This window comes from Mustela lutreola, chromosome 4 (genome assembly GCF_030435805.1).
Source record: "Mustela lutreola isolate mMusLut2 chromosome 4, mMusLut2.pri, whole genome shotgun sequence".
Taxonomy (NCBI): domain Eukaryota; kingdom Metazoa; phylum Chordata; class Mammalia; order Carnivora; family Mustelidae; genus Mustela; species Mustela lutreola.
The window spans coordinates 43,884,395-44,172,752 of NC_081293.1; the positions used below are offsets into that span (position 1 = coordinate 43,884,395).

General features: G+C 41.7%; 1 protein-coding gene and 1 long non-coding RNA gene across 9 annotated transcripts in view; both read right to left on the reverse strand.

Annotated features, from left to right (window-relative positions):
* Positions 1-61,135: 61,135 nt before the first annotated feature.
* On the reverse strand, positions 61,136-208,192 carry LOC131828751 (uncharacterized). Its single transcript, XR_009352563.1, has 4 exons — positions 207,795-208,192; positions 107,079-107,294; positions 65,092-65,189; positions 61,136-64,738 (listed from the first exon to the last, which is right to left on the reverse strand). It is a non-coding gene; the product is annotated as an uncharacterized LOC131828751 (long non-coding RNA).
* A 63,237-nt stretch (positions 208,193-271,429) lies between these two features.
* Positions 271,430-288,358, reverse strand: part of CCSER2 (coiled-coil serine rich protein 2) — a 199,710-nt gene continuing 182,781 nt past the window's right edge. For 4 of the 8 annotated variants that reach the window (XM_059169721.1, XM_059169728.1, XM_059169729.1 and 1 more), the window contains 2 exons: positions 274,408-276,469; positions 271,430-274,178 (listed from right to left, as the gene is read on the reverse strand). In XM_059169721.1, coding sequence (XP_059025704.1) covers positions 275,654-276,469 — 816 coding nt within the window. In that variant the 3' untranslated portion in view covers positions 271,430-274,178; positions 274,408-275,653. Of the gene's footprint in view, positions 274,179-274,407; positions 276,470-283,136; positions 283,177-288,358 lie in introns of those variants that run through there. The other 4 variants (XM_059169722.1, XM_059169724.1, XM_059169723.1 and 1 more) reach the window with 2 other exon arrangements.

A 288,358-nucleotide genomic window follows, 5' to 3' on the forward strand; every position in this document is an offset into this window, starting at 1 on the left:
TATATATTCTGGATACCAATAAGTTGTTAGTTATATCTAGGAAAAGTAATTTCATGGGGTACCTACATGCGTAGCTGGTTAAACATCAGACTCTTGATTGTTGGCTCAAGTCATGAGCTCAGAGTGGTGAGATCAAGCCCCACACTGGGCTCTGTGTTAGGCGTGGAGCCGGCTTGGGATTCTCTCTCTCCCTCTGCCCACGCCCCCACCTCTCGTCCCTCTCCCACTTGCATACACTCTCTCTCTTTCTCTAAAAAAAAAATTAAAAAGTCATTTCTCATAGTTTTTTTTAATTAAATTAATTTATTTATTTTCAGAAAAACAGTATTCATTATTTTTTTACCACACTCAGCGCTCCATGCAATCTGTGCCCACCTGGTACCCCAACTTCCTACACCCCCACTACTTCGAACCCCTCAGGTGTTTTTCAGAGTCCATAGTCTCTCATGATTCACCTCCCCTTCCAATTTCCCCCAACTCCCTTCTCCTCTCTAAGACCCCTTGTCCTCCATAATATTTGTTATGCTCCACAAATAAGTGAAACCATATGATAGTTGACTCTCTCTGCTTGACTTATTTCACTCAGCATAATCTCTTCCAGTCCGGTCCATGTTGCTACAGAAGTTGGGTATTCATCCTTTCTGATGGAGGCATAATACCCCATAGTGTATATGGACCACATCTTCCTTATCCATTCGTCCGTTGAAGGGCATCTTGGTTCTTTCCAGTTTGGTGACCGTGGCCATTGCTGCTATAAACATTGGGGTACAGATGGCCCTTCTTTTCATGACATCTGTAGCTTTGGGGTAAATACCCAGGAGTGCAATTGCAGGGTCATAGGGAAGTTCTATTTTTAATTTCTTGAGGAATCTCCACACTGTTCCCCAAAGAGGCTGCACCAACTTGCATTCCCACCAACAGTGGAAAACGGTTCCCCTTTCTCCAAATCCTCTCCAACACATGTTGTTTCCTGTTTTGTTAATTTTGGCCATTCTAACTGGTGTAAGGTGATATTTCAATGTGGTTTTAATTTGAATCTCTCTGAGGGCTAGTGATGAACATTTTTTCATGTGTCTGATAGCCATTGTATGTCTTGATTGGAGAAGTGTCTGTTCATATCTTCTGCCCATTTTTTGATATGTTTGCCTGTTTTGTGTGTGTTGAGTTTGAGGAGTTCATTGTAGATCCTGGATATCAACCTTTTGTCTGTACTGTCATTTGCAAATATCTTCTCTCATTCCGTGGATTGCCTCTTTGTTTTTTGTTTTTTGGTTTTGTTTTTTTTTTGACTGTTTCCTTTGCTGTGCAGAAGCTTTTGATTTTGATGAAGTCCCAAAAGTTTATTTTCTCTTTTGTTTCCTTTGCCTTTGGAAACATATCTTGAAAGAAGTTGCTGTGGCTGATATCGAAGAGATTACTGCCTATGTTCTCCTCTAGGATTCTGATGGATTCCTGTCTCATGTTGAGGTCTTTTATCCATTTTGAGTTTATCTCTGTGTACAGTGTAAGAGAATGGTCAAGTTTCATTCTTCTACATATAGCTCTCCAGTTTTCCCAGCACCATTTATTGAAGAGACTGTCTTTTTTCCACTGTATATTTTTTCCTGTTTTGTCAAAGATTAGTTGACCACAGAGTTGAGGGTCCATATCTGGGCTCTCTACTCTGTTCCACTGGTCTATGTGTCTGTTTTTATGCCAGTACCATGCTGTCTTGGTGATCACAGCTTTGTAATAAAGCTTGAAATCAGGTAACGTTATGCCCCCAGCTTTATTTTTGTTTTTCAACATTTCCTTAGTGATTCGGGGTCTCTTCTGATTCCATACAAATTTTAGGATTATTTGCTCCAGCTCTTTGAAGAATACCGGTGGAATTTTGATCGGAATGGCATTAAAAGTATAGATTGCTCTAGGCAGTATAGACATTTTAACAATGTTTATTCTTCTGATCCAAGAGCATGGAATGATCTTCCATCTTTTTGTGTCTTCTTCAATTTCTTTCATGAGTGTTCTGTAGTTCCTCGAGTATAGATCCTTTACCTCTTTTGTTAGGTTTATTCCCAGGTATCTTATGGTTCTTGGTCTATAGTAAATGGAATCAATTCTCTAATTTCCCTTTCTTTGTTAGTGTATAAGAAAGCCACTGATTTCTGTACATTGGCTTTGTATCCTGCCACATTGCTGAATTGCTGTATGAGTTCTAGTAGTTTGGGGGTGGAGTCTTTTGGGTTTTCCATATAAATAATCATGTTTATAATTTGTCTTTTTTTCTCTCTTTATGGTCTGATAAGCAGGGTTCTTAATCCTATCATAGTCACATTAATCAGGTTTATAGTTTGTGTTTTTTGTGTCTTGATTAAGAAATCCTCCCCTGGGGCGCCTAGGTGGCTCAGTGGGTTAAACTGGCTGCCTTAGGCTTAGGTCATGATCTCAGGGTCCAGGGATCCAGTCCCGCATTGGACTCTGTTTAACAGGGAGCCTGCTTCCTCCTCCTCTCTCTCTACCAGCCTCTCTGCCTACTTGTAATCTCTCTCTGTCAAATAAATAAATAAAATCTTTAAAAAAAAGAAAAGAAAAGAAATCCTTCCCTATCTCAGAGTCATATAAATATTTTCTTACAAGAATTTTTTAAGTATTTCCTTTCTAATGAAAGTATTTAATCCACCTAGAATTGATTTTTGTGAACTATATATAAATCTAATTCCTTCTATCACAATTCAAGTCTGTTTTTTGTTTTTTGTTTTTCTGATTTCTAGAATCTGAGTCTTCTCTTATTTTGCTTATCATTTCTTAACCAGTTAATACTTAATAGCTTTGTAACAACTTATGACATCCAATAGGGAATTTTCCATCAGCTTTTTCTTCCTGTCTTCTTCCTGTTGAAGTGTCTTTTGACTCTACTCGACATCTTCTCTTATTATGTTTAGTAATCAGCTTATTTGGTTCAAAAAAATCTTACTAGGATTATTATTCAAATTAAAGGGGTTCTTTTGGGGTAGATGGGGAATTGGCATTTTAAAATTATTGACTCCCTTACAATGAGCTTAGTATATCTCTCCATCAATTTTAATTTTCTTTAATACAATAAAATCTTATAATTTGCTCAATAGAAGTCTTATTTACCCGTTTGCTCAATGGACTCCTTGATCCATTACATTTTTGGTTGCTCTTATTAAATTCAACTTTAAAAATAATGACATTTTCTCTTCTTTGTTGCTGGTATACAGAAATACAATTTATTGTAGGGTGTAAAATTTAATGGTACTAAATTTCAACTCATTCTCATTAGTTATAAATATTTGCCTTTAGAATATTTAGAGTTAACTATATTTACATTCATAGCAATGTAAATAGCAATAGTGTTTTTCTACTTTTAAAATTTTTCTTTTCTAACTGCATTGGCTAGGACTCTGCAATAAGACTGAAGCTACTTAAATTACTTCTGATTTTAAAGAGAATGGCTCTAGACTTTCACCATTGAATATATTAAATGTAATAAGTGATTGACAGTACACTTTTCTGGATTCAGAAAGATTCTATAACTATTACTCTTGATTTTTCTAGATTTTTTTACTAAATGCATGTGAGCATTATGGATAGATTCTCTATTAATGTGCTTTTTTCCCTTTAGTTCTTTAATGTGGTGAAATATAGTAATAATGATCTGATGTTAGATCATCAATGTTTTCATTGGACAATTCATATCAGACATGATATGTTATCTTTTTTTGTATACTCTAGATTCATTTAACAAATAATTTAAGATTCTGCATTTATATTCATGAGTGAGATAGGTCTGTAATTTTCTTTCTTGTACTGTCATATGGTTTTGTTATTTTTCTTAGAAAATGAGATTATATTATCCAGTAGAATTTGTATATAATTAGAATTGTCCTGTTACTTGAGTGTTTGTCATAATTCAAATGTAAAAAAATATCTTGGTCTTTTGTTGTTGCTGCTTTTGTTTTTTAAGTGGGGAGATTTTTTTAGCCTCTGGTTTAATTGTGTTGGTTTTTATTTCTTCTTGGTTCAGTTTCGATAAATTACACTTTCTGGTAGTTTTATTTCAATTTTCAATTTTATAGACAAGTCCCACTTGTGTAAAACTTAAAATTTTTAATCTCTGTGCACATTTGTGCATGCTCTCTTTTCATTGTTAATATTACTTTTCCCCTTTTCTCTTCAGTCAACCTTTCTGAGTATTTTTCAAGTGATATCAAAGAAACAACTTTGAATTACATTCCTTTTTTTCTGTTATTTTATGACTTTAGTTTATTTGCTTTCAAATTTCTTAAGTTGGATTCTTAGTTTATAGGTTTTTCAGTGCCCCCTTTCCTAACATGAGCTTGAAATACCACTCCTCTGCATCCCACAAATTTCAATATTAAGTGGTTTTATTATTTTTCCATTCTAAGCATTTTATAGTATTCATTATGATTTTATCTTTGACCTAAGTGGTATTTAGAAGAGTATGTTTTCAATTTCTGAACATGTAGGGCTTTTTCAGTAAAAGAAAAAAATGCTATTGAAACCTATTATAATTGCATTGTTGATGGAAAATATGATCTGTTCACTAATCATTCTTTCACATTTGTTGAGCTTGAGTAATAGGGACAATTTTGATAATTATTACATTGTATTTGAAAAAAAATACATATTTTCCAGTTACTGAGTGCACAGTTTTATACTTTTCCATTAGACCAAGCTTGTTAATTAGGTTATTTGAATGCTTACTATTATAATTATCCTTCACTATTTTTTGTGTGTTTGACCTTGTACCACCAGGTTATACAAATCTAGGGTAATTGTTTACATAAAGCAGTCTTCCCAAACTGGTTGCATTATTATCACCCATGAGGTTTTTAAAAATGCAGATACTTGTTGCCTGCCCTCATTCTAATTGAATCAATCTCTTTCTTCTCATAAGGCCTAGGAAACCGCATTGTTTAAAGACCTCATGTGATTATAATGAACAATCAAGATCAAGTAGCTCTTTTTTTGTTTGTTTGTTGGATTTCACTATATTTTATTCTTACTGATGACTTGCAAAATGAATTCACCTATTCATTAAAAGCCAGTCCTTTCATGAATCTATGCAATAGGCAAGAGATCATAGACATCTTTAAGATAGGTACAGATAAGCAGGACTCATGACTCTGCAATTTCCCGAGAAGAGGAGAAAAAGGAAATTTAGCCTAAGAATAAATACCGTAGACAAAACCTAGTCCTGGGTCCTCGGGAAGTTAGCGGGTGATTCTCTCCACTTAGGATGCCTTGCTGCTCCCTTTAGATATTTATAGGGAAACACAGGACCTTCATTTGCCAGGGAATGTCAGAAAGGTTTCCTGCAACAAACACTTTGCAGAAGAGAACTGAGCAGAGGCGATCTGGTGCAAGGACCAGAAGCACTGAAATCACTTGAGAAAATGTTAAAAATGTTCAATCTCAGGCCCTACCCAAGACTTCTGAACTCAAATCAGCTTTTAACAATATCTCCAGATAATTTTTACCTGTACACAAGTTGGAGACACATTTTAGAAATCAGACAGTTTCTGCATTTCTAACAAGTTCTTTAGTAATGTCAATACTGCCAATGCTAGGCTCACTTGGAACAGCAGGGTCCCTATCACAGGGCATGTAAACAGAGGAAGGAAGCCCTTAAAACCATTTGAGGATCCCCACATCCTACTAATCGCAGCAAGGATGCTATGTGCACTGAGAAAGTTTATGAAACTCAAACACAACCCCCTCCCTGAAAATTTAACATAATATGGAAGTGCACAGGCACTCTCTCCATCAACCAACAGGGGCATCCAATTACCCAAGGGAAGAATGCTGGAAACAACTAGTACTGCTCACCTTCTTTCTTGTTTCCTCTATGTATGACAGGCTGCTCTCATCTGTATGACTCAAATTCATTAATTTTCCTCCTCAAATTCTCATGGACAAACTACAGCCTCCTGCCCTTTTCTGCCTTTCATTTCTGTCATTCTGTTGTCTATCATCTCAAGCAATCACAGCTGGGGAAGAAATCCACGGAGACCACATGCTCCTATTTAAATGAGCAACATATCTTCAGATTGTTTTTTGGTTGTTTAGTTTTGTTTTGTTTTAGCAACTGACATGCAGGCGGCACTCACATAGAAAACAGCTCTGCCAGGCTGATCTCAGGTCTGCCCTTTTAGGCTGCATTTCTGAAAACATCAGGCCAGTATGGAGGGTAGGCAGGGTGGAACTCTGACCTTGCTCAGGGTAGGGGGAAGTAAAGCAGCTCAGGGGTCTTGGCCATCACTAACCTTTTGCCAAAGTTCCCCAGTTCCTCCTGGTAGGAGTGAAGTTCTTCTCTCAGATTCTTTAGGAAGGGCTCTAAAGGAGTATTCCCTGAGTTTCTGAATATTTAAAATTGTTGTGTATAGCTCTGGTACTTTGAGAACCGTCTGTCTGGACATAAAGTCCTTGGCTATCTCTTATCTCTCATTGCATTTCTTGAAAATGATGTTCCTCTTTGTTCCTACTTCATGGGTTGCTGGAAAGAAATTTGATGTCACTCTGATTCTCTTTCCTTCATCAGTTATATGATCTTTTTTGCCTGGAGGCCCAGAGTTTTGTTGTTTTTGTTGTTTTTTTCTTTATCTTTAAAGTTTAACTTTCACCACGATAAGCCCCAGAGCTGATGATTACCGATCAACTTTCCAAGCGTACAGTGTAATATTTGGTATATGAAGAGCTTTTTTTAATTTATCGATTTTTTTAGATTATAATTTTAAGTAATAGTTTCATCCCAATAATGAAATTTCTTCCTCAGAGATTCCAGTACTGGGTTCTTTTAATCCTTTTTGCCTGGCTTTTGAAACGGTTTCCTTATTGTTCTAAACTTTTTCTAAATTGTATTTAGTTCTTTTTTTTTTTTTTTTCCACTACATTATCCTTCGGGGATGTATAATTCTGTTTTTATTTCTTGGATTACTCGTCCTTTTTCTTGAAATAATTTCCAGATTGAATCAATTGTCTTTTCATTTTCTAAAAGATTTTATTTATTTGCCATAGAAAGAGAGAGAAAGCACACACATAGGGGAGCAGGCAGAAGAAGAAGCAGACTCCTGGCTGAACAAGGAGCCCCATGTAGGATTCAATCCCAGGACCCTGGCATCATGACCTGAGCTGAAGGCAGATGCTTAACTGAGCCACCCAGGTATCCTGTTATTTCATTTTTGTTTTTGTTTTTAAATTGTTTTAGTTCACTTCTCTTATGGCTTTTTAATTTTAACTCAGTTTTTTTTTAATTTTTTTTTAATTTTTTATAAACATATATTTTTATTTTTATCCCCAGGGGTACAGGTCTGTGAATTGCCAGGTTTACACACTTCACAGCACTCACCAAAGCACATACCCTCCCCAATGTCCATAATAACTCAAAGTTTTTAATTGTGAATCAAAGTGTTCTTTCATATCTGAAAGCCTTTTATACTATTTAATTCCTGTCAGAGCATGGTGTTACCATTCTGCTGTTTCATTGTCATTGTAGGGAAATGTTTTCATTAGCTTCATAATATGCATTCAGACTTTCTGGGCTTTTTAAGTTGTTTTGTATGAATGTTGCTTTTCCTTTTCTTTCATTTTCAAATGTCTTCTGTTGGGGCACCTGGGTAGCTCAGTGGGTTAAGTCTGCCTTAAGCTCAGGTCATGATCCTGGGGTCCTGGGCTTGAGCTTCCTCCTCTCTCTCTCTGCCTGCCTCTCTGCCTACTTGTGATCTCTCGCTCTCTCTCTCTGTCAAATAAACAAATACAAAATAAATAAATAAATAAAAATTAAAAAATAAAATAAAATGTCTTCTGTTTGAGGGGGAGGGCACCTGATTGTCTCAGTTAGTTAAGCCTCTACCTTCAGCTCAGGTCATGATCCCAGAGCTCAGGTCATGATCCCAAGGTCCTGGGATCAAGCCTCACATCAGGCTCCCTGCTCAGTGCCTGCTTCTCCCTCTCCCTCAGCCACTTGTGCTCACTCGCTCACTCTCTCACTCGCTTGCTCTGTCTCAAATAAATAAATAAAATCCTCAAAATTTTTTAAATAAAAAAATAAATAAAATATATTCTCTTTTTCTAGGGCAGTAATTGACCTTCTATGTAGGGAGTTAAAACTTTCAGAGTCTACTGGGCTCCTTAGTTTAAGAGCATCCATCCCTCTCTTGGTACAGAGAATACAATTTCTCTGGGGATTGGATACTAAGAGGTTAGAGTATTTTCTGATTCATTGATCTTCTTTCATTTGTGGAGCATGGTTTAATTTCTTTATTTTCCTCCTTCTTCATCTTTACCACCTAGGCACCCAGGGAGACCTATCCCTTTCAAGGGACCTGCAAAAATTGAGCCTTCCCAGCACTGCTGCTCAAATCTGTTTCACTTCTTCAGTGACCAGCATTCTGACTTATGAAGACTCAGACCTGTTCTTGTATATTCCTACTTATGGTAAAACCCTCTTTCTGGAAGCAATTTTATCAGAGCCCCTCCCACTGCTGGGATCCACTGCACTCCACCCTTTCTGCTCAGTCTCTCCCTGCCCACACTGACATGCCCTCCACTGCAAGATTTACTGTGGGTACTTATTTCTCCATTTACATTGAATTCTCTCTCTGAATCATGCTTCTAAGTAATTCAGGGGTCAAAGAAGAAATCAAAATGAAAAATTAGTATTTTGAACAAAATAAATATAAAAACACAACATATCAAAAGTTCTGGGATGCAAGTAAGTCAATACTAAAGGGGAAGTTTATATCAATAAGGAGAGAATTTTTAAAAATAAAAAAGTTCTCAATTCAATGACCACAGGTTCTATCTTAACAATTAGAAAAAGAAAAACAAATTAAAAGCAAAGTAAATAAAAGAAAAGAAATAATAAAAATTCAATTGAAACCAATGAAATAGGTAACAGAACAAAGAGCAAAATCAATGAGACTACATCCAGAATATAAAAATAACCAATAAAAAAGGAAGTAATCAAAAAAATGGGCCAAACATTTGAGAGGATATCTCATCCAACAAAATATGATGGCAAATAAACGCATACACATTAGTCAATAGTCATTATCCCAACATCATTAGTCATTAAGGAAATACAAATTAAAACCACAAGAAGATCCCACTATACACCTATTAGAAACTCAAAAATTAAAAGACTGACCATGAAAACTGTTGTCAAGAATATGGAAAAACTGGACCTCTCACTCATTACTGGTAAGGAATGCAAACCAACAGTCTATAAAACGGATTGGCAGTTTCATGAGTTAAAGACACATCTACCATATAATCAAGCCATTCAATTCCCAGGTATTTGACCAGGAGAAATTAAGGCATTTGCCCATATAAAGTCTTAGACATTAGTGCTATCAATCGCTTTGCTTGTTGTAGCCAGTAACTGGAAAGAGTACAAACATCCACTGACAGGATAAAGAAATTGGTGTATGTCCATATGATAGAATACTGCTGAACCATAAAAATCGGGAAGAAATGAATACATACACCAGAGATGATTTTAAAATAGTTATGAGTGAAAGAAGCCAGACCAAAAGAGAGCACATCCTATATGATTCTATTTATATTTAAATTCTGGAAAATGCAAACTAATGGACAATAACAGAAAGCAAATCAGTGGTTACCTGGGGGTGGGGAGTTGGAAAGCCAGAAGGGGGAATTACCAATAAGTACATGATAGCTTTTCAGGGTGACAGATATGTTCACTATCTTGATTGTAAAATGTTTCATTGATGGTTTCACAGATATGTACATCTACACAACCTGTAAAATTATATGTTCTACATATATTCAGTTTACTATAAATAAAATTACCTCAATAAAACCATTAAAAGTTTTGAAAATGTAATGCCATTCATACTAATGTTCTAAATATAAATAAAAGGGGAGCTTCAGTGGGGATATAACTCTATGTGCTGGTACAAGTGAATTTGCTCCTATGGTGATTTACCATAAGGACCTAAAAAATAAAATATGGCTAGAAAATACAAGGATTAATATCTGAAATCTGAACTGATTGAACCAATAACTTTATCAACTCCTAGTTGATCATTTAGGAGCTAGTTCTTAGTGCGTTATTCCATACAAAATAGGTTATAGATGTGTGGGAAGAGAGCACACCCATACATACACCCACACACCTATACAAATTTCTAAGATTTTTGGCAAAGGATATGGACCTTAGCTGAAGCACAAAAGCAGCCCCAGACAGAAACAGGCATAGCCTCTCATGATGGACTCTTCTCTTGGTGTTGGCGCCTAGGTCTCCAGTGACCGGTGACACTTACAAGTCAGGGAGGGCCCAGCGAGAAGTACAAGGAAGACAGTTCTCATTTTAATTCTCATTTTTGTCAGTTTTCCTTTCTTTCTCTTTCAAGGACTTAATTGAGTGGCAACAGGGAGCCATTTGCAGGATTTAGGGCTGGGGAGAGGGGGTGGATTGAGTGGTGAGAAGAAGGCAGAGAAAGTGGGTGAAGGGCAAAGAGGCTCTGAGGAGCCTCCTTAATAATTTGGCCTTACATTGTCACTTCAAACAAACACACTGAGAAACTTTTCCCTTTTCTTGAAGGAAATATTTACCTTTCTACAAATATATTTACTCTCTCCTCATTGCTGAATCAAATTAAGCAAGGCTTGCAATTAATTATAAGGTCACATGCTCATCAAGGTAAGGAAAAGAGGAAGCAGTGCCAGCTGTCCTCTCTCCTCGCCTTCTTCCAGCTCCCCAGGGACTCAGAGAAACCACGCTGCTTAGGAGCAAACCTCAGCTGGCGGTAATATGAAGCCACTCATTCACTGGGTTCATTTTCAAAAGCTCAGTGTCTTCTATGGAAAAAAAGAGCAATAATAATAGGGAGTATCCCCAAATTAATTTAGCCACTTAAGTCATAGAAGAAACCAAAAGAAAAGAGGCATTTTTCAAAGTCATATTCCATATAAGGAACAAAAGGTACAAACTATACTATTTATGGATAAGACTCTCGTGGTTAATGTAGATTTAATGGCAAATGCATTGTGCACACAGAGAATCGGAACAAGCTTTTGGTCAATTGTTAGCAGCAAATACCACCACATGACAGGACATGTGCATCCTTACTGTTAGATGAAACTGCTAACTTGCAAAGGATGCATCGGTTCTTGGCATATGTGTACTATTCATAATGGAAAAATGACAGACAAATATTTGTGTTCTTTTACAAGAGGTAGTTGTGTACATGATTATTTTAGGAGATGCATAGGGGTAGAAAAAGTGTCTTACAATTACTATTATGGAATTTAAAAATGCAAGGTTTCTTTTTCTTAAAAAAATTAGGACATAATAAAAAATAAGGAAATGAAATAATAAAACATCCTCCCTTTGATCAAGAAAAATATGAAATAAAAAATAATGAGTTTGCTTTCTAAGCAGAGAATTAGCTTCTATAGTAGGAAAATTGTAGAGTCTAAAGTCCTTTGTTTGTTCAGACCCCATGTTATAAATTGCTTTTCTTTGCTGATAAGAAAAGCTAAGAATTCAGAATATTCATGATCCAGGAAACTAAACAAAAACCTGCCCATGAACTAATCAGTTTGAGATAAAACTAGAAGACTAAAATGTGATTCTATTCAATCATAAGTGACAAATTCCCTGAGTTGTGTTTTTCTTTCATTCAATGTAAAGAGATAAGTATTTTCTTGTCAATTTTACTAATTAAGACTATTACATCTACAATGCAATCTTTATCCTTCAATCCTTGCAAAAACTGCTAGGAATCACAGGAACGTTTTTGCAGGAAAAGCAGAATGTGAGTTCAATAGGGTGGCGTGCTTTTTTTTACCTCCCCTTTCATTCATTGGGTAGAGGCATCACCAAAGCATTTTTCCTGTCTCTTTTTACTCCAGAAGGGCATAAGGAGATAGAGCAGTGTCTGCCATAGAGGATAGCTATCAGAATCAAGCATCTTTCTCTTGCCAAAGGGTTAAAAAATTATTAAAGGCATGTGACGGCATCAAAATCTAAATTTACTGGGAAGCTTTCTAGGTCTGAAGTCCCTGTTGGAGCACCCCCTAGGTGTTAATCACATGGTGCAAGAATTGGTACTGAACACCAATCCTCAATTTGCTAAATTCTTAGAGATGGGCTGAGGTTAATATTATTTCCTGACCTGGATTCTGTGTTAAAGAAAATATGGATTTGATGATTTCAACCCAGAAGTACATTCCTGTTTAATATTCTACAAGAAGAAATGGACAAAGGACATGATTCTCTTTTCCAAGGATAGAGACGCACACATGAGTCTTCAAAATGAAAGGTGTGATAAAAGCAATGCTTTTGCGGCACTGATAATACCAGCAAAGACGGCTGCTATGACTCCAGGTGGCTTAGTCAACTGGCATATCTCGGTGATAGAGTCAGTTATCTCAAATACCCTGAACCTAGCGTGTCAATGCTGTGATAGCTGATGGTTAATGTGGAGAATGATACACCCAGGAAATCCTAAGAAGACCAAAGTACAGTGCAAGCAGCTTGATCACCAGGAGGCAGACTCTCCCCTAGACATCTGAGTATCTCTTTTTTCTCAAAGGGGGGAAAAATGATGATGCCATTTTAAAATTATATCTAAGTTCTGCAGTAGATTGTGACAGAGCTGAGCAAAACCAACAAGTGGGGAGCGCCTGGGTGGCTCAGTGGGTTAAAGCCTCTGCCTTCGGCTCGGGTCATGATCCCAGGGTCCTGGGATCGAGCCCCATATTGGGCTCTCTGCTCAGCCTGCTTCCTCCTCTCTCTGCCTGCTTCTCTGCCTACTTGTGTTCTCTGTCTGTCCAATGAATAAATGAAATATTTAAAAAAAAAAAACAAGTGGGTTAGGAATGCACTGACCATTCCCTTTCAAATTAAAACTCTGAACCTTCTAATATTTGAAAGTGATGTAGAGAATGCATGGAATTGTTGGATTCAGTCATTGAACAAACTTACTGAGTGTCCACCATTTCCCAGACACTTTTCAACATACCTGTGATATAGCAGGGAACAAAGCAAATAAAAATCCCACCTGCAGGGACCTTGCGTTCTATCATGTGTATGGAAAAGATGGTCCAGGGAACAGAAACAGCAAACATAGTCAATAACTGAAACCATAGTAAATTGAAAGACGGTAATTTCTATCATTAAAAGAAAAAAATTCTTGCCAAAGGATGGTGGTGGGGAGGATGGTGCACATTTCGAATTAAAATAGGGTGACTTGGGGCACCTGGGTGGCTCAATTGGTTAAGCATTTGCCTTTAGCTCAAGTCATGATCCCAGGGTCCTGAGATTGAGGTCCCTCAGTAGGGAGTCTGCTTCTTCCTCACCCTCTGCCCCTCGCATGCATGCTCTCTCTCAAATAAATAAAATCTTTAAAAATGATAAAACAAAATAAAATGGGGTGATTTAAGCAGACCATATTGAGAAGGTGACAACTGAATAAAGACTAAATGGAGGTGAGAAACGAAAGAATGCAGATAATGGGAGGAAAGCAGAGGAGGCAGCCAGTTAGAGACCAGGAGGCTGTCTGGATGTTCAGAGGGCCAGAGGTGTGGAGTGGAGCCACTGTGCATAGAGCCTCAGGAGATGAGGTCTGAGAAGTCACTGGCTGGACCATGTACATCTTCATATGACCCTGGCTTTCACTGTGAATGGAGACTTTGCAGGGTTTCCAAAGACTGACATGATCTGGCTTAGATATTACATGGATCATGTTGGATACTGTATTGAAAGTTGTACAGGATGGGGGCACCTGGGTGGCTCAGTGGATTAAAGCCTCTGCTTTTGGCTCAGGTCATGATCCCAGGGTCCTGGGATTGAGTCCATGTCGGGCTCTCTGCTCAGCAAGGAGCCTGCTTCCTCCTCTTTATCTCTGCCTGCCTCTCCACCTACTTGTGATATCTCTCTCTGTCAAATAAATAAATAAAATCTTTAAAAAGAAAGAAAGAAAGAAAGAAAGAAAGAAAGAAAGAAAGAAAGAAAGAAAGAAAGAAAGAAAGAAAGTTGTACAGGAGAGAGGCAGGGCAAGAAGCAGTTAGAAAATTATTGGCATACTCCAGGATGTTAATGAGCTAGGGAAGGCTTGAGCCCCAGGATAATAGTAGAGGAGGTGGAAAAAAGTATTGTTCCCTGGATATGTTCTGAAGGTCAAGAGCCAATGGCATTTCCTGATGGAGTGGATTTCATATGTGAGAGAAAGAGAGGAACCGCAATGGCTCAAGTGCTCTTTCCCTGTGAAGACCAGAAGACCATCAGCTGAGATGTGGGAGACTGCACAGGTGGAAAGGAGCTCATGTTGGACCTGTGGCGTGTGAGAGGCCCAAGTGGAGATGTTGAGTAGACAGCTGGGTAAGCGAATCTGAAGCTTAGAACAGAGACCTCAGCTAGAAGTGTACATTTGAAAGTTGTTTGGATATAGGTGCTATTCAGTGCCAAGAGACTGGCAAGGGGGTGTCAGTGGAGAGCGGATCGAGCCCTGAGCCCAAGGCATTCCAGCATTAAGAGGTCAGAAGAGGAGGAGGAAGTAGGAAGGGAGACTAGGAAGTGTCATCACTGAGGCAGAAGGAAAACCAAGCTGTTTGGTGTCCCATAAGTCAAGCGGCATAATGAACGGAAATAGGGTGATAAGTATAATGTGGGAAAAGTAGTGATGCCTCAACTGGTTTCTGCGGATAAGACTCTGACAGCCTGCTTCACCCACACTGGCCCTTGCTTCTGGAATCAGGGTCCTGACTTGCTACCCCTGACCAGTCATAAGGGCTGTGTCCACAATGATAAATCATGTAGCTCAAGGTTCTCCATCCCCAGAACTTCAAGAACTAGCCTGGCCCAGAGTTGCATTCCTTCGGCTACTAACTAAAACTCATTTCATGCAGTGTATTACAATGCTGGGCACCTGTTTAGAGAGGAAAATTCCAGAGCTAGTTCATTTCCATAATCAGCCCCGACTCCCTCCCTTCTACACTGCCAATGTCACTTAGTCCAGCACGTTCCCCATCCAATTCACTCAAATTATGACACCTCATGAGCACGGACTGTCTTATCACTTCTTCATCTCACTAATCCCAGTGCAGCAGACTCTCAATGAGCATTTTGTCAAATTGAACTGAACAACTGGTACTTTGATTATCGTATTTCTCTCTACTGCTATGGCAGAAGGGTGGGGGGCAAGCTGTATGGGGGAATCTGCATTCTTTATATGACCTTGAATGGAAAGAGTACATTTGCAATCCTTTCTTGGCCTGTGAGCGGTGAGGTTTCTGATCCAGATACAAACAATTCAGGAAAGGCAGAAATGCCCCCGAAGTAGGGCGGCATCTGGGGATAAATTCACTCAGCGCCTCTGGTAACCTGAAAACAGGGAATGTCACTTTCACCTGCAGACTTAATGAAAGCTGGCCCCACCTCCAGGAATGATGCCTCTCTCACATCCTGGATTACACTTCCGCTGAGTCACCCACAGGAGTCCCAACATAGCTGTGGTCCTTGGGCCCTGGGATCTTGACATGCTCTCAATCCCCAAACTCACTTCCACTTTCATGGAGCAGCACAAAGGCACCATGGTGTGCAGCTGATTGCCTCAATAATCCAAGAGAGGCATTGGAGGTCTCTGATTTGAGGACATTATTGTAAATGTCATTTGCATGAAGCAGAATGAACTGCCTGCATTCCATCCCTAGTAAAATGCAAAGAAGAAAATCAGGGTTATGAAAATTGTTTGTCAGAGGAAGGATGAATTCTGATTTAGGAGAAGGTTTATAGTCCCTGAGTTCTAGCAAAGGCCAAGAGAAGACAGGGCCATAGGAAAGAAAAATATCACTTGGGTTACTCCCAACTAATAGGATCATATAAAAGTGAAATGGAGAATGAAAGTTTGTGATGTTGATGGATTATGATGAGAATTGAGTTAAAGAAAATAAATGCTTTAAATCATCCAATTCCCCAAATAACATTAGAAACCAGGGAACCAGATGTGTTCAAGCTTATCTGCACCAAATCTGAAAAACATTGGCAAGATTACTAACTGCAATTTCACAATGACATGCTGGGGCCCCAAAAGCAATTCTGAAGACAGCTTGTCTCCTCGCAGAGATAACAGACTCAGACATAATCCAAGTTCCTTCAAAGGGCCAATGCAGGGGTCACAGCCAAGATCAAGTTTGTAATTATAATTTCACCTTTTGCTGGCAGAGAGCATGTAGTCAGAGGAGACACTACCCAGAGAGGAGCAATTTTCTCTATAAAATGATTGTCATTAACAGCGTTTATAGGGAAAATGACCACACCTTTGTTCTTTTCAAAGTTCTGACTTTATGCTACTGCATCAAGTAGTAAACCACAAAATTTAAGAGAATCCAAGCTATTATCATGTTGCCACATCTTTACGATCTTACAAATACTAACTAAAATACCCACAACAGGGCAGCATTTGTCTTCTTTTCATGCAAGAAAATTTAAGAGTGTGTTGGTGAGTGCACTACCTGGGCAACCCTTCTGTTTGAGATGGGGAGGGTGTGTTTGGACTCTTGCTGCTACATTGTGGAAGCAGGACAAGTGTTCTAGTCCTCATGTGTCCTTGAGGTTAGGCTTCCCTGCCCATCCCAGAAGGAAGCATTCTCTCAGCTCCTAAAGGCTACTTGGCAGGCTTTAAACCTGCAGAATCAAAAAAGGAAACTTGTGCTCAATTAGATCAATTCTTTTGTAATAAAGGTGGTGAAACCAAGAGCCAGACAGGGTGAGTGGCCTCCCAAGATTATAGACTCAATTAATGGCAGAGCCACGTGCAGTCTGATTTCCCAAACACTGTGGTACAGTTTCTACTGCAACATATTTGATGTGGGCAACCATGCTGCCAGCCACCCCATCTCCAGTGTCTGATATTAAAGATTATTGGAAGAGAGAGCAGTGGGACAGATATCTGAATTGGGCTTGCTAGTTCCTGTTTTTATTGTACTAATTACCACCATTACTGCAAATATACCAAGAAAGGGTTTCTTAGCCTAATCTTTATACAGAGCCACATATTATATTACGTTGGGGATATGTATAATTACTGCCCCCCAAATTCCATCCGTGAGGCCAAGTAATATCTGTGTCTTTCCATATCAATACTGTTAGCTTCTTTGCCACAAGCAGAGATGTGATCATTATCACACACACTCAGATCCCGAGCATAGAATGAAATTTTCAAATATTGCTCAAAACCAAATGCAGTCAAGTTTGCTATATTCTTAGGAAACCAGACTTAACTGGAGAACTAACAACACTGGTTTCTGTTGACCTACTTATGATCTTACATCTAAAAGAAAGTAAAAAGAGCAGGATGCCCCAAGCTCAGAAGTCAAGGAGGCACCAGTCTTTACTCTCAGTGTGGGGACTTGAGTTTTCAGTTGTCATTGGGCTATATAGTGGGCGAGGCAAGGACAGACTCGATTAATATACACTTTCGGCTCTTTGTATGTACCTGACATGGTTCATGGCCACTGGGGCCTCACTTTGCAGACCAGTTTGAAAAAAGCCATTCCTATCTTGCTATTAATGATACCCATGATAGGAGGGATAAGTGTTTCTTTTGTCAACTGCAACTCAAAATAGCATGCTTGGGTAAAAATAAGCAAATACATACACGTACACTTTCAACGGAAAACAAATAATAATGGCCAACCTTGGAACCAGCTTTCCTTCTGACTGTGGTTTCTGTGCTGACTATTGATTTGTGTTCTCAGAGAGAGTCAGATCCTAGCAGTTGGCCTCAGATGGCAAGTCAGTCTAAGCAAAAACCATGATTCTTCATTCCTCAGCACCTGACATTAAAAAGTGATGTTTAATGAAGGTTTCTTGTCTGAGCTACCTCCATTAAAAGAAAAGCACCTATCAGTCAGTCAGTGTAAGTTCACAATACCAAAGAGCCCTGGGACCCAGTAAGAGCAGGGGAAAATCTGATGGGGAGGTCCCATCAGACCAGACACCCCACTGGGATGTAGATAAGGTTGTAGAACTGAGGCTCCCCTCCAATAGCCTCAAATGAACCACCATATGTGACTCTCCTAATTGTGTTTCTGCTCAGCACTGGAGGGCCTCACTTTTTTCCTTTAATGTAAAAGGAGAGGGGGAAAAAAAAATCTGCCTGGTCAAACCCACACAAGGGAATTCTCTTAAACAACGAAACTTAACCACAGGCTTTTCTTTCCATGGACATATTTTAAATGTATATAATGTTAGATGGCTGCTGGAAAAATGACAAGTGTCTGTTTTCATTAGACTCCCCAAGTGCATAGATCTAATTGACAGCCTCTCCTAGGCATGGAAGAACTTCCAGCTTCGGGGTTTCCATAGCAACGTGTCCCCACTGCAGGCGCTACAAGGATCCAAGTCATCATTCACAGGAACCCACGTTCTAGACACCCTGTTAAGTCATCCAGGAATTTCAACATCCCAAAGGTTACCAAATCCAATTTCCCAAACAGATCGAACTTCCTGCATTGGGGGATAACCTTCTAGTTCAGAACTCCAAGAATTTCTTGTTATATTTATACATGTTTCTTCTTTCCTTCCAGTCTGGCTCTGCAGCCTAAGTATTGTGTATTTTAAGGCTATACATCTTAAATTGTTCTGGCTAACTCTCTTTCCTCTCCCTATGAACAAGGAACATGACACCCTTCTCCTCAGCCACCCCACTGGGTGGTACTTGTGAGAGGTACCACTCCCCATGTTCAGTCACCTAAGATGAACCATTGCAAGGAAAGCTAGGTTCACAGGTCCCCAGGTAAAGTGGGAGGAGGGAAGAAGCAAGTTCTCAGAAGCCCTTAGCCCAAGTAGGGACTGGTAGAGGCTGCATTTCTAGAAGGCTCTCCACCTGCCCCGCACCCACAGGCTGAATGAGGGGATGCAGCCCCCCAGAACGGTACCCTTTCCTAATGCACACAAAGAGGATGGGCATATGCACAGAACTGACAGTGTATAACACACTTAACACTCCTTTGTTCATTTCATCCTCAGAGCCTGATGACACAATTCTTATTCCTCCTAAATTATACTGAGCAAAACCAAGGTTAAGTACCATGCTCAGGGCCACACAGACCATAAATGGCAAAGCCAGGATTTCAAAGTAAGTCCTCCAGCATCCATGCCCGCATTCTGCCTACCATTCTCAACAGTGCAGGAAAATATACAGCCTGGGAGTGCCCTGACCTCTCCAAAGGGGAATGCCTGCTGGGCACAGAAAGGGTGGGTTCTGCTCTTAAAACCATCCAATTAGAGGAATTTTTCACTAACTGCTACCTGCACAGGGCCCATTGGCACTGAAAATTCCATTGTGCCTTAAATGAGTATATTGCCACCTTCTGGGCGCACAGAGGATCTTCATTTTTCACCTAGACCAAATGACAACAACCCTGGTCGTTCTCTGTGCCTAATGCTCTCTGTTCAAACAAGATGGTTTGGATCCGTGCTAATAAATTCTTATCAGTTAATTGAATCAGTCACTGTTCATTTACCTGGGCACCTCTGACGGGATCTACAAACAGCCCTTCGCAATCAAGATTTTCCGGAAATTAGATGGATACGTGAATGGCTTCCTTCAAACCATAACATGCCCACACTGGGAAAGGAATGTTCAGGTCTCATATTCCTATTTAAGGGGGGAGGGGAATGGATTTTAAGCCTAAGATGAGGGTGAGTTTAGGATTTATCTACTGTCGCTTCTCTTAATTGAAATGCTATATCACTGGGGCACCTGGCTGGCTCAGTTGGTTAAGCAACTGCCTTCGGCTCATGTCGTGATCCTGGAGTCCCAGGATCGAGTCCCATATCAGGCTCCCTGCTCGGCAGGGAGTCTGCTTCTCCCTCTGATCTCTTCCCTCTCATGGTCTCTCTCTCTCTCAAATAAGTAAATAAAATATTTTTTTAAAAAAAGAAATGCTATATCACAAGGGCTGTGTTTTCATTATTTTTTTTTAAAAAGGAAGATTTTAATACATAAGGGAAGTATCTAAGTATGAAGTCAGTAGCTGAATGAATTGGGGAGACTAATCAGCCACTAACGGGTCATCATAAATGAGGATGTCCAATGTATGGCCAAGCAAGGAGGTGCTAGGTGCTGATGACCATGAGTGACAGCTCAACCACTCAGCACCTCCCCTCGTAAGTCACACACAACAGACAGGGATGAGGTTAAAGGCAAAAGGGCTGTAGACACAGAGGTCAGCGTCCAAAGCTTTGAAATGTGACAGCTCAAATACGGCAAAGGAAAAAAAAAAAAAAAGTTAAAGAAAGAAAAAGAAGAAGAAAAGAGAAAAGACTATTTATTCTTCATTTCCCCTTGGGAAAAAGGGTTCCCCCCCCCCCAGGCATTCTTCCAAGAATCCTACCTTTTCCCTCCTCCTAACTAAATCATCTGGTCAAGAACATATTTCAGAATGTGCTCTTTCTAGTTGGAAATTCCAGCCACCCAACTGCAACCAAACGGGAAGAGGCATGGCAGTGGGGGGAGAAATGCTTGTAGGCTTAGATCAGGAAAGCAGATAGAATCCACTCATTTATTCATTCTTTCAACAAATATTTATTTAGTTCTTACTCTGTGCCAGATACTGGGGACAGAATAATAAACAAAATATTCCCATGGAACATGCACACTGGTAGAAGAAGACATAGTAAACAGAAATATTTCTGTCAGGTGGCCATAAGGAGTGGAGGAAAATAAAATAAGATAATGAGGAAAGGGTTTTTATTTTATACAGGGCTGCCACAAAGCCCTGTTTGATGAGGTAGAATCTGACCACTGACCAGAAGTAAGGAAGCAAGCTATCGGGATATCCAGAAGCATGACTAATATGGCAGAAGAAAGAACCCATGCAAAGGCCCTGAGGTGCTATCAGAGTTGGTACTGAGCCAAGGAAGAGGGCCAAAAAGGTTGAGGGAAGCGACCATGAGTTATTGAGTGTGATCCCTATAAGCAGACTGAGAATCAGGTGATCATGTAAGAAGTGTATTGGGATCAATATATGTGAAAGGAAAAGGGAGGAAACAGCATTAAACAAAAGGAGGAGTTGGACCACGATGGGATCTTGACAGAGAACTCAGGTGGCCCCCCAGGGAGCTCATAAGCTGAGATAGCCCTTCAGAGTTGCCAAGCTCTATGCCCATGTATCTACAAGTCATCAGATGCAGGCTGCCCCAGGATGAGAACCTGGCCTTGGGAGAAGCAGCTATCTCCATGGGTGGGCAGTTTCCACAGTGGACTGGAGGCTGCAGGAAATAATTCTTTCAGTCCTGAAGAGGGGACACACCAGAGTATTCTCTACACCAGGGGGGAGAGTGTCAAACAGGTAAGCACAGAAATAACCAGGAACCAGATTCTTCCAAAGCTGTGGGTCGAATTTTGGCTTACCCTGGGCAGTCGCTGGAGGATTTGAGGGGACTTGATGTTAAAAGCATCTTTCTAGCGGTTGGTCTGACATCTGACACAGACTATGGGGGTGGAATGTTACAAATAATCACATCACTGGTATAGCACTTCAGGGAAACAAAAATTGTGAAAGAGAAAGAAAATAAGTTTTCAATAAAGGCAGCGAAGTCCCCACAGTCACAGGTGTCATAGGGAGCCCTGTGCCAGCAGCAAAACAGGACGGAAGGGGCAGCAGAGAGCAGATCTAGACAGAGGACACGATTACAAGGCTCAGCCATTCCCATCTGGAGAAGCACTGGAAAATCTTTCATGAAGATGAATCAGAGGTTCAAATAAACTTTTTTAGTGTGTTTGGGCAATAAAATAAAGAAAGTTAGACTCTCTTTGGGGTTCTCAGGACAGCTAAGGTAGGTCACAGTGGTGTTCAGGAAAGGTGAAATTCATCAGGGAGCTGTAAAAGAGAGAATGGGACATCCTTCCAATTTGGGGCAGCAGTTCTCAGAGTTGGGGTGTATCGCAACCATCTGAAGAGCTCCCAGAGAACACAGCAGCCCAGGGGCATGTCCACAGGCTTGGCCCTCAGTCCCCCTATGGCTCCCAGTTTCCCAGGTGAGGCTGGTACCCACAAAAGTTATAGAACCATTGAGTTGGAAGATCGCTTTATGGTGTGCCAGTATTTGGACGGGCTCCCCTCCCAGGGAAAAACCAACCAGAAGACAGCACTGCCCTTTGGTTCCCATTCAAAATCAGTGTCCATTAATGTCCAAATATACGCAGCATTTCCGTCCTCTACGGTAAGGTGGACTCATCACTTCTTTGAAAAAGCCTCCAAACTGGTGAGTCTCCTTGGTGACAGGAGCGGGTGACAGCACAGTTGCCAAGACATTGCTGCTGAGTCTCTTGTGGCACAACCCAGGGACCTGGAGACTCACGGGTCCTACACAGAGTGGGGAACTGGGCAGAATGTGGTTCAAACCTTTAACACCTACATAGAGAAAAATAAAATTGACTACAGATGTCCTCCAATCATGAAACTATTATTGGGATGTAAAGTGAAAGTTTCTCCTTTTTTTTAAAAAAAAAAAATATTTATTTATTTTGAGAGTGAGAGAGCGTGCACAGGGGGAGGAGCAGAGGAAGAGGGAAAAGAGAGAATTCCCAACAGATCCCCACTGAGTGTGGAGCTTCACGTAGGGCTTGATCTCATGACCCTGAGTTCATGGCCTGAGCCAAAACCTGGAGACAGATGCTTAACCAACTGAGCCACCCAGGCGGCCCCTCCTTATTTTTTGACAGAAAAGCAAAACTCAAGCAATCTGGTTCCTAAGCAGACAGGCTTGAAGCACACCATCTAGGCTCTCCTTCTATGTTATAATTAGAGGGCCAGACTCCAGAGGCCCTGGCAAGAAACAACAGTGACAGACCACTCATCTCCTCTGTTTCAGTGGAAACGTAACACTCCTGCCTGGTGGTGTCACAGGTCTCGGGCTGCATAAAGGGACTTTTCAGTCACAGGAATACAACATTTTTTTTTTTTTTTAATCAAGAAGGGCTGAAAGGGGATAGGCACACGAAAATTTATGACAGATCAAATTTCATTTTCAGGAATCTTGTAAAGACTGACAAGGTCTTCACTGCCTCGGTGAAACTCCCAGGGATAAGTAAAGCTTACAGAGAGGTACGCTGCCACATAAAACCTCAGAAATATGTCCACCAATTATCCAACCAATTGCAGAACAAGTCTTTATCCAGAAGACAAAGAGCTGAATTAAAGCACTGTTGCTTCAGCCACTGTTTGAGAAATAGGTAAAGAAAGAATCTAATAGGGGCGCCTGGGTGACTCAGTGGGTTAACCATCTGCCTTCGGCTCAGGTCATGATCCTAGGGTCCTAGGGTCAGGCTCCCTGCTCAGTGGGAAGCTTGCTTCTCCCTCTCCCTTTACCCCCTGCTCACTCTCATGCACTCTCTCTCTCTCTCAAATAAATAAAATCTTTTAAAAAAAAGAAAGAAAGAAAGAAAGAAAATACTTAATAGAGAACAAAAACCAAGAGAAGCATCAACAGAGGGCAAGGGTTTTTGCTAATATATTATATGTTTGTAAATATACCATATTACTTTTTAAACAAAGTCATATTAACAACTGAAGTCACAGATTGATTTACTAAAGCAAAGAAAAGAAGTTACAGAAAGAAGCCAAAATGCAAGAAATTTTCATATGCCATCAAGAGTTTAAAATATTGCAGTTCACTACACCAGGATTACATGAGAGCACTCTTTGTTGCCTTCAAACAATCACTTTAATTGTTACAAACAGAATATTTATGCTCCAACTTTACTATGAATAAAGACTACAGGGCACGCACAACAAAAGGACTAGATAAAAGAAAAACAATTATGAAGATGTGTGCTGCTTGATGGGTGACTAACTGGGACTGTGGAAAGAAAGGGAGTTGCACAGATAGGGGAAGGGCAGTTGAACAAATAGGAACCCCACAGAAGAACCCAGGACAGTGACTGTGAATGCAGGAAAAAGGCATTGAACAGAGTACCTGAGGGATGAGAGGCTGCAACCCCCGCCCCCACCCAGCCCGGACACCTCGCCCATGGCCACTACTCCCACCACCCCAAATATTCAGAGACCCTGGAGTATGCCCAAAGGAACTTTGCTATAAACATATATAGGATGGCTTGAGCAAAATGTAGGACACATACTACCTACACAGTCTTTGCCACATAGCTCTGAAGGTCACATGCTGGTCAGTTCGTATAGGAATTGGGTTCCTAACCCAGCCAATCTTATGCTAAATCTCCCTTTTAACTTATTTTTTAAAGATTTTATTTATTGGGGCACCTGGGTGGGTCAGTGGGTTAAAGTCTCTGTCTTCAGCTCAGGTCATGATCCCAGGGTCCTGGGATCCTCACGTCGGGCTCTCTGCTCAGCAGGGAGCCTGTTTCCTCCTCTCTCTCCGCCTGCCTCTGCCTACTTGTGATCTCTGTCTGTCAAATAAATTTAAAAAAGAAAAAAAAGATTTTATTTATTTATTTTTTAATTTATAGACCAAGACAGAACACACACACACACGTACACACGCACACACTCGCAGGAGAGAGCAGAGAGGGGCAGAGGGAAAGAGAAACTCTCAAGCTGACTCTGCCCTGAGTGCAGCAGGGGACACCGGGCTCCATTTCATGACCCTGAGATCGTCACCTGAGCCGAAACCAATAATAGTTGAAATCCTAACCCACTGAGCCACTCAGGTGCCCCGATGTCCCCTTTTAACTTTTCACTTTCACACCAGACTCTGTAACACAGATGGGAAAAGGAAAGCCGCACACAATAACTGTAATATTAGGAGATAATTTTTAAAACTCTAAAATAGCGAAACTTACAAGATCCTCACCCAGCAGACCACATTTGTCAGATTAGAGCATTAGATGATTCTATTACAATATAAAAACTGATATAATGATGCTAACCATTCCATTTCAAAATCTTAGGGGAAAAAAAGGAGGAAAAGAACACAGACTAATGACATAACGAAGTACACATAAACAAATAGAAAAACAGTAAAATTAATAAATCTAAAACCTGGCTCTCTGGAAATACTGAAAGAGGCAAACTTGTGTTGGGATGAATCAAGACAAAGAAAGAAAAGCCTAAATCAACAAAATTTGAAAGAAGTATGGAGATGTAGTTAACCATGTACAAAAGACTGCTTTAAATTATAAGGGAAACCCTGCACACTTGTAAAATTCTGCCACTGAAAAACTCACTGAAAATGATAATTTCCCATAAGGCTATAAAATGCAAAAATTGGCACAATAAGTAGAAATCTGAATAGGCTAAAAATTGATAGAGAAATTGGAAAAAATTTTTAAGGTATTACTCAGAGAAAGGGCTGTTTTCCTCTATTTTGCACACTGACTTTTTTCCACACCTGGCCCTCCTCCGAGTGGCAGGCAGACAGCAGATGTGTTAGACACTTTCGGTGAAGGACATTGAGGCTGGCTGTACAACTGAGAGGTCATGGAGGGAATGGAGATCACAGATTTTCTTCACTCAGTAAACATACTACTAACAAGTTAGATACAGAGTAAGAGCTATAGAGACACCAATGAATGGCCCTAGAAAGCTTGGGCTCCCCAAGGGGTCAACCAATGCACAGTAATTAAAGGCTCACTCAGGAAATCCTGGCAAGGCCTCCTCCTTGGCTCAGAGCTGTGCTTGGCCCTAAAACAGATGACAGGGCTAAGACCAGAGCAGCCAGTGAGCCCCAAAGCACGTGTCTTCCTCCAAACTCACAGAAAAAGGTCATGGGAGTGAATGTGGCTCAGTGTTCCTGAAAAGCAAGATGAGGGATCACGGTGGGGTATAGCCTGCTACACTGCTCAGCCCTGGAACCCTAAAGTATCTTTGTTTTGTTTAAGATTCTATTCATTTATTTGAGAGGGAGAGGACATGAGTCAGGGGGAGGTAGAGGAGCAGAGAGAGAAGCAGGCTCCCCGCTGAGCAGGGAGTCCACTGTGAGACTCCAACCCAGGACCCCAAGTTCGTGACCTGAGCAAAAGGCAGACGCTTAAGCAAGAAAGCTACCCAGGTTGCCCTCTTTGGGATTTTCTTAAATATAGGAACATAAATACTGGGAAAGGGATAGCAGGAGAGTTTTTTCTGGAATTTTGGAAATATCATGTACCCTTTGGAAAGGCAAGGTCAATGGGTCCTAGGCTAGGCTTTGAGAAATACCACCCAGAGCCATTACAGTCCCAGTTAGAAAGTTGCTGCTGCCTAAACCCACAACTCCATCACCTCTGACTGTCCTTCCACCACAGAGTGGGTGCCCCACATCCCGATGGGCTGCCCAGATGGTTCACATCTGACAGGCAGAATCTAAGTTGCATGTCTGCACCCTTACAGTTAGGGAAGGCAGAATGTAAGGGGATGTTGGTTTTAAGATTTTTAAGATTTTTGTTTTGTTTTGAGATTTTTTTTGTGTGTGTGTGAGAAAGGCAGGATTTACAAAACAGGTCATTGTCAAACTGTGAAGGGAAACAAAATATTTAGAGCATCTGTGAACAACCAATGGTGATTATTACAGCTGTGGGCAAAGTGCCTCTGTTCCTCTCCCATAAAAGAGAGAGTATAATAATCTCCCTTAAGTGACCTGAGAATTGAATGCATCTGTGTGGCGCAGAGACTGACGCGCCATTCTCCCTCAGCATCAGCTCACAAGGACACTTGCCCTAAATGTACATGCGGAACTGATCCTGGCTCTTCCTGAGTGGGTTGCCACCACAAAGACACTGCATCTGAAAATGTCATTCCATATTCTATCCTGGTGTAGGACAAAATGTTACCCAAAATATTCACAAAAGAGTCCGGCTGTAAAGTTAACCTAGCCAAGCAGTGACCCAAGAAGACATGTCGCTCTTCTTTAAAGGGCAAGGACATGGTAGTGCTGAGACAGATGCTCCACTGTGAGTTCATGTCTGGCCAAGCCAGGGAACAGGCACCATGACGACAACGGCAGAAACCAAGGAAGTCACCAGCAACAGTGTGTCTTCCGTGCCAAGACCTGTGACATGTTTTTTTCTTTTCAACGTTATCACATTGACTTGGTGTACCAGTCTTATAGGATGGACATTACTGGTTCCCTCTTTTATAGATAAAACACAGAGGTTGAAAATGTTTGAGGATTGTTCTAAACGAGGAGGCATTAAAAGTCTGAATCCAGCTGTAGTGTGACCCCAAAGTTTGCTCTACCTCTTAGATGGAAGTCTCCTGCTCCTGGGCTCCTTGCCAGCTCTGTGGCTTTCTGTGGCTTACCTGTACCCACATTTCCACCTGTAGTGTGACAGGGACTGCATGCCATGTGATTCCTTCAGCACCCTGTTCTTCAGAACTCCACACTTCTCTCTGGCACTGACACTTTGCTGTTTTCCAAACTTAGTGTCCGAGCATGACACAGTGAGCCAGTCCCTTCCTCGCCATTGAGCTTGATGATCCTTTCCTGAGATCTCTCAGGGCTCTGCTGATCACTTTTGGCCTGAATCCAAGGAAGCCCACAGCTGATAGCTGACCATAAAAAAATGGGTGGATTAACTACAAAAGAGGAAAAGTTCACTTTTGGTCTCTTGATTTCAGAGCATCCCTGTGTAAAACTGCTAAGCATTCCGAGTGTAAACTGTCAGTGCATTTCAAAGTTCAATCGCTCCCCCATCAAGTGAGTGTTCAGTGCTTATTCTCCTTGTGATCTCCAGCTTATTAGGGCTGCTGTGATGGCAGTCTGTGCTTCAGATCATTAGCTACTTGCTCCTTAAATGGAATCCATTTGCTAAATATAACCAGGAACCCTCAGTAGTTTGCACTAATTATGTTGGGCTGCATTGTTAAGGTAAATAACAGAAGAAACTAACAGTGTATATATGTATGAAGGCAATAATTTTCCTGTTTGTCCCAGACAGTAAGTATTTGGGCCATTTTTTAATAGGCTGATCCAGCTGTCTGGTCAAGGGGATGATGGATCACAGGTTCTGCTCCAATGAGAGGCTCAGAGCTGGGCAACACTCACATGCACTCTCCCCTCCTACTGAAAGGTAAGGAGCTGGAATTCCCCAGGGTGTAGATTTCAAGTTGGGAATCCAGTCACATGTTTCTCTTGGGATGAGGCCATGTAGTAGGAGACCAGTCTGATTGTCAGAGATTCGACCTTGTGTTTGACATCCCAAACCATGGGGGGGGGGGGGGAACGGACCTATGTCCTAGTCTCTCTGCTATTCTGTGAAGGAAAACAAGAACTACCTGAGCCAAGAATCCAATAGCCATCTACCAGACCTGTGGCTTTCTAACCTCTGTGGAGCCATAGGATCACAGAGCATCATGGAATCATTAATAGAAGAGGAAAATGTAGGGACAAAATGCATGGATTGAGATATGAGTGGCTGGGCAGTCTATGGCTCTCCACCACTTTGTCACCAGAGAACCCACAGGACGGCCCGCTTAAACACAGAATAGAGATTATAGTCAGTGGTACTGTAATACCATTGTAATAGCATTGTAATACCAATGTAATAGCATTGTATGGTGATGGCCTCAGCTACACTTGTGAGCAGAGCATCTTTTTTTTTTTTAAAGATTTTATTTATTTATTTGACATACAGAGATCACAGGTAGGCAGAAAGGCAGGCAGAGAGAGAGAGGAGGAAGCAGGCTCCCCGCTGAGCAGAGAGCCCAATGTAGGGCTCAATGAGAAGCTCAATCCCAGGACCCTGGAATCATGACCTAAGCCAAAGGCAGAGGCTTTAACCCACTGAGCCACCCAAGTGCCCCATGAGCAGAGCATCTTGTAGAGAGAAGGTGAATTACTATGTTGTAACCTAGAACTAATGTAACATTGTGTGTCAACTATACTCACATTGTAAAAATTTTTTTAAAAAAGAACACTATTTGTTCCCTATATTTGTTCCATCATAAAAATGTTGCTTGCCTTCTGGGACCTCTCTTTCTTTTGGACTTAGAATATACTTCCCCAGACTGCCTCGGTTTGGCCCATGGTTGCTAAGCAACTCCTCCATTCCAAAGATGCGATAGATTGAGGGGATACTGAGGCTCTGCTGGGCTTTGAAGAGTGATTTTTCACAGGCCGAAGATATGTGAGAAAGACACAGCCCATATGCCAACTAGAGGTCGACATTAGACCTAATTCTAGAATAGGGATTGCTGGCCCTTCCCCAATAGTTCATTCCTCTTAAAGGACACCTACAAATTGTCATTATTGTTACTGGGTGTGATAATTGTTCAGTGTTATGTAAGAAAAGGTTTGTGTATTTTAAGGATGTCTGTCAAAGAAAACAGGAGTAAAATGATATGGTGTTTGGAATTTAAAATATTTCAGCAAAGAAGAAAGAGAGACTCACATAAAGCAAATGTGGCAGTATCTTGATAATTGTTGAATCTTGATGATGAAATGCAAGGATTCATTTTTTTCTTCATTTTCTCAGGTCAAATTTTTTAATTTTTTTAAAGTTGTTCTTTAGATTATTTTAAATCTTCCTTCAACTATTGCACGTCTACATGTATAAGTACTTCAACAATCCTTGGAGGGAAGGCTCTCTCCTTTAGAAGAGAAATGATCTGGAACGCCCATAACCAAAATGCCCCTGTGAAATGCTCAGGAAAATCTGAGTGTGCTGAAAGCTCAGAGGTCTTTGAGGTGAATTTCCTCTCCAGCCAGCAGTGTGTGATGAACAGACCAACGTGCTAAAACAACATTTCCCGAAAGCTCTTCTGCACAACACCGGGCTTATGACAAGCTCCAAGCAAGAAATGGTTCCACTGTCATGTACAGTTAGGAAAGAGATGCACATGGGCCCCTGTTCAGCAAGTCATCATGGCCATTATCATTTTAAAGGCTCTGTTGAATCCTTCGGGGACAAAAGAAAAAACCTCCTGTTGTTCTCTTACCCTGTTCTGTTCTAGAGATGGAGAGAGGAGCGAGAGGTCCCTGCATTGGGAAAGGAAGGGAATGTATATCTGTCGATCCCTTGGGGCCTTCTACATACACCAGAGTTGTGTTAAGTGGCTTTCCTTGTGTCTGCAGTAAGTCCTCATTATGCATTCACTCAGCACCCTGTATTTCCCCGACTGGAACATGTGTAATGCTTTACTCTGACTTCTTGTTCCGTCATTTATCTTTCCTGTCATATCGTGAACTGCCCATGGGTAAAGTCTATATCTTGTGTTCATCACTGATAACTACCATGGTCTCCTTTTAACTTAACATAATTCTTACAAAATTATGGATGCTCAATAAATATTTGCTGGGTAAACAGAGGAGCTATCTCACTGAATCCTCAGGATGGCCAGAGGAGAGATCAGTCTCCCTATTTTATAGATGATGGTTGGAGACACATGGAGATGAAATAGTTTTTCTCAACTCTTTACATTCAAAATCTGGCATTCAAAATCAGTTTGGTTGATCCTTAATGTTCTTGCATCCCTTCACGGATAAATATTATAAACCAAAATTGCAGCAATTCTGAAGAGTAGAGAAAGGAAAGGGAAAATTAGTAACTTTGCAATGGAAAAACTTGCAGATGCTACCTTATCCGAAGTTGACATGGCCTGTGATAAGGATGCCCCATGATACTATGTGATATCCTCTGACAGGGCTTGATGAAAAGGGTACATCTCTGGATTTTCTCCCCACGAGCCCAAACTTCCCTCTAATCATGAGAAGACATCAGACAAACCTACAATGATGGACATTCTATAAAATACCTGACTGGTACTTTTCAAAAGGGTCAAGGTCATATGAGCAGAAGACTGAAAACCACCAAAGACCACAGACTGGAGTAGACCAAGGAGAAATGTTGGCAAAATGCAATGTGGAATCCTCGACTGGATCATGGAACAGAAAAAGAACATTAGTGACAAACAGAGGAAATCCAAACAAAGTCCAGAGCATAGTGAACAGTATTTTACCAATATTCAGTTCTTGGTTTTAGTAATTGTACTTTGTTTGGGTAAGATTTTAACATGCAGGAATGCTGCATTTAGGAAGGGTATTGTGCAAGTTGCCATTGCCTCCACAGCAAATTGCCACAAACTACGACTGAAACAATACACACTTACAATCTAACAGTTCTGGAACTCAGAAGTCAGAACTAAAATTAAGATTTTGGCAGAGCTGCCTTCCTTCTGGAAGCTCCAGGGGAAAATCTGTTTCTTTGCTTCTTTTTATTATGGTGAATTATACCTAGGATGAAATTGACCGTTTTTGCCATTTTTTCTTGTAGAGTTCAATGGCATTAAGTACATTCACATTGTTGGCAACCATCACCACCATCCATCTCCTGAATGTTTTCATCTCCCTTCACTGCCACTTTGTACCCATTAATGATATGTTTACTTGCCTTTTCCAGCTTCTAGAGTTACCCACATTTCTTGTTTCATGGCCCACTTCTATCTTCACAGCCCACAGAGCAAGCAAATCTCTCTTTGGCTCTCCAATCTGCCTCTCTCCCTTATAAGGATCCCTGGGCTTACACTGGGCCCACCAAGATAACTGTAGAATAATCTCATCTCAAGATCTTTAATTTATTCATAGCTGAAAAATCCCTTTTGTCATATAAGGTGACATATTCACAGGTATGAGAGATCAGACTTGGACATACTGGGGGAAGGGCATTATTCTTTCTCTACAGGTGTTTAGGAACCATCTGTATTATCTTTGCAACTTTCCTGTAAGTCTAAAGTTATTTCAAAATAAAATGTTTTAGAAACAGCAATAACTGCATGACCATTTATGATAGACATAGACTGTCTCAAAATATATATTCACAAATTCTCAAAGTTGCATAGGAACTTAAAGATTTTTCTGTTATTGACCAAATTTTGATAGTCCTCAAGGAATGATAATATGTGGAGTAAGAGGTAACTTTATCTGAAAGTGACCCCCTAGACATCTTTCTGAAAAATTCTTGATGCTGAGTCTACTGAAACCAATAGCTCCTGCAGCAACGAAGTACAGTATCAACCCAGGGCAAAATGAAAGTAATTGATTTATAACCTGGATCCTGCATAGCTGGAAGGATATTCCTGTCCCTTTATCTCCCTACAAAAACAGCTTCTGGAAACAGGTCTTTGACCTCAGGCCAAAACCAAAGAAGTACTCTATAAAGAACTTTCTTTATACTATACTATAAGCAGTTGAGGGATGCCTGGGTGGCATAGTCAGTTAAGCATCTGACTCGTAGTTTCAGCTCAGGTCATGATCTCAGGTTCATGAGATCAAGCCCATGTGTTGGGCTCTGTGGTCAGCAAAAAGTCTGCTTGAGATTCTCTCACTGCCTCCTTCTGCCCCTCCTGCTTGTTCATGCCCTCCCTCTCTCTCTCTCTCTCAAGTAAATAAATAAATAAGAAAGAAAGAATGAGTGTACTAACAAAATAAGAAAGAAAGAAAGAAAGAAAGAAAGAGAGAGAGTGGGTGGAAGGAAGGAAGAAAGAAAGAAAAAGAAGTTGATGCTCCAGAGGGACACCTCCTAAGTTGTGTGTGGGGAGTTTGGAAGGAGAAGCTGAACAGAGTGGAACCAACTCCAGAACTTTCCAATAGACACTGAGAAAATGGGGTAAAGTAAGGAACACTGGCAGAAGAGCTATGCTGGAGAAAGTTCACCTCCCAAGCAACGACCTTATTATTTGGGCCATGGTGGGGGGTGCCCAGCTTTCCAGCCTGCTCTATTCCTACAAACCTAACAAAGTAGCCAGCCTATGCAAATGCCTTACCCAATTATAATGTAGCCTCAACTGACCTGTCCAGCCAAAGAAGATGCTTGGAAAGCAGACCCATCTTTACTCATAAATATGCAACCATTTGGGTGTATGGTAATGAAATTTACAGAGGTGAGGAAGATGAGTGGAACGTCAGTTTGAAGAAGATGATAAAGACCAGGAAACAGAGGAAATCCAAAATTCTCTTTCAAACAGGCTAATGTGACTATCAGAAACCAGCATCAATTCTGGAAAAAAAAAAAATACAGCTGTTTCAAAGGCTTCTATCAAAATCAAAATCACTCAGATCGAGTTTAAAGTAAAATATAAGTATACACTTTTATATGATACAACCAAATCCATATAACACTGAAAAATAAAAATTAAAATTTACTCCAGTTTACAGTGACTGCTTACAAAAGAAAATACCCAAGGGAGGTAGACATTTTAGTATCAAAGGAGAATTCAAGGCAAAATGCATTAAGCAAAGAAAAAGTTACTTTACACAGATAGAAAGTATAGCCTATAATGAAGAATCCAACAATCAAAAACTTCTTAAAGGGAATGAATTATACAGCATCAACGTGTAGGGCAAAAACCACAAGGAATGCAGGAGAAAACAGAAATTACTACTGTGGTAGACCTGGAGTGCTACCAAATGTCAAAGAGAGATTAAGCAAGACAAACACAAATAAAGGAAGTAAATAAACAAACAAGTCAATAAGGACACGATGCTGGTAACAACATGATGAATGGAGGTGGAGCCACACACTTCCAAAAGTAACCTCAACCTAGCTCCTGCTCTTCTCTCCTGCCTGTTCACTGTTCATGCCCTCCTCCCCACTCCCCTGCTGCTTTTGGTGTACCTTGTCTTAGAAAAGTGAGGAACCTTAACCATATATACACATATACATATATACATATATATATATATATATATATATGTATAACCATATATATATATACACATATACACATATATATTCCATATATATCATATATCTTGTGTGTGTGTGTGTGTGTGTGTGATGGGGAACATAAATAATAATCAAGTAAGTTAAGGGAAGAAATGTTCTGAGATGGTAGATGAAGCCATTCTAGCTATAGACCGCAAAGGTACTATTGCCCTTGACCCAGGTAGAACCCAGAGCCTTCCGAGGGGGATGGTTTTAGAACCTCTCTGTGATCCTATAATTTCTATTCAAGAGGCACAATCTGCCTTGGCCACTGATGGAACTTGATAGCCCATTAGCCTTTGACTTTGCGATGAAGGAGGAACGCTTTCTTATTATCTGAAAGTTGCCTCACTATTTTTCCTCCCACGTGTGAGCTTTGTTATGTAACTTATAGAGATTCTGGACAGTTCTTCCTGATCTAACACCTTCCCAGATGAAACCTGGGAAGGACGGGTTTTGGCCTTTTGAAGCCAGACGACTGTGAATTTTGAGGGAACAGTCTGTCAGACCAACCTCACTTCTAATACCAGCTGTAAATGTTAGAGGTTCCCAAAACCAAAGTTAGGTTTGATGATTTGCTAGAAGGAATTACAGAACTTACTGATAGCTGCGGCAGTTATGGTTTATTACAGGGAAAGGATACAGATTATAATCAGCTAAAGATTGTTGTATATAGGACAGAGTCCAGGGGAAGAACCAAACACAGAGGTTGCCCGTCCTTTCCCCCATGAAGCCAGAACACAATTAGTCTTCTGGCAATTATGCCTAACAATGTGGGTGGAGTGTTGCCGACCAGGGAAGCCTACCTAAGCCTCATGTTCAGAATTTGACTGGGGCTCCATCATTTGATTGCCTACATGGGTGATCTCAATCACCAGTCCCTCCAGAGGTCAACAGATCCTGCTTGTCCCAAAGCCCCCACCAACTAACATCTCCTTGCTGGTCTTTCTAGCTTGGCAGTCCCCACCATAAGACTGTCTAGTGTGGTCAGATCCCAATCTAAATCATTTTGTTAGACTACCTGACATGACCCAAGGCCTCACAGTAAACAAAGACACTCCTATCAGGCATGACATTCAGAGAAGACAGAGGCTAGATCTCTTTTTAGTCAAGATTAAATTCTTGACTACACAGAGGTGCAAGGCCTATGCAACTCAGGAACAGTGTCTGGAGAGTTGAAAGAGACCAGGGCCAGATGGTAATGACATGAATATTAATAGCACTAGCTTGGATTTGCTAAGCTTTTCTATGGGGCAGGCACTGTGCTACTTCCTTTCATGGACACCTCACCGAGGTGTCAACCCTTACCCCCCAGTCACGGAATAGATATTATCCCTAGGGTGTGTGAGGAGAGGGGGTCATAAGATCATGTGATCAGTTGGTCAGCTGTGTTGAGACTTGGCTCCTCCACCTGTGTCCTCCACTTTTAAAGAGATGGACTGAAGGTGCCTTATATAGCCCAGTGACTAAAATCATGGACCAGCCTCAAGTTTCTAGTGTGGTAACTTTGGGCACCTGTTACTAGATGAAAGTCCATGAAGGTAGAGAGTCTAATCTGTTTTCTTCATTCCTATATCTTCAACCCTGAGAAACTACCTGGCACAAAATAAATACTCTATACATCTTTCGCAAATAAATGAAACTTATCTAACCTAAGCCTCACTTCCTAGTACTGAAAATAGGAGAAAACGTATCTGTCACTAGAGATGTTAGAAGGATTGGTGCATGAATTCAGTAAGGCCTCTGGCACCAGGAAGTGTCCAGTAAAGGTATCAATCACTGTCAGGGCCATGATTATTATCTAGCTCAGCAGGGAAGAAGGTTTAGAAACTGATAGAAGTCCCCTTCAAGAGTGTAATGTGCTTCTTATTGGAATGAAGCCTTCTTAGTGCCCCTGCACCTGAAAATTTTGGCAGGGCCTGGGCAAGGCCCTCCAGAATGAAAAAAAAAAAAAAAAATCCCAACACAGAACAGACCCCATTCCTTCTTTCCAAACTGTGCTCAAGCTATTCCTATTTATTTCCTAATTCTTCATCTCCACTCACATCTTAATGCTTCCTCCTAGTTCATTTTGCTGTATCTTCTTGTGCTTGAATTTTTCAGACACGTAATAATTTTATTTTTAGCTTTCCTTTTTTAAAGATGATGGCATTTGGGGTTATAAAATTTCCTCAAAGTACAGACTTAGCTATCTATCATAGATCTTGCCATGACATGTTTTCTCTTTTTTTAAAGCTACATTTATTTATTTGCGTGAGAGAGAGACAAAGAGGGGGAAGGGAGCAGAGGGAGAGAATCTTGGAGCAGACTCCCCACTGAGCATGGAGCCCAATTGCAGGCTCAGTGTGGGGCTCAATCTCATGACTGGAGCTGAAACCAAGGATTAGATCCTTAACCACATGAGCCCCCCTGGCGCCCTTGCCATGGTATGCTCTTATCCCGGCTTTCTAGTTAGTCTGCCACAGTGTTCGCTTTGGCAGCACATATATTCTAGTTAGTTTGCCACTGCATATTTTATTTCCTGTCAAATCCTATAACTTAGAGTTAATTCCGTATTTCTTGATTAGGACACATTTGAAAGTATTGGTTGAGCTGGGTTCCCAGTAGAAAATATAAGTCTTATAAAAACTAAAGGCTTGAAGTTGAAAATGAGATCTATAACCCTCAGAGGCAGAGCTACTGTTTCCCTCACAAAACACCCAAGCAGTGAGGTTGGCTGATCCTTTTCTTGGGTCCCTCCCCAAAAGCCCTCCTTTAACAGGCAGACACACAAGCCTCCACACCTCATTCTAGAGTGCTCCTGCACTGGGAGTGAACCCCAAACTGGTGCTCAGGGACTGCTCGGCTCACTGTGGTGGATCTTTTAGTACTTACAGAGAACATAATTTGCCACTGGGCATGAGAATGAGACAACTGAGAGCCATTCTCACTACACCTAGAAAGAATCTTTACCTTATCATATTGCTACTATAAATTCACCTTTAAAACACAAGAAATTGTGGGGTGCTTGGCTGGCTCAGTCAGTAGAGCATAAGACTCTTGATTTCAGGGTTGAGTTCAAGCCCCACACTGGGCATGGAGACTGCTTAAAAAATTAAAACACCAGAAATTCTATCTTTATAGTTCACTTATCTTTTTAAATGTTTTAGGGGAGGTTCCACGGATCCACCTTCTCCAGGATGATGTTTCATTCTTGGGTTCATTATGAGGCAAGTTATTTTCTTCATCCCCTGGCCTCAACCCTGGGCTGCGCCCGTGCTACTTGGGCACTGGCTCAATCTATGAGATGAAAGGCCAGCACTGAATGTCCAAAGCCCAGTGCCCCGCCCAGGAATCAGGCCCCAGTAAATAGGTAAAGCTTACCTTAGCAAGATCCCCTGAATTTCCAAAACAAGAGACCCCGACCAGGGATGGAACCATAAAATTATTCCATCTTTCCCACACACTGAGAATTCCTTCACCACCAAGAAGGCCCTGCTGACTCATTACGTGAGCTTTACAAGTCATTTAACCTCTCTAGATCTGTATCCTCATGCACAAAATGTGTGTAAGATCAATCCCTCTGAGTTGCCTTGATGACTGAATGGAAGAATGTATGTAAAACATTCAGCATCATATCTGACACATAGAAAGCAACAAATGTTAACTTTTCATTACTATTGTTATGGTGGTGGTGGTAGTTAAACTTGGACGAGATTCCCACACACTCTTTAACGCATCCCCGGCTATGGAGTAGTTGCAACAGCCCTGAAAAACAAACATAATTTCACAGAAAAATGAAAAACCTTAAGTAGTGTGCTTAGAGGAATAAGAAAAAGAAAAACAGTATGTATCTGCCTGAGAATATAACATAATTAAATATTTGTTAATATATGATTCATATAGAAATAAATGCAAATAACATTTTGGCAGGATCTCCTTAGGTTCCCAAAGTTGCTACTTTGACTTCTTATTTATAAGCTTTATATCAGTGTGATCAGCTGAGTGTGGAACCAGGAGCCATTTGTGTGTTCTTTAAAGTGTATCACAGGAGACGCCTGGGTGGCTCAGGAGGTGAAGCGTCTGCCTTCAGGTCAGGTCATGATCTCAGGGTGCTGGGATCAGGCCCGGCATCAGGCTCCCTGCTCAGTGGGAGCCAGCTTCTCCCTCTTCTTCCCACTCATTCTTTCTTCCGCTATCTCTGTCACTATCTATCTCTGTCTCTCGCTCCCTCTCTCTCTCTCTCAAATAAATAAAGTCTTTGGGAAGGAAGGAATGAAAGGAGAAAGAGAGGAAGGAAGGGAGGAATCTAGGAGGGAAGGAAGGAAGGATGGAAAGAAGGAGAGATGGAGGAAAGAGAGAGAGAGAGAGAGAGAGAGGAAGGAAGGGAGGGAGGGAGGAAGAAAGAATCATATGTAAATTCGGTCAGGCCAGGAATTAACATAAATGATGTCTGTCCATCCTGTGTTTGGTTTTAAGGACACAGTGCTCTCTGTCTGACAATCAGATTCTGTACCCCTATGAGTGATAAGCCAGGGTCCCTAAAAAGTCAAGAGGGGTTTCCTGCTTCAGCACCACCTGTCAAGGCAACACACACACACACACACACACACACACACACACAGTGCTCAGATGCATGTAAGCCTCAGAATGTTCTTGAAAAATATTTCACTTATTTGCCAACATAAAAATCAAATGTCATAGAATTAACAAAGCTTGGGATGCCTAGCTGGCTTAGTCAGTTAAGCATCCAACTCTTGGTTTCTGCTCAGGTCATGATCATAGGGTCATGAGACTGGCCCCACCTCAGGCCCTAAGCTCAGTGCAGCGTCCACTTGAAATTCTTTCCTCTCTGTGCCTCCCCTTGCTCGCACTGTCTCTCTCTCAATCTCTCTAAAATAAATAAATAAAATCTTCTGGGAAAAAAATTAGCAAAGCATATCATTGTGGTGGTGGGTATTTAACATTGTCTATGAAATTTAGGAAAATGAATTTGAAATGAATTCTGTAGATTAATGTGACCCTTTAAAAAATAGTTTGGTTACACACACACACACACACACACACACACCCCTCTTGCTATATCAAAAGTATTAGGTATATTTATATACTTTGGCCTAGTAATTATAAGACTAGCACTGTATCCTCAGGAAATATGCTTAAATATAGAAAACTGTTTATTTTAGGGATGCTTATTATATTCTTTTTTTGTGGTTTAATTGGCATTTTTGTTTCTTTTTTTTCTTTTTTTTTTAATTTTTAATTTTTTATAAACATATATTTTTATCCCCAGGGGTACAGGTCTGTGAATCGCCAGGTTTACACACTTCACAGCACTCATCAAAGCACATACCCTCCCCAATGTCCATAACCCCACCCCCCTTCTCCCAATGCTTATTATATTCTTATTAATAAAAATGAATATTGAAAGAAGCCTAAATGTTCAACAATGGGGAATTACTAAGTAATTTATATTACTCCCACCTATTGGAATATTATGTAAGACTGAAGTTGTTTATAAAGAGTTAGTTATAACAATAAAGTGAAAAAAGACCATAATTATGAAAAAATAACTAGGCAGAGTAAAAAATTGAAAGAAAGTTGGTTCAAATGGTATCATGGCTTGTCTTGGGGTAGGAAGCTTATGGGTAACATTTTTCTCCTCTTCTTTTTTTGTTTTCTAAATTTTATAAGGTAAAGGCTTTTTAAATGAAACAATAGACTTTATTTATTTTTATTACTTATTTTAAGTTTTTTTGTTTATTTATTGGTTTGACAGAAAGATGGCCAGAGCACAGGTAGGCAGGGTGGCAGGCAGAGGGAGAGGGAGAAGCAAGATCCTGCTGAGCAGGGAGCATGATACGGGGCTCAATAGCAGGACCCTGGGATCAAGGCCTGAGCTGAAGGCAGATGCCTAACCACCTGAGCTACGCAGGTGCTCAGTTGATTTAATTTCTGAAAAGGAAAAAAGAAAAAAAGGAAGTCTAAGAACTAAATGAGAAAAGGAAGGGAAAAAAGGAAATGACATTTCTTTCTCCTTGCCCCTCCTCCTGATCCTTTGAAAGGTCTTAACCCAAGGGATTTATCCCAAGGAAGGGCTTACAAGCTGTGGGTACCTCAGCAAGGTTCAGCATCCCTCCCCATCCGGCTTACTAACTCTCAATAAGTGGCCAGCAGAGGTAGGATTGTACTGTTTTTCCAGCCCTAGTGCAGAGAACAGGGTCTGAGTACTTAATAAACATTGAATTGAACAGAGTGAGACCAACCCATTTTGGCCTGACTCCAATTGTTCTTTCCAAAGACGTTTTCCATTTCAGTACCCACTGCCCATCCCTGGAGCAAGACAAGATCAAAATTTCTTGCTGCCTTCTGGGCTGACTTACCCAGAAACCCAAATGTTCAGTCCCTCAAATAGCTCAGGACCCCCAAGACTGCCAACATGTCCAGTCCATCATAGTGTATAGCCAAAAATACAAACTATGATTTGGATAGATGAAAGACAAATTCTTGATAATTCAAAGAAGGGACCAAATATATTTCTTCAGGGTAAACTCTGCTGCCGTGCCACAAACCTTAAGTTACTTGCCTGCAAATCTATTTACCACACATTCACCTCTACTCTCAAGTCAGAAGCATCCCTTGGACAGCTCACATTCCTGCAAATTGGTGTCTATTTGTAGCAATTTGGTTTATTATCACTGGTTCAGGGACAATTTAGAGCAGATTTTGGCAGGCTTTTGTGATACCAATCTGCCCCGTTGTTCTCCTTATGGAAGACACCTGCTTTGCCAGGAAGATGCATTAGTTGTGGGTGACTGAGTAAGAACACAATTAAGCTGTCAGAGCTCCCATGGATCCCTGCTGGGCCTGGAAACTGTGACTCTCAGGGATGCCCATTTCTTAACATTGACCAGAGGACCTGTCCAAAGGGTCCTACTGCATTTCTTCCCACATTTAGTGCCAGAACATTCAGTAAAGACAAAGGGTACTTAGCAAAAAGATCAGGACTTGAGAGTTCCATGGATAGATTCTAGGATAGTTATTTCTACCCCATCCTCCCAGAATCATGTATGTCTAACCCAAGAGAGCTATGGAATCAGTTTACAGTCACAAGAGCTCCCAGAAGTCTCAACATTGCCAGGGAGGTTGAAATGTCCTTCGTGAGGGTTCAGCCTGGCTCCAACTTGGATCTTCAGCTAGGAGAGACTCCTACTTTTTGATGTCCAAGGTAATAAAGAGAAATGAATCACACATGCCCTCAGCAGAGGATGACCATCTCTGGAGATTGAGTGGGTCACACATGAAATTTCCCAAACTAATAAGTGACATCTTTCCATCAACTGCCAGCATTACCCACCAGGAGTCATTCCAATTATAATCAGGGAGAGCTTCTAAGGAGGAAAAGAGAGGGACCAGTTCTTGTCTTTGGTTCCCCCCTCCTTATCCGATTCTCAAACTACCAGAGATGACAGCTGCTTTACCCCTGGCCTATAACCTCCCCATCATATGTGTGGTTTTGTGGAAAGAGCACAGGCTTTGAACCCACATCCACATGGTCACAAATGTGGCTCTGACCTTCACAAACTGCAAGACCTTGGACAAGTTACTTAATCTCTGTACTAGGTTCCACCTGACACCTTGGTGTGTGGGTTTTATACACCTCTATCCCCAAAGGCCCAGTAATGTCTTCAGAGATATTAAGTTCTTTTAAATTCTATTAAGAAGCACTAAGAGGGTTCCTTCCTTCAACCTATTAGTCAACAAGGTCATTCATGTCTCCACTCAAGCATCATTTCCTCAAAGAGCCTTCCCTGATCACCCACCCTCAGCCAGTCATGAACACATCACTTTTAGATGTCTTCTTATTTATTCATTGATCTATTTGGTCAGTGGCTCAATTTATGCCCAGCTTTATAAGAGCTGAAAGCTTATCTATTCTTGTTGACCACTGCATGCAGTGTATACAGCAATCCCTAAAACACTGAGAGAACTCACAGACATCTGTTGGACAAAGTCAAAGCATGGGCCCTAGCGGAGAGCATCTCACAGTGTGGAGAGCAAGAGGCACTGACACTATACTTTGCTGTGGGACCAGGCTTCAGGAAAGCTTCCCAGCTAGACCCCATGGCCCTTTCAACCTGTGATGGTTACATTCATATGTCAGCTTGACTAGGTAAGAGATGCCCAAGAGCAAGGGGAGAAGCCTCCATCAGATCAGACCATGCTGAGACCCTCTCACTCTGGACCCCTTAGAGGATATCCCCAGTGCTTCCCTGGATAAGTCCAAAAGTGAACAGAAAAGCAGGAGGAAACCTTTCTTGGAAGGGAAGATTGGAAGCAGAAGAGCCAATTGCATGTTTTCCCAGCCACGGAAATGGAAAGCACAAGTCTTGGGCATGTGCCACAGAACACCTTCTGTCTAACTGGGGAGCCAGATCTGGGCTCAGTTATCAACTTCTGCTCAACATATATTTGTTGAAAAAGAGAAAAAGAAATCAATCTCTAGGAAGAATAAAGGTTTTTGTTCTTTAGAGGGATCTAAACCAAAGTGACATTTTAAAATGCATAGGTAATCTAGATAAATACAAATATATAAATAAAGTGCCACTTTCCCTCATCAAGTTATAATAATTAAAGTAATTCCCCACACTAATTCAGGTGAGATAAAACAGCATGCTCTTACTTGACTATTAGGAGAATAAATTAGTATAGAAATTGTGGAAAGGCATCAGGAATCTTAGAAATACGTACACCAGGTCTGCCCCTTAATGGTTGCACAAGTTGCGTTTTGCCTAATCCCGAGAGGTACTATTCGCCTTGCAAGAACTGCAATGCAGTTACTGAGACAATTTTCCAGTAGAGAGCAGCCAACTGTCTGAAGGAAGGGCTGCATCTTTTGAATGTGCACAAGGTCACCCCATCAGCTGCTGACAAGGGCAGTTTACATACATGGATACAGTGACTCATCTCTGCAAATCCACATGAAGCAAAACATTGCCCAATATGGGGCAAAAATGTTTTATTTACAAAGATGTTCATCACAGCATTATTCAAAAATTGCGAACAACTTAAATGTCCAATCGCAGAGAAATGATTAAATCAGCTGCAGTGTACACAATTGAAATTTATGAACTGCTTATAATAACATGGGGAAAAGCTTCTGCAGTCTTACCATTATAATTTTATATGGATGGATACAAAACTGTGTATACACCATGATTACTACTATGTAAAGCAAACAAAAAATTTTAAAGGCTATTCATAATAAAAATACAGGACAGTAATAAGCCAACATATTAACAGTTGTTGTTTGGGGATGGTAGGTTTGCTGGTGCTTATTTTTTGACTCCCTAATTTACTATATTTGACAAATAATTTAATGAGCATGTATTCACTTTATATTGAAATCCTCAGCAATAACTATTTAGAGGCAGAGAAGAGTTAGAAATTAGAGGCAGAATCCAAACCTTTCCAAATTCTGTTGCTGAGACTTGAAGACATTAAAACACCTGATGTGGTATTTTAGTATTTGTGGAAGATCTTTCAGTACCTGGGCCAAGGAAATTATTTTACACCACCGGCTCCAAGAACCCCCCCATAAGAGCAGGAGCCAGGGACACAGGAAGCTCTAAAGAAGGAGAGAGACTGCAGATGACATGAAACTATATATAGAAAACCCTAATGACTCCACCAAAAAAAAAAAAAAATTATTCAAATTGATGAATGAATTCAGTAAAGTTACAGGATACAAAATTAATATCCAAAAATATATTGCATTTCTATTTACTAATAATGAAGTAGCGGGAAGAGTAATTAAGGAAATAATCACACTTATAATTGCACCAAAAATAAAACACCTAGGAATAATTTAACTAAGAAGGTGAAAGATCTATAACCTGAAAACTATAAGACACTGATGAAAGAAACTAAAGATGACACAAACAGAAAACTATACCACACTCACGGACTAGAAAAATTAATATCATTAAAATGCCCAAACTATCCAAAGCAGTCTATGGATTTAATGCAATCCCTATCAATACATCAATAGCATTTTTCATGGAACAAGAAGAAGTAATTCTAAAATTAGTGTGGAATTCAAAAGACCTTGAACAGACAAAGCAATCTTGAGATAAAAGAACAAAGCTGGAGGTATCAAAATTTCAGATTTCAAGATAAGCCACAAAGCTATAGTAATCAAAACAGGATGGTACTGGTTTTGTGCCAACAAAAACAGACAGATCAGTAGAACAGAATAGATGGTCCAGAAATAAACACACATTTTATGGCCAATTAATCTATGACAAAGGAGTCAAGAATATAGAATGGAGAAAGACAGTCTTTTCAAGAGATGGCGTTGGGAAAATGGGACAGCTACAGGCAAAAGAATGAAACTGGACTAATTTCTTACACCATACACAAAAATAAGCTCAAAATGGATTAAGGAACTAAATGTGATACTTGAAGCCTTAAAACTCCTGAAAGAAAACATAAACAGTAATCTCTTGGACATCATTCTTAGGAACATATTTATGGCTAAGTCTCCTCAGGCAAGAGAAACAAAAGTGAAAATGAACTATTGGGACTACTCCCAAAACAAAAGGCTTTTAAGCAGCAAAAGAAACCAACAAGAAGAAAAAAAACAACCTAGTGAATGGGAGAAGATATTTTCAAATGATTTATCCAATAAGGATTTAATATCCAAAATATATAAAGAACTTATAGAACTCAACATCAAAAAAAAAAAAAAAAAAAGACTGGAAGAGATTATGCTGAGTGAAAGAAGTCAAGCAGAGAGAGTTAATTATCATATGGTTTCACTTATTTGTGGAGCATAACAAATAGCATGGAGGACATGGGGAGATGGAGAGGAGAAGGAAGTTGAAGGAAATTGGAAGGGGAGGTGAACCATGAGAGACTATGGACTCTGAAAAACAATTGGAGGGTTTTGAAGGGGCAGGGGATGGGAGGTCGGGTACCAGGTGGTGGGTATTACAGAAGGCATGGATTGCATGGAGCACTGGGTGTGGTGCAAAAATAATGAATACTGTTATGCTGAAAATAAATAAAAAATAAACCAAAAAAATGAACAATATAATTAAAAATGGGCATAACTGAATAGACATTTTCTCCAAAGAAGACATACATATGGCCAACAGGCATATTGAGAAGTGTTCAACATCACTATTCATCAGGAATATGCAAAACAAATCCATGTCATATAAATTGGTACAGCCACAATAGAAAGCAGTATGGAGGTGCCTTGAAAAATTAAATATATAAATAACATATGAACCAGTAATTCTTCTTCTAGGTATGTATCCAAATACAACAAAAATGCTTATTTGAAAATATATTTGCACCTTCATGTTCAGTGCAGCATTACTCACAATAGTCAAAATATGATGCGACGTAAGTGTCCATCAATGAGTGAATGAAGAAGATGTGGTACACATCCACAACGGGATACTACTAAGCTGCGTAAGAAAATGGATCTTGCCATTTGCAACAACTCGGATGGGCCTTGAGGGCATTATGCTAAGTGAAATAAGTCAAAAAGAGGAAGATAAATACCATATGATTTCACTTACGTGTAGACTCTGAAGATAAAACATAGAAATAATAATAATAACAAGAAGTTCGTAAATATAGAGAGTAGATTGGTGCTGCAGAAGATGCCGGGAGGGATAAAGGAAGGCAGTCAAAAGGTAGAAACTTCCAGCAAAAAAATAAGACATGGGAAGGTAAATGCCCTGCACGGTGACCGTAGCTGATACTGTACTGAATATCTGGAAGGTGCTAAGAGAGTTGATCTTAAAAATCTTCATTACAATAAAAAAAAATGTAACTATGTATTATAACAGATGCTAACTAGACTTATTGTGATGACCATTTTACAATGCGTAAAAATTCTGAATCATTATGCTGTATATCTGAAACTGACATAATGTTAATATCAACTTGACCTCAGCCTCTTCCTTTGCCCACCCTAACACTGGCCGAGACACACCACTCAAGGAAATGCCAGAGAGATGCTCCAGCATTCCAGAATGTCCATTCTGTGTTGTCTCAGCCTGCGAGACAAATTATTCCTTATGTCTAAGCCTGGCTCTTTACATTTAAGCTACAGCTTTTCTCTTAACCCTGTACACTTGGGCTCAACAAGACATCAACTGCACCTAAGCAAAATGGACCCCAGTGTGGCTCCTACCCAATGCTGTAGAAGATGTGAGCACCAAGCCTGCACGTGAATCCTTGTCACAGCAGGGCTGAGCCCCAAACACGCAGTGTAGGCCTTAAAAACAGTATAAACCACTTCCTAGAGGGAACCAACGGGAGGATCCTGCCCAGGTTAAGCCATTGTTCACCAGTGTAGGAGTTGTTAGGAGGGACCTTGCCCTCACCTCTATTGCTCTGAGGGCCGCTCATACCTGCCACAGGACCCCTGCCCTGCCTCGTATAAAATGACAGGCTGTAATTGCTTCGTTCTGGAAGGAATGGGCATTTGATGTGTGCAATTGTAATTTAGGGTGCCATGCCAAGACTTGCGGTTAATGCACCAGTCATGGCTGAGCACAAAGAAAGGGGGCAAAGAGGTCATTTTCCTCCACACTTGATGTCACTGTGCATGGGACAGCACTGCCCTCCTTCAGCTAAGTTGAGTGCTTGAGAGCCATGGGCCAAGAGATTGCTCCATCATAACAGTTTCTCTAACTGTGCTTTCTCATTCTTTCTCCTGCAGGTCACCAACCAAGATGATTTTGACTGCTTTACTTTACCTAATGGATATAACGAAAAGCAACGGTGTGAATATGCTTTTACAAATTCTGCAAACTGCCTACCATTCAAGCTCTTGATATGCCTGCTCTGAGAGCCATTTCCCCCTCCCTCAGTTAAGAATGACATAAAATTTGAGGCATGTCTTCTCACGTAGAGAGAGGGAAAGGTACACAAGCATACAGCTATGCTCACTTTATTGCACGGTGTGGAGATCACATTTTTTACCAACTGAGGAACAGAGGCAACCTCATACTGAGCAAGCCTATCAGCGCCATTTTTCCAATAACATTTTCTCACTTTGCATCTCTGTCACCTTTTTTTCTATTTTTCATTTTATTTTTTTTTTCTTTTTGGTGTCCCAGAATTCACATTGTTTATGCACCATAACCAGTACTCCATGCAATATGTCTGTGTCACCTTTTGGTACTTCTCATGACACCTCAAACTTTTGAGTTTGATGACTTTGAGAGATTCAAGACTTTGGAGGAGGAAGTACCTGCAGATGTGGTGAGAACAGCAAGAGTAACTAGAATCAGAAGTGAAGCCTGAGGATGAGCCTGGATCGCGGCAACTTCCTGACCAGACTTGAACAGATGAGGAGCTGCTTCTCGTGGATGAGCCAAGCACATGGTTTCTTGAGATGGAATCTACTCTTCGTGGAGACACTGGGAAGATTGTTGAAATGGCAACAAAGAATATTCCAGAAACTTAGTTGATAAAGCAGCAGCAGGGTTTGGGAGGATTGGCTCCAATTTTGTCAGAAGTTCTACTGTGGGTCAAAACCACAGAGATAATAAAAGGAATATTCAATCCTCCAACCCAGAGCTCTCTGCCAAATGACTACACCAACAGGTCTTTTACCACATATACGCATGCTACAGAGACATCATTTGTGAAAGGAAGAGTCAATCGATGCGGCAAACTTCACTGTTGTCTCAGCTGGAAAAATTGCCCCAGCCACCCCAGCCTTCAGCAGCTGCCGCCCTGATCCATCAGCTGCCATCAACACTAAGGCAAGTCCCTCCCCCAACAAAAAGATGTTGACTCACTGAAAGCTCAGATGATGGTCAGCATTCTTTAGCAATAACATGTTTATAATTAAAGTGTGTACATTTCTTTTTTAGACATAATGCTTAGCACACTAAGTATGTTACAGTATAGTATAAACACAACTTTTATATCCATGGAGAAATCAATAATTCACTTGACCCTTTTATTGTAATATTCACTTTATTATGGTGGTCGGGAACTGAACTTGCAGTACCTCTGAGGTGTGCCTGTATAAAGTAACAGGGCCTGAGTGAGTTGATAATTGCTTTTTCTATGCCAGACACCATGCCAGGTGCCTTCTATTAATTACTGCATACAATCCTCAGAAAGACGCCCATGAAAAAGGATTATTTCCATTTGGTAATGAGAATATTATAGCTGAAATACCTAACACTGCTTTTTCAGAACCACAGAGATAATAAAAGGAATATTCAATCCTCCAACCCAGAGCTCTCTGCCAAATGACTACACCAACAGGTCTTTTACCACATATACGCACACACACACATAGAGGCACACACGGACACATGCAGGTACCCACTTAGAGTAGACACAAAGGGCAAAAATACAAACAGAAGTCTGTATGGTTTTGTGTATACACACCTGTCTCTGTCCACACTCTCTCTGGACTGAAAAATGGGAACATAGAATGCTGAAGCTCTTCATCTCTTGACGTATCCGTATGGGTAAGCAACTCCACTTTGTCTAGCCACTAGCAGAAAAATCAAGTTGAAAGTGGGCAAAGCAGGCCCTTTATCTGTACTGTCTTGAACTCTTGGCTACCTGAGCTGAGAGTTGGTACATGAACCCCAAGGAGACCTTGAACATCAGCCTGCCTGAAGGCAGTGGCTAGACCTGCGGCCAAAGACTTGTTCAGGGTTCTCGGATTTTCATTCTCCAATGTCCTGTAACTTAATGCCTGTCCTCAGTGGGGGTATACTTGACCTTCTGAGTCAGAATGCTGAATTAAGGTAGGATGCTGGGGTCGAACACAACAGTAGCACTTGGCTTTTAGGCACCATTAGCGCTGGCACAGAGTGGAAACCCAGTAGGGGTTTGTTGACTGGCTAATCAACTGACTAACCAACAAGGGAGATCTGCAGCTGAAGCAGCAAATTCACTTCTGTGGGTAAAGACGGTTTATTTATCTCAAGCCTGCTTCTCCTCAGAAGAAAACATTTGCAACTAATTTATCCTTAAACGTATCATCTTCCCTAAGGATAGCAAGAGGCCCTGGCTCAGCAGGCTGGTTGGCTCTCCTGCTTTCCAGATGGCATGGGCATCCTTGAGCTAGATCCACCTGGTAAACTCCACCATCCCACAGAGGCACAATTCCCCCAGAAACTGCCTACAAACACTTTGCCTACAAACTCAAGGCAAAGTACTGGTCTGCTCACCTCATGCTGCTTCCCTCTTCCTCATCCTCAGACTCCTGACCACTCTCTCTTGTATCATGCCCAGCTCCTTCCATCTAGCTGCCCTTCTAATATCCTTTAGGCCTCATGAATCTGGCTTCTGCTCACATTCTGACTCTTTTTTCTGGCTTGGTTTGACATCATTTGAAACATATGTTAAGAAAACCCTAGTTCAGCCATGACCCCTCAAAATCTCACTAAAAAAAGGCTGTCTTCCTGTTTCCAACCTGAATCTCAGTCCTCTGAACACATCACAGGCTATGGGAAGAGCCCACATGCACTCCAACACACACACAAACACCAAGAAAGAGGAGGAGGTGAGAGTCTTCCAAATATCCCAATTGCAAAGGGAAAGCACACTTCGCCATGACTTGGCAGCTGTACTCCACTGTGATGTCTCCAATTTAAATGTCAGTACAATTTGCCCTTATAAAAACACAGCTCCCTCCCCCCTCCTTCACCAGGGACTGCATCTGTAACCACGGTAACAAAATCCAGGTGCAGCAGCAGAACTGCTGTTTCTATGAGGATGGAGAGCACAGAGAGGGCAAAAGGAAAGAGAGGTTCTGATGTACATGCATCCTGGGGTCTGTCCTCACTGACTCCTGCTCCAGAGAGACTAAGAACACTGCATCTATTTTATGAGTAAAATGATCTCTTGCCAGTAGTAATACCCTTCTACCTATTCTTCCACCTAATGTCAAAACCTCTATTCCACCTAGTTAGTTTACCTTAAAAAAAATAGTTTCAGGAACAAAACAGTGAAGTCCATTGGTTAACTTGCCTAAAGCCAGAAGGTCTCTCTGGACAACAGAGCCCAATGTGTTTGAGCATGCTTTTCCAGTTGAGTTAGATACTGTGCTCTCTTGCTCTTGCTGACTCCTGTTCTCTCTCACTCTCTCCTCTCTCTCTCTCTCTCTGTCACACGCACACACACACAGTCACTCACGCATACATAGGCAGAGGGAAGGGGAAAGGGAGAAGATGCTAAGAACTCTTGTTCTTTCATCACTGGACATGACACTTGTGCTTTAAAAATAACTTATTTAATACTAGCATCATCTATGCTTTTACATGTATGTTCCACGCTATGCATCTGTGTATAGGTGTACATCTCTGCATGACTATATGTGTGTGTGTGCATGTGTGTGTGTGTGCACACAATAGAGGTTTAACAACTTACCTAACCTACAGTAAATCGCAGAAACAGGAATGCTCAGAGTTTATGACTCCAAAGCTTTCTTTTCATCATACCATGCTGTCTCCCAAGTAGAATTTCAAGGACTACCCAAAGGCAATCAATGAATCAATCAATCAATCAATCTGAATGAAATCTGGCTGGCATAAAAATACACCATAACCTAAAAAGCACAAATAAAGAGCCACCTCTGTTGACTCTCCCATACAGGCTGGTGGCAGTGCCAACACTGTCAAGTTCAGTCTGTCTTGGCCCCTGAACAATCTGTGTGCCCAAACATAGGTGACCTTTTCTAGAAGGCCCACAGGGAAGTCACCAACTGTCAGAAATCCTGGGTACTTTTGAAGAAGTAGGGATATCCCCTTGAGGACAGAGCACAAATAAAAGAAGCCAGAAATAAGGTATCAAGAAAGAGCCTGCAAGACTCAGGGCACACTCCCAGAAAGAATCCTTTCCTTGACTTTGTTGGCTCTCCTGATCTCCACTTTGGCACCCACCCTTTTTGGAATATCCATTTATTATATAATAATATATAATAAATATCCATTTATTCCATTGTTGACTTTCAACTTTACCTGTGCTACCTGAGCACTCTGACCTTAACCAGTTCGGTTCCTAACTCCATTATTGACCTATCCTTGAAACTCTACTCTGCAGACATTAAGACCTAATTAATTGGTTGGATCCAGAAATTTGGATCAACTCAGTCAAGGCCAGGGCTCAGAACCTACCTCCTACGATGACCCACATACCCCAGTTTCCACAATGGATACAAAACTGACAATGAAAATAGGACAGAACAACACTAAATACTAACCATAGAAGTGGCTAAATACCAAGCAGACCATAACAGACATCTACAGAGCCTCCCATCCAATGACATCATTGTCCATATTCTTCTCAACTACACATGTAACCATCTCAAGGTTAGACTATAAAACGAGTTTTTTTTTTCAGTGTTCCAAGATTCATTGTTTATGCACCACACCCAGTGCTCCAGGTAATACATGTGCTCCAGGTAATCCTTAATACCCCCCCCCACCTCCCTCCCCTCCAAAACCCTGTTTATTTCTCAGAGTCCACAGTCTCTCATGCTTCATTTCCCCCTCTGATTTCCCCCAATTCACTTTTGCTTTCCTTCTCCTAATGTCCTCCATGTTATTCCTTATGCTCCACAGGTAAGTGAAACCATATGATAACTGAGTTTCTCTGCTTGACTTATTTCACTTAGCATCATCTCCTCCAGTCCTATCCATGTTAATACAAAAGTTGTGTATTCATCCTTTCTAATAAAGGTGTGACATCCCATTGTATATATGGACCACATCTTCTTTATCCATTTATCTGTTGGGGGGCAACTTGGCTCTTTCCACAGTTTGACAATTGTGTCCACTGCTACTATGAGCATTGGGGTACATACAGATACTACATCTGTATCTTTGGGGTAAATAACCCTGGGGATAAAAATATATGTTTATAAAAAATAAAAAATTTATTAAAAAAATAAATAAAAATAAAAATAACCAGTAGTGCAATTGCAGGGTCATAAGATAACTCAATTTTTAATTTCTTAAGGAATCTCCACACTGTTTTTTTTTTTTTTCTTTTTTTTTCCCACCCTGTTTTCCAAAGTGGCTGCACCAACTTGCATTCCCACCAGCAGTGTAAGAGGGCTTCCCTTTTTCCACATCCTCTCCAACACTTTCTGTTTACTGTCTTGTTGATTTTGGCCATTCTAACTGGTGCAAGGTAAATTTAAAAGTACTAAAATCATACAAACTACGTTTCACAATGCAATTAAATGAAATTAGAAATCAACATAGACAGAAATTTGGGAAATTCACAAATACATATAAATTTCATAAAACTCCTAAATAACCAATATCAAAGCAGAAATCAATACAGAAATTGGGAAATGGTTTGGGATGAATGAAAATGAAACAACACACCCAAACAAATGGCATGTAGCAAAAGCAGAGTTCGGAGGAAATTTACAGCTATAAAGATATATACTTGAAAATAAGAATGATACCAAATCTGCAAAATAAACTTCTACCTCAAGAAACCAGAAGAAAAGCAAAACCTAAAAATAAAAACCAAAAGCAAGTAGAATGAAGGAAAATAAGATCAGAGAAATAAACGAAACAAAATAGAAAAAAAAATTATAGAAAGTCAATGAAACCAAAAGTTAGTTCCTTGAAAACATCAACAAAATTCATTAACTTTTAGCTATAATAAACAAGAAAAAAGAGAAGATTCCAATTCCTAAAATCAGACATTAAAGAGGGTATTACTACTAACCCTACAGAAATTAAAAGGATTAAAAAGGAACACTATGAAAAATTATGTGCCAATAAACAGAAAACATAGATGAAATTAACTCAAGACAAAACAGAATATGTCAATATACATGTAACCAGTAAAAAAAAAATTAAATTAGTAATAAAAAAATTCCATGAAGAAAAAGGCCAGGACCAGATGGTTTCACTGATGCATTCTCCCAAACTTTTTTTTTTTTTTAAAGATTTTATTTATTTATTGGACAGAGAGAGAGATCACAAGTAGGCAGAGAAGGCAGAGAGAGAGGAAGGGAAGCAGGCTCCCTGCCGAGCAGAGAGCCTGATGTGGGGCTTGATCCCAGGACCCTGAGTTCATGACCTGAGCCGAAGGCAGAGGCTTAACCCTCTGAGCCACCCAGGCGCCCCTCCCAAACTTTTAAGAGATAATTAAAATAAATCTTTCACAAGCTCTTTAAAAAAATATGAGGAGGAAAAACTTTCCTTCTTATTCTAGAAGACTAGTATTACCCTGATGCTAAATATATCACAAATTAGAAAACTACTGACTTGGGGCACCTGGATGGCTCAGTGGGTTGAATCCTCTTCCTTTGTCTCGGGTCATGATCCCAGGGTCCTGGGATCGGGCCCCACATCAGGGACACATTGAAATGATTATAAACCATGAAAACCTGGGATTTATCCAAGGAATGCAAGATTAGTTAACATATGAAAATCAATCAAAATAACAAATCATATTAATATATTAGTACAATAAGGACCAAAAACATAGACTATCTCTATAGACACCAAAAAGGCATTTGACAAAACTTAATATTGTTTCATGATTTAAACAAAAAAAACTCAACAAACTATGAATAGAATTCTTTAACCTGACAAAGAGCATATATATATATATATATATATATTCACACAGCTAACATTGTACATAAAGGTGAAACCCTGACAGCTTTGCTTCTAAAGGTCAGGATCAAGACAAGTATATTTGCTTTCATCATTTCTATCCACCATTGCACTGGAGATTTTAGGCAGGGCAATTGGTCGAGAAAAAGAAATAAAAGGTATTCAGTTTGGAAAAGAAGAAGTAAAATTATCTCTATTTTCAGATGGTACTAACTTGCATATAGAAAATCCTAAGAATCTGACAAAAAACTATTAGACCTAATAAATGAGTTTAGAATGGTTGCAAGATAAAAGATCAATATAGGGTGCCTGGGTGGTTCAGTTGGTTGCGCGACTGCCTTAGGCTCAGGTCATGATCCTGGAGTCCTCTGATGGAGTCCCGCATCGGGCCCCCTGCTTGGCAGGGAGTCCGCTTCTCCTTCTGACCTTCCCCCTCTCACGCTGTCTCTCTCACTCTCTCAAATAAATAAATAAACTCTTTTTTAAAAAAGTTCAGTATAAAAATCCATTATATTTCTATATACTAACAATGAACAATCCAAAACTGAAATTAAGAAAACAATTCAATTTACAGTGGTATCAAAATGAATAAAATACTTAAGAAATAATTTTTAAAAAGGCAAAATGTGAAACTTAAAATATATACATGTTTACAAAAAAATAAAGACCTGTATAAATGGAAAGACATCTGTGTTTGCGACCTAGAAGACCTAACATTGTTAAGATAGCAATATTCCCCAAATTCATCTACAGATTCAATATAATTTCTGTCAAAATGTTAGTACCTTTATCCCCCCAGAAATTGACATATGGATCCTAAAATTCATAGCGAAATTCAAGGGAACCAGAATAGCAAAACAGTCTTGAAAATGAAAGACAAAAACTAGAACTTGCATTTCCCAATTTCAAAACTTAGTACAAAGCTAAAGTAATAAAGATTGTGTGGTACTGGCATAAAGACAGATATATACATTGATGGAATAGAATTGAGAGTCCATAAATAAACTAATACATTTATAGTCAATTGATTTTTGCTGAATGTATCAAGGCAATTCAGTGAGAAAAATGGCACTGAGACAATCAAATCCACATAGAAAAGAATGAAGTTGAACCCCTACCTCATTACACAACTAAAATCTAACTTAAAATGTATCTAAGACCTAAAAGTTAAAACTATAAAACTCTTCAAACATAAGGATATATCCTTATGACCTTGGAATAGGAAATAGTTCCTTAGATATAACACTAAAAGCACAAGTGACAAAACAAAAATTAGATAAATTTGGCTTCATCAAATTAATAACTATTATGCATCAAAAGACAGCATCAAGAAAGTGAAAAAAGAGCCCACAGAATGGAACAGATCATTTGCAAAATATATCTGAGAAAAGTCTAGTATCCAAAATACAGAAAAAACACTCACAACTCAACAATAAAAGGACTAATAATCCAATTAAAAATGGGTAAAAAATTTGAATAGACACTATTCCAAAGAGAACATGTAAGTGGCCAATTAACACATGAAAAGATACTCAACATCATTAATCATTAGGGAAATGCAAATCACAACCACAAGATGCCACTTCATACCCCTTAGCATGGATATAATCAAAAGGACATACAATAACAAGTGTTGGCAAGGGTGTGGATAAATTGGAACACTTATTCATTGCCAGTAGTCATGTAAAATGGATAGTCACTTTAGAAAATGGTTTGATACCTCCTCATAAAATTAAACATAGAATTACCATATGACCCAGCAACTCTACTTTTAGATATCACACAAGTTAAATGAAACCTATATCTACAAAAAGCCTACATGAATGTTCATAACACAATTAGGAACACAAAGTAGGAACAACTCAAATGTCTATCAACTAATACATGAAGAAATAAATCTTGCATATGCTTACAATAGTATGTTATCCAGCCATTAAAAAAACTGATATGTACTACCAAGATGAACCTTAAAAACATTATGCTAAATCAAATAAACCATACCAAAAAAAAGAACCATATTTTTATGGTAACATTTATGTGAAATGTTCATAACAGGCAAATCCATAGACACAGAAAGTAAATTAATGGTTACCAGAGGTTGGGACAAATAAGAAATGGGGAGTAACTACTAATATATATGAAGTTTCTTTGGGGGTAATGGAAATATTCAAAAATTAGATAGTGGTGATGGTTGCATATCCTTATGGCTATACTAAAAAGGATTTTTTAAAAAGAATACATTAAATAACCTCAATCAAGTCCCAGGGAAATATTAGGCAAATGCAAAATAAGAAAGGTTTTCTTTTTTTATAGGGAGGAATGTATTCTTTAAAAATATCAATGGCATAAAACATTGTAGATTAAAGAATGATGAGTAGGCATAACAACAAAACCCAATACCAGCTTGCAGACTGGATCCAATATTCCAGGGAAAATGCTCTTAAGGATACTAGATCAACAGCTTAAGTGGAATAAGGGATGATAGATCAGATGAAATAATTATATCAATATCAGTATTTGAAGTTGAGAACTGTGTTATGATTATGGGAATCTCCTTACTCTTTGGAAATATATACAGAATTAAGGAGAGAGAGATGTTTCTTTAATCATCTATAGAGTGAGAACATGCAAATGATACAACACATAGGGTAAAAAGTTAATAGACAAAACTAGGTAAAGAGTGTATTGTACTATTATACTATTTTCATTCTATCTTTCTGTAAGTTTGAAATTATTTCCAAATAAAAAGTTTTTAGAAAGGAAATAATACAGAGAGTTCAGAGGCTGTGCTTTTGAGAAGAGCAAGTTACCGTCTTATTCTCTAGTGAAGAGAGTTTCTGGGCTGCCGAAACATGGAGGCTTGAAAGTTCTTGGCTAGAAAATTTTTGGATGAAGCTGAAAGGTACTCCCTAAAGTGTGGGTGGAAAACAGTTTTCCAGCTCTCACCTGGACAAGTCTGAACAACTGCTGAGCAAGGAAAGCAGGAAATGGTGGCCCAGCTACAGCTTCACCACTCATAGGAGAGAAGATGCAAGCATTCCTGTGGGGCAAGTGTATGTTGTGGGAAGTGCAAATAAATAAATGTATAAACTTTAAAAAAAAAAAAATCCCAAGTTACTTTGAAAGGACTCTGAACAAGAGGGTAGTCTAGCAAGATGTAAGAATCCCAGGAGCTGTCCCTCACATAAGGACTGACAAGAGTCACAAAGGGGATAATGTACATCAGAGGTCCTTGTGCAAGGATTTCCAAAGAACCCAGAAAATTATGTGTTGAAAAAAGTCTTTAATCTCAGGCTGTCCAATGCAACAAAAGGAAAACCAAGCTGACTAGCCTTTGTTGAAATGTGTGACCACTAGCCTCAGGGTGCAATCAGGGCTGCTGCAGTTCTGCAATCACATTTCCCAGTCCCTCCTCTTCTTTACATCTTCATTCTTCTCAGACCTCTAGCATATTACTCATTCTCAGAAGATAACCTTTGTAGTAGGTAGTCCCAGGCCCTATCCAGAGTCTTCCTACAAGCCTTCAGCCTAGATTCCTGAACTCCATGGCTCAAACTTAGTGAGTTCAAATAAAACTTGTTTTCTACCAAACCCTGAATGAACCCTGTTTCTCCTGCAACTTTTCCCATTTCAGTAAATGACAGACTCATCCTCCCACTTCCTAGGGGAGTCCTCTGGAGTCCCTTCTTTCTTCTTCATCTCAAATGCTACCCAGAAACAAACCCTAATGTATTTACCTTCAGAAAACCCAGAATATGACTATAGGCTAAGCCACCATCCTGTGTCATCTAGATGACTGCAGTCACACCCTAACTTGTCTCCCCATTTCTGAACTTGACTTCCCTCAGCACCCAGGGAGGTCACAGTAAAATTTAAGTCAGATTACACCCTTCATCCACACATCCTCGCCAGTGGCTTCCCTGCCTACTCAATTAACAGCTGAAATTCCTGCCATGACCTAACAAGCCTAACATGACTGTCCCCACCTCCAAATGCCTCTTGCCCCAACATCTGCTATTCTCCACCTCACTTGTTCCCCAGCCACACTGGGCATCTTGGGCTCCTTGGATATTTGGTCTCCTCTGCTTAGAAGTTCCTCCCCATCTCCCCCCAGAGCTTACTCCCCATTGCTCTTAGGTCTCATCACAAATGTCATATTACCAGAAAGTCCTTCAATGTCTGCTTTATAAAATATAGCAAACCCATTCCCAGAAATCCTGATTCCTCTTTCCTTCTTTACTTCTCCTCACAGCCCCAATTATACTCAGAAATATTATATTTTTATCAATATATTTTGCCTTGCCTGCTTGAACAGAAGTTCCATGAAGGGAAGGACATTGTTGTACTGGGTCATACCCAAAGCCCAGAACAGTGCTTGGCATGAATGTAGAACACAATGAGTATTTGTTGAATAAATGAATTAACACCATCCTCCGTGCTTGAATCTGGAAGGACCCAGAGGCAGCGTAAAAGTGGGGGAGGAAGAGCGATGCTAGTGAAGAGTTAAACAACAAGCATCACCCCTACCCTAACACTGATTGATAAGCAGAGTCAGACCTGAGCATACAGACAGGCTTTCCTGGATATGTGCAGAAAGTTTTATTTAGATTGGTCTCAACTTGTCTGAAGACAAGACTATTCTAATATCCAAACCAGATCAGAAAGGCAGCAGGACTTCCCTCAATCTGATCCTATGGTGGAGAAGGGAGAGTTGGCAGAACATATTTAAAAGCAGTGTGGAAGAATATGAAAGCAATTTCATATGTCCCCTGCCCACTGCAGTCCATTTAATAAACCAGGTGCCCTTTCTCACTGCTGATGCAGGAGATGGTGCAGAGGGAAGTATCAGGACCAAATCAGCACACAAGCAAGTCCCCACTGGTGTGTCAAAATCCCCCTCCTTAACAAGGTGAACACATCTTGCACAGTGTGAAATAAAGACACATATGTCAACTGAGTCTGTAGGGGCAGGTGCCTTTCCCATCCTGCATTCGAGACAAAGCCAGGATTTGTCAGCAAAGCCCCAAGTCTATCTTGAGCCTCTCAGCTGCAGACAGTTACTAGGGCTTTGATGAAAGCATGATAGCCTTGAAAATGTCCTAGAGAGGAAGGGCGGATCATCTTAAAAAAAAAAAAGAAGAAGAAGAAGAAGCATGCTCCAAATGTGTGAGAGGAAAGGATAGCATGAGGAAAGGGTATACAGATGGGAATCTACCGCGTGTACAAGAAAAACTCAAGCAGTATAGTATAGCAATGAAAGGAAAGGGACGTTGGGAGTTAAAGAGGAAAGAAGGGCTTGATCTGAAGAATACCTTTGGGGATCAGGATTCTTTAATCCAACCTATATGGCTGTATACCCTGCATAGCTCCAATGAGCATGCCCTTTATATCTTCACCAAAGTCACTAAAAACTGTATATTGCAGGAGAACTGTAGTCTGTCGATGCACAAAGCCCCTGGAACCCTTCCCCCAAGTTGACCTCAATCAGGTAATATCAAGTATGTGGAGGGGACAGTCAACACAGTCCCCTTACCATCCTGGCTCCAACCTGTATTTTTCAATTTTGTCCACTGAGGCCCTATCAAAGGTCTTGTTTAAACCAAATAAAGTATTTTTGCTGGGTACTTCACTTCTGAAAATCTCCTCAGTGACAGATTCAAAATCTCCATCAATACACATACAATGTGTATCCCCTATGTACATCATCACTCAGAGGGAGAAACCCACACTTACATATATAGGATTCATGTACTTAATAGTGCCTACAACATGACAACACACCAGCCAGTATTCTAAGAGCTTTATAGTTATGAAATCATTTCATTCTTAGGCGCAGAATGGTTAAGTAACTTGCCCATGGTTAAACAGTTAGTGAACAGCAGAATGGAGTTTCAATCCCCAGCCATCTGCCCCCTAAGTCGTTGTCATTTAAAGTTAATTAAGTCTGAGATATAGATGCTAAATCCTGATTATACAGCCATTCCTTTTCCAGTCCAACTGATGTCCAAGTTCTCATCACTCTGGGCATTGCTTTTTCCCCCTTCACAAGCCTTATTTGCCTACCTTTTATACCTTCTACACTAAAGATGGCCCTTCTTTTTATACTCCCTTTCAAGACATAACCACTACTGCCCTTTTCCACTCAAGGTCAATGCCATTCCCTTGCTTTTCACTGTTTTCTAAAGGCTCTTGCATGCTTTGTACTGCATTTAAAGGTTTCTTTAAACACTGAGCAAACAGGCTAGATTGGGTCTGAGTGAAAGTACAGTTAGTGCGGACCCTATAACCAGATTCTTGGGATCTCTGGCAATCCAAGGGTCCTATAATAAAGCCCTAATATTTTTAGATTTATAGCCCCCACAAAAGTTGCCCCCAGTAACTGAGATTCTAAGAACATTTGCAGACTTCAGTATTAATAGCAACACCGCTGTGACGTGGCACACATTTATAGTCATTGGACAAACTGTTACGGCTTCTCCTATTATCTAGCACTGGGCCAGGCTCTACACAGGGATGGTCCTGAGATTGCTATTTCAAAAGCACCTCCATAAACTCTAACATGGCAGGCGGAGAGAATACCTGGTAGTTTCCAACTAGCCTCCTACAACAGTTGTCTTCAACACATGGCAAGTAAGTAAATCATCCCCACTTGAGGGCTCAAGTAGGGATCTCTGGAGAGACAACTCATGAGACCCATGCCATCCTATGCCTGCCTTGTTGCTCACAAAAATAAAATGTACAGGGCCACCTGGATGGCTCAGTCAGTTAAGGGTCTGACTCTTGATTTCAGCTCAGGTTGTGATCTCAGGATCATGAAACTGAGCCCTGCATTGGGCTCCATGACCGGTGGGGAGTCTGCCTGAGATTCCCTCTCTCTCCCTCTTCTACTCCCCCTCACCCTCAACATTCATGCTCACTCTCTCTAGAAAGAAAGAAAGAAAAGAAAGGAAAGGAAAAGAAAAGGAAAGGTATAGTAAAGGTCATAGAAGAGTCCTCCCGACTCGTTATGTAAAAGGTCCAACACAAGCTCTGAAGTGAGCCTCAAGGGACTCCCAACATTTTGTGGCCGGCTGCCCTGCCAGCAGAACCAGCCTGAAAGGATAAGCTTCCTTACCACCAGGAGGAATGCCAAGGACTGACATGCCTGAAGCCACAGAGGACATCTCTCATACTCTTAACAGAAAGGAACAAAAGAAGGAAGGAGGAGAAGGAGGTAAGGACAAGAAGGAGAAAGATGAGCAGAGAGGGAAGGAAGAGACAAACAGGAAAGGAGAAGAGGAGAAAAGAGAGCTTCACTTGAGTCAAAATGAACCATTATTTTAATAATTTATATTTATATTTAATTCACACTTATATTTATAAATACATATTTATATTTAATTATATTTATATTAAATTATAATTTAATAATTATAAACCATTGTCAGAAGTTAATAATTTCTCTTCCTTATTTCCCTTTTCTCATCATCCCAGTGACCATGTTCCTTCTCTTTTTTAAATTGTTTTTGACCTCTTCTTTGCTTTCTTTTGGCCTTACATTATCATGGCATGAATCATTTCCCATTGAAAAGTCTTCGGACTCCACTTTCCAGTGAACCTGAATATATACTATGAATACAAAGTGAAGAGCTTGGAAGTTGTTCCACTCCTCGCAAGAAAAAAGCTGAACAAACTAAAAATCAGCAACTCTTCTTGAACTCATCAGAAAAATGCAGGGCATTGGACAAATTGCCTGCCCCAATTTAGGAGAGATGAGCAAATATAAAGAAAGAAGGCTTACCAGGCAGGAGCCATAGTCGGAGCCTGGGAGGCTCTGTGTAGACAAGCTTGAGAGAAAACCTGTTAGGGGCCCACCATTTGGGGAATGGGGTGGGGAGCAAACACCTTCATGAATTTTAATGCCAGGAACCCCCCAGCAGGTTATCAGGGTGAAAAATCAGAGAAATATCTCCTCATGCTTTAGGCAGGAGAAAGGAAATAATCATTTCAAAATGCCCCCAGAGCTTTTGGTTCTTATGAACAAAGGTCTGCCCTCAAGGGAAACTCTTGTAGCTGATCTCAACCAACATGAGATTCACCCAAGCCTAACCAACAAGGAGGAAGGGGAATACCCAAATTTGGCCACCTCTAGTCTTCCTGTGTCACCTAAGGGGAAAAAGGAAGGAGCTGAAATGCACTTGTAAAGGTCATATAATACAGTGACACAGGACCATCAAATACTGAGAATTTCTCATAAAAAACTAGAAGGCTTCTTCTCCCTCTGTTCCCCCCAACACACTTTACCACACACCAACAGGGCTCCTCTATAATAGTATGAGATGACAGCTGAGAAGAACTGCAAGGCTCAGGTTTTGTTCCAGAAAGTCTGTAAGGAAACTCAAAAACAATTTGCAAACCCAAACAAGAATGCTAGAGGAAATTTGAGCCTCTGACACCTAAAACTATAGCACATAGTAAGCAAACAGCCTAACTTCCAGCCAGATAAATATAAACATCATACTAATAACATATTTACCTCATTTCCTTTTACTCAATATAGCATGTTCAGCTTTCAAAAAAAAAAATTACAAGGCATTCTAAAAAGCCAAAAATACTTAGAGTTAAAAAAAAAAAAAAAAAACAGTCTGAAGATGCAAACCAAGCATTAGAATGAGAATCATGTATGGTAGATATTTTGGGATTACCAGATTGGGAATTTAAAATGACTATGATTAATATGCTAGGAACTCTAATGGAAAAAATAGGTAACACTTAAGAACAGAAGGGTAATGCAAGCTGAGAGATAGAAACTTGTAAGGAAGAACTGAAAGGAGATGCTAGAAATCAAAAACACTGTAACAGAAATGAGTAGGGTCTCTGCGGGGCTCATCAGTAGAGTAGATGCAGCCAAGAAAAGCTCCGTGAGCCTGGATAAATCAACAGAAAAGTCGCAGAATAAAAAAAAAATGAGAAAAGAGAACAGAATATCCAATACTATGGGACAATTATAAAAGGTGTAACATATGTGTAATAGGAACACCAGAAGCAAAGAAAGAAGAAATATTTGAAGATATCATGGCCAAGAATTTTCCATAACTAGTGACAGAAATCAAACCACAGATCTAAGTGTTCAGAAAACACTCAACACAATAAATGCAAAAAAAAAAAAAATTACACCTGCATATTTCATATAAAAAAATGTAGAAAATCAAAGGCAAAGAGAAAATTTGGGAAGAACTAGGGAGGTGGGGGAAGGGGGGGGACACTAGCCTACAGAGCAACAGCCATAAGAATTACATAGAACTTCTCCTCATAAACCATGCAAACGAGAGGAATGAAATGTTTACGTGTTGAAAGAAAAACACCAAGCTAGAACTCTGTATCCTGAAGTGAAATCATGTTTCAATAGTGAAGGAGAATTACTTGCTCAGACAAAAACCGAGGGAATCTGTCACCAGTAAACGTGTTCAATTTGAAATGAAATTCTTCAGAAGAAAGGAAAATGACAGAGGTGGGAAACATGGATCCACACAGAGATAGTAAAAGCATTAAAAAAGGAATAAATGAAGGTAAAGAAAGCTTTCTATTTTTCTTATTCTTAGTTGATCTAACAGATAGCAGTTTGCTCAAAATAATAAGAGCAAAGACACAGTGGGTGATTGTAACTTACAGATAAGTGAAATGAATTAGAAGGGATGTGAGGGAGGAATTTGAAAATCTCTAGCACCTGTGAAGGAGTGTAATATTACTTGGAAGTGGATGTAGATTAGTTGTAAATGTGTATCACAGACTCTAGGGCAAAGAGTAAAATAAAAAACAACAATAACCACAATAACAACAAACAACTTCACAAGCCCATTATTTACACAAGCACTTTCCAGGTAACAGCCTTCTCTCCCTCCCCAGGATTTTTCTCACAACCCTGGAATATGAGGATCTGGAGTAACGAGAGCTGGGTACCTAGGACACAGGGGCCCACATAGATGACAGGATCCTGGACCGCAATGGCTCAGGTGCTGTTGGATGCCAAAAGAGACCAACGTGGACCAACCCCATCCACCGCTTTCACAGCCTCTCAGACCAGATCCATCCAACCCTGGCTCATGGATATGTGTCTGCGGATTTAGCCAACTTTGCGCTTTCTGCACTCTTCTCCAGCACTTCCTTAATTTAACAGAAGCAATCAGAAGCCACCTTGTCTCATTGGGACAGCTGCGTACACCGCCCAGAATCCAAGCGCACACAGATAGTCTCAGCTGCGGGCTCTCCAAGCGGCAGCTCTGACTCCTAGCCGAGAGGCAGCCTCTGGGCTTGCGCCCTCCATCCCTGCCCCCTTCACCTGCTCACAAAGGGAGCCTGACAATTCTTCTCTTCGGCATCATCACTTCTCTTGCTACTAAATTATTCACAAATGTGATGCTATTTCTCCCGCATTAAAAAAACATTAAATAACTTCCTTTACTCTGTGTCCCCTTCCAACTACCGCCCTATTTCTCTCCATACCCTTTACAATAAACTAGCAAAAGTAATTATACGGACTCGCCGTTTCTAATTTCTTTCCACCGATTCTCTTTTGGATCCACCGCAATCAGGCTCTCCACCCCCACCAGCTTTGTCAACGTCCCCAGCGACCTCCAGGTTGCCAAGTACAATAGTCAATTCACAGCCTTCCTCTGACTGGAACTTTTTTCGTCTACACCCCTCTGTGGGAGATCTCCTCCAGCACAGCAGATTTAGACTCCGCTCATACCTACAGCCCCAGCCTCCATCTGGAGGACCTCCAGACTCGCACCTGTCATTGCCCCTGGGCCTCGCTGCATGGATGCCTCAGAGGCAGCTCAAACCTAGCAAGGACCAAACTGCCGTCCTGATCTTCCCGGAGCCCTTCCTAGTATAACCACAGGCAATTCATCCTGTGAGTTCAGACCCATGGCTTAGCCTTATCCTTAACTCCTCTGTTTCTCTCACGTTCTACACCCCATCTATCAGCAAATCTGGTTAGCACTCCTTGAAAATATACCCAGAATCCAACACGTCCTCCCACATTTATTTGTGAACACCCTAGTCCAAGTGACTATCATTTGGAAAATTTCTGAACAGATCTTCCTGCTCACAGTCTTGCTGGCCTACCAGCATGTTTTAGCCAGAAGGAGCTTATATTCAGAAAGGCTCCATGGTCACAGACTTTGTAACTGCTATTCCCTCTGTCTGGACCATTCCTATAGAATGCTTGCCCCCTCACATCCTGAAGTTCTTGCTGAAATACTCTTTCTTGGAAAAGCCTTCTCTGACCATCCTATTTAAAATGGATTCCCCACCCCAAGCCTTCGTTCCTCACCATTCCAGCTTTATTTTTCTCCGTAGGATTTACCTACACACTGTGTTTCTCTCCTTTGTTTACAGTCTTTCTCCACTGCATTGTAAGCTCCAAAAGCGTAGGGATAGCTCTCTGTTTGGATTACTGCTTTACTCCAACTCCTAGAATGAGGTTTGGCAAACAGACAAGAACAAGAAGAAATTCATAATAAATGCTAAGTATTTGCTGAATTAATGCTTCAGTCCTTTTGTTACGTAATCCTACATGCCTAACTCTATTCTTCAAACATCTTCCATAAAATTCTCTTAAAGTTTTCTTGGAGATTTCTAAAAAAAAAAAAATTTAATTCAGATTACTCAAAGCTGACAATTCCTTGGAATCATTAGCAACCTCTAGTCTTTGTGGAAAACTAATCACAGACATCAGTTACAATTGTAAATGAAAATTGTTTCCCTCCAATAAGATGGTGTGGTTGATGTGGCATTCCAGGAGGATGCTGGAGCAACCTACTTACCTCTGCAGTTCTAGAAGCATCTCCACATTTCATTGTCTTCAGGCATTCCTCCAAATTATTTAAATTGGTTTCCAGTCATCTTTGGTGCAACTCTGAGTCTTTTCCAAATATAGAAAATACACACATATATGAACCAAGGAAAAATTACAGAATTAAAATGGCTTAGTACTTCTTAGCAAATTCTATCAGAGTCTAGTAGCAAGTGGTTCTAGGACAGCCTGTGGGTTTACATCCATAGTTTTATGTTCCATCCTTCCTTTACCCACAGCCTGCCAAAGAGTAAATAAAATTTCACAATAATTGCTCATAAAAAATTTTTCTCAAAAAAAAATTTTCTCACCCAATCACCCAAGTGAAGATTGTAATTATATAATTAAAATGTTATTAATATGGCCTAATTACCATTCCCAAAGTGTCCCGAGACATTTTATCATATGGCATTGTACTTTTTTCTTTTCCTTTTTGTGAGCAAAGGAAACGCCACATTAAAACATAGCCATTCATAGGGACACAAAACCAAGCTCCCATTTCCCAGGATGCACTCAGCAGCAGCCTTTCGTGGAGCACCCTTCCCTGCTGTGCCGTACTCCCCTGGACATACCACGGACTATTTCTGCCAATGAAAAAGAAACCAGCCTCAGGGAGTAGGTCCTAACAGATGCCCCTCTCCCAAGCACAGGGACACTTCTAAAATGTATTCTCTTACATAAACCCATAATTTTCCTCAGAAAACTCCTTAAAAACTTATGAGCAACCAAGCCAACTTTTCTCCACATGGCCCGAAGTTCCTACCATCATCAAGTCTGACTTACCCCACCCCAACGCTGAAAATTTTGATACAGGTGGAAACCTTTCACCTCCCCCTTCCAGAAATGTTTTGAGGAGAAAATTACCCTGACTTTAAGTAAGACATAAAATTTTTCAATTAAATGTAAACTCTTAAAAAAATTTTTTATATAACTATTTCAAGAGGATTCTGGTCATCCCAATTTGAGTTCCTGAGAGGTGTGATTTGGTCACCGTATTTCCTTTAACAAAAAGAATTGGAAATATTTACCGTTACACATCAGAGAAGGGACAGTTACCCTGAGCTTTCATTGCCTTGTTTCTCCGGATGCCAAACTATCCACCCACACACTGTATCTGAAGACAGGGGTTTACCACCATGTACTCTGTAGAGCCACTACATCAATTTAGAGAGACCAGCCTCTATGACCACTGAAACTCATACTCCATCATCAAGAAATTCCCTGAGGGCTTTGATCTTTGACTTTCTTGGTTTCCTTCCCTTTCTTAATGTAACAGAATCTCTTGCTTGTTCATTGTGCACACCAACTAGCCTGCGGAATCTCCCAGGGGTGGCTACATCCACCCCCCAGGTCTTGTAGCCCTGTGCCTGGAGGTAGGGTCAGGATCCTTTGTTCTCTTTGCTGAAATTCCTCCATCAAAAACTCCAGCTCTGCCAAAAGCAAGGGAAGCAAGGGCAAAAATGAACTATTGGGATTTCATCAAGATCAAAAGCTTTTGCACAGCAAAGGAAACAGTTAACAAAATCAAAAGACAACTGACAGAATGGGAGAAGATATTTGCAAATGACATATCAGATAAAGGACTAGTGTCCAAAATCTATAAAGAACTTAGCAAACTCAACACCCAAAGAACAAATAATCCAACCAAGAAATGGGCAGAGGACATGAACAGACATTTTTGCAAAGAAGACATCCAGATGGCCAACAGACACATGAAAAAGTGCTCCATATCACTCGGCATCAGGGAAATACAAATCAAAACCACAATGCGATATCACCTCACACCAGTCAGAATGGCTAAAATCAACAAGTCAGGAAATGACAGATGCTGGCGAGGATGCGGAGAAAGGGGAACCCTCCTCTACTGTTGGTGGGAATGCAAGCTGGTGCAGCCACTCTGGAAAACAGCATGGAGGTTCCTCAAAATGTTGAAAATAGAACTGCCCTATGACCCAGCAATTGCAATACTGGTATTTACCCTAAAGATACAAACGTAGTGATCCGAAGGGGCACGTGCACCTGAATGTTTATAGCAGCAATGTCCACAATAGCCAAACTATGGAAAGAACCTAGATATCCATCAACAGATGAATGGATCAAGAAGATGTGGTATATATACACAATGGAATACTAGGTAGCCATCAAAAGAAATGAAATCTTGCCATTTGCGACAACATGGATGGAACTAGAGCGTATCATGCTTAGCGAAATAAGTCAAGCAGTGAAAGACAACTATCCTATGATCTCGCTGATATGAGGAAGTGGTGATGCAACATGGGGGCTTAAGTGGGTAGAAGAAGAATCAATGAAACAAGATGGGATTGGGAGGGAGACAAACCATAAGTGACTCTTAATCTCACAAAACAAACTGAGGGTTGCTGTGGGGAGGGGGGTTGGGAGAAGGGGATGGGATTATGGACATTGGGGAGGGTATGTGCTTTGGTGAGTGCTGTGAAGTGTGTAAACCTGGTGATTCACAGACCTGTACCCCTGGGGATAAAAATATATGTTTATAAAAAATTAAAAATTAAAAAAAAACAAAAACCTCCAGCTCTACTGAATCTCAAATCATCAGACTTTATACCCAGTGCCCTTCATCACTATGGCCATCTGCCGACTCAGGCTCACTTCTCATTGATTGAAGATTTTGGGCCCCAGACTTATCCTTTTCAAGACTATTTACATAATTATTCTTGGAATACACTGGTCCAAGCAACAGTCCATTCTCTCAGTTTCTGGACATCTTTCACTCCACTCATCTTTACTTCCATGCTGCTGCTACCATTTCCAGACTATCTCACTTTCATGGATCCCCTTTCTGTCTAGCCTCTCTACCTCCACACTTCCCAGCTCACTAATTTCAGTATTGCCATTCTTGCCAACTCTCTGATCTTTATGGGATCTGGTAGTCTAGATCCTTCCCTCTTTACATTGTTCATCATGGCCATCATGTCTTCATTCTTTCCCTTGCCTCACTTTGTCCCCCATAATACAACAGATTTACCTTAATCTTTTGTAAACACCCTTAATCTCCTGGCACCTCTCTAACTCCATCGTATTCATTAGGTGGAGGAAAAAATATCTTTCTTTTACTATCTATATATCTTCTGCCTTCACATGCACACTGATGCAGCTAAACCAAGAGTTGGCAAACTATAATACTTGGACCAAAGGTGAACCAAACCCTGTTTTTGTAGTTTTATTGGAACATAGCCACATTTATTAATTTATGTATTGCCTATTTCTGCTTTCGTGCCACAATGGCAGGGTTGAATAGTGTGACAGAAACTGTATGGTTCACAGAACCAAAAATGCTTTATTACCTGTCCCTTTTCAGAAGAAATTTGACAAATACTGTGTCAAATCATTCTTTAAAACAACCCACAATAATGTTCACTGGTCTCACTTTTGGTTTGTCTTTAAAGCCCAAGTCAATATCTAATTTTAACAATCATGACTGCTATATCCCCTAGTATATCTTACCTGTTCCCATTCTCACCTGATGACCTCACCTTAAAACAGAGACAGAAAACACGTGCAATCAAATAAAAGCAATTTCACCTTGCATCATTAAGTTCATCTCCATCTCCTACACCACTCTCTATCTTCCTCTTATTTTCAACTTTTCCAATCATACATTGATATTGCCCATCATAAAAAGAATAATATAATTTCACTTAACCATGCATCCCCTTCTAGCTTCTGCTCATTCATTTCTCTGCTTGCCTCATAGAAAAATTCCACACTCAATGTATCCACATCCTGCCTCTGATTTTCTCCCCACTACTTGGCAAAATGGCTTTTTATCAAGGCACCTAAGACATTCATACTGCTAAACCCAATGTTTTATGCTCAGTTCTTCTTGTACAAGGCATCTCAACAATGCTGCAAGCACCTGATTTTGAAGTCTTTCTTTTTTTTTTTTTAAAGATTTTATTTATTTATTTGACAGAGAGAGATCACAGTAGTCAGAGAGGCAGGCAGAGAGAGAGAGAGAGAGAGAGGGGGAAGCAGGCTCCCTGCTGAGCAGAGAGCCCGATGCGGGACTCGATCCCAGGACCCTGAGATCATGACCCGAGCCGAAGGCAGCGGCTTCACCCACTGAGCCACCCAGGCGCCCCTGAAGTCTTTCTTGAACCAGATCTTCTCCTGGTTCCTAGGGCTCTACCCCTGGATTCCTTCCACCCTCAGTAACAGCTCCATCCCAGTGTCTTTGCAACCTCCTCATCCACTGACAGATCTCTAAGTGTTAGTGAACCCCCAGGTTTTGCTCTTGGCCTTCTTGCTCTCTGTATCTCTCCTGTTGGCCTAAGTGAGTTCATCAGGTCTCATTGGTGTGAGTGCCTTCTTCAGGTTATTAGGCCCCAAATTCCATCCTTCATTTCCACCTTGACCCAGATACCCCACCACATACTTTTACTTAGTAAAGTTCACTAACTACCTTGATCTCAGACTGGCCACAAACATTAATTTCCACACCCACCCCGTATAGCTGCTCCTCCCAGTCCTTCCCTTTTGGAAAATGATAGGACCTTCCACTCGGTCCTTGGGCCAAAAAACAGATAGTTATCCTTGTTCCTTTCTTCCACAACTCACATCCAAACTTCATATAAATCCAACTGGTTCAATTTCTACAAGGTAGTAGGAATCACATCACTATTGACCATCTCTGTGGCTACACCCTAGAAGAAGCCACCAGCACCTCCTATCTGGACTAAAGCAGCAGATTCCAGCTTCCACATGTGCTATTCTCCAGTCCAGGCCTCCCATATGGCCAGAGTCATCATCCTAAACTGCAAACCACATTGCACCATCTCCTTGATGAAAATTGTCCAGTAGTTTCTCATTGACATTAGAGTAAAACCAAACTCTTCACCATAGCCAAAAGGCCCTGTGTTATTACATCCCTGCCTCTATCTCCAAAATCCTTCCCTTCCCCTTGCTCCCTTGCTCTGTCCACCAGCTAGTAGCCTTCCTTCCATCCTTCCAAGCTGCCCACTTCCTCCCATCAAGATCTTCTTGGAATGCTCTTCTGCTAGGTCTCCAAATAGCTGTTTTCTTCTCAAATGTCACCCTTCAGGGAGACCCTCCTTGACAACCTGAGTTAAAATGGCCCCTTTCTCCAATTTCTATTATTTTTCTTCATATCACTTAAAATTCCTCAGAACATGATACACACACACACACACACACACACACACACACACCCCACACACATGTTTGCATTTGTTTACATGTTTATTTTCTCACCAAATTAGTCACCAGCTCTTAGAGGATAGAGATTTGATTATTCTTCTGCCACCTGCCTAACCTCTAAACCAGTACTGAAAATAGAGTAAACTCACCATAAATACATAGTGTCTGACTGACAAATGTAAGACAACGTAAAGTTGGTTAATTTAACACCTAATCCTAAGGAAGTTACAATTTATAAGATTGTTTTATATTCAGGTAATGCCTGAACTTTCAAATTTTGTTGGCTCATGGATAGAAATATTGCAGCCTTGAAAAACCACTGATTCCTGCTCCCTTGGGTAGTGAAGGCTCGGGAAGAAAATCACATATTTAAAGTGACATTGACCCTGCATACACACATATTTATCCCTACCAGGTGCAAGCCCTCACAGGTGCAGACACATTTAACACCCCTGAAAGCCGATTTTTCCCCCTGAGAGATAGGGACCTTTTAGGAGAGGTACCAGTTCCTTTAACAAATAGACCATATAATCACTGATTCGCTCAACATTTATCATTCCCTAGGCAGTGTGCTTCTCTAACCCAATATTCTTCTCCATATGATTCTTCTCCCACATTTAAAACACACACACACACACACACACACACACACACACACTCACACACGAAGTTATGTTTACAGAAACACACAGTCAATGACTTTAAAAGGTTTAAACCTCACCCTATCCTCATGCTAGTGGAGCTTTGGCTTGCTAAATCCACACGGAGGAGGACTGATGAGACAAAAGGGGTAGAGCTGTTACCTGAGGCCTCCTTCTGCCCAGGACAAACCCCATCAGGCTAATAAACAGGGGTAAACCCTTAGAAAGCTCTCGCTAAAACACAGGCTTCAGGGCCTGAGCCTCTCTGCTCTAGTCACTTGGCAAGGCCAAAATCTACCACACTGGTGAATGGGCCCCAAAGACTTAGAGGTCACAGTGCCTCTTAGCCCCCAGATGCATTAGGTGCTCTGTGGTACCACTTACTTTCTGGAAGGCAACACACACACACACACACACACACACACACACACTCACACGATGTTCTACACAGATGATTCCGGGGGCCTTCATCTGTCATGTCTCCAGTCAGGAGCCTTTCACTGCGAAAAGCCTCAGATCGTACCAGGGTGAAGACAGAGACTCTAACTGTGCCCAGCTGCACCTGGGCAGGAATACGCTGATCCTGGGCTACCTGTATCCTCGGAAGTTTCAATGCTCTTGGAACAAAACACACTACCTTTCCATGAGCATTCCCAGAACCAGCTAATCGTCTCCTAGTAAGAACCTATCCCTTTGAGATAGTTCAATCAATCAGACAGCCCACCAATGAAGTCTGGGCATGCATTTTATAATCTCATCTCTGTTTTGCATGCTCTCTGACAGCCTCGGTGGTCGACCCCATTTTCCCAAAATGGCCACAAGCATGCCTTCTATCTCACCCGCTCTCCTGACAGTGTGACGTGGACACCTCTCCCCTCATGAATTGAGGTCTATGTCTGCTCTCCTTGAACATGGACAGGTCTCTGTGATGGACTCCACAAACAGAACACAGAGAACGTGACTCTGCGTGAGGCTAGGCTCGTCGAAGGCGATGCATCTGGGCTTGGTTCCCTGGGGCCCGGCCAGCATGCTGGGAAGGAACAGGCAGTCGGGGAGCCAGGAAGAGTTCTGCACAAAGAGGCCTGTGTGGGAAGGAACCCCGGCCCCAGCCCACAGCCCAGCCAACCCACTCCAGCTGATGATGATTCAGCAGCACCGGCTTCTCCCACTAAGCCCTACTCAAGCTGCAAGCTCTGGCGCTGCATCGATTCTTGTTTTGAGCCACAACATTGAGAACTGATTTTTTACACAATGATAGTTCCCCAAAACAGCTGCTGTCACATCCTCTTCAGACACGTGCCCACTGTCACAAGGTCAAGATGGTGCCTTCTTTGTCTCCTTCTGTGAACCAGGTTTGGGCATGTTTGACCCATTCACCTTACTCCGAATCAAAACATTATTTGTCCTCTCAAGATACAAAACTTAGCTCTGCCCACCTACTCATTTTCATTCGACTCTCAGGGACCAGCCATTTTCTACTCACCTGTCCAAGGGGGTTGTCAGGTTTACACAAGAGCCTGAAATTCAGGCCACCCTCAGAGAAGATGAAAAGAAAAGGCATCACCAAAATTTGAGGGAGTTATAACTCTGTGAGTTATAAATGGGGGCAAACTGAAACCCAGAGCCAGTCATCCAATAGCGAATGCATCAGGGGCTGGCTGCATCATATAGAGTCAGAATGTGAGAACCTAGGCAGGGTTGAAAGCAAGAGTCAAGGGTCAAATAAGTTAGGACATGTTTGCAAAGATGGGGAGTCAGTGCAACATTCTACAGGTAATCAGGTCATGAGTAGTGACCCACAGTCACAGTTGCTACTTCTGGCAACAATTAATTAAGGTCAGTCTTCGCAACTTCTTACATCCAGTAACTTTATAACCAAAAGGAATGAGGTTAATCGGTAATATGTTCTCAGTAAATTCATCTGTGTCCTGGTAATCAGTTTCTCTACAGATGCTCTCAGGCCATTATTTGCCGTGTGTGTGTGTGTGTGTGTGTGTGTGAGAGAGAGAGAGAGAGAGAGAGAGAAAGCAGATTCTATGTTCAGGGTCACCACTGGATAAAACTATGCATAAGACAATAAACACTGACCTACCATCTCCAAATCATGGGCCATGACCAGCTGTGTGACTTTAAACACATTATGGAGTTTTTCCTGAGCATCTGCATCCTACTTCAGAAAATGGAGATGAAAATCACAGTATTCATTCTGGAAGGGTTTTTTTAAGATTAATAAGATAACATAATTAAAGCATCAGGCGCCTTTAGTTTGTGATTGGTAAATTCTGAATTCTCTCCTAGTTTCCCATTGTAAAATGTGGCAAGCCTGCCCAGGACTGCCAAACTAAGCCATTTGTCCTCATGCATTATTCAGAGCTTCACCCAGGCGTGTCCCAACTCCTAGGGTTGATCCAATTAGTCACTCACAGGCTGTAGCTTTAGGGGTCTTGACACCATCCTAAGAGCTCTCATCAGAAATTCTCTCCTTTTCTCTTTTTTCCTGATAGCTACAATCTCATTTTATCACCAAACAAAACCACATTCCCCTTCTTGGCTGTATCTAAAGCCACCAGTTCACCACAGAGCCTCTCAGAATATGTCTCTCTGCAAAGCAATCCCACCCCAGAATCAGGACCTGATTGAACTTGATGACAGTGACATTCTTAATGGAATTCAGACAGCAAGGCCTTCAGAGGGTCCGTCCCAGTGGAGGCACAGCAAAAAACAGATTGGGTTAATCTTCTATGTGGCTCCCAATTTTCCAAGCTTTAAAGCGTAACAGAGCTGAAAAGAGCCCATTTTCCCCATATTTTCACTTAGGCACCCTTCTTAAACCAGCTCCTTTCCACCAATGTCTCATCTTTAGGGACATATAGAGTGGGGAAGCTAGGGGGCACCCTGGGACAATCTTGATCTTCTCTTTCTTCTGACTCTGTCGGTATATTCTGCAAGTACTGGGCAGGTGGCGACCATCACACAGCAGCTCTCCCTTTCAGACAAAGTAGAAAAATATGTCCTAAAGAAAATGTCATAGAAAACAGGATAGAAAGGCACTTTGTCCCTGGCAGTGTCGGGACTCAAGCCTGTATCTTAATAAAGGATTCCTTTAACACCTGCCTCACATAGGAATGAAATTCAACAGTCAGCGCAGATGGACCTGGGCATTCAGGGGAACATCTCTTCTAGGGAGAGCGGACCTGGAGAGACAGCAACAACTTGAGCTCTATAGAACAGTGGTGAGAGCCACCCACAGTGAAGCTGCACAGGGTCGTGAAAACAACTGCCCTTTGATGTAAGGTCCACCTGTATTAAAGTCCCAGCTCCTCTCGTGACTAGCTATGTGACCTTTAAAACTCCACATTGATATCCATGGTATAAGGACATAAACTGGATTCTGAATTTTGGAGAAGGAATTGCAACTCCACACCACCAGCGGAGGCAGAACAGAAAAACAGCCAGAACTTCAGGAAAAAACAAGGACCCATGGGATGGGAGCAGCTGCAACAGGAAGATGGTTGGTCGAGAAGCCTGGGTTGTAATTTCACTTATCTCCCCAGTGAAGATTTGCTCTAAGAGAGAGACAAGGACACAGGAACTATGTAAACCAATTGGATTTGAACTTCTGGAGCAAAACTCAAGATTACAAAATTGTGAGCTCTTAGGTGTGGTGGTGCTTAATTCCCAAGCCCACATCCAGAAACAAACTGGTCTCAGCAAGAGGGCTTTAAGCTGGAAAACAAGAGAAGTGGTTGTAGTGAACAGCGAATCTTGTCATATACATACACATGTACACACACACACACACACACACGACACCGTACAAATCTGTTCTCTTACAACCCAACTGCAGTATCCTTATCAGAGCATAGATAAAACTCAGCACTTCAGCCATCTTTGAGAGTATTTTTCCAGTGTCTACAACCCTTAAATTCTAACCATAAAACCCCAGTGCTTAAAGGTATTTTTACCATTCTTCTATGTCAGTGTCTAGAAAAACTGGTTTGAAGGATAAACTTTATGATAACCATTTGGATTGCCACTGGATGACTGGAACCTTGCAGGTACCCATCTCCAACCTGGAGAAGGAAGGAAAGGATCACCCATGTAGCCTCGATTCTGAGCCAATGTCAAGTACTTCTTTGTTAATCTTTGAATTGTTTTAGTTATAGGTACTCAAGATTGGTATTTTCAGGGATCCCTCAGGGAGAAATGCAGCCTGAAAATGCAAGAGTGGAGAGTTAAGTACTTTAAATGATGACTAGTCTAGGACCAAGAATGAAATGCCTAAATAAGCCCATGGGAAAAATGCCTGTACTGGAGAGCAGTTAGGACTTTTCAATAACAGTAGTCATGATTCACTCAAATAAACTAATTGCTTTAATCATAAACAATACTTACTGTTTTGACATCCAACAAACAAAACATATAATGTATTAAGATAAACTAAAATAGCATGGGAACTATGCTTATGTGGCATCACCAAGTCCTAGCAGGAAGGAACTCAAGTTGGGAACAAACAGATGGAAGAGTTTGTCCTACTTAAAAGATACTGAATTGGAGGGAGAAGTGGCAGATGGTGAAGGACGTGATCAGAGCTGTCACCTTAGACTTTCTTCTGACCACCAAGAAGAAATGGCTGATGAAGTGTAAATTACAGACACTTGAGAGAAAATTATCATATCATCTCATGGTAGCAAAGAAAGGAACAGTTGGGGAGATGAATGTAGGTACTAGATTTGGGAAGGCAGCTCTCAGAAATTTAAGAAAAAAAGTGGCCAAAATTATAAATGATGATGCTTTTTTAGGAAGGAAGTAATGCTCCAAAAAATGTGATTTCATTTTATATTTGTAAATGACCCTGGTGAGAAAGAAAATGTAGAGTGCTACATTCAAACATCATGCTAGGGTTCCCGTTAGGCAAGACAGAACAGTGTCATGGCTAAGAGCCTGGCCCTGGGGTTTAACCAATGACATTTGATCCCCAGTCCTACCCCTTTACAACAGAGATCTTGGGACTATTAACTAACATTTCTACATTACAATTGTCTCATCCATTAAAAAAGGATATGTAACACCATTTCTTCCATGCATTACTGTGATGATTGAATAAAATAATACATCTCAAGTGCCTGGCATTTAGTAAAGCACAATAGATACAGCCATGGTCATCTTTTCTGGCCTCCATTCTAGACAAAGAAGGCATAAAAGGATGAGGCTTGTTCCCTGCCCTCAAGCAACTGTCTGCTATTTTAAATAATGAAAATGCAGTGGGTAATGATTAGTACAATGTAGCTATAGCTGCCTCAAACACCCCCAGGAATTAGATGTAGAATAAGTTAATCATGCTGTCAGTCAACGAATCAAACTCAAGAAAACATTGGATCTGCCCACTGAGCAGTAACTAATTCAGATTATTAAAAAGAAAAACACTCAAAAGATGGATAGGAAAACATGATCAGGACTGATGAACAGAAACATGAAAAACAGGGAACAGAGTGAGCTATTGTTTGCAAAATGTTAAGACTCTCCAAAAGGCTTTCTCAGTTACTCTTGAGAGTCTAGAAAAGCCCAAGGAAGAAACATAGAATTTCCGGTGACAATGGATGGATGATGAAAAGTTAATTTCCTTACATTTCATTTGCTTCTCTCTGCTCTAAGAGCATGTACTTGGACTGAGAAGAACAGAATTAACCTGCCATGGAGAATAAAAGGCTTACACTTATTAGGAGACTGTAAAGGCACCCATGCTCTCTTAGTGTTTTCAAGTCTTTTGGCCAACATATTGGAGCTGAAAGAACAAAAAGAATTTCAAATAGAATCAACAAGCTTCTGTCAGTGATCTTTGGGAAACTAACGTAAAATGGAAAGTTTCTCATAGATTGGAAATGGGCCAGTGCTGTTCTAATCTTCAAGTAGCAAAATTCTGCAAACCACAGACAGGGGGCTTGGCAAAGAGAGTGTGCTATCATAAATGTCACTAAAGAAAAGAAACCACAAAAAAGAAAATCATTCTTAAGGAAAAAGGGATAAATCAGTGTCCAGTGCAAGAATATGAGAGACTATGGCTCATATCCCTTATGCCAAGTGCAATTCTAGATGCTTTCATATACACAAAATTATTTAATTTCCCAAGAACCATAGGTATTATTATGTCCACTTTTTATAGATGAGGGAACTGGTATACAGAGAGAAAGATTAAAGGATGAGGAATGTCTGGCCATTTTGTGGATATTCAGGATTCTGCCTTTCAAGAATGAGCACCTGGCATTCTGGAGAAATAGAAATATCCCAGAATTGGGGTGCCTGGGTGGCTCAGTCAGTTAAGCATCTGACTCTTGATTTTGGGAATTGGGTCATGGTCTCAGGGCCTTGGGTTCAAGTCCTGTGTGGGACTCAGTGCTCAGGCAGAGTCTGCTTGGGATCCTCCATCTCTGCCCCTCCCCACCCATACACAGTCTCTCTCTCTCTCTCTCTCTAAAAGGCAGAAAGAATGGAAGGAGAGAGGAAGGGAGGGAGGAAGGAAGGAAGATCCCAGAGTCTAAGGAGGAGTCAGATGAAAAGACTGGATAGAAAATTATAATTGCCATGTCCAGGACAGCAAGACAATCAATGAAGTCTTATGAAGATGTTGTGGCAGAGCCCTTTTGTGATTTCTTTCCAGCCTATAGACTATTCCCTTTCCTGAGAACTACCACCCCACTCACAGAGATGTACCTTTGCACTCCTATTTGACATAAAGAATTGAACCAAAACTGAGCCAACAGATTTTCCTCAACAGTTTGGAATTTGGAGATAGGAGCCAACCTCTGCTATATATCTGAATGAGGAAGTGATGAAAAACTAAGATGGAGGCAGCCATTGTTGGCCTTATTCACCTGCACAAAAGTGAAGTGTATGTACAGATGACAGAGAGGCACAGAGGTGAGACGATTCAGCCCTGAGAAACCAGAATAACTCTGGTTCCAATGTTCTCTCAGGTATGGACTCTTGTCTCCTATATTCCTTGTTTCTGCATGCTCCTGGGATATTCCTACAGATCCTTTTAAAACTTTGCTTTCAGTGCTTACACTAGCCTGACTGAGTTGGGGGAAGTGATAACCAAAATGCCTGGTTTAGATACCATGTTTTGTAATGACAGATATGCTCTCCTCCTGAAACATGAGTTAGAACACAAAAAAAAAGCCTTATGAAATGTACCCAGGACATGGAAAATGAATTTCAACCACATCACCTGGGAGCCAATAAAATTAAAAGACAATGGACTGCACATCTAGAGACTTTGAAGACCTGGGGAAAAAACTGGGGAAGAACACAGAGAAAACGATTTTATTTTCATTTTCTTCTTCTTTCTAAAGGTCATAACTTTGTGGAATAAAGAAATATGGGGGCACCTGGGTAGCTCAGTCAGTTGGGTGTCCAGCTCTTGGTTTCCACTCAGATCATGATCTCAGGGTTGTGAGATCAAGTCCTGCCCGGCTCTTTGCTCAGCATGGAGTCTGCTTAGCATTCTCTCTCCCCCTCTGCCTCCACCCCTCCCTCTGCTTGTGCTTGCTTTCTCTCAATAGAGAAATAAAATCTTTTCAAAAAAAAAAAAAAAAGAAAGAAAGAAAGAAAGGAAGGAAGGAAGGAAGGAAGGAAGGAAGGAAAGGAAAGGAAAGGAATACAAAGCATCAAGAAAGGAGAAGCTAACACAAGAGTCAGTCTCCTGATCTGAGGCTTTGCACAAGAGAATTGTTGAGTCATGGCAAAGGACAGAGGGGATTTTATAAGCAGAGGGAATAATGTAAGACAGTAGACTTAAAAGTAGCATCAAAGATGATGAGCCACAGTATTGTCAAATAAGATGAAAACCTCATCAAGAATTATGCAAGTGGAGGGGCTCCTGGGTGGCTCATTGGGCTAAGCCTCTGCCTTCAGCTGAGGTCATGATCTCAGGGTCCCGGAATCGAGTCTGGCATTGGGCTCTCTGCTCAGCAGGAAGCCTGCTTCCCCTCTCTCTCTCTGCCTGCCTCTCTGCCTACTTGTGATCCCTCTCTCTATGTCAAATAAATAAATAAAATCTTTTAAAAAATTATGCAAGTAGAAACTATGAAGTCACCAGACTTGACACAGGCAGGATCCTCAGATTCAAATATTAGGTAAGGAAGTTAAGATAAAAATATGTCATCATTCCAGAAAAACGGCACTGTGAGGAAATCCATGTAAGTTCCCCTCTCCCTATTACCTCTTTTTATCTAGGAAAACCAGGAAAGGATTGAGAATTCTCGCAATAGTGAGCTCACACTTCGGGTTAAGATCTAGTGATAGCCTATTTTTTTCTCATGTGAAAAGCTTAACGGAACAGTGGACCTACTGGTCTCCATCCCCAGTCACAATCCTATTATTGGAATAGTACTCGGCCAATATGATCACAGAAAGAGATATATTTTTTTAAAGATTTATTTATGTATTTGAAACAGAGAGTGCATGTGTGTGCAAGTAGGGAGAAGGGCAGAGGGAGAGGAAGAGAATCCTAAGCAGACTCCCAGCTTAGTGAGGAGACCAATGGGCAGCTCAATCCCACAACCCATGAGATCATACATGACCTTAGCTGAAATCAAGAGTCAGACACTCAACCAACTAAGACACCCAGATGCCCCTAGAGGGATGTTTTTTCTGATACTTGCTCCAAATTGCAGAGAACTCTTTGTAATGAGCCATATTCCATATTTGGAAACACTTGATAGTCTAAAGACATAGAAATAATAAGCATTTTCCATGCAGCAAAGTGAGATTATAAACTTCAGCAGCGCCAAGAAACCAGCATCACTCAACTCTGGTTGGACATGAGGATTAAGAATGTTCCTTCAAGGAGCACCTGGGTGGCTCAGTGGGTTAAGCCTCTGCCTTTGGCTCAGGTCATGATCTCAGGGTCCTGGGATGGAGCCCTGCATCAGGCTCTCTGCTCATGGGGGTGCGGGGATTGGGGGGTGTGTGCTTCCCCCCTCTCTCTGCCTGCATCTCTGCCTATTGTGATCTCTCTCTCTGTCAAATAAATAAATAAAATCTTAAAAAAAAAAAAAAAAAACAGAAAAAGAATGTTCCTTTAAGAACTATCCAACCCCAAATCCAGAACTTGGGTGATCAAAGCTCTTTCTTTAGATGAGCAACAAAAACAGAACTTCAAAACATCTTCCTAGGAAACCTGATCCTAAAAACACTTGAGCAAACAGGAAAGAAGCTTAAGACCATAATGAGCTATTTCCATCTTCAAAAGAGGAACAAAATACATTTGAATCGCACTATGGAACAATTTGAATTGGTATTGGATGTGGTTAATAATAGAATTTATTTTGCAGAAAATCAATTAGTAAAATGGAAAACATGCTTGAGATACATACAAATGTCAAAGAAATTAACAACAATGGGAAAAATGTGAACAAATGTTTCTTAAACCCACATTCTGCTTGGCTCTTCTGGATGATGGGAATACAAAAATCAAGAAGCCATTTGCTCCTGCCCTCAAGGTGGCAGGAGGTAAAGAAATTAAATAGATAATAATCTAGATATTATTAACTGATACCAGCTTACTGCCCCAGAATCACAAAAATCAAGTTTTCCTCACAGTATCCACAGATGCTATATGAAAAGAAAAAAAAAAAATGAAGAATATTCTAATGCACTTAAGAAAGAAAAAAATTTATAGATTTTATTCTCAGGACAGACATTAATACCATCCAAAAACCTAAAACTAAGCATTAGCCTCCTAAAATACAAGAAAATAAAGAACACTTCAATAGCCTATTATGGCAGAAAAGGTAAAATCTATAAAACTGAATATCACAATCCGTGAGATATAAACACAACTGTACACAGACAGAAAGATAGGTACCATCAATGTTTTTGCCATTTCTAATATTATAGCCCCACTAGGAGATAGTAGTAAATGAACTATTAAAAAAAATAGAAAACCCCAGAAATATTACAATGCAAATAAAAAAGACAGTAGCAAATCTCTTCAAGAGGAAAAAAAAAACATTATTTTTAAAATTATAAAGGGCTTCTCTTTTCATACTCAGCCTTTACCTGGTTGAAGGAATTTTATTAATATTACATACTATTAAAAGAAAAAAGAAAGCAAAGAAAATAAAAGGTTTGGGAACAAAAGGACATCTTGAAAGTAAACAAAATATGGAATTGCTGTAATAAAAAATTCAATAAAGGAGTTACACTTCTGGATAAGACAGACAAGCACAGTCCACCCTGTCTCTCCCACTGAATGCTGCTATAAAACCTGACAATGCATGGAGCAGTTACTCAAGAAATCTAAAAGGTAAACAACAGGCAGCTGAAGAAGAAGGCCAGAATTCAAAGTGCCACCAAACTGATGGTAAATATATCTTTTTATCTACTCTGACCTTTCATCAGCCTAGGTGGGGGGCTCGGGGGCGGGGAGAGGGAGACCTTCCTTCCCAAACTGGGCCCCAAGGTATAGGAAGAGCTGCAGGGAAGACCCTTTAGTTCAGCTCACTAAGCAGAAAAAAAAAAATTCCAAATGTTCAGGGAAACTGTGGAAATCCTCTGGGACTGATTTTCTTCTTTTTTCTTCCATTGACTGGTATTCCAGCCTTAAGCCATCTCCTTGTGATGGCCACAGGAGCCCACAGAAACCAAAACGCTGAGAAATGGAGCCCTGTTTTGTAGGCCATGGAGCTCTGGTCCCAAGAAAACGGGTCAAACTCTCATTAATTTTTTTTTTTTTCCCTCCCGCTGCCTTCCTGCTGCTTGTCTCTAGAAGCAGCAGTTGAAGAAGCAGGGTAGGGTAAAAGCCCCAGCATTCTGGCCTAAGGATTAAAAAGGGAAGCCACAGGGATGCCTGGGTGGCAAAGTCAGTTGAGCCTCTGACTTTTGGTTTTGGCTCAGGTCCAGATTGAGGTCAGGAGACGGAGCCCCTTGTCAGGCTGTGCACTCACACAGAGTCTGCTTGGGTTTCTCACTCCCTCTGCCCCTCCCCCCTTGCTTTTAAATAAAGATATCTTTCTTATAAATAAATAAACAAAAAAAATGGGAAGCCCCATGGAACTGGAAAGTAACAGGCAAGAAATTGCAGAAAGGGAAGAGCTAAGGAAAGAGACACCCAATGCCGTTTATTAATTCCTGGACTTACCCTGATACTGTTCATGAGCAGATCAGATTTTAATCAATCTATCAAAAAATTTGAGAAAGGGACTAACAAACATCATTGCCCAGCTCTCAAACTGACCACTAGGCGGCAGACATGTGCAATAGTGCCAAGGAACACTAAAAAGGCTTTGAAAACTGAATTAACTTTGAAACCAGAGCTCACTGAAGATGGGCAGGGACGTGAAGCCTGAACCTAAAGAGGTTGGTTACCTGCTAAAACAAAAATAACAGTCTCCATAGGATTTTTTTTTTTAAGATCCAGAGCTTCACAATATATTCAAGGTGTCCAGGATAAAGCTCAAAATTATTCAACATACAAAAGAACCAGAAAAATACCAAATCATAGGTGGCAAAAATCAGTTCATTCTAATGTCAAGATAAAACAGATATTAAAACTATGTGACAAAAAATTTGAAGCATCTATTATAAAAATGTTCCAGCAACCAGTACAAACATTCATGAAACAAATGAAAAGAAAGAGAGAGAGAGAGAGAGAAAGTCACAAGAAATAGAAGACATAAAAAAATTAAATGGAAATCTTAGGATTGAAAAATACAATCACTGCAATTTAAAAAACTCACATCTCCATATCAGAATGGAGATGATGGAGAAAGAAAGAAGGAAGGAAGGAAGGAAGGAAGGCAAGCAAGCTCAAAGATAGACAAATAAAAATTATTCAATGTGAACAACAGGGGATAATACATTGAAAAAATTCACAGAGCCTCGGGGATATGTGGGATTAATTAACAGTCTGTCATTGGAGGTCCAAGAGAGAAGAAAAAATGTATACCTGAAAAAAAATCTGAAGAAATAATGGCTAAAAACTTTCTATTTGGCAACAAACATAATCCTACAGACGTAAGAAGTTCAACAAATCTCAAGTAGGAGAAACCCAGAGAAATCCATGCTGAATATATGATCAAACTACTGAGAACAGAACTTTGACAGTCACAGACAAGCAATGCATTATTTACAGAGAATAAAGATTCTAATGACTATGGAAATCATAATCATAAAAGAAATCAGAAAATATGATGACTTGAATGAAAATGAAAACAGAACAAACCAAGGCTTGTGCAATATACTGTATTTGTAGATAAATTTTATCATTCAATACGTATGTTAGGGGAAAAAAGCATGTAGCTGTCAATTTATTACATCTAATCACCAACTTTACCCTCTACTCTGTATTCTGTGATAAAAGAACTAATTTAAGCATTTTTCCTTTAAAGTGAACATAATGTTCAACTTTCTCAGTAGAGGACACTGGAGGGACAGTGCAGGGGGGAGGCACTCTCCTGAGACTTTTAGCTGCTGTGTAGAGGGAAAGGGATGAGGATGTAAGTGTGTGCACATCTGGTGGAGCTCTTTTCTAGTCACAGGCCAGGACATGTGAACATTTGGTCACCTATTGCTGTCAGTCTAGCAGTAGTATTTCCACTGTCCTCTTGACATAGAAATTAATGTCCTGTAGACGTCTTTCCTTCACTTACATTTGAATGCCTGTCAGCAGAGCTGGGGTTGTCTACCTCTACCAGTACATGAAGGCCTCCCACCTACAGAACACCTGAAGACTTCCTATCCATACAGGTACCCAAATGCCTCCTGCCAGCCCTCTGTTGCCCACCTACACTCCAGGAGATTTCCACTGTGCCATCTCCCTCTGCAGGTCCCACCTAGCTCATCTTTTCCCTGAAAAGTTCCTGTTGACACTTCACACGCATGCCACTTGTTGATGATTCTCTAGGCATAAAGGTAGATTTCTTTAACTTGATAAAGACCATCTACAAAAAAAATCTACAGATAGATAGCTATCTGTTATCTATAGATAGATATCTACAGATATCATAGTTAGGGTGAGAGACCAGATACTTTCCCATTAAGATAAGGAATAGGAAAAATATCCCCTGTCATCGCTTCTATTCAACATCACACTGGAAGCCCTAGCTAATGCAATAACACAAGAAAAGGAATTTGGAAGTATACATTGAGAAGGGAGAAATAAAATTGTCTTTGTTTGCAGATGACATAACCATCTATGTAGAAAATCTCAAAGAATCAACCAAAAATCTCTTGGAACCAATAAGTGATTACAGCAAGGTTGCAGGATACAAGATTAATATACAACAGTCTATTACTTTCTCTTTTTTTAAGATTTTATTTATTTATTTGACAGATATCTCAAGTAGGTGGAGAGGCAGGCAGAGAGAGAGAGAGAGAAGAGGAAGCAGGCTTCCTACTGAGCAGAGAGCCCGATGTGGGACTTGATCCCAGGACTCTGAGACCATGACCTGAGCCAAAGGCAGAGGTTTTAACCCACTGAGTCACCCAGGTGCTGCAACAACAGTCTATTACTTTCTATATAAGGGCAGTGAACAATTGGAATTTAAAATTAAAAATACAATGTCATATACAATAGCACAAAAAAACTAAGAACTTAAAAACAAATCTACCAAGATACATATAAAATCAATAAAAGTAAAACTATAAAACCCAGATGAAAGAAATCAAAGATTTAAATAAATGAAAACATATTCTATGTTCACAGATAGAAAGATTCAATATTGCCAAAATGTCAGTTCTTCCCAACCTTATCTATCGATTCAGTGCAATTCCAATCACAATCCCATCAACAGTAATTTTAAAATGTTTATGAAAGACAAAATACCCAGAATAGGCAATATTACCCAACTTCAAGACTCACTATAAGGCTATAGTACTCAAGATAGTGTGGTAAAAGACTATATAAGTAAATAATTGAAACAGAAGAGAGAGCCAAGAAAACACACACACACACACACACACACACACACACACACACACACACAAGGATAGTCAACTGATCTTTGACATGAGAGCAAAGGTAATTCAGTGAAGAAAAGATAGCCTTTTCAACAAATGGTACTGAATCTACCAGACATACACATGTAAGCAATCAACCAATTTAGACAGACCTTACACATTTCACATAAATTAATTCAAAATGGATCATAGAAATGAAAAGCACAAAATCATAACACTTCAAGAAAACAGGAAAAATTTAGGTGACTTTAGATTTGGTGGTGACTTTTTATTTAAAACACTAAAAAGCACAATCCACTAAAGAAGAAATTGTTAAGTAGAATGTCATTAACATTAGTAACTTCTGTACTGCAAAAGAGACAGTTAAGACTAAAAATATATAACACAGAAAAGGTGGCAGAAAATATTTTCAAAACACATATCTGATAAAGGACTTGCATCTGAAATATATGAAGAACTCTTATATGAAAACTCACTAAGAAAACAATCTGGTTTATGCAGCATTGTTTACAACAGCTAAGATATTTATTTATATTTATTGTCCATCAATAGATAAATGGATAAAGAAGATGTGATACACACCGTGTCTTTTTGTAGCTTGAGAGCTACGCATGCGCGCGCACACACACACACACACACACACACCATGGAAAAATTACTCAGCCATATAAAAGAATGTAACAAAATGGATGGACCTAGAAGGTAGGATAAGAGAAAGTCAAAACTGACAAAAGTTTAACTAAAGAGTTTTAATTTAATGTATACTTCATTATACATTATATTATATGCTATGTATATAGTAAATACCTTATATTGTATTTGTATATATATTGCATATATTATATATTATACACATTATACACTAGATATTATCCCTCCATAGTCTGACTTTTTAAACTATGCACAGGCAAATTCTGAAGGTGACACACTCTTGTCAGCTGGACAGCAAGTTCTTTCTGTATGACGAAAGAGTGGCACGCCTCCACAACTATCACTGTCTGCCTGCCCGCCCGCACATTCACTCATCCACACATGCTCAGGGAGCACTTCCTCCAGGGATCTGGCCAGCCCCTCTTCCTAAGAAGAAACCCAGAAGACGGAGGATAGTTGGACAAACTGCAGACTCCATCATTAAAGCTGATGTTAAGGCTGCAGCCAGTACTCATCAGCTTCCATCTCTACTATCCACGCTAAGTTCCTTTTGCCCTCAGCTCTCACCCCAATGGGACAACAGAAGCTTTAACTTTTAAGATTTTATTTATTCATTTATTTATTTATTAGAGAGAGATAGAGATAGAGAGAGAGTGCATGCATGAACCAGGGAGGGGTGGGAGGCAGAGGGAAAGGGAGAGAGAATCCTCAAGCCAACTCCCCACTGAGTGTGGAGCCTGACATAGGGCTGGATCCCCTGATCCTGAGATCATGGCCTGAGCCGAAATCAAGAGTTAGATGCTTAACCAATGGAGTCACCCATGTGCCTGGAGATTTAACTTTTGTTGCTGACCAAGGTTGATGGTCAGCAACAAAAGGGGGATGATAACTCCCCTCTTTGCCTGCTGGTTATGGATGCAAGGAACCCAGGGGGTCTGAACAGCCAGCCATAGTTTCTGGTTGACCTCCAACACTCCAGACTTGAGAGCTGCGCATGGGAAGCTCAAGTTTCTGCAGTGGACCACTGGCAATGAAATCACATAGGACCACTCTTGCTCCCACACCTTGTTATCTATACTCATTAATTGTTGAGTATTGGAAGAGAGCATCAAATAAAAGTCTCTGCTTCAATGCATGTGCCACTTTCTGGATGAGAGTGCCCCATCTGTTTAGAGCATTCCTCTTGAACTGGTGATTCAAAATTCCTGCTGGTAGCTCCTGGTGGCAAGATATATAAATACAACTAGTGAATCCTATGGCCATGGACCTACTTAACACCTCTTTGACAATAAAGCTGTTTCCTTGGTCAAGTGTTACAGTATATGGAATCCATAGATAATGGTTCTGGCTAAGGTTCATGGGTTGGAAATATGAATCTACAACCAGAATAGGTTATCTGTTCTTGGAAGAATAAAATTCTGGGTCTTAAAGAGTAGAGGGGACTAATGGAGTCAACTTGTTACCCCGTAGATAATAGATCCTTTCAGGGAATAGTGCTAACCCAACTATAGAATATATGTCTTTACTGCTGGCAGATTGGACATTCGGAGGCAGCAGTAGTTGGAATGGCCATGTCGAATCTGCATAATATTAGGGTCTTATATAGCCTCCATTTCTCTGCCACTGAGGCCACTTCATTTGTGTGCCAGCATCGCACCAGGCACAAACAAAATTAGCATCAGTTGGCTGAGTAATTTTGTCTAACTGGTAGATTTGTGCCTCTTCCATGCTGGATGCCCCTCTTCTAAAGGGGAACTAGGATGAGGTTTGGGGTATTGAGGTATCAGTGTCAAGTCAAAATTTCCCAAAATGCTTGGGTATTTCCCTTTCTTCAGAGTATAGTCCCTCAGGAAATGGCCATAGACATTTGGAAATGTGTACAGAATTGATCACAATGCCTACTTGTAATATTGCAGTTCTTTCCCTGGTGGTCTGGCCTCTTCAATAAAGGGATTCCAGGTCTAAAAGTTGTTGCAGGTCCAGAAATTGAGAAGAAATTGGAGCTTTTTATTGCAATGACACTATCAGCCTCCTGCTTCTTCATTCTTATGTTCTGATTTTCGAGGTCAATTAGCCCCTTTTTGGCTGCCCAAGGATTTTAGCCCTAGAGATGCCATGTTCTAATAGCCATATTCAACTCTTTTTGCAAACCAAGTCTTCGTGGTTGCCCCTCCGACCCTGCCAACCATTATGTTCGCCGCCACTCTGCTCTCCTTCACACCTACACACCCACTTCTGATAGCTAAGCACCATCACCTGGCCTCTCCAGCTTTGTGGGGAAGGGAAGGGCTATTATTCCCATAGCTATTAGTGAGCCGCAATCTGTGACAGCCTCTCCAGCCATTGGCCCCAGCCTGTAGAGGAAGGCTAGAATGGAACTTCTCAGTAAGTGCATTCCAAGGCCTTCTGAGAAAATATAATCCTCTGGTGGTCCATTAGCCTCAGATAATATGTCTATTCCAGCATGCCCAGGTCTTAATCTTTGAATCCCTGCCTAGACCATCTGGCACAAAAATTCAGGCATTTCGACATCACTCAATGTGGGCCATTGGTTTTTCCAGATTTGAAGAATCATCTTCACAACAACGTTGCCCCAACCTCTACATTCTTTCCAGGGTATCAAACCCTCTGTCCCTTATTCCAATATCACGCTCTTGCCCCTTTGATTGAGCACATTTAGAACCCAGTCTCACAGATACTCCCCCAGCCACTGGTTAGGATCTTCAATTCCCTTAGGTATAAATACTTGCCTTCTTTCTGAGGCTCAGCATATCCTCTATTGGATTATGCTGCAACTCAATGCTGCTGATAAGCTTGGCAGCCGGGAGAGGAAGTATGTCATGTCCTAAAGGGACAACTGTGACCTTATTGGGGAAAGAGCTCTGTACTCCCAGCCCACCGTGGGATAGTGGGTAGTAGCTCTTAATAGAAAGTGCTAAGGCACACCTACAACCTCAGAAGATTTATAGAAGTCTGAGGAAGAAAATTCTTTGAGGGAATTCATCCAGATTGTCCCTATCCCATAGGTCAGAGTCCTAGAATTTCCCAGCCAGGGACCTGACCTCAGCATAAAAGAGCCGCTTTGGTTGAGCATTAAACCATCTTTGAAATATAGCCACTCTAGTAGATCTTGGGTTGATATTCAGATTTTTCATTGTTCACTGCATGAAAAAAGAGCTTTTCTTCTTCCTACGAAAGAGATCGTCTGGCTCTAGAATTCAATATTCAACTGCTAATTAATTGCTCTCAGCCTTTCATTATCTATCTATAGAGTGTCAATGAAACTTAGTAACAACCACTCAATTCCATTATCCTGATGTTTATCATTCCACCCATGTATTCCAGACACCCGGATCTTCATACTGATCAGTGCATTCTCCTGCACTGTGGCACCAGGTTACCACACTGAAGTTTTAACAATTGGGCTATGACTTCATGCCAGAGCCTTTCTGTGATCCACTGATTCCCTGGGATGGGGTGGCATTGCCAACTGGGCAGTGACCTCATCTAAAACTCTACCCTACTGATTGTTCTCTTGGAACCACAGGGCCAGTTAGAGTTCTCTAGAAAGCAGGCACTGAGATGAAGATAGAAATTCTAAAGATGTACTGGGGAATAAAACCTATGGATAAAGCAAGGAAGAAGAACTGGGATAAGAAAGCAGTCCGGTGCAAGGGGAGATGGAGAGGAGAAGGGAGTTGAAGGAAATTGGAAGGGGAGGTGAACCATGAAGGACTATGGACTCTGAAAAACAATCTGAGGGTTTTGAAGGCTCAGGGCGTAAGAGGTTGGGGGAACCAGGTGGTGGGTATTGGAGAGGGCACGGATTGCATGGAGCACTGGGTGTGGGTGTGGTGCAAAACAATGAATACTGTTACACTGAAAAAAATAAAAATAAAAATAAAATAAAATAAAAAGAAAGCAGTCCGATGACAAGAACAATGTGACAGAGTCTCTGCCAGCTCTGCAGGGAGCTCCAAAGCAAAGACAGGGTGTTGGAGGGGTGCCAAATGAGGCAGAAATGTCTAGGCTCTTGTACAACTACTTACTCAGTCACTGGCTGAAGCCCATAAACAGCATGACCTCGGCTACCCCTGATTTCTTCAGTCATTGGCCAGCATGCCCTGAGAAGATTGTGACCTCATTTCAAAAGCTGAAGTGGACACTAAAAATAGCTGGAGACTGTCCATCCATCTCATTCCTCAGAGTGCTGAAAAAAACCAGAATGCCCCTGCGGCTGAGGGCAGATATTAACTGGGAAGGGACAAGAGGGAACTTTGGAAAATATTCTATATCTCAATAGATTCGTGTTACATGGCTTCATACATTTGCCAGAGCCCATCAAACTGTACTCTTTGGATTTGTGTTTTACTGAATCTAAATTATATCATAATTTTTAGAAATGAAAAAGACTATAAGCACCCACACAGTGTAATAGCATGACAACTCATGAGAATGGGTAAATGAAAAAGATGGACATTCCCAAGTGTAACTGTGGATGTGAAACAATCACATGTCTTCACACAGCTGGTGGGAAATAAATTGGTAGAAACACTTTAGAAAGCAGCAGCAAAGCTATATATGTCACATCCAGTAGCACAGCTATTTCTGTTCTAAGCATAGTTCCAATGGAAACAAGGTGAGGGGCCTGTGTTTACATGGTGCTATGAACATTCTAGTCTACAGGTACTCACCAAAGGATATGTACTAGAGTGTCAACAGCGAAACAACTCGAACAGCTATCAGTAGTAGAATGCATGAGTGGAATACTATACAGGAGTGTGAATAACCCATCCACAACTAAATGAAAGAATAGATGTGACTTTCACAAATGTGATGTTGAACCAAAAAAGCCAGATTATTTCTATCCATATAAAGTACAATAAGGGGAAACATAACTTGTACATTATCATTAGAGTATATCAGAACAGTGACTGGAACAGAGAACAAAAGTGTTGCTTAGGTTTTTGTAAACTTCTGCTTTCCCTTTTATCTTAGTTCTTGGAACATACATGTTAAGTTTGTAAAAATTCATCAGTTTATACACTTATTCTCTGTAGATTTTTCTGTATATAAGTTATACTTCAATAATAATTTAGGAGAAGAGAGGGGTAGGTTGCCTAATCTTACTGAACTATCCCAGGGTATTTCTGGCTTCAGGAACAGCTAACTCCAAGAATTTAAATAATGGTATTATATTAGTAAAATATCTTATCCCCACTCTTCCACTCCTTTCCCATACCTTCCCCTCTCCCTCTTTCCTCTCCTTCTTTTCCTCCTCATCCCCCTCTATCCTCTCTTTCCCTCTCTCTCTCTCTCTCTCTCTCTCTCTCACACACACACACACACACACAAAGCACATGCACACACACATACACACATACACACATACCTCGTCCCCTGTCCCAGGCTTCTTAGCTTTGCCTCCTCCGGGGTGAGGTTCCGTCTTCACCAGCCCCCACTAGCTGGTGACAGGATGACCCTGGTAGCTCCAGTCAGACCAGATCAGCCATTCCAGCAGAAATGGAATTTCCCATTCTCAGTAAATCTAATAAACATCCCAGGATCAAGCTCCCTGAACCAACCAGGATCCTCTACCTACTCCAGAATCAATTGCTCAAGCCAAAAGAAAAATACCCTAAATGGCTAGCCTCTACCATGCACTCACCCTCAGAGACAGTCTCACCCAAACAGTGTGGGCAAGAATGGAGGAGGGATGGTATTCCTAAGGCAAACAGAGGTGCTATTACCAAAGGAAGAATGCAACAGCGCAGACTATGGAGTCCTCTGTTTTCAAACAGGCATGGGCCTGATGGCTTTCAGGAAACTACTTACAGCCAATCTTGCTTTCATTTAGTTTTAATATGTCTCTTCCTTGCCAATGAATCCATTTTCACCTATTTCTAAGGGTAATCAGATACCTTTTCTTCAACGATTTAACAGAATAAACACATTAGACTCAATCTATTATGTCCTTTCTATTTCTTGTCTAAGTCATAACCCTCTATGGTACCTTTTTTGAGTCCTTTCTCAAATGGAAGCCCCCAAGGAAACCCTCTCTGTCCTTCTACTTAAGAGTGAAATTCACAAAGTTATTCAGGACTTATTGCTGAAGGCACAAGGGTCTAAAAGTGTAACTGCTCTGGGAGTAAGTCATGTAATACCTTTTCATCAATCTGGTTTTCCTTATCTATTAAACAGAATGAGCCAGTATTTACCTGGGTCTCAGAATACTCAGAAACACTTTGTCTCAGAATTCTTTTACATTTTCTCCAGCAGGTCTACGTAAGAACCTATATAATATGGAGTGTTTATCTCTCTATTGATCTTGGATATAGGGGAGGACCAGAAGTGCCAAAATACTGAATTGAAGGTCATAAGATGCAGAGGGCTCACCAGGAGAAGAGGAGACATCCTGAAAAAATGTCACTGACCTAGAGGTGAGGCTTCCCAGGCCAACTGCTATCCCTGGTGATCCTGGGGAGAGAGCCAGCGGGAACTCAGAGGTGCCTATTGGAATGTGGCCTGCCAAAGATGTTCAGTAATATTCCTTCCAAATCCCCAGTGCCCTCCTCTCCATTCTCACCTGGCTCAGCCTCTCCTTGCCCTCCATCCCGCTGCCACTCCAGCTTCCTCAGGAATGTGCATATTCCCAAGACATTGCTCAGCCTCAGGATTCTAAACCCAGGTACAACCTGCCCCTACAGACCTGAGGTCACCAGGGCTGGAGGTGACTCAGAAACCCAATCTGCCACTTCAGGGAACACGAGTCCTGGAAAGTCAGAACAGTGACCCTCAAAAGATTCATGGTGGGTCCACTGGCTCCCAAGAGTTAATACTGACTCCTGAATAATTTAGTGTTTCTAAGAAAGCTTTGGCTTTGGTTGCTTCCCTACCACACCTGCTGCACACTGTAGAGGAACCACCACCAGCCCCCCTTCTCACTATGACACTCCCAGAGTAATAGCCTCATGCAGGAAAGGGAAGAAACCATCCACAAAGCTCCACTGTTCTGGGCACATTTCGTCTAGAATATTGTTCTATGTCTCCTCTGTAGACAGGGGCCCTCTCATTACTACCCCCATGAGGGAGACTCTGAGCCTCTAGTTAAGACAGATTAGAGCAGGAAAGGGATTTCTGTGTGTTAGATACTGTGGCTGAGCCTATCACAAACATTTTCACACTTAATCCTCAAATGACTCTGTGAGGGAGGTTATGCCTAATTTATAAATAAACAAAGGCTCAGAGTAATCCTCCTAAATACACACTTGGGTGTCAACCCCAATCCAAACATGGATACACCTAACACTAAAGCTCATGCCTTTTCATTCCTCAACAAGCAAGTAGTTATTTATTCCTCCATAAGGGCCAGACACCGTTAGGATGTGGTGAGAAACAGATGATCCGAGTGCTGGCCTGGCGAAGTCTCCTAGAGAAGGCAGGGGGAAAGAAGTGCTGTAAATAGCTATGGGGACAGATGGCGGTCAAGGAAGTCTGCTCCAAAGTTGCTATTCCTAAAAAATTATTGCATAATTGACCTACCTCAATCAAGATGATGAACAAATTCAACATCCCCCAAAGTTTCCTCCTGCCCCTTTATAATTCCTTCCTCCAGCCCTTCCCCACCCTCAGGCAAGCACCAATCTGCTTTTCTCACCAAAGATTAGTTTGCATTATAAACCACGTACTCTTTAAGGGAGGAGGGAGTCTGGCAACGTTCACTCAATATAATTAGTTATAGATTTATTGGAGGCATTGCACAGCTCAGTATTTTCCTCATGTTATTGCAGAGAAGTATTCCATTGAATGGATATGCCACAATTTGTACACATCCATCTACAGATGGACATTTGGATTATTTCCAGTTTGTAGCTATTATAGGTAGAGTTGCTATTGGACATCTATATACACTTAAGTGAGATGAACCCATGGGCAGGAGCTCCCAGTGACCCTGTTAGATTTCTCTCTGCTAAAGAACTTTGGTCAGGAGGATGCCTCGTCATTGCTTTATTACTTCCTCCTGGCGCCCATCCTGTACTATTTTCGAGTATATCATACCTGCTGCCCAGCCAGTATGCTCAATAGGTGTTACTGGGAACTATCAGTTAGACAGTCACTGATCTCATGGTGATGCAGAGCCATGGGTCATGGTTTCCATTTAACAACTTACAGAGATATTCCATCAACATCTCCCACTAGGACTGGGAGTCCAAGTCAACACAGAGTCCAAGATCAGTCATTAACACAGCACAGCCAGGGCAGTCAGGAACCAAAAGCCAACTGATGTGTCAGCCAAAATGGGAGAATTGGCTGCAGATGTTAGAGGCCCAAACCCAGCGTGTCAGGGTCAGGATCTACTCCAGGTTCTCAGACAAGGGAAGTGGACTGTCAAGACCACAAGACAAGCTCACCAAAAGGCTTTGATCAAGGGCAGAGTGCTCCCAGATTCTGCCCCATCTTGTTGTATGTCCCTGCAATGTCTAATTAGACATACTACAGTCATCTCCAACGACAGAGGTTTGCTACAAATAGCATGTGAAGTCACCTGCTTAGCCATAGACTCCTGATCTACTGCCATCTACAAAGCTGGCTTTGAAGCCAGAAAGGGGTTACACACTCTTAAAGAATCTGAGGTTAAGACCAATGGAAAGAGTAGAGAGCCCAAATATGGACCCTCAACTCTATGGTCAATTAATCTTTGACAAAACAGGAAAAAATATGTAGTGGGAAAAAAACAGCTTCTTCAATAAATGGTGATGGGGAAACTGGACAGCTATAAGTAGAAGAATGAAACTCGACCATTCTCTTACACCATACACAAAGATAAACTCAAAATGGATAAAAGACCTCAACGTGAGGCAGGAATCCATCAGAATCCTAGAGGAGAACATAGGCAGTAATCTCTTCAGTATCAGCCACAGCAACTTCTTTCAAGATATGTCTCCAAAGGCAAAGGAAACAAAAGTGAAAATAAACTTTTGGGACTTCATCAAAATCAAAAGCTTCTGCACAGCAAAGGAAACAGTCAAAAAAACAAAGAGGCAACCCACGGAATGGGAGAAGATATTTGCAAATGACAGTACAGACAAAAGGTTGATATCCAGGATCTATAATGAACTCCTCAAACTCAACACACACGAAACAGGCAAACATATCAAAAAATGGGCAGAAGATATGAACAGACACTTCTCCAATGAAGACATACAAATGGCTATCAGACACATGAAAAAATGTTCATCATCACTAGCCCTCAGGGAGATTCAAATTAAAATCACATTGAGATATCACCTTACACCAGTTAGAATGGCCAAAATTAACAAAACAGGAAACAACATGTGTTGGAGAGGATGTGGAGAAAGGGGAACCCTCTTCCACTGTTGGTGGGAATGCGAGTTGGTGCAGCCTCTTTGGAGAACAGTGTGGAGATTCCTCAAGAAATTAAAAATAGAACTTCCCTATGACCCTGCAATTGCACTCCTGGGTATTTACCCCAAAGATACAGATGTCGTGAAAAGAAGGGCCATCTGTACCCCAATGTTTATAGCAGCAATGGCCACAGTCGCCAAACTGTGGAAAGAACCAAGATGCCCTTCAACGGACGAATGGATAAGGAAGTTGTGGTCCATATACACTATGGGGTATTATGCCTCCATCAGAAAGGATGAATACCCAACTTTTGTAGCAACATGGACTGGACTGGAAGAGATTATGCTGAGTGAAATAAGTCAAGCAGAGAGAGTCAACTATCATATGGTTTCACTTACTTGTGGAGCACAACAAATATCATGGAGGACAAGGGGTGTTAGGACAAGGGAGTTGGGGGAAATTGGAAGGGGAGATGAATCATGAGAGACTATGGACTCTGAAAAACAACTGAGGGGTTTGAAGTGGTGGGGGAATGGGAGGTTGGGGTACCAGGTGGTGGGTATTATAGAGGGCATGGATTGCATGGAGCACTGGGTGTGGTGAAAAAATAATGAATACTGTTTTTCTGAAAATAAATAAATTAATTTAATTTAAAAAAAAAAGAATCTGAGGTTAAGTAAAATCCTTTCTGGGAGCTCCCCAGCATATACCTTCCCCAAGAGAGCAGATGTGATCAAATTTGATGTCTACTACTCCAGCAGAACAATCGGAATTACAAGTCAGCCATCATCACAGTGGTAGTGGGCCTGCCTTCTGCCCACCTCATACATGGGTTCTTCTGTGTCCCTTTCAAGTTTGGTCAGTCCTGGGCTCAGTCAGATGATCCCAAATAACTTATTTCAACAATAAATCATGCAAACATTCTCATACAGCCTATAAGGGAAAAGCTGGTTGGGAGCACTTCCATAAATTTGGCTCTCTAGGGCACCTGGATGGTTCAGTCGTTTAAGCATCTGTCTTTGGCTCAGGTCATGATCCCAGGGGCCTGGGATCAAGTCCTGTGATGGCCTCCCTGCTTTACAGGGACTCTGCTTATTCTGCCCCTCCTCTCACTTGTTCTCTCAATCAATCTCTTTCTCTCTCTCTCTCTCTCTCTTTCTCATTCAAATAAACAAACAAAATCTTTAGAAAAAAACATTTGGCTCTCTACTGGTCCAGTAGGCAAATAGTTTCATGGACACCCCTCTGCTGCCCGTCTGCAGATCCCTCTCCAAGGTTGACTGGGCCCTAAGAGGAGCTGCAAGGAGCAGATAAGTTGGCTCAGCTACCAGGAACAGAGGACTATGGGACTGGAAAGACCCATAATACACACTGAGCTCAGCGCAAAGACACCCTATTTCATTTCTGTCACTAATGGATGCTCAAGGCTGCTGAATAATTGGCAGGGCTCCCTACCACTTACCGGTACCAAGAGCTCCTGAATTTTGTTAATCTTTAAGTCCTTCAGTGGACCTCTGGGCACAGGAGCATTCCAGCTCTAAGCACCTGCCTCCTAATGTTAGTACTGGATGGAGACACAGCTCCTCTCATACTGCAGTATAATGACTAGCATAGCCGGTTTCACACTGAAATTTCAGAGCATGTCTATTCTTGATGGCAGCATCCTACTCTTTGACTTGTGGACAAGACTGACCATGGTGCCTTGGACATTCCAGCTGCAGGTCATGGGCAGACTTGCTAAATAGGAGTTATGCTTCAGTGTGATAAGGCAAAAATTGCCTTCAGTGTTGCCTGTGGGATTTTATTTCTGGAGGCCCCTTGTATTAGTGACATAACTTTGGGCAAGATACCTAACCTCTCTGGTTCTTAGGAAAGATAAAAACAATGACACCCATTCAAGGACTTAGAGGATTACATGTGAGAGCATATATAAAGTGCCTGCCAAGAGGCCTGGTATCAGCAGATACCACCTACCTGTGAATTTTCCTCCTCTCCTCCATTTACTCCTCTTCTCTAGCCTCATATATCTCAGTTGGAAGCAGCCTCATGATGTATTCCTGTTATCTTGACTATAGAAAGAATAATGTTAAGAATTAGGATACACTAGACACACTTGATACTCTGTACCAGACAGGTGTCTTTACAGGGGTCCCTGGCTCTAGCGTGAGGGGGGGGCAAAGATCTTGGGCCCCTTCCCATTTGGCCTGGCACCACAGATATCCTCAAGATACATTATACTGACAAACAGCATGCTCAAGGTGACAGAGCCAAAGATCAATGCCAGTGATAGCCAAGAATGATAAGATTTCATTTACCCCTGATGTTTCTGGGTGCAGGACTCCCAAAATGCTGTGCATATGTCACCGCCAAGGGAAGAGGAGCCAAGGGTTGACTCTGAACACCTGTCCTACCTTGATCATGTAAAACAGATTATGGGTTAAGTAGAGGATGTGCTCCCTGCTTGTAATACTAACAAAAACGAGAAAATGCAGAGGGCATGAGAAGAAAACTGAGAGCCATTCATCAGTAAGAGAATACCCTCAACTTCCTTGTATTTTTTTTTTTTTTGGAAGATTTACTTATTTATTTTAGAGAAAAAAAGAGAGGGAGAGAGACAGCATGAACAGGGGGTGGGGCAGAGGGAAAGAGAGAGAATCCTAAGCAGATTCCCCACTAAGCATGGAGCCCAATGTGAGGCTCAATTTCACAATCCCAAGACATGACCTGAGCTAAAATCAAGAGTCAGATGTTTAACCGATCAAGCCACCCAGATGCCACTCACCTTTCTCATATTTTTTTCCTTATTCCAGCTCTACTGTTTGTTCTGGACTAGCGACCAACCTCCTTCTCTCTTTCTAGTCACTGTTGTGTTTCTCTTAGCAGAGGGACAGACACAAACAGTGCCCAACAAGTCAAATTCAGCCAGCCACCTGATTTTTATAAATTAAGTTTTATTGGAACACAGCTATGTCCATTTGTTTCTGCATTCGGCATGCCTACTTTTGTGCTACAATGGCAGAGTTGAATAGTTGAGCAGAGATCTTATGGCCTGAAAATACTAAATATTTAATATCTGGCTCTTTACAAGAATGTAAAGCTAAACTTAATCTGTGTTCTTTGGAACACTATAATCCTAAAAGTTGAATTAGTCGAACATTATTTTTAAGCCTCAAAATATAATGAGTTTAGAGCCCTCTGGATCATGCAGAGAAGTTTCTGGAAGAATTCTCAGAAAATATATTATGTTTATATATACTGTGACTCTCCAGAGGAATGGGTATTTTAGTTTGGGACTTTTAGCCTCATTTTGAAAAGAAAATGAGCCCAAGGCAGAGGTCTTACATGCTATTATTTTATTAGGAAGTGCAAACCCAGGGAGCATGACAAAGGGACATGGGGGAAAAGGCAGGGAAAGCCAAGAGGAAAAATGAGGCTGGTCACTAAGCTGGTGGCCACCAGACAGGGCCAGTCCTGACTTCTGTGTGTGCTGTATTTCAGGATTGCCTGTAATGAGAGGAGAAAAAGGAATCACTTATCCACCAGCCAGTGTGGGTTCACAGTAGGGACCGAGGGTGATGGCAGCCAGTGGAAGATACAGGGGCATGGTTGAGATGAGGTACCAGCCTGCAGTCAGAATTCATGGAGAGCTGTTGGCCAGAGGAGCAGCTAGAATAAGGAGTGAAGCAGAAAAGATCTGGGGGTGCACGTAAGTTCAGAATTGTCACTTTCCCAAAGTTATTGGGCCATGGAGTCATCTTTTCTACAAGTACCCTACTGCCATGTCAAAGTGCCCCTCCATTGCTCACAAAAGTCTTAGACAAAACAGGTTACATCTGCTCTCTGAACTTTCCCATCTCCCTGTACAACCTGCAGCCTGAAGCCTCCTTTCTCATCCCTGCACCACCACTCACCCCTCCCAAACCCCTGCAAAGCCTGTGACCTCTTCTCAACATGGACCTTCCACCTAGAGAGGAAGCTTAGCTGGGTGAAAAGGGCACACACATCCCCTAGGATGAGAGATCCAAGTTTGGAACTGTTTCCTCACTCACCAGCTGGGGGAGCTCCAACAGACAATGCAACTTGCATGAGTTTCAGTTTCCTGGCCTCTAGAATGGGGCGGGCAGCACAGGGTGACAGCAGGAATGATGAAATAACTCATGGAAAGAGCCCTGTCGACCACAGTTGCACAATGTACTGTAACTATGCTTTGTATTACTATTACTACTATTACTACTGCATTATTCGATTTCTTGGGCTTGTATGTTTACCAGCTTCTCTATTCCCTATTTCCCTTTCATACCATGGTTCTCCCTCACCTCTTTTTCCCAAATTTCCAAGTCCCCTGCTGCTATGGACTGAATTGTATCCCCTCCTAAATTCATTATGTTGCAACCCTAACCCCCAATGTAACTGTATTAGAGCTAGGACCTCTATGGAGGTAATTAAATTTCATTAGGTCAGACAGTGGGGCACTGAAAATCTGTAAGCAGGAAGGCCTTCAACCAGAAATCAGCCCTGCCAGAGATTGACCCTGTACTTCCAGCCCCCCAGACCTGCGAGAAAATAGATTTCTGTTTTTAAGCCACCCAATGTGTGGTACTTTGTTATGGCAGTCTGAGCACACTCATACACATTCCCCTCCTCCTCTTCCTGCTCTGAAATGGAGGAGTCTTCAAGGTAATAATGCCTCAGTCCTCGACATTCTCCCTCTCCCCCACCCCAGTTCCAATCTCCCTCCCTCCCTTGACTTTACATGTGACTCACGAGTCCATATCTCCAATTCTGACCTCTTCTCTGAGCATTTAGAACCAAATTTTGAAATCTCTGTTTGACTTCTCCACTGGGGTGTCCCACTGGCTTAGCAAACTCATCATGTCTAAAATTGAACTCATCATTCTCTCCCTGAGAGCTCTTCGATATCTTTTCTTCCTGCTGAATCCTTTGTAGAACAAGGCAGGACATAAAGAGAAGTGGATAGTTGTACAGAAGGGCAGAACGACAGACAGGCAGGTAAAATTCGATCTAACATTCAAGTACTCATCTTACGTGCTATTTACTACAAAAAAATTATGTATGTGGGTCTGTTGGCTAAGTTCGTGTCATCACTCCCATTTTACAGGTAAGTTGAGGAAAGCTTAAGCAACTTGCCTGGGATCACAGAGTCAGTAAGGGATAAAATCAGGTTTGGAAAGCCGGCAGTCGAACTCTAAAGCATGGCCTCAAACCAGGTCGCTGAATTTCATCCAAACAATCTTCTCTCCTCTGTCTGGATAACCCCATATCCACTCACGGCCTATCCCTGTTCCTGACATGTAGGAAAATAACAACACATGTTCACACTATTTTCCTGCCTGCTCTCCCTCCTCTCCCCTTCTCTATCACGCCCACTTTACCAACATTATTTCCATAGCCTAGAACAGCCATGGTCTCCCTTGAGAACTGATGCATGTGTCAGTGTGTGAAGCTTCCCCTCATCCCTCCAGGCAAAATTCATCACTCCTTCCCTGTGCACCCTCCCAGCGCATTTTATTTTTACTGCTATCAAAGCACATATTTCTTGGTATGATAGCGAGTGCAGGATCTGCCCTGCTGGCTCGCAAGCTCCAGGACAGCACGCACCTGACTAGTTCATCTCTGTGAGCCCTCTGTGTAACAGGGTGCCTCCTCACTTAGGAGTTCAGTCTGTGGCTATAACAGAGGTTGAATTAGCCACAAACTTACTAAGGCTCTAGCCACGTGGACCAGTGGTGTGGAAAGGAGCTGACAAGGACCTGTGATTACAGCCAGAAGACACAGGAAACTTCCACAAAAGGGGAAATTTTTTTAAAAGGGCGAAAACCATCTCCCAACTAACCTCACAGACTCATGAAATTAAGCATGCCGATGACAGAAGGGTACCAGCTTCCTGGCCCAGCTTCATCCTAAAGGCAAAGAGGATTTTTTTTTTCTTTGCCAGTGAGGAAGCTGAAACTATAAAAGCTAATGCCCTTCATGGGATCAGGTAGCTCAGCGGTGGGAAGGTGGCAGGAAGGCCATTCTCTGCTTAAGAGATATTCACATGTCCCTAAAATGCCCTCATCACAGAGACACACATGGGACTTCCTCAAAGGCATGAGAATATGCACACATCACAGCATGTGAATATGGGACAGGTTCTATCCACAAATTTGGAGTTGGAAGAAACATCCATTTCTCTGTAATTTATAAATCAAGTTAAATTTGTGTGCCACCAGGGTGGTAGAAATGTCTGTCTCAAGACTTCCAGGTAGAGACAGCAGATTCAGCACAAACTTACCTAAAGCACCCTTTCCTACAGGGCTACTAAAACCACAGCAAAGACATCTTTGCCTAAAAAGAAAAAAATCAAAAAGACCAGAAGAAAAGACAACATCTACCTAATTTTGGAGGCTGAAAAGCAGATGGGTGAATGGAAACTGACTTGGCAGTTCTAAGCCAACAGTGGGGAACACCAAGAAACAATCTAAATAAGAATGCAGACTCCTCAAAGGCTTAGGAACTGGCAGTACCCCATATCACCTCTGCAAGTGAGGTAGAATGGTGGGAATGGCTAAGAAAAGGAAGAGCATTTGAAAGCTGTGTAACTGTCAGATCCCAAGCTGACAGTGCAATGTTGTCAAGATGACACATTAAGGAAACCAACTGCCTTGCTGCAAGTCCCAGCTGGCCACTTACTGCCTGAGAAGATCTTGGGCAAGTTCCTTTACCACTCTATGCATTAGTTCCTGCATCTAAAAAATAGGGCATTAACACTTGCTCCCTCTTGATTAGCTAAAATCAATATATATATATATATATATATATATATATATATATATATATACACACACACACACACACATACATACATACACACACATATATATACATATGTACCAGGACTGGCATATAATACATTCAAAATAAATAAAATACATAGATCACCACTCCCATTACATACCCCTGGGCAATTGCTTCTTCTCCACCTCAGCTGGAAGTAGAAATATTTTTTTCTGGAGGCAACAAAAGAAACTGTATGTGAATAATAAAACACCATGAGGGACACCAGTCTGGCCCAGTAGGAAAAGCATGTGTGACTCTGGGTTTGGGGATTGTGAGTTCAAGCCCCACACTGGATATGGAGATTATTTAAATAAATAAATAAACTTCAAAAAACAAACAAACAAACAAACAACCACCATATTCAGGGACAGAGTGGCACAAGGAAAACAGGGCAGTTAGGGAATCTTGCACACTAAATATGGACCACCCTATTTCTCCTTGACTCCCAGAACTCTGGCAACTAGCCCACATCTTCCCAGTGGAATGCTAGAACAGCATTTTCTGAGAAACTGACCAGCCCAAGAGGAAAGAACTAATCAGACCAACACCAGAGGTTTGACAATAGATAATTCAGACTAATAATCCTACAGCGAGCCTCGTAGTTTAGATGCCACACCCAAGTATTTAGAGCTTGTGATCATTTCTTAAGCCACTTGAGTTCTAAACTGAGCAAACAACCAAGGACTCCCAGACATGGGAGACAGTCTCTAATACAGAACACAGAGAACTCAACACCAAACAGCAGAAAAGAGCAAGTAGTGGGGGGCCTGGGTGGCTCAGTCAGTTCAATGTCTGCCTTCAGCTTGGGTCATGATCTCAGGATCCTGGGATCGAGCCAATGTAAACTTAAATATCTAACAATATAGTATAAATGCTAAGAGAAGAAAAATGGAAGTACACTGTTATAAGATTCTTACACAATACATAAAATGGTATAATATTCTACTTGGAGATAGAATGTTATAGGTTATAAACATACATTATAAATGCTAAAGTAACTAAAATAAGACAACAGAGATAGAGCTAATAAGATAAAGGAAATGAAGAGGGAATTTTAAAAATATACTTGATTTTTTAAAAGGCAGACAAATAAGGAAAAAAAAAACAAGGAACGGATGAAAAAAAGGAAAGCAAATAGAAAACTGGTAAATTTAAACCCAAGCATATTACTTATCACACTAAATGTAAATGGTCCAATGCTGCAATAAAAGGTGGAAATTGTCAAATTGGATTTTGAAAAAGCCAGACCAAATATATGCTGCCTATAAGAAATCCACAAAAAGGCTTAAAATGAAAGCATTAAAAAAAATGCCATGTTAACACTATTCAAAAGGATTTCAGAACAAAGAATATTACCAATGCTATATGTTATTGAGATTTCATAGTGATAGAAGGTCATTGAGAGGATATAATTCTCCTAAAAGTTTATCTATCAAGTAATAACATTTCATAATAAGTGCAGCAAAAATTGATACAACTGCCTGGAAAAACAACAAAACCACAGTTTTAGTCAGAGATTTCAATGCATCTCTTTCAATGAATTAAGAGAAAAAGTACACAGCAAATAAGCAAAGATATAGTAATCCAAACCACATTAACAACAAATTTGACCTAATTAAGATTTATAGAACAGTCCATCCAACAGCTGCAGATTACACAATCTTTTCAGGTAAATGCAGAGTATTTACTAAGATAACTATATTCTAGGCAATAAAACAAGTTTCAATAAATTTTAAAGGACTTAAGTCATACAAACATACATATGTTCTCTGATTAAAATGGCATTAAATTAGCAATCAGTAAGAGAAAGATATCTGCAAAATCACTAACTATTTGGAAACCAAGTAACACACTTCTGAATAAACCACGGGTTAAAGAATAGTTCAAAAGGTAAATTAGAATGTATTCTGAACTGAATGAAACCAAAAACAGAAGAAACCAAGAGTTGTGAAATGTGGCTAAAGCTATCAGATAAGGCAGCCACTCCACTTCTAAGTATTTATCTAAAAGAATTGAAAGCAGCCATAAAAAGACTTATACTCTATGATTCCATTTTATAAAATTCTAGAAAATTCAATTCTAGTCTATAATGATAAAAAGAATATCAGTAGTTGTCTGGGGAGGGTGGGTGTTGGAAAAGAGCAGAAGGAAGGATCACAAAGTAGCCCAAGAAAACTTCTGAGAGTAATGGATATGTTCATATCATGACTGTTGCAGTAATTTAATAGGTATATTTGAATTCATGGGAACTTATGTGTTCCCTGTCCAACCAGTATACCATCTCTTCTTGTGAAGGTCCAGAAAGTATCTTTTCATCTGTTTATTGCCAAATGCACCATTTTTAGCTAGGTTATCTCCTACCACACACACACACACACACACACACACTCAAAGACAGCAACACTGCTATTACTCAGAAAGTATGGCCATGGTTTTTTTGGAATTCAATCATATTGAAATAAGATATTCTTGCTCCTAAAGTTTCCTAGTTCTTTTTTCTTAATCCTTGTTACATCCTTATTCATGTCTTTACATCATCTATTATATCATCCGTGAATACTGGCTTTCAATGATGTTCTTATGACTCATTACTGTGCTTCATTTTAATGACCACAATTACACGCCTTAACCAGAGTACACAGGAAAATGTGAGAGATGATTCATGTTCTAATCATGTTTAGTTTACTGTTTGGTATTTTATAGTGTAGAAGTAGAACATCACTTCTTCTAGCCATGTCTTCTCTTGAATTTTTAGGCTGCAATCACTACATTCCCTAAGTCCTCCATCAATGTTGACCACACATCTGTCTTCCATATACTACCTTTAACAGAGAAGTAGGAAACAGGCCAATGCATAGAAGAGTCATCTCATTTGCACAAGGAATTTCTACCTCTCATCCTGCATGACTTCAGACCATCTGGGAGAGCACATCACCACACCAATAAAGGGCATTAATAATAAGGCCTTATAGTATTGCAAAGCAATAGTCTTGAAAGTCCTCAGTGGATATAGGCACAGCCAACCCCAGGGATGGCCAGACACTTGCCATAAAGCCTGCGGAGGGGATGAAATGACTACAGGGCAGCCAGGGATGAAGAAGTTCATAGTTTAAAGGACACTTGCTACCCTGCTGCTGAAGATCAGAGGCAGCACAATAGCTGGAACACACATCATGAAACACAGACCCTCACACAAGTCAAACAGACCAGTCAGTAATAGACTACCAATAGTCCAGAACTATGAATTCATTCTGAATCTAACATAAGTGAATTCATTCTGAATCTAACAAAACTCAGCATACTGATACCATTCTGGTGGCCCAGTCTCACATAATCCCCTAACAAATATCATGGTAACCAGCAGGACTGTTTCTCTGGAACCTGAGTTTGGCCAATGAATCCAGGACAACCACATAGATGCAAGGCTGAGGTGAGAGGCCCCTTGGGGCATCTGGTTGACTCTGTATACTCCACATTGCTAGAAGGTTGGCAAGTACAAAAGAGAGAAGCAGGGAGTGAAACCACCATGAGTCCTGGTCCAGTTTCAGAGCACACCAGCAAGATTCCACTAGTTCTGGCCCAGTCAGTTCCAGGTACTAGAGGGGGACTTAGAAAATTTCCAGGTATGCAATTCCACATGAGACTAGGTCTGGACTCAGAGGGCCCTGCCAACCCTGGCAGAGAGGGACACAGACAATTTCAAGGATAGCACCATTCTGAAGCAAAGGACTTTGGACAGGGTCCCCACTTCTCATGAATCATGGAGAAAGAGCTCCCTTCCTACCTCAGTAGGGATGACACAAAGTAGAGCCCCAGGCAACCTGCAATGAGGATGTAGTGTGAGAGAGAAATAAATGCTATTGTTTTGAGCCATTGATTTTCAGGGTTGTAACCACAGCAGCTCGACCCATCCTGACTGATGCACGGGATGACAGCTATCACCAGACACAGAACTCTCATTCCAGACCAAAGCAATGTAATTCAACAGGAAGATATGTTGAGGGGTGTCAGCACTAACAAGCCTTCTGTTGTTATCAGTTTTTAAATATTCTTGAATTGATAATGTTCTGGTGAGCCAAACCCAGATTCTTATATTTTACTTGGCAGATGGTGAATTCCTTCCATCAGAACACTAATTTCACCCCCCACTGAAGTGTTCTTCTTTTTCCTAACCCTAAGAGCTAGACATCACTCATGAGAACTTAGAATCAGAGAATTGAGAGTACTTTGATCCTCCTGCCCATATTCCTGCTGGCCAGTGTCTTACTCATACTACAACCCAGCTACATGCTCCATACACTCCTGGGACCCCCACATAGCCTCTCCGACTGATTTCCCCAGAGGGGCTTCTATAGAACCTCAGTGACAGGGAAGCTGAACAATGAGTCAAAGGCCCCATTCACCTGATCTCCATCTGGACACTTTCATCTGGTAGGCATAATAATGCCTTTCCTTATCCTAGTAATGAGCCTTCACATGTATTTAAATCTTGCTTTGATAAAATAATAAAATATGTAGGGAAAAAAGAAAATTTAATCTCATTCCTTATGGGGTTGTCCTTCCCACCCAAGTTTGCAACAAATGGACCTATAAATGGTGCTAGTAAAATAGCAGGGAGGCCTCCAGCTCCCATCATGATGGCTACTGACAAGCTCTCAGCTTAAGGCCTAAGTGCACCCTTAAGAACCAGGCATACGTCCTTCCTTCCATAGCACAGGACAGGTCAAGAATTCCTGCACGAATGGAAACTATATGTCATTCTTCCTGGACACAGACTGCAGCTGTTTCCCCTGAGGTTCTACTCTCTCTCCAGAGCTGCCATTAGGCATTGGGCAGGGGGCGGGAGAGGGCATACACTTACTAGTCCTTCCACTGCTGTCCTGACCTCTGATCTCTTTTCTTGATAGGGGCAAGGAGTAGGGGTAGGAAAAACCAGTCTTTCTCACCTTATGTTTCCCTGAAAGGCCTTAAATGATATTTCTTCAATGTTTCAGGCTTCAGGAAAATCAAAGTCACAAAGCGCTATGTTTTAAAGCCACTTTGGGCCTTGTAACACACAATCTCCCTTACTCCCCACATCCATCAACCATGTCAGGGACCTAACAGTCTGCCTGCCTTCATGAACTGGTGTGCAACGGCGGAGAAATACAGAGGGAATCCCTGAAATTAATGTACCTGCAAGAAGCAGAGAAAAAGAGAGTAGGACTGCCTCTGATGAGTACACATAAAATATACGCATGCATATACAACTCAGAGACGCAAATAAACAAGGATCAGAGAGGAAAGAACAGATGATTTGTACCTGTAATTTTCAAGTCCAATCAAATCCATGCAGAATTACTTGCACCATTTCTTCCGAATCTTGTTAAGAACCTAAGTGCTCAGCAGATGTTCTGGTGGATCTGGAGCATTTAACAGGTACCTCTGATAAGAGGTCCTTTTGTCTGATGCAGTCACTTCACTGGATCAAATCCTATTTTAGGGCTGTAAAGTGCAGAGCCAACAATGTCAAATGTGCCTGCAAAGTGAAGTAAAAAAAGGTTTATTCAGGGACTTCTGAGCCCAATTGTCTGTAATGAAACTCTCGTTTCTGCCTCTGGCGGGCCTCAGCTCTGACTCGGGAGCCCCAGCAGCACCGCCGAGCTCTCCCTCCGCACTTAGGGCTATCATTAGTTACAGCCGCTTTCGCCTCAAGTCCAGCACTTTGCCGGCTTCCTGCATTTCCCAGTGAATGGCTTAAAGAAAGCACATTTTGCAAATTACTATCCTGTAGGTCAAAATTGTCAATTCTTCCTTAAAAACAACTGCAGCACCCCATTTTGAAAATGACTATTGTTATGTAGCACTGTAAGGAAAAGACCAACATTATTGAATAGAGCCATCAGGAGCAATTTAGACCCATTTCATGCCTGCCATATTTATCTCTGCTCCTTGGCGGAGCTGTGGTATGTGAGTATTTAACATCCTTTGCAGTGAGGAACATCAGGCTAGCTGTGAATTCTTAATGGGTCTGCCTCTACAGTCTGGGAATGAATGGGGGACCTAATTCCAAGTGCAAATACTGTCTTCGACATACATAGAAAGTGAGTTGCTGCAAAGCTGGGCAGGGCCCTGGGGGGGTGTTTCTAAAAGTGTATCTAACGGCAAAGAACTTACTCTGCATCTAGAAGCAAGAATACCTAGGCAGGTGAGAACTCTGTGTGCCATGGAGCCTGAGATACAGGGAAAAGATGGGGGTATGGGATCATCCTGGTGCATGTTCAATGTAACAGGTATTGCAGAGATGTGGCTTGTTTGCAAACCATGCTCTGCCATGTGCAGACAAGTCATAGAAGGGGCGTCGCACACAAAGTAGTTTAAAAGGAATCCTATCTTTGGGGAGCAAAGTAGGTTCAAGAGCCAGGCCTTTGGGGGGTACTGGAGGAGACTCTCAGGACTTCATCAGTTTTAGGGAGGAAAGCACCAGGCATTTGTGGTCAGGGTAGGTCAGCTGGGGGATGATTTGCACGATGGCTGATGGCTTCATTCATGTGCCTGACAAGTGTGGGCTGGGCTGGTGGGCACTTGTTTCTCGCTCTACAGGGTGAGCCTGGTCTTCTTCACAAGCTTGTGCACGAATCCCAGTGTAGACAGGTGTGGATCCAGGCTATGCCCACATCACATTTGTTGGTGTCCCATTGGGCCAAGCAGAGATGACTTGGCACTGAGCCAACATGGGAGGGGTTTACACAAGGGTGTGGATTCAGGAAGGTGTAATTCACCAGGGTAGGGGTGGAGGGTACTTTTCATGTAAGAACCAACCACGCACTGTACAGTGCTGTCTGGCCCTGCCTGGGAAACCCTTGTACAACAGGCCTGATCCTGCTTCCTCCTTACCCTCCAGCTCATGCTTCATTGTCCAGCTGGCTGAAAACAGGTAGAAGTTGCTTCAGGATGCCAGAGATTTGTCCAAGGGGCTGGACAGAAAAAGCTCTCACTAACAATGCTTTCCTGCGTTCTCTGACACAGCCACTGGATCATCACTCTGATTAACAAGGAGAGACATTTCTGTGGCATTTTCCCAGGGTGGCCACAGGCAGAAGCACAAGCAGCTAAAGATAACAACTTGCTACAAAGCCTGTCTCACCAAAGAGTTTTCCTGTGCATCCTAAAATACAGCTCACCAGACCTTCACAATACCATCAAAGGTGCCATGCTCAGTGTTTATCCTTTCACTTAACTGTCCATACACAGCCCTGCCAAGTAGCAATTATTAACCCCATTTTACAGGTAAGTAACCTACGGCTCAAAGTATAGCAACTTGAACAAGTCACAAGGCTGGTGATTCCAAAGCAAGTGTATCTCTCTCCAAAGCCTGGGTTAGACTGCATACCTTTTTGCCTTTACAAGGCTGCTGAAGGTCTAGATTTCTATCCCACTCTAAGAACCCTAAATGTTCTAGCCCATGGCTCTGTTAACATTTGGGAATGATGTTGATATTTGGGAATGATGGAGCAAATGAAAATGTTGGCTCTGGAGTAAGATGACAAGGGTTAGAATAGATTGCTTCTCATTTAGGGCAGTTTTATAATCTGTAAAGTGAGATCCTCAGAGTCTTACCTCAGAGGGCTGTTACGAGGCTTAAATAAGTTAAATGGTAGAAAGTTCTCAGAAAAAAGTGCTGGGCACTCATAAGCACTCAGTAAATATTCATGATTATGATTATTATAAGTTGGCTTCCATCCTATCCCTCAAGCACAGGTGAATGGTGCCTTGCTCCAGCGAGGAATGGCAAGATTTTATTTTATTGTTTTTAAGATTTTATTTATTTATTTGACAGACAGAGATCACAAGTAGGCAGAGAGGCAGGCAGAGAGGGAGAGAGGAGGAAGCAGGCTCCCTGCTGAGCTGAGAGCCCAATGTGGGGCTCAATCCCAGGACCCTGAGATCATGACCTGAGCTGAAGGCAGAGGCTTTTAACACACTGAGCCACCCAGGTGCCCCATGATTTTAATATTTAAAATAGTTCCTGTCTGGTACAGGAGAAACAGTGACCATTCTGAACAGATTCACCATTCACATCCAGCACGTCAGCCCCTGGTGACAGACAAAGCTGAGTCCTCAAGCCCTGGACATGACCTAAGGGGTGGGGAGAGGAGCTGGCCAGAGAGTTTGGAGAAAAGATTCCCAAAGGCTTCTAGAACTAAGAGTCAACCCCAGTGGGGGAGAGAGAGCTGAGAGCAGAGCCCCAGCCCTGAGAATGAATGTACTAGGCAGAGATCCTTGCCAAGAAGGGATGGAGGCCGCAGAAGAAGACAGGATCCGCTAACTCTGACCAGAGTCCTGGATGGCTCTGGGACTAAGAGCACAGCTGGAATCAGGGGGATCCAGGGATGAGCCTCCTACCTGACTCAAGTCTGGATTGTCTCGGGAGCCTATCTGCCTACAAAGTCGGGGGGCGGGTGGGGTGGAGGAATGCAGGGGAGTGGCCTTTGGGCTTAGAAAGCCATTGAGGAAACAGGCCTGTCATTTATAGGCCTGGGATTGTGGACCCTGCCACAGATGGGGATCCTGATCCCACCCAGTGAAAGCAAGCTTGTACTCTGCAGCTTCAGAATTCATCCCATTCCCTTCCCTTTGCCTACTCTAACCCTCCCTTACCCCTGTAAGGGAGGGTCATTTCAATACCTGTTAATCATGTGGTCCTACTTCACTGATGACCACCTTCAGACTCTTCAGTCTTCTAAGGGCACGACTCTGGACACTGCTCTGCCCCCCCCAAACCCTGTCATTCTCCCACATTAGATCATCACAGGCCTGGAGACACTCTAATGCCTCGGTAGGCAGCACCTTCCCAGGCCAACAGCTGTTTGCCAGGAGGGGTATCCCACTCTTCGTTTGGGATGAGATTGGGTGAAATCCTCCTAATTAAGCAGAATTGCCCCAGTGGAACCTAAGTCCAGTTCTCCTCTTCCTGCACTCCACCCCACCCCCATCTTCTGATTGACAATTCTAGGTTACTAGAGTAGAGAACAGAGTTTGCCAGAGAGAAAAAGGCACAGGGATGGATCTTTGCATGTCCCTCTATGTGTTTAGGAAAACCTGCCTTGACACAGGGCTGGGGGGCAGGGGTTGCTGGTGATTAAGGAGTGGCAGAGGCAGGAGCTCTCAAATTCAGGGCAGCACAGCCAGAAGGCAAGCCCACAGCAAATGCAAAAGGGCCTAACTCACTCCTGGCAGAGCACAGTAGGATTTGGAGTCAGAGAAACATGAGTCCCAGGCCCAGGCAGGCTGACCTTGAGCACACTCCCTAGCTGGAGCCTATTTCTTTGTCAGCAAAATTGAGATAAAAATGCCACCATCACCACCCCCGGCCCAGGATCAGAGGAGGATTAAATAAGATCACCTAGGTAAAGCGGCTGGTGCTCCCTGGAGTTCCACTCCTGTCCTCCGTCCGCCCTTCCCATCACTATGGCCAGGACAACAAATCCTCTCGTCTCCTCCTCAGAGGTGCCATGGAGCTAGGATTTTAAGCAGCATCTCAGGCTTGTGCTGGCCAGTATTCCATTGCCGGAGCTACTGATCTGGCTCCCCGGAGCCTCCCCCTCCCCCACCCCTCATGATTTAGCATAGTTTCCATCTTCCAGCCAGGCCATTTATATGGTGCCCATGAGTGCCTCTCACCTCCCTAACCCCTCCTAAGCACCAACGTGAAAAGAACTGTCTTTTTCCACTCTGCCTTACCACCTCTGGATGTACAAGTCACTTAGCACCAGGAGAAATAATGAATTTTCTCCTGTTCTGGTAAGGTTACCCACCATGGACCATTAAAAAGATACTCATTTTTAAAATATATTTGACAGTCTGGAAGATATATTTGAGATATCAGAAAACTGAACCCATTATGTGACATTTAGAATATATAGTGTGACGATACATTTCTAAAATGTGCAATATACCTTATAAATTTATATTGCATACATGGCACTTAGATATTTGTATTATCTTTCCTCTGTGGATTCGGTTTCTAGATGATTTCCCTGTTTGAGTTTCCCCTCCTTATTACTGGGCCCCTGGCCAACATAGCAAGGGGAAAAAAAAATAAAGACTTGAATGCAGAGTTCAAGGTCAGTTAATTGTTGATTTCACAACAAAGACCAGCAGAGGATCCCAGAAAGTTAAAGTTTTCCCTTTGCCAGGCATACTCACAGATCATTTTCCAATGATTTCATGTGACTAGCAGGGGCTCATTTCCCCATTTCATAGATGAGAACACTGAGGCTGCAGTAGTGAAGTCACTTTCTCACAGTCATGCAGCTAATGAGAGGTAGAGGAAGGATGACAGCCCAGGTCAGCCAGATACCCAAAATGCATCTGCCCCAGCAGTGTCCCAAGGTCTTCAAGGAAGAGCCCCAGTCTGATCAGAGCCATTGTCTCTGATAGGGAAGACAGTGAAAATGGAATAGAACTCAAGTCTAAGATACAAGAGGACAGGAGGGCCCCTCATCAGGACTTCTGAGGCTGGAAATCAATCATCTTGCCTGGAACAGGGCTGAGACTCAGGTGAGGCAGGAGGAAGCCAACACAGTAGCTAAACACAAAATTCAAACTCCTTCACGTGGCACATAAGGTCCTCTCCAATCTGGTTCCCAGTTTCCTGGCTCTCTGCCTCTCTCCTCTCCTCTGCATCCATATGTCCAGACAGGTCTTCCCATCCCCCAGAAATGTCCTGTCAAGTTCCATGGCTGAGACTTCCTCACTGTCATTCCTGCCTCTGAAAGGCCTCTCTTACTCACTCCCTGTTTGGGTCCTGCTCATCAGCGTCACTCCTCCTCCAGGTCTCTGCCAGCCCTCCACCCACAGTCCCAAAGGCTTTCCTACTAAAGGACATCTACACCATGCTCCTGCTGCCCATACTTCACTTCCACACATCAGTGGATACTAACCTTGAGCTCCCACTTCACCCAAGGACGAGGCCCAGAGTATGTGCTCAGTTAACACTTATCAGATGAAATGAGTGAAGTTCTGGAAACCAACTGACCCTTCCTTGCATTTTGGGTCTCTTCACTTTTTTCCCCAGTTGTTCAGAGTCATTCTCCAGGCCTACCCAGAGAATGTAAACTTTTAAGAAAATCCCTTCTTCTCTGGGTAGTATATTCAATTCCAGTTTCTTCCCTGGATGCTGCAAAGACAGACTCTCCTATTACCATACAGAGAGGCTGGAATCCAGGGCTACTGGAAATGAAGAGGCAGGAGAGAGGAAATGCAGTGGGCAAGCATCCCTGACTGCCCAAGGTGCTTCTGCATTCTGTGGCTACTCACCAGCCTGGGGGAGGGGGAAGCCTCCCCCTGCAGAAAAGGAATCCCACAAGTCTCCATAGCTCTGAGCCGGCTCATTCTCCCCAACATGCACCCTGTCTTTGATAGCCTATGGACTGAACCTTATTTCATTCATCCAGCCTCTTCTTTTTTATAGACACATACTGCTGGGTCCCTGGATAACTCCGGTGTCCCCTGGCTACCTGGGTGGTGAGGCAGTGAACGGTCTCATGTTGCAGACCTGGAGAGTATGTTATAGGACCCAGTGGGCACAGGGAAGCATAGCTGTGATGACTTCATCTTTGAGCTCGCTGAGACTATTGGCTGAAGCAGAGAAGGAACTCAGATATTTCTGGTAAGTGATCAGGTTTGATGTCTTGATTTTCCAATGAAATATAAGCTCCTTGAGGGGAAGGACTTCATTATTCCTTACTGCTCTATGTTTCCAGTGAAAAGAACAATATATCTCAGAAGTTCAATAAATACTCCTATTGAATGAATGAAAGAATGAATGAATGGAAGGATGGATGAAGAGATGTTGGATAGGTGGGTGAATGAATGGATGGATTGCTTTAAGGGGGGATTTTGAATTGGGACTAAAGGAGGGAAAGAGTATACAGAGCCCTCCTTACAAAAGGAAAGAGAGGTCAAGGCTGAGCACAGAGCATACCCTAGTACCCTTTTTGATGATCTGGGGTTCATGCCCTGGAGTGAAAGTGTTTGGGACCAAAAGCTGAAGAAACTGGACTTCAAAGTAAAGAGCTCTGGGGAGACTCCAGGCACAAACAATGCTGCTTCAGGCCCAGGGTGAAAAGTTGAACACAGACTGTGGAGAAGGCCGTCTCCTCTTTCTGCATCAGAGCGGGGACAAGATTCTGCTCACCATTTGTCAGGATCACAGAGAGGCTCTGCCCCAGCTGATGGGCAGCTTCTCCCCATGAGGGGTCCCCAGCAGGGGCAGCAGTGAGACAGAGGCCTCAAGCGGCAGAGGCCTCCATAAGAGTCTAGAGAAGAGCCTGGGATTTATTACGAAGCCCAGGAGAAGCAATACTTGGGCTCCCAGAAACACCTGGGGAAGCTGAGTCACTGAGGGAGGCCTGCAGCCAGTCAGGGTCCTGGGGGAGCAAGGCTGAGACCTGCAGCCACACAAGGGCTCTAGGCTCCCAGCTGGTGGGAAACACACTACCAGGATACCCTTAGTTGTCAGGCCCAGCAGCCCAGAGCAAAGGATATGGTGCAACAGATCCCAGAGGAAGAGCCAGGCTGAGAGAAAAACCACTTGTGAGCAGAGGCCCAGGCCTGGAAACCTTGCTCAGGCCCCAGGGGAGCCAGGGTTGGGGGAAGGGAGCAAGGCCAGCACCACTTGGTGTTCCTGAGCTCTCCCCACATTTAGCAGAGCACTTCCCTTTGCAGGGTGTGCCCATAACCCCCTGGCCTCCTCCCTGCCCTGTAGCCCAGTTATGAGAGTTTTGCCCACCAGCCAGCCATGCAGTGTTCCAAACAGAAAGCTGGCCTGACAGCAGGAGCTGAGCTGGATAAATATTGGAGTGAGCTACAGGTCAGGCTTTCTGGAGCTGAGGCTCCCAGTGTCACCCCTAATGGAGGTCTCAGGGTCTGCCCCACCAGGTCGCTGGTCAGGGTAGGAGGGGTATCGACAGCAGTAGGCCCCTGACAGAAAGATTTCTGAAATTAAGCTAGCAACCTTAGATCAACATATGCCCTTCTGATGCTTGGATAACTGTGCCCCCCAAGACCCTTCTATCCTATCTCCCCAACATCAGCTCAGTGTATCTGGCTACCACTGGCACTGAAGTCCAGATCAGACACTAGGTGGCCTAGTCAGGGCCAGAATATCAGCTCAGGAAGAGGGGAGAAGCATGGTCACAGAGTGTGTGTTGGTCTCTGCTAGAGGGAACATCACCCCCTCTAATGACCACAGTCCTGCCAGCCACCAAGAATCGAACCCATTGTACAGATAAAAGAGTAAAGCCCAGTGGACTGCCATAACTTAGTCAAGGCCCACACTTGGGACTTTTCAGCTGAAATAAGACTGACCTCCCTCTCGCTCCTGCTATCTGCAACCCCTTTCTGCTCCTCTGTGACCCCAGTCTTGGGCTGGGAGCCTGCTAAGAATGCCAGGCAGCTTTAGACAATATGGAAACATCTCCGTCCTCCCTCTCCCTTCTTCATGCACAACATGAAGGCCTCTGCCCTTGTGTCTCCCTGAACCTCTCCAAGTCAGCACACAAGGATTTTGTTCTGACTCCTCCACTGGTCATCTTCCCAGTCATATTCACCATGTAGACCTTGGGCTCTGCTCCAAGAAGCGGCACTGCTAATCCGAGGTTCAGATTAGTTCAAGGTGTCTTCCTCATGTCCTCCTTCTCTAGGCTCAGACATCCCTACACTGGTCTCCTAGGGCAGTGACCCTCTATCGGCCAAGCCATGTTCTCCCAAGCTGCCTTCTCTCCAATGGCAGGCTCGAGGCCTGCTCTGCAAATTCAGTTATCAGACCACTTGCTTATAAACTCAGTCTGTGCACTCTCTTTCCCTCTCTCCTCTAGTACTTCTTTTATGAACCTCTTTTTCTATAAGAACAGCCTATCCTAAAAGTCAACTCCACTAGCTCCTGGTCTATGAGGCCCACACCCGTCATGGCCAAAGCCACAGCTAAAGGAATACTTAGGTCACTGCCATTCTCAGGAGGGGTCCTACTTGCCCCCAGGGCTCACCACTCTGAGACTATTCCTCAGACCTTAGTTTGTTTCTAGCAGGCCCTTCCCAGGCCCACCTTCCACTTGGTTCTCTGCAAGGAGAGAAAGAACAGAAGTTTTGAGTGTGGATGCCAGAGTGGATTTCAGGTTCTCAAAAGGATGGAGCCACACCTAGAGATGTCCGCTCTCACCCACAGACAGATACAACAGTCATTTCTGGTGGTTACAAGGGACTTGTCAATCTTCCAAATGTAACATTGAGCCTGAATCCAAAGCTGCACACTTCTCCAAGATCTCAACATGTAATAATAATAATGATAAACTTCTTCCTAGAAAGGCAAGCCAAAGGAAGCAAGGGCAAAAATGAACTATTGGGACTTCATCAAGATCAAAAGCTTTTGCACAGCAAAAGAAATAGTCAATAAAACCAAAAGATAACTGACAGAATTGGAGAAGATATTTGCAAATGACATATCAGATGGGCTATTATCCAAAATCTATAAGGAACTTATCAAACTCAACATCCAAAGAACAAATAATCCAATCAGGAAATGGGCAGAGGACATGAACAGACATTTCTCCAAAGAAGATATCCAGATAGCCAGCAGACACATGAAAACATGTTCAACATCACTCAGCATCAGGGAAATACAAATCAAAACCACATGAGATACCACCTTATACACTGGTCAGAATGGCTAAAATTAACCAGCCAACAGTGTTGGCAAGGATGTGGAGAAAGGGGAACCCTCTGACATTGTTGGTGGGAATGCAAGCTGAAGCAGCCACTCTGGAAAACAGCATGGAGGTTCCTCAAAAAGTTGAAAATAGGGGCGCCTGGGTGGCTCAGTGGGTTAAGCCGCTGCCTTCGGCTCAGGTCATGATCTCAGGGTCCTGGGATCGAGTCCCGCATCGGGCTCTCTGCTCAGCAGGGAGCCTGCTTCCTCCTCTCTCTCTCTCTGCCTGCCTCTCTGCCTACTTGTAATCTCTGTCAAATAAATAAATAAATCTTTAAAAAAAAAAAAAAAAAGTTGAAAATAGAGCTACCTACGACCCAGCAATCACACTACTGGGTATTTACCCCAAAAATACAAATGTAGTGATCCGAAGGGGCATGTGCACCTGAATGTTTATAGCAGCAATGTCCACAATAGCCAAACCATGGAAAGAATCTAGATCTCCATTGGAAGTTGAATGGATAAAGAAGATGTGGTGTGGGGGTATGTGTGTGTGTGTACAATGGAATACTATGCAGGCATCAAAAGAAATTAAATCTTGCCATTTGCAATGACATGGATGAAGCTAGAGAGTATATGTTGAGTGAAATAAGTCCATCAGAGACAATTATCATATGATCTCCCTGATATGAGGAATTTGAGAGGCAGGGCAGGAGATCATGGGGGGAAGTGAGAGAAAAAATGAAATAAGAAGGGATCGGGAGGGAGACAAACCATTAAAAACTCTTAATCTTACGAAACAAACTGAGGGTTTCTGTGGGGGTGTGGTGTAGGGAGAGGGTGGCTGGGCTACGGACATTGGAGAGGGTATGTGCTATGGTGGGTGCTGTGAAATGCGTAAGCCTCATGATTCACAGACCTGTATCCTTGGGGCATATAATACATTATATGTTAATTAAAAATATAAATAAATAATAATGATAGCAACAACATAATAATAACCCTGAGTCAGGGTTATTATAGCTAACAGTATCAGAACTGAGAATCAGATTGTAACTGGCTTGCTACATCTAACAGACCAATGACTGTGTGCCAGGCACCCTTCCAGGAGCTGGGGGATACAACAAGGAAGGAGCAAAGAGCACTGCCCTCAGGGACCTTATCTTCCAGGACAGTACCTGATGGAGGCTGTTGCCCCAGATGGACCCAGAGAGAAGAGCCGGCAAGTCTGGAGTATCGGCTAAGCCCCAGGAGAAGGCCAGCAGGGGAGGGAAGGGCACCTTTGGGGCCAAGGGCAACAGCAGGGAGACCAGAAGTGTGAGGAGTCCAGCCTCAGTAGCACGGGGGGAGCCTGAGGCCCATGATGGCACTCTACTTTCAGAAATGGCTCTGCCAGCACCCACCTCATCACTCCAAAGGACTTCGAGTCTCAGAAGATTTCCTGTTGCTTTGTCCTTAGAGTACACTCTGCTCCATTGCTGTTTACAAAGGATGGAAAGTAAGCCTAAATGCACAGACACTGGCACTCAAAAAGCTTTTAGGACCTCAGTGCTACACAATTGGCCAATCCTCGAAAAAACGCAGACTGTGTTTTGAGCAAAGCCACTCCACTTCTCTGAGGCTTAGCAGGAAGCATTGTGCTGACCCAGGGAGTCCCATTTTGTAGCCACAGAGGAGAGGAAGAACACATGGATGGGGGACTTGAGCAGCCCCCAGGATGTCCAGAGTTAGGTGGTTTGACCCATAGGGACTCAGACAGTGACCCGAGTTGGCATGGGGTTTATGTGCACCCAGCTGAGCCTAGAGGCTGGTGGAGGGAGCCAGTGCCGAGCCCTTCCCTTCCTGTGGTGGTGTCCCATGAAGCCTCAAAGTGCAATACCCTCCAGCCATTTTTTTCCCTTAACAGAGAGCTGGAGACTCAGTTGAGGCCAGGAAAGGGGGGAAGGGGAAGGTTGTGGGGAAGGACCTGCTCCAAAGGAAGAAGGCACAGTTGACAACAGAAACAGGGCCTTGGAAAGAGCCAGAGAGGTGTCAGCCTTGAGAAGTCCAAAGTTCAACCACCAGAACACAAGACACACAGAAGAGAGATGTGGAGCAATAATCCACAAGGCACAAAGCCGTGGAGCGATCAGGACTTGCTGAAGAACCTAACAGTGGAGGAGGAACTCTTGGAGCATCCTTCTAGGGGCCCCTGGCTGGTGACCACATACAGCCCATGATGTCTGGGTTCTCTGTGTGAGAGCTTGTGGGGTAGCAGACCTCCTAACCCCAGGACTCATTAGTTGTTCTAATTAGTACACAAAGGTTGCATGCCATCCATATGAAGAAGCTAAGCACACATTTTTACACTGACCTCCCTTAAGTGTCATTTTTAAAATATTACACCCAGATTAATGCAAGGCTGCTGGTATTGTGCCTAACCACAACTCTTACCTACCCACATGGTATGAACCAAGGTACAGACCAGTCTCATGTTGGCTGGACCTCTGTTTACTCACTTGAAAAAACTGGGGACACTCTGGATAACCTCTGCAAGAAGATGAGTTTGAATTTGCAGACTCGGTACCCCCTGCATCTGCCTGTCCTCTAATGTCCACGGACAGGTAAAACAAACCTGGGATCTTTCTGCAGTGATTCGAAATCCAGATTCAGTCACAGAGGCCAGAAGGCAGTGCAGATACTTTGTATCATCGCCCTCCATCCACAGCCTCTCCTGAAAAAGAAATCAGGCAGTGGGAAGCCGAATGTCTGGGGGTTTTCAGATGGCATGGCAGACCCAGTTCGGTTTTGTAGGGATCGAGTTGGTTTGCCAACTGAGCCCCGTAGGCGGAGGGCAAGGAAAGAGCGAAGAAAAAGGTCACTCCAGGTTGGTAGGTGGCAGGTTTAATAAGCAAAGAAACTTAGTTATGAGGCTTGCTTGGGTGGACACAAGACAAGTAGATCTCCAAAGTGGCCCCCAAAATCTTCAAGTTTACACAGAAGACTTCACTGCATTCAGGCAGGTGTATGTATCATCTAGTCGGCCTTAACACCTTCCTCTCTCCAACGATGTTCCTGAAACAGCTCCCACCTTAGGCATGGTGAGCAGAACGCACAAACCAAGGACTGGAGATGGGGAGGAGCCCTTAATTGCTGGGATCCAGCCCACGGGCTAAGTGGAGGCTGCACCCTCTTGATGACCTCCTCCAGCTGACTTGAATTAAAATGCTGAGATGGGAGACCCCGAAAGCTTCAGGAAGAGAATATTTTTCCCAGGCCCAACAAACCAATGGAAGCACATTCATAGGAAATTTAAGGAGGATGGAAGAAATACAGTCTAAAACTAAACCTAAATACTCCAGAGGATAGAAACTTTAAGAGAAAGAAAAACCCACAAGTATCTTCAACCAAATTGATAGTGTATGTTTGTTTAAGCCAGGAATATACCCTCATGGCTATGCATTGTAGGTACCCTTCTGCATTACATGTGAATCTCCCAAACATTTCAAAATAAAATGTTAAGAGAAAAAGGCCAATGAAAGAGAGAAAATGGGGGAAAGGAAGAAAATAAGGAATAAACAAAGAGCAAGGCTTCTAAGAACATATCACTGGTTAGATGTTCTGAACAACACACAGCTATGTATTCTTACTCAAACTAGAATCCAGATCCTGGAGATGAAAAACATTGGTCTTCACATCCAAGCCATTCAACAAACTTCAAGTTAAACACAAAGACATCCAAACCTAGACATGTAATAAATTGTCAAAAGCCAAAGACAAGTTGGCAAGGTCGCAGAATCAAGATCGATATACAAAACTCAGTATCATCTCTATACCATAGCTGTGAACAATCTGAAAATGACAGAAAACAGAATAATATTCCTTGGTATGTATTATAGGCTAAGAATACTTAGGGATGCATTTAACAAAGGTACAAGACTTGCACCCTGAAACTTCAAAATATTGTTGAAAAGAATTAAAGAAGGCCAAAATAAAAGAAACAACACTTCCCATTAATGCATCAGAAGGCTTAACAGTGTTAAGTGGCGACACTGCCAAACCGAAATACAGATTTGATAGAATACTTATTGAAATTATAGCTGCCCTTTTTTTTTTTTTGGTTGCAAAAATTATGAAACTGGTTCTAATATACCTATGGAAATCCAGGGGAAACTGCTGTAAAAGAGTAAAAGTGGATGGAAATTAAGATGGACACATTAGTATTTCAGCAAGGCTTGACTTTAAACTGAACACTGGAGGCGCCTGGGTGGCTCAGTGGATTAAAGCCTCTGCCTTCAGCTCAGGTCATGATCCCAGGGTCCTGGGATCGAGCCCCGCATCGGGCTCTCTGCTCTGCAGGGAGCCTGCTTCCTCCTCTCTCTCTGCCTGCCTCTCTGCCTACTTGTGATCTCTGTCTGTCAGGTAAATAAAATTTAAAAAAAAAATAATAATAATAATTAAACTGAACGCTGTTTTCTCTTCCTCATTCTCAAAGCCTCCCCCTCCCTTTCTCTTGTTTTTCTCTAGAATCATTTGTTCCAGGAGCTCCATATAGATATTGACATCTTGCTGACCTCAGTGTATACTTGGTAAGACTGGGAAGGCCAGCGCCAGGGCTAGGCAGCAGATCTCCTTGAAGACCACGAAGGTAGCTGGAGGCATATGCCAGATTCTTATCAAAACTGCCTGGATCGGGGCACCTGGATGGCTCTGTGGGTTAAAGCCTCTGCCTTCAGCTCAATCATGATCCCAGGGTCCGGATCGAGCCCCCGCATGGGACTCTCTGCTTGGCAAGGAAGCCCCCATCTCTCTCTGCCTGCCTCTCTGCTTACTTGTGACCTCTGTCTGTCAAATAAATAAATAAAATCTTAACACAAAACAAAACAAAACAAAACAAAAAACTGGATCCTGTCTTTTCCTATAAAACCCCTCAGTCTTTTACTCAGGGCAGGTCTTCAGTTTAGCCCTGCCACAGCCTCTTTTGCCTGGCAAAATAATGAAACTATGGTTCCTCTTTATCCCCAAACCCTTCCAAGTATACTTTAGCTCCAGAGCACAGAAGATGGTTTTTAACAATGCAAGGAACTCAGAATAACCAAAACAATCTTGAAAAAGAGAATGCAATCAGAATATCCTGCTGGTATAACTTTCTAATCAAGACAATGTGGTGCTGACATAAGGATAAATATGGAGACCAATGGAGTAGATGTCAGAGTCCAGAAATAAGTCCTTACATTATGAGCAACTGATGCTTGACAAGATGCCAAGATGATTCAATGTCGGTTATCATGGTCTTTTCAGGAACTGGATATCCACAACTAAAAAGAATTAATTTGAACCCCCATATATAAAACAATTCAAAATGGATCACAGAAATATAAATGTAACAGCTAAAACTACAAAGCACTTAGATGAAAACATAAGAACTTTGTGACCAGGAGTTACGCAATGAATTAACCTTGACTATTTCACATGACAGCTGACCACATCATATCTCCTAGGATCCCACCTATATGAATTCTCAGGACTGGCAAACCTCTGAAGATAGGAAAGTAGATCATTATTTGCTTGGGCCTGGGGGCAGAGAGGCAGGAATGGGGTGTGACTGCTAATGGGTATGATATTTCTTTTGGGGGTGATTTGGGGTTTTGACTCTTTTTTTTATTTTAATTTTAATTTTTTTATAAATATATAATGTATTTTTATTCCCAGGGGTACAGGTCTGTGAATCACCAGGTTTACAAACTTCACAGTACTCACCATAGCACATACCATCCCCAATGTCCATAACCACACCACCCTCTCCCAAGCCCCCTCCCCAGCAACCCTCAGTTTGTTTTGTGAGATTAAGAGTCACTTATGGATTGTCTCCCTCCCGATCCCATCTTATTTCATTTATTCTTTTCCTACCTCCCAAACCCCCCATGTTGCATCTCCACTTCCTCATATCAGGGAGATCTTATGATAGTTGTCTTTCTCTGCTTGACTTATTTCACTAAGCATGATACCGTCTAGTTCCATGCATGTCGTGGGTTTTGACTCTTTTGTTCCAAAATTGGATTATGGTGATAGTTACACAACTCTGAAAATACTAAAAACTATTGAATTCTATACTTTAAAATAGGTGAATTTTATCGTATGTGAATTAAATTTCAACGTAAAAAAATGAGAAGAAGGAGGAAAGGAAGAAGAAGAAGGAGGAGGAGGAGGAGGAGGAGGAGGAGGAGGAGGAGGAGGAGGAGGAGGAGAAGAAGAAGGAGAAGAAGAAGGAGAACAAGAAGAAGAAGAAGAAGAAGAAGAAGAAGAAGAAGAAGAAGAAGAAGAAGAAGAAGAAGAAGAAGAAGAAGAAGAAGAAAAGAAAAGAAAAAAAGGAAGGAAGGAAGGAAGGAAGGAAGGAAGGAAGGAAGGAAGGAAGGAAGAAAGAAAGAAAGAAAGAAAGAAAGAAAGAAAGAAAGAAAGAAAGAAAGAAAGAAAGAAAGAAAGAAAGAAGAAAGAAGAGATTTATGGTACAAGAGTCTTCTCCAGGGGACTGGCAAGCGGTCACATAGTGGCGGTTCTCTGGGGCTTTTGAGGAGTTCCAACTCAGTGTGCTCCTTCCAGTGGCTTTTAGAACTGTTGGTTTTCACAGCTGCTGTGGTTACAAAGGCCCTAGTTTTCAAGGCTCCTGTGACTGTAGGGGGAGGGAGTTGGGACTAGGGCAGGGGACCATGCCATAGAGTTCCATGTTCTTACTAAGAGTCAGTCATTTTTCTTGAATAAACTTTTTTTTTAGATTCTTTCTAGCCTTTGATTAATTTCCAGAGTTCTCCAAAAGTTCATTTTGAGACAGTTTTTGCCAGTGTTTTCACTGCTTTAATAGAGAGGCAGATTATTATAAAGGTCCTCACTCCACTGTTCCAGAAGTTCTGGCCCCTCTTCTTCATGCCATTGAATTTTATACCTTCCTAGGTGGTTTCTTTATGGATGTGTGTCACCTCTACTGATCATGAAGTCTCATGAGGACAATGTCTACAAATCCACCAATATGACCCCATCGGTTCCCATAGTCTCCTTTCTCCCTGTTACAGGGAAAAGACAGTCCCTCTTCCTGGCAAATGTCAGTCCCCATGCAACCCTTCCTGTTCTTTGAGAATCTACACAGTGATTCTCCCACTTCTCACATGTATCTTCCTGGTTTCTCTCTACTGAACTGTTTCCAACTGCATGAGAACACATTTTGTCCCTGACTTGTTTTTTTTGTGGTGTGTGTGTGTGTGTTTTAATGTGCACAGCTTGGACCTCACAGCCTGTTTCCTGCAGATGCCTCCTTCCTCTATTTCCAAGCCAAACTTCTTTAAAGGTTTGGCTACAAGCTCTGGTTCCATTTCCTTACCTTCTACTTAGTATTTAAGCCATTCTTAGCTGTGTTCTTTTTTTTTTTTCCCAAGATTTATTTATTTATTTGAAAGAGAAAGAGAGTAACAGCATCCAGGAAGGGCAAAGGGTGAGAAACAGAGGCCACTAAGCGCACAGATCCATGTGGGGCTCCATTTTACAACCCTGAGATCATGACCTGAGCTAAAAGGAAGGATCAGACACTCAACCAACTGAACCAGCCAGGTGTCCCCTTTGCTGTGTTCCATGTCCATTAAGAAGCTAAAACTACTCTGATATTTTTGTTCTATTCTTTCAAAAAGCAATTAATAAGCACCCAACATTATCACCGAACACTGTTGTAGGAACAAGATGTAGAAGACATACAAATTCCTTGGACATTTTCTTTACAACTTTTATTTTTATTAGCCTCCCATTCATATTAGGCACAAATGGCCCCTGACTCAGAAGGCATGTGGCAACTCCTTCTTTCCCTGACTTCCAGGATCCCTTCCTCCTGTCTCTCCAGCCACTACTTTTCAGACTCCTCTGCAGGATCCTTTTCATAGTTGTAGGCTTTATGATTGAGAGTTTTTTGGTTTTTGTTTTAATTGAGGTGATATTCACATCACTTAAAATTTACCATTTAATTCCAGTCTTTAAACATGAGATAGCCTCTGGAATTTTTTCTTCTTCCCCTCTATTTTTTTTCCATAGAGGACCTCATCTGTTCCTTTCATTTCAAATGCCTTCTATTTGTGTGCCCCTCGCCACTTACACGTGCAGCCTGAAATTCTCCTAGGTCCAGACACCAATAGCCTCTACACATGGATATTTAACCAGGACTTGAAACATGCTATTTTTCCCTAAAACTTGTTTCTCCTGAAATATTCCTATGGCACCAACATCCACCCAACTGCTACACTAGAAAACTTTGTAGATTTTCTGGATGCTTCCTATTTCCTCACAGTTCATGTCAAGTTTACAAACCAAATAGCTCTCTGATTCATCCATGTCTTTCCATTTCTACCAAAGACACTCTGAATTCTCACCTTGCAAGATGTTCTCTACTGTTGTTCCCACATCCAGTGGCCTCACCCCCACCAAGTCAACTCTCCACATAGAGAGTGTGGACCAAGAGTGGATCAGCCTCCCCGACCAAGTCAGGCCTCCAAGTATAAGCTTTCATAGCTTCCTCAACATCTTTTTTTCTTTTTTTAGAAGTAAAGCATTTTTTTAAAAGATTTATTTACTTGTTTGAGAGAGAGAGAGAAATAGAAAGAGAGAGAGAAGGTGGGGTAGGGGCAGAGGGTGAGAATCTCTAAGGAGACTCCCTGTTGAGTGTGGAGCCTGATGTGGGGTCCAATCCCATGACCAATAAGATCATGACTTGAGCCAAGAGTCAGATGTTCAACTGACCAAGCCATCTGGGCATCCCTCAACATCTTAATTATTTTTTTTTTACTATTGAAACTAATTAGTCAAAATTAGTTCTTTTTTAAGATTTTATTTATTTATTTGACAGAGAGAACATAAGCAGGGGGAGCAGCAGGCAGAGGAAGAAGCAGGCTCCCCAATGAGCAGGGAGCCTGATGTGGGACTTGATCCCCAAACCCTGAGATCATGACCTGAGCCAAAGGCAGAAGTTTAACTGACTGAGCCACCCAGGCACTCTGCCATGATTAGTTTTAATTCTCCTTTTACCCAGGAGAATGTAAACTCCATGAGAGCAAAAAAGAGTATTGGCTTTGTTTTCTGTTGTTTGCCCAATGTCTAATAAGATTTCTTAATAAATACTTGCTCAGAATGTTGAGCAAATGTATATCCTTCTTCAGCTTATTTTACAATTTAGCAAATAGCACCAATCACAAGCAGCCAGTTATGGGAACAAAAGCCATGAATGTCATCCTTGATACAACTTTTTCTCTCATTCCTTACCCCTAAGCCATCATAGAGGCTTTTATATTTTACCTCAAAAAAAAAAAAAAAATTATACCTGGAGCACCTGGGTGGCTCAGTGGGTTAAGCCTCTGCCTTCGGCTCAGGTCATGATCTCAGGTCCTGGGATCAAGCCCCAGGTCAGGCTCTCTGCTCAGCAGGGAGCCTGCTTCCCACCCCCAAACCCCCGGCCTGCCTCTCTGTCTACTTGTGATCTCTCTCTGTCAAATAAATAAATAAAATATTTTTTAAAAAATTATACCTAAAGTCTAACTACAGCTGACCATCTTGACATTCATTATCAGACTCTCTTCTGGATTTCCCAAATAGTTAATTAACCCAGTTCTCTTCTTGCCACGCTCCACACCACCCTCTGTTCAACAGACAAGTGTGTCACTGCCTCCTTCCCATCCATGAATAGTCTCCCACTGCTCCTGGGAGAAAAGTCACGATCCTCAGAAGACACACAAGGTTCAACCTCACTAGCCTCGTCCAGAGTGCATTTTTTGTTCCCTTTGCTTTTTCTCAGTACTGTAGATGTGCAGCCATTCCAGGCCTCTCAGAATCCTCAAGATCCTCCCACACACTGGTGACTCCATCTGAAGGGCTCCCCTCCCGACACCTTTACCTGTTTCCTGTTCATCCGTCATGTCACAGCTGAAATGCCACACTTCCTTCGGGAGGTCTTTCTCATCTTCCCAGGTCAGGTAAATAAGATCGTCAGACACACATAAGCCCCTGTACTTTCCCTTTTCTACATTTACCACAACTATCTTCAAATAGTTCACTCACTTCTGCATTTATTTTATCCCTTTCTCTTACCCTAAAATGGAATCCCGTTCCCACTGAAGCGCTATAGTTCATTGGTTAGGAGCACAGGCTCGAGAGCCAGACCTCTGAGTCTGAACACCACTTACGCCACTTACTGGTGAGGTGACCTCCACCAACTTCCTCCAATTTTCCCTTTCTCAGTTTTCTTATGTGTAAAATGAATTAATGTGTAATGATATCTTTCTCATAGTGCTGTGTGGATTCAAGGAGCTAATTCATCTAAATCTAATAGGATATGCCTAATATTAATATAGCAAATGCTAGGATTGCCTGGGTGGCTCAGTTGATTAAGTGTCTGCCTTCAGCTCAAGTCATGATCCCAGGGTCCTGGGACTTAGCCCTGCATCAGGCTCCCTGCTCAGCAGGGTGTCCTCTTCTCCCTCTGCGTTCCACTCCCTCTGCTTTGTGCGTGCTCTCTCCCTGACAAATAAATAAAACCTTTAAGAAATATATGGCAAATTCTCAAAAATACTAGCAATTAAAAAAAGCTATTACTTGTAGTAACAAGAAATACAGGGAATTTAACTCCAACGTATAGTAGTCACTCATTAAATATGAGGACTACTGTGAATAAGAATAGATCTCGAAGACCTGAAGAATGATATCCATGAGAAACAACAGCAAAAACAGCAACAACAAAATCAATTAAAAATATGGATCTGTATAAAATCCAAAAATAAATACATAAAATGACCTATCTGAAAAAAAAAATTACCAAACATAATGAGGGACATAAAATAAAGGTTTGAACAAATGAAGAAACAGGCCCTGTTGGAGGATTCAGTATTGTATAGGTATCAATTAGCAGGAGATAAAAATGTATAAAAATCTATAGGCAAAAAACATGAATTGGGCAATGGAATACCATGATAAACATAGATCACTTGCTAAGGGAGATGAGTGCAGAATTCTTCACAATGGTTAGAACCCCTGAAAAGAGTAAAGAGTTCTAACAGAACAGGGACAGAACAGCATTTGGGGATAAAAGCAGAGAGAGAGTGGAAATGCAATAGAACCAGAGTTCTAAGCTAGAAAGTTTTTAAAGGCCATTAACTCAGCCAGTGAGAAATAGGGAACCTCAGGACAAGTATCTTAAACACAAAGGATATTTACTGTTGTGTGTAAGGAGATATCCTGAAAAAGGAAGTCCCCAGCTAAACGCTGTCAAGGCCATAGAAGACTTCCCTACCACTTTCTTGACACTGTCCACATGGTCTGAGGATGGCTGCAGTCCTTCCAAACATCAAGCTCTTCCAATATCAGAAAAGGTGGGAAGAAAGGGGCATTTTTTTTTCAAACATTCCTTCTTCTTATGAGAAGAAAACCTTACCCACAAACCCCCCAGTGAATTACCACTTGTGTTCCATTGCTCAGAACTGTTCATGTGCTGTTCTATTTTCTGTTGCTACATAACCAAGCACCCCAAAACATGGTAGTATTGAACAAAAATCATTTCCTTTTACTTTCAGATTCTGTGGATCAAGAGCTGTGACAGGCACAGCTCCATGGCATATGGCACCGAGCTTGGAAAACCATCATGGCTGGGGATGCTCTGAAGAGCTAGTGTCTCACTTGGAAGCTTCTGCACTCCCCTGCCTGACACCTGGGCTGGAAAGACTCAAAGTTTGGGCTCAGCTGGGAGTGTTAACCAGCACAACCAAGTGTACCTTCCCTATGGGACTTGAGTGTCTTCGATGCATAATGGAGGAATTCTAAGAGGGAGATAAGGCGTGAATAAAATTTAACAAGAGAACTGAATGTAGGCTACGTGGTCTATGACCTAACTGCAGAAGTCACATAATGTCACTACCTCCAAATCCTACTTGTTGAAGTGGTCACAACTCCCCATCTACAAGAGGAGAGAACAAAAACCCTACCACTTGGTGGGAGACATGTCAAGGAATTTGAACTTACTTTCTATCTAGATCAATCCCTAAATCCTGATAGGTTTGGTTTCACAACAAAAAGCATCTTGAGTCATTGAATCTGCCTCGCACACCACCACCAACTCAAGACATCAACCTCCTTTTCAAATACCATTACCTGACTCACCAACCTGCCTTCAATGACAGGGATTGCCTTCTCTTCCTAAGATAATCACTTTACATTTGGACAGTTGCTTTACAGAATCAGTCCACATCCCAGCAAATAATGTTGTCTCATGTTAGGCCTCTCTGGTCTGAGCTGAGGATGGGAAATGGGAAAATGTAGAAAGGTGAGATAAAATGATGGGCTGATGCATTAGGGTCATCAGATCATTAAAGGGTTTAGACACATTCAAGAATTGTGGTTTAGTGGCTTGTAGGGTCCTTTGTCTTTGTCAAAACCACAGGGTCCAGTGACCAGACACATTTTTTTTTTTTTGAAGAATTCACTACCTTGTTTTATTTTCCCAATCCCATCTGTGAAAATGTGATCACAGTCTAACACAGATCGACAAACCACCCTTGACAACCCCTGGCACTGACTGGTTTTTCTTGACTAAGTTTTGTTTATGTCTTTTTTAAAGTAGGCTTCACACCCAAGGTCAGGCAGACACATTTTAAATAAATCAGTCTGGATTTTATTCACTTACCATCAGCACCACATTTATGATGCTGCCTTTGAAAAGGCCATCAGTCCCTCCTGGAATCTGCTCAGTGCAAGGAGCTGTCAGATTTCCTAGCAAAGTCTGGATCAGGAGGGGGAGACACACCAGTTGTAAGCTTCACTCCTTCTCAGTTTTCCTTCTAAGTGATTTCTCATGCATTTGAAGATGTGGATGTAAGAGCAGAGTCTTTCCTGGCTATCCTGCAGGCGACTCTTACTGCACGCATCCTAAGCAGAATTCATTATCTCCATCACTGAAACTTGCTCAGAATTCTGTTTTTAATCACAGTCAGAAGCACCGCTTTCTAGCTGGCAGTTAGCCAGAAATTCTGGAGGAGTTCTTAAATTCTCCCTCTCTTCTTACCTGCTGACATTTAGTCTTTCACTCAGTCCTATCCAGACTGCTTCATCAATGTTCCTTCTCCATCTCTGTTGTTACTGGTGGGCTCACAGCACCACTGTCTCCTTGTAAGCCTCTTGCTACCTCATGTCTGGTCTCCCTCCTCCAGGCCTGCCCCTCCATCCTGCTGCCAGAGGAATCCAAGGTCATGGCTTCCCCCACAGACCTCTGCCAGCCCCCCAACCCCATGCCTACAGGATTAAGCACCAACTTTTTAACTCTTTCCACAAAACCCTTGATGTATGGTCTGCCCACAACCTATATCACCAGTCTCTTCTCCTGACACCCCCCCCCAACTCATGGGCCTTCTCACCATTTAGCAAATATGCCAGATTTCCAATTAGTTAAGGTGTTTATTATCTCAGCCTGCAAATATGCATTACCTCTACTTTGAATAAAGTTACATGCTTACAGATCTCACTTAAATATCACCATCTTTGCTTTAATTATTGTTATAATAACTATATTCAAAATTTATTGAGCACGTACTGTTGCCCAGCCCATGCACTAAGCGTCATATGTAGATTGTCTCATTTAATATTTATAGCAACACTGTGCATTATGCAGATGAGAGGCTGAGACTGGGTCAGGTTTGCTTGCTCAGGTTTACACAGCTGGAATCCTGAAGCAAGTACTCAGAACCACTGCCAACCCCACCAGAGGCAAATACAGGCAGCGCTTCCTGATGATCTTGGCCATGAATGTCTACACCTCTGCTACCACCCCTAGCATGAAGTAAATACACCTGATTCATCTTGTTTGGATATTGGTTTAAACAAATAATGGTTCAGAAACACATATATTTATGGAACAATCTGGAAAACTTGAATACTAATTGTATATTTGATGATACAAAGGAATTACTATTCACTACTGGTACTGTGGTTATGTTGTTAAAAGTCACTGCCAGGGGCACCTGGGTGGTTCAGTGGGTTAAAGCCTCTGCCTTCAGCCCGGGTCATGATCCCAGGGTCCTGGGATAAAGCCCCACATTGGGCTCTCTGCTCAGCGGGGAGCCTGCTTCCCTTCCTCTCTCTCTGCCTACCTCTTTGCCTACTTGTGATCTCTGTTAAATAGATAAATAAAATCTTTAAAAAAAAAAAAAAGTCACTGCCACATAGAGATATATTAGACTATTAGAGATGAGATGATATGAAGTCATGGTTGCCTGAAGGGACAGTCTGCAGGGGTAGATAGATAACACCTGCTGGCATTATCATGATAACTATTTAAAATAGAAGATGTGTACATGGACTTTCATACAATTATTTATTCTACTCTGTGTATGTCTGGAATTCTCTATAGTAAAAATAATCTGTAGATTACCTCAAATCCAATGAGCGTATATGTTCATCCCCCTGCTTTTCGACCGATAGAAAGTAGAGGGCATTTGAGTCTTAGCTTTGAATCTGCAGCAATCACAGAGTAGAAACTCAGCTAATGTTTCTTGAGTGATGAGGTAGTAACTGTGCAGTCACTTTCAAAGGCACAACACAGAGTTGCCTATCCTCCAGATTCTCCAACCGTGGACTAACGACACCATGGCCACCAGCATTATGGATGGGCCGTCTGGAAGACCAGAGACCAGCTGCTAGGGTTGGAAGTGCTGCTCCTTTCTCAGCTTCCTTGAGTCTAATCTATATCCACACTGATCTGGTTCATCTTGAGTTCCTGCGTTATAACCCTTAGAAGCCAATTTGGCTATCGTGTGATACCTGGTACCCTCGGGCCCAGCAGCTTACACTGCTCCAAATGGCTCTCCTTGCTTTTGTGACTAAGTCCCCAGTTCCCAGCCAGGTCCAGCTGACCCCACAGTTGGATGAGAAAGGGAGTTGGCTTTAACCCTTAAAATGTGATGGCTAGCCTTCTCCCAAGAGTTTGGTTTGACCATGGGTCCTGTTCTGGATGGGAGTAACTTGAGACTGGACACGTTTTCTTTAGAGTGACACAAATTTGTGAGCAGAAGGCAGAGAACTCATTTCAGAGAAGAATGGACTCACTCAATACTTCTGGCCCCCACTCTCTCCCTGGAGGTACTTCTATCAGATGGCCAGAGCCTGCCTATCTGGTGTGTGGACCTTCCAAGATGGAGGTTGCCTGGGGAATGTAAGGCAGCTTGAGCATTTCTCTAGCTGTGACAGGTCAGGCTTTTGCTATGTTCAAGTCACGATGCTCCGCGGTCACCAACAGCTTCCCCGGAGAGTGAGGCGAAGCACTCCCTGCTTGGGGAGGAAGGGGAGACAGGGTGGGGCCGTACTGGGCAGACTTGCTGGGGTCAGAGAGTGAGGTATTACTATAGTCCATCAGTCTCTGGGTGCCTCACAACAACCCCCAGAACAGAAAGAGACAGCCTCATGGAGAGGAAAGCACAGCAAATCAAGAAACACTGGAATCTGGTGCACAAGCCCCACAGGCAAGATATTTGCAGGGGCTTCCACTGTTTGAGGCACCATCTTCCTGGATGCTGGGTAAAGAACATAGGCTCCAGCTGTATCTGGTCCAAATCTTCCTCTGAGAGAGATAGGTAGCAGCTCAGAACTGCCTCAAGTAGCGGCATGTGCAGGGCAGGATGTTCTAGAAAGAATGTGATGCAGAGTGGTGAGGTAGAGGCTGTGGGCAGCACCAGGTCCTTTCAGGAATGAAGGATTTATTCTCCCAACTACTGGGGGCACTACCACCCAATTCCCTCAGCTGTCCTCTTCAGGGAGGGGCTCAGAGGAAGGAAGCCTTCTTGCCCATGCCCCCCTCCCAGAGCAGCTTGTATCCAATAATGATGCATACAGCAGTATCAGGGCTTAGCTCTATCTCCCCAAATGGGATCAGCTCTGAAGACTCATCCCACCTTCTGATCTCTTTGTAGAGTCATCTGAGGTTTCCACTGAGACTCTAACACAGATCAACACACCCATCGAACCAATCCTGCTTCTCTCCCTACTTCCCTGCCCTGCCCTGCCCTCTCCTTGTCTCTCTTTGCCTTCACTTTTCTCCCTTCACTTCCCTTTCTCCAGGTGCTGATCCCAAAGCACTCCTTAATAAGCCTTCTGAGTTCAGTGGTCCCACTCTACATGTCACCCTGTCCCCTGTGTGCCAAAGACTGAACAGAGCAGGTGACATAGAGAAGGTAAGATGCAGTTCTCACCCTTCTAGAAGCTCACAGGGACCCACATCTGTACAGGCTTGACTGTTTGGTGCAGAATGCGGCATGACGGCTAAGAGTAAAGCTTTAGAGCGAGACAGACTTGGTCTCAAATACCATCTCTGCCATTTACTAGCTGTGTAATTTTGAAAAAGTCATTTAACCTTTCTAGGCTTCAATTTCCTCAACTGCAAAATGTCAATAATAACACCAGCTGAACTGGTTGTCATAGGGATTAAATGAGATGTGTGTATAAAAAGAGTTTATTAGAGCGATTGGCCATATAAACAATGCTACACATCCAAAAATTGAAGTATGCTAAGAAGAAAACCATGTAGACAAGGGAGGTTTCCGTCTATCAGAAACAGAAAAGAAAGGCTTCCCAGAGGCTATGAAGGCTGACAATTTGTTTTTGCAGACACATAGGGGAGAACATGGTGGGGATTCTGGGCTAAAATGCCTGTGGGTAGTCCATGACACAGCTTCTCTCAATGTGCTATTAAAACCCAGGATGGTACACAAAAGCTGCAAAAATATGTAATATGTTCCAGGCATCAACCAGTCTAAGAGGAAGCGCCAATACACACACTTGGCAGCAACAGAGTCGCGAGCATCATCAGAGGGCCAGCCCAGCATACTCTGCCCTCCCTCAGCCTGGAAAGATTCCTGGGGGTGAAAGAGAAAAGAAGACCCATCACTTAGAAAGTACTCAGCTCCAAGTGACAAGAAACCCCACTGAATGCCTTCAAGCCTAAGGAAATGTGTTCTCATGAGACAGCAGTCCACACATGGGGCCCCAGTCCTTATTCTGTGGGGTCCCTGGCTTTGCCTCCTCCCTATCTTGTGTGGCTCTCAAGAGGCCTCGCCGGGGCTACAAGACAGCTTTACCAACTCCACATGTCACATCCAGACATGACAGAGTCTGGACACAGGAAAGACACTGTTTCTTCCTCATACTTCTTTAAGAAAGGAAGGAAGAAAGGAAGGAAGGAAAGAAGTCAGTTTTTCCTGGGAATCCCCTACATCTGGGCAGAACCACTGCTAGTAGTAACTTACCGTGTGTGTGTGTGTGTGTGTGTGTGTGCGCGCGTGTGTGTGTGTGTGCGTGTGTGTGATACATATAGTAAGTTTTCCCCTTACCTTTTCACATCTTCATGTGCTGAGTTAGCCCATTCTTTTTTAATGTCTGTATAGGCCTTCACTGGGGGAATGAAACAAAAATGACTAATATAGACAAACTAAAACCCACCTTTCTGGGGCAGAGGATTGGATCCATCTTCCCTAAAACACGGACTTCAGGCAGAGGGCTAACACACTCACAAAATCAGGCATCAGTGAATCAGGAAGCCAGTGGCTTAAAAACAAACAAACAAACAAACAAACTAGGTCAGTATACAAAAGCTAGCAAGGTAAGGAGGAAATGTTACATAAGATGTGTAAGTTACCAGTTACCTAAAACACAAACAAAACTCTCTTTGCGTGTGTGTGTGTCTCCATAGTAAAGGATGGAGAAAAGCCTCGAATGTCAAGCAAAGGAATTCAGTCTTGAAGAATCATAAAATAAGAAGGAGACCACTAAAGCAAAGCTTTCAAACAGTTGCTGGGAAAAGTCGTACAGGATAAACTGAGATAATCAGGCTTGAGTCAGGGCAACAGAAGGTTGTAAGGGCACATACGGTTGTAGCGAGACTCGATGAGACATGACAGGAATAAGTAAGAATTTTCAGAGGAGAGATCTCACGTGATTTGGTGACTGTGTATATATAACCAGAAAAAAACCTGACATTATTATAATAATAACTAACATTAACTGAAAGTGCTTACTTTATGCCTGATAGCACAAAGTAAGCTGGAAGCTGACAGATGACAGATAGATAGATACTCATTCAAATTTTTCACTTATTTCTAGGCAATAAGTGCCATTTTGGTGCCCATTTTACAAATAAGACTGAGGCACAAAAAAATTAAGCCACTTGCTCAAGGTCACGGTTAAGACATCAAGTTAGGGGATCATGTTCCTTGAGCTGGAGTATTTGCAAATTGAGGGATTTGTCCTTGAAGGGAAGAGGGGAGAAAAGAGCACAGCCCTCAAAGGACACCCTTAGCAAGTGCCTAGAAGTTTTGTTTATTCATTTATTCCTTGACGTATTTGTTCTTTATAGCTTAAATATTCTTAAACCTATATCTATGTTCTGCTTCCCAACAGTCTGTCTTTCTGGGGTGCACGCAATGCGAACTTCAGAGTGAATTTTCAAGTGTGATCCTTTTTAAGCCTCTGCTGTGGTCTAAATCAGTTTCTCCTTCATGTCCCTGTCAGCCCCTCTCCACAGTACAAGTCCTCTGTGTTTCAGGCCTTGAGGCTTGTTTTGCTCCCTGTGAATGGTGAATGCTGTTTCCCTTGGGCTCTCAAAGCCTCTCAGGGGAGCCAGGCTGCTTCTCTCCCAAGGCCACTCAAGGACTTCTTACCAGTATCAAGGTAACGTGGTTACCCCATCATCTTGAGTACATGGACCCAGACTACTTAGAGCTATAACAGAAACAGCACCTGGCCTCCTGTTCCCCATTTCTCATTGCCCTACCCCCATCCTCACTCCCACTGCCCACTTCCCAAGCCCCATCCTACTACCTTTCACTTCCCATCCCTACTCCCCACCTCCCAGGCTCCACCCTCCCTTGCTCTGAGAGGAGTCTTGGTAGAGCCAGCCAAAGGAACGTTCCATGATAGCCATTTCAACTACTTCCTTACTAATGGCCTTTGCCGTATCACACCTTCAAGGCAAGAGCCCAGCCTACCAGGGCCTGGGTGCCTCTGAAGGAATCCCACAGGCACAAAGAGCTGACAAAACCACACACTTATGGGCAATACCACTCCAGAGTCCTTGGTACTCCCTGGCTCCCCTGTTCCCTAATTTAAAATGCAGAGGAGAAGACCAAAGTAAAATTCAGTGGCAAAGTCTTTAAATATAAATGTGACTGCTATTGAAAATGAAGAGCATAACTGAGATGATTATTAACTTAAGGAGGTTTTTAAGAAACCAAAGGAAATCAAGAAAAAATAATAAACCCAAAAAAGGAAAATATTTTTTCTTATTACTTAGGGGAAGGAGAGAATCTAAACAAAGCCAAGAGATTCTATTTGGGACAAGTAATAAGAGAGGTACATTTCAGGAAAATTAAATCAAAACAAAACATATATAAAAAAAAAAAAAAGCTAAGAAAAAAAATAAAATTAAATTTTAAAAAAAACATATATATAAGTAACCAAAATTACAAATGAGAAATAAGATGCAATTACATAAGAAGGATACTTATAAGTTATATATAAATATTTAAGTCTATGCTAGCAAAGTTGAGAAATACCAACATTTAATGAGTTTCCAGGAAATAAATAAATTACCAAAATAATCCAAGAAAAGTGGATATCCTGAATGGATCATTAACTGTGTAAGAAACTGAGTAAAGAATGAGTCCTAAACAGACTTTGAAGTCATATTTCAAATTTTCTTTTCCAAATAAATTAATTCCCCTGTTATTTAAACTATTCTGCAATTAGACATGTTAGAAAGCTAGCACAACTCAGATACCAAAATCAGATAAACACAGTTCATCGAAAGAAATCATAGAATAGTTGGTCATCCTAAATTCAAAATTAAGTACTAAGAAATTCTAGCTGTACAAAGAGAAAGATGGCATGAACAAGTAAAATTTGCTACCTATATGATCTGGTACATAAAGTAGAATGTTTTACCAAGATGTTTGCAAATTCCCTGACACTGCTTCTATCGAGGGTGGGATCTGTGTTCCCATCCTCTGAACCTGGTCCTTTGTGTCAACCTCAACAAGTAGACTGTAGCAGAATGAGGTGTCATGACTTCTTGCTGAGTTTGAAAAGGTGGGGCATATTTGGTGGTTTCTCATGGCATACTCACTATGGAAACTTCCAGAAGTCTGGTGACTCTGGCCCCCAAATGGAGAGACCACACAGAATCAGAGAGGCCCACAGAGGCCCAGATGCTCCAGCCCCTGCAGTCTGAATGTTTCCAGCCCAAGCACTAGACACTGGAGGAAGAAAGCCTTCAGGATGTTGGCTCCAGCCCAGCCTCTGCCTGACTGCAGACGCACGAGTTAGCCCAGGCTGGAACTGCCTCTCTGAGCCTGTCCAACTCCCAGGTTCATAAGGAAAATAAATGGGGGTTCTTGCTTGAAGCCAATGCTTTTGAGAATTTTGTTACACAGCAATAAACAACTAGGACATATCTAATCATTAAACTTAATCAATTAATATAATAATATGATAATATTCATATGTGACCCCTGCAATGGCATTTGATAAAATCAAATATCCATTCCTTATTAAAAACCCTTGGCAAGGGAGGAAAAGAGAGTCCCTGGGGGTGCCTGCGTGGCTCAGTTGGTTAAGCATCTGCCTTTAGCTTGGGTCCTGATTCCAGGATCCTGGGATCAAGTCCCACATCAGGCTCCCTGCTCAGTGGAGAACTTGCTTCCCCCTCTCCCTCAGCTATTCTCCCCACTTCTGCTCTCTCTCTCTCAAATAAATTTCTTAAATTTTAAAAATGAGAGTCCCAGAACACTCGTGCTCTCTCTCTCTCTCTCTCTCTCAATCTCTCTCTCTCTCTCTCTTTCTCAAATAAACAAATAAAAATTTTTTAAAAAGTAAAAAAAAAAAAAAAGAGAATGTCCCTGAACACAATCCCAAATCTCTGACCAAAATATGAACCAACATTGTGCACACTATGAACCACTATAGACATTCAACTCTGAAGCAGGAAAACAAGATCAAAATTATACAACCGTGTTCTGGACATTCAAGCCAATATCCTAATAAGGGAAAAATAAATAGGAGATGTAAATATCAATAAGGAGAGCAAATTATCAACATCCATAGATTATATGGTGTCTACCTTAAAAACATAAAGAAATGAAAATATTATGAAAAAAGGACTGAGTCACAATTATGAACATGAATTATGAATTATGTGTGTGTGGGTCTGCCAAAACTTAGTTAAGCAATCCCTCACTGTGTTGTGCTTATCTGAGGACTTCTGCCTTAACACCAAATAAACTAGACCAAGATTTGAGATTGTCGCTTGTACGAAACCGCTGAGGGGATGGAAGAACCCAACAAATAAAGGTCCCTAAATTTATGGGTATCCACACTCCCTAGAAAGCAGCAGAAAATTACAGGGGGTGAGGGAAGAGAAGAAATAGCTCAGGCTGATAGTGGGTGTAGCAGAGTATTTGGACCCTGGAGTTAGCCTGCCTGAGTGCAGGTCCTACCTCCCCACTCACTCTCCCTACTGGCCTTAGGCACATTTTTTAAATATGAGGCCTCAGTTTCCTTAATAGCAAAGTGAAGGCATTAACCATGATGCCAAACGCATATGGTTGTGATAAAAATTAAGTTGTTCTCTATACATGAAGTATTCAGAACAGTTCCTGGCAAATAATAAGCAACAGCCATTATTAGGATAAATTCTTGGGCTAAGGTCCCCATTGGACTCAAAGAAGTAGGTCATTGTTTTGCCCGAGTAATGAACACTAGTGACTTTAGAATTAAATGAGAAATAACGGTGCATGTATCCATTAAAATTTAAAATACATATAACCTATGCTTAGGCATCTTTACATTTAAGAAATTAACCTAGAGATATGCATGTATGTTTGCAAAATCTGTAGATACAAAGTTATTTACTATGGCATTGTTTGGAATAATCAAGTCCAACCTAAAATGTCCATTAATAGGGGATTCATTTACTACATTATACAGCATGTGCATAAAATAGAATATGTTACAGCCATTAAAAAGAAGAAGAAATATCTTTATTCTTAATACATGGAAGGAACTCTAAATTACATTGATTGTTTTTAAAGTTTCAGAATGGCATGCATAGTATCCTATCCTTTGGTAAAAGTTATAAATATATGTGTACCTATATATGTGAATTTACATATTATAACTCACATAAAATTCACATACTATACTTTACATACATTTATGTGTACATATACAGATATACATATGTAACTCTATTTATTCCCATATATATGCACAGAGATATAATTCAGTTTACATCTACATCCAGCCTCTCTGGAGTATACACTAATAATAGGCAAATGGTTGCCTCCTGGGAGGTAAGCTGGTTGGCAGAAGTGTGGAAAGGAGTCTTCTTTTTTACCATGTATCTTTTTGCTCATTTTGAATTTTGAGCCTATATTATATTAGAATAACTATTCTTAAAGACATATAAAGGAACTAAAGAAAATCACTAAGTTTAGCCCCATTGGTAAAACCAAAGAAAATATAAAATTACAAAATAATATTTGCCTATACAAAAGGCAAAGTCCTCTTGATTTATTTTGTTTTTTTTAATTAATTTTTTTATTTTTTATAAACATATATTTTTATCCCCAGGGGTACAGGTGTGTGAATCACCAGGTTTACACACCACAAAGAGCAAACCATTGATCTTAAAACAAAATAAATCAAATGAAACAAGTTGATTTATTTTGTTTTAAGATCAATGGTTTGCTCTTTGTGCTCACAAAGTGGCAGAGAATGAGAACCCTCCTAGGACCCCAGTGGTAGCGCATCACCACAACATTTGGTAAGGCAATGAATTCACAGTTCTACCTGGTTAACCCACTTATAGAAACCTCTGCCTAAGGAGTTAACCAAAGTCAGGGGCAAAGATTTATGTGCACATATACATCTATAAGAATAAATGTACAATATTTGAAATAATGTTTTTGAACTATATATAACAAAATAGATATCATGCTTTGGGGTTTTTAATAACAGTAATACTTCTTCAAATTACTTTTGAAGTAACTTGAAATAAAGGATATTACAGGGGGACCTCATGAGATAGCATTAAATAAATAAATAATATATGAGACTATGCGGTGCTATTCTACTTTCTCATGTATTTTTTATGCAAGTGCATATCTGTTTATCTTATTGGCATCAGGAAGATTCTTTCCTGCCACCTCTATGGTTCTTTTTTTTTTTTTTTTTTTTAAGATTTTACTTGTTTATTTGACAGAGAGAGAAATCACAAGTAGGCAGAGAGGCAGGCAGAGAGCGAGGAAGCAGGGTCCCTACTGAGCAGAGAGCCCAATGCAGGGCTCGATCTCAGGACTCAGAGATCATGACCTGAGCTGAAGGCAGAAGCTTAACCCACTGAGCCACCCAGGTGTCCCCAACTCTATGGTTCTTGACAATGAACAAAACAGAGCAAATCATTTAGATCAAAGAATCTTAAGGTTATTTTATCAATATAGCATCCCAGGAGTAAGCTATGCCCCTTCTAAAATCAGATGCTATGAAAGGGATGCTTAATGAAGGACACCCTGCCCTATTGCACTATCCTGTCCATTGTTTCAACCTGCATGATACCATCCTCCACAACACCTTCCTGTAGTCCAGGGCTGAAAGCCTGGAAACTGCATTTCAGAGATGGCCTTGCCAGCATCCTTGGGGTTCAATTTGGCTGCCCAGAGGCATTCATATGAGATCTGGAAAATAGAAGGTGAAGCCATTCTTCTGTCCCTCAGTGGCTGTAGACAGACTCATGGGCATCAGCAGATGGCTGATTATGTGGCTACACCAGCAGCTTGCAGGTCACCCCATAAAACTGACACACGTAGCAGCTATAAGCGATGGAGCTCCCCAGCAGCAAACACTCTGGGATTCCTGCAGCCTCTGGTCTCCAAGCAAGCTTCTCTATGACTCCTGTTTTCCAGATTTCTTGAAAGCCAGGAGCACCATTTGACCTCTACTCTCATGCCTGTTCTTCAAAGGGTTCTGGAAACTCCCAGTTCCCTATATGAATTATCTTTCTGATTAGAATACCTAACGTGTTTGCTCTATCCCTGAAAGACCCCTAGCAAATCTAGGACTTCCAAATGCAGATTTCTAGAGTCTCCATCACAATCCACATCCTGTTTAAAAAAGCACTGGCCAGAATGAAAAATAGCAACACAGCTGTTGATATCCATTAAAATGTTTATCCTCTTGACATTTCCTGATCTAAACTATGGCCAATTAAGAGTTCGCAAATGGTGGCATTCCTAAATCCTACGTGTTCAGCAAAACATGTTAAAATAATGGTCCTTATTCGGGGTGATCTTGCTCCTTCCTGCTCAGAGATATTTGGCAATTTTAGAGACATTTTTGGTTGCCACAACTGGGCAGAAGGGGTTTTGTTACTGGCGTTTGGTGGGGAAAAGCCAGAAATGCTGCTGAACATCTACCCTATAATACACAAGAAGCCCACTCAACAGAAAATCCTCTGACCTGAAAGGTCCCTGATACCGGGGTTGAGAAATGCTGCCTTAAACCTTTTTCATCAGTCTTTGGGGATCATTATATCAAAAGCTCAAGTTACACAAATTTTAAATTTCATGTGATAAAAGAAGAGAAATCTTTGTAATTAATTCCAAAAATGGGCCACAGTCAGGACCCGTGATACAGATGAGAGAGAAACGCAAATTGTAGAAAGGGATATCCTTCTTCAAAGCTGCTTTTAACCCAGGTAACAAAGGAACCAGAAGAGGGCTAATAAGAGAACAAAGAGAAGAGAAAAGACTCTCAAGCAAAGAAATTAGGCCTTCTCGCTCTTCTGCAAAATAATGAGTGTTTATTTCTGTGTGACCAATTATGGACGCCTTTTCTTTCTCGCTTTATATTTTTTGTATTTTTCCAAATTTTACATAATGATCATACATTACTTCTATAATTGTAAAAAAAAGAATCCATAAGCATTATATCTAACATGGATGGAATGAGAATACAGAACACTTTCAAAGAAATATTCTAGTTGTATTGCTGCAAGCACTTTACATCATCTCTGAAATCCTCATGGGAATACAGACAAATAGAAAAACTATGCAACTCCCACCAACCTGATTGTTCTGCTTTATACCTACACCCCTTTCCACCAAGTTTTACTAACAAAGTTTCTTGAATTTACCCAAGACGGTCAGGAATGAATGGTAAATTTTCCCTCACCCGGTGTGGATCAAGAGTCAGTCTGTTGTCCAGGGGATGAAGAGGCCTCCTACAGGAGGAAAAGAGGCAATCCCCTCCTCTGTATCCCGCAAGAGGCAGGCCAGGCGATCAAACCTCCTGAGCATGAAATTCTGTTTGCTCGGATTTATATGTGCCCACTAATAGCAACATTTTACTGCGTAGTGGTATTTGTGACCCAAGGCTAGTTTTTAATCTGTGAATTTCAAGGATGCAGCTCATTCCTGAAATTTAAAGAGCCATAAAATATTTATTTTGTTATTTTAAATATATGAATTATTTACATGCCATTGGGCTGCACCTAGAACTAGGCCAACTGTCATTCTCTCTCTTCTTTCCAGCAACTTCCTCCCTCCCAGAAATGAGAGGGAGGGACTAGCTAAAGCAAGTACTCCTTAGCCATGAAATGGTCCATAAGATCCCTTATGAGCATCGTTCAGCCCCTCCTGACTGCTCACGCTGAGAGACTAACCTGTCCCCAGAGGGGCAGGAGGGTTGGTGTATCTACTGCACCACCTTGAGCTTGGAGTAGACCAGCATCCAGGGTGGCTGGACTCTCCAGTTACGGGTCCCACTCTCACTGCATATCTAATAAAATGAATGAGTAGGTGGCAGAAAAACACAACTTATTATTTACAATCTCCCCCCTATCTTCTAAGGAAAAGAAATTCCAAAAACCCCTGTGTTTGCTAAGGAAGGATAATGGGTGTGAAGATGCAAGATTGGAGACACTAGGAGAATGACAGAAAAATTGCTCACTTAGCCTATGAAGGGGAATAAAGACTGGGAACGACGAAAGGGAAGAAAGGTGAGCCTGGACTGGCAAGGGAGGAAGAAGTTTCGAGAGCATTTAAAAGAGGGACTTGGGGGGCGCCGGCGTGGCTCAGTGGGTTAAAGCCTCTGCCTTCAGCTCAGGTCATGGTCTCAGGGTCCTGGGATCGAGCCCCACATCGGGCTCTCTGCTCTGCAGGGAACCTGCTTCCTCCTCTTACTCTCTGCCTGCCTCTCTGCCTACTTGTGATCTCTCTGTCAAATAAATAAATAAAATCTTTAAAAAAAAAATAAAATAAAAGAGGGACTTGGTGAGGGGAGAGATGGGGAATAAGGACAACTCTACATCATATGCTCTTATGTGGTAAGTGATGTAAACCTTATCTCCCATTTCCCCTCAAGATTGTTATTAATATCTAAATAGACTTCTTTCTAATGAGCAGGGCCTTGCATGCTGTAAGTATTCATAAATATTTGTTGAATTAATAAAAAAAAATCAGCAAAGAATTGTTTAATGGAGTCAGATTTTTCACTTTGTGGGATGCACACAAAGTGCCGAGTCTTTCCCTTGCAGGCTGTTCCGCTGTCTTAATAATCATGGTTTTTAAGGCTGCATAAATTCTAACTTGCTGACATGCTATAATTTACTTATTCATTGTAATTTGATTGTTTCTTCTGTTTTTCTAACAGAGGAAATGCTGCAGTGAACATCTTTGGACACAGCCTTTTTGCGCACACATACTGACAAATTGGTTTCTCAAAGGTGCGGGTCCCAGCATATACAGAGACTTAGCCATGAGGCAGCTGGGGAATCACAGCTGGAGCCCAGTGGAAAACTCAGACGGGGCAGGTTTGGTTTGGGCCCCAGCTGTAGCCAATGGTCCTCACAGAATTGGGTAGACACATGTACTGGTGATTACATATACTTTTCTGAGGTCACCCCAGGCTGAGCTCAGCTGTGCTATGTCCTGAGATTATAGAACTGCATTCAACAATCTTAGTCTGGTGTGAGAAGCAACATGTAGTGATTAAAATGACAAAAATCACCTTAGTGGTTAAAATGTAGTAGGATGAGGACTATGACAGAGGTAAGCTGAGAGTGTTTTTGCCAACACAAGATAGCAGTATCTTATCTAACCTGGAATGAAAAGAACAGAGAAAGTCAGAGGAGGCTCCTGGAGGAAGTGACATCCACAATCTTTCTTAGAGGAGAAGCTGAAGAATCCAGTTGAGCAATGGGAAGGGTAGTGATTTCCAGGCAAGGAGAAAACCATTCACAAAGGACCAAGCAAGAAAGAGAAAGCACAGGGCAAAGGGCATGAAAACAATCATGTGTATATTGGAAACTGGAAACAAGGAATAGGAGCGGCTAAGAAGATAAGGAGAAGATAAGATATAAAGGTTCTTTTTTTAACAGAAGAAAGATTTATTTATTATTTTTACAGGGGCAGGGGGCAGACAGAGGGAGAGAGAATTTTTTTTTTATTTTTTTTTTTTATTTACTCGAGAGAGAGACAGTGAGAGAGAGCATGAACGAGGAGAAGGTCAGAGAGAGAAGCAGACTCCCCATGGAGCTGGGAGCCCAATGCGGGACTCGATCCCGGGACTCCAGGATCATGACCTGAGCCGAAGGCAGTCGTCCAACCAACTGAGCCACCCAGGCATCCCAGGGAGAGAGAATCTTAAGCAGACTCTCCCCCCCGAGTGTGGAGCTTGACACAGGACTCAATATTACCATCCTGAGACCATGACCTGAGCCAAAAACCAAGAGTCAAGATACTTAACAGACCACCTAGGCACCCCAGATATAAAGGTTCTTGAAAACATCACTGGGAGTTTGGACAGCACACCACAGGCAGTTTGGTTACTGAGACTGACTGATAAAATCACATTTTCCTGTTGGAAAGATGGGTGGAGGGTGAGGAATGGCTAGAACCAGGGAATCAGATATAAGTAACCCAGAGCTACATATTGAGGGATGGCCTCAGTATCAAAAGCATCATAGAAGGTAATGATCTCCAATCACTTCTCAGGGAAGGCACACCCAGGTTCAATAGAACTGCAACGCTCAGACACACTTACAAATATTAATTTTATTGACTTCCCTAGAGCAAATATCTTCCTCTCACTTTTCTGATTCAGTTTTAGCGTGATTCCTCAGATATCCAGCTTTATGGACTGCTGGTTCCATTCTTTGATAATACCTTCTGCTGATGGCTCCTCAATGCCACCTTGTTCCTTGGATCATGCTCCATAATTGCCTACTAATTTCTCCCTGTATCCTGACCCAGTTAGCTCAGCAGGTGGTCTCTGCTGTACCTGGATATGTGGAGATTGGATCCCAACTGGTATCTTCATGGCTTGTTGGGGCATTAACATTACAGCTCCGTGTATTTGGTCTATGACGAACTATAGTGGTCTGTCTTCTCCAGAAACACAGAACTAATAGGAGATACATATATACATACACACACATTTGTTTATATATCTATACATACATATACAGATATATATACACACACACACATACATACACATGAAGAAATGTACTGTGAGAAAGTGACTCATGCAGTTATGGAGGGTGACAAATCCTGAAATCCACAGCCAGCAAGCTGGAGACCCAGGGTAGCTAATGGTCTAAGTTCCAGACCGAGCCCAAGGGCCTGAGAGCCAGGAAGCTGATGGTCTAAATGCCAACCCAAGCATAAGTCCAAAGGCAAGAGAAAAGCAAAGTCCCAGGACGCCTGGATGGCTCAGTTGGTTAAGCAGCTGCCTTCGGCTCAGGTCATGATCCCAGCATCCTGGGATCAAGTCCCACATCGGGCTCCTTGCTCAGCAGGGAGCCTGCTTCTCCCTCTGCCTCTGCCTGCCATTCTGTCTGCCTGTGCTCGCTCTCTCCCCCTCTCTCTCTCTGATAAATAAATAAAATCTTAAAAAAAAAAAAAAAAAAGAAACGAAACGAAAAGCAAAGTCCCAGCATAAAGACAGGAGAAAAAGAATTCTTTCTTACTCAGCCATTTACTCTATATAGGCCTTCAGTAGAGTAGATGAGGTCCATCCACTGCAGGGAGAGCAATATGGTTTACTAGGTCTACCCATTCAAATGCTAATCTCATCCAGGAACATCCTCCCAGACACACCCAGAATCATGTTTAACCCAATATCTGGGTATCCAACATCCCAGGCAAGCTGACACATAAAATGAATCATCACAGAAACTAAGAGGACCTCAGCCAGGATTTGGAGGTCTTAGCTACTACACCCATCTCTGGAGGGGTGCTGTTCCATAGGGTAGACGCATGCTTGAAATACAGCCAGTCTGAATTGAGAAGGGCTGTAATAGCAAAATGACAGATTGCGAAGACTTATCACCAAAGAAAAGGGTAAGATAGCTCATGAATATTTTATATTGATTACATGTTGAATGCCAATATTTGGATATACTGGGTTAAAGAAAAGATATTATTAAAATTAATCTCACCTGTTACCTGTTACATTTTTAATGGAGCTGCTACAAAACACCAGATCATATATGTGGTTTGCATTCAATTTCCATTGTCCAGTGTTGCTCTGGAGGGTTGGGTAGAATTATCAGTTAGCAAGGTTTCATGGTGGCATCAGGGTTACAGATAAAGAAGTTAAAAATTCAGGGTATGGTTTTAAGCTTAACAAAGCACAAATGTGCTAACACGGAAACTGAGGCTTTCACCACTGAACTAGGCTGAACTTGCATTGTTGGGATCAGGGGCCACCATGGTTCCCTGGGCTGGGGACTCCCCCTGTGTAAGCCACCTCAGCTTTGACCTCATGATTCTAGGTGTCATGGACACTGGCCTGACTCAGGGACGATCCTGATGAATCTTCCAGGAGGAGGCCCTCCATGACGCCATCAGCACCCTGTGCTAGAAGGAAGGGGCTGCTACTTCTGCTGTCTGCCCCCTTGCTTCTTCGAGTCAGGTAAATTCTACGCAAGAGGCCCGATAACCCCCTCTGAAGCAATTCTTGTCCCCTCTACTCAAATACATTATAAGTTTGTGTTTTCTACTGAATAAAATCCTAAGGCTTCCTGATTTGAGCCAGAGGCCCCAGTACCCATCTCTTCAAATAATAAGCCTTCCTTCTCTTTTGTTTGCTTTTCTAGATACTAAGAGGTAACAGATAGAATTAATTCCTTTTACTGAGGAAATTTCAAATCCATTTGTAAATACTGGTTTGGTTCTTAAATGGTGCTTGAGAGGTGATATATCATTAAAGGCTGTTTAGATTTCACTTAAGCGAGAAGCTTCTGAGGCAAGCGAGAGTGATGCTGCTGGAGGTGTGTGTTTACAGATCTTATTAAGGACTCTAAGCACCGAGCAGTACCCACTGGGCCTCAGTTGGCAAACACCCAGAGCATGAAGCAGGAAGCTACACAGGGGAGGCTGGTGGGAGTTGAAGAGCTTCCCAGAAAAGTAGGAAGAAAGGAAGGATGAGCAAATAGCAGGGAAGACTGAAAATGGCCACAGAAAGCCTGGCTCCAGCGTATTTCTGCCACGGTGACCTCATGTAGAGTTCCCAGCCAGGGCGAGCTGGGGATCCTGAGTCCTACAACAGTGGGACTCAGAGAAGTGAAGTCCCCAAGATGTCCCAATGCTGTGCCTTCCTTGCCACGCAGCCATCACCACAGAAGGGGCCTCCTCAATCTCCTCAATCTCTCCAGGAACCCCACATCCCCGTTGGCCTTTCCCTGACAGGCCTCCCTTTCCTTGCCATTTCACAGGATGAGATTTGTTTGGTAAAAGACGAGCAGTGAGAGGTGACTATTAGCCTGTCAGCCTTTCCCGTTTGGCCCCTCCCTGAGTTTGCTGAGGATTCTGTCTCTTTGTCTCCCCACTCTCTACTCTCCACCTCATGTCCTGCTCCGGCACGTGTTTCCTCAGGCTTCTGTGATAGAACGTGACAGGGAGTGGAGGAGGTCAACAACAAGTGTGTGAGGTGAGCACTGGAAGAGGCTGGAAAGACTGTAATGAGAGCCAAGGGAACCAAGCGGAGGGCTCTGCCCTGAAAACGGAGCTGGGGTTTCTGTGGCACATTATGCCACACTGCTGCACTTTATTGGTGAGGAAGGGAGGATGGCTGGGCTCTTTGGGGATGGATGTAGGTGCACTGCATTTCAGATTAAGAACATCCAACTATGCATGGCCTGAAAGTTCATTTTGTCCAGGAGTGCACAAAGGCTACAGTCAAGGTGTAAGGACCTGAGGCAAGCATCAGTCGAGAGGGCTCCTGGAACACCCCCAGAGCCACAGGGACACTGTGGAGACCTCATTAGGGTTGGAAGTAAATTTGGGGGTTGAGATGTGCAGACTGACACATTGTACTTGAGCACCAGAGTCCCATGTGTGACAGACGATGCAATGTGCCTATCCAAAGCCCACTATTCCCTTCTCTCCTACTGCCAGAATCCCTTAGAGTGGCAATGTACCAGCTAGAAAATTCCTTTTTACAATCTCTCTCACAGCTGAGAGCTGGTGCCCGGGTGCCAATGAGACACAAAGGAGTCTGCAGTAGAAATCTGGGTGTCTTATGTCTCCATAGATAGCCTTGCCCCTTTCCCCGAGTCACTTCCCTGCCCAGGATGTGAACAAGAGGCTAGAGAAGGAAAAGCCACTTTTCATCACCAAATGGTGAGTCTGAAAATGAAATCTGTAAGCAGAGAACAGCAGGGGAGAAAGAGGAGGAGCCTGGGGTACAGAGGCCACCACGCGGACCTGGACTCTGATCCCAGATGGCTAGCTCCATGAAAAATAAATAAATCCTCCTCCTCCTCCTTTAAGCTATTCCTTTTCAGATTTCTATAGCTATCCCCTGACAGACACGATGCTAGGTGCATTCACCAAAGAAGAGAAAGTCTAGAACACTCATCTAAATTGCCAGCTCCACAGGCACCCAACTTCTTAAGATCTCATTGTCTAGGGACATCTGGGTGGCTCAGTCATTAAGTGTCTCCTTTCAGCCCAGGTCAAGATCTCAGGGTCCTGGGACTGAACCCCACATCGGGCTCCACAGGAAGCCTGCTTCTCCCTCTCCCCTCCCCCTGCTTGTGTTCCCTCTCTCGCTCTCTCTGTCAAATAGATAAAATCTTAAAAAAAAAAAAAAAAAAAAACCTCACTGTTGGGAGTTAGCATCAATAAACCCTGTCCTCTGCCCCCCAAAGCCATGGCCTGGGAATATCAGTCAGGTCTCCATTGCCTGAAGACTTGGCTATTGCCATGTCACTTACTATGGAAGCACTGGCATCGAATTTAAGGAATCAGTGGAAAGTAGTATACCAGAGTTCATAGAAAAAGATTTAGAGTGATGTTTAGACTACAGAATGGGAGAAGATATTTGCAAATGTCTTATCAGATAAATGGCTAGGATCCAAAATCTGTAAATAACTCAACACCCCAAAAAACAAATAATCCAATCAGGAAATGGGTAAAACACGTGAACAAATATTTCTCCAAAGAAGACATACAAATGGCTAGCAGACATATGAAAAAGTGCTCAACATCACTCAGCATCAGGGAAATACAAATCAAAACCACAATGAGCTACCACCACACACTGATCAGAAAGGCTAAAGTCAACAAAGTCAGCAAACAACATGTGTTGGTGAGGATGGGAAGAAAGGGAACCCTCCAACACTGCTGATAGGAATGCAAGCTGGCTCAGCCACTCTGGAAAACAGTATGGAGGTTCCTCAAAAAGTTGAAAATAGAGCTACCTTTGACCCAGCAATCACACTACTTGGTATTTACCCCAAAGATACAAATGTAGTGATCAGAAAGGACACGTGCACCCGAATGTTTAAAGCAGCAATGTCCACAATAGCCAAACTATGGGAAGAACCTAGATGTCCATCGACAGATAAATAGATAAAGATGTGGTATATATACATAATGGAATATGACACGGCCATCAAGAAGTGAAATCTTGCCATTTGCAATGATGTGCATGGAACTAGAGGGTATTACGCTAAGCAAAATAAATCAATCAGAGAAAGACAATTATTATATGATCTCACACGTAGAATTTAAGAAACAAAACAGAGGATCATAGGAGAAGAGAAGGGAAAATAAATTAAGGTGAAACAGAGACGGAGACAAACCATAAGAGACTCTCAACTCTAAGAAACCAACTGAGGGTTGCTGGAGGGGTTTTGGGTTGTTGGATGGACATTAAGGAGGGCAGTTGATATACTGAGCACTGGGTGTTACATGCAACTGATGACTCACTGAACTCTACCTCTGAAACTAATAATACACTGTATGTTAATTAAATTTAAAATTTTTTTTAAAGAAAGGTTAAAGGGCAAGAACAAGGGTCACTCAGAAGATAACATCTGTAGCACATAGCAGAGGAGTGCATTAAGAATTCCTGTAAATCGGGCGCCTGGGTGGCTCAGTGGGTTAAGCCGCTGCCTTCGGCTCAGGTCATGATCTCAGGGTCCTGGGATCGAGTCCCGCATCGGGCTCTCTGCTCATCAGGGAGCCTGCTTCCCTTCCTCTCTCTCTACCTGCCTCTCCATCTACTTGTGATCTCTCTCTGTCAAATAAATAAATAAAATCTTTAAAAAAAAAAAAAAGAAAGAATTCCTGTAAATCAACAACATATGCACAACCCAATAAAAATGTGATTTTTAACTTTAAAAAAAAAAAAAAAAAAAAAAAAAGAATGATATTTGGAAGGCACCAGAGAAACAGCATAAGGATGAAGTGGCCCAGAGACAGAATGCTGCTACCCCCAGGACAGTTCATGGGGCCTCGCATCACAGGATATACTCATGGATTTGCAGCCTTAACTACTGAAAGTTGTATGTGTGGACAGTGTTAGAAGCCCATCCGCCAGATCATTAATGTACGCTAGGGAGACAGAACACACAGCTTATAGGAACAGAGATAACTTAATACAAAGAGTTGCTAACCAGATGGAAAGCGGTTAACTAGGCGCTTAGAAGAGTAACAAGAGGCAGCCACAACAGGAAGCAGTTACTTTGGCCAGGACCAGAGGAACAAAGGGAAGAGGCTGGAATTATTAAAACTTAGAAAATTAGGGAAGGAGACCCTTGCGCTGAAACTCAAGACTTTGGAATAGGGGCACCAGCCAGCGAGGGGTCTCTGTGGCCATGAAGAGTGACGCAAGGTGCAGGAAGTTCAGTTCCATGAGAGCTGGAATCCCATCCACAGTCGGGATTCAGCAGCTGCTAGGGAAAGAACTACCTCTGCTGGGGAGAAAGGGCCTCCTGGGAAAAAGAATGTGTTCCCGCCTCCTCCTCCAGCTTGCAGCAGCCTTCCAGTGTCCCCTACTGGAAAAGCCTAGCATAGCAAAGCAGCGGGCAGGCAGGAATGCACCTGCTGGGTCCCAGCGCCAGCATGGCAGAGCACAAAAGGAGGCACTTGGGGGTGAGAGACAGTATTTAATAACTTGCACAAGGTCCCTGCAGGAGATACTCTACAAACAATGTCTGCCTCCTTCTTTTGAAAGAGGCTGATCAATAGAGACCAGAAAATAGGTCTTAGAGGCTCCAAAGCATCTAAATACACTGAGGGAAGGGAGGGAGTTGTAAGCAGTCAGAAATCAATAAGCAGCATTAATCTGGATTCCCAGGAACCACCCCCATTTCCCTATTATTGGCAAATCGATTCAGGACAGTGAAAGTAGGAAAAGGAATGGAAGCTTGGCAGGAAATAGCAGCTCAGGCGGAAGGAGCTCAGCCAGAGCAGGCTGGAGAAGAAAGGCCACTGGGGTTTCACACCTCGGAAACAGAGCTCAACCAGGCATAGTTCCAGTGGATGGAGATAAGCTGGTCCTTGGCCAACACTGATTGAAGAGTTGGTGTGTACTGTGCTTCCCAGGCAGAAGAGGGGCCCCCAGCTAAAATCTTGCAGACATGGGCGCTGGCCCCATGGCATGTCCTAGAATTGATTCAGGAGGTGAGTCTGGTCCCACAATTGCTTTGGTTGTGACAAACAGAAGGGTCAAGTGGTTTCAAGTTCTCAGGTCCCTTTAAACTCCTCACAGCAGAGACATTGGTCTGAGAGGGGAAGGAGATTAGATGCTTCCTCTCAGTGTTATGGGCTTGTCCATCCCCCAGTCCTGACGTTGGCAATAAGTTTATAAGTATACTCAACCAGGCAGCTGGAGGCTCCCAAAATACTAACACATATTCAGAGTGAAAGAAGACAATGTTTGCAGGAGGAGCACGTGAATGTGAGCAGAAGGAGATGGTAAGAGCTCACAGAGTGATTGAACATCTTTTGCAAAGTCTGTTATATTGTTTAAGTGGTGATGGAATAAAAATATTAAGTTTATTATTATAATGCAGCTTTGTCCCAACCTCATGCTCAGGCTCACTGACTAGCACTTGGGCCTGGCCTGATGCAGTTTCTCCCCCTCCCCACCCTCGGGGCTCCCCCACCTTGCCATACCCCTAAGAGGGCTCTTGTGTGGGAGAACGGAGAGGAAGAGACAGACACAGAGGATGGGGCCCCTGTAGGGGGCCTATGGCTGGGTTCAGGGCTTTTGAGGACCAAGGCCTGGGGAACAGCTGCACTGAGGGAACAATGTAAGGAGGAAGAAAGGGAGAATTTTGGAAGTATTGCCAGAGACCATGCTTTCCCTTTATGGGCCCACAGATGTACAAGAGAAAAAACATAAATTGTTTTGAAATTACTTTTGGCTGTATACGCTGTGTTCTTTTAACCACAACACTGCTTTGGGAATACACCACGGGAGTGGTGGCTCTATAATGTCATAAAACCTATCTAAAAAGCCCCTCAGAGATATAGGAACTATCAGAGAATCCCCTAAGCCTTTTCTACTTCTAGTCCCAGGCAATTTCTTTGGCCAGGCCAGCTCTGGGCTTGGCCTTCCTACTGCTGCCCTCCTAGACTCAGCTCCTTTCCTCTCCTCTTCCAATCAGTTCTCTGTCCTTTGGGGTCCCTTCCCCAGCCTGACCATGGGGACAAACCGTGTCCTAGGTTTCCCATGCTATTCCACAGGCCACCCCAGTGGCCTTTCCCTAGTTCAGGAGTAGACTGGTACAGTCCCTATAGGCATAGACACTGTTTTCATTCCCTAGGGTAGTTGTGATCAACAAATTGCAACATACACATATATACATGCACTTTCCTAGATGTAAGTCTCCCAAGCCAGCCCGTGCAGAACAGTAAAGGGCAAGTAGCAATGGCTCAGGTGACACCTTTGTCTCACATGGGCCCATGGCTTCTCCGAGTTCCCTGGCTGGGAGATGAGACCCTGGTGCTCACTGGAACTCACCTCTTCCTCATAAGAAGAAAGTAATCCAGGTCCTCGGGTTGGAATTCCAGTCCCATCTCCTGGGAGGAAGAAGGTGCCCTTGGGAAAGGTGCCCTTAGAACAACTGTGCCATTAGGAATGGAGGGTTTCTGAGAATAGGAAGAGCAGAGAAAGTGACAGTACTTGGAAACCAAAACCCAGCCCACCTTTCAAGTACAAACACAGTTAACCTCACCCCCTGCTGTGCCCATTACTCATCTATTCCCTTTCAGCTCTAATGTCTTGAGATCCTTCAACATTCTCTCTCTACTCAACACACTCTCATTAGAGAAATTCTTTACTTTCCATCTCCCCCACCAGCCTGTGAGCTCCCTGAAGACAGGACCATGTCTTAGCCTTCTCAGAACACCTGGCACCTTCCCAGGCCTGGCCTCTGCTAGGTCTTGAGTAAATTTGAGTTGAACTGAACTGACTGTCTAAGTTGGCCACTATGCCGCTCATTCTCAGAACTCTCCATCTCTGGCCTACATCAAACCTTCCTGCAACTGCCTCTTCAAAGGCAGGAACATTCCTTCCAGATGAAAGTCTTCTATTCCACTGTCACGAGCTCTTTTCCTACTCTCGTTATACGAGTTTCCACTTCACTTGTATGGTCCTCTAGGTAGAGGCATTTTCTGGTTTTAAATAAAATAAAAGTCACCCAACACCCAAAAGTCATCCAAAACTATTTTTGTGTGATGGAAAGGACACTCCATGGGGCGTCAGGACACTGGCGTTCCAGTCGCTGTTCTGCAGCTGATCTACAGTCAAGACCCAGGTGCTCTCATGAGGGAGAACCAGGACCCAGCTGGGAAAGCTGGGATGGCAGACATAGTGTGCCACACTCCAGAGATCTTTTGTTTGCGGTTTACTTCGCATCGTCACAAGCATGACGTGACAAGGCTTGGTTGTCAACGTGGCTCCCAAGCAGGCACAGAGCTTGATAAGAGGATAGGTTAGGGGACAAGAAGAGGAAGAGAAAGCAGGCTGTATTTGCTCCCTCTCAGGATGAACCCAGAACAGGGAGTCCCTGAAGGAAAAGATGGGTGTGAGATGCAGGCTCTGCCCTGCTTGTCCCCGTGCTTGTAACTCCACTGGACCCCTCACTGGCCAGACTTCCCTTGCTTGAACTTGTTCACTCCTCACTTCCTCTCAGCCAGTGCTTTTCAAATAAACACTTTCCTATAAAGCTTTCACTTTCGTCTGCTCCATTACAAATGGCCCTTAAGCCAGAAGAGCCACAGCAATGAAAAGTCGATCTCAGCCCCAAAATCCTGCGTGGTGGCTAGGCACTCCTTCAGGAGCCTAGCACATTCCGCCACCCTCACAGGGCTGCCCTGCACTCTCCCTGACTCGTAAATCTCAGAAAACGACGAAAGCCTGCCTAGCTCTGTGCTCCCACCCTCAGAGAAATCACAGAAAGGAAAGCAAGCTGGTGTGAAAACAGTCAGCAGCCAGTCAAAGCTCCCTAGCAGGAGTGGAAAGGAGCTGACTTTCAGTAACTCGGCAACCACTCACTCGCCAAGAACGGAGCACATGGTCTACATTATGGGGAGTGTGAAATGATTTCTTTCACACTGCCTTATTGGAACATTCCCCATCGACAGCAATCACTCACCGTTCCAAAGATTCAGGCTAGAAGAAACAACATAGGATAGAGAATATGCAGGATTTCACAGGGACATAGATACAAACACACATAGGCACACCCAGAAATTCAAACACAAACACCCCGGTAAGCACACACTCAGTACATACAAATCCTCGGGCACCGGTTCACAGAGATGCTTAGATCCAGGAGGAAACCAGCATTCATCCATTTAGATCTATGTATGCAGCCTCAAACACACGGATGTTTCGTTCAAGACCCAGGCACACCACATGCCCCAACACTCCTGCGCATGTCACACCCAGGTCCAGAGCCCAGAAAAACACAAAGACACTCAGAGAATTAAAAAAAAAAAAAAAAGTGTAAAGATATGGACAGCCAGCTTAAACTCCCAACATTCAGGTGCAGAAGCAGCAAAAGGGTTTCTAAGCGGGGAGTGACCTGTCAGATGTATAGTTCAGTGATTACCTCCAGGGATAGTAGGAGGGTGGGTTGTTGGAGATGGGGAGTAGGAAGGGCTTTTATCGTGCTCGCTGGGGATGAGAAATGAGCAGGATTTGAGCTGAGGCCTCAAAGGAATGGATTTCAGAGACATTTTTCGTCAAAGTCCCTGAACTGAAGAAATTCAGTCTACCTAGAAAAGGGGACAAGGAGACTGTCTCTTGGGCTTCAGGCTCAGGCAACAGACTGTCACTCACTGCGATGGGCAGTACTGGATGGAGGGTGGGAGGGACAGCCAGAATGACCCCCATCAGTTAGATAAACAATGAACTAAAAGTATCCTGAGTACTGTTCCCGGGGGCATGGCCTCTGACCAAGATTTGGGGGCCTGTAGCTTACACCCTGAGCCCCAGTGAGCTTTCAGGTCCCCTGTCCCTGGCATTCTGTCTATCAGAAGAAGATAGACACATTGAGTTCAGATGACAGGAAAAGCAAGGAGCTGGCCCAGGGACCAGCGGAGCTGGTCTCACATACCTCACACATCGGTATGACTCAGGACTTACCAGCCTGCAAGGCTTCTGATTGATCGGTTTCCTCCAGATCTCCCAGTCACTGGGGCTGCCATGAGTTGGCGACAGTCTAACAGCTTGATCCTTCCTGTCCCTTTGGACCTGGTCCTCTCTGGAGTCACAAAGACACTTTGGGAGATGAAAGTCACCCTGTTCCTCAGCTCTCCCCTGTGTTTCTTCTGCTTTGGGCAAGAAGTTGATAGCTGTCCCCAGGGTCTTACTTTTTGTAATCATTTTTAGCCTTAACAGTATACTTATTTAAAAGTAAGGGGAGGGGCGCCTGGGTGGCTCAGTCAGTCGGTAAGTGTCTGCTTTAGCTCAGATCATGATCTCAGGGTCCTAGGATTGAGTCCCATTTCTGGCTCCCTGCTTAGGGGGGAGTCTACTTCTCCCTCCCCACTGTCCCTCACCCCTGCTCTCCCTCCTACTCGTGCTCTCGTGCCGTCTCTCAAATAAATAAATAAAATCTTATAAATAAATAAATAAACGAACACCTGAGCAAGGACCTAACAAATACCTAAATGTCACCTGGCCCCAACAAAGCAACGGAGAACACCCTAGAGCAGGCGAACCACCTCTAGGATGAGCTCTGAAGACCAAGACTGAAGGAGAGCCTCCTTGCAAAGGCCCAGCAGCTAAGCTGCCTGCATTTTTGAGCGTTGAATCTTCCCTGAGAAGGAAGAGAGGGAAAGCCTCCCCTCAAAATCCCAATTCCTGGGAACTGGGTGTGACCTTAATAGAAATCGGATCCCAGCAGAGGAAACACCAGCGAAGTTCTGAGGGTTTCAGATGCATTCAGCTCTTCCCAGGAGACTTTGGTTTCTGTTCCGCCTCTCCACTCTCACCTGCCCTACCTTTGGGCCCCCTTAGCTGGGAGTCCCTGTTGCTCTTAACACTTGAGAATAACAGAGACAAGGGTCCTTAGGATGCCAGTCCTGTAGAGGGACAGCAAGTCTCCATCCAGGTCTGCCTCCAGCCCTCCAAACACCAAGCAAGTTCACCCAGACAGACAGCCAAGAGGAAAGGAGAAGGGAGAGCTGATCTGAGGATAGTGCTCTGGGGAGTGAGGGGTCCTCCTGTCCATCCCCCATCCTTCATTCAATAGACCTCTGTTGAATGATGACAGTGTGAAGCATAGGAGACAGAGAGCTGCCAGGAAGGGTTGGTGTTCTGCTGGTCCAGGCAGATTTATAAACCAATGTGAGAAGACCATGTGGTTAAGTACTAGTAACAGTATACACAAGGAACAATGAAACTGCAGAGGACATGGTCAATACCATTGTATCTGTGTATGTTGGGAAGAGGAGCATTATTTAGACTTTATAGAAGCAGAAGGGAGTCTGGGCAGGAGAAGGAATGTGCTGGAAAACAGAGCTTAGGAGGTATATGATAAGGGGTCTGAACACCTGGAGCATTTGGCAGCTAATACCCAACTACAGGTCTTTCCATGGTCTGTCCAGATTCTTCCCTCATAGGCCAGGCTGAGCCATTGAATCACCTTCCTGGGATAGTTAGATTTGGGATAGAGAGAATCCATTCATCTTTAGTGGCTGAGGCTAGAAAATAAAAAGGGAAGCAATGGGTCAATCCCAGAAAAGAGCACTCATAAGAGGTGGAGGGGCCCCAACCACATTCAGGTCCTGACTCCGGTGGTTCCTGACGCCATGGCTACCCTGACCTTTTCCAAGGGCTGGTCATTCAGGAGGTGCCACAGAATCTTTAAATAAAGTCTTGTCTTTGATAAACCAAGCTCCAGCTGGGTTTTCCCATTTGTAACAAAGAGGTCCTCAATAACAGTGGAGAATGGTTAAGATGGAACTTAAGGCAACTGCACTGGGATAAAGGGAAGAGGGAATGTTCTAGAGATGTTTCCAGGGTGGAAATCAAAAGGGTAAGTGGAGGATGAAGAGGTGTGAGTTTTTGAAATGTCATGTAAGTCAAGGAAAAAGATCCTTTCAAGGAAAAAAATCATACTCAATGATACAACCCCCCAAAAAAGGAGGACTAAGAGGTCAAATATTGGAAAGTAGTGATTCAGTGTAGCAATTCAGAAACTCCTAACCAGACAGCAATGGGTTAAGTAGGAAATGTGAGGAGAGGAAGTTAAAAGGATGATTATTTACTAAGCTTCAAGTCCACTAAAATCATCAACCAGTACTATTTTCATCCTATAATTCTGGTGTCCAGTGTTGTCACAATAATTCAACTTGATCGAAGTAAAATTATTCTACTTTTTGACAGCAGTTTTATGTTTCCCACTTTTGTTTTTTAAAATAAGTTAAATATTTTATTTCAAAGAAAAATGTCCTTTTTTTCTCATCACCCACAATAACCCTAAGCTAACAAATCATTTCTCAATATATATATTTGTTTTTATTTTTTGAATAGTTAATACATACTCATGACTTCTTAAAAAGCTCATAAAGTAAATGAAAAGTATAAAATAAGATATGAATCTTTGTGTCCCATTCATTCTCCTATTAGAAGCAGTTACCCCTGTGTTCTGCCAATATGTAATAGTGCTGCATGGTGACAGCAGCAGTGGTAAGTGTAACATAACATAGAAAGCTGTAGAATCACTATGTGGTATACCTGAAACTAATGTAACATTGTGTGTCAATTAAGAAAATAAATCAATAAAGAAAATCAATAAAGAAAAAAACAATAACTTTACTTATTTTTTTATTTTTTAGTGAAGTATAATGTATGTACAGTGTTATATTAGTTTCAGGTGTGCAATGTAAAGATTTGACAATTCTGTGTATTACTCGGTGCTCATCACAATAAGTGTGGTCACCATCTGTCACCAAACAATATTATTACAGCCTTCTGACTCTATTTCCTACGTTGTACTTTTCATCTCCATGATTTATTTATTTTGTAACTGAAAGCGTATGCCTCTTAATCTCCTTTATCAGTTTCATCTATTTCCACCTCAGCACACACACCTGCCCTCTGGCAAACACCAGTTTCTTCTCTGTATTTAAAAGTTGTTTTGGGGGGCACCTGGGTGGTTCAGTCAGTTGGGTGGCTGCCTTCAGCTCGGGTCATGGTCCCAGGGTCCTGGGATTGAGCCCCACATTGGACTTCCTGCTCAGTGGGGAGCCTGCTTCCCCCTCCCTCTGCCTGCTTCTCTGCCTACTTGTGATCTCTCTCTCTGTCAAATAAATAAAATCTTTAAAAAATAAAAAAAAAAATTTTAAAGGTCGTTTTTTGTTTATCTCTTGTTTTCTTTGTTCATTTGCTTTATTTCTTAAATTCCACATGTGAGTAAAATCACTTGGTATTTGCTTTTCTTTGTCTGACTCACTTAATTTTATACCCTCTAGGTCCATCCACGTTGCTCCAAATGACAAGATCCCATTCTTTTTAGGGTGAATAATATTCCATTGTACATGCCACAACTTTATCCATTCATCTATCAATAAGCACTTGAGCTGCTTCTATAATTTGATTATTATAAATGATGCTACAATAAACATTGGGGTGCACATAACTTTTTAAATTCATTTTCTTCAGGTAAATGCCCAGTTGTGGATCCTAAGTATTTCCATTTTCAATTTTTAGAGGAACCTCCATACTGTTTTCCAGTGTCTGTACCAATTTGCATTCCCAACAGTGCATGAACATAGAAAAGACTGAAACCAGACCACTTTCTTATATCAACATGAAAAAACCTCAAAATGGATTAAAGACCTAAATGTGTGACTTGAAACCATAAAACTCCTAGACAAAAACATAGGCAGTAATTTCTTTGACATCAGCTATAGAAACATTTTTTTCTAGATATATCTCCTCAGAAAAGGAAAACAAAAGCAAAAATCAACTATTGGGGCTACAGCAAAATAAAAAACTTCTGTACAGCAAAGGAAATCATTGATAAAACAAAAAGGGAACCTACTGAATGGGAGAAGATATTTGCAAATGATATACCTGATAAGATGTTAATATCCAAACTATATAAAGAACATATACAACTCAATTCCAAAATTATAAATAATCCAGTTAAAAAACAGGCAGAGAAGCTGGTACAGCCACTCTGGAAAACAATATGGAGTTTCCTCAAAAAGTTGGAAATAGAGCAATCACACTCCCGGGTATTTATCCTAAAGATACAAATGCAGTGTATCCTAAAGATACACATGCAGGGGCATGTGCTCCAGAATGTTTATAGCAGCAGTGTCCACAATAGCCAAACTATGGGAAGAACCTAGATGTCCATCAACAGATAAATAGATAAAGAAGATGTGATGTATATATATACAACAGAATATTATGCAGCCATCAGAAAAAAATAAAATAAAATCTTGCCATTTGCCATGACTTGGATGGAACTAGAGGGTATTATGCTGAGCAAAATAAGTCAATTAGAGAAAGACAATTATCTTATGATCTCTCTGAATTGGGGGGGGGCGGTTGTAAGGGGATAAGGAAGGAAAAACTGAAACAAGATGGGATCGTGGAGGGAGACAAACCACAAGAGACTCTTAATCTCAGGAAACAAACTAAGGGTTGCTGGGGGGTGGGGGTGGAGGGTAGGGAGAGGGTGGTTGGGTTATGGACATTGGGGAGGGTATGTGCTATGGTGAGTGCTGTGAAACCTATAAGCCTGATGATTCACATACCTGTATTGTATCTGTATTGATATCACAGACCCCTATTCCCTGGGGCAAATAATATCATATGTTAATTAAAAAAATAATAAATTACATTTACAATTTTTAAAAAAGAGAGAGAGAGAGTTTCCTGGGTGGCTCAGTGGGTTAAAGCCTCTGCCTTCAGTTCAGGTCATGATCCCAGGGTCCTGGGATTGAACCCCACATAGGGCTCTCGCTCAGCGAGGAGCCTACTTCCCTTCCTCTCTCTCTCTCTGCCTGCCTCCCTGCCTACTTGTGATCTCTGTCTCTTTGTCAAATAAAGAAAATCTTTAAAAGATAAATAATTAAATAAAAATTTTTTAAAAAAGAAAAAAATGGGCAGAGGATCTAAATAGACATCTTTCCAAAAAAGACATCCAGATGGCCAACAGACACATGAGAAGATGCTAAACACTATTCAACATCAGGGAAATGCAAATCAAAACTACAATGAGAGATTACCTTACACCTGTTAGAATGGTTAGAATCAAAAAGACAAGAAAACTTCAAAAATGTTTTAATTTTAAAAATATACATAGGTATATGCATTCTCTTTTGACATCTATATACACTGTTCCTTGCATTGTTTTTTTTTTCTATTTCATTATAGCCCTAAGATTGTTCCGTACCTGTGCATGTATATCAGCCTTTCATTTTGAAATGGCTGTATGGTATTTTCTTGGATTGATTTACCATATTTTATTTCATTAGACCCCTATGGGTGAACTTTTAGGTTGTTTCTATTATTTTGCTAATATAATCAGGCATGTAGTTAAGTGTTCTTTCTTTGGGCATATCCATAGGACAAACCCCTATAATGGAAACGCTAAACCAAAGGGAATGTGCATTTACAATTTTGATAGACAGGTTCAAACTGCCCTCCCAAGTCTACCAACATTTCCTGAGAGTGACAGTTACAGGACACTCTACCCTGCACAGTGTGTCATGGTGCTTTTGCTCTTTGTGAATTGATGTTATAATGTGGGAGGTAAAGGGTTAACCTCAGACCTGGGCTTGGGATAAGGATCTCAGAGTCCTGTTTCTCCAAAAAGTACAAAGTTAAGCAAATGTGGAATGTTGTGTCTGCCTCATCTGCAGTGTGGCACTACTCTCAGCCAGGGGAAAACATGAACCATCAGGCTACCATAAGGATAAGGTTATAAAAGAGGGTATCAGTGGGATCCACATGAACCTTGATACTTGCCCACGTAGGAAGTTGCTTGGTCTTCTGAGGAGATGAAGATGTGTGCAGCTACACTGATGAGGGAGCGGCAGGCTAGCTAAGGACAAAGCACAGGCTGACACCCTGCACCCTCCCCAACCCCCCGCCCCCACTCCTGGGTAGGACAGATGTGACATTCTTCCAGAAAACTCCCAACTGCCTAATGTTAATGCTTTACCAGAGAAAAAACAACCTTAAGTTGACAATGCCAAAGCTTCAGGTACCTTGTAGATCCTCTTTAATACATGAAAGTTCTTTTGAAAACCTCCCTTTTTTCTTACTTCCCCCAACCCCATAGAATATAATCAATTGCTCCTCACAACCCCAGCACAGTTCTTTCTGCCCAAAGTTCTGTCCCTGTGCTTTAATAAAACTACCATTTTGCACCAAAAATATCTCAAGAATTCTTTCTTGGCCTTTTGCTCCAGACCTCACCCCACTGAACCTCATGTATATTCTAAAATCACATCAATGACTTGTTCCCTGTATCCCTTCAGAATCTAAGTGACAGCAGTATTAGTTTAAAACCTGCTGTAATTCATGAAACTATGCAGGGGCACAAACCAATGGTTTAAATTCACTCTCATTTTATTATGAGTGTTGAGCATTTCTCTTACAAGTTCAAAGACTATTTTTTATCCACTTTATGAACTATCCATCATGTTCTTTGCCTACTAGGGAGGCAATGTTTATATTCTTGATTTATAAATGCTCTTTATATGTTACAGGATAGATTGCTTTATCGTATGTGTTGCAAATATTTTTTCCAGTTTTTGTTTGTCTTCTGACCATGTTTTTTTTTTTACCAGAGAATCATTTCATTTGATCATTATACTTCTCCATCTTGTCTCCTAAGACGTGGAATTTTATGAAGTCCTGTGAAAGGTCTATTTTATTTTAAGCTTATAAAAGTTTTCTTTCATGTTTGCTTCTAATTCTTTTTTTTTTCTTTTCCCCTCTTATTTTTAGTACTCAATATATAAGGAATTTTTATTTTGGTATAAAGAGTTAGGTAAAATCCAACTTTATTTTTTCCAAATTATTCCCGAAGTCAGTGCCTTCCTAATAAAAGCTTTCAGACTCTACCACAAGGCACTGTTATAAGCTCTTCTTCAGAGTTAGAAATATTAGACTTTCAAAATGCTGATGATTTCTCTCAGCAATATAGAGCAGATTATGTCAGTAGAAAGCTAGAAATATCTAATGCTCTATTCTACGTTTTTATTAACTATTTCTAAAAGACACAATATAAAAGGATTTATAAATTTTCAACAGGTATTGAGATTGTAATTTAGGTAAACATCTACCAGATGTGCAAAGGATTGTCCACTAGCCAATACAAGATGAAGAAAAGCGCCTGTTCATCCACCCCCATGCATATGTCTTCCTCAAAAGGAAGAGGCGCTCTCTGACCAGACGGGAATGCCCAGCCAGGCAGAAAAAGAGCCTATCTCTGGGGTTCCAAGGTGTGTGTGAGTCTACAGGCTTCCTTTCCCCCATGTGCAGTGCCCCCCGCCCCGAGAGTTCTAGACAGTTTAGTTCAAAGGCACTATTTCTCCCACTTAAACCAGAGGTGTAAGTGGGTTTGGGGTTGAGTCTCTACTCATGATCAAGAGGTCAGCAGTAGGTAAGGGCTGGACTTTGGAGAGCCTGGTGGGTAGGACATGGATGGGTATGCAATTAGGAGGCAGAGATGAGAAGTGGGGAGCATGAGTTCTTCAGTTCTGTCTTATAGAAACAAAGCTACATTTTAATTTACCTTTTTTTAAAAGCCCTCTTGAGAGCAAATATCAAAGAAACAAAGCAAGACAGCTCTTAGTTCAGTAGATTTACACATCATAAATAATTTCTAAGTGTCAGCAAACTTGGTTGGGGACTGTGCATGCCAGCCATTCCATAGCTTATGATCTGGGATGATGATTCTAATGGCAAGAAAATAAATGTGAAATGGTCGATGCAAATTGATCCACCAGCTAATGAGAAAAGAGCAAACCTGGATAGACCTTTTACCTTCTAAGGAGACTGGGGAAACATCACAGTTTATAGGAAGATGCATGGTTTTGGTCAGGGATCTTGGTTGCATTAAATGGAAAGCTATTGTAATCACTTTAACCAAAACAGGAAACGTAGATGTAACTAATGGCTTGGGGATAAGGGTTGAAAAGGGGCAGAAACCAGCAAATTTGGAGACCTAAAGAGCAGAAGGCATCTGTTAGACTCTTATTTCAATTCTACACGAATTGCCTGGCTGATTTAAGTGAAAATAAATTTGCTGGCAGCATCTTTGGAGGCCCCAGAACTGACAGAAAGACTGGAGGATCTGGCTCAGAAAATGGTCGGGATCACAGATAAGGGACACATGAAATCTCTGCATTCACAGACACATGGCTTCTTTCCACAGGGTGAGTCTGAAGACGGTGCATCTGCCTCAGAGGCTAAAGTGGGGTGCCCAAGTGTCACACCAGTCCCAAGTGGACAACAACCCAAAGCTACCCCTGGTACCATCACTTCCACCCTTGAAAACTGGCCAAGGCTGTCACCATTGCAGATAACGCATGAATTCTCTACTGGTCCAGGTATTAGCATCACTAGCTTCAGAAGCTAGTTAAGTCCATCTTGTTGGCCAAGTCATGTGTCTAGCTCCTGGCTTCTTGCAGGACCTGACACTTCCTATTTGGCTTTTTTGCTTCCACTGTGGTAGATGGACTCAGCACCCCCACCAGGACAATACATTGGGCAGTGAAGGAAACAGACAAATGACCACGCAGTCAATACCCTAACATGAATGTTCTGGGAAGGACACAATTGCCACCCCTGCTGAACACCTATATTGTCACTCCTGGATACCTCTGCTACTGCCCCTGCCTCTCAAAATCATTTGGAACCAAGTCCTGGCTATCAGAGGAAGGGACAGAGGAAGCATCAAACCCTCAGGCTTTTCAAGAAAAAGACAAGCAATAAATAAAGTTCCATTAGAAGAGAATATAGGGGCGCCTGGGTGGCTCAGAGGGTTAAGCCTCCACCTTCGGCTTGGGTCATGATCTCAGGATCCTGGGACTGAGTCCCGCATTGGGCTCTATGCTGGGCAGGGAGCCTGCTTTCCCCCCCCCATCTCTCTCTGCCTGCCTCTCTGCCTACTTGTGTTCTCTCTCTCTCTCTCTCGGTGTCAAATAAATAAATAAAATCTTTTAAAAAAAAAAACTACTCTGAAGAGAGATAACAGCTTAAAGTTGTTTTCTAAGAACCAAATGTAATTAATAAAAAACAACCCGTAAACAGGTGACAGAGATTAAGGAGGCAAGGCACGTGTGATGAGCACAGGTGATGCATGGAGGTGTTGAATCACTGTATTGTACACCTGAAACCAATACAGCACCATATGTTACCCACACTAGAATTAAAATAAAAACTTAAAAAAAACACCCAACACATAAATATATCCCAATATATCCCAGTGACTTTCAAAATTACAAGAATAAAGAAAAAAGTTCTATGAACATGAAGACAGGGAAAAATGGATGGCACAAAAAACAAACAAACAAAAAAAAAAACCAGGATAAAATATGAAGCTAGATTCAGACTTTTCCTTTCAGTCCACCAGATGACTGCCCTATCCTTAGCAAAACTCTTCCTTTAAATGTACTGGAGCCGATCTAAATAAAAATCACACTAAGGAATTCAAAACTAAAATACAAATATTAGTAGTGAGCAATGCAATTCCTTAAGCATAGCTTTGTATAAATACTCATTGTAAATAGGTTTAAAAGAACAAAATGGGGTTGCCTGGGTGGCTCACCTCAGTTAAGCATCAGTCTTCCACTTGGGTCATGATCTTAAGGTCCTGGGATTAAGCCCCACATCAGGCTCCCCACTCAGTGGGGACTCTGCTTCTGGCTCTCGCTCTCCCTCTCCCTCCCTTTGCCCCTCCCCCCTCACCTCTCCCCCTGCTCAAGCTCTCACCCTCAAATAAATAAAATCTTAAAAAAAAAAAAAAAAAAAAAGGGACGCCTGGGTGGCTCAGTTGGTTAAGCAGCTGCCTTCAGCTCAGGTCATGGTCCCAGCGTCCTGGGATCGAGCCCCACATCGGGCTCCTTGCTCCGCAGGGAGCCTGCTTCTCCCTCTGACTCTGCCTTCCATTCTGTCTGCCTATGCTCGCTCTCGCTCGCTCTCTCTCTGACAAATAAATAAATAAAATCTTTAAAAAAAAAAAAAAAAGAATAAAATAGAGGCACCTGGGTGGCTCAGTTGATTAGGTGTCTAACTCTTGGTTTCAGCTCAAGTCATGGTTGTGAGATCAGGCCCAGCATGAAGCCTGTTTGAGATTCTCTCTGCTCTGAGCCTCCCCCTGTTTGAAGCACTGGCACTCTCTCCATCTCCCCACCCCAAAAAAGAATAAAATAAACATCAGAAATTAATTGAAAAGAGAAGATAAAAAATTAACAAACTACTAATAATAATCTCGATAGAAATGGCTTTTTTTTTAAAGAACATGAAATTTAAGGGAAAGTAAATGTGTGTTTTCCTCATGCTCAAGTTAAGGGAAAATAAATACATTAAATTTTTGTATGTTAATTGAAGGAAACTATAATGAGGTATATTTAATTAATGTATTTATTTGTAGAATTTAAACCAAGTTGTGTAACTTGTAAATCATTATATTTTTAAATAAAACAGTACATACAGGATTGAAACAATTGGAAGTAGGAGTGTTAAAATAAAAACCAAAGTGAGATGAGCCTCCAAAATTCCCTGAGCAGATAAAGCCAGTGTAGTCATACCAATAAAGCTGAAGTAAGCTTATTTTGCAAGACTAACTTCACCTGGGCCATTTCTTGCTTTTGGTTCTGGGAATCATAAGCAAAACTTGAATTGCTTCCCAACATTGACAGGAAGTAGCCACTAACCAATTTCCTGTCATTTAAAGAAATTCTATTAGAACCAATCACTGTGAAGAATAAATAGTCACTGCTTTCTCACCATATAAGCTTCTTCTTATTTTAAGTATTTTATTTATTTGACAGATAGAGATCACAAGCGGGCGGGGCGAGGGAAGCAGGCTCCCTGCTGAGCAGAAAGCCCGATGCGGGGCTCCATCCCACTGAGCCACCCAGGCACCCACCATATAAGCTTCTTTATGACAATAAACCCCCTAAGCTGGGATGCCTGGGTGGCTCAGTTGGTTAAGACAATAAACCCCCTAAGCCTCACTCTGTGTTTTGGTTTAAGTGCTTCCAGTTTGCAAGCTGTCTTTAACTAATTACTGCTTTGGTGACTCATTTGTTTTACTTCTGTTATTTCTGAACTTCTGACATTGATGGCACCAGAAGTGGGACCCAAAGAAAACGCTCAATGACTCAGGCAGGTGAGCGAACAGGTGTTGGTACTTATTAAAGGCAAAAATTTAAACAAATGTAAGTAAGATAAAAGTTTACACTAAGTTAGTGGATGTTCATTGAAGCTCTAAAACATTTCCAAATGAGATGAACATTAAATGTTAAATAAGTTTATCTACTTTTGGCTTTTTAATTTCTTATAGAGCGATAAAAGGTATTTGGCTGCATTGAATAAACACGTTTTGTTCCACACTGAAATATTTATTACAAGGAAGAAAATACTTCCAGGAATTTTGAAATGTATTTAAAATTGTTAATCTAGGGGTACTTGGGTAGCTCAGTTGGTTAAGCGTCTGCCTTAGGCTCGGGTCATGATCTCTGGGCCCTGAGATCTAGCCCCATATCATGCTCTCTTGCTCACCAGGGAGCCTGCTTCTGTCTCTCCCTCCATACTCTCCCTCTCTCTCTCTCTCAAATAAATAAGATCTTTAACAGAAGGAGTAAATAAATAAAATTTAAAAATAATAATAAAATAAAATAAAACTGCTAATCTACTACAGGATACTAAATATGATAGACCGTTCATAATTGCCTAATTCCTCATATTCACTGGAAAGCAAAGATTACCAATAGTTAAAATTTATAATCGATATGTAAAAATAAAATTACTAGGAATAATAAAGATAAAAAATGACTGCATATGAAAAGCAAGTAAGAAAAATAGAATATGGTGGGGTGTTTTGGATAAGGAAAAATGAAAGTCGTGAGTTGGGGGGGGTTGTTTGCTTGGTGTTTTTCTGATTTGGTTTGGTTTGGTTTTCTAGTAAAGGGAAAATAATTTAAAGTAATTTGACCTAAAGTAAAATGTTTGTTCAGAATAAGAAAGGAAAAAGGACAAAACCTGAATGGATATAGAAAGTTGTATATAGAAAGTTTGTGGAAAAGGAATCTTGAGAAGGAATTTTATGTGTGGTCAATTGAAGATTGGGATGGATTTATTTTTTAAAAGAGAGAATTTTAAATGTCAAAAGTATACTGATGCAGAATTAGAATTTCGCTTTCTCTCTGTTAAAAGGATAAAGTGGTTTTACTGGTCTGCTTTTTATTAGGAATTATACATATAATTTCTTTACCCATAAGATAATCTACCTAAGAAACATAGATTCTGTGTTTTATGAAAATATTTCCTGTGCTTCATTCACATTGTCTCTTTCAAGTCTTTGATGACTTCCAAACATAACTGAGACCTGTCTTCTAAAAGAGCTAAGATTTTTTACACTATATAGCTTTCTATATTTGGCTTTGAGACCTTTTAATTGTCACTTTGGTTGAATGAATAACTAAGTCAATTGCGTCTTGTTTTACATCTTTAACTCTGGCCATTTTTTACGGCTTTTGCCATTCACAATTGTTCTTTTAGTATTAATTCTTCTCTAAAAGCATTACAAACAAAAAGTGTATCATCCTCAAACAGATTCACGGAAAAGACCCTAACAAGTACTTTTACAATGCAGGCTTCAGGTTTCTGGTGACTTAAGACCTTAACATTGAACGGAATAAGAATTTCTAAACCTTTAATGGAAAACTGACTGAATCATAAAGCTGCTAACCCTAGATGAAGCAAAACAAGAATTTAGAACATAATGCTGAATGAAGTGATGAAGATGATTATAATTTTAATGACTTCATTTCAAAAACATTGCTAGTTCTCTCTGTGATAAGAACATTTCCACAGGACTGTACTGAGCTCCAGGAGGATAAGAAACTCTGAAGGGGGAAAAACAAACACAAACAAACAAACAAATCATTGCTAGTTCTTTAGTGTTTTGTCTCCCAGATTCAGGGTTCCTTTTTCTCCTCTCTCTCTCTTTCTCTCTCTCTCTCTCTCTTTTTTTTTTTTTTTAAGATTTCATTTATTTATTGAAGAGAGAGAGAACACAAGCAGGCCGAGTATCAGGCAGAGAGAGAAGCAGGTTTCCTGCTAAGCAGGGGGGAGTCCAGTGCGGGGCTCTCAATCCCCGGACCCTGGGATCATGACCTGAGCTGAAGGCAGATGCTTAACTGATTGAGCCACCCAGGTGCCCACTTTTTCTCCTCTCTTTTAAGCTATTAATAACATAAAACAATTTTGGAACAAAGTTTGAAACATTATCTTTGCTCCCAACCTGATCCCTCCAGAATTTGGAAACTCTTACTAAATATTCATGTTTTTCATGACAATGTATGAATTTGCATACGTTCAAAAAGAATCTTTTCTCCTATCAGTACACAATTGGACTGGTCCTGGGCTCAGCTTCCTAGCCTCAAGAAGGTTTTGAAAGTTCACTCTGAAATTCCTTATGAAAAGTTCCAGCAAAGCAGATTTAAAATAGCCTGTATGGTCAACCACTATTCTTATCACACTTATGTAAATAATCAGGCCAAGTTTATTGAAACTAGACTTAATTTGCAAACAAATTAGTCTTACTGTGGTTACTTTTGATAGAAATGGGGATGATTATAAAGAGAAAAATTGTCTCAATAATACACCTTTGTAGATAGCAGATTCTACTGTTGTTGTCTTTGAGATTTTGTTTTCTACCCATCAACTGGACTAGATCCTGAATTCTTCCAAGTTTCCTCCAGCACTTGGCTAGAGCTCTCCAAAAACTAACATTTTCCATTTCCTTTCATTCTTCTGACTTGGAATCACTGTAAAAGTAAAACTGCCCTTTTCCTGAAGCCATGCGACTAAAGCTGGGCAACTTGATAGAACTTTCAGAGAAATTAGCACAACAGCTCATGTGTGGACAATCTCCATGCCTGTTGCTATGCAGCCGCTCAGAAAGCTCACCAGGGACGTTCACACTGCAAAGCAGGAATATCTGTCAGATGGCCACTGACCGCCCTCACTCCGTCTAAAGATGCTTGGAACCCGACATCCAGAAATCATCTCAGCTGGCTGCCCTCCAGACTCAGACACTAAATTTATCATTTGCTTAAACTATTAACCTTTGTTTTTCTTCTGTTTCCATAGAAATGGCTCTTGTTAAATTACCTGATTGCTCACATCATAATGAGATCTCACCAAAGTGAAAATTCACCCACAGCGCGGCCTCCTTAGCTCAAACACCCTCATCTTCATCCTGTCTTAAGTAATTGTGAGGATATGTGTTTGCCAAGAAATCATGTTGGGCCTATAAACCATCTGAGTTATTCAGTTGGTTAAATGTTGGTTCCTAGGGTCTCTGCCCTGGGGAATTTCAAAATCCTTGCCTATTGTTCTCCTTAGGGTCATCATACCAACCCCTCTAGTGCATCATATGTTCTCAAGGGTTTTAAATGCCCTGCAGGTCAGCTCCCACTCACGGACCACGTGGTATCCATGAGGATCAGAAAACCAGATAAAATCAGCAATAACCATATAAATGATGAAAAAGTGACTGATGTGGGAAACAAAAGCAGAAGAAAAATTATTAAATTTCCTTACTACCCAGAGCCCACTGACAGGTCCTTGAAACAGGCAGAGCGACATTCCTCTAGGGACTCAGCTGCCTCGATGTTGACACTTTGCTAAGGGCAAAAGGTCCTAGCCCGACACCCCCCCACACCCACCCACCCAATTCTGGATCCTATAAGCCTAACTTAACATATAAATATTCCTTTGGAAACTTCCTTTATCTCTAAGCCTCCTCAAGATATGTGTTGGCAATCACCCCCTACCGATATACATCTGAAGGGTCTCCTGACTAAGGTTTTATTAGACAGTAATAAATGACTTCTGCCCAACAAAAGCTAGCCCCTCAAGGTCCTGGAAACCTTGCTTCCAAAATTCCTTAGAGACTTAACACTATCCCCAACCTCCTCCCTAGTTTCAAGGGAGTATATTACTGGACCATTCCTCATGATCCCAGTGCAGCTCTTTCTGCCCCTGAGTCCTGTCCCATGAATAAATAAAACCACTCTTTTGCACCAAAGGCATCTCAAGAATTTTTTTCTTCTTTTGGCCATTGGCTTTGAACCCTAACGTCTTTCCTACATCAGAGACTACACAGCCCTCTGGCCTGAAAGCTCAAATAATGGAAACAACAAATATGTGATTCTTCAGCCTGACTACACCAACAGCAGGTAACAAGAAGAATTCTATACCTGTTGATCATATTCTCAGTCTACTGAGAGAATGACCAAAAGGGGGGAATTATTAAAGGCAAAACCAAACCAGAGACTCAGCCCTGTAAATTCCCTGAGCAGATAAAAACAGTGTGGTCATACAAACAGAACTGAAGTCAGTTTATTTGCAAAACTAACTTAACCAGGGTCATTATTTGTTTTGGTTCTGGAAATCATAAGCAAAACTGGATCTGTTCCCCAAGGTTGATGTGAAATAACCACTGACCAATTCCCTGTCATTTAAGAATATTCTAAGATTATAACCAATCACGGTAAAGAATGAACAGTCACTGCTTTCTCAGTGTCTAAACTTTATAACAATATACCCCTGAACCTCACTTCATGTTTTGGTTTGAGTACTCCTGGTCTGCAAACTGTCTTCTTGCTGTGTGCACAATAAACTTTTACTAGTTACTACTTCCATGATTAACTCACTATTTCTATGATTAACTGGTTTTATGTCTCCAATTTTTGACAGGAGCTTGCATAGGCTTTTGGCAAAACAAAAAACAAGATGAAAAAATGAAATTGAAATTTCAGCTTGACAGTAAGTGTGAGTCGGTTAAATACCATCCTGAAACAAAGACTACCTAATGCCTATCCAAATGAAAGAGCACCTGCACCCTATTTTCAAAAATCTAAAACAAAGTAACACAGAAAGTGTAAAAGTGAAAGACGCAACAAAGGTAAACCAGACAACAAAAGCAGAGGCACGGCGCTCGTATCAGACAATGTAAATTCCAAACCAACGAAAATTGTTAAACTGAACAAAGGATTGTATTACTTGGGTGAAGGTACATCTACAATGACATTCTGTTATGAAAAGAAAAACAGCTTATATGCCAGATAATAGAACATTAAATATAATGAAGTAAAATCATTGGAAATAAAAGATGTAAAAATAAAACAACAACAACAAAAAAAACCACTGTATTACATTATATTAGCTCCTATATGACTTAGAGTCTTTGAAAGGCAAAATAGAAAAGAAACAAATAAGGCTTAAAGTCATGGTTTTCGAGACGCCTGGGTGGCTCAGTTGGTTGGACGACTGCCTTCGGCTCAGGTCATGATCCTGGAGTCCCGGGATCGAGTCCCGCATCAGGCTCCCAGCTCCATGGGGAGTCTGCTTCTCTCTCTGACCTTCTCCTCATTAATGCTCTCTCTCACTGTCTCTCTCTCAAGTAAATAAATAAAATCTTAAAAAAAAAAAAAAGTCATGGTTTTCAAACTGGATCTCAAAAGCGTCTGTGGTGAGGAACCATAAAAAATATTGAAAAGGCAGTTTGGACCATCCAATTTTATCTATCAGCATCCCACAGACCCTGCATTTGAAAAACATAGCCTGGAGAAGGCAATGAGGTTGAATATGCTTCGTTGTTTTTTGTTTTTGTTTTTTTAAAGTTTCTATGACACTGATTCAAAAGTCAGGTTCTAAATTCAGTGTAGGTCCCTATTTAGTTTTAATGGCTGCTGTGGTCAAAAAGCTATGTACAAAAGCCCACAGAACCACATCAAAGAATCAAACATTGCCTGCACTCTCTGAATCGATTCTGCAAAGGTCTTTTGCTAAAATTCTGTTAGTAAATTTCCATTATCCCAGCTGTCAATCAGTTATTCATACCAAATAATTGGAAGGTGATGTGCTTTGATTTTTTTCGACCAAATAAGCTCAAAAACAACAACATTCTTTGAATGATTTTTCAAGCAAGTTAGATTTTATTTTTAAATGAGGTTTTTAGGTATGCATATGTGAGAAGTATTGTAATGACCCTGTTTTCAGCCAAAAAATCAGATAAGGATAAGACATTCCAGAGACCTGCTTTCAAAATGCTCTTTGCTTAGCACCAGGTTCTGTCAACAACCAGTTTCTCAACTTGTTAAAACATCACCTCAAACTTGAATGGACACATTAAATGGGGTAGTTTCTTCAAAAATCTCTGCTGGGTCACCAGAGGGGAAACAAATCATCAAAATTTGGAATGTTTATCTTTCTGCATGAGAAAAGAAATGTATTTCACTTTGTCTTTAAGTAGGATGAGACTTTGAAACATTTTACCATGAGAAACCACCTCTCCTCCATGAGTGACAAATGATACCCACCATCACGGCCCTTCTCTTCCGGGTTTGTTATAAAGATTCTCCCACTTGTTTTTTAAGCTGTATCAAAAACACTTCTGATTTCAGCTTGGTGTATTTCCTTATCTATGATGGAGGCAATAGAAAAATTTCACATGGGATGCAGTCTGTGACTAACCCTCACACCCATTTTATTCCAGTAGAAGCAGTAGCTCCAACTGTAACTATGCTTACTCTGTTTCCTGCTCCTCTCCTCCATAAAACAGTGGGGTTTTAAAAATTGTTATTAAAGAAGTAATGTACTGTTGAAAAACTATCTTCTCTAGCATGCTTAGAAAACGTATTAGAGTGGCTCACCATACATGCACAATGTGCTTTGTGCATTTAATTACTGAAAGATCATTCTGGAGACACTCTCAACCAAGACATCTACACTTTTTTCCAACTAGATTTAGAAAACCTCCCATACTGAGCAGTTTGTTCCAAAACTTGGTTCTTCAAATATATAGCAATGGATTTTACCTGTTTTCAAACACTTCTTGTTTGGCTTGGATATCATTATAATTTAAATATGGCTGAAAATATAGAGACATTTGTCTTCATGTTCTCAATACTTCGTTTTCTTTTATTAAGATTTATTTATTTATTTATTTGACAGACAGAGATCACAAGTAGGCAGAAAGGCAGTCAGAAAGAGAGAGAGAGAGGAAGAAGCAGGCTCCCCACTGAGCAGAGATCCCAATGCAGGGCTTGATCCCACGACCCTGGGATCATGACTTGAGCCAAAGGCACAGGCTTAACCCACTGAGCTACCCAGGCGCCCTAAATGCTTCGTTTTCAATGCCTTCCTACTGTAAGGGCTTCCCATCACTTACAGATAGCTTTCCCTGCACAGTGTGTATTTAGACTTCTTACAAGATCTGATTACATCATGGTTCCTTCAGCTTCTTGGTGTGACAGATAAAGACTTACACTGGGTGGGAAAGGGATGTCATTCAGCCACTTTGGAGGTCTTGTGGGTTTTTTTTTTTACTATTGTTTACTTGCACTAGGGTCATTTTGCAAGAATCTTTATAGTTCACTTTCCATTTGGAGGGCAGAATTCATTTTGTTAAAACTAGAAAATCTTTAAATCTACCTGGCTGGGAACAGGTAAATTGTAATGTATCACAACATGCTAAAAGTTAATAAAAACAGGATGGTGAGGCCATCAACCCTCCTATTTGGAAATGTCCCCAGATCTTTTAGGAAAATGTACTCACAACACATGACAGGTAACTTTCTGGCATCCTTTATCTAAGGCCCAAGTAAAATTGTGTCACAACAACCACAAAACCCTAATGACACACAGCAGTAAACACCTCTTTCACTCAGAAATCTGAGTGCAACAGCTGATTTGCACATTCATACCTCTGAGGTTAGCTGTGGGTCAATGAGGAGGTTTTGCTGATCTTGGCTAGGCTTGCTCATGTGTCTCCGGGTTGACTGACTGTCAGCTGGTCTAGGGTTGCCCGGCTGGGATTACTGGAAGAGCTTAGATCTTTTCACTTCTCAGTCTCCAACAGGCATGCCCAGATATGTTCTCATGGCAGTGACAGAGGGCAAGAGTGAGGGAACCCAGTTCTGTAAGACTCTGATTATTATGCATGCTTCTATCCCACTGGGCAAAGCAAGTCATACGGCTAAGCTCAGAGTCAGGGTGAAAGAGACCTGTGGTGTGGATGCAGGGAGTGGTAAAGAGTTGGATGAGCCTTAGAATCAATTTACTGCAACAGAGTACAGTAAATATTAATAAAACCTAATTTGTTAAAATAAAAACAAACAAATGTTTTATTACTTACTTTCTAAAATCCACACATCCTCTGAAATATGTACAAACCACTTGTGATATTATTGGTACTCAAGGACCTAAATAGTTTAATGATTTAGTGGCTACATTGATTGATCTTTCTCCCTACTGACAATCCTTGTTATTTTTAAGACCACAAATGAGATTTCAATAAATGTTAAAAAGTAAAAATTTATGAGCCAAATACCCTAGCCACAAAAGAAGTCACCAAAAATTAATAGGCCAAATACCCTAGCCACAAAAGAAGTCACCAAAAATTAATAGCATTCCTTTTAAAACCAAAAGGAAAGAAAAGTCTTGATCATTTTAATATAACTTTTTGAAATAATTATATGGAATCAAAAAGGAAATAAAAAATCTATTATAAGCTATTTTCTTAAACAATGCAATGGAAACTATTACTACACACACATGAAGGGATGTGACCAAAGCTATCATTCAAATTTACTGCTTCAGAAAAGAAGGGATAGGGGCGCCTGGGTGGCTCAGTGGGTTAAACCGCTGCCTTCAGCTCAGGTCATGATCTCAGGGTCCTGGGATCGAGCCCCGCATCGGGCTCTCTGCTCAGCAGGGAGCCTGCTTCCCTCTCTCTCTCTCTCTCTCTCTCTCTGCCTACTTGTGATCTCTGTCTGTCAAATAAATAAATAAAAAATCTTAAAAAAAAAAAAAAAAAGAAAAGAAGGGATAAAAGTAAATGTAGTGACAAACCATAAGTGACTCTTAATCTCACAAAACAAACTGAGGGTTGCCGGGGGGAGGGGGTTTGGGAGAAGGGGGTGGGATTATGGACATTGGGGAGGGTATGTGCTTTGGTGAGTGCTGTGAAGTGTGTAAACCTGGTGATTCACAGACCTGTACCCCTGGGGATAAAAATATATGTTTATAAAAAATAAAAAATTAAAGTCTAAAAAAAAAAAAAAAAAGAAAGTACACAGAGTCACAAAGATTTGGAATGATGACAGCTTAATAAAAAAGGGTCACTTCCCACACAAAGAAAAAAAAAAAAAAAAAGTAAATGTAGTATTTGACTTACGAATTCAGAATAAGGGACACCTGGGTGGCTCAGTCAGTTAAGCTTCTGCATCAGGCTCAGGTCATGATACCTTGGGTCCTGGAATCAAGCCCAGCATCCGGCTCCTTGTTCTGCAGGGAGCCTGCTTCTCCCTCTGCCTGCTGCTCCCCCTACTTGTGCACGCTCTCTCTCTCTCTCTTGCTCTTTCTCTGACAAATAAATAAATTCTTATTTCAAAAAAAGAATTCAGAATAAAGGCACATCTAAGAAATGCTTCTTAAAAAACGAAATAATAAAGATCAGTAAATAAAAACAAAAGATAAAATAAAGTATCATAGATAAATAGATAAATACATATAAACGTACATATAATTTATCTTCAAAGATCAACAAAAACCCATTAGAACCGATAAGAAAGCTTAGTAAGATAGATAATTACAAATAAATATGCATAAGACATTAGGTTTTTTTTAAGCCATTAGGCTTTTATACACCACAGGAAAATACCTAATAATTTAATATGTATTGCACATTCCATATCATAATCATAACAATGTAAAATATTTAATCTTTGATTAACAAAATGTGAAGAAACTTACTGAATATTTTGTAAAAATAAAAGCTATATCACAAATATACATGAAAATTTAAAAACAAAATTATTTTTTGAAGCTTTTTAAAAACTTATTATTATTTTTTTAGGAATCTCTACACCAACACAAGGCTCAAATTCACAACCCTAAGAGCATGCTCTTCTGACGAAGCCAGTCAGGCGCTCCAAACAGCAAAATTATTTTTAATTTTAATGAAGTGTTAACCAAAATTGCAAAGGAGATTTTGAACATTTTGCTAAAATAAATATATTTTATCATAAAAATAAAGAAAGGAAAGTATCTACTTTTTTTTTTTTTTTTAGTATCTACATTTCTTAAAGAAGAGTACTATGTGTCACCCTCCAGATAACTGTGGTACTAATGAAGACCTGAGATATTAATGAGGGGGAAAAAATTGACAAACTCAGAAAATGAGCCAAGTATTTTTAAGTATTGTTTACAAAAGAGAGAGATGTGGAACCAGAGAACTAGTACCAGAGTTTTCTTTAATAAATAATACTGAGAAAATTATTTAAACACTTAAAAATAATAAATTAAATTCCTACCTCATACCACACACTAAAATAAATTCCAAACAATCAATAAGCTAAATCTAAGAAATTAAATCACTAAAGAAAATAGAAGTGGAGAGCAATCTGATGAAGGTCTCTGTAATCCTAAGAGCAAATGAAGACACAATAAATGGGAAATCTGACTGATTTTACCACATAGGGGTTATAAATGTGTATACACCGAAAAATGCTACAAACAAAACCTCTAACAAAATAGGAAAGATAAGAGTAACCTACTCCCAGATCAAAATTTTATGCTTCCTATGTAATAGAGTGAGGGAGAGCTCCCATAGGTTAACAATGCTCTAATAGAGAAACAGACAAAGGGCCTACATCAATTTATAAGGTAAGAAAATCAATAGAAAATACAGTTAGTCTCCCACTTATCATTGGGGACACATTCCAAGACCCCCAATGTATGCCCAAACTCACAGAGACTATCCAAACATATTGTGTTTTTCCCTCTACATAGGTACCTGTGATAAAGTTCAATTCATAAATTAGGCACAGTAAGAGATTAGCAACAATAATAATAGAATAGAAAAAAAAATTTAAGACTTTATTTATTTGACAGAGATCACAAGTAGACAGAGAAGCAGGCAGAGAGAGAGAGGAGGAAGCAGTTTCCCCGCTGAGCAGAGAGCCCAATGTGGGGTTCGATCCCAGGACCCTGAGATCAGGACCTGAGCCAAAGGCAGAGATTTTAACCCACTGAGCCACCCAGGTGCCCCAGAATAGAACAATTTTAACAATATACTATAATAAAGGTTATGTGAACATGATCTTTCTCTGTCTCAGAATAGCTTACTGTACTGACTCGTCCTTCCCGTGATGGTGTAAGACGATAAAATGCCTACATGACGAGGGCCTGGGTTACCACTGACCTTGTGACCACGTGATTCTTCAGAAGAAGGATTACCTTCTAGACTGTGGTTGACTGCGTGTATCTCAAACTGGGTGAAGCCAAACCACAGGGAAGGGGGCTACCGTAGACTCTAGAGAAAATAGTCAACCTCATGTGCAATCAAAGAAACAGATCATAACGAAGGGTGAGATGACATGGTTCACCCAGTAAATTGGCAACATAGTTTTGTTTGCTTTTACTTTGTTTTGTGTTGTTTGGTACCTAGGTTAGCAAAGTTCCCCAGAATGGCCATTAATCACTGATGAGAACATAAGTGTGTCCATTTAGAACCACAGATCTGGGCCTTTCATCAGGTCCTGCTCTTTCAGAAGGAACTCTGAGGAGATAATTAGAGATGCACGCAGAGGTGTTTGTACAATGATGTTCACTGCGGTGATACTTATTCGAAATAATTAGCGGCAACCTAGATATCCAACGATAGGGGAGTGCAGCAGTAGGAGGTAGGTTGAATCATCTGTGGTACATCTATGTGGTGAAGAAGCTATTAAAATCATAAGTGGAAGATTATTTGATGAGGTAAGACATTCTTCACAATATAGTATTAAATGAACAAAGCTAACCCAGGCATGCAGTGAGATGGATAATTAGTCTAAGAAAAAGACAGACTTAGAAAATGAAAGAATATGCCATAATTTTAATTCCGATGATAATTTTCTTTTCTGCATTTCTAGTTCTCACAACGAACTTCTATTCAATTTACAAATCAGAGGGAAAATAATAAATCTTCTAAATCTACTCATTCAACATTTTTAAAAGCACAATGTTCTGCAAGGTTAGCGGGCTTAGCAACTCTCCTAAATAATCTATTGTTCCTTCAGAGAGATTGAAGTCATCTGTCTGGAATTCCGAAAGCTGACAACAGCCATTTCAGATCCTCCAGTGTTCTTTCTCTCAGATGTAATAGATGGAGATCATCACAGACAATAATGGCAGAAAAAAATATACAGTGAAGTTCAGATGTGCATTTGGAAAAAGAGTATGTGGCAAAGAAAAAAAAAACCACCAAATTAAAACATTTCTTGATCTCACACTGCCAACAGGTCTATCGTACCGGCATTAAAAATTCTTTTTAAATCTGTTTGCCACAGATTTAATGCAGCACAGAGAACAGATAAAGCAGGACAAGCAGCCATCATCGGTCCCCAGAGGTGCTGCCCCCCTTCAGGAGACAGGATTATTCGGTGTGGGGAGCTGCTCTGCCTGTCCAGCTCCAACTGCAGACTGCATCTCCGGGCTGGGGACAGTCCGTTCTCAGAGCAGCAGAGCTCTAGTTATGAGGAAACTGTTTATCAAGAATCCCCAAGGTGTGAACAGCCCTGAGCCCCAAATCAGGGAAAGGAAGAGGCTTGGAGGTGAGGCCAGGTTAAGTGCAGGACAGATAAAGGGCCCTGAGCCCCACATCAGTGTGAGAGGGGGAGGCTTGAGGATCATGCCTCCCGTGTGTCTGCGGGGAGGGGGAAGGCTTGCACTCCATATCTCAGTGAGCCTCCTCGGTGGTAATTCTGAGCAGTCCAGATATGAGAGAGAGTTGAAGGAAGCATCAGGAGGATTGAAGACATTTACTCAAATCACACACCAGGAACCAGTGAGCAGGATCTGAATGCAGATCTGTTCCTCTGCCTCGCTGGGCTGATTTCATCCTCACTCTTAGCGGTGGGGTGGGGGCAGTCTAAGTGACACGTGGCAGTGAGGGGCTTGTACAGGTATCCTCCCTTCCAGGGCCAAGCAGGCTCACGGGACAGCAGTTTTGCCTTCTCTGTCTTTTTCCTCCTCTCCCACCTTGCCTCTGTGTTACTGCAAGAGTCTCACGTCTCGTGGCTTACCTTTCCATGTCCCCCTTGTGTGTATGTCTGCCCGCCTCTCGATTTCTCTCCATAACCTATTCTCTCTCCGGGCTGTGTAACTCCTTCCATGCAGCTAGATCTGCTGACCCCCAGGGTCTAGATCCTGTTCCCCAACCTCTCCTTTTCTGCTCTCCATGTGCCCCAACAAAGTTCCAAGCTGTACAATGTATAGAAGCTCTCATAATGCAAAACATTTTCAAGGGAAAGATAAGAAGACCTAAACTCTCTCCCAGGAATAAACTACATATATAATTTTACCAAATGAAGGAAACTGAAAATGAATACAGCTATAGAAAATAGAGACCAACCAAAACAAGGAGAGCTCCTGAGATCAAATAAATTAGGAAAAGAACATCCTCTCTCTCCTGTTCACGGTGCATAAGAGCCTGAGGCTTGAAATAGTCCTTCCGTTAAAGGGCCATTTTTTTAACCCAAATTTCTTTGAACACAGAAGTCTTTTGTTGTTCAGGACACATGTTAACATTTCATAGACCACTAGTTATATGGTAATAAATTACAGACAGTTTGAGAGAGGCTGATGCATGCTGATGTACATAAGAGTGTAAATCATAGTATGCCGGGAGAGGCTGAGCGGTGCGCCTGCTCCCGCCATGTTCTCCACTTCTGGTCTGCCTGCCTCCCCCCAACACCCACCTCAGAGCTACCCCCACCCATGAAGGGATGAATGGACAGAGGACTAGACTGCAGAGACATGGATTCAATCCTCTGTGACAGGACAGACTGACTAATTTCTCTGGGCATCAGACCCCTTACTGATCAGAGGGGCATCGTGATACCAAAGTCTGCAACATACCTGGCATGGCCTGGACCAAAAGAATATCCCTCCCCACCACACACACACACACACACACACACACACACACACACACACACACGCTGATGGGTCTGTACTGAATTGGTCTCTTTCCTCTATCAGGGTCGATACACTCATTGCAGACACTCTTCAAACTGTTTAAAATTGCTTCAAGTTTAGCCTTGCAAGCACTAAGTTCAGCAAGTGGAAGTCTATTTCTTGAGCTATTTCCATTTTCCATTTGTTAGTGACAGATGCATGCAATTACTGGAAGTTCAAGAACAACACTTCCTTCCAAATCACTGCGCACACCAGAGACAGAACACCTTCTCCTCTTGGCTGCCACACTGGGGGAGAGGACCAGGGTTGCTGACGCTCCACCTTGGATGTAAGAGAACAGATTCCAAGCTCAGTTTTCCTGGATACCTCCTCCCTTCTTGGGATTTTTCTGTGCTCCATGATTGCATCCCATGTCACTCCCCAACCATCCTTCTCCCCACCAATTAGTTTTAAAGCTGCACCTCTTGCCTTGTTGGGTTTGTGGCATCATCCCCCTGTCCTGGCACCCCTGTCCCATCTCACGACAGGACAGGGCAGCAACCAGCTAGCTTGCAAAGCACAGTAACTCAATTTGCAGCCCAGACCCAAAAAATCACCCTTTGTTCTCAGAGAATATGACACTGTAAGTAATTACCCAGAGAGACTGGAACTTGGAAATACAATTACATTTTCCTTGTTACTTATTAGGACTGGATCAGGCTCTCCTGTGCTCCTCAAGCCCTGGCATTTTCATTCCCGCATAAATAGAGTCACTAAACCACCATGCCATGCTCCTCTTGGTTTAGAATGGGGAAATAGCATCTCCTGACATAAAAGTGCTGTCTGAAAACTCCCATCAGAAAGAAAAGTTGGGCAGGAGTTATCCAGGACCCTGCCTGAATGAGCCCCCTGGGACTTCAGGGTCACAATTTGCTGCAAAGTAGAATTGTAAGCAGCCATCCCCAGGTCCCCGTGCAGAGCCCTTAGTCCCTACCTTCTGGCTGGAGTGATAGAGAAGCATGGGCTTGAGAGAGACCTGGAGGACAATGCCTGCCCCACTGTATATTGCCTGTGGGATCTTCTAGAAGCCTGGTTCTAAGCAGGAATGGACTTCAAATGTCCAGACCCCTCTTCTCCTTTATTATTCACAGGTTACCCAACACATTCAGCCACCTCCATGGCAGGAAGTGCCTATAAGATCATTGCCGGGGGGAAGTTTTTGTCAAAGTGTGGCTTAACCTCTGCATAACACACACCGCAGGCCTGGAACTGCAGAAAGGGTGTCTTCTTATGGGCTGCTGGTCCAACCTCCCCTCATAGTCCCTCAAGAGTACCTTCCACCCCATACGGAGTGGCGTGCAGACTGGGCAGAAGGAGGTAAGAGCCAGAGAGAACCAGATTTGAGTGAGAGATTAGTCACACCCATTTCCTAGAAATGAGGCTCCCTCTCATAGCAAAGGTCCCCTTAGGAACAGCTTGTGAATTATTTCCTTTATGACCCAAACATCATTACAATCCATTCCTTTCTCACCATACTTATCACCAAGTCTGGAAACTAATCAGTTCTCCTCTGAACTCCTAAGTAATGCCTTAAAACCAACCGTCTCCTCCCCAGACCTCCACCCTCAACCACCAAAGTGAAGTTTCAAGCATAAGAATCTGGTCATGCCAACACTGTGACCCAGGCCCATCATCCCCCACAGGAACTAATGCAAAAGTCTTCCCCAGGACCACCCACACTGACCCCTCCTTAGGTTTTTCTCTTGCTATATTCCATAGCCACTCTCCATACAAGAGTCAAAGTGAGGAGCTGGAAGACAGACATCGAGTTATGTCATTTTCCAGTTTCAACACCATCAATCACACTCAGAAAAGAACTCCAGTCACGTGGATACACCTTCCCTTCCTACTGCTCCTTCCGCTCAGCTCCTCACCCCTCCACTCCTTCCACATTCAGACGACCCGCCAAGTTCATTTCAACCTTTGCCCTTGTCACTTCGTCAAGCTGAAATCCATTTCTCCTAAGTGAACAGAGCAACCCAGCTCTTCCCGGACCATAAAGGATCTGCCAGAAACAGAAGTGTTAAGGAAAATCTCCACTTCTCAGAACCCAAGCACATACTCCAAATGTTGGATCAGGTGGGGACTTTCCTTCCACAGAGGTGACCCAGAGTCACAGAGGGGTGCACAACCTATGGAGCTGGTTTAAATCCTGACTCGCTGCTTATTAGCTGTGTGACATTTGACAATTTACTAACCTCTCTGAGCCACAGTCTCCCCCTTTGTGAAGTGGAGATACTAATAATACTATGGCTGTGTCCTCGTAGGTTACTGTAAGAATCAAATGGATTATTGGAAGGAGAGTATTTGAAAAATGGGAATGACAGTAATAGGAGTTACTCCAGCAGCTGGGGAGATGAGACCCTACATTCCCATTTGGAACATATTGTAAACAGTTGAGAATTCCGAGTGCCCAAGTCCTCCCTTGGCCATCCCTGTCCTACCCATTCCCAACCCCAGCCTTAACATTATGGGCAAGGAAAATCTTGGATGTTTTCAATGCTTTTGTATAACATTGACTTGGGGGCTAAAGGGCTGTTTCTGATCATTATTCATCTTTTCATTACTGTCATGTATCTTATTGATTTTGCATTGAAATATGTTTCCAACATTTTAAAATGAGACTCTTGCTTCAGTGGATCCCAGATCCTAATATCTGGTGAATTACAAACAATCATGTGTGTTTCTTTTTCTTCTTAATTTTAATTTTAAAAATCAATAAGTAATCTGTGATGCCTTTAAAAGATATTAAATAACATAATGAACTTGGGTTTTATTATGAAGTTGTTTTCAAAAGTGATTCCACAAAAATTGCAGGATTTGTAAGACCTCAAAGTGTTGGGCTTTCTGGGGCGCCTGGTGGCTCAGTGGGTTAATCCTCTGCCTTCGGCTCAGGTCATGATCTCAGGGTCTTGGGATCGAGCCCCACATCGGGCTCTCTGCTCAGCAGGGGGCCTGCTTCCCCTTCTCTGCCTGCCTCTCTGCCTGTATCTCTGCCTACTTGTGATCTCTGTCTGTCAAATAAATAAATAAAATCTTTAAAAAAAAAAAAAAAGTGTTGGGCTTTCTGGAAAACTTCTTGTTAAGATCCAGAATAGATTGTTTTTCAGAGTCCATAGTCTCTCATGATTCACCTCCCCTTCCAATTTACCCCAACCCCCTTCTCTCTAACTCCCCATGTCTTCCATGCTTTTTGTTATGGTCGGGTGGGAGGTCGGGGTACCAGGTGGTGGGTATTATAGAGGGCACAGATTACATGGAGCACTGGGTGTGGTGAAAAAATAATGATACTGTTATGCTGAAAATAAATAAATTAAAAAAAAAAAAGATCCAGAATAGAACTGAAGGGCCCATGGAGACCATCCAGGCAATCAAAACTTTTGCAAGAGAATATAGTTGATGAGGTCTGTTATCAAAGGCGAGATTGATACAAAGCGAAGGTCAAGCAAAGCTTTATTTTGCGCCAGTATCGAGAATCAAAGCAACCGGCCGGGGCCGTCTCTTATGGAGAGAGAGACCTCCCCTCCGCCCCCAGCCTCACAGACTAGCTTTTATAGAACAAAGGCCATGTAATTGAGCCTGGCCAATGAGATTGTAGCACACAGAGAAAGTTGCATAGTCATGTTAGGTCACATGCAGGTGGCCCATTGAATTACAATTTACCCTATAGTAGCTGTTGGAACTAGCCTATCACTCTGGTCAGAATTGGCACCCTAGTTTGGCATCCAAAAGGCGGGGTTTACATTCTTTGGTGGTTAGGGAGATAGTATGTGTGCTTTACTGATTGAATGTCTCCACCTGGCCTTACTCGTCCTTGTATTCTGGGCTCTGTTATCTCCACCTGACCTGACCCGTCCTTGTATTTGGGCTCTGTTATCAGGGACTGGTCGCCCATATTTTACTGGTTTTCCAGACTTGCTTCTAAGTAAGTTTGGGGGGGGGGGCAGTTTAAGTTTTACTGCACAAACAACAAAATGGCTTTTTAACCAAGATGGAGCCGCTCTGGCTAAGTAGGCCCTTACAATAGTTAAGGCAAATTAACAGATTTACTGGAAATTACTTATTTCCATTCAAAATAAACATAGCTTTGGGGGTACCTGTGTGGCTCAGTCAGTTAAGCATCCAACTCTTGAGTTTGGCTCAGATCATGATCTCAAGGTCATGAGATGGATGAAGCCCCACATCAGGCCCCTGCTCAGTGGGGAGTCTGCTTGGCCCTCCCGCTTCCCTTCTCCTTGCTCCTGTCCTCTCTCTCTCAAATAAACAAAAATATAAATAAATAAAATCTTTAGAAATAAATAATTAAAAATAGCTTTTGAGGTAGCTTTGGAGTAGTCCTAACTTTACCCAACATCAATTAGAACACATCGCTGCTTTTAGCCACTAAAATGTTTATATCTAGGCCATGTCTGAAGAAGCAGTGAGGCCACTTTCTAATCACTGGCCACAGAGGCCATGGAGGCCACCCGCAGAGCCACGCCCCTGGAAGGCAGGCAGCCCATCCAGGGGGCTGGGGGTGGGGGAGGAAATAAGAGTCTGAGGCTTAGAGGCTCAAGGAACATGCATCTCACCACAGTTTTGAGGCATCAGGGGACAGAGGACAGAGCCAGCCCTTCTGACTTACTGCCTAGCGCCCTCTCCATATTCCAAGGTAAACGTGGGAACCCAGAAGGGGTGCTGCTCCAGGCGGCCCCCTGGGGCTTCTGAGTCTGGAGTCTGGACCGGAATTCCAGTTGAGCCCCGTGACCCCTTGAGTTCCCCCCAAATACAGGCTGTCTCTGTAGAGTCAATGAATTCAGGGGCTTCTTTTTCTGCTGCCTTCTGGATTTGAAGATAGGGGTAATGATGATACGCATGCACTCACATTTTGTTTAAATGTGGCTCGGCCGGGTGACTGAGTGACCCTTCCTGTCAGGGCAGGATCATAGGTGGGCTTCTACATCTATTCCAACTCCACTAACCCCTCTCCCACATGGAACGCAGCCTGAGACCATTCACTGACTTGCGCCTGTCCAGTGCATTCCCCCTGACAGACTGCTGCCTTCAGCCTATCATTGACTTTCCTCCAGATCAGGCCAAGGCTAGGGAGGGGCATATGACTTCAGTCCTGGTTCCCCGCCGGCACCAAGTGAGGTGCTGGAGTCGCACTGGCCAGTCTGCAGTAGCTGGGACAACACTGCCATCTTGTGGTCAGGAACTCTGCCTGCCTCCAAAGCCGCCCCAGGAGGGCCAAGAAGAGCCTTTCTGAGCCCTACAGGTGGGAGTAGGACAATCCTGGGGGGACCCTGCCTGCAGGAGGCTCACAGACCAGCAGGATACCCAAGTAACCCACAATGTACATACACGGGTGATACAGGCCATGATGGCATCAGACGTGCCACACACAGGGCTCCAACCCAGTCAGCAAATACTCAGTGTGCAACACTCCAGAACCAGGTGGTAATGAGAGGTCTGCGGGCAATTACACCCCAGTGAGCAAAGTGCCAATTAAAGTAGGTATGATAGCTGTGGGAGTTCGGAGGAGGGACAAACAGCCCGAGGAGAAGGTAAGATTTCATAAGCGATACAGGGTCAGAATCTGGAAGAATACTCCGGCACCATCAAGGAAGCGAGGTGAGGAAGGAGCACGTCAGAATTTCTGAGGCTTGCAGAACAGACTCCGTTTAGAGATGGAGCACTGAGTGTAGAGGGGACATGTTCATGGCTACTTGGTGAAAGGCAAGGGTGGGGATCTCAGAAACTGGCAGTCAAAGAGTAGGAGACAAGTCTGAAAAGAGAGAGAGCTTTGAATGCCAGAATTAGAGTGCTGGAAATCACACGACAAAGCTGCATGTAAGAAGAAATAACGCGGGGCACCTGCGTGGCACAGTCGTTTGGGCATCTCTTGGTTTCAGCTCAGGTCGTGTTCTCGGGGTCATGGGATGGAACCCCACATTGGGCTCCATACTCCATGGAGTCTGCTTGGCACTCTCTCTCTCTCCTTCTGCCCTTCCCACCACATTTCCTGTCTCTCTCTAAAATAAATAAATAAATCTTAAAAAAAACAACAACAACAAAGAAGAAGAAGAAATAATGTGGCAAAAAATAAAGCGTGAACTATACGCTTAGAAAAACAACTGAATAAATATTCACCATAATGTTAACAGTGGTTATCTCCTGGGCATGTGCTTATTTGTAAGCACACTGTCTGTCTAGCTGTCTGCCTGTCTGTCTGCCTGATATATTTTAATGAATTTGTACTACCTTTTTAATGAAAGAGATAACAAGGCAAGTTATGGGATCAAGTGTTTTTCATTGTGGTGGTGTCTTCCCCAAGGGGATAGGTCAGGGAGTTGTGTAAAACTCAGGATCAGAGACTCGGCATCTGTCATGCTGGAAGGATCTTGGGAACCTACCCAATCTTGTCCTTCAGACCAGAGAAGAAAGGTCTGTGGAAGGGGCAGGGGCTCACCCAAGCACACACAGCCCTGCCTGGACCTCAGAATCAAGCTTACTCCTGCTGCACTCAGGGCCCTACTTTCCCTTCGCTGCTCGTCACTTCCCATTGCTGTCTGGCCAGGAGTTCACCACACACGGCAAGGACCCACAGCTCCATGAAGCCCCCAGGTAGGTAGCAGCCAAGCTTAGGTGACGCTGGCAGGTCTCCCCGTCCCTCTGTCATGCTAACATATTGTAGACCTCCGCTTGAGAAGGGAGACAATTGAGCACCAGGACTTCCATATGATTTCATCCAACAGTTCTTAAAGTGTGCTGCTGGCAGTTCCCACAGACCCAGTGTGCGAAGCCCAAATGTTTTCCATATGACTACTAAGGTACAGTTTGGGCCCCTGAGTGGCTCAGTCGGTGAAAGTTCTGCCTTTGGCTCAGGTCATGATCCCAGGATCCTGGGATCCAGTCCAGTCCTAGTCCTGGGACACAGATCCTGTGTCCGACTTCCTGCTCAGCAGGGAGCCTGCCTCTCCCTCTCCCTGTTGCTCCCCCTGCTTGTGTGAGCTCTCTCTCTCTCTCTCTCTCTGTCAAATAAATAAAATCTTTTAAAAAATACTTCGGGAGAGGGTGGTGGGGTTATGGATATTGGGGGGGGGGGGTGTATGCTGTGGTGAGTACTATGAAGTGTGTAAACCTGGTGATTCACAGACCTATACCCCTGGGGCTAAAAATACATTATATGTTTATAAAAAAAAAATTAAAAAAATACTAAGGTGCAGTTTGGCTTCTTCATTCTCATTCTTGCATGAGCGTACGAAGGACCTTCCCAAAGGCAATGTGACATATGGTAACAACATGATTGTCAAATGAATGATGAACAGGAAGGTGCAAACTTGATTCTATTGATCTCCATTGAATGCCAAGGCAGAGATGAGAACACAGCAGTCTTCTCTCTGGCTAGGCATTAGAGAATGTTGCAAAGATATAAAACAATGTCACTCTTCTCATTTTTTATTCTAATTTTTTAATGAGGAAATATAGTTACTTTAAATGTTATTATGTTTACAGCTTACTGTCTTATTTTAATAAGCTTACAAATAATATATATAATTTTGCATTTCCAATTTATCTTATCATAAATGTCATTGATGTAACACTCATAAACTAAAAGTCTTTGGAATTGCCATTAATTTTTATGAGCATGAAGAGATCCCGAGACCAAAAAATCTGAGAACCTCTAATCTGACCTTCCAGCTTCTCACTGCCATCCCTGACATGATCACCGACCCATTTCCCCCACCCGCAGGGGACGGTCCTCCTCTGTTGGCTCTTTATTCACAGAGGTACAAGGAGCACCTTTCCAACCAGTGCTCCCTCCTCTTTCTTTCCCCCTCTCTCACTCTCCCATGTCCCTCTCTCCCCTACAGCCCTCCCTCTCCCTCCTCTCTCCCCTCCTCCAAACTATGACCTTGGCCCCAGGCAGGGCTGGGCTGACAGACTTCTAGGCACAGAATGTCTTTCTTCCCGCTCTCCTGTTTTCCAGCCCCTGGTGGCAGCCTCTGAGTCTGCATCCTGCAAGCTCCCTGTCCCTCCAAGAGCTTCTCAAATGGCACTTCATCCCAGAAATTGGTTTTCCCAGACCTCTCTTGAAAGGGACCCCAAACCGAGGAGCCCAACAGAACAAGGTTCACACCGGCCTTTTCATTATTCAGCTGTCATTTTGGGAGCCCGAGCTCCATGTCAGATGCAGAGAACCAAAGAGCACGACATGTTCCCTCCGTCTGTTCACATCTTCCAGGGAAATGAAGAAGGAGCGAATGGTTCTGTTGAGGAAAGCGGGGAAATGCCTCACAGAAGATGTGACGTTTGACAGGGATCATACAAGATGAGGAGGTGTGCACGGGGTGGAAAGGAGTGTCCTTGCAAAGGCACATGAATGTGAAAATGCACCTCATGCTTAAATACCTGAATGGATGGATGTGGGCAGATTACAGCGTGTGTGCGTGGGTTTGGATGTGCGCTGTGAGAATGTGCACATGAGTGTGTGGTATTGTAGGCATCTGTATGAGCCTGGGTGTCCGTAAGGACATGTGCGTCTGAGTGCGTGCATGCATGTGGACATGGACCACGTATGTCCCTTGAGTCATTAGGTGACGTAGTGCGTGTGTGTCCGTGTGTCTGTGTATGAACCTAGTAAGGATGAGACAGGAGTGTCTCTTGGGAGAGAGAGGAGGAAGTGGGAGACATATTACACATTACTCCATGAACTGCCACAGCACACACCCTTCCTATGCGATGAAACTCTCATTCTGGTCACACCCGTAACCAAGGTCAACTACAGAGACCTGAGATTGGGATCTGGAATGTCTGAACAAAGCCCCGCTCTTCCCATACATCCACCTCTCAAGTGGAATCTCGCCGAATCCCTGAAGGAGAGAACCTCAGTAGACATGGTTTATTTTCCAGAGTCCCTCCCGCGCATGGCAGGCCAACCCCACACCTGTCACTGATGCAGAAGCTGATACTTTTTACAATGCTTTTCCAATAATTAATTCAGAAGGCCAACAGGAAAAACTAAACCGTATTTCAGTCTCTTGGAACAGTCTCTTTAATTGGGAATTACAGAAGAAGGTCAAGGGTTTGAGGAAGCTGGGAGGGACCCTCACATCCTCTCCTGCTCCCCGGGGCCTCCGAGAGCTTGGGTTAGCTCCACACAGAAATGTCCAGAAGAGGTCGGGTGCTGCCAGGCTGGCTGACTGTCCTGCCTCGGCTGTTAAATCGAGTTCACTAACCTGGTGACTGGAACGGATGCGCCCCTATGTTCACTCCAGTGAACAACGGATGCGCCCCTCCTTCCAGCAGGCGTTGGGACGCACTTCCTGCGCCAGACACTGGTGAGGCTCTCATGCGTTCTCTCCCTTAAGCTGGATCTGTTTCTTTATTTTCTCTCTTCCATGTCGTATGGAATAAAACTGTGTCCTACGGACGTATTTCAAGTGATTTAATTTTTATATATTTAAATACTATATGGATCTTGTGTTACCTATTGCATACTTTATTCATATAGACACATTTTTACAGTCATTTGGATTAGTTACTTGTCACCCCATTTTTCAGATGAGAAGACTGAAGCTCAGCGGGCTTGGATAACTTGAAGTACTGCAGCTACTAAGTGACAATCAGAATGCAAATCTACCTCTTCCTGCGACACAGAGTCGGGCCTTTTCCTCTGTACTGGTTCTATGGATTGGTCTCATTCTCAGTCACAACAAGGGTGTGTGACCTGAGGCTGCCTTAGATCCATGTCCCCGCCTCTGGGCAACCTCTGCAGTGCTCCAAGCTGGGCTCTGCCACTGAGCGGGGACACGGCCCTTTCTCCACCACCTGAGGGTGGTGACAGCACCATTGCCGTACTTTCCAAATCCTGGCCTGAAATTGTGAGGCATCCAGAGATAGAATATTATGGAGCCCATAAGAAGCATATTTAGAGTGTTTTTTATGGCCATGAAAATAAATGCTGCTTATCTAAAACTAATAATAATAACAATAATCATAATAGCAGTAGTAGACAAATATTTATATTCATAGCATGGATCACCAATATAAAAAAAAAATCAAAGAGGAAAAGCCAGAAAGGAAAGTCACCAAATGCTAACAGTGGTTATTTCTAGATGACAGATTTATGGGGTGCCTATTTCTTTTTTTTGACTTTTCTGTGTCTCACAATTTCCCACAATAGACACGCATAGCTTTACAAAGGGGGAGGAAGGTGGTGGCATATTTAATACCTGACTGTGGCCTGAAAACTGTGACACCCCTTTCCCAGGCTCTTCAAAGGCCCGGACTGGAGCAATTCCATGTGGAGAACCTTCCAGAGGCTCCCAGCAGGCATCCGCGCCTGGAAAAACAAAGCCTCCCGCGGGGGTGGGCATCGGGTTTCATTTCCCCAGCCTCCTGTTCTCCCTTCTCGCTTCACCTGATTATCCCCTGGAGATGGCCCGGAGTGCAGCCCGCACCCAATCCTATCTTCCCTCGCCGGTCTCCATCTTCAGCTCCGCAGTCTCCAGCCCTGACTGCTCCCCGCAAGCTTCTGCCGGGTCACAGCTTCACTGAGAAGCTGAGGGGGGCCTCTGAGAATTCCGCTGGTGCTGTGCTGGCATGTGTGCAAACCACTCATAGGACAGTGCCCAGAAGAACACCTGGGAACCCAGAGTGTAAAAGGGATTGTTGCCTCCCCACCGCTCCCACTCCCCCCACCTCCCCCCCCACCCCGTCTTGTGGGTGGCTGTCACCCAGGACCACACAGGAGGCTTTAGCAACAGCCTTCACCCATACACTTCTTCCTTTGACATGCATTTAATCAGGGTTTCCAGGGGCAGGGTGGGGGTTGGGGAGTGGGACTGAGCAGACCCTGCCTGGAGGGGTCAATTCCACTGAGGGAGACTCATGATAACACACTGGATTAGCAAAGGGACTGACGCCACTTCCAGCGAGGTGGCCTGCTGGGGGGCAGCCCCCTGTCTGGGAAAGGCTGGCCAGGAACAAGGGTGTCTGGGCTGGATGCCTGATCAATGAGGGGTGATCGGACAGAGAGAGACAAGTCCACATTTTGTGCAAAGGCAATGGCATGAGCAAGGGAACAGACACAAATGAGAGCATGTGAGGTGTTTGGCAGGCGGTAAAGTGGTTAGAGCTGGACCTCCAGTTCTGCCTGCAGCACCGGGGAGGTAGGAGTCCCTCCTTCTGGCAGAGGGAGCTTGTCAGGTCCTTAAGCAGAGGACCGGGGAGCAGACTTACCGCAGCCACACAGGAGACAGAACTGAAGGTGGGACTTCCATGGGGCTGGAGGGGAGGGGGGATGGGGTGGAGGGACAGGAGGCAACATTCTGTCTGCCCTGCGGGCTGGAGATCTAACATGGAGTAAGAGCCATAGAGTTATTGGGCTCTGGTCCTGAAATGAGAAATCCAGCCTTTCCCAGTCCCGGCACTGCTGGGGAAACTGCCCTGAGTGGCCAGAGAGTCCCATCCCTGGACATTTGGCATTGGGAACCAGAGAAGGTTATGCCCACCTCCCTGGAGGCCCTGGTCTATAACTATGAACCTGGAAGACCCAGTAGTCTTATTTGCCACCATGGACTAGAGCATAGACCGAGCTATTCTGCAAGAAATGAGACAAAGCTCCAGTCATCAAAACAGTATGGTACTGACACAAAAATAGATATGTAGGTCAATCGAACAGAACAGAAAGCCTAGAAATAAACCCACAATTATATGGTCAATTAATCTTTGACAAAGCAGGAAAGAACACTCAATGAGAAGAAGACAGTCTCTTCAACAAATGGTGGTGGGAAAACTGGACAGTTACATGCAAAAGAATGAAACAGGACCACTTTCTTACACCACACACAAAAATACACTCGGAATGGATTAAAGACATAAATGTGAAACCTGAAACCATAAAAATCCTAGAAAAGAGCACAGGCAGTAAGTTCTCTGACATCAGCCATAGCAACTTTTTTCTAGATGGGTCTCCTGAGGCAAGGGAAATAAAAGCAAAAATGAACTATTGGGACTGCCTCAAAATTCAAAGCTTCTGCACAGGGAAGGAAACAATCAACAAAACTAAAAGGCCACCTACAGAATGGGAGAAGATATTTGCCAATGAGATACTCAATAAACAGTTAATATCCAAAATATACAAGAACTTATAAAAGTCAACACCCGAAAAAAACACAAAGAATCCAATTAAAAAATAAGCAGAAGATATGAATAGACATTTCTCCAAAGAAGACATCCAGATGGCCAACAGACACATGAAAAGATGTTCAACATCCCTCATCGTCAGGGAAATACAAATCAAATACAATGAGATATCACCTCACAGCTGTCAGAATGCCTAAAATCAAAATCACAAAAAATAACTGGTGTTGAGGAGGATGTGAAGAAAAGGGAAACTTCTTGCACTGTGGGTGGGAATGCAAACTGGTGTAGGGACTATGGAAAACAGTATGGAGTTTCCCCAAAGGTTAAAAATAGAACTACCCTATGACCCAGTCATTATGCTACTGGGTATTTAGACAAAAATACAAAAACACTAATTCAAAGGGAAAGATGCACCCCTGTATTGACAGCGGCATTATCTACAATAGCCAAATTATGGAAGCAGCCCAAGTATCCAGCGATAGATGGATAGATAAAGAAGATACGGTGTATAGAGGCACCTGGGTGGCTCAGTTGGTCAAGTGCCTGACTTGACTGTGGCTCAGGTCATGATCTCAGGGTGGTGAAATCAAACCCCATGTTGGGCTCTGCACTGAGTATAGAGCCTGCTTAAGATTCTCTCTCCCTTCTCCCTCTGCCCTTCATATCCCCACTCACGCTTTCTCTCTCTAAAAAGAAAAAAGAGAGAGATAGAAAGAAAGAAAGAATATATGGTATATATATGTATATATAAATATATAATGTATTATATATAATAAAACATTTCTTTATATAAATTTTATACATGTGTTGTGTGTGTGTGTGTGTGTGTGTGTGTAATGGAATATCATTCAGCCATTAAAAAAAAAGAGTGAAATCTTGCCATTTGCGACATGTGGATGGAAGTAGAGTATATATTGTTGAACAAAATAAGTCAGTGAGAGAAAAACAAATACCATGCGATTTCACTCATATGTGGCATTTAAGAAACAAAAAAATGAAGGGTATCTAGATGTCTCAGTTTCTCAAGCATCTGATTCTTTATTTTGGCTCAGGTCATGATTTCAGAATCATGGGACCAAGCCCCGAACTGGGATCTACACTCAGCGTGGAGTTTGCTTGTCCCTCTCCCTTTGCTCCTTCCCCTGTCCTCTCCCTCTCTAATAAATAAATAAATCCAATCTCTGAGAATAAATAAAGAGGTCTATCATCCTCCTGTTCCTCCTGTGTTTTTAAATGTCATCTGGAAGTCATTTATTCCTTCCATTAGAGACCTCTGTATTCACACTTTACCTACCAAGTTTAGCAGCTTGATTTCGGGAAGTACTCTTAAAAACAAAACAAAACAAAAAAGTTCTTGCCCAGATCTTTCACCTGTTCCAGATTTTCAGACTTCAGTACCACACCATATTGGTTGGCCCCATTTAAGAGACAAGGAAGAGGGCACAGCCAAGCTTTAGCCTAACAAAATTTGGCCCTGGAACTTTCTGGAAATGGGTTCCAAACCCAAGAAAAGGTGTAGCTTTTCCCAGACAGATGGAGTTCTGCCAACTTTGACCCAAATCTCCATCCCAGGAATGCTGGATGAACAGGAGGATCTTCATCTTCCTGTTGAAGGGAGGCCCGGAAGAGGCCCATTTCTTCTCTGCAAAAGATTGCTGTAGCCCCAAGCCCCTCCATCCTCTGGATTTCTAACTGAAGCATCTCTAGTCGGCCAACACAAAGGCCTATCTCCACTCAGAATCAGACAACAGATTTGCAGCGGATTTTCTCCTTTACACACAAACCAGAGCTCCAGGAAATATTTCAGCATAAATGTACAAATCCTTCTCTAAATAATGCTCCAAACCTTTCTACAGAACCAGCCTCAAGGTGCAGGCAGAAGGGAAGGCCCTGGAAGGGTCCACACAGCTGCCAAGACTGCAGGGGTGGAGGAAGCACTGTTGGTTCGAGGAAGGTGGTGGCCTCTTCGATTCCTGGAACTGTCCCCCTCGCGTCCTCTGTCAGTGTGCGCACAGCCACTCAGGGTGGTTTTGTGCTGCAAACAGGCAGCATCCTTTTCATCTCTTCTGACATACCACACTCCGCTGTGCCTTCACTGGATGTTTGCTGAGCACTTGGTACGTACCAGATACGTACGTATCCTCTTCATTCCAACTTGATGACATTGATTCCTCTTCCACTCCAGAGCAGTCATTGTCAGGACTCCAAGTCTCTTTGCCCTTTAAACCCCTCCAGCAAAGAAAGCCACACAGAACAGGTACACATGATGAATATTCTGTCTGTTTGGGGTCCAGAGGAAGCTAAAGGGTCAGCTTTGCAGGGTCAAGCCATGACCAGCCAAGAAAGAGACATTGAGGAATGTGGCCAGATCTTGAGTCTGGCTCCAAGAGTGTTGTCTCCTGGGAACCAGCCTTCCTTTCCAGCCCCACAATTATATGTCCCGCTAGAAGCTTCTTCCCCAAGAAGATGTACCGAAGCTCCTTGAGCTCTTCAGGTGCTAACTTCTCACTTGCCCCATGGCAGGTCCCACCCTGTCACCCATGTAAATCAAGGGCAGACCAAGCCCACAAAGGGGGAGGGAGGCCAAGGCACCAAGATCCCTCAGCACCTCCATAGCTTCCTCTCTGTCTTCCAGCCTTCCTCCACTGGACACCAGGGAGGTACCAGGGCCTTTCTCTGCCACACTGGAACAGGGGACCCAAGGACAAGCACCACCCATTCCAGGAACACAGGGCCTGAGAGGGGCAGGTGACCACTGAGAACGAGGCTGTATGTAGCGTGTGGTGTATGTGTGGAGTACGTGTATAGTGTGCAGTATATGTACCTATGCTAGAGTCTTCTCCATCCCAGTCCAGTGATTCCACGATCATCGTGGGAACTGGACTCTTGCAAGACCATTCTACATTCTGAAACTGTGTCTTTGATTTCGGCATTAAAAATGTTATTATTTATGTTAAGTGATAGCAGTAATAAATGATAGGTTTTTTTTTTTTTAATGCTTACATGTGACATAATAAAAGGTTGACAACCTTAGGTTAGTATCTGAAATTCTTTTTGGAAACAGGGCTAGCCTGTGAAAGCCAGATCTGGAAGCTCTTGATGTAGGAGATGTATAGAGTTGGATTCCTATAGTCAGGGCTGGGAACCCTAGGTTCACTGCCCAGGTGTCTGCTTGACCTTAGGCAAGCTTATCCACTTCTAGGGGATGGCTAGGGTAGCATTAGTTTTCACATCCTTAAAAAAAAAAAAAAATGGATGTTTTGATGCACAAAACTTAATTGGATCTTGATGAAAAAAAAACAAAGGCCAGAAAAGGCATTTGAGGAACAACTGGGGACATTTGACTATGAACTGGGTTTTAAATGATATTGAGCTATTATTAATTTTCTCAAGTGTGAAAACAGCATAATGGTTATGTGGGAGAAGGTCCTTATTTTTAGGAGATGCATGCTGAAGTATTTGGAGGTGAAGTTTTATGAGGCTTGCAATTTCCTGTGAGATGGTTCAGGGCAGAACAAAAAGGATAAAACAAGAAGCAGATTCAGCAAAATGTGAACAATTGTTGAATCTAGGGGACAGATATATAGGTATTCACTATATTAATCTCTTAAATTCCTTTTTGTTTAAATGTTGGTAAAATGAAAGGGGGGAAGACTTTAAAAACATCTTATTTGCTAATTTGTTGGGCAGATTAAGTCAAACAATGTATCAGAGAAAGTCTTTTGTGAGAATGAAGTACAGAAGGGCAAGCCTATGGCAAGTTACACATTCTAAGGATCCACATTCTTGCCCTACCCCAAGATGGGCAATAGAAGAGGGTCTTGTTGAAATCCTGTCCAGGAGATTTGTCACCTTCTAGAATGTTCTCAATTTTCAACTCCACCAATAAGCTCACCATTGTATTTCTGCAACCCCAAGTTATATAAATTTTATGTATCCCTGGGGCTGGGTACCTAGCCAAAAAGTCCTGGAATTAACAAAGGTCTTCTAAAGCAGTTATGAAAGACAGAGTAAGAGGGAGAGATGGAAACAGAGGCAGAGAGACAAAGAGACAAAGACAGAAACAGAAGAAGAAGGAAGAGGAGCTGCAGAAACAGGGAACAGAGAAGAGAAAAGAGGAAGAGGAGAAGGAAGAAGAAGAAAGGAAGGAGGAAGAGGCAGAGGAGAGGGGGAAGGAGGAGAGAAAAGTCCCTGAGCACAACCACTATCACCAGAAGCTTCTGTGAAGGCCAGATAATCAGACCAGGGGCAGATTTTAAAAATGCCCACTACCAATTTTGTTTATTTGTTTATTGCTAATCCTCCTTGTTATCGCTCATAAGCCTCAGCATGGGTTTCTACCTTTACAAAGGGCTATACATCCTCTTATAAAGGGCTACACAACTAAGGATGTGTTGTCCTTGACCATTCAGAAGCTGGGCATGTGCCCAGGTCTGAGATCCACATGTCATGGGGATGACAGACTGACTTACAGATGAATAGGGGGAACTACCTTGTGCTTCAAGGAGATCTGAAGGCCCAAGGGGAGAACATGGGATAGCTACTCAGGCATGAAGTGAAGATAGTGTATTTATTGCCAACTGATACCCTGCTCTTTCCAGCATGGAAAAGTGTTGGTCTTAAATCTACTTGGCAAAACTGAGTAGGGAACCGAAGTAAAGAAGTCTCAGAACACCTGTGATACCTGATCTGGTCAGGAGGTCCTTGGAAGGGCTCCCTTCAAGGAGAGGAAAGATGGGCTCCTGCAGTTAGCATGAAAACAAGACTGCTTTGGCCACAGCTTCTGGAATTAGTGCAAGACTCCCTTCTGGATTGGTAATAAGTTTCCCATTCTTGATCTAAGACCCAACCTCAGAGCCACCTTAAGTTGGTGCTCAGTGAAAGCGAAGAGTAAAAATGCCTACTGAGATGGCGCAAGAGTAAAATATCCTGCTGAGATTCTGGACCCTAGAATATTCCATAAGCTGAGAGGGCTCAGCCAATCTCATTTCCTTTACATTCTCAGCTCTTCTAAGATGTGACCATCAATGCCACTGCCTGCAGATCCCATACCTCCCTGATCCTAAGCTCCCTACAAATCAGAAATCCAGGAGCTGAGGTTACTGAGTCGAGCTGGCGCTTGTCATTTAGTCCACAATCCTCAGTGCCTGCGTTGGTCCCACTCTTCTGGCCCAGAGTTCAGATGGCAAAGTCAAGTATGCCTCTCCCTACAAAGAAGCCTCTATATTCCTTTTCATATTCTTCCATTTCCTCTGCTTCTTCCCAGCTCCCCAAGTTCCTGTCTGAGTCATTCAAGGCCCAGAACAGACTCCATGTTGAGAGGAAACCAAGGGTAGGAGGAATTTTTGGTACGTAGCCACAGGGTATCTCTGTAGCCCCACTTCATAGGGGAACCACTCAGAGGTTGCGGCCATTCCTGTTCATTTCCAGTCAGAGTTCTTTCGTTTCTCTGAAACTCCTTGTTGGGTAATTTGTCTTCATTTGCATGGTAACATCTGTGATTCAGAGATTGGCTCTCCTTTCAAACTGTTACTCTAATTTGCCATTCCTTTTTTTTTTTTTTTAAGATTTTATTTATTTATTTGAGAGAGTCAGAGAGAGGGGGCCAAGGCAAAATGAAAGAAGAGAAGGGAAGAGGGGAAGACAGCTTCAAAGCAAGGGAAGAGCGTGGAAGGACTCACCTCCCAGACCTGCCTGGCACTCTTAGGGATGAAGGGGCAAGACTAATGGTGTCCTCATCTGATTCTTCCAGAGCAAGGTTAATGTGCTTTGGGTAGTCTCACAAGTGGAAACTATTTCATTCAATCATTTTATTATTTTTATTCAATAATTCAGGTGGCAATCTAGATGGGGAAGGAAATTCACATCTACTGAGTCTGCAATTGTACTGTGCCATTGACTCATTAAACTCTCAGGACTTTATAAAGCAGGTACTAATATTTCTGTGTGTAGATAAAGAACTGGGGCTTGATGAAGTCAGCTGATTTATCCAAGGTCATCCAGTTAGTAAGTGGCAGTGTCAGAATCCATCTCTATTCTGTCTTACTTCAAACCACCCCACTGACAAACTGATGCCACCTCCACAGCTCATTATATCCTAACCCATAAAGTAGACTTGATGTGTATTAGACAATTCCTTTAAGATTCAAATCTTGCAGATTCTTAGAGTAAAAATAAGGATAGTGTTTAGGAGCTGTTAAAGAATATCATGTTCAGGATATAGGAGATGTGAAAGTCTTGCCCAATGCCAAGGATCCTGAAGACCCAGATAATGGACAATAGAAGACTGGAACCAAAATGTCACTTTCTTATTGGCAGAGACAGTGTCCAGAACCCAGAGAGTAGAGCTTCTGATATACCAAACTCCAATATTTGGCTGAAGGTTGAGCAAGCCAGCTGTTCAATTCTTTCCTATGGCACAAAGCAAAACTTGTTACCTTAGCATTGTCTGGTGATCCTGTGGAGCTATGATCAAGATACTCCAGTGAGAGCGAGTGATTTTATGGAGTGCAATCGGAAAGTGCCAAAGGAGATTTTCCCACTCCATGCATAACCTTTAGTGAATGATGACCCTGTCCCCTAGTAAATCAGGCAAAATCAGTATCTTTGCTTCTCCTTCTTCAAAGAAAACCTAAGAAGATTGTGAACACAGAAAAGCGTTGGCACATGGAAAGATAACTGTGTGTTTCCCCAACCCCACTTTGATATTCAGCTATTTTAATATAATAAAAAAGGGACCCAAATATGTATGGTACATGTAAAAATAGGAATGGACGCCAGAGAGGCAACAAGGGTATGGTTTTGTTAAGAACAACCTGGCAATGTGAAACAGATAGTGCATCTCTGTGGTGGCTGAAGGAGTTTCATCCTATTTATTTACCCCTAAGAGATGAATAAGTTCAACTCCCTTTGGTGGAAACAAGGGACAAAAGATAATTGAGGCAGCCAACCTATCACCATCATGAGTAACCCATAATGACTAGAGTCACCAGCAACATGACCTCTGCTGCTCCCAGGACAGAGTTTCCTCATGACAATGAGTTGATAGGTAGAACAGGTACATTCAGAAACAGTGGCCAGAGACCCAACTGGTAGGATAAACCACAGTCAGGAAGTGCTCAAGAGTTTTCAGTATCTCAGGTTCAGTACACTCCTTTTCCTTTACCCTCAAATCAACTGACCCACATACACATAAAATCATTATACACACTCTTGTAGACTCCTCCCAAACTCTCAACCAGTTCTTCTCTCTCCTGTGATTGCCAGAAAAGTAAAAACCCAGCCTCTGTTGTGTGTTTTCTGGAAAAGTGCTACAAGGATATGTTGGTATCAATGAGACCAGAAATTTTCAGAGAATGGAGAATGGGGATACAGATATCAGGTTCATATGGCTAAGTAAAAATTCAAAATCCTGAATTAGAATTGGAATTAGCAGTCTGAATTCATGTCTTTTATTTAAAAACAAACACACATTTCCTATGTTTACTGAAAACGTCTAAGAACAACTGATCCAATAGGAATGAGCATCCCTAGTACTCAGATGGTGGTCTCCAAATAGCATTTCCCATGAACAAAGTCAGAGTCAGAGTTCCAAGGAGGAATAGCTGATTCTGTATCAGGACATGAACAAGATTAGTCTATTACATGTTGTCGAGTCAGAAAGTAAGGAAGCTATCAGTGACTAGTCGGGTCATGTCAACTGGACTCAAGCCAATTTGAATAGGTTCTCGCAGGCAAAGATGAGACAATTCGAGCATGAGTAAGGATAATGGCTTCAACAAAATACGTTTCAATCCATTGAGTTCCATGATGGTGCTCAACAGCATCAACAGCAGTATGGAACTAGGCGTCATGATAATGCTGAACAGAAGGGAAAGCTCTACACTGGTTAACTTTGAAGGATGATATAGAATCACTGTTTTGAAAGTTTATATGTAAAAGAGAAAAAGTAAGCTTAATTCTCTTTCCTGTACAAACTTGATTTCTGGGCAATCCAACAGCCAATGAATTGAAGTTTTTCTTTGTAGATATTTTCCAGCTAACAAATGGAGAAAACAAAGAAGTTAGAATGATACAATGTTGCAAGCCCTAATGAATTAATGGGCCTGGGCTATGATCATCATAGCTGCTAATCATGAAAAAGAAACAACCAGATTCCATGCCTTCCAACAGAAGTCACACCACCACCTAAGGAGGTAGTCTTGCCATCAGATCTCCCCTGTATCTGGTCAAGCCTCTGTATCTATTTACAAGCAATGCAAGGGACAAGGAACATAAGGATGCCATCAGCCAAACTGACTGAGGGAAACTCTGAAAAGAGACAACAACAACAAAAAGCAATAAATAAAAAAGAGGGGCTTAAAAGATTATAATTAATCTCAAAATCGGGACTTCATTTAGATCCTGATTCAAATAAACTATTTTTTTTTTAAATCACATTTCTTAGGGATGTCTGGGTGCCTCAGTTGATCAAGTGTTTGCTTCAACTCAGGTCATGATCCCAGGGTGCTGGGGTTGAGTCCCGCATTGGGCTCCTTGCTCAGTGGGGAGCTTGCTTCTCCTCCTGCCTACTGTTCCCCCTGCTTGTGCTCTCTCTCTCTCTCTGACAAATAAATAAATAAAATCTTAATAAATAAATAAATAAAAATTTTAGAAATCGCATTTCTTAAACATTCAGGGAAGTTTAAATGTTAACTTGGATTTTATGTTGAAGGAATTATTATTAAATTATCAGATATAATAATTACATGTATTTTTATAAGTGCATATCATTTGTCAGAGATTTGCTTCAAAAGAATCCAGAAATAGAATAAATAAGGTCTGCCATTGTTGATAATTACAGAAACTAAGTTAAGTGATAGATGAATTTCTCCTCTCTGCTTTTGTGTAGGTATTATATGGTACATAATGGAAAGGTCTTTTTGAATAAAAGAAAAGGTAGTTTCTTTCACTTTTTTGTATCTGCCTCTCTTCATATATTGTTGACCTAGATAGATTTGTCCAATTCCACTGAATCAATACATCTTAATTCTACCCCTTAAAAAAGCATAATACACAAACATTTCTAAACACAAACATCTGATGAGAGAAATTTCCCATTCATATTGCTTAACCTAAAAATTTCTATGTACTTAAATTTCTTTTTCCGATTGGTGTCTCCTATCACCTCCTTCCCCATACAGGTTGCAGATGTCTTTCCAAAGGTGTGACCATCCTGTACAAGGAGCCAAATGTTAGGTGCAAACCAACTCTTCTCCTGACTGATATCCATCAATCTAGGAGCACTACAACTGGAAGAGTGGATATGTCTCATTAATAAAAGGATAGATAATCACCGAGCAGAAGAAGGAGGAGGTGGTAGCATGCAACCTTTGGGGTCATGCCAGCCTGGGTCTTCACTCTGCCTTTCACCAGCTGTATTTCTTAGGCAGATGATGTCAACTCTCCTACCTTTCATGGGCTTTTCATGAGGAATGAGATGTTGTATATAAATATTGAGAAGAGGTCCAGACATAGGGAAAGTGCCCAAGATAGGCAAGATTCCCTCTCACTGGAAATGGAAGACAGCAAAGACAATGGGAATCCCAGTAGTGATAAAGAAGAGTCAAAGTGAGCCCAGAGACAGTGTTGAAGGTACAGTGGCCAAGATGACAGGAAAGAGAAAGCTACTGAGGTAAATTAGGGACTACAGGAAATCTTAGTGGACACATAGGGTAGGTCACTGGGTCCCAGGAGATGGGGTGGCCCCCCAGCTCTGTCCACTCACCTATTCACTTCATATCCAGTCACCCCGGCACTGACCCCATGTTGTTGAGCTCCTGACCAAATCAGTCTCTCCAGTGCAACCCATCCTTTGGCCTTCCTCCCTATGCCACTTTCAGACTCCAACTGGCATTCTTTCCTGGCATGACTTTCTTATGCCTAATAATCTCATCCATGGGGGGAAAAATGCTTAGATAAACAAATTCAAAGGCTCCATGGAATCAGCTTTGGAAGATCAAAAGTTATAGGCATGCACCATCCACACAGAGCCAGGGTCTTTACCACATATAAGCCAAGACAAACCAGCTCCCTTCCACCTATTTCTGTCTCAGGACTTTTTTTCTTTCTTTCTTTCTTTTTTTGAAAGAGAGAGATAGTGAAAAAGCATGAATGGGGGGAGAAGGAGAAGCAGGCTCATTTGAGCAGGGACTGACCTGAGCTGAAGTCAAAAGCCCCCCCACTGAGGCACCCAGATGCCCCTCTGCCCCAGGACTTTTGCATAAATTGACACACAATTTTCTAGGCAAAAGAGGAAAGGAGAGATGAAACAATGAAGGCTAGATTGATGTCTATTTCTAACTTAGCCTGCAGGGACAAAGTGACCACAAGTAAAAGCAAATGGCTGTTTTCACAAGCACCTGTGAGGTTCCAGACATGGGCTGGGCTGCCAGGGCTCCAGTGAAAAGGTGGCACTGAGTGTGGGCTTCGTTTCATCCTGGCCCAGGACCCACTTAGATTCAGGAAGTGTGAAGCATATGCAACACTGAGCTCCAATTGGAAAGTACTTGGAGACAGGAGGCAGAGCAAAAATGAGGCTCCAACAAAGGGCAGGGAGGGTCACCATGGTGAAGGACCTCTCTAAAGGGATACCCAAGAGTGACCCCAAAAGGATATCAGAACAGAAGAAAATGAGCAGATGGGTTGAGATCACATCTGACACTCCCCAGGGATTCCAAGATCTTTAAGCACAATTAGGAGGCTGAGATCCTGCCTTTGCTATGGGAGGAATCAGCCACCAGCATTTAGGTTATTAATGTTGAAGCTATCTTATTGTGATTGCTTGCTGACGGTCCTGGGAGCCATTCATATCATACACATATATGGGGTGAGCACCTCCTCAAGGAGATTCAAAGATAAGAGGCACCATCTTAGGCACTGAGCTGTGGCTCCCAAGGACACAGCTGCTTCCACGAAGGACAGAGTTTCTATTTGGCCAGAGAAACCAGCTATAACCACACATAACAGCCCACAGTCTAAGGCCAAAGGAATAGCACAGACAACAAGAAATTTGAAATTTAGAAAAGCTCAAGATCAGGGTATGCTGAGGAATCCAGGAAGGCATTTCAGGGGGAAAAAAATGTGTTTGTTCTTCTCTCTGAACATTTCTGGAGCACCTCCCAGGAGTGTGTCAGGCATTGCTCCAAGCTCTGGGGACACAGAATGAAGTCAGAGCTGCCCTCAAGAGGCTCAGAACATTATAGGGAGAACTGACAATGGTCTTTCTCTGATTCAGGTCCCTAAGGGGGGGCGGTGTGTGTGCACAGGAGAGGACCACTCATGCCACCTAGGTTACCTAGGAGGGGGGTTCAGAGCCTTCAGAAGGTAACAGCTGTTCCAAGCTTAAAGCAAAGGATCAAGGAGAGTTCAAATAGGGGGTGCCGAAACAACAGAGACCCCAAGATGTAATGGTCTGTCTGTGGCAGGTCTGTGGGGTTAAGCTCAGCTGGGGAGAAAGGTGGGAGCATCCCTGAGTCCCCATAAAGCAGAAAGTATCAGGAATACCACTGGGACTCATCGATCTGGTGAAAAGTTGCTCCAGTGAGAAGAAGAGGAACATGGAGCATCATAAATGAAACAGCTGTGGCTTTATGGGCTCTGGCCAGTCTAGTACCTTCCCCTGGGCTCCCATCTCTTCCTGTTAGGCGGGAACCACCCTTCTTGTCCCCACCCCAGATATAAAGACCCAGTGAATTGTGGTTTGTGTGAGTCCTGGGACGACTTTTAAGTGCCTTCCAGGAGCTAGAGTAGCTCATTGCTGCAAGCTCTCCTAGCCGGCCTGATTTGTTCTGGGCAGTCACAAGCAAACAAACATCTCACTTTATAACCATCTAGTCAGGACTGTATCCAAGAGTTCCCAGCCACTCTTCTCTAGGTGGAAACCAAATTGAACTGATTTATTTTAAGTGAGAGTTACACAAGTCATCACCAAGTATGGATTTAAGCTTTAAGAATTAATGAAAGGAAAAAATTGCGAATGTGCCCAAACCACAACCCAAATGAAGCTTTGTCCTTGAACAATCGTAATTTAGGATTGTCATCTGCAGGTCTGATGATGAAAAGGAGACTTTATCCAGCCCCTTCTCCAAATAATAAGAATTGATTTTTGACCAAGGCCAATCTATTGTTCCAGATCATTAACTTCAGAGAATAAATCATTTTCTGATGCAGTAAAACTGGTTTCTGGGGGTTTGGTGTTCCAGGAGGTCGGTAATGCAGAACGGAAAGCCTCTTTCAGCTGCGAGCAGCTCTGGGGAGAACAAAGCGGCCTGCCTGGTCTGATTCTTCAGGCTTCCTTTCAAGTGTTTGAATTCCAGCTAGACCTGGCTGCTTTCTAAACAATCTGATTCTGGCGCTCTGTCCTGAGGCCCGAATTTCTGCTTTTCCTTCAGGAATACCCTCTGCCCTGCCCCATACTGTACCAGCTTACCCATGGGGCCCTGGCCACACCAACCAGAACCCAAGAGCCAGGCAGTGGAAGGTGGCCAAGATCCCCCATGCGCAGTCTGAATCACAAATCTGAAATGCCACAAGCAAGCCTCATTATTATCCATAAGAGGTCGGCATGGTAAGACATTCAGGAAAAAAATACATTCTTCTTCCCTCAACTGTGAGCAGGTGAGCACACAATGGTATTCTTCTGTTTCTTATTCCAAGTGACAAAGTTGTCTCCCCTACACGGGGAGAGAAAACTAGCACAGATTCAAAGGTTCTTAGCAAGTGACAGACGGAGAAACAGAAGCGCTCAAACAGCCATCCCATTTGCTTCTCACAATCATAATATCAGGAGAATATTGTTCAACCTTTCGTACAGATTGAAAAACTGAGGCTTCACAGGTCTTGGTGACTCCAGACCACACATCTTTAAGGCTTAGCGTCACAGTTAAAATCCAGGCCTCTGGAGCCCCAACCTTTGCTCCTTCCACCAGCCCAGGTGGAAACTCCAGGAAGGCACTTCTGCAGCCCATCTGTCTGGAGACTAGGGTTGGAGAGGGGGTGCTCTCCCAGGCACAGTGCAGACAACCACAGCAGGCCTCCTGAAGCCACTCCCAAGTGCCAAGTTCTTGTCAGACATGGGGTCACGTGGGTGGGAGCTTTATGGGACAGCACCAGCAGTCAGGGACCCACACACAGTGGGAGGAACCCCCAGGATGGGAACAACCAGCTGCCCAGAGGGAACATGGCTGAGATGTCCTGCATCAACATTATACCCTCCCTCCCTAGCCCATCAGTCTCCCATGCAATCCTGGGACTGGCCAAGGTGTCTCCCTGGCTCTCATGGCGTCAATGTTCAGAAAACCTCAAGTCTCAGTTCACCATAATCCCATGAACTGTTCCCTCTCCCATAGAGGTAAATCACGGGTAGCCTGGTATATACAGAGTAAACCATCACACACACACACACATGCACACGCACACACACACACACACACACACACACCCCACACATACTCAGAGTCACACCAGGGTGACAGCTTACACATTTAACTACTCGTACGACAGGGGACCAACCAATCAGAACAGACAATGTCCATGAAAGTCAGGACCCACCTCCCCAGTACATTCATCATCGGAACACTGCCCTGGGCCCACGGCTGGTTGCAGCTGGTATGGACTCCGAATTTAAGCCAAGCTGATGAGATTCTGTCTCTGAAAATTCAGAATTAGGAGAAAGAGAGTCTGGGCTTTTAATGGAGAAGTAAACTAGAACTGTGGTTGACCAGTATTTTATAACCTATGGGCCAAGAAGCAAATAAAGACCAACTACAAAGGAAAAATAAAGCTGACAGATAAAAGAGGCAGATGGGAGAGGCTCTTCTCATGGGCTTTTCGCTCAGCACCCCCCTTCCTAAGACCAGACTTATTTAAAACCAACAATTTCCTTTTGCTTATGTACCAGGATCAAAAATGATGTCCCACCACTTAGATTTGAAAACAAAATAAATTTCTTGTTTTTCATCTCTATTCTCATCTTCCTTGAAGCCTCCTCCTGCTTCTGAAGCAGCTCTCCCTGGTTCTCCACGTCTGCACAGGTATGAGTTGGGGGCTGGTTAATACTTGCCAGTCAAAGGTAAGTCCATCTCTTTTGAGAGAAAACAGCCACTCTCAGGTTAAATCTTAGGAGCCAGTATTTAGTCTTGCAGGATAGGTCCTCCCCTTTTCCTAGCCAAAGTCACCTGGGTTGACAGCCCCAGTGGTCTTTGGGGTAGGCTTTTCTTAAATATCTCCCCCCCCTCTTTTCATGTAAATAGGTGTGAGTGGCTTTCTATTACTTTTAATAATTCTTAATGAATACAAGACTAGAGAGGAAGCTCCTGCTTGGATCTTTCCAAGGACAGTCCTTGGGGACTCTATCTTCTGAAGGCACCAGGGATGGGGGAGGGGACGGAGGGGCTCGACCTTTGATTCCATTTGTCCAGTGACTCCTTTTCCTATGTGTGAAGAGGGGATCCCCTGGGCTGGCCAGCTGCATATGCTCCTTCTCAGGAGAGCAGGAGGTTGGCTGGACTCTGACACATGTGCTTGTTTCATTTCCTGCGCCCTGTTTATTGCTGAGCAGAGTTCTATCCCAAATGTCAGGGCAAGATGGAGCTCTCTCCACCTGCCCAGGTGTCCCTGTCCAGTTCTGACCTTGTTCCTTGTGAGTCAAGCCAGACATCACAGTACTCCTTCTCTGCTCCATTGTCACAGATGCCAGAGATCACAGCCCTGGAAATCTACCTCTGGGCCCTCCAGCCAGGGGACTGGGATCACTGCCCTCAGGGAGTACCAGCTCTTTGGACACTGTTGCTAGAAAGCTCACCTCCTCTGCTTCCCAAGTCTCTCCCCGATTACCAGCTCTAGCTCACTGCCCAATTCTGCCCACTCCACCCCCCTACCCCACCCCATCCCCTGTTCCAGGGCTTTCTGTGGCCATGCCATCCCAGGTCACCAAGGCCTCAGCCAGCCCACATTGCTTAGGAGGCAAGCTCCTGATTGCCCTTAGATGCCCATAAATCTCTTCTCAATAGGAGATCTAGAAGGACACCACCAACAGATTCTTACCTCCCCGCAAAGATTGTTTCTGGCGTCAGCTACCTGTGGCTTGAGGGCACAGAAGGCAAGCCTGGAAACTTTTTTTTTTTTTATGTTGTCTTCTGCTGTCCATGAGCCATATTGGGGCGGCAGCCCGGCCTCGGTCCCCACGTTCTTCTTGCCTCCCGCCTCGCCGGTGCCCTCCTATGTAGCAGCCCTGGCTCAGGCCGGGAGAGGTGCGCCAGCGCCGCCGCGGCGTGGGGTACCGGGGAGCCAGCCACTGGGAAGCACCACCGCCACCACCCCAGCCTCCAGTACGGCCAGCGGGCCCAGCAAGCCTGGAAACTTCTTATAAACATCCTCTGGTCCATCAGCATCAGCTGCCTACTCCCGGCACTCTGTCTCCCCCAAAAGGGGCTCTGCTCTTCCTCAATATGGCTCCACTGTGGCTGGGTTGGTTGAATCCTCCTCTGCAAATCCCAGAGGTTGGCCCCGAGGGAGGGGAGAGGAGGGACACTGAGTGACTAGGGTGCCATCGATGGACCGCAGCAGCCATGAACTCTCTGGTTTGGGGGTTGCAGAGAAGGGCTGGGAGGATAGGAATACTAGACTGCAGCACATTTGCTCCCCAGAGGCAAGCAGTCTCTCTAGCTGACTTTCCCACAAATGCATCTCCATCTGGGACTGAGTGTCTTTGATTGAGTTTAATATCTGGACTGGAAAAGGCATTACCATTTATAAAGTCATCTTTAATAATTTCATACCATAATCTTCAAAATTTAATAAGCCCTCCAGAGATAATTAATAAAAATGTGACCTAACAAAAAGTAAAATGTAATAGTATAACATCTTCAGATATTAAAAGGCTACATGTCCAATGACCCTTCTCCCCCCTATCTGGGAACCCTGGCTTTTTCTTCATCACTGCCCTGGGGGAGGGAGGTAAGATTTAGACCAGAACAAAGAGGTAAGACAAATTCTTACCTTTGAGCCTCATTCCAAGAGCTGGATGCTTAAAAAGGAATGGTTTTCCTTTGAATTTCAAAGGATATATTTGACTTGGATAATCAGGAACCAGAGCTCTGTGAATGCAGCATAAAGTTGAATCAAAAACACAAGAAATAGCAGGTGTTGATGAGGAAGTGGAGAAAGGGGAACCCTTGTGCGCTGTTGGTGGGAATTCAAACTGGGCAGCCACTCTGGAAAACAGTATGGAGGTTATTCAAAAAATTAAAAATAGAAATACCATATCAGCCTGTAATTCCACTGCTGGGTATTTACCCAAAGAAAATGAAAACACTAATTCAGAAAGATATATGCACCCCTACATTAATTGCACATTATTTATTTACAATAAGCAAGATATGGAAACAGCCTTAGTGTCCATCAATAGAATGGAAAAAGATATACATATCCATATATATGTGTATACACACACACACACACACACACACACACACACACACACACATAATCTTGCCATTTGCAACAACATGGATGGACCTAGAAAACATTACGTTAAATGAAGTAAGTCAGAGAGAGAAAGAAAAATAACACATGATTTCACTTATTTATGAACCTCAAGAATAAAACAAACAAACTGGTTTGCCAGAGATTATTGTCAGAAGGCAGAGGAATGGGAGGAAGGGAAAAAAGAGGTGAAGGGGATTAAGAGGCATAAACTTCCAGTTATAAAATAAATAAGTCACAGGGATGTAAAGTACAGCATAGAGAATATAGCCAATAATATTGTAATAACTTTGTATGGTGACAGATGGGAACCCCACTTACGTGGTGAGCATTTCATAATGTATATAAATGTCAGATGACTATGTTGTACACCTGAAACTAATATAAAGTATTCATCAATTATACTTAAACAATTAAAAACAAATAAAATATATTTTTAAAAAAGAATGGGACATTATTTGTGTTCTTTTGAAAGGATTGAGAGAGCTGAATTATACTGATGGGGAACCTGAAAGCCAAGGGCAGGAGGCTACTCCACTTTCAGCCTGAAATTCTGGAATATTATCACCTAGATGCTCTGTAGCCACATGGGACCCCAGGAGAATAGAGGCTGGTTGCTCATGATGGTCTGTAAACACATTTATCAGGATACTTGGTTTCAAACGAAGATGCCATTTCTGGCTAAAGATCAGAAAATACATTGATTAGCAGAGTATCAGAGAAACCACAGAATGGACAGAAGGGATAGGTGGCAAGCAAGCCTCAGCTGAGAGGTCAGCTAGGAGCTCTCTGCTTTTGGTCTCTGCCCTTGAAGATGCCATGGCTGATTATCTGCAGATGGTCCATGCTGGCTTCACAAAGCTGGCCCACCTTCTTCTGCAGATGAAGCCATCATTCTTATACTGCCAGCTCGCTGAGACTCAGCCATGCCCACCCTCATCCCCAGGCCACTCCTTATTTTCTGATAGGACCATGTTCCATTCCCAGTGACCTCTGGCAGGCACATCATCTCAGAATCCCTTGCCTCTATCTGCGTCCCTCTCTGAGGGCTGAAGAAATTGTTATGGATTTTCTCCAGGCTCTGTGGGAGCCTAGAGAGAGATTAGAGTGGAAGGGCAAAGTCTAGCTCAGGCTCCTTCTGGCTCCAGAAAATATTTCTCATTTTGGCTACCCAGAATCTAAACATCTGTCCTATTTGGGGGAATCACAAGACAGAAGAAAGGCAGCTCTACCTCCAAAGCCATGGGGTGGAAGAAAAAGGGGCAAGTACTCCCTTTCCCTACCTTCAGGCCCTTAGTGTGCACATGTGGCCTGAGTGCGGCCAATTAGGTGCTACTACCAGTCTTGGTTCTTAAGTGATGCAAGGGTTCAGAGTCAAGTAGCTGGCTTCCATGGTGGCTGAGGTGGGATGAAGTCCAGCAACATGGTGGCAGCAATGCCCATGGCCAAGCTGTAAAGGGCTCAGCTATCATCCTATCATCTGCAAAGAGACTGCTTTGTGTGATGTCTTGTTTCACCCCACCTTCTTGGTATTTGCCTGAGCCCTGACCTGCAGCTTTCCTCCAAAGCCCGGACAACACAGAAACACACACTGAAAACTGATTTAACCCCAGAGGGGAAGATAAGAGGAAGAGGAGGAGAGGTCAGTTCCCAGTTCAGTTGAATATTTAATCAAATTTATAATATCTTAAACCAGAAGAAACTATATTATCAACACTGAAGTTGGTTGGTTGGTAGGTGGTGAGAGGAGGTGGTCTTACCTTCAAAGGAAATGAGGGCTCCTGAACATATTCAGTTCCAACTATAAAAATTAGATTGTTTTATGACTGGTGTAGACAGCAAGGATAAAATTAAGTGTAATGAGCAGTGACCTACAGAGAAGTCATTACATATCTGGGCAGGGCAGGCATCTATGAGTAGGTCCAAGGGGAAAAATGAACTCAGACAAGGCTGGGGATCAATCCACAGGCTGGGAACCACCCTGCCCCCACAGGAGCAGAAAAGATCCCTTGCCCACATGTCTAGTAGGAAACACCCTCCCCTGGAAGCTAGAGGAAGCCAGCCCTACCAGCTTATTTCAGAGACAGCTTGGGGCATAGAACTAGAAAAGTACCTTTTTATTTTCTTGAGATTTCTTGCCTTTTCCGACACCCTTGGAGTCTCCCTATTGCTTTACCCAGAAATGCATTCTCTTCCCTGCTCTTGGATAATGGTGCCTTTGGTACTGTGCCCTTGGATGACTCTCCTTAGTTCCATGCACCACACTGTTGCTGTACTCATTTGGACCCAGGCCAGGCATCTGCCCTGACCTGTGGGCCCAGCCTACTTAGAGAGGTAGTCAGACAAGTAGACACTATCTCAGGAGTGATGAATGGATCACACTACAAAGAACAATGACAAGAGCCTCGGTAGAGCCAGGATGGGTGATTTTAGCTCAGAAAGGAGTGTGGACACTTGGAAGTGGAGAAAAGAGGACCAAATGGCTCCTGAGGACCAGGAGCCCTCAACAGATCCCCCACATTACCAGCAGATAAGAAAAGGGATAGTGGGTCTATGAACCAGACATCTTTTCACTAGGTAAGCATATTTCCTGATGGTTCAGCAGAATATGTGGCTCAGGAAGAAGGATAACGAAACTGTCTAGTTAGAACATGGGGTAGAGATGATTTCAGTATGTGATGTTGCCCAGTTCCTAGAAGGAGAGCCATGTGCCTAGGGATAAAGCATGAGAACAAGAGACAGTGTTTTCTCCCCACTCACAACCACACTGACAGATTCCTCCCCTCCCTCCTGGGCAGTCACCAGTGGCTAAAGGTGATGAGAAAAGTGCAGTAACCTAAGAGCCCTATAGGAGCCCATCCCTGCCCTTCCACCACAAAGGACCCAAACACACGGTTGACTGACATTCTTCCTGTTGCCTAGGAATTAATGATTAGGGACCCTGCTACCAACATCTTCTATATTCCAAAGAGATGAGATTTAAATCGAGGTTGAGATTGAAGGTATAAATTTGGATTAAATTTTAATACCCAAAAAAGCTGAAAGTTACAGATCTGACCAAGATGCTGTTAAGGTGGGGAAAGAGACTCAGCAGTGTATGGACAATAGAAGTGACTGGGGAAAAATAAAACAGCTCATGTTCATACCCCCTTGAGTATGTAACCCTCTGTGGTATGTAGCCAGCCAGTTAGAGAGAAACAGTGACTCAGTCATCTACTCCCTGAGGCTCCAGATGGACTGGTAGAGAGAATTCGCTCCCGTGTCATCATTTCCTTAAGGAACAGAAACCATATACATCTGGCACCTTTCCCCCTATCTTCTGTGAATGAGAAGAAGATGGGAGAGGTGGAGAGAGGAAAAGAACTTATATGGTATTGAGCTTGGTGCTTCTTATTGTCGTCCCCTTTACACAAGAAACCCATTCAACAGGTAGCAAAACCAAGCCTCCAAGAGGTGAAGCAATTAACTCAAATGTTCTTCACTTTACACCCAGATATGTCTCACACAAAAGTCACACTCTTTCCTCTATGTCACAAATAGAAGAGATTACACTGTCTCAGCCTAAAAACAAACCAGTTTCATCTTTCTCACTATTATTTTCCCAATTCATACCACCCTGCATGGGCCCTTCTCTCCCGACCCCACCCCTTCAGAGCCTGGCTCTGTCATCATTAGTGATGCATTTCCCAATATTTTCATGGACATTGGGAATCACGACAAATATGCTCAAGCCTGATCCTACTTCCTTGTCCCCACAGAGAAGGTGACCACAAAAGCAGGTCATTTTCATGAGCCACAACTCTGACCTTATTGGACAGTGCCTTTCCATTTGAAAACATGCCAGCCAGGGAAAAAAGCAAAGTCTTTTCTATAAAATGCCCCCTGTTTTCACAGATACGGTGCCCCAGATTTGTCAATCAGTCTAGAGACTGTGTATCCCAGAGGGAATTTCTTCCAGGATTACTAGGTTAGGCTCAAAACAACTCACTTCCTTTCCAAAGTGTCTTCTGCCCAGTCTGTACAGGGCTCACCTGACTAAGGAACCGTATTTCATCCATCTGTCCCCTGGACCAGTCTTTGCTAAGCACAAGGGGAGGTGGTAAGCCCGGAAGCTCAGGCTTGGTGAGATTCTTGTCAGTGAGCAGCCTTGGGGGTAGGGGGCACTCTGGGGGCACAGCAGGAGGAGGCCACACTCAAACTCAGGGGTCAGGAAGATCTTGGGGTGCTGCCATGTCCACTGAAGTTTGCTGAACATGTGCTAGCTCTGAAAGTAGTCTATATGGAGAGTGTCTTGAGAAACAGTGTGGTTGAGGTGTGCACTGGGAGTAGACTTTGTTCAAGTTCAAACTTGGCTTTTTCTCCTTCTGAAAAAGGTGGAGTAATGAACTAGATTTACTTTCCTGTCTGAAACAACCAAAAAGGAAGCAGATAAAATGTATTAAACAATGGCTTTCAAGATGTCGGCTATCTGGCTATGAAGGACTGTGGTCTCTGAGAAATGGGAAACTAACAGTGAGCTTATTGCCTTAAGAGCTTCAAGGGGAAACCCAGGCAGAGCCCACCAGTCACTCAGAGTTGAGGAGACAGCAGTGAGAGCCAGGGCAGATTACAGATCCTGGAGTTCACAGGATGGAGGGCCAATGAGGGCAGAGGTGTAGGGAGAGACCCCCGGAGATATGTAGATGGCCTCCTCAGGTATTCAGCAGACTTCTGATCAATGTGTGTGTGTGTCCCCGCATGAGGGTAAACTTCCAGAGGCATGGGTGGGAGGCATCCACTGAGATTCGAGGGAGAAGCACCCAACAAGTTCAGAAACAGTGTCCATTCCACAACCCAGGCTGGAAAACCAAAACCATGAAATGTGGTCTCTGACCAGTTCTACTTGTGAAATCCCCGAAAGCTATCAGTCAAGATCCTGCCCCTCATTGCCAAGCATCCCATGGCACTCCTTGGTAGCTGTCACACTTCTACTTTCACTGTCCCCATCTATCTCAGGCCCCCTACGTGGCCAGTAAATGGATCCCACCCTTCCTGGATGAACCTGTAGCTTCTTTTGCCACCCCACGGCAGAGCTTGGATTCTCTAATTCCTCATTTCTAACCAGTACAGTCAAAAAAGAAAACATGTCCTAACACACCAGCTTTGGATTTTCTCCTCTTTGGTCAAGGCCGACCAGTAAGATAACTTTTTCTTTTCTTTTTTGAGGACTTTATTTATTTGAGAGAAAGAAAGAGAGAGAGAGAATGAGGGAAGAAGAGGAAGAAAATCTCCAGCAGACTCTTTCCAAGCACAGAGCCTGATATGGGGCTTGATCCCATAACCCCAAGATCATGACCTGAACCAAAATCAAGAGGCAGATGCTTAACTGACTCAGCCATCTAGGTACCCCAAGAACTTTTTCTTACAGCATTTTTATTTGGCTCTGTTTTAGATGATTGGACACCTCTATTTAGGGACTTGGCACAGACCTTCTGGAGATTGATTAGGAAGCAAAAGATTAATGCTGTTTGGCCACACTCAAAATTGTCACTCCATATGACCCCTGTGCAGTGTCTGCCCTGCGGAGTGCATGTGAGGGCCACTCTTCTTTATAGTGAACACTGTCCACAAAGCCATCAGGAGAAGGAGAAAAGAGAAGAGGAGGAACAGAGCAAGGAGGTGAAACAACAACTGATTTTCCAGGCTCTGCCCATCGCAGAGGTGGACTGCCGCAGCACTACAACCCACTTGGGTGGTCCTGAAAGACCAGACACAAGGGGATCCTCGCAGCTGCCCAAGCTTCCAGGAACATATCTCTGCTGAGTTTGCTTGAAAGGAAACATGAAAAAGCATACACGTCCAGTTCGCTGAGTCTTCAGAAGGCACCAATCATTTCTACTCCCACTGCAGCAGCAGTCCTGGCTCTCCATAAACCGTTTCCCAAACTGAAGTGGGACAGTGCACAGGACATTGTCAGTGGAGAACAAGCCCCTTGATAATGGCTTTAAACAACTTAAAGAACACAAAACATTAACTGTAGGAAGTCTAACGAGGAAAATGTACACAGGGAGGAGGCAGAAAAATAACATTTATTGAACACTTGGCTTCAAGCCTTCCGTTATCTGGCTAGGTGTACCTGATATATCTTAAATAGCTCCAGCAGATCTCAGTAGTTATTAATAGATAGTTCTGCAGGTGTTGGATGGGCTCAACTACTCTCTGCAGTGCCTTGCATGGCTGATCTTTGGGATGGAACACATTTCCCCATTGTTCTTCTCTGCTCATTCCAGGTGATAGTTTTAGACCCAGTACTGTCTCATTTGATTGGTCTTAAGGGACTCCTCTTTCCTCTCTTCCTTAGGTATTGTCCTCTTTACTCAGTGTGCTCTGCATATCCTCACAACTCCGGCATTTCATTCAAGTGTTCGGCTTCATTTTATTTCATCTCTAACACCTCATTTTTGTTTCCTCATAGCTTCTCAGAATTCTTCTTTGTGGCAAAAGAAATGCTTCATCTCTAACTTGAGGCCTTGAATTAGGCAATATATTCTCAAAATACATAATATCATTTGATGAAATAAACTCTCCAAAGCAGGCATTGGTATAAATACTTGTACAACTTCAGTTTTTTTTTAAATCAGAAGAGATTTTTAGGGAGTGATAAATAATGTTTCAATTATTGTTGACATACTCAAACACAGACTACCTCTACTTCTTATCGCCAACTATGTGTGTAAGTATATATATGTTACTGTGCACAGAGCATAAAATTCACCCTTTCAAAGTGTACACTTCAGTGGGTTTTGTATATTCATAGAGTTGTACAGCCATCAGCACTATCTAATATTAGAATATTTTCATCACCCTAAAAAAGAAACCCTGGACCCAATAGCAGTCACTACCCAGTGAACCCTGCTCCAAGCTCTACTTAACATTAATTGGCTTTTTGTTTTTGTTTCAGTGAATTTGCCTCTTCTAGGCATTTAATATAAATGGAATATACAATATTTTGTGACTGTCTCATGTCAATTAGAATAATGTTTTCAAGGTTCATCCATTTGAAGTGTGTATTACTACTTCATTCTTTCTTTATTGTTGATAATATTCCATTGTGTGGATATACAACTTTCGTTTGTCCATTCCTCAACTGATAGTCATTTCAGTGGGTTTTGCTTTTTGGATATTATGAATAATGCTACCATGAACAGTTATGGGCAAGGTTTTGTGTGGGCATATGTTTTCATTCCTCTTCAGTATATACGTAGGAGTGGAATTAGTGGATCGTATGGTAACTCCACGCTTTTAACTTTTTGAGGAACATCCAAACTGCTTTCCAAAGTGACTGCACAATTTTACATCTTTACCAGCAATGTATGAGAGTGATAGCCAGGGGTGTAGCTGGCTTAGTCATGCCCCCTCTGTCAGCAGTGTGAGAAGGCGAGTGATAGGCAGGCAAAGGAGTCACCAGGTCACTAATGCTTATAGTGGAGTGAAGTGAAAAAAAAAAAAAAAGCAAATAATATTAATAAATAATCTCACTGAGCACCTCAGATTTGTGTCTTACAAATAAACAAAGGATGTTTGTGTTATAAAAAGGGGTGGTGGTGCACATACTCATTACTGTTGAAAGCAAAGACAGATAGCTGTCATAGCTCCCTGTCTAGTCACACACAGACCCTGGTGAAAACCCCCTCTTAGTCCCCTCTTCTCCAGCCCAAGCCACCCTTCTCTCAGCTGCCATGTGTTATGAGAGAAGCAGCCTCTACCTCCCTCTATTTTCTTTCCCATCTTAGCACTGTGGTAAAATTCTGTACCTTCACTTGGTTTGCCCTTTTGAACCTTAAAAGCTTGTTCACGGAATCATACAGTTGAAATTCAACTATTTCTCTCTGGTGTTCTTCTTCTTTATCTTATTCACCCTGAAGACCAGTGACTGTCTTGGTAGACCAGAGGTGGGGATCAGGCCATGTGTACAAAGAAATGGCAGGGGAAAGCAAGAAGAATAATGTCTCAAATTATTATTACACACACAAGACACATATCTGAAAAACATTCATGTGAGAAAAGTCTTCAATAGACCTATGTATTTTAAGTGTGGTTAGGGGAAGTTCCATCTTGGAGAGAAAAAATAAATATATTAGGTAATTCCCAGTGACTTGTGTCAAAGACACAGCATCTTTGCCTTTGTTCCTTAAATCTATTCTTTTCCTTCACAGCCAAACTCACAGTCAGCTGGTTCAAGTCCAGTAAGTATCTGATTCAGGTGAGAGTTGTATTATTTTTGATTTGCCTAATGATTTTAGTCTTTGATTCTACTGTTTTAAACTTATGAAAACTACACTTCTTATGTGTACTTTCATTTTTTCCCATTTTCCCCTCTTTTTATAAAAGAAGGACAAAATTCTCAAGTACTTGCATAAATGTACACAGCTGTGTAGACTAAGAAGGTGTACTGAGGCCAAAACTAGACCGTTAGCATGTGGGCCACAGGTCCCAGCTGGAAGGGTCATTTAACAACTAATGGGCAAATGTATAAGTTCAATAATGCAAGATTTCTTCCCTTTGGTAAATATTGTATTAGAAATGTTTAATTTGGGGCGCCTGGGTGGCTCAGTTGGTTAAGCATCTGCTTTTGGCTCGGGTCATGATCCCAGGGTCTGGAATTGAGTCTCACATCGGGCTCCCTGCTCAGTGGTGAGCCTGCTTCTCCTCCCCACTCATGCTCTCTCTTGCTATCTCTGTCTCTCTCTCTCAAATAAATAAATAAAATCTTTCAAAAAATGTTTAACTTTATAGACTTTCTAGACTGTCATTGTAAAAAGTTAAATAATAGAGTTGTAGAAAGGAAAATTTAATTCTCTAGCTGTCCCACATGCCCCTTAACCTCCAGTGCCATACCTAAAGATAACCAATGTTAATTGCTTGGTGTGTTTCTTTCCACACCTCCTTTCTCTACGCAAACAAAAATGTCTATAAACATATGTATGCAAATGTTTGGTTGTATTATTTTTAATCTCGATGGATTTATACTATGGGCATTATATTGCAACTTGTTCTTTTTGTCAATAGTATACAATGGATTCCTTTCTAGACCTATGCACAGAAATATAGTTAACTTCACCTTATGCATAATATTTCACCTTAAGGAGTCTTTCAAAATTTATTTAACTCTTGCCCACAATGAACCTACAGATTAGTTTCAGATTTTTGGCACCACAATAAATTTTCTTGTACATTTACAGAAAAATAAACGACCCTAAATTTACTGTTAAAAAAGGTAGCCAAAATTGGTTTCCCTAAGTCAAAGGATTTGTGTACTATTTATATTACCAGATATCACATTATTACTTCCCCAAAATTATAGAAATTTACAGTCCCACCAGCAATATCTAAAAGTATTTATTTCTCACTAGTAAGGTAAGGTGTGTTGTCAATTGTTTTAACATTTGCCAATTGGATGAAGAATGGCATCTCATTTTCATTTACCTTTACCTGCTTCATTAGTAAGATGAAGCATCTCTTCAAATGTTAATTGGATAATTCTGTGAATTCTATTCACATCCTTTGCCTGTTTCCTGTTGAGTTACTTGCCTTTTTCTTACTGTATAGTTTTCTATTGCCACCATAACAAATTACCACCAGCATGATAGCTTATACAACACAAGCTCATTATGCCACAGTTACAAAGCTCAGAAGTGAGAAATGGTTCTCATTGAGCTAAAATCAAGGTGGTGACCCATTGTGTTCTCATCTGGAGGTTTTAGAAGAGAATCCGTGTCTTTGCCTTTTCCAGTTTCTAGAGGCAACCCATATTTCTAGGCTTCTGGCCCTTTTCTACATCTTCAATGACACCAATGACGAATCAAGTCCTTTCCCACACTGCCTTCTCCCTGGTTCTCTGAAGCCAGGGATGGTTATTTGGTTTTAAAGATTCACCAGATTCAGCCCATCTGGATGATCCAGGTATATACCTCCAACTCAGGGTCCATTAATCACATCTGCAAAGCTTTTTTGCCAGGTAAAGCAACCTATTCACAGGTTCAAGGGATTACAGCATGGGTATCTTTGGGAGCCATAATTCTTCCTACTACATTTAACAATGTATAGAAATACTGTATTTTTTAAAGGTGATAGCCATTGTCAGCATGAATATTGCACACATGCTTTAACCCCACCCTTTTTTTTTTTTTTATATTATTACAATTCTGCTCTCCTCAGACTTGTAAATAGCTTTCCATTTCATCCACCTTAAGGCTGTGTAAGTGTTGTGAGGTAAGCAATAGTCTCCTGCAGTTTCCTGATTCAAGTGTAGTTTCCTGATTCATCAGTAGCTTGAAGAACAGAATCACAATGTAAGTTAAATTCACACCCCTGCCAGGTCTCATAAGGGAAAGTCCGGTAACAATGGTGATGAACCCTGAGAATGGGGTCATTCGGGCAGACTTAGCTATATATGAACATCTGGAATCCTCCAATCCTTTTGAATCCTCCTTTGCCAAAAGAAGTCTCCCCTCTTCCCTCAGTGCCCATGCATATTCTGCCCTGCTTAAAGACCCTTGAACTTACTTGGGATTGAGGATTCTAAAAGCAAGAGGAGTCTCATTCTCCTTCAGATCTACTCTCCATCACTCCTTCTTGTCTTGAACACCCACTACTAGAACCAGATCCCAGCATAACCCAGGGATAAGAGTCTAAATATGACACAACATGGACCTCTAATGGTTTCAATCTCATAAATACAAAGGGATAAATTATTCTGCCAGAGACAGCTGGAAGTTGAAATTCCCACATGACAGTTTTGAGCTCCACATGCCATTAAAGCAGCATGAAGTAAGGGGAATCAACTACACGGACTGGGCTGTCTGATCCTGATTATCAAGGGGAAAAGGATTGCTGCTCCCCAATGGGAACAAGAGAATGTCTGAAATGATGAAATGATATATGTAAAGTGCTAAAGGAAAATAAGCAACTAAGAATTTTGCACCAGAATAAAAATACTTCATATCCTTCAAAATAAAGGCAAAATGCATCTTTTTCAGATAATCAAAAACGAAATAGAGCTGTATTAGAAGAAACACCGAAATTCTTCAGGCAGAAGAAAAATAATTCTAGATGGAAGCATAGATTTCCAAAAATAAAGGAAGAGAATTAAACACCTACAGAAAGACAGGTAGATCTCTGCGAGCACTGACTATATAAGACAACAATGACAATAATGACATCATGTGGAGTTTAACAACATACATGCAGAAAAAAAAAAAACATGCACTTAAGACACATAAGGAAAATAGTACAGGGATGCATGATGGCTCAGTCTGTTGAGCATCGAACTTTTGATTTCAAGTAGGGTCATGATCTTTCTTTCCCTCTACCCCTCCCCCTGCCCTGCTTGTGCTTTCTCTCTCTCTCCCTCTCCCTCCCTTCCAGCCTCCCTCCCTCCACCTCTCCCTTTCAAATAAACAAATACATCTTTAAAAGAAAATAGTAAAAAAGACTAAAGGTACATTAAAGTAAAGTACTCTAGAGGGAAGGAGTCAAGATGACAGGAGTGGCAGACTGGGATAGCATAAGTTCACAGGAGTTCAGCTAGATAACAAACCATTCTGAACACATATAAACCCAACAGGGGATCAAAGAGAAGAAGAGCAGCAATTCTAGAAACAGAAAATCAACCACTTTCTGAAAGGTAGAACATGCAGAGAAGTGAATCTGAAGCTACTGGGAAGATAGATTGTGGGGGGAGCAGCCGGCTCCTGGCAAGCGGTGGAGCAATGGAACACAAAATCAGAACTTTTAGAAGTCTGCTCCACTGAGGGACTTCGCTCCAGAGGCTAAGCGGGACAGTGTGGTCTCAGGACCCACAGGGTCACAGAAAGACCAGGGGTGTCTGAGTGTGGCTGAGTTGCCAGGAATCAGAGCGGGAAAGCTGACTACAGAGACAGAACCTAGGAGTGAGCTTTCAGCTTGGGGTTACCTTAAACTGTGATCTGCGGCAGAGTTGGACCTCTGCTCTTTGAGCAGAGACCCCACAAGTGACAGATCCGGGGAGACTCACCTTTCTCTTCTGAGCAGCATGGCAGGAATCTGCTGGGTTTGGAGACTCCAAACAGGGCCACGTGCCAGAGACAAACATGCTAAGTCACAGGCTGGGTGAGCTCAGAGCATGGCCAGAGACCAGGATGATGGGAGTGATTGACCACTTTTCTCTGAGGGCACACTGAGGAGTGGGGCCCCAAGCTCTCGGCTCCTCTGGGCCAGAGATTGGGAAGCTGCCATTTCCATTGCCGTCCTTCAAAGCTCTATGGAAAGCATTCAGGGAACAAAAGCTCCTGAGAGCAAACCTGAGCAGATTACTTAGCCTGGCCTCTGGCAAGGGCAGTGCAATTCCACCTCAGGCAAAGACATTTGAGACTCACTGCAGTAGGCCCCTCCCCCAGAAGATTAGCAAGAACATCCAGCTAAGACCAAGCTCACTGATCAAGGAGAACAGCAGAATTCCAGAGAAGGGGAAAGCAAAGCATGGAATTCATGGCTTTCTCCCCATGATTCTTTAGTCTTGCAAAGTTAATTAAATTTTTTTAATTTTATTTTTTCTTACTCTAATTTCTTTAACATTTCTTCTTTCCTCTTTTAACATTTTTTAACTACTTTATCTTAACAATACCTTTCTAAAAAAAAAAACTTTTTAAACTTTCATTATCATAGTCATATTTTATCCTTTATTGTATATAACTTTCTTTTTTGAATACATATAGGGTTTTTTCTTCTAAAAAATTTTGGGATATAATTTCTTATAATAGATCAAAATATATCCTGTCTAGCACAGGACTTTGTTCTAGTCTCCAGCTTGAGCTAATTCTCTCCACTTTCTTTTTCTTTCTTTTTCCAACCAACTTATCAATGCCTTTTTTAAATTTTTTTTCAAATTTTCATCTTAATAGTCATATTCCATCCCTTCATCATGTTTATCCTTATTTTTGTATATATATGCTTTTCTTTCTTTAAAATTTTAGGAGGTAAGGGTCCAAAATATATCCAAAATCAAGTGGGTGTATCTGTTCTATTCATCAGTCCAATATATATTTTGTATATATTTTAATTTTTTAATTAAATATTTTAATTTTAATTTTAATTTATTAAAATTAAGAATTTTATTATTTTTAATTAAAAATTAAATATTTTAATTTTTTTAAAAAAATTTTTATTTCTTTTTACCACCTTTCTTCTCCCCCCAATTTAGGGTCTCTTCTGATTTGGTTAGTGTACATTTTTCTGGGGTCTTTGCCACTCTTTTAGCATTTTATTATCTTGTTCATATATTCTTATCTGGATAACATGACAAACTGGAAAAACTCACCACAAAAAGAAGAACAAGAGGCAGTACTGAAGGCTAGACACCTAATCAATACAGACATTGGTAATATGTCAGATCTAGAGTTCAGAATGATGATTCTCAAGGTACTAGCTGGCTCAGAAAAGGCATGGAAGATATGAGAGAAACCCTGCCTGGGAAAATAAAAACCCTTTCTTGAGAAATAAAAGAACTAAAATCTAACTAAGCTGAAATCAAAAAAGCTATTAATGAGGTGCAACCAAAACTGGAGGCTCTTATTGCTAGGATAAATGAGGCAGAAGAGAGAATTAGTGATGCAGAAGAACAAATTACAGAGAATAAAGAAGCTGAGCAAAAGAGAGACAAACAACTACTGGACCATGAGGGGAGAATTCAAGGGATAAGTAATACCAAAAGATGAAACAATATTGGAATAATTGGGATTCCAGAAGAAGAAGAGAGAGAGAGGGGGGCAGAAGGTATATTGGAGCAAATTATTGTAGAGAATTTCCCTAGTGTGGCAAAGGGAACAAGCATGAAAATCCAGGAGGCACAGAAAACCCCTCTCAAAATCAATAAATAAGTCCACACCCCATCACCTAATAGTAAAACTTACAAGTCTTAGTGACAAAGAGAAAATCCTGAAAGCAGCTCGGGACAAGAAGTCTGTAACATACAATGGTAAAAATATTAGACTGGCAGCAGACTTATCCACAGAAACCTGAAAGCCCAGAAAGAACTGGCATGATATATTCAGAGCACTAAATGAGAAAAACATGCAGCCAAGAATACTATTTATCCAGTTAGGCTATCATTGAAAATAGAAGGAGAGATAAAAAGCTTCCAGGACAAACAAAATCTAAAAGAATTTGTAAACAACAAACCAGACCTACAAGAAATATTGGAAGGAGTCTTCTAAGCAAAGAGAGAGCCAAAAATAGTAGACCAGAAAGGAACAGAAACAATATACAGTAATAGTCACCTTACAGGCAAAACAATGGCATGAAATTCATATCTTTCAATAGTTACCCTGAATATAAGTGGGCTAAGTGCCCCAATCAAAAGGCATAGGGTATCAGAATAGATAAAAAACCAAAACCCATCAATATGCTGTCTACAAGAAACTCATTTTAGACCCAAAGAAACCTCCAGATTTAAAGTGAAGGGGTGGAAAACAATTTACCATGCTAATGGACATCAAAAGAAAGCTGGGGTGGCAATCCTTATATCAGATAAATTGAGTTTTAAGCCAAAGATTACAATAAGAGATAAGGAAGGACACTATATCATACTCAAAGGGTCTGTTGAACAAGAAAATTTAACAACTTTCAATTGAGATATATTAGCAATTTAACTTAAATTTTACATGGGCAAATGTTATTTGTGTTTTTCATATGTATAAGAATATATATATTTATACACAAATTTATATAGTACATGTGAATTTTTTTCAAAATTAGAAAAAGAAATGGAAATAAAATAAAAATTCAGTCATATTAGGAAAAAAAAAAGAAAATTTAGCAACTTTAAATACTATGCCCCTATCATGGTAGCAGACAACTAAATAAACCAATTAATAACAAAATCAAAGAAACACATCAACAATAATACAATAATAGTAGGGGACTTTAACACCCCCGCCCTAACTGAAATGAATAGACCATCCCAGTGAAAGATCAGCAAGGAAATAAAGGCCTTAAGATGACACACTGGACCAGATGGACATCACAGATATATTCAGAACATTCCATCCCAAAGCAACAGAATACACATTCTTCTCTAGTGCACATGGAACATTCTCCAGAATAGATCACATCCTGGGTCACAAATCAGGTCTCTACTGGTACCAAAAGATTGGGATCATTCCCTGTATATTTTCAGACCACAATGCTCTGAAGCTAGAACTCAATTACAAGGGGAAAGTTGGAAAGAACCTAAATACATGGAGGCTAAAGAGTATCCTACTAAAGAATGAATGGATCAGTCAGAAAATTAAAGAAGAATCAAAAAAATTCATGGAAACAAATGATAATGAAAATACAACTGTTCTAAATCTGTGGGACACAGCAAAGGCAGTCCTGAGAGGAAAGTATATAGTGATACAAGCCTTTCTCAAGAAACAAGAAAGGACTCAAATACACAGCCTAAACCTACACCTAAGGGAGCTGGAGAAAAAACAGCAAAGAAAGCCTAAACCCAACAGGAGAAGAGAAATCAGAAAGATCAGTGCAGAAATCAATGAAATAGAAACAAACAAACAAAAAATGGAACAAATCAATGAAACTAGGAGCTAGTTCTTTGAAAGAATTAATAAGATTGATAAACCCCTGGTCAGACTCATCAAAAAGAAAAGAGAAAGGACCCAAATGAGTAAAATCATGAATGAAAGAGGAGACATCACAACCAAACAAAAGAAATACAAACAATTATTAAGAGCATATTATGGGCAAAAACACGGCAGCAATTTTGACAATCTGGAAGAAATGGAAGCATTCCTAGAGATGTATAAACTACCAAAAGTGAACCAGGAAGAAATAGAAAACCTGAACAGACCCATAACTAGTAAAGAGATTGAAGCAGTCATCTAAAATCTCCCAACAAACAAGAGCCAGGACCAGACGGCTTCCCAGGAGAATTCTACCAAACATTTAAAGAAGAATTAATACCTATTCTTCTGAAACTGTTCCAAAAAATAGAAATGGAAGGAAAACTTCCAAACTCATTTTATGAGGCCACCATTACCTTGATCCCAAAACCAGACAAAGAAACCATCAAAAAGGAGAATTACAGACCAATATCCTTGATGAACACAGATGCAAAAATTCTTACCAAAATACTAGCCAATAGGATCCAACAGTACATTAAGAGGATTATTCACCATGACCAAGTAGGATTTATTCCAGGGCTGCAAGGTTGGTTCAACATCCCCAAATCAATCAATGTGATACAATACATTAATAAAAGAAAGAACAAAAATCATATGATACCCTCAATAGATTCTGAAAAAACATTCGACAAAGTACAACATCCTTTCTTGAAAAAAACTCTTCAAAGTGTAGGGATAAAAGGTACATACCTCAATATCATCAAAGTCATCTATTAAAAACCCACAGCAGGGGCACCTAGGTGGCTCAGTGGGTTAAGCCTCTGCCTTCAGCTCAGGTCATGATCTCAGGGTACTGGGATGGAGCCCCGCATCGGGCTCTCTGCTCAGCAGGGAGCCTGCTTCCCTTCTCTCTGCCTGCCTCTCTGCCTACTTGTGATCTCTCTCTGTCAAATAAATAAAATCTTTAAAAATAATAATAATAAAAAAAAAAAACCCACAGCAAATGTCATTCTCAATGGGGAAAAACTGAAAGCTTTTCCACTAAGGTCAGGAACACAGCAGGGATGTCCACTATCACCATTGCTGTTCAACATAGTACTGGAATTCCTAGGCTCAGCAATAAGACAACAAAAAGAAATTAAAAGCATCCAAATCAGCAAAGGAGAAGTCAAATTCTCACTCTTTGCAGATGATATGATACTTTATTTGGAAAATCCAAAAGATTCCACTCCAAAACTGCTAGAACGTGTACAGGAATTCAATAAAGTGTCAGGATATAAAATCGATGCACAGAAATCAGTTGCATTTCTATATACCAACAGCAAGACAGAAAGAAACAGAAATTATGGAGTGAATCCCATTTACAATTGCACTCAAAACCATAAGATGCCTAGGAATAAACCTAACCAAAGAGGCTAAGAAACTGTACTCAGAAAACTATAAAGTACTCATGAAAGAAATTGAGGAAGACACAAAAAATGGAAAAACATTCCATGCTCATGGATTAGAAGAACAAATAGTGTGAAAATGTCTATGCTACCTGATACAAGGAATTTGAGAGGCAAAGTGGAGGGTTTAGGGGTAGGGAAGGTAAACAAGATGGGATTGGGAGGGAGACAGACCATAAGAGACTCTTAATCTCACAAAACAAACTGAGGGTTGCCTCGGGGAGTGGAGTAGGGAGAGGGTGGTTGGGTTATGGACATTAGGGAGGGTATGTGCTATGGTAAGTGCTGTGAAGTGTGTAAACCTGACAATTCACAGACCTGCACCCCTGGGGATAATGATACATTATATGTTAATAAGAACACTTAAAAAAAAAAAAGTTAAAGGACTCTAAAGCTCTTGACTAATAAGAATGTGAATGGTAATTTCTTAGACTTTCATAAATTAAGGATGCCTGTTGGAATGTCTCTATTAACCATTTAAAAAACTGTAAAAGAATATAAAAGTACTAAACTAATAGAAAAAAAATAAATAAAAACTGCAAGAAATAAAGAAAGCAAGAAAGGAAAGGAATATAGAATTGCTGGAATCAATAAGAAAATGCCATTAAGATAATAGATTCAAATCTAAATATATTATAATTACATTAAAATAAAGTAGCTAAATACTCCAATTAAATTAGAAAGATTAGCATATGAATTAAAACTCATATATTAAATGTTTCTTACAAGAGATATACCAAAATAATATGCAAGTATATGAAAGTAAAAGGAAAATAAAAATGTAGCATACAAATACTAACTAAAAGAAAGCTGGTATAGATACAGTAATGCCAGAAAAAATAAACTCCAGGACCAATATATTATATGTGATAACATATAAGGATCAATCATCAGTAACACTGGAAAAAGTCTAAAATTGTATGCATCTAATGGTATGGCATCGAAATACACAATTCAGTAATTGTCAAAACTAGAAGGAAAAAAAATGAATCCATGATTTTCGTGTGAAATATATTAACATCTCTCCCCATAACCAAAAGAATAAGTAGACAAAAATTCAGAAATACAGAATACACAACCTTATTTAAAACACTTTACCTAACTGACATATGAAACACAAAGCAAAATACACCATTATTTTAAAGTGCATGTGGAAAATTTATCAATATCAACCATATATCTTTCATAATGCAAGTGTCAACAAATTTTAAGAGATTAAAATCTCAGAGTATATTCCTTCGCTGTAATGAAAGTTGAGTTAGAACTCAGTTGGAAAGAGTAAAACTAACTATAAATTCTCAAATATTTAGGAATCCAGCAATATACTTCTAAATAGCACATAAGTGAAAGAAAAAGTTACAGTGGAAATTAGAAAATATTTGGAGATGAATGGCAGTGAGAAAATGGCATACCACAATGTTTTACAATTCCTTGAATAGAAGGAAATGTTTACCATTAAATGTACACATGAGAGATGATAAAATACCAAAACATAAGGATCTAGACATCCATCTTAAGAAGTTAAAGAAGGAATAGCAAGTTAAACTCCAAGAATGTGGAAGAAAATAACAGAGCAGAAAACAATAAAAAAGAAACTAATGAGGAACAGAGAAAAATCAAGAAAGCTTAAAACAAAGCTTGCTCTTTGAAGGCACTAATAAAATTTATAAATCCCCGAGAAGACTAAACATGATGTCAGGGAAAATTCACAATAAATTGATATCAAGAATCAAAAAGGGGATATGCCTACACACCTGACAGACATTAAAAAGAAAATAAGTGGAAATAATGATTAAAAAAACCCTTATGCCAATATATTTTAATATGTAGATGAAAAAGGTATTTTTCATCTACATTTTACATTTTTCATTTACATTTTCATCTACATTTTACATTTTTAAAGACACAGCAAAATGGAAAATTTGAGTTGTACTATGCATTTTTAAAGAAATTAAATCCATAACCAAAAATCTTTCCTCAAAGAAAACTTCAGGCCCTGAGAGCTGCATGGGTAAGTTCTTTTAAACATTTAAAGGAGAAATAATGTCAGTCATACCAAACTCTTCAAGAAAACAGCAAATAGGAAACACTCCCCTACTTCTTCTATGAAGCAAGTATAATCTTTGAATCCAAAATCTGACAAGGTCATTACAAGAAATGAAAATCACAAGTTAATTTCTCCTATATACATAGAACCAAAAATTGTACAAATCTAGCAATACATCAGAACCAAGCTGTGTTTATTCCAGGAATGGAAGAAAATTGGATATTAAAAAGTCAATTTCATTTACCCATCAACAGAATAGGGGAGGAAAAAAAACACATAGTTTTTTTAAAAGATTTTATTTATTTATTTGAGCCAGAAAGAAAGCATGACCAAAGTGGGGAGGGGCGGATGGAGAGGGAGAAGCAGATTCTTTGCTGAGGGACAGAGTACCATTCAGGGCTTGATCTCAGGATCCTGGGATCACAACCTGAACCTGAGGCAGAAGCTTAACTGACTGAGCCACGCAGGTGCCCCATAATTTAATACATAAAGATACGTCATTTGATAAATTTAACACCCACTCAAAATAAAAATGCATAACAAACTAGAGTTAGAGGGGAATCTTTTTAATCTATTATAGGTACAAAAAACCCACAATCAACATAATACTTAGCAAAATCCTAAAAGCTTTCCCTCTGAAGTTGGAAATGAAGCAAGAATACTTGCTGTCACAACTCTATTCAACATTAAAGGAGACATCCTAATAGTGCAATTAAGCAAGAACAATAAATGAAAGGTTGAGGACTGAAAAGAAAGTTGCAAAAGTCATTACATGCTACTACATAGGCTATGATATATATGATAGAAAATACATGAAAATCTATAGACAAACCATTAAATTCAATATGTAAATTTAGTAAAGACACTGGATACACTATTAATACACAATGCACAGTACATACCCAAAAAATGGTTGTAGCTTTATATTCCAATGAACAAGTAGAATATAAAATTTTAAAATATTCAAATTACAGTATTACAAAAATACTATAACAGATAAAATATAAAAATAAACCTGAGAATAAATTTAATAAAGAACTTATAAGAACTCTATGCAGAAAACCAACAAATATTTTGAGAAACTAAAGATGACCTAAGTAAATGGAAAGATACACTGTATACACAGACCAGAAGAAAAATCTTATACAGATGTTAATTTCTCTTCAAATTGGCCTATAGATACTATGAAACTCCTATCAAAATTCCAGCAGGACTTTCCAATTTGGTTTGGAAGTTGTTAAGCTGATTTTTAATTTTAAATGGAAATGCAAATATCCAAAGAGAGTAAAGAACCTCTTGAAATAGAACCAGGTAGGATAATAAATACAAAAAATTAGAAAGCCAAAATAATTAAGGCAGTAATTAAACCAATAGAACAGAACATGGAGGCCAGAAATAGGCCCATACAATATGACTGCTGGTTTATAACAAAGGTAACATTCTATGCCAGAGGGGAAAATGATGTTTTTTTTTATCAGTGTGGTGCTGGTTAAATTGGGAAAAAATTTTAAAAAGTTGGAAAAAAATCAAATCTTGACCTCTACTTTACACCATCCACTAAAATGAAACACATTTCGATTATACATTTAAATAAAAACGTAAATCAATAAAGCTCCTAGATGATAATATGAGGAAATTTCATCATTATCTGGGAGTAAAAAAATATTTCTTCAACAGAACCCAAAAGACACTAATTTTAAAGGAAGTAATTGCTAAATTCAACCTGATTAAAATTGAGACTCATTTTCCAAAAGAAACTATTAAGATAATAAAAAACAAAAACAAAATAAAATAAAAAACAGACCATAGAATGAGAGAACTTCTGCAATATACATATATAAGTAACAAAAGACTTTAATCCAGAATATATAAAGATCTACAATAGGAATAAAACAATGTAATTGAAAATGTACTTCATTAAAAGTGAAAATGTCCAATAAACATATGAAAATATCCTCAAATTCATCAGTGATCATGAAATTATACATTAAAATAACATGAAATCTGATGTCACACCCACCAGAATGGCTGACTTATAAAGATTAGCAATACCAAGCATTGTCAAGTATAACAAGTGGAACCCTCATATATGTTTAAATAAATTATGGTTTGATAAATCCACACAATGAAATACCCAGTTTTGTAAAAAGCATGAGGTATTGGGGGGAGGAGCAAGATGGCAGAGGATTAGGAGACCTAAATATCCTCAGATTCCAGGAGTTTAGCTAGATAGTCATCAAACCATTCTGAATACCTACAAACTCAACAGAAGATAGAAGAGAAGAAGAGCAGCAATCCCTATCAAAATACCATCCTTTTTTTTTTTTTTTCAAAGAAATGGAACAAATAATCCTAAAATTGATATGGAACCAGAAAAGACCCTGAATAGCCAGAGGAATGTTGAAAAAGAAAGCCAAAGTTGGTGGGATCACAATTCCAGTGGTGTGATGACACCACAAAGCTGTCACCATCAAGACAGTATGCCGCTGGCACAAAACCAGACACATAGATCAATGGAACAGAATAGAGAGCCCAGAAATGGACCCTCAGCTCTGTGGTCAGCTAATCTTCGACAAAGCAGGGAAGAATGTTCAATGGAAAAAAAGACAGTCTCTTCAACAAATGGTGTTGGGAAAATTGAACAGCCACATGCAAAAGAATGAAACTGGACCTTTTCCTTATACCACACACAGAAAGACTCAGAATAGATGAAAGACCTCAATGTGAGACAGTAATCCATCAAAATCCTTGAGGAGAACAGAGGCAGCAACCTCTTTGATCTCAGCCACAGGAACTTCTTCTTAGAAACCCCAGAGGCAAGGGAAGCAAGGGCAAAAATGAACTATTGGGACTTCATCAAGATAAAAAGGTTTTGCACAGCATAGTAAATAGTCAATAAAACCAAAAGACAACTGACAGAATGGGAGAAGATATTTGCATATGGCATATCAGATAATGGGCTATTATCCAAAATCTATAAAGAACTTATCAAACTCAACATCCAAAGAACAAATAATGCAATCAAGAGATGGGAAGAAAACATGAACAGACATTTCTCCAAAGAAGACATTCAAATGGCCAACAGTGATTTTGAGCACATGAAAAAGTGCTCAACATCACTTGGCATCAGGGAAATACAAATCAAAACCACAATGAGATATCATGTCACACCAGTCAGAATGGCTAAAATTAATAAGTCAGGAAAAGACAGGTGTTGGCGGGGATGCAGAGAAAGGGGAACCCTCCTACACTGTTGGTGGGAATGCAAGCTGGTATAGCCACTCTGGAAAATAGCATGGATGTTCCTCAAAAAGTTGGAAATAGAGCTACCCTACACCTCACCAATTGCACTACTGAGTATTTATCCTAAAGATACAAATGTAGTGATCCAAAGGGGCACATGCACCCAAGTGTATATAGCAGCAATGTCCACAATAGCCGAGTATGGAAAGAACCTAGATGTCCATCAACAGATGAATGGATAAAGAAGATGTGGTATATACATACAATGGAATACTATGCAGCCATAAAAAACCCTGAAATCTTGCCATTTGTAACAACGTGAATGGAACTAGAGGGTATTACGCTAAGCAAAATAAGTCAATCAGGGAAAGAGTTATCATATATCTCTCTGATATGAGGAATTTGAGAGGCAGGTCAGGGGGTCATGTGTGGCAGCAAGGAAAAAAATGAATCAAGATGGGACAAGGAAGGGAGACAAGCTGTAAGAGACTGTTAATCTCAGGAAACAAACTGAGGGTTGCTGTGGGGTGAGAGGGTAGGGATAGGGTGGCTGGGTTATGGACATTGGGGAGGGTATGTGCTATGGTGAGTGCTGTGAATTGTGTAAGACTGATGATTCACAGACCTGTACCCCTAAACATATAATACATTATATGTTACTTTTTTTAAAAAATGAGTTACTTAAATGCACCTAGGTAGAAGACCTCAAATTTCTGTTTTTAAATTAGAAGAGGAAAAGGAAGAGCAGTGTATTATCGCATATGTATTAAAAAGTGAAAGGATACAGGTATGTGTATATATTTACATATATCAATACACTTATAAAGATATAAACTTTTTTGTAAATATACACAAGAAAGTGTTAGTAGCAGTTTCTCTTAAGGAATAGGACTGAGGATAGAGACAGGCTTTTATAATTCATGGTGTTTGAATTTAACATGTGCATATATTTCTTCATGTGTGTTTGTGTGTGTTCATACTTATATACACCACACACATGAACACAAACACACCACACTAATGAAGACATTCTTTGTTTATAATGTCTAACTCTTTTTTTTTAAAGATTTTACTTATTTATTTGATAGACAGGGATCATAAGTAGGCAGGGAAGCAGGCAGAGAGAGAGGAGGAAGCAGAGTCCCGCTGAGCAGAGAACCCAAAGTGGGGCTCAATCCCAGGACCCTGGGATCATGACCCGAGCCGAAGGCAGAGGCTTTAACTCACTGAGCCACCCAAGCACCCCTATAATGTCTCTTTTTTTAAAGTTACCATAAACTTTTAAATGTTGGCAGACATTTGTTTTAAAATGACTTGGAGGGGGCCTGTGTAGCACAGTCAGTTAAGCATCCAACTCTTAGTTTCAGCTTGAGTCGTGATCTCGTGGTCATGAGATCAAGCCTAGCATTGGGCTCTATGCTCAGCACAGAGTCTGTTTGAATTCTCTCTCCCTCTGCCTCTGTCCCTCCCACTTGTGCTCTGTCTCACTCTAAAATTAATAAATAAATCTTTAAAAAAATGACTTGGGTTTTAGAATATCAACCTAATGCCCTAATTCTGGCAATGATTAGAGAATAGCCTGATCTGCCCCAAGGACAGGCTTAGTTCGGGGCAATAAAACATTTCATTCCATTCAGAAGCATAGTCCTGCTACAGACAGGACACCAAGATAACAGCAGAGTGGAAAGTCAAAGCAGAAATCTAGTCCTATTGAGGGAGTAGGGGTTCAGCTTAATACACTCTAGATGCCTATGATTTGTCCAAATAATTCATACACTGTTCTACTGATAGTTAATAGAAGTGAAGAAATTCCAGATCCATCATTGCCTATCCCATCCCCAACTACTCCCCTTGTTTTGATCTTACCCTAATCCTTCCTGGTTTCCTAACTCCAGGTTCACTTTCTTAGTTGTATCTATGCTTTTACCTAACTTTTATTATTTCAACACTGCCTGGTTTTTTTAGTTTTCCTTTTATTATATCTGAAAACTTTGGTTCCTTCAACTTTTAGCTAACATGGGTAGGTAAGTACTCTCTATTATTTAAGGCTCAAATCACAGTCCTAATGCCCTTGGGCACCATCAAGCTAAATCTACATAGCATCTACAAGGGAGTTTTAGTACAAATTATATCTGGGCAAGAATTTACTTTTCCCTAGGCCACAGCATCCCTACTCTACTCACAGGACATCCTTCAGCAAAGGTGTATCAGAACCTAGGATTTGAAGCCAGTTCAGCAGAACTCAGGAATGGTAACTGGGCTAATTCCACCATCTGTGTTAGGGCTGATTTAATGTTAAAACCTGTTTAACTATTAGGGCCTGCTTAGCCAAAGTGACTCCATATTACCTGGGTAGCCATATTGTTGTTTACATCTACAGACTTCATTCTGGGAATAAATGCCCCAGCAATTCTAAACGCCCCAGCACGTCCCAGCAGTTTCAAACATCCCAGCAGTTCCTGGTATCGGTTCCGGGTATTGATTCCAGGAGTAAACGTCCTAACAATAGAAACCACGTACCTTGGGGTCTGCAGTTATGCTCTATAAAACCAGCCTGTGAGATTGGGACAACAGGATCGCTCTCTTCAGAGGCAGCCCTGGCCGGTCAGTCTGACTTCTAATGCTTGGCATAAAATAAAGCTTTGCATAACTTTCACTTTGTCTCAATCTTGTTCCTTTGATAACAGACCCCAACTTTCACTGACTGTATTACTTGTAAAAAAACAAACAAAAATCTAAACTATATAAATGTATATATAAAATAACGGTATTCCTTGAAAATCAAAGAACTTTGTTTTTAAAATACTATTATGATGAATAAGTCAATGTGATATGGCGGCTAGATACAAGATAATTATACAAAGATTGATAGACTGTTTTGTTCTGTTTTTTTTTTTTTTCTTTTTACTTTTCCCCTGTAGCAGTCAGAATTCTTAAGTGTACACAACCAATTTGGGTTAGTTTAAACGGAAAATAAATGTATGAAAAGATATGAAATCTCTTAGAGGGTCAGAGAGTCAGGTTTTGCATTTATTCAGAGGCAAGTTACTTCACAGAACCAGAGTGATAGTCACCATTACTAGGAAAAATATTATGGCTTGCATCATCAAGCTCAGGGATACGAGGCACTGTATGTTACAACTAGAAAATGTGCTTCTGCAAACTTTGTGTAGCTCCTTCAAACCATGCCAGAATTCTTCAATACATCTTTCTATGTCATTAGCTTCTGACTCAGAGTCTGGAGAAGTAAAACTAAGTGGCAAAGCCAGAGTCAAATGCCTGAGTCTCAGCTATAAGGGAGGCAGGGAAATTTCCATATGGGAGATGGTCTCTGCATCCCACCAAGGTGCATAAAGTGGGAAATTCCTCAAAACAAGAAAATAAGATCAGTGTTCCTGGGTAGCCAGAGAGAATGAGAAATGTCTATTGTAGTCTACTCTTTAATTGTCCAATATCAACATATGGCTTTCTCCCTTAATCTTCCAAGTCACAACAATAACAATCCTACCAAAAAATAATGAAACTGTTTGCCCCAGAAAAATGGACTAATGCTCTTCCCTAAAACAGAGACAATACAAAGCCTTATTAGATACTTCACCCAACCTCTTATCTAGGCTTACTGAATAATACCCATTTTTCCTCTATTTCTGTGATAATCATGTATTGACATTCTGTAAGTATGGACTGAATAGTAGAGTTCAACATCATAACATACCCTGCATAAAACTACCAAAAAAGGAAGATGAAGGAAGAATACAATTAGTTGAAATATATCATTATAGGGGCACCTGGGTGGCTCAGTGGGTTAAGCCTCTGCCTTCCTCTCAGTTTATGATCTCAGGGTCCTGGGATCGAGCCCTGCTTCGGGCTCTCTGCTTGGCAAGGAGCCTGCTTCCTCCTCTCTCTCTGCCTCCCTCTCTGCCTGCTTGTGATCTCTCTCTGTCAAATAAGTAAAATCTTTTTTAAAAAAATAAAATATATCATTATATATACAATATTGCAAAGAGAAAGTGCCTGTATTTATACTTCCAAACAATACCATGCTTCCACCTAACATAGTGCAACTAGCACAAATAAGGGTATGTTAACCCTCTCCCCAAAAAAGGATGACCCAAAGCCCATAAGTTACTAAATCCATACTTGGATGATAATTATTCATATCATTTAGTCACAGTTCCCTTTTGTTCTTCTGGATAAACTAAAACTATATTATAAGATTAACTCTGAATAACACATATAATACAAATTAGTATGGAGAGAAGAGAGGGGAAACTGATCCATATATAAAAATATGTATACATATCAACATAAAGATGAATATGTATGGACACTGCAACCCTTATTTCTACAACTAGATATGATGCCATATTTAGTGATTAAAATTTTCTGTTTCAAAAAAAAAAAAAATTTCTGTTTCCACTATCCACCCTTCACTTTTAGCCAGTCTTTTAGCTCATCATAGCTCTGTCCCCAGGTATTTCCCAACCCAGCCTAACTCTGTCCAGCAGTACACAGCAAGCAGTTGGAGAATGCTTGCTGGAAAAGAAGCATCACCCTGTAGGGGAAGTAGGTACGACATGGAATATCAGCTCTGCTCGCTGCTGGCACCTGCCCACTGCATACTCAGTTCTTCTCAGTGCTCAGCCCCTTCTGTCCAAGGCCTACAAATGCCTGGAAGGACCCACTGGCAGAGGATGAGGTCTGTTGACAACATGTGAATGCACATAAGCTCTATGAAGCAGAAAACAGGTGTACTTGGTCTGTTCCTAGAACCCAGTTCAGTGTTTGATTCATGAAGGTCAGATGAGGTTTGGGTCCAAAGCATAAATCTAGGACCAGACAGAGCTAAATGTGAAAACAAGCTCTGACTCTTGTTGGCTTTGTAAATTTGTGCATAATCTTCATATCTCTGAGCCTCAGTTCTTCGTAAAATGGAAGTAAAAACAGCAATTCCTTCCCGGAGTTGTTGCAATGACTAAGGGAGACAATGACGCAAATACTTAGCATGGTTCTGGGACATAGTGAATATGCAATATAGTCAAGTAATATTTATTTTTGCCATAGATGCACACAACAGATTTTTCCCCCCTCAATAAGTGAGCCTACGTTCAGGGAGCCTGGGATACCTCACTCAGCCTGGTGTGCCAGAGCTGTCCCCAGGTCCCTGCCAATTCTGTTTTGCTTCTAATAGGTGTTCTAGGGCTGAAGAGGGTCCTTCCCCTGAGCCCTGACTATTGTCTTGGGCCGGGGTCACTTCCTCCAAGCTTTTACCTGTCCTGGTCTGGGCAATGTCTGGGTCTGGCATCCTTCTAAGAATGCCCCCAGGAACAGAGAACTGCTATTGACATAATCATCAATCCTACCACTCCCCAGAGGCTCTGGGTGTTGAACCCTGATCCCACCCTCAGGACTCCCTGTCCATTCCTTGCTGAGAATGAAATCTTCCTCCCCCTCATTCCCTGTGGACAGATGGCCAGCCTCTCAAGTTGTTCTCTCTCACTTCATTCTCAGCATACCTGAGGACTAAGCTGTACTGTGGAAGAAAATGGACTAATTCACTGAAAATCAGTAAATTGTCAAAGCCAATTTGTAAATGAGTGAGCTGCCAACTTATTGAGAATTAATTTTTGTTTTGTTTCATCATAGGTCTCTTGCAGTCATAATGATAGAGCAGTGTGTTCAGGTCAACTAAATATGAAATCTTTCTGTGTTTCACAGCTCAAAGGCAGAGCACTGCTTAAAATGAACAGCATCTAACTGTGAACAGTTGGACTTTCTCTTAAATTCAATTCCTATCTCTTTATTTTTAAGTATCTTTCTCTAACCCTTACTTCGCTTCTGAGTCTCCTTTCCATGTGCCTCTTGCTCTGACGACACAATGTCTGTAGTCAGGCATCTAAAACACAGTTGAGGGTCGGACAATATTCATTGGGTCTGGAAGTTATTTAATGATTCAGCAAATTTATTTTCAGCAAATTAACTTTTGGTGAATTGGCTTTGGCAATTAGCCATTCAATAAATTAGCTTGCATCGAATTGACCTAGTTCCATTGGCAATCTAAGTTCCCAAGTGATATTTCAGAACAAAATGTCAACTGGTAGCAAAGAAAAAGTCACATTTTTCTTTTACTCTAAGAGAACTAGGTCTCACTAACTCTTAATCAGTATGTGTGCCAATATGTGAGTATACACACACACACACACACACACACACACACACACACACGCTCTTTTAACAAAGGATGCAGTTGCCACATTGTAGCAACTGAGTCTATCTGAACAGATCTGGCAGTCCTCAAGAGAAAGGAGGTAAAAAGGATGGGATGAGACCACTTAGTATGTTGCCACCCAGAAACAAGGGATTGTGGAAGCCTGGATATACTCAAGAGCTGGTTGCCAAAAAACAGAAGAATTACCTGGTTGATAATCAAGTTCAATGGCTTCACACTGATGACTGGTCCTGATGATTATAATAACCAGCATATACTGAGGACTTTATAAACACAGGCATCCTTCTAGTCCTTCCATCTACTCTGGAAGGAGAGTATTCTTATTACCCCGACAACAACCGAAGAACAGAGAAATGAGGTGTCTGGCTCAATGTCACACAGCTAATGAGTGGTGGAACCTGCACTTAAATCCAGAGCCCAAGATGCACTGTTTCTTTGCTGGTAATCAAACTTTGATCTCTGTTCAGATGGGCCCTTGGAAAGATGCTGCCTGGGCCACAGTCCAACAGTGTGGAACAAAACCATGGCCCAGGAATAGGAAATCAGAAGGGAGAGAGAGGAGAGAGAAGAGGAGGCAAGGTAAGGTACTCAGCTCCTGCTCTGGGCTAGGAATTATGGCTAGCACTTTCTTCCCAATAGTCCCAACACTGAAGATCCATCTCAATTGCACAGAGAAGGAAACTCAAACCCAGAGAATTGTTCAGGGCCCACAGTTATTAGAGCCAGGCTTAGCATGCAAATAGGTCTGACTCCAGAGCCTACAGAAATTAGGCTCAAACTTGGGTCTGAGAGATGTCAGAAAACAGAAAAATGAGCTGCGTCTGAGCTGGGCAGAACCTGGCGCCATCAGAAAGACCACTTCTTTTCCCAGAGGCAGAATTCCAGGAGAACACAGACCAGAAAACAATCACTGGACTCTTGCAAGTGTTTCCCAAGGAGTGGCAGGTTGTACTAAGGTTGTACTAAGGACAGCTCCTGCCTCCTGGAGGCGACTGGGCACTTGCAGTCCTTTTATAAACTCCCTCCCAGCTGTCAAACGCAGCCCACCGAACCATTTAATTTGGCAGAGCAAACATTGGTTATCAGTTAGAATGCTTATCAAATGTCAATTAGTACTTTGCGGTAATTGATGTCTAATTAACATGCCATCGCCTGTTGTTGGATACCAATTAAATGCCTAAACAGTCCTTTCTATTTTATTGCACCAACAAGACAGTAATTGTACATTTCTCAGTTCAGTAACTTTGGAGTTAATTTTACTGAGAGCCTTTTGGAATATGGAAACCCAGAGAGAACTCTTAGGCGGAAATTTAATTGATATGCCGCTTTGATACCGCTAAAGTCTACCTTATGTTCTCTACCTTCCTGAGAAATCAAATTATTCCTTTCTGTAAAGGTCAAACTCCACTGGAGGTGTCGATGCTACGCCTGGGCGAACACGTGTGACAGAAAGGGGCTGGACAGGCTGAGGAGGGAAGGGAGAAAAGCATGGCCTGGCCTCCCTCCCTGCCCAGACCCAGTGTCTCTGGGAAGGGGCTTGCTTCCTCACTGCAGGGACTCACAGCCCAACACAGGCTCCGGGGCACCCAGGGGGTGACCTGCATGAGGACATATCACAGACACTCCTCAGTTCGGTTTGGAGACACACCCTTGGCACTCAGCCACCTGCATCTCATGCAAATGTGTGGAAACTGAGGTATTGTGCACTGCAGGGCGCTGCAGCCAAGCGGAGTCCAACCCGGGTAAGGGGCATGTCCTGAGATATGAGAGACAAGGGATGATGGGCCAGTTAGGAAGTAGTCGTCCTTCAGCTCCAAACCCACCTTCCTGGCTCAGCGCTGCGAGGCTCAAGAGGGAACTCTGCCCACGACATGCGAGCGTGGACCGCGGCTCCCGTTAGACTCTGCCAGTAGGGGACGCTGCAGAGACAGTGAGGCTGGAAGAGGGAGCCCGGCTTGTTCCTTCCCCTCTGCCTCCTGTTCCTGGGAGGGTCACCCCAGCACCCGGTCTTCACCCTAACAGAGGCAGTTCCTTGCTGGAGCAGGAGCTGAGTCTGCACGGTTTTCCTCCCATTCTACCCGCCCCGCCAGCCATGCAGAGACTGTGCCCGTGCCCAGCACCCCGACCCTCAGCAAGCCAGTTCCAGCTCCAAGATTGGAGTCTGACTTATTCCATTCTCCAGACCTAGGAGTGGGTGTGGCTTCCTCTAGTCTTTTCCTCCAGGACACCCTGGAGTCCTCTGATCCTTTCAGTCGCTCAGTAAACAATTTCATATCTAGTGAGAATGCTTTGTATTTAATGCTCTCCTGCGGCTTCTGTCTCCTAGTAGGCTCCAGACCCACAGAGAAGTACTGGACCAGAACCAGAAGGTGGCCTTGCAGAGGGCCATGTGAGAAACACCTGTACCAAAAGGAGAACAAATGAGGGGAGAGGGATGAGGGTGAGGAAGCCCACCTGCTCAGGTGTGATCGGGGAGGTTTGGCCTCTGCCTCTTGTTCTCTGTGTGGGCTTGGGCAAGTTGCTTAGCCTCCCTGTGCCTCAGTTTACTCATCTGTAAAACAGGGGAGATATCAGTCCCTGCCACCTAAATTTGCTGTCTAATGATATGTTAAGTGAAGGCATTTGGCGGAGGGCGTGGCATGGCAAAGTGCAGTGAGTTCTGCCTATCATCGTGATGATGGTCGCCATGATCCTCATCAGAGGGCGGTTGGAAGGAGTAAGGAAAACTGCGCAGAAAGTAAAATAACTGGCCCATGGCCTCGTGGCCAGCAACTGCCAATTATCGCATTGAGAAGAAGTGATGAACGCAGCTTGCCTGACCCCGAAGCCCGAGAGTGGGGGAGCATTTGGGGCCACGTCAGTGCATAGCCCTGGCAAGGGCTCCCAACCCCTCCTGGAACCTGGGAGGTACCCTCTCGCTGCCCAGAGGAACTCTCTGTCCTCGGGGCTGAGGGCTGAGTCTGTGGCCCTTCCCACCTCCTCCAGCCCCCCTAGTGGCACTTTCCACTTGGAACAGAGCTGCTGGGCAGAGATACCTCCAAATCACCCGCCCTAAAGAGTTGAGGCAAGGTGACCACCCCTCTGACCAACCTGGAGGTATATCCAGGCAAAGGGCAAGCTCTTGGAAAGAGCCACCAAATGGTGGTAGCAGGGACTCTGCAAACATGACCACTGCATGGGACCACAACTCTGGGTTGTGTGGCTGCCAGTCACAGGGAACGCTCGGCAAAGCCTAAGTGATTCAGAGAAGGAAGTAGGAGAGGGTGTGGGTGCTGTTGTGTATGAAATGATGCAAGCTTGACGCCTGGCACATGTAATATGCAAGCAGTCAGTAACTGCTCTCGTTTCCTGGACTTCTGGGCATCACAACCCTCCTGATAAAACCTGTCCTCCCTACCAGGCCCTGCACTTTACGCTCCCCCCCACCACCCAACTCTGCCCGTCAAAACACCACCTTTGCCCTGTCTGATCTCAAAATGAAATTAAAACTTCTGGGGTCAGGGTCCAGGTTTTAATAGGTCCAGAAAGCTCTGTCACTGTCACTATTCGCCTCCACCCCAAATAGTTGGATATTCAGCCATGTCAGGGGACCACTGACATAGGGCTGTGATTTCCAATGCTGGCTGAAACATTAGAATCACCTGGAGAGCTTTACAAAAATCCTAGCATCTGGGCCCTACTCACAACTCCTCTGGCAAGGGAGGACGTGGCCCCACCACCCACAGCAACCGAAGGCCCTGGCGGGGGGTTGGGGGGAAGGGGATGAGCCGGGGGGCGGGGGGGTTGTTCTAGAAATCATCCAAAGATGGGCTCTGTGTATTGGCCTCTGAGTTGTGTCTTTCTTCACTGCAGGCTGAGACCGCTTAATCAGCTCAAAACCCTGTAGGTAAATATGTACATATCCAATTATTTTAAAAATAGTTGAACAAGCAAATTTTTAGCCATTTAGAGACTGCCTGCTTTGCATAGCTCACCTTACCCCACAGCTGTCACCTGTTGGTAATAAGATTGGGCTTTGCAGCTAGAAGGTGCCAAGCAGCTAAGGCCCTTCCGAGTTCAGACTCCCCACCATGCCATGCTGCTCAGCACCTCAGCAGGCACATAGGCCCCCCCTTTCAGACTACTTTCCCCCCCTTACCCCCTCCCCTCTGAGTAGCAACCCTGAGCTGCCACAGTCTCTAGACAGATTCTTGCTGCAATGAGCTTCCTTCCCAGAAATGCAACCATGCCCAAGCTTCACCCAACAAAACTGTGTGTTACTGCATCTCAGAGTCATACCTTTTTACTTGATTGGCTCCCCCAATCCCTCACCCCGCTATGGGACTGCAGCCTCTCGAATAGAAAGGACAGGTGTGGTTCCAGGGACCCCCATCCATTCTTTCATGACAGGCCAAGGAAGAGGGGGATAGGCCCAAGATCCCTCTATTGGGAAAGCTGGAGGCAAGGAACAATGCAGCCCAGCCTGATGGGAATTGGAGATACACTCTAGAAAACACTTCCACTGGGACCTGTAAGTTATTTTTGTGCATGGGATGAAGTCAAGATTTAAACATTCTTGTTTTCCAAAAATTTTGCCAGGGGTTGCAACACTATCAGTTAGATAATAATTTTTCTACTGTTTTGAAATGCCATTTTTATTATGAACTGAATTCTGATATTACTTGAGTCTATTTCTGCATTTTAATATTGCCCACTAATATAACCATTTCTCTCCCAATACCATTTTCTTTCAATTATTGTCCCTTTACAATAGGTCCAATATCTGGAAGAAGCTTAATATCTCAACAATTTTTCATCTCAGGGTTTTATTCACTGGTCTGTGTTCATTATTTTATATGAACATCATTAAATGTTAAAAAATAAAATAAGGGCCCAGTAATAGTTTAATTGACGTGGAATCCTATTTATAGACAACTCTGGGAGGACTGCCACCTTTAGAGTGTTGAGTGTTCTGGTCCCTTCATTCACTGACTGATTATGTCATTACTGGGGCTCCTCTGTGCCAGGTGGAATGGAGGTGCTGGGGCACTGTGCAAGGTCAGTGATGATCCCTGTCCTCTCAAAGCATATTCTGAATGTTATACTTATTCAAAGAATTTTTCTACACATAGGTAAGAGTTTAATTCTGGCTGTGAGTGCAAGTGGGTCTTGGCTAATAAAGGACATGATCAGGACTCATGACTCCATTCCCCACTTCCCCTATGGTGACAGCAGGAAGAGAGGGCTGTGCACTCACCGTCCCTGAATAGCACCCAGAAACTGCCCTCCCTTGAGTGTGATCAAATGGCAAGCTCACAGGAGCCTGTTTAATGACCCAGAACAGTAGCGAGATAGGAAGAAACTGGAAATAAAATATCTAAATCTGAGTCCTGAGTATCATGGCAAATGGGTTCACCTTAAGGAGTGGATGGAGATCCTGGCTTGTCCAGGCACATTTCTTACTGCCTCCCAAAGAAGTTAGGGAATAACTTGCAGAAAAAGCAAGACCCAGAGACACTTCCTGGAGTCCAAAACTGAGAAGGGTATCCTAGACTCTGTAGCCTCCCCACCTCCTGGCCTGGCCTCCTAGAGCTGTGGCCTCATTTTTCATGGTAGCTGCTCCTACTTGACCCCTCAGGCTTTTCCTCCCCAACCTGCTCTTCTACAGAAGCTTTCTTTAAAGCACAGCTTTTTACCCTTGGCTCAAATCCCTTCTTAGAGCCTCCACTTCTGTCTTCCTGCCCCCACTGACTATTATCTCCTTCCTATTCATTCAGATTCTAGTCCCTAGTATGTGGCTTCCAGGCAGCCCCATCTCCTAAGCAGGCCCTGCACTCTTGCAGGCTACCCCACATGCACAGTGAGGCTACCAGCTTCTCTGGGCCCAGGGCTCACCTCCTTCATTCTCCCTGAGAATATTAATAAGAGAAAACCTCACTAAAATGGAATCCAGAGGCTGGAAGGGGTAGCCAATGTCATGTCAATTACAGGAAAAACTGTCAATTACAGACTCTAATAGAAGAATCCTAGACTGGGGGGTTGGGAGACAAGATGGCAAAGAAGTAGGAGGAGGTGCCATTTCAACTTGTTCCCTAAAGTGAACTAATTACCTACCAAAGAACTCTGATCACCCATGAAATCAGCCCGAGATTAGAATTATACAGTTCTGGATCTCTATGGGGGCAGAAGATGCCAGTGGGCAGAAGCATTCCAGGGTGAACCTTGCCTGCACCATGGTCGACACATTCAGCTACACATCCATTCAGCCATCTCTCACCAAAATGACTAGGAGGAGGAATGCCCAACAGAAGAAAAATTCAGAGACTGGGCCTTCTGCATCAGAGCTCTTGGATATGGACACAGACAGTATGTCGGAAAGGGAATTTAGGCTAACAATTATCCAGGCAATAGCCAGGTGGGAGAAAGCCTTTGATGACAAAATGGAATTGATTAGGGCAGAACTGAAAGCCACCAGGGATGATGTTCACAATGTTCTCAATGAGTTCCAATCTAATCTAAATTCTCTAACAGCTAGGATAACTGAGGAAGAAGATAGAATTAGTGATATGGAGGACAAACAGATAGAGAAAAAGGGGAAGGAGGAAGCCTGGAACAAACAGCTTAGAAGCCACAAAAACAGAATTAGGAAAATAAATGATGCCATGAAACGTTCCAATGTCAGAATTATTGGAATCCTTCAGTGGGAGGAGAAAGAAAGAAGACTGGAAGATATAGTTGAACAAATTCTCCACGAAAATTTTCCCAATCTCACGAATGGAACCAGCGTTTGTTTACTAGAGGCACAATGGTCTCCCCACAAGATCATAGACTCTAGGAAGACCTCAAGACACCTAATAGTGAAAATGATGAATCATAATTGTAGACAGGAGTTCTTGAAAGCAGCTAGGGCAAAGAAATTCCTTATGTACAGAGGAAAGCCCATCAGAATAATGTCCTGTCCACAGAAACCTGGCAAGCCAGAAAGGGCTGGCAAGACATATTCAGGGTACTAAATGAGAAGAACATGTAACCAAGAATACTTTATCCAGCAAGACTGACATTCAAAATGGGTGGAGAGATAAAGAGCTTCCAAGACCGGCAAGGTTTAAAAGAGTATGCGACCACCAAGCTGACACTGCAGGAAATACTAAGGGGGGGTTCTATAAAAGAGGAAAAATCCTATGAATATCATTGAACAGAAATATATGGAGATAATCTCTAGAAACAAAGACTTCACAGGTAACACGATGTCAATAAAAACATATCTTAATAATCACTCTCAATATGAATGGCCTAAATGTGCCCATAAAATGACACAGGGTTGCAGATTGGATAAAATGATAGGACCCATCTATATGTTGTCTATAAGAGACTCATTTTGAACCTAAGGATATATCCAGACTGAAAGTGAAGGGATGAAGAAGTATCTTTCATGCCAATGGGCCTCAAAAGATGGCTGGGGTAGCAATTCTCATATCAGATAAATTAGATTTTAAACTAAAGACTGTAGACAGAGATCAGAAGGACACTACATCATTCTTAAAAGGACTGTACACCAAGAAGATATAACAATTGTAAATATTTATGCCCCCAATGTGGAAGCAGCCAATTACATCAGAAAACTGTTAATCAAGATAAAGAGTCATATTGATATGAATACATTAATAATAGGAGATCTTAACACACCACTATCAGTAATAGATCATCCAAGCAGAAAATCAATAAACAAGAGCATTGAATGACACATTGAACCAGATGGACCTCATAGATATATATAGAACAAAAACAACAGAATACTCATTCTTCTCAAGTGCACATGGAACCTTCTCCAGAATAGACCTGGAGAAATCTGGGTCACAAATCAGGGCTCACAAATCAGGGCTCACAAATCAGGGCTCAACCTATACCAAAAGATATAGATTATTCCCTGCATATTCTCAGACCACAGTACTTTGAAACTGGAGCTCAACCACAAGGAAAAGTTTGTAAGGAATTCAAACCCCTGGAAGCTAAAGACCACCTTGCTTAAGAATGCTTGGATCAACCAGGAAATCAAAGAAGAACTTAAACAATTCATGGAAACCAATGAGAATGAAGACATTTTGCTCCAAAACCTATGGGATAGGTTTATAGCAAAGGCTGTAAACACTAAGGGGGAAACACATAGCCATCCAAGCCTCCCTCCAAAAAATGGTAAAAATCCAGAATACAGAGGTTGTCTCTACACCTTAAAGAACTGGCGAATTAACAACAAATTAAGCCAACTCCACACACAAGAAGGGAAATAATCACGATTACAGCAGAGATCAATGAGATAGAAACTAGAGATACAGTAGAACACATCAATGAAACTAGAAGCTGGTTTTTTATCGATAAGATCAATAAACCATTGGACAAACTAATCCAAAAGAAAAGAGAGAAGGCCCAAATTAATAAAATTATGAATGAAAAGGGAGAGATCACAACTAACACCAAGGAAATAGAAACAATCAACAGTTATATGCCAATAAGTTAAGCAACCTAGATGAAATGGATGCATTTCTGGAAAAATATAAACTTCCAAAATTGAACCGGAAGAAACTGACAACCTGAATAGACCAATATCCAGTAATGAGGTTAAAGCAGTGATCAAAACCCTCCCAAAAATCAAGAGCCCAGGACCCGACAGATTCCTTGGGGAATTCTACCAAACTTTCAAAGAAGAAATAATACCAATTCTCCTGAAGCTGTTTCAAAAAATTGAAGCAGAAGGAAAATTTCCAGACTCTTTCTATGAAGCCAGCATTACCCTGATCCCCAAACCAGGCAAAGACCCCACCAAAAAGGAGAATTTCAGACCAATATCCCTGATGAATATGGATGCTAAGATTCTCAAACAAGATCCTAGCAAATAGGATCCAACAGCACATTAAAAAGATTATCCACCATGACCAGGTGGGATTCATCACTGGGTTTCAAGGATGGTTCAACATTTGCAAATCAATGTGATAGAACAGATCAATAAGAGAAGAGAGAAGAACCACATGGTTCTCTTAATTGATGCAGAAAAAGCATTTGACAAAATCCAGCATCTGTTCCTGATTAAAATGCTTCAAAGTATAGGGATAGAGGGAACATTCCCGGACTTTGTAAAATCTATCTTTGAAAAACCCACAGCAAATATCATCCTCATTGGGAAAAAGCTCACAGTGTTCCCATTGAGATCAGGAACATGACAAGGATGCCCACTCTTACCACTCTTGTTCAACATAGTATTAGAAGTCCTGGCAACAGCAATCAGACAACAAAGAGAGATAAAAGGTATCCAAACTGGCAATGAAGAAGTCAAACTCTCTCTCTTTGCAGATGACATGATACTTTATTTGGAAAACCCAAAAGACTCCATCCCCAAACTACTTGAACTCATACAGCAATTCAGAATTGTGGCAGGATACAAAGTACAGGCAGGATACAATGTACAGAAATCAGTTGCTTTCTTATACACTAACAATGAAAACACAGAAAGGGAAATTAGAGAATCAATTCCATTTACTATAGCAGCAAGAACCATAAGATACCTGGGAAGAAACTTTAGCAAAGAAGTAAAGGATCTGTACTCGAGGAACTACAGAACACTCATGAAAGAAGACACAAAAAAATGGAAGACCATTCCATGCTCATGGATCGGAAGAATAAATATTTTCTCTACTGCCTAGAGCAATCCATACTTTTAATGCCATTCCTATCAAAATTCCACCAGTATTTTTCAGAGCTGGAGAAGACAATCCTAAAATTTGTATGGAATCAGAAGAGACCCCAAATTACTAAGGAAATGTTGAAAAAGAAAAACAAAACTGGCGGCATCACGCCTGATTTCAAGCTTTACTACAAGGCTGTGATCACCAAGACAGCATGGGACTGGCATAAAAACAGACACATAGACCAGTGGAACATAGTCCAAATATGGACCCTCAACTCTATGGTCAAATAATCTTTGACAAAGCAGGAAAAATATACAGTGGAAAAAAGACAGTTTCTTCAATAAATGGTGCTGGGAAAATTGGACAGCTATATGTAGAAGAATGAAACTTACACCATACACAAAGATAAACTCGAAAAAGACCTCAACGTGAGACAGAAATCCATCAGAATCATAGAGGAGAACATAGGCAGTAACCTCTTCAATATCAGCCACAGCAACTTCTTTCAAGATATGTCTCCAAAGACAAAGAAATAAAAAGCAAAAATGAATTTTTGGTACTTCATCAAGATCAAAAGCTTCTGCACAGCAAAGCAAACAGTCAACAAAACAAAGAGGCAAACCACGGAATGGGAGAAGATATTTGCAAATGACAGTACAGACAAAAGACTGATATCCAGGATCAAAAAAGATCTTCTAAAACTCAACACACACAAAACAGATAATCATGTCAAAAAATGGGCAGAAGACATTAACAGACACTTCTCCAATGAAGACATACAAATGACTATCAGACACATGAAAAAATGTTCATCATCAATAGCCATCAGGGAAATTCAAATCAAAATCACATTGAGATACCACCTTACACCAGTTAGAATGGCCAAAATTAACAAGACAGTAAACAACAAGTGTTGTTTACTTGTTGGAGAAGGGGGAACCTTCTTACACTGTTGGTGGGAATGCAAGTTGGTACAGCCACTTTGGAGAATAGTGTAGAGATTCCTTAAGAAATTAAGAATAGAGCTTCCCTATGACCCTGTAATTGCACTACTGGGTATTTACCCCAAAGATACAGATGTAGTGAAAAGAAGGGCCATCTGCACCCCAATGTTCATAGCAGCAATGGCCACGGTCGCCAAACTGTGGAAAGAACCAAGATGCCCTTCAACAGACAAATAGATAAGGAAGATGTGGTCCATATACACTATGGAGTATTATGCCTCCATCAGAAAGGACAAATACCCAACTTTTGTAGCAACATGGACGAGACTGGAAGAGATTATGCTGAGTGAAATAAGTCAAGCAGGGAGAGTCCATTATCATATGGTTTCACTTATTTGTGGAGCATAAGAAATAACATGGAGGACACGGGGAGATGGAGAGGAGAAGGGAGTTGAGGGAAATTGGAGGGGGAGATGAACCACTTGAGACTATGGACTCTGAAAAACAATCTTAGGGTTTTGAAGGGGCGGTGGGTGGGCAGTTGGGTGAGCCTGGTGGTGGGTATTATGGAGGACATGTATTGCACCCATTGCACTGGGTGTGGTGCATAAACAATGAATTCTGGTACACTGAAAAGAAATTAAAAAAATAAAAATTTAAAATTAAAAAAAAAATCCTAGACTGGAAAGGACCATCAATTTCAGATCCCAACAAGGAAAAATGTACCTTGCATCGCCTGTAAGAAATCAACCACCCTTGCAATTCAGCCAATGAGAAACCATCATCATCCTGAAGCTGGGCTTTTCTGAAGTTCTCCACTCAAAGCAACCCCTCCCAATTTCCTCCTTCTTCATAAAGTAACATTCTTCTCCTTTGTTCCTTGGATTTGTTTATGATTTTGCCACAGCTTGCATGTCCTAAATTGCAATCTCCTGCTCTTCCCAAATAAATATACTTTTTTTCTGGTAAAACAGCTATTTTTATTTTTAAGGTTAATATCCCTTTCCAGCAGACATCCACCAATGGCTGACCCTGTCTGCCATTAAGGGAGATGCAGAGATGCCATGATGGGTCAGACAGGGTTGCGTATAACAGACAAAGAAGTTGGCCTCAAAGCACTCCCAGAATGACAAGCAAGCCATTAGGAAAAGCAGCAACTCACAGGAGAAAACTGGAGTCACCAACAAATGTAAGAGGGAGGCTCAGCCTCGTCGGTCATGAGGAAATGCAAATGAAACAAAACCGCACTGCCGCCTAGTAAAAGTGACGAAAATTTAAAAGCTTCACAACAGTAAGTGTTGGTGAGATTTGACGGCAGCATGGAAATGAAATCCTTTAGTATCCTTTAAGGGCTGTGTAAACAGGTAGACCACCCTGGCGAGAACTCAGGCGATGTTTATTAAAGTTGAGGGTGCAGACAGCCCACTTACATATGAGCCAACAATTTCACTGCCCCTGGTGTATCTGCAGGTGACTTCCTGCCCGTGAGCCCAGGAGACAGATGAGGACATTCACTGCAGCAAATACGCAATGTCAAAATACCAAAGATAAATCCATTCATGGGAAGGAGAACGGGTAAGTGAGGTTTATTGTTAAAATCAAAAGCACTCTGTTGTTGCTCAAAGGAACAAAACATTTACACAAATCAACATGGATATTCTCAAGAGCGTGACGTTGAATAGAGGCTCCGTCCCATTTCGGGAGCCTGGGAGCAGAGGGAAAGGGAGTGGGGGATTGGGATTTTAGTTGTATTTTTTAATTTTTATTTCTTCAAAGAGAAAGATAAAACAAATGTGGCAAGCTGTTGTTACCTATTAAATCTGGGTTGTGAATACATATTTGTTATTTTCTGCAGTTTCCTAATGTTTGAAATGTTTCCTAATAAAACATTTCAAAGAATATTTTATAACACAGTCCTTAAGAAGTTTCCAGACTCCTGGGGACATGAGATAGGGAGGCAGCTATTAAAACTGATAAATAAAGGGCCAGCACAGAGAGCCAGAGCATAGACAAGACAACTGCCCGGGGGAATTTGAAGGAGGCTTCACAGAAGGAGAGACACAGCTTGGGTCCTGAGGGATACAGAGGAGTTTCCTAGCTTGCGGGGGTCAGGGTGATGGCTGGGCACCTCAGGCGGTACAGCTGCAAAGCCCAAGCACAGAAAAGCATGATGGTTAGGGGAACTAGATTGGTCCAAGAAGGCTGGAGATGGGGACACACGAAAGTCCTGGGGCCTCATCTTATGGGAGTGGGAGCCACCAGCATATCCAAAGAGGAGTGGGATACTCGGGTTTTGTGTTCCTCAAAGGTTTCTCAGACAACAGTGAGTCAAGAGGGAAAAAGAAAAATAAATAGACTTATAGCAATGCACACATAAAAAGGACAAACCTAAGAGCTGTTCGGAAGGGAATCCCCCATCTGTAGGACCCGTGCTGGTGCACCTTCCTAAAACACTCCTGCGGGCTCTGGGCCTGACCCTGTTTCACCCAACCCGCCTCCCTGTCATTAAGTCTTGTCAGCGGGTACAAGTCTCCAGACTTCTGCCAGTGACTCACGGAGAACCACCATTTGGGGACCATGTTCAGAGAGAGTCCAGGGCCCCAGCCTGGTTGAGCACAGCAAGTATTTTGACTGGCACAGAAGTTGTTTCTGGGGTGAGCACATGGCCTGATCAGTGCCAAAGGTAGGCAATGGAACTTTTAGTGGGTGCTTAGAAAGGGACACTCCCTGATTGTCCAGAACCTGACAGGATGAGTGCACGGCCAGGAGGTGGAGCCTGACCATGACAGGGAGCCGGAGACAAGACCCAGCGTGGAAGGGAATGGAGTACAAAAAAGGATAAATGAGAATTAGCCCCCTCTTCGCTTTCCTGTAGACTCAAATCAAGCCACACCTGAAGCCCTTCTGCGCAAGCCAGCTTGGATCTAGTTTTCTGCCAGCTACTTGAGTCAATCCCTTGGCTTCATCCCTGGCTCAGCTTGGAGTCAGTGTCTCTGTCTTCAATGTCAGGGCCCTTGGATGGCCCCCAAGACCATGCTCTGTGTCCTCACTGGCCTGCTGGTGCCCAGGCTGACGACCTCCAGTGTGCAGCTCTCAAGGACTCTGCTTGGGTCATTGCCAGGAAACCCTGACCCTCAGCCTAGATGGCCAAATGTCTGTGGAGAGACCAAAGCAATGGCTTGAAAGACTCTAGGAGAGGGGGGCATAAAGAGGCAAAAACACCCTCTTCTCCAAGAAACATTCAAGTCAGTGCCTGCTCACCCTCCTTATTGATATGGGGCCTTCCACCATGGCTGTGTTGCAACAGGCGTATTTTACATCACTCCTTTCAGCAGTGACAGCCACTTCTGCATTCTCTTCTCATCGCCATTAACATAGAAATAGCTCTATAATGACACCAAGCCTTACCGAGCATCACTATCCATTTATCTCATTATAAATGAAACTATCTTGTTATCTGGGTAAACTAGGAACAGAAACGTTCTGTGTCAGATGTTACAGGGCAATTGTCCTATTATTTCATCATACCTAGAGGAGCTGGAGTGGCTGCTAAAATCCGCTCCTGTGTTTTTGAGTCTTAGAAGCCGCATATCAAAATAGAAGCTTGGACAACACATGAAGTGAATCCTATGGGGCCCCTGCATAAGGGTACATATTCTGATGACAGCTCCCAGGTATGCTTTGTCTTTGCACAAAACAATGCCGAGGGAAGACACTGTAGAAGGGCAGGGGGAGATACGGGAAAGGTCCAGAGATAGCCAGAAAGTCCCCCAAGTCTCCCACTGTTCCCAGGTTGGCGGTGAGTTTGGAAGGGGAGCCCGCAGTGATGACCAAAGGCCAGCTGTTCACAGCCCACCTGTCAGACCAGAGAGGACAGTCATGTCAGTCTGCCTTGCCTCCTGCCTCTCAGTCCTCGCGGCAAATATGCATGCGGTGTGGCCTGTCCACCACACCTTGGCCCACTGCTCCTGTGATGACTTTTTCTGGCCGGTGGAGAATTGCCATGGGACACCTGCCTGCCCTGGGCCCTCAGGTCCCCAACCACAGTGCTTTATGGCTGTTGGAAAGGAAACCACGTATCCGGCGTGTGAACTCAAAAGGCAAATTGGAAACTTTAGAACACGTTCCACTTAAATCACGGGAAGACCAGAGTTCATATTACTTAGAAACACGGATCCAACAGGCAGCAGTATCTCCTGTGACTTCAGAATGGAGACAGGAAAATGGCCCCACCTCTACCCACCAGGGGAAAGAAGACAGAATCAGCATCTATCTGTGGGCCTCAGTCACACCCTGAGCAGGCTACAGGACTGCAAGATGGCTAATAACGCTGTTGCAGCAGCAAGTCCCGGGCTGAGCTCATCTAGAAAGTCCATGAGGAGGAATTCCCTGCCAGCTGATGCTGGACAGAAAGGCTGCTCCTCACCTTAGACTGGTGTGCAGGCCATTCACCTGCACCCTGACTCCTCAAACACACACACACACACCACAGACCACACACCATACACCCACACCATACATACACTCACACCATACATACACACCCTACACAATTTCCGTATACCCTACATGCCCATCACACACACACACACACATACACCCCGTATGTACGTACCGCATATACCATATATGCACACACTGCACACACACACACCATACAGACACACAACATCACATGCACACACCACATACGCACGCACCACAAAACTCCTCTCCTAGGTAGGACAACAGCAATCTGGCTAGCACAATCTTCAAAATATTATTGTCCCCATGATGTCCTGTACATCATGGAACTCATTCAGGCCTGAGGAGGGAAGGACACCAGCCAGTTTTGCCGCACAACCAGCCCCAGCTCTCGGTGTGTATGGCCATCAGAGTTGTTCCTCACACGTATGAATGTGGGCCTCTGAGCACCACTGGCCAGACTGGGCTCCTCAGGGTAGCTCCCCGCAGGTGTGCTCTCCCCAGCGTAGCCTCGGGCCTATGCAGCTACGTGTGCTCCTTCTGGGGCCCAGCATCTACTCAGGGGAGCCGGTCTCTGGGCAAGAGGGCAAAACCAATCTTTCAAGCACTTTACAAAGCCTGGACTAATGTCATGCCTGCTAACATGCCACTGGCCACAGTCATATGGCCAAGGCCAAAGTCGGGGCCAGGGAGTATATTCTGCACAGCATGAAGCCATGGTAAGGGTGATTATAGGACTGTATTACAGGTTGGTGAAGGGTCAGGGCCAGAACTTCAATCTACCCAGGGTAACTTCTCAGGGATTTTATGTGTGAGATTCCCAGATTCTTTTTCTTTTTTCTTTCTTTCTTTCTTTCTTTCTTTTTTTTTTTTTTTTTTTTTTTTTTGTAAATTTATTTGACAGACAGAGATCACAAGTAGGCAGAGAGGCAGGCAGAGAGAGAGGAGGAAGCAGGCTCCCTGCTGAGCAGACAGTCCAATGTGGGGCTCAATCCCAGGACCCTGGGATCATGACCCGAGCCAAAGGCAGAGGGTTTAACCCACTCAGCCACCCAGGAGCCCTGAGAGTCTCAGATTCTTAAGCAGTTAGTTGACAACTTTCATAAGCACACAGGAGTTTAAAGGTAGGGATAATGCAGAAAATAAACTCTTTAATTTGGTACTTGTTGGGGGGCTTGGGCTCAAGAACTCAGATGCAGGAAATTTTTTTATCACAATGGGTCATGTCAGGGTTCCGGAGAGCCTGGATGGCCCAGATTGTAAATGGTGTGGGGAACAATAGCGATGCTACAACCAGCCCTGGAACCCTGCACGCATACACCCACTCACTCAACCTAAAAGGGGAAGAAGGGACACACATGCAGCTAGCTGCCCCAGCTGGTGAGTTGTGTGTATGCGTAGTTGGGGGAGGGGCGGAGTAGAGCCTACATGAAGGAGGTGTGGATGGGTCTACCTATATGGGGCTCTGGGGGGGCGCCTGGGTGGCTCAGTGAGTTAAAGCCTCTGCCTTTGGCTCCGGTCATGATCTCAGGGTCCTGGGATCGAGTCCTGCATCGGGCTCTCTGCTCAGTAAGACGCCTGCTTGCCCCTCTCTCTCCCCCTGCCTCTCTGTCTACTTGTGATCCCTGTCTGTCAAATAAATAAACAAACAAACAAACAAATAAATAAATAAATGGGGCTCTGGGTCAGGTGGAAGCAAGGGAAGAGGTGAAGGGATTAATCTGGACCTGCTTGATCCATCCACACTGATTGCAAACTGCTAAAGACAGCACCTCCAACTGCCAGCGAAGGACCTTAGCCAGGAGCTCAAAGACCACGCCCCAGGCAGTCTCCTCCCAAATGGACAGGGGAGGGGTCCTAGCTCTGCAGTTGCAACAGACTGAAAGTTTCTGTCCTCTGGAAATTTCTTGTGTTGAAACCTAAATCCCAATGGGAGGTGGGGCCTTTGGGAAGTGATTACATTGTGTGGATAGAATCCTTGTGAATGGGAGGCACCTGGGTGGCTCAGGCAGTTAAGTGTCTGCCTTCAGCTCAGGTCATGATCTGATCCCAGGGTCCTGGGGTCAAGTCCCACTTCTGGCTCTCTGCTCAGTGGGGAGCCTGCTTCTCCCTCGGCCTCTGCAGCCTCCAGGGCTGGTGTGACTAGGAGAGGCTGGCTCAGGGCTGCAGGCGGTGAGGTGAGTGCCTTTGATATCCACCAGGGAGAGGAAAGCCTAGGAAGTTTCCAGAGCTCACAGAATGGGAGGAAAATGTCAAAGAAACATCACAGGATGGATGCTGGAGAGTCCACTGTGACAGGCAGGGCCAGAGCCTGGTAATGTGGCTGCCGTGGGGGAGAGTGAGGCCAAGGGGAAGGCCAGAGGCAGGCACAGGTGCCGGGCACCCATCAGAGAGGGGGACTCAAGGTGCGCTTCCCCAAGAAGAGCCCGGGAATGAGAACCCAGAGGAGGAGGTTCTGGAGGACTCCAGGCATAGAGCAGCAGAGAGACGGTGGTGCCAAGCTGAGAGCCATTCTCAGGGGAAAGGGAGGCAGATGAGGCCCAAACATCTCCTGAGCCTTCCTTTTTGTTCACTCTATTCTTGTTACTATCACGGGAATATTGAGGCTCAGAGACAGTAAGTAACTCGCTCAAGGTCATGCAATAGGTTTGCACTGACATCTGTCAGACCCCAAAACTCAAAATCACATCCCTGCGGCTCTAGTTTAGAATGAGTCTTGCGGGACCCGCAGAGCCTGGGGCCTGGGTCCACAGCCTTTACACGAATGCAACTGCGTTCCTCAGGCTCTCAGAGGTTGTTGGGAGGCCACAGACGGGGGAGGCAGGCAGGGGCCCAGGAGGATGGCTGGTATCACAAGGTCCCTGGGCAGCAGGGTGACCAGTTTTCCAGGTTTTCCTGGGACTGGGGGACCTCCCTGGGGGTCAGACTGTCAGTCCCAGAGCTGGGCCAGATCGGGAAAAGATGACCAACCTCTGGGTTGTCAACAGAGGACTGGACTCCTGGTCTGCAGTCACACACAGGCCTGGGGCATCCACCTTTCAAGGAGATGGTGACAGTCATGCTGACAGGGAGCCCTGACGTCTAGGGTGACGTCGAAGAGGGTGACCTCTTGCAGGCCCATCCACAGGAAACCCAACGGGTTTCCAAAGTAGGACCCTTGGGGCACATACACCAGGCAGAGGGCTTTGCAAATGTCTCTTCAGCACATTAGCTGGCAAAACTTCTAATGCTTTTAAACGAAACAGGTTTTGAAGGTCAGATTCAAGCATTTTGGCCTGCTATCCAAAGTTTTAAATGAGTATCAAATGGTCAGATGTAACAACTGTAACCAGCGACGGGTTCTCTTGGAGACGCTCACTTTTTGTAGAATTTCCTGTCTCTGTGTCCCTGGTCTTGTTTTTGCAAGAACCGTTGTCGCTGGAGCCTGAGAGGTCATGACCCACCGTTTTCTACAGATGCAGTGCTGAGGATTCTGGGGACACCTTGTTCCGTACCCCTCTGTACCAGGACTTGGAACCTGTGCTCCCCCACTCCTTGCAGCCTCAGGTCAGAGGACGGGGTCACCTGGCTCGCCACTGCACATCCCTCAGGGATCTCATGAAACAGCACCGTCTCAGGGAAGCCGGCCCTGGCCTCCCAGTCAAGACAGGAATCCCACGCTCAAGCATTCACTCTCCTGTCTTGCTTTTCTTCTGTAGCGCACAGCACCATTTAAAGGCCTATTGATCTTACTCATTTTCTCTTTTTCCCACCAAAATGCAAGTTTCATGAAGATAGGGACTTGCACCCCCCTCCCCCACGGGTGCATCCCTAACACCCAGAACTGGATTCAACAGAGAACAAACACTTTATAAATATTTACTGAATAAATGAACTCCAGACTTTCATTTATAAGACCCAGAAAAATCCTCTGGGAGTTAAGAGACACCTCCCTGACCCTTTGCACTTGGAACTCCATGTCCTGTGTCCATGAGCTCTTGGCAGCTCCCTGCTGGCTCATGGGAAAAACTATTTCCTAAACCTCCACTCCCAGCCTGGACCTGCCCTCACAGGCTTTCAAGAAACTCATGTCACCATAACATGACGGAATGTCTAGGCGATGTTAGACAGGCATGCCGAGCTCAGGTAATGAAACTTGAAAAGCTCCTGGCTTCGAGGCGAGCAGAGATTCGACCCTGGGTGGAGTCTCGGTCCTGCAGGGGTACCCCCTACATTTGGGCAGCTGTGGGTGAGCTCCTTAAGCTGACTGTGCTTCTCCTTCCTCAGCTGTAAACCAGGAGCACCTAAGTCTTGGGGTGATGGTGGGATGAAGCCAGGACTCCAGGCATGGAATGCCGGTGTGGGGGAACTGTCGGGTGCTGGAGGAACTGTTGTCATGAGGGCCCCAGAATCTCCTGTGAGGGTTTGGAGGCCAGCTCCCAGCATCACTCAGGCCAGGACTGAAGCTCAGAATCCTCTGCTTCAGTTGTCAACTGTGCAACTAGTCTCTTTGTCTAACTGTGGAGGCTCCCTGGCTCACAGCACAGGCTTGGGCCCTGCTAACTGCAGACAGACAGACTGCCCTCAGGGATGTGGCCAGTAGAGCCAAGACTGCAGAGGCTCCCTGACAGAGCCCCTGCCCAGCTGAGGTTCCCAGCCCTGCCCACCCTGCCATCTGCAGGACTGTCCCCCACAACACCTCCCCCCTCCCCCCCACCGCAACAACTTCTGTCCTGGAACAGACCCCCTTGCGTCTTCCGTGCCCTTGACAAAGACTAAGCATGCTCTGTTCACTAGTGAAATCTTTGATCTCTCAACAGCCCTGCAAGGGTGTTGTCATCGTAGCTCCTGCATAAGCAGCTAGAACCCAGGGTACCCTGCAGCTCAGGCGGCGATAGAGGCCAAGGGCAGGCCGGCCAAAACGTACCCGAATAGCATATTGATTATTTTAAATTGAAGTTACTTGGGAAATACCAAGTGCAAGGACACTCACACCCTCCTCTGCCCCCTGAAAGCAGGAAACAAATCTCCCATATGTAAGGTACCCTCCCCAGTGTCAAGAAGTAAAAAGATATCCTGATCACCAGATAGGAACTTAAAATATGCTTTTAAAGATTTTATTTATGTATTTTTATTTAATTTTGGAGAGAGGTATGTGAGTGGAAGGAAGAGACAGATAGAGAGGGAGGGGGACAATCTTAAGCAGGCGTCAAGATCAGAGCAGAGCATGACGCAGGGCTCGATCGCACAACCCTGAGATCATGACCTGAGCTGAAATCAAGAGTCAGATGCTTAACTGACTGAGCCACCCAGGTGCCCCAATTTACTACTTTTTTTAAAAGATTTTATTTTTAAGCAATGTCTATACCCAGCATAGGGCTCGAACTCACAACCTGAGATCAAGAGTCCATGTTCCATCAACTGAGCCAGCCAGGCACCCCGAAATAGGAACTTTAAAGCCAAGAAAGCTGTAAAAACATACCTTGTCACTTTCTTCATAATCTACTTGGAATTCCTTACTAGGTAAAGCTCTCAAATGTCAATTTTCTTTATCCTGTCAATTCATCACAAATTTATTGTTTCTATCTAGAAAGTATAAAAATTGCCTGCCTTGGTGTCATTTCTTTGGGTCTCAATTTCATTATTAGGCCTCTCTGCGAACATAATAAAACTGGTTTTTTTTTTTTTTCCCCCCTCCAGTTAATCTGTTTCATGTAAATTTAAATCTTCATCTCAGTGGAAGATCTTGAAGGGTAAAGAATTAAACCCCCGCCCCACAACCCAAACAGCTAGCAGTCCCCTCTGGGCTGTCCTTGGCATCCTCAAAAACAAAGTCAGAAGAGAACTCAGGTACAGTGGCCTGGCCCCTCATATGCTCAAGAACATCCCGTCCTCAGACAGGGCTCTGGCGAGCCTAAGAGAAGTCCTCCTCACACCCCCACCCCCTCTGCCACTCTGCCTTTCTCCGCCTTGTCTCCATCCAGACCTACGATGAAGCGGCTCCGCAGAGGGAGCCGTGAGCCCTCTTGTGGCCGTGCCTGGGAACGCAGGTCCCAGAAACCGGCCCCACACCCCAGGCTCAGGCCCCTGGAGCCTCTCTCAAACTGAAGGGCACTTGCCAGAACTGGGTCTCCTAGGAGAACCACCCCCCCCTCCCCAAGGAGCATTCCCCTGAGGAGAGGCCTGCCGGGTGGCGCAGTTCCCATTCCTGCATCCCAAGGTTCTAGTCCCCCAAGAATTTTGCCCTCCCATGACAGCTTTAGCATAGGCTGGGTAAAGTTTCCCTGGAGATTTAAGGGCTGCTCAAAAGCAATGACCCAGAGTAATGGGCAACAAGACAGAGCACAGCTCACTCGGCTTCCTTCATCCAGCAGTACTTAGTGAGCACCTACCTACCTCCTCAGCCCGCTACCTACTTATAGAGCATCTGCCACCAGCTGTGACAGGCTTTCAAATCTATCCACTGAATTTTGGACTTCCCAAAGGACCAGCGCCCCACTGTAAATCCTGTGTACCTCTGCAGGGGGATTCTCATCACTCCCTTCCCAGGTTTGAGCCCCAAGAGGAGGTCTCATGCACCTCTGATACAGTGACTCATATTTAAGAAAGAGTTACCACATGGGAGCACACACAGCCTTCTGATAATTTGGGCCGTACTGTTCCTACCCATATATTACCTAAGAGTTGGTGTGTGACCCGAGATGCACTAGGAGTAAACCAGAAAGTCTGAGGAAGCCCATGCAGACAAGTTGCCTTCACATTTTGGCCAGTGTGCCCAGGATACACAGAAGAGCCTGGTGCCATTTTTGAGATTTTTGTGAAAGATTCCCAAATCTGTGATCTGTCGTGTTCGAACAAGTCCCTAAGGGAATTTTGGTTTTTTGGGTGATTGTGCAAACATGGTGCCCTGGGATCTGTTGACATTCACTTGATGTGACTGTGAGAGTTTGTTATTCATATAATTGGGGCAGACAGAGAAAAGCTGCTAAAACTTCTGAAAAACTGACTCTTAATAGTGTAATGTATAATGCAGAAAAAATAGAATCACAACAATGATGAGCTCGTGATTGGAGACTGGTGGTTCCTGCAAGTTGAAAATGAATGCACTTGGGACTTTCATAGTTTATGAAAGTTGTGTGCTAGAATCTCCCCACCTCCAGCCTCTTCAAAATCCAAAGGAAATTTGCAGAGATTTGCTTCTGAAAGTTATAACCGCTGTAGTAGCAAATCAGAGCCTGCCTTAGCTGGTACAGTGCAAACCCTGGCCCCTAGCCTAGATCCTGCAGAGGACTGAACAATATACACCTGGAGACTGGGAAACCCTTCGCAAAAGAGAGACAGCCTTCAGGTACTTTGGACCCCAGAAACACAGACCTGTTTTCTCCTTCCTTCTCTCCCATGGCTGGCAACTCTCCCCTTCCCCAGCACTGTATTTGTATATACAGCGAACCAGATGTCCCAGTGGGCAGAGCAAAGCTGTTTGGGAGTACGGAATGGTTTAGCTAAATTCTCCAAATCTAACCCAGCTTTGGTGTGGCTCCTATCAAGGTCCTGAAAATCCCCTCTGGAACCAGTTTGTGTTTAGAGGACAAGGACAAAATTCTTCCCCTTGATACTACAGGATATTTTTCAGGGTCCTGGGCATTGCACCTGACAACCACAGTGCCTTATCCATCTAGCCTCTGGTAGGAGCCAGAGAGAGGTGGGCAAATGGCCTGGACCTGCTCTGTTTCACAGAAATACAATGCCAGACATGTAGGTAATTTTAAACTTTTTAGAGGACACATTAAAAAATTTAGAAAGAAGTGAAATTAATTTTCATATTTTATTTAACCAAATATGAAATAATTTATTTCAAATGTAATGGGTATGAAAATTATTAATGAAATATTTTACCTCTTTAAATATGAAATCTGGTGTGGATTTTAAACTTACAGGACATCTCAGTTCAGTCTGCAACATTTCAAATGCTCAGCAGCTATCGCACTGGCTCATGGCTACCACACTGGACTGTGCAGGTCGGGAGTCCAACTCTGGGAGCCCAGGGCACAACTGAGTAACATCACTGCCATCCCCCGAAGTCTTACCCAGGGGTTCATGTCCTTAGTGCTGCTTTCAAAATATAACTGAGCCTTAAGTATTGAGATGTGGGGGACTGGGGCTGAAAGACCTACTGGATAGAGTTTGCCAAAGCCTTCACAGGACATTTCCATCCTGGGAGCCATCGCCCAGGGGGAGGAGGAAGAGGCTGAGCAGGGCTGCTATTTACAGGTACACCTGTTACCCTGAAATTCTAGGGTGGCTTTTCCAAGTTAATGATTGTCTACATGGAGGGCGTTTCTTAGTACTCTTGTTGTTGAATAACTGATGAGGTCCAAGATCAGGCAAACTCTTAAGACTGATCTACTATAATTTTTGGTGGGCAGTGAGTGCAAACTTAAGTTTTCTTCTTTGCCTTAGCTACTAGGAAACTCAGTCAGGTCTGTGCTCAATGCAAAGATACTGCCTCATTAACCCCTCCATTATTATATAATTATTCTTCCACTTTTATTTTAATCCTTTGGGGAGTTTGCAGGGTTTCTAAGTCTTCTGAAATTTTAAGAAACCTTTAAGTCTTTTGGAAATGGGCAGGGTATGAAATGTGTAAGGAAGTTTCCATATTTTACCACTAGATGGCAGCATGGTGTAATAGACTGTATTGGTTTCAGCCCCATTAGGCCTATCGGGCTAATTAAATAACTGTGATTTGGGGCCAGGGACCTTTAATACCCCAAGTCTCAGTTTATCATGTGAGAAAGGAAGGGCTATTGTGAAAATGAACTGAGATGAAATACCAGCTGGAGAAGTGGGAACAGCCTCGGGATTAGTCGCAAGTGCTCTGAACCGGAGGGCCTGCTTTTAAATTCTATTGTGTTATTTAGTAACTGTGGGGTACCAGGTTGGTTATTTAACCTCTCTGAGTCTCAGCTTCCTCTCTGTAAAACAGAGATACTAGTGCCCGCCTCATAAGATTGTTCTGACAATTATATGGCACAGAATTCAGAGCTATTTCCTTTTATCATTATAATTAATAATAAAGCACCCATCAACATGCTTGGCACAGTGTCTATTTAGACACCAAGGTTTATATTACTGTGCCTGTGAATATCTAAGTTGTTTGAAATGGGGCCTCTACTTGGCCTTATTGTGTGTGAGGCTGTGGGACTGACCCTTGGCCCTCCTGTCCTGGGGTAAGAGATGTGGCGTGGAGGGACACCGTGGGCAGAAAGATACCTCAGAGTGGCTCAGATGTGAGGAAGGCTTACAGAAAATGGGCTGGACGGGTGGAGAGACATCTTTAGTAATGTTGCTGCAAAGACTTTGTATCTGGAATCTACCATAGTTTTTCCTAAGGCAAGTAAAGAATTTACACTACTGTGAAATTATTTTTGGTTGCCAGACTATGTTTTGTATTTTCCACTTCACTTAGCATCAACACTGAACAAAATGGGTCCTTCATTTATAACAGTCACATTTACAAAACATTTAACTCTATTCTTGCAAACAGAAAGCTCTCAACAAACATTAAGTCTTACCATGTGCCAAGCTTCCTCATTGGGCACCAGCCTGGGGGCCACAGTATTGGTATTTCCCCAGTGTAGTCTCTATGAGCAGAACTATAGCAACCCCTACATTCCATGCTTCCTTTGAGACTCACTGTATCTTCTGCAGTTTTCAGTAGCAAAGATGACTTTGTTGAATTTATTTTTTTTGTTTATATTGCAGCAAAAGGAGTTGATTTGGGAAACAAAATTCAAATTATAGAATGGAATATTCTTTCTTTAAAGTGTACCCATCAGACATTGTAGTCTACCCCACTGAAGGGAGCTTAACCTTCTTGGAAGCTTCTTGGTTTCTGTGAAGAGTAATCTCCTCTCACTATACCTCTTACTGATAAATATATCAGGCATGAGCTCTATTTTCTGCTTGGGGAGCATATATCTAAAACCATATAGTCTGACATGCTCAGCTTCCCAAATGCCTCTCTACTTTATTTCTAAGATCCCTGGTATTTCAATAAGGGAAAATACAGGATGAATTTTATTACAATTTGGGACCACCATTTGAGGTCTAAGCAGTCAGCTCCTGTGGCAATGTGTGTTTGGAGGAATGAAGGAATAAAATACTTAAAGCCTTCAGTGGGTCTTTCAGAACCAGGAGATCCCAAACTAAGGGGTCCAGAGGCCCTGCATAGTTTATGTGCTTCCTGGCTCCGTGGGCTTATGTGACAGGCCTCTGACAAAGAGAACATAGGTTTTACCCTCCTTACCCCCTCCCCCCCACACCGCAGGCTGAAGGCTGTCTGGATTCATTGCTGCTGTCCTCCAGGCCACTGGAGACCACAGCAGGAGTCTGGGGCCACAAGGAGTCCATGTATCAAATGCATCCCACATCAGCAGCATCAGCCTCAAGAGGGCCATGCAATCAGACAAGGAGAAGAAGGAAAAGGCATCCACATTGGAAAGGAATAAGTAAAGTAAAGGGGATGACCTTATATGTAGAAAATCCCATAGAGCCCACAAAAGTGCTATTAGAACTAATACAGAAGTACAGTAAGTTGTAGGATACCAGATCAAGATACAAAAATCGATTTCTATATATGAATAATGAATAATCCAAAAAGAAATTAAAAATGCAATTCCTTTCACAATAGTATCAAAAAAGAATAAAAAAACAGGAATAAATTCAACAAAAGAAGTCTAAGACCTAGACACTGGAAATTATAAAACAATGATGAGGGGAGTTTAAAAAAGATTTACATGACACCTGGGTGGCTCAGTTGGTGAAGCATCTGCACTCAGCTCAGGTCATGATTCCAGGGTCCTGGAAGAGAGCTCTACATCCTTGTGCTGATTTGGGAGTCTGCTTCTCCCTCTCCCTCTGCTCCTCCCCTTACTCATGCTCTCTCTTAAATAAATAAAACCTTAGAAAAAAAGATCTAAGTAACTGAAGAGCTATTTCATGTTCATGGATTAGAAGACTCGGTCGTGTTAAGACTATTCTCCCCAAATTGAATAGATTGCATGCAATTCCTATCAAAATTCCAGCATCCTCTTTTGTGGAACTTGACAAAATGATCCTAAAATATATATGGAATTATAAGAGGCCATGAAAGGTCAAAATATTCTTTAAAAATAAATAAATAAAAAGGACAAATTTGGAGAACTCTAACTTCCTAACTTAAAAACTTATAAAGTTACAGTTAGGGTAAAAGCAAGGCCCTTGTAAAAAGTCAGACAAATGAATCCATAGACTATAGAAGAGAGTTGACTGTCCAAAAAAAATTTCTTTGTATTTATGGTTAACTTATTTTCAACTAAGGTGCCAAGACAATCCACTTGGTAAAGGATAGTCTTTAACAAATGGAGCTGGGACAATTGGATATCCACACATGAAAAGATAAACATTAAAACTTCAACTTATACCCTACACAAAAAATTAATGCAAAATGAATCACAGACTTAAATGTAAGAGCTAAAATAATAAAATTTTTAAAAGATGACATAGGGGAAAATCTTCAAGTCCTTAGATTAAATGAAGATTTCTTAGATATGATACCAAAAGTACAATATAACTTTAAAAGTTGATAATGCTGATCTCTTTAAAATTGAAAACCTTTGGACTTCAAAAAACATTACCCTGAAATGAAGATAAGCAGCAGATTGGGAGAAAATATCTGCAAAATACATATCTGGTAAATGACTTGTACCTAGAATATAAATAGAATCCTCACGCCTTGATAATAAGAAAAGCAAGACTGGGGAGGGAGGAAGGACAAAATATTTAAATAGACATTTTACCAAAGAAGGTCTATGAATGGTGAAAAAGCCTATGAAAAGGTGCTCAGCATGGCAGTCATTAGGAAACCACAAAGCAAAACCACAACACCATTTCACACCTGGTGGGGTGGCTATCAGAAAAGACAAACAATAGCAAATGTTGTCAGAGTTGTGGAGAAATAAGAACCTTGTATGTTGTTGGTAGGGACATAAAATAGGACAGCAGTTTTGGAAAAGAGCTTGGCAGTTTAAATAAAAATCTATTCTACAGCCCAGCAATTCCACTGTTTAAGGTAGCCCCCAAAGAGAGATGAAAACACATGTCCACACAAAGACTTAGACATGACTTTTGTTAGCAACATGATTGACAATAACCCTCAACTGGAAACAATGTCAGTATCTGACAACTGCTTAATGTGGTGTTTACATGAAATGGAAAACTATTTAGCAATGAAAAGGAATGAACTGATTCATGCTACGACTTGGAAGAACCTCAACACATTACGCTAAGTGGAAGAAACTACCCCCACGAGACTATATCTTTTCTTATTTCATTTATATAAAAAGTCGAGAAAAAGCAAATTTATGGAGACGGAAAGTACAACAGTGATGCCTAAGACAGGGGGCAGGGAGTAACATTAATGAGCATATGGGATCTCACCAGGGGGAGGAGGAAATGTTCTAAAACTGATATATGCTGAAGGTTGCATGACCTGGTAAATTAAAAAAAAAAAAAAAAAGCTATGAATTGTATGCTTGGAATGGGTGAATTACATGATATGTAAAGTATGCCTCAATAAAGTAGCATGTAAATAAAAAAGTAAAATGAAGCTTTGGGAAAAACAACCTACTTTCTCTCTCTACCAGTGAGTAGCAATTCTGTAAGGGGCAGGTGAGACAGGCAAGGGTAATGATACCTTATTTAAGATGCTTAATCAACATAAAACACAAAGAACTCAGGGAAGCTGGGGCAAAATCCTCCTGCCTATTGGGAACACTCAGAAGCTGCTATCTGGTAAACAGATCTATGGTAAATAGAAAGTATAGGCAGCAGGAATTTCAAAAGGGGCTAACAAGAGCATTGTGTCTTGTCCAGTCATGCAGAAAGAGGAAGAACAGCTTCTTTCCCCACTCCCCACAGAGCCACCCGCCCCTGGTCTGCACAGCTCACTACTCTTGGACACTCTCTTCCCCCTCCTCAGGCTCTGCAGAGAATCAGACGTTGTATGAATGTGGCACAAAGGCATGTGTCTTCTAAGTGCTGTATATGTCATATACCATTTACAAATTTTGAGTGGCATGAGGACAAAATGGTTAAACATGGGGGGCTTATTCAGATAAGAGGGAAAATCACCATTTCCTAAGGCAGAGAAACACAATCCTGGGTCTAGTATCTCCATTTGCAGTTAGAAGCTATGGGGAGCGTGGTGAGGAGGTTGGGCCTTCCCTCTGCAGAAAAGCAAGTGTTGATAATGAGACACAGTTGTCATGGGAAGAATTCTGTTTTTCTGGACAGTGAGTGCCTACATGCCTGGATTTTTACCAGCTTGCTTGTTAGAGATTCCTTTTTCTGTTCTCCTTCATGAGTGTGCAGTTGTGTGTAGTGTTTCTTAGGAGAGGAAGCTGTGAGCTGACCCTGCGCTGTTCAATACTGGGCATCTGGACTCTGGCAAACATTTCTAACTCAGTGAAAACTTAATGTTAAAGAAACCATAAATAAATGGTATAATAAAAGGCTAAGGCCTTCCTCCTTGGCTCAGAACAAGCAGAGATGTATGGACTGTTCTTGAGCTTGACAAGTTTGGACAAGACAGGAGGCAGCAGAGTCACAGCTGAGCCGACCAGATGAATCTTTGGGTCTATACCCAAAGCATGGCCAGGCAAAGCCCTGAGATGTGTGTGTTCTGGTTTCTAGCAACATTGAACCATACTTAAAAACCTATACAATTGTATCACCAGTTACATAGGAAAAGTTACCATGCCACAGCCAACAGCCCCAGTGATGCAGCAGGACCCAGGGAAAGACCAACCAATCTAGGCAGATTTTCACTCATGGCACTCACTTTTGAGAGGTTGTAAATAAAACTGATGACTAATAAGAAAATACTACATGGAGAAAAGGTGGTGGAGATATAAGATGAATGTTTCCAGGCTGAGTTAGTATATGCTAACTGTGAAACTATTCAAGTTCAGGAGAAATGTATTTTGTCCCTGATAGTGGCCTTTACCTCCGATGCAAACCCCAATTACATGAATGCAAACTGGAGTAAAACAGTGAAGCAGTAGTACTACACTTGGTGTCAAATAGATCTGCCATTAGCTGTGTCACATTTCTCAGAGGAGCACAGGAGACAGGGAGCAAGTGACCATAGGCAGGGGACAGGTGCGGGTAGACTTAAAGAGCTAGGTGAGAAGGAACTGACTCTAATGGATACTGACCAACAGACTGGTGGGATACCAAGCAAGGGTCATGGCAGGGCAGTGGGCTCAGAGGTTGGGAAAGGGAGGCTTCCAAAGTTCCTGCCATTTTCTTCTGGCTCTGACTCTCTCTGCATGTAAGGATCATCACTACTTGCCACATCTTTTTTGAGTTCCTTCCTCTTTAGGGTTTTATACATTTTGTTGAGTGGGGTATCATGGTTAATAAAGGTTCATTAAAGAAAATGCAACAATTTTGTATGACATGGATTTTAGTAACATTTCCAGTTCCTGTCCAGTAGCCTCAAACATATGTTCTTGCTCCAGATAAGTCTGGTGGGGCACAGGAATAAAATTTAACTGAGGTCAATTTACCATGTTGTGACATACTAGTGATATTTCACATCCCATTATATCATGTTCCTAGAAAACTAAGTATCTTCCATTTCAAATGATTTAACTTGCCATTGCTAGTTAAAAAAAGAAACTTTAAAAATAATTAAAATGCCCCACTCCATCCCTCACCCTTTCCCAACTTCAGCTCAATTGGTTGAGGGTTTTCAAATTCATGGTCACTTTCTGCAGGCCCTATCCTGACCTTCCAGTTGTCTACTCATGTAACAATGTATCAGTGACCAGATAGAGAGGCATTAGTGTCAGTCCCAGAGCAGTTGTGGAGAGAACCAGTTCCCTCTAGGGCATAAAGGGCTCCCACTGAGGAGATGACTTTCAGGTGCTGTGCTAACCCAGTGGAACCAGGAAAGGTTGGACAAGAAGATGGAATGCTGAAGGTTGAGTAAGAGTTCAAAGGCAGACCAGGCAGCACCAGGAGCTTGGAAGAAGCCTGGCTATACCAAGGACTCCTATCCTCCTTAATTTTACTAAGTCATAGGCCAAGTCAGCTGGGCTCAGGGAAGGCTGTAGGTCTACTTCCAGGTTCAAAACTTAAATGAGGACTATAGAATTGTGGTGATAGCCATGAGTAAAAGTCACAAATTCCTAAGGGCAAGGTGACCCAACTCTCCCTGTCCATAAAACTTTTTTTCCTAGGCTCAAAATAGCGTGTGTTAGGGGGAGTTGGGGTTTGGAGTAAGGAGGATCAATTTTGATTGCCTTTGTGCCCAGGTGCTTTATAAATGCTGCCTAGGCAGTAGAAATAACCTTGCTATTTAAAACAAAAAACCTCTTTTCTGATTATTAAGAGCACAGTCTCTTAATTTAAAAGAATAGAAAATACATAAGATGAAGATTTAAAAATAAAACCACCCATAAATCTATCACTATCTTTTGTCTAGGTATTTATAAGCACATACATATGGGGACTATACTGCAGTCGCAGCTTTATTTTGCTTTTGTCCCAGTTATGGTGTGAATATTTTGAGTAAATGTTACAATGTGAACACTCTGAGTAAATATTCCTTAAGACATTAAGAGACTATATAATTATTTTTGTAATGAACTTTTATATGTGAATAATTTAATCACCCCCCTATTAGAAATTTCTCATTTTCCATTCCTTTAAATAGCTCTTTGCATACAAAGGTATATAAGTGGCCTGCCATTTTATTTTGCCTCCCTCTACTAGCAAAGGTCACGTTTTCATGTTTTATTATACTTTTGTCTGCGGTTGATCCACTCTGCAACTTAAGTTGTGCTTTTTGCAACATCCACAAATTATTCTAAGACCATGGTCTCCTCTACTTCTCCCTTAAATTCTTAGGGAGCCCTGAAAGGCAGGAGGTCACTGTGATACATTCCTCTGCCTTTAGCCCAAGCTCCCTTTAGAAGGACAGCAATCAGACCAAGGTCTAGGGTTTTCAGGGAGTCCTGAGATGATGTGCTCAGGTCAGGTGTAAACCATGCATGCGTGAAGATCTCCTCTAAGCTCTAACCCTGGCTCTTTGAACCTGACTGAGGTAGCAAGGTGCTTGGTGTACATGTGTTTGCATCTTAGCGTTAGTCTGCGACACAGCTTAAGAAAAACCATGAACTAACAAACATTCTATTTTTTTTCTTTGCCATTCATGAAATTTTCTTTTAATGTTACATTACATAAATGTAATATTTCACCTAAAACTTGTCATGAAAATTCCTTAGAACTCAAAAGTATTTTTAACTAATCATGTGCTTAAGGTCTCAAGTTGGTTGAATATGTCATTACCTAAAACATGTGATAATGATCTTTTTTTCTTATAATTTAATAAAAAATTCTAACACAAGTGCACATTTGTCAAGGGAGAATGGTTTTGGAGGTAGCCCTCCATTGTTTGAGGATCTGTCTTTTCTGCTGTAATGTGATCTCTTCCATGGCAGGAACAGTCTCATTTATCCACTACAAGATCAAATCCAGGGTCTGGCACACAAGCAGCATTTTAACAATATTTACTGGGAGGAATCAAAGAAAAGCTGGTACCTTTCACTTTAACTTATGAACATTAGAGATGCACTTTTGCAGAACACTATAATCACCTAAACTGTTACCAAAGAAGCATTATGCATACTCAAAATGAATGCCTGAGTAAGTTTATGTGTGGATTAGATCAGGTAACAGGTCATGTTCCCAAACCAGAAAACAGCAATACCGTTTCTATAGCTGGGAAATCAGAGAAAGGCCTGTGAGGAACTGTTTCATTTTCTTTTCTTTCTTTTTTTTTTTTTTAACATGGATGCTAATTTGAGGATTTTGGGGGAGGAATTCATGAATGAAGAAAAGGCTCTTCCAGATGACCTATATTTCTTGTCACAGATCACATAGCAAAAGATGGCAGGTAACCAAAAAGTATCAACTGGGCCATACTAGATTTTATATGTATATGAGAACGGGACAGAAGGAAAATGAAGCCTGGACGTGAACTGTGTGAACTGATTAAAGAGAGACTTCAGAACATGAGATCCTATTGGCCAAAGCCTAAAAGGGAAGGTGGTTTAAGAAAGTTGAGAAGCTTCAAAATTCAATCCTGATTGATGCCATAAGAAGAAAGGGCAGAGAACTTAATATTTGATATGGCTAAAGAAGGAGGTCCTGAGTCAAATCAGATTAGCAAAGGGAAATGGAGGCATGTAACCAATAATTAATACAGAAGCAAAGGTAGTTAAAGCCCAGAATGAAACGAAATGAGGGGGAAAGGAGTTTTCCTGTTGCGTTCTAAACAAATGATGAATAGGGCCTTCCTGAATAGGATGGTATGATGTAAACCATCTGCAGCTCCTCAAGCTCCACAAGGCTGGGACCATGTGGTCTTTACTTTAGTACACCCAGGAGCTAGCACAGGGACCGACATACATAAAACATCCACAAAAATTACTTAAACCTTGGGGTGCCTGGGTGGCTCAGTGGGTTAAAGCCTCTGCCTTCGGCTCGGGTCATGATCTCAGGGTCCTGGGATCGAGCCCCACATCGGGCTCTCTGCACAGCAGGGAGCCTGCTTCCTCCTCCTCTGCCTGTCTGCCTACTTGTGATCGCTATCTGTCAAATAAATAAATAAATAAAAATTTTTTAAAAAATTACTTAAACCTCATTAATAGAAGGATAAGTCAGATTCAACTTCTACTTGTTTTTCTGTGGGGAAAAAATTTTTTCAGAATGGAAAATGTATAATGAACATGAGAAACAAATGAAATTACTATATTTGATAACAGCCTCAAAGAGAAAAATTTGGAGTTAATCTAAGAAAGTACTTGCTAGTAACTCCGAGGGCCTTAAAACTGATACAGATATCTTAAGAGGTGGTAAATGCCATTATTAAATTTATTAGTAATGAAATTTCCTTCATTCCTTTTCCAGCATTTATAAAACCATTTTGAATTAATAATTAACATCACTGTATCAACTTTTTATCTCATTATATAATGATTACCACATATAGTTAAATTGGAAAATAAATTATAAATGCCCTGTTCCTTTTGTTCCTAAGAACTGTGTAAATTTCACTAAGCACTCTTGTTGCTTCAAACGTTTTTATATATGTTTATAAAAATAAAAGTAAAATTACAATGTCTTCCTCTTAAATGCAGCATTTTCACTCAAGGTGCTAATACATTTTTAAGTAAAAATTATCCATTTTCCCAATTATTTTTCTGAGATAAAGCAGGCATTTGATTAAAATGGAAACTGATATATTAGATCACTTACAGAGTCTGTGGAAATACTCAAGTACTGTTCACCTCCTACTCAATCAGGGCTTGGAGTGTGATATGTGTAGAAGGAGTGTGTAAAATGACACAGTTTGAAAATCAACCAAACGAAGAGCATACTGGATCTTTGTGGAAAAAAAAATCCGAGAAAAAGTACACTATGGAAGGCAGTGTTGAGGACAAGAAAACTTTCATAATTATGAACTTTATTTTTATTTACTATGCCAACATTTTCAGGAAAGAGACTTTACATCCAGTTTTTATAACTCATTTTACAAGCAAATTCTAATATACAGTATTTACTCTGGTTTTTAAAATCAATGGGGAAAACAATACTGCAGGTATTAAAGACTGTGGTGTTTTTGTTTTTAGTTAGTAATGACTTAGAGACTTCAAATTTGTAGGGTCAGTATTATTTTGTTATGGTGACGCTCTAATGAGGAGAAAGTGGGTAGCTTTTCCCCAAGACATTTATAATATATGATGTAGCTTTAATTAATAGCATAGTTGTAGATTGGCACCCACAATCATCAGCATTTATCCAAGTGTATTCTTTCAAATTGCTGCAGCAGAAAAACTGAAGGGAGGTGTGGAAAGAAAATTAGAAAATATAATTCAAGCATCAGAATGAAGAAAAATTGCAAGGCCATCATCCTCAAGGAAAAACACCAGGGATTTGTATTATAGCTTAATTAATTTTAATGTGTGCATAGGCATGCAAACATAGCCACCTGAACTAATGCATAACATGGAAACTACTGTGTAACAAGGAAGAGTAAACGGAAACTATGCTGCAGTCTTACTGAACTTCGTTGCAAGCCTAGCTGGTGACTTCAAATTACCTCGTCAGTGCCCCAGAGACCAGGAAACCATCATGACAACTCTGCTTAGAAACTGAAAACTACACTTCTGTGTCTGTAACAACCATCTATGCTACAGGAAGACCAGAAGTGACAGCTATGGTGGGGGGGGATCATGTTCTCTTTGACACACTGAGTAAAATACTTAAGGGTACCATGAAACATTCAAAGAACTTAGTGCTTTAATGAGTAAAGTGACATGCTGAGGATATAATTCTGTGAAAGGCTGTACTTCAAACAGCAACAATTACAGAGAAATTCATTTCAACAAAGAAAGCCACGCCCAAGAGGCATTTTGATATTTCAGGCACAACTCTAAGCAATTAAGCTTATTTAAAGTGCAAGTCTGATACTTTCTCTCATTATTCAGATTTTTACTTGTTAAAATACTTACTAAGTTCCCTAACGCCTATATAAATACAATGAACAGTAGTCTATATGCCTGAAAATATTGCACAAATTAAAATGAGACTCCAAAAGAAAAATGCTAGAGGGTCTCAGTTATTAGAAACATTCTAAATGATATAACTATATAATCCTTTGTTTAATGCCTTAAAATCATCTGCACCTGTACTGATTAACTCCTTAGGCCAAGCTTTCTCTAAAGAATCTGGTATACATCCATCCCATCAACAGCCGAATGTCTAATTCTACATGCTCTATTACTTTTCTCACTCACAAACGTGAAACTTAACCAACCCCCACAAAACTTTTTCTTCAGGATTTATAATTCATATACTGCAGCCATCTTCACCGAAATCACAAGAACTCAGAAAAAAAGCGATCTGAGTTTTATGTAGAGGAGGATTTGGCACAGAGTTGACTTATAGAAGCACTAAACAGAGATCAAGCCAAATCTGAGAGTGATCCCTGATTATTCAGGTGAGTTACATCCTCACCTCATTTCTGACTTAATTGCCATGGAGCAGTTTTAAAAGAAATATTCATGCAGTTTTTAAAAGCAAACTGCAGGCAAAACTTGTTTTGTACAAGCATCCTAGATTTTTTTCTCTTAAATATATTATGCTTCATTATTACATTGCTGAGCCAAGACTGTGGCTCAACAAAAGCACAGAGAAGTTGATAAACTGATGGGTTAATATTTCTATAAATTCATCAGGAAGAAAAAAGAGCAGGAAAAAGACTGGAATAAACAAATTGCAGGAGTCAACATTTTTATATAAAAGCTATTTCCCTCAGACTAGGGAGTCAAAAATAAAGTAAAAGTTTTGAACTTTTCCCTTAAAGGACTACTTGTAAATAATGTTTCACAAGAGTCTACACCAACTTCTAAACAAACCAAAAACCAATTTATCAATGTTTACTTTAGGAAAATATAGTGTGATAACATCCCATTTGCAATATATGAGATCAGTTATCTTTCTCCTTCAAGATGATACACCCATGTACCCACTTATAGCTGCCAGCTATCACTTCCTGTCTCTAGGAACAAAGAAGAGCTTTGCTGATATGTCTGAGTACTTTACACTAACAGTATCTGGACTATGTGAAAATCTTTCTGAACTTTAGTGTTTCTCTGACAAAAGTGCTGCTGAATGAGACTCTGGTACTAGATTTGTGTTGCTCACCAGTTACCAATCCAAGAATGATTTTCATATCCAGTGAATGGCAGATTCACTTGAATGGTCCTCTGGGAGGTAAGGGAAGACTGCATCAAAATGACAGTAAACAGCTCTTTCAAAATTTCCACTAAAGCACTTGCTATTGTTTTTCTTAAAAAGGGCAATTTTGCCAGTGAACGTTTTTAAAATGAAATCCTTAGAATTTTGAGTGACTAAGTTTTTGGTCATAATCCCTTATGATACATTTTTGGTCAGCTGATCACAACAAAAGTTGACTTTGTAAAAGGTTGTCTGAAAAACATTAATTCTAATTAAAGCAGCAACAGGTGAACAGCCTCAAGATGACATGATTTGGGAGAACAGAGGGCAAATTTACTGAACCATCTGATGAGTGGCCCGCAGCATGATTGGGTTAGAGCATATGGTCCCTTGGCGGTTCCCTAGCTACCTTCCTAGAACATTAGGATCACCTTTAATACCTTTTAATAAGGGCGCCTGGGTGGCTCAGTGGGTTAAGCCGCTGCCTTCGGCTCAGGTCATGATCCCAGGGTCCTGGGATTGAGTCCCGCATCAGGCTCTCTGCTCAGCGGGGAGCCTGCTTTCTCCTCTCTCTCTCTCTCTGCCTGCCTCTCTGCCTACTTGTGATCTCTCTCTGTCAAATAAATAAATAAAATATTAAAGAAGAAAGAGAAATTAAAAAAAAAATACCTTTTAATAAAATACAATGTCCCTCTCCAATTCTATTTTTCATCCCAAATCTACTTCTCAAGAAACTGCCATTCAAACACACTAACATAAAAGGGAAACCCGGAAAACTCAAAAAAAAAAAAAAAAAAATTGAAAATTTCAGCTTTCTTAAGATAGTCGTACTTAAGTTTATAATTATTCTCAAAATATTTTAACGGTTTTGCTATAGAAAATAGTTTCAATCCTTCTCTGTGGGGTATTTATAACTCATCAAAGTTTGTGCAAACATTTCAAGTCCATTATTCCAGTCTTCAGATATTAGCAGAAAGTCAATAAATATAAATATCATAATTAAGATTTAATTTAAAATATAAGCTGTGAAACCTTAAAACAGCTATCATGGATCCAGAAGCCTATAGGATTCGAAACAACTACCAGGAAAACTCTAGCACCAACAACACATGTTACAAAATGAATACACCTTCAGGTATAGGCTTCAAGATATAATCCAAGCTTTCCAAAATCTATGGAGTAACAAAATCAAATACAAATGGTGTGTGTCTGTGTATGTGTGTGCACGCGTGCACGCAAAACGGAATACTAAAGCAACATATAATTGGCTTTTATATCACAGGAAACATTTTTAGCCAGCAGAGTTTGGTAAATAAATAAATACTGAGACTAACTGGCTGATACTAGCAAGGAAAAACAAAACTTACATAGACTTCCCATTAAAAGCCTGATCTCTTTTATTCATCACAAAGCTTTTGCATAGACCTTTTAAATACACAAATCACTGGCCAGAATTTTACTTATAGTCTACCATCTTCAATTATCACCATATCTTTAGATAAAACAGTAACCATATTCACAGGAGGGACAAGTGAAAAAGGGTGAGGCTCTAAGAACCACATTTAATACAGACCTTAAAAGGACTAAATGAGCAAAGCACGTTTCTTGCCTGCTAAGTGGAATATTATGAACTTTCTGATGTGCAGAGAGATGGATAACATGATTAGAGCCTTCAGTAGGCCTCTGAAATGGGTAAGCAAACTTTTGTGTTTACCTGAGACAAATATGCTCAAATGCCGTGTACTTCAACCAGGATAGAAAATGGAAGAGCCAAACTATTAGAAGCTTCCACATTTTAATTTTAAGATTTGCAAGCTTTCAATGGAACCTCCATCATGGTAGCAAACTGCACATAAAGCTATTACAGAACAGATTGTTTTTTAAAAAAACAAATTGGCAGGTGATGGCTACGCACTTAATGTATCTTTGGTTTAGGAAGACGGGAGTATCGATTAGAGGCCAAACAATCCCCAGAATTCAAATTGCCATTCAGATTCTGCATGATTTCTTTTCTTCTTGTTAGAGGCCTTGGGATGCTTGTCTTGGCCTGGAAGTTTTGAGGCTCTACTTGGGAACTGCTTATTTGTTTTTGTCTAAAAGAGCCAGAAGGGGGGCGGAGCTTAGATGCTTTTGGATTTGGATTACTTGCAAGATTTGTTTGACTAGATGTTGGCTGAAGTTTTGATGAATTCCATGGTGTGGTTACTGATGACTTTTTATAAATGGGATTTCTACTTGGAGATGATTCAGAAACTGGAGGAGGTACCAAAGAATTTGAGATGGATGGCTTAAAAAGCGGTAAGGACTTGGGCTGGGATGTGTAGCCCTCCAGTGAAGACTGATTTCTTCCAACTCTCTTAGTCTGGTCTACTGTACTTGACTGCGGAAGCGTCTGAAGGGAAGTAGGTACAAATTGCATGTCACTAATTTGATTATTTGCCGAATGATAAGGCTCTTGAGCATTCGTGGTCATGTTCAAGTTTGCTTCAGAAGGTGTACTCTTCGCCACATCCTCAGCGAATAGTGGGCTTGAAGAAAAAGGCCGGTCTTCCAGATCACAGCTGCTTTCTTGTAAGCCGTGTGTAAAGCTTTCATCCAGATGTGCCACACTCTGCTGTATGCCCTGGACGGTGCACTCACTGTGGGCCTCGATATGCTGCGGCTTTATTAGTTTTCCCTGGGCGTGGTCTGTGGGTCTGGGAAGGCTGCTGGAAGGCTGTAGTACTTGAGGCTATTAAAATTAAAAACAACATTAAGCAACAATTCATTTTACAAATGCCACTCAGAATTTATGTAAGTTCCAATTAGGCTGTGTTGATACTTATGTATTAATATGAGAAGTATGTGGGGTTTTTAAATAGAAAAATAAACGGTAATATTCAAGTGAATTAATGAGACACATAAAAGAGTGATAATGCAAACAAAAAATGATACAGGCAGTAAACACTAAACAAGATTTGAAATCAAACAAGGGAAAAGAAAAATCTTAAAGTACTTATTTATTGTACAAAAAAAAGATTTCCTGCCTTGATTCATTAAGTATTTAAAACTTTGTATGTAATATAGCTTGGCAGAATGATTTCTATAGCACTTTGCTTTAATCTTCAAAAAGCATAGATAAAACCTGTAACCATTCAGAATATTACCCATTTTAAAGACTTTATTTTTTAAAGGAAAGCTGTATAACACTTCAATTTATCACACTTGGCCAGAGAAGTATTAATTTAAACGTGTCAAGGTGCTGTACTTCTATCAAGAATTAAAAATATAAGCAGATAAACAAGGTTTAGATTGATCATATTCTCTGTTGATGTGAAATTCTAATTACTCAAACAAAAACGGGTCAATACACTTAGCTAATACTAAGCTACCTTTAACATTCTCGTTGAAAAGTTTCAGAACAAAATGTTTTCACAGCTTATTTGTTCTGTCTCACTGCCATATGAGGGATCAAGTAAGGTTCTGGTAAATGGAAAACAGCTACCCTGTCCAAACTGAACATTCATTTAAGATTTAAAACAATTACTCTTTTGAATAACAACTGAGAGTAAAACGAATGTGAAATTACCTGTAACTTGAACTAAAGCTGAGAAGCCTATAGTAACAAAATTCTTTAGGCCAATATGCCTCACACACACTTCTTTGAAGCTCACTGTGTGATTATATTCTACATAAATCAGGAGAAACATGCAACTTCTATTACTCTTGGGCGGTCAGTAAAGAAATATGAAACTTAAAGTTATCTTTCGATGGCCCAGATAGTTAGAGTATATGGGGCAGAGCCTACAGGTCACATCCTATTATAAGGTAAGTTGTTATCCATGTATAAACACAATACACATCATTTTCTACTAAATAATGTGGATCGAAAATATAAAAATGTTTGCCAAAGGGCTCTGAAACATAGACTTTAAAGGGTCAGCTTTAAAGTCTTTAATAAAGCTTTAAGCTTTAATAAAACAAATTTTTTGCTACACTAATGCAAAACAAAATCTACATAGTATCTCTAATTTCTCCAACCAAAGGGACAAATCTATTTATACTACATTATTCATGTTTTGTCACTTTTTCATATCCCTGGCCAGTACTAGATGATGGCTGCTGGTGCCAAGAGTCAGGCGAATGGCAGGGTTAAGATAACTGTGAGCAAAGTTTAATGACTTGTAGAAGGATGGCTGGCCAGGATGATATAGGGCTATTTTAAAAACAGTAAAATCAAAATAATGACTACTCAAAATTCATATAGAATATTACATTAACTCTTATTTTAGGGTATTAAAACTAATAAGCAATCTCAGTTTCTTCTTCAAGCTAAATGTCCTAAACTTTAAAGTTCAGTGGGCATTTGCACAATAAATCACCACAGAGATGAATAAACTGTCCTTCAAGAAGGAAGGTACTAAAATCACCAGGTAATGACAATTAGTTGGGATTCCCTAGGAAAAAAAAAAAAAAGACAGTGCCAATCATCATACATTTTAGAAAGATTAGTAAAAATATAGAGCAGGACCATATTAAGCAAACCAAAAATCTACCAAAAGGGGAAAAGGCAACCAAAGAAGGCAAAGGTACAACATCAAATGGTTGACTGAAATGGAGATTTACTTTCCCTTTTTACCTCTCTTCAAAACCTTCAAAAATATCAAAAGATATTCTAATTTTGAGTTAAAAATCATGAAGCAACTTAAGACATTTGAAAATATAACAATTTAAAATGATTATTGTAATATGCCTATTGCTAGTAAGAAAAAAAGGTATAAGTATCTATCAGCTCAAAGCATAAGAAGGTATGATTTCCTAATTAAGTGATAAATTTATCATTAAGATAACCAACCTCCAGAAAAGGGGCACTGTGAACTATAGATAAATTACCCATTTGCACTGATTATAGTAGTCCCCCCCTTATCTGCAAGAATATGTTCCAAAACCTCCAGTGGATGCCTGAAACTGCAGAGAGTAATGAATCCTATTTATACTATGCTTTTCCCTATACATACTTACCTACGACAAAGTTTAATTTATAAATTGGGCACAGCAAGGGATTAACAAAAACTAATAATAGTAAGAGAACAATTGTAACAATAACTGTAATAAAAGTTATGAGAATTGTGGTCTCTCTCAAAATATCTTATTGTACTGTGTTCACCCTTCTTGTGATATGAGATGATAAAAGGTAAATGATGTAGGAGTTGTGACATAGCATTAAGACTACTATTGATCTTCTAATGATATGTCAGAAGGACAATCATCTGCTTCCAGATGGCAGTCAACAGCAAGTAACTGAAACCACACAAACTACAGAAACCAAAACTGTGGATAAGGTGGGGGGACTACTGTACTTTGATTACCCAACTGCCTACTGCTTATCAGAGAACTAAATGGAAGTACAGCAGGAAGATGTGCTGCATGTATTAAATGCAATAAAGCTCCATATCAAATATTGAAGAAATAGGAAATAATCAGGTTTTTAAAAATAATAAAATTTTGAGTCTTCTGAGAGGAGTTAGGTTGAACAGTTATACAAAGATGCCTATCACTTAAATAAAGTGAATAAATTAATGGTTTCTAAGTGCTTTATAAATAATGCAGATTTTGTAGTTTTAGTAAACATTGTATTTTAGTGCTGTGATCTAATTTCCCTATTCCCAAATAAATGTCGTGATTTATTATTTATTTGGAAACTAGTTTGGAAATCAATTCCACTACCATAAGAAGAAAGTCTCTCAAAGAAGATAAAGAAATGACTACAGTGAGGACCAAAAAAATGACTTCTCCTAAAGGTGGATGACTGTGTAGAACTGCTTGCCCACTAAAGACTGAATTGTCATTAGTTACCTGCTGGTGACTTAAGAAACACGCTGCCTCTTAACCTCTAGTAAATAAAGCAAAGATGCATTCTGATGGCTTGCTGCTTGAGGCACAGTTTCCCCCAAATTCTAAAGCCTCAACTGTATTAACATAAAGTCAAGATATTAATAATTCTTCTTGCCTATACTCATTACTGCTTCTATGCTGTCAGATACCTTTAGAGTATATTTTAGATAAATAAGTGAGATCTCATATTCTCAGAGATAATAAGACGAATAGGAAGGAACATCAAAGACCATTCATTTTTTAAAGGTCTAAAATATATCGTGCATTGTACTAGGTATAGAAAAATATGGAGCTGAATACAATGCTATTCCCATGGAACCTAGAGACCTAGTGAGGGAGATAGGTAAACAGATGATGACACCATGTCTCAAACATAACGATATATGAGAACAAAAAGGAAAAATATGCATTGTAGAGGTCATAGAAGGCATACAAGAGTTACAAATAATCTAAAGTGAGTTTTAAGATGAGTTAAGAATTTGCCAAGTAGACGAGAAGGGAAGAAACTTCAGGGTAGAGAGCCAGTACATGCTAAGCATAAAGGCAAAAAGAGAATATGCTAAGTTCTAGTAACTTCAAATTGTTCGACCAAATTTGGAGATCACAGTGTTGGTGGGAAAGCATAGGAAAGGACCAGATCATAAAGAAACTCTTATCTGACTAAGTGGTTGTAACTTTATGCAACAGATGATGGCAGACACTGATAAATTTTAAACAGAGGAATCATAAGATCCAATGTGTATTTTACAATGTTATTTTAGTGGAATTAGTGAGTAACACACAGGAAGGGTGATTGTAAGAAGCATGCTATAACAGCCAGGATGATAAATTAGAAGGGTCTTAAATCAATATACTTCATGAAAGCAAAACGAGAAAGGATTGAAAGATTTTTTTAAAGGTGGTCAGTTAAACAGCTGTTTGGAAGGAATTCAAGATGAGTTACAGGTTTCTTCCTTTGGAGACAGATGATGAGGTACTAATCTGTACCCCAAAAAAGTTGTCCACCAGCCCATTCATTTCATAGCCTTAGCAACCCAAAAGACTCAAGAGTGCAAAAAGAATCCTAGCACCTACTTGGGGGGTGGGGCATACTTTAGGAAACACCATGTAGTCACCAATAAGTACAGCATTAGCACTCCATCCATGCTATTTACAGAATGGTTGGTTTACTGAAGCTTTAAAATGTGAATGCATCCCCAGACTTGACGAGCTAAGTGCTTCTAAGACTCAGTAAGTTCATATCTTACTTTAGTTAGGTCCATAAACCTTATTAGCACACCATTCTGAGAATTCTCAGAAACAACGGTTATAGGTCTCAAGGTCAAGAGTGCCAGAGGCACTACTGGGTACCTGTGCAAGTGATTGGTAGGATCTTCAATGATAATCTTAAATGTCTATTTTGGGCTGCTTACAAAGATAACCAGAGATATGAGCTCCTTACAAGAATGTACCATGCTTTGTTGTTCTTATAGTTGGTATCCCTAGTATTTGTCACACAGTAAGGATTAAATATATATTTTCTAGACAAATTAACAAATAAATGAAATTAGTAAGTGGTATATTCCAAAAATTGCTTCTTTGGTAATAAATAATCAAAATGATACTTCCCTCTTAGGTTAGTGATACAACACTAATAACCAAATAAAAACAAGTTTAAAAAAAAAACACTGATGAAAAGGATATCTTATAGCAGAAAAAAAAGTTTTCTTTAAGTAAATTTGGGGTTAGCATAATGATTAATGTTTAGAAGGGCTGCAGGAAGAATTATAATTTAACTAGGACATAGCAACTCTCGTGACCTACTAGCTAAGCTACAAATATTTTTTCCCTGGAGATCGACATTTCTGAATGAAGTAACTTAGGAAAACTGTCTTAACAAGCATTCAACTATTTTCCATTTCTTATCCTAATAATTAAATATGATTATGCATGTAAAACACATAGCATACGATCTGTTAGCATATCAGAAGTGCTCAATAAATGTCACCGATGATTATTAAAAGGTGTGAGAATGAGGAATTCAAGCCACAGCCCTTTTATAACTGGGTTTTGGAAAAAAAGGGGGGGGCAAGATCTATAGCAATATAATAAACTAGTTGCTATAGAATAAGAGCTTTCTAGGCTTCAAATAAGTAATTCGGTAATGTCCGTTATATTGAAGTGTTTTAAATCCATAGCAGGCGTTTCTGATATGATACAGAAATCAAGGTTCCTCAAGTACCTTCCTGAAGATAAAACAGAGCTAGGACATGAAAGGCACTTCAAAGTATAGAGAGAATTTATATATGGCTATATGGAGGAGCTAGTACAATACAAAACTGAATCACTTAGCTTTCGGAATCAGACTGATCTGGGTTTGAGTTTTGACTCACTTACTACTGATGAGTTACTGAGTAAATTATCTTACTACTCTGGGATAGAATTTCATAACTTATAAAATGAAGATAATAGCACTATTTACACTTCACTGAATTGTTGTAAATAATAAATGATAACATGCATACCAAAGTGCTTAGTATAGTGCCTGACACATTATAAATACTTGAGAAATGCTACATTCTGGGCTCTGAGAGAACAGCATTTCCCTTCTTCCAAGGGTAAACAATCAAACACGGTTTGCATGTAAGCTTGCATATGTGATCTCTAATTATCCCAAGAGCCTCAGTGGGAAGTACTGTCTTATTTTTGTAGATGAGTAAACTGAGATTAAAAGAAATTAAGAAACATATCGAAATTCACATACCTGAGCAAATAGTAAAGCCAGAATTTGAAGCGACAGAGAATTTAAAATGCAGCACTAAAACTTTATTAATTCCAATGAGTTCACAGACTTTCAGAATATGCAGTATAGCAGGATGATTATTTTAAAAACTTAATGGGCAAATTCAATACCAACATTCAGGTACTAACTTTCCTGGATAATACCCTATGTCTTTCTCAGCTGATCTATCCTACACAAGATGAGACCCAGAACCAAATTCAAGCCACACTATGCAGCAGTTATTTTGGAGTGAAAAATGTTTCCAAGTGACCTACTGGAGGAGATACACTGAACAAAAGGAAAGGCAAATTAGCATTCGTCACTGAGAAAAACTTCACCTTCAGTCTTTCCCATCATTTCAAAGATTTCTAGCATTAGCATAAGAAAAAATACTCAAGCAGTTTCTGTAAACATTTTGTTCTAGAATTACCAATGATAAGATGCCAGCTAGAAACGTCAAATTCTGAGAAAAATATGTCTAAGTGTGTAAGGTAGAAAGCAGGAAATGTTCTAAAGCATAATAATGCTACTGCATAGCAGATATAGGAATTACTTAAAATTATTTTCTTGGTACATACAAGTTTATTATTATTATTACTAAATACATTTTAAAGGCTAAAAGGAAGATGGAAATGGAGCCATCTGTAACATGCCTGTATTTTCATGCAGGCTCTGACATGCATCATGCAAACTGGAAAAAAAAACAAAAACAGAAAGTGACTATGAGGAAGGTGGTAGGAAAAAATCTGAAATTGTACTGTACCACGCTTTGTCAGAGAAGTAATGGACTAACTTCTCAACTCCTTGCCAATAGCATAATGGGAGAGCAGAGACAAGAAAAAGACAGGACAATGGTGTCAGAGACCACACACAACACCAAGGAATTGCCATGACTGGGTATCGCAGCCAACAGTATTTGCTTAGCTTTTGTTGTGTTTTTCCAGGCAATATTATTTTATTTAGTATATTTATGTGAAATGAAAACATTTTAAATAAATTTAAACCTTCCCGCTAAAGAGGTTTGCAAGTTAATATAAATATTCATAACCACAGAACAGTATATGTAAAACTTCTCACACTTAAAAGAAATCATTTGAAGAATCTTACCAAATAAAATACTGGAAGGGTTTTGACAATTTAATATCCATACTCCAAAGATCTAAAAACGTTTAGCCACATGTAATCCCTTACAAAGCAAGTAGAAATTATTTCTTTAATAATTTCAGAAAGCTTTGCACATTATAAACTAAATACAATATTTGTTTACTTTTATTACTTTTGCTGCATTAAAGACCAATTAAAGTATAATCTGATCTTCATGTATGTCTGTCTTAAATACGATGTTCTAAATTAAAAGCGAGGCTCCACATATCACTAAAAAGATGGAAGACATGACTGGATTCCTAGTATAAGTAGATATGAAGAATTTTGCTCTGTAATTCACATGAACCCAATCACTACTTCCAAAGTTTTCTGGAAACCAGGAATGCTCTTTTTCCTCTAGATCTCAGAATGATGTCTCTAGATCTCAGGAAATTTAGAAAAGATAACTGATTGACAAGTAGAAATTATATATAAACAAATTCTGAGACAAGGAGTTCAATGGCTTTTCTAAGTTGATCACTTAACTTACTTAAAAACTATCAAACCAATTAATATTGACTTAAGTAATAAGGATTTATGACCCAGGCACAATCAGTGTGAGATGCTTAATTTTTCATGGGTCTTTATTTCTAAAACATAGAACCCATTAGCATTTAACCTCTGGGACTCAGAATAGCTCAGAAAACAAAACTAAACATCATAAGTAGTATTAATATATAAATAATAAATAGTATATATAAATAATAAATAGTACTACTCCATTGCTGTGACCAATATGCATGGTATATTTATCCAGAGTACAATTTTGCAGGCATTATGGTATAACAGATATGGCTAACAATTCCACAATCTATAGAGCAGGTTGTTATAAAAGTCTTATGCAGAAAACAACAATTGCTGTGTTTCTCATAATGACAAAGTGTCCAGTGAAACTGGTTTATGGGACAGCCTCCTGGACCATGAGTTTAATGCACATTTCTAGTCAATTAATCAATGACTAATAGCATTTGAAATTAGCTATAAAAATGGACAGAGTATCATATTCTGTATTATTTGTTCAGTTTTTCAGTTATCCTATTTTCCATTTCACTGAAAATATTTTATTTTTATGAAAAGTCACTCCCAGAGCTAATTTCTCATTAAAGCACTGAAGCTAATGCTACCCTTACATTTAAAATTGATTAAAGTCACATGGGGGAGCCAATCAGATTGAGCCACATTAACGTACAACTTATGAACATGTTTGGCAGTTCAACCAGTACATATCGAGTGCTTCTAGAAAGTGCACACAGCCTTTGATTAAGCAACATCCTTCTAGAAATCTACCTAAGAGAGATAGTGATACTGATCTATACACAAGGATAAATGGCATTGCAAGCATACCTCTATTTAATAGGGAAAAATAGAAACAACATCAATGTCCAACAATAGGAAAAGATTATAGTATAGCCACATAATATTATTATCATGTACCTATTAAAATGATGCTTTCAAGAAATATTACTGTTAACAATAATGTTCATATGATACTATGTGAAATAAAGCAAAACTAAAAATTAAGAAAATATGAGAGTATTATGTGTTTCAAGAGAAAGCACTATTTCATTCAACTTTTATCTGAATTTTAAATACACTCACATGTGTGCTGGGCTATTAAGTAAATAGTTTCATTTAGTAAATACATACTGGATGGTGAAATAAAATGAATTTTAAGTGTCATTTGCTTGTGAAACATCCTCAGAGGCTTATAAGAGAAGGAGGAGGATATATGACAATGTAAAATTCTGGGTGGAAAAGTTAGTTATTATAATATAAATTTAGAAATCAGGCAATACTAATGCTACATCAAGAAACTGCTAAGCTATTAAGACAAGTAGATGCACTTATGTTATTTTTGTTGTTTAAAAACAATTTTTGTCTCACCTTAAGTTACTGTACATTAAAGGTAAAAGTTGATAAGATTTCTAAATTCTTCCAATCAAGGTGTTAAAGGGCAAATTTAATAGTCTTTTTAGGCATGATAAAAAATAGGTATTATTTCAAAATACAGTTTTTGAAAAGTCAAGGTATTCCTAAAAGTATATGCTCTGGCAAGAAGTGCTACTTGAGATTACCATAAGGGCTTTTTACTTGTCAAAAGCAATTATTTTTGTTAAAATTTCCTACTATGAGGTAGGTTATCTATCATTCCTAATTTTATAAAATTGGAAATAAAAAAGACTAAACTAGTATTAGTTAAGTCAATTTGGACAAAAGCTGAAATCAGGACAACAAGAAGACCCCTTCTACATCCAAAGGTAGCTATTTTTAACCCAGAGAAAAATTTAATTTGAAACTGGGAGACAAGCATTGTCAAGTTGAGTCTAGTAATATACTCAAGAAAAGAAATGGAAGTCAAAATTTCATAAGGGAAAAGTATATAAAGACCAGGATTTTCCTTTTTTCTCCATTTTTCTGGAGTTATTCTTAAATTCAGCAAGAACATCCTAGGCCAATGCAGCTTTCCTGAGTGACCAGAGCTAAACACTCCCTGCAAACGTTAATTATTTCATTCTCCACATATTCAGAACAGGCTATCTCATTAAGCTGGAAGGTCTACTATTCCTATAAATTAAAAACAAAAACAAAACCTTAGTGAAGCTTGCCTGACTTTTGTCTTTAGAAGAAAAGTCAGCATAATCTCTTCCAGTCCCGTCCATGTTGCTACAGGAAGAGATTATGCTGAGTGAAATAAATCAAGCAGAGAGAGTCAATTATCATATGGTTTCACTTATTTGTGGAGCATAACAAATACCATGGAGGACAAGGGGAGTTAGAGAGGAGAAGGGAGTTGGGGGAAATTGGAAGGGGAGGTGAACCTGAGAGACTATGGACTCTGAAAAGCAATCTGAGGGTTTTGAAGGGGCGGTGGGTGGGAGGTCGGGGTACCAGGTGGGGGGTATTATAGAGGGCACGGATTGCATGGAGCACTGGGTGTGGTACAAAAACAATGAATACTATTATGCTGAAAATAAATTTAAAAAAATTAAAAAAAAAAGAAAAGTCAGTTCACTTATGTTGATGTTCAAGATGGCCTCAAAAAAGAACTTATTAATAAAACATTATAATAAAGGGGAACTCTCTTCACTATCTACCATCACTTATAGAATTAACCTCTCCAAAACTCAGCCCTAGGAATCACATACTAACTAAACATGGAAACAAATATTACTTAACTAAATATAGTTTTAGTGTAGAAGGGGGAGATCTATTCCAAAACACTATGAAAACCACTGGATTCCATACCTTTATTTTCTATATATATATATATATATATTTTTTTTTTAAAGATTTCATCCACTTATTTGTAAGAGAGAGAGTGAGAGCGAGCACAGGCAGACAGAGTGGCAGGCAGAGTCAGAGGGAGAAGCAGGCTCCCTGCGGAGCAAGGAGCCCGATGTGGGACTCGATCCCAGGACGCCGGGATCATGACCTGAGCCGAAGGCAGCCGCTTAACCAACTGAGCCACCCATATTTTTTGAAGATTTTATTTATTTACTTGAGAGGGAGAGTGTGTGTGTGAGCACACACAAATGGAGGGTGATGCAGAGGGAAAAAGAGAAGCAGGCTCCCCACTGAGTAAGGAGCCTGATGTGGGACTCAATCCCAGTACCTAAGGATTATGACCTGAGCCTAAGGCAGATGCTAAACCAACTGGGCCACCCAGGCGTCTCTTTCCTATATTTTAGAAAAATTCAAAATATTCTTTAAAAAAACTAAAATTCTGTATTTTAGATAATTTATACATAATTCTATATTTTATATTCCATAAAATTCTTTATTTTAGAGAAATTTAAAATATTCTTTAAAATATTAAAATAATGTTAATTTTATTAGTAAACTGCTTTAGCTGTTCTCAGGGTAAATCCAAAATAGTATAGTAGTAAAAACATATTGTTCCTCTAAAGGAACCTCCCCTACTCAGCAAGAGATATCAACAAGTCTTGTACTATCACTTTCCACCAAGAGGGTCCTGTAAGTCTCAGTGATCAAGTTCCAGGGCCAGTTCTCTTAGCTATATAAGCCGTGAGAATATACGCACTACCTTCTGATGTGGCTAACACATTCAAACTCTAGAGAACCAAAACTTTCTCCTTACTAATTAGAAGATGAGGAGAAGAAAGATTTGATCTATAAAAGCCAGAAAAAAAGATCCTGATAGTGTTGCAGACAGTGCTTCTTTATAGTTGGGAAATGAAAAGGCAGCTCTAACCCAAGAGGAAAGAAGGAAGCAACGTTTAGAAATGAAGGACCAATGACTGAAGGGAGGGACAAGAAAATTCTAAAGCTACACAAATAAAAAACTAGTGAAATGAGCATTTCTAAGATACATGTTTTCAAAATAAACGTAAATTTTTGTTTGCAATATGGAATAATTAACCTTAAACTTCAATTCCACATTATAACTAGCTGAAGGGAAGGAGAATGAGGGAGAAGAATGGTAGGGAAAGAAGACAGGAACTAAAAGGGAGCTACAGTAAATTCAAGGCAAGGATGTTAATCTGAGGTAAAATCTGTCAAACCATGCAAATTACTAGCTGTTAAGTCTAAAAATATATTATTATGTTACACCTGCCCTTTGAAAGTCAGATTAGTTCACTAGAGTTTTAAAGTAATTTCTTCTGTGCTAGGAATACGTAAATAGAGGAGAAAGGAAAGAGAAGTACTTGAAGACAAGAGAAGTAAAAAGGAGGCCTACAAAGGTGGTAGGGGATGGAAAAGGAAGAGGAGGAGGAGGAGGAAGAATCTCTCTTCTCCTTGCTTCCACTGAACAAATTAACTTGCTACTAAATAATCTGACATAAAAACCTATACAAACTTTCTGTTCTATTTTCTTTTAAA